The following is a 276,100-nucleotide window of genomic DNA, read 5'->3' as shown; positions in this document are numbered from 1 at the left end:
AGGTGGTGGGGGATCTCTGATGGTGTGTGGGTACATGTCACTGATAACAAGCTAAAACTGTTGGACATCAGGTGGCAGGCCGGGACCGGCACTCCGATCTTACGCAGAGGATGTGAGACTTATTCTCACAGCTCTCACCTCCTGCTCTCCTTGTAGAATGCCTGTGTTGGCCTCTGATCCCATAAGCCAGGAGCAGCTGATTAGTAGATTACAGACCAGCCCCGGCCTGTCCCCGCTTCCCCTTCTCCTTCTAGCCTTTGGATCCTGACTCTGCTCTCCAAATGTGCGAGACGAAACCTGTCTGGAGGGAGCGGGAGGCTGCACAAGTCCTGCCCTCCGTGCACAGCTTTGGCTCGTCTGCACAAATCAGGGAAAAAGAGAGCAGCAGGGTCTGGGAGATCACGAAACATCGACTTGAGAGTGGCTAGCAATTCAGTCCTGTTTGGATCGCTGGCGTTCAGAGGCATTTTGGGAGAAAGAAGAAAGCATGTGGCCAACGTTTTCAAAAGATTTTGGGTGCTCCCCTCGAATGGCAGGTGCTCAGCTAGAAGAAATGACTCCAGTTTAACATGCACCAGAACAAATATCATGTCTCCAACTCAGAGATTAAAGGGGCAATCGAACTGAGATGCTTTGAAAAGACAGAAACAAGTGTAACACGGAAGCAAAGGCAAACTAATGAAAGTCAGAATGAATTTATGAGGCACCTTAATGAAACACGTGGACACGCAGAAGACGAATGCACGATGTTTAAGCTTTTAAGTCTGCAGATAGCGTAGAACTCGCATGATGGGAAAGGTAATAAATTTCCAAGCAAATGGACAAGATCATATTTGCACAGAGAAAACCTTTGCCCAAAGCAAGTGTGTGTGGTTAGTGAAAGATTCAATTAGGCTATTTAATGCCAGTTGCACAACTGTCTTGTTCAAAGACTTGTACTATGTTCTGTCAAAGGTTGCACCCCTTAAATGGTAACATTTATGGATTAAAGCCGAGCAGCTTTGCTCTGCCCGACAGATGGGTCTTGTTCCTTTGAGGAGAAAGATCACAGAGAAAATGATAAACAAATCATGTCCGACCCCATACCCATAGGGACAGAACATAGATAATAAATGTTACTTTTTACTTAATTACCCAGAAAACGCTCAAGCAACGCAGCGCTCACACGAGGATCAGCAGCTGTCAGCGTTTATCAGCCGTCCTGCAGCAACACCCCTGCCCAGATGTGGATCAGAAACCCCAGCGCCCTGCTGGGTAGCCACCAACCCCCCCCCCCTCGGTGTCAGCAGGGATTGACAGCCCGGGGACCCCCCTCCCGCCCCCAGCCAGGCCCTGGATCAGTTGCCACAGCCCCCCCCGAGCCCTCGGGGGCAGCACTTGAACCCGGGGCCGGCAGCACCGCGGAGAGCTCCGGGGCCCCCGACGGGGCGGGCGGCGCTCCTGGCCAGGGCTCGGCCTTCGGGCAGCGCCTGGGCTTCCATGTATGTAACACACATGTACATGCATGCACACATATATGTACATGGAAGCATTGTTCTGTCTGGGCATCGTCACCCCCCAGGTTTCGCCACCCCCAGGTTTTGCCACCCTCAGGTTTCGCCATCCCCAGGTTTTCCGAACGAGCATTCGAGCGCAGCCGCGCTGGCTCACGGTGAAGCTCTACGTGGGCTGCCAAGGACCGCTTGAATTCCCCCTTTCTCAAGAGGTTTGGGGCTGCTGCTTTTCCAAATCAATCCTCTGAAAGGAGACCACAGCGAGGGTCTGCCCTGGCTCTCTGTGACAGGCAGCGAACCCTAACGCTGGGTACGACCAGCAGGAGCTGTGAGTCCTCATCAGTCCACAACTGGGAAGGGACCTCCCTGCTCTGGGCACGGCCACGCTCTCCTGAAGCAACACAGGCGTTAAGTAAGCCCAGTGGTTTGGGCTGCTACTTTGCTTTTCTTCCCTGCATTTACTTATTTGTAGTTATGCGTGTGACTACATGAGGTCCCTGTGCAACAGGAAGGAAACACGAACTCCAATTGCAAGAGTAGAGGAACATCACCAGCTTGAATTACGAAAGTAAAAGAAACCAAATAATAACAGTGAAAAGATTCAATCTCCTTAAATGACATTTAAGACAGAGGGACAGAAAGAATAACTTCTTCTAGCAGAGTGGGAGGAAATCTGGAAGATAAGCAGTAAAATGAAGGCAGCAGAGTGCTGCAATGTATTTGTCCTTTCTACAAGCTGATCAGGTGCATCTCAAACACACAACACACAGGAACCGCTGCCTGGGAACACCCTGCATGTGCGGCACAAGCGGCTCCGCTTCCCTGTGCTATGGTTAAAATCTATTTTCTTGCAGCCAAGATTTAAAAGATTGCGAATGCCTTTGCAAGCCAAACAGATGCACAAGGAAAATTATCAAATAAACAGTGGTTTTATGCAGGGAAGAAACAGCCCTTTTTTTGGTTTATTCTGTTTTTCGCAACTATAATCACAACTTCCTGCAAACAGAAGTTGAGGATGAGGCAAAGTGGCAACACGAGCTATTACAGCATGAGGAGAATTTAGATCTTCTCTACCTTTCACTCACCATCGGGGAAAGCGATCTTCTCTTTGCTTTTCCTTGAGAAACTTGGGGCTGCAGGACCCCTCTTATCTCCAGCTATAACTTTCTGCTGTTATTTAACTGTGTGTATCCGATTCACTTTCCTCTTCTTCAGTCAGGCAGTGAGCAAAGAAAAGCCTGACACACAGAGAGAAACAGGTACGGATAATTTAATTGACCCTGTGGGAAGTGTAACTGCAAATAGAGATAAATAGTAATTTGTAGCCTGAAAACTTGGTGTCCAGAGACAGGGTTTTTGTTCTGAATCCGGAAGAGTAACAGTGGCTGTGGGTATGAATTAGTGCAACATTTTCTACAGCATAAATGGTTAATATGAGCACAAATATTTTTACAGAAATACTTTCAAAGGTGAAACTTGGATTTTATGAAATCGTTACTCCCACGAGAGTGATAGGTCTCTGACATGACTTGTAAAGCATCTTCTTATTATTTGTGATGCGTGCACGTAAAAAAAAAATACCCAAAGAAAACGAAAACAACAAAAATTGAGAGGCTTTTATAGAGCTTCTGCAAACGTGTGGTGGCAGGAGGGCCACAAGACCCAGGGAGCCACGCTCGGTGTCCAGCTTCAGCCTGCAGACTGCTCTGTGACAGGGATTTGGAGGTTTTGCAACCAAAATGGCAGGTGAGGCTTTGAGTTACAGGGTTTTTTTGGGGGGTAGGGGTTATATATAGCAGAGTTGCTGTTGTCTAAAATAAATTAAAATTGGTGTGATCTGTGAGTTTCGATGTTACAATGAATTAGGAGGGTTTTTTCGCTGCCTTTATTAGTTGCTTTTCTTGGAAAAGAAAATGAAATTGGGTAATTTTTGTGCTTCTAAACGTCCACAACAGTTTCCCGGGTTGTTCCGGTGGTGGGAGCAAGCTGGGTCGCAGCCTCCCGTCTGCTGGATCCCCCCTTGCTGCCGGCCCCACGGCAAACTCTTGTCCTTAAGGCAGGAAAACTCCCCGTCGCCCAGCTCCGGCTCCGGAGCTGCACCCAAAGCCCTTTCCCCGTCGGTTCTGGCCGGGTGAGCCCCTCAGCCGCTTCCCTGAAGATTTTTTTTTCCCCTTTCCAGGTCTTTTTACCCGCACACGGTGGGTGCGGAGCCCAGACGGGGCCCCCGGCTGCCCCCTGCCCCGCGGTGCGGGGATGGGGCTTTGCCGTCGGACCCTCCCGGCCGGGGGATGAGACCCTGGGGCCGGGATTTGCCAGGATTACCCGGGACATCAATCCCGGTTTGAGCTCCCCGGGGGTGACCGGGGCACCCAGCGGCAAGCCGGGCTGCACCCACGGCGCTCGGGGGCAGGAGGGTGACAATATTTCATTTATTAATCCATCGTCTCCATCCCCTTTCCCCTTCCCTGGCTCCTTTCATGGGAAACGTCCTCCCCCGATTTTTCCTTTCCGCGTTTTCCCTGCGCGGCCGCGGAGCCGCGGGAGTCGGGAGGGGAGGGGGGGTTGGATTTACGATCGGGCCGGTTGGAAACCGAAGCACCGGGATTTACTGTAAAACGTCGCGACGGCCTTTCTCGGAGGGGACTTGAGGCGAGAAAGTCTGAGAATGTCACTTCGCCAGAGTTTGTCGCCAAAAAAACGTGCTCTTGTTCGGGCGGCGATAAATTTCCCCTCTGGCACGGAGCAAATTGAACCGCGGCGGGGGGGAGAGGGGGGAGGCTGCCGGGCCGGGAAGGACTCGCTGCTGCAGCCCCTTAATTCCCGGCAGCTTTATCCCTGGGGGTCAGATCCAGCCCCCCCCTCCACAACAAACTACCCCCCTGGTAACAGGATTGCCCCAGTGCTGTGAACCCCCCCAGTTTTGTCAGTCCCTGCACCCACAGGCTCTCTGATGGGGAAGGGATCCTGATTTATATCCGAAGCATTATTGGATTGAATTATGCTTCCCAAGAGGTGAAAAGGGCCAGACACACAGAAGCACCCCCAGACAGAGCCAGGGAGGGGGCACAGGCCTCTGGGGTGGGCTTGGGTGGACTCGTCCCCACGCGCTATCCTGGGGCTCTGTCGTGTAGAGGAGCCCGAGACCTCTTGCTCTCAGCGGAGGGTTCGATGGTGAAGTGAGCAACAAGGGTGACAAATGTCACAGCACGGTAGAGCATGAGGGGAGAGAACAGAGAAACTGGTGTTCACAAATTCCCTCGAAGGATTTTGGTATCTCACATCTTGACCCACTTGCATTTGGCATTTGCAGCAGAGGGAAAAGAAAAAAGAAAAGAAAGAAAAAGAAGGAAGAAAAAGGGTGACTCCCACTGATTGCGGTGTGTGATCGTTGTGTGTAGAGCAAAGAAAGAGACATTTCTGCACAAATTCCTGCAGCAGAGGTGGGAATAAAGTGCTTTTCTCATAGAGGCTACATCTAGAAATTCCATTTATTAAATCAGTCCTGTTCTCCTGCACAGTTTTGCTGAGGTCTGTGGCTGCTGCTCAGGCATTGGTGACCTTGCCCCACATCAGCCTGGGGAGCCAAGAAGAGTCGCTATCAAACCGGCTTTTTCCTCTTGAAGTCTGAGAGAGGAGGGTTTGAGAAAGCTGGATTGCAGAGACTGGTTAAAGGGAACAGTTAAAAGAGGTTGGCATTTTGGGAGAGAGCAGCCCTCCGAGGTGGATGGTCTTCAAGGCTTTTGGTGGCCCAGCCCATTGTGTGGCCATTCCTCATGCTCCAGCCAGCATCACCAAAATGCCTCCTCTTCCCACAGCATCTCCTCAGCCTTTTTCCGAACTCTGCCATTGCCCAGGCTGGAGGACCCCACAGGTTTGCCATATTTCACAGTGCTTCTGGCCTGCTGCTGGCTGACGAACTAGGTGCTAGGCAGATTTGGGAGGATTTCTTTGCAACGTAGGCTATAAATGACGCTGTCCCTTATACAGCAAAGTTCCACAGAGATCTCCATGTGGTTTACAATGGCTGTAAGAGGTGGAAATAAAATTAGAGATGATGGTAAAGCCAGAAGTATAGCTCAAACCTCTCGAGTCCCAGGGCAGTACCCCAACCATTGGGCTCTTGGGTCTTCTGAAATACGTTAATTCCTTTACAGCAGATGCCATAAACCAAATGCAAACCAAATCTTGGGATTTTTGTTTAAAGCACTCAGTCTCAGGCTTTGAATTCATGCTGAGAACAGAGACAAGCCAACATTTATTTTTGTCTTTGAGAAATCCTAGTCCTGAATGTTCTCCTTTTCTTCTAAAACTTGGGTGGGGAAGGGGAAGAATGGGATTGATTCTGGGAAGTATTTTAATAAAGAATAGCTACAGTCAAATTCAAAACCTCCAATCATTTTATTAAGGAGATTTCCTAATTCAACTGTTTTCCTTTTTGTGGGATTTTAAGATGTGGAGCACAGAGGAAGGTAGTGGCAGTGATGGGATGTGACAAATACCAAAAACCTTCAGTGCCTTCCCAGCTCTGCTGCATCCATATCACATTGTTTCATGCGTTTCTGTAACCCTAGGTTTAGTGGAATGTGCCTGAATGATGGTTGAGCACAGATGTAGGAAAAGACTGCCAAAAGCACTCCAAGAAAGGACATGGGACTGGCAATAAATAGAGCTGCATCAGCAGGAATGGAGGCTACGAGCCTTGGAATCCCGTTCCAGATTTCACATCCTCTATGGACTGATGATGATGAGGAACTTGGGAGAGGGACAGGAAACTGGGTGGCTGGTGTCCCAACACCAGCAGCTCAGGCATAGGCTCAGCATTAGATTTAGCAACAAAACAAAAGAGCAAGTGGGAAATCAGAACTAAAAAAAAAAAAAAAAATTAGGCTGGTTGAAAAATACTATTTCTGATGATTTATGGTGATGGGGGCTTGGCCCAGGGCACGGAAAGCACCGTGCAGATGGGTGAGGAGAACTGCAGATCCCAGGTGCCTGTTGCCCACAACGCAGCCAAATTCAGTCTGAAGGGATGAAGCAGACTAAGCATAACCATGAGGTAAACCTGTCCAGACACAGGGACTAACAGGGGACCGAAAGGGCTTGTTACACCTGACTCTCCCTTTCCTCCCAGAACTGGGACTGTGGACCGCTGTAGGAATGAGCTTTGTCCCTTTTTTCATTTGCACTGAGCTGAGTCACTGTGGAGGAAAAGCCCATTTGTTAATGAGAACAAAGCGATAAGGTTGAGACCAGAATCTCCCTGGCCGCCAGTTAAAAACACACACCGACTTCCCTGAGGTTCCTCTAAAAGCCCCAGATGACATCCCCAGCCCTGGGGGCCTCCTCAGCCCCCTCCTCGCCTGTCAGTGGCACTGAGGGCAGCAGCCTCCTTGGCTCCGACCATGCCCAGCCCATCTGGCCACCAAGGCAAGTCTCTGCCCAGGTGCCATGGCCAGGCTTACGCTCCCCCCGGCAGTGCAAGGGGCTGCGCTGAGGGCTGTGCAGGGTGCACCCAAACACCCCCCGCCTCGCGCCGCCGGCCCAGACCGCAGACAGAGCCAGGAGGTACCATAAAGCTTAAGGTGTGTGATTTTTATGTAAACATTTATTTAGGTGCCGGTTCTTTGGTCTGCTCGGGAGACTGTACCTGGGGCCCATTTGCCGCTGTGTGCAAACCTTCATTTTTCCTTGAAAACCCTCCTAAATTACGGGGCACTCAGGACCAAGCCGTGAGAGAGCTCATGAAAACAGGAATAGAAAACCAAGGGTCTTTATCAAACACAGCAACGTACATTAACCAAGGATTCCCATAAAAATACCACTGACCTTCCTTCGCTCGTGAAAATCCTATGTCTGAGGAGCTGCAACACCACAAGTGCTTGTTTCCTCGTTTACACAAAAGCACTTTCTCTTTTAATGTTGGTGGGGAGGAGATCCCAGGGCTGGGCAAGCAAGGTCCCATGGCCGGTCAAGGAAGGTCTCAGGGCTGGGCAAAAGTGCTGCTGTGAAGGGCTGGAGATGGGAAAACTGTTACTGCTCGTTCTGGAAAAACACGCTGAAGCTATCGCATGCTAGATGCTGGTGCCTGACTTCTTGGAGAGAGAAATAGGAATAAAACAATTGTTTAGGGCCATCTATATAAGGATCAGATCTTTTCAGGATGATAATCTGAGATCTGGGATAGACTGATATATTTCAAAAAGACGAAAAAAGTCATCATTTAAAAGTATGTTCCAGAAATACAGAGATGTTAAGCACTATTTTATAATCTTGGGGGGGATAGATGGTTGTTGCAAAAAGGGTGAGCCCTCAAATGACAGGAAACTCACCCCAACCTGCCATGTAATTCAGCAGAGGAATTTTAACAAGAAGCACCTGCCTGTCTCTTCTGGCTCAGCGCTGGCCTTTATGGCTTTACACACATTGTTAAATTTAATCAAGCACATCAGTTTACATATTGTTTCTAATGATTAAACTCTCTATGGCTGGTTTTTTACATATAGGTGGAGGTGCTAAAGCGTATTAAATTTTTTTTTTAAATATCAATCAGCCAAAAGCTCGCGGGCCGTTCGCACGCTGTGCCCTGAATCAGGAACTTGTCTATTCTCAGCATCTGCAGCCAAGAGTTCACACAGGCTCTTGAGGAACATCGCAGGCCAGAAATGATGGGATGGTAAAGGCATTCGGCTTAACAACTGAGCTGTGCTTGGGGTCTGTGTGACACCGGTAGAAGCATTAGCCCAGCAAATGGTCCCCGTGAGCAGCCCAGCTCAACCGCTTGCGCTGTTGGAGGACCAGAGCACAGCGGCTTGCGGTGTGTTTCCTGCGATGCGTCTCAGACTCAGAGGCGAGGAAATGTTTTGGGCTAACAGACATTCTCCAGGGTTGAAAAACGAGCATCCGAAAAATGGGAGGAAGTCAGTGTTGGAGGGAGGAGGGGAAGGTCACAGCTCGGAAACCCCTGGCCCAAAGAGGAGGTGACGGACCGCGCAGCGTGTCTGAGGGCACTGGACTCGCTGCCTGTGCACTCTGCACACAGCGGGCTTGTGTGTAGTAGGTCTCAGCAAGTCCCAAATGCATCAGACTCACTGACCTCCATGGATTTACTCTCTTCCTACTTTCCTTTGTTCTGTATTTCTGGATGTCCAAAAACCATGCCCAAATTTCTCTTCTTCTGTCAAGGCAAAATTTCTTGGTGGATAAAGAGAACAAGTTGTGAAGCCGCGAATTCCCGATTCTTTCTCCACTGTCTGGCTCAGCCTCATCTTCACAGGCCCATGGGGACCATTTCTGGGTGCACATATGAGAGAGCACAAGAGCACACGCTACTTCAGCTGTTGCAGGTCACGAATCTCTTGTTCCTCTGAAAGCTGTTGTCTGGCCACTGCTTGCCCAGGACAGATGGAGAGAAGAGACAGAGAAATCCCCTGTAGGAGAAGGGATCTCAGTCGCTGTGGGAGGAAGCAACAGCTCCATCCCCAGTGGGTCTGCAGCATCGTGTTGGTGTTTCAGCAGTGTTGACTGAGGGATATTGTGGAGGGACAAATAGGAAAAGCCGTAATAAGGTGCCATAAAATAATGGCTCATGCTGTAGAAAGGCTCTGCTTCATTCCTCGCAAACGTGCATGAAACGATGGTCTCAGTCTCCTCCACGCTAGACTCGAGGAGATTGCTTTGAACTTTAACCAACTCAAGGGACCGCACGGTTTTGCTGGTGCACTTTGGGGGAATTGCTGTTGATTTCTATCAAGATAAGCCCAGGAGCTGAGGAGAGCGATGGGGAGAGGCGCTGGGCTCAGGCACCCCTGCAGAAGGAAAGGCTCACCCGCACCCTCAGGGCCGTGCGTGCTCAGCATGGCCAAATGAGCTGCACCCCAACACGGCTCCTGGCTTTTCAGTGCATATTTACATCTTCTGGCCCGGACAAAAGCTGGAAGCTGTTGCTCCCAGAGCTCCAGCCACTGACTGAGCCCCTGTGCTTTCAGGCATTACACAGTGCAGGGAAAATGGCATTTAATACAATGTCCTTACGTTCCATCTCCTGCCTCTCCCATTTCATGTGGCAAACTGCTGAAACCCCAAAATGTGTGAGAAAATAACATGGTCACTTTTTTTCCAGAAAGCCAGCGCAACACTTTTATTTCTGATGAACTGGCTTTGTGCGTGGATGTGCACGTGTACGCAGGCACCTGACCCAGTGACTGCTCAAGCAAAAGGAATTTTCTTTTACATCACTTCATTAATTTGGGAGGGGGCATGGTGAAGGCGTATAGCTATTTTAGTAGCTTAAAGACAATTTTTTTTCAGAAAGAGATTTGTTCCAACTAGCCTTTTCTTGATGGGATTTTCCAAGCCAAAAATGTTTTCCTCCTTTCCCTCGTCTTCCAAAAGCCCTTCAGGTGAGCGATGGCTGTCCCAGCCACCTCGGTTATTTACACCTGCAGCTACTGCAGCCGTTGAGGCTGCATGTGGTGCTGGAGGACAACCTTGGAAGCTCCATGGCCCGCAAGGTGCTTGAAAACTGCCTGGGTTTAAGCTGGGTTAAGCTCCTGTGCCTCATTCACCTGCTTAAAGTGGTCACTGAAGTTTCCTGCTAAACTGAGACTTTGATGAGAAAACATAGCCGTGAGTCCAGGTTACTTTTTTATTAATGAATTGTTGGGTGCTGCTGAAACATATGCAGGCAAACACAGACCTGTCTCTGCTTCCACACCTCCCATTTCCATCCCTCTCCAGCATTTCTGTACATTTCAGCGGGAAGCAGCGATGAAAGCCCGTGCGCTTGGTTTGCGTTTTCGGCAGCTTAGCATTGCTGTAAGCTCCGTATCACCTCCTTTTGTGTAGGCTTGGGGCTGTCCCTGACACTCCCACATCTCATTCCCTTTCGCTTTTGATATTCTTGCGGGTACCTGGTTTGTGGGTTGTGGACCCGGGATGGGCCCCTGATGGTTTCAGGGCTGTGTGAGGCCGAGTGGGGGTTGGAGGTGAATTTTAGTAAATCAAACCCCTTAGAGATTCTGATAAATGGTCCCTGGAAAGGGACCCAGGAGGGACCTGGGTTTCTTCTGGCCACTGCACACACCAGGTGTTCTGTCCCTCAGTACCCCAAGCCCCCTTGCTAGACTCACACCTATGCATAGGTTGAAATTAATGGCACGAAAAAGCAACAGATCCTTTCATTCGATTGCTTTTGTTGCTTTATGCAGCTGAAGAGAATCACCACCGGGATCTCTATGCAAAAAACCCGCAGTCTCATAAAAACTGACGCACTGATTTCCACCTATTTTTCCTCATTAGGTAGTACCCTTCCTGCAGCCGTACAGAGAAGCTTTCTTACTTGCTTACAAGAATTAAAAGCAAGTGGGTGTATCCTCAAAAAAAAATAAATCTCTTTTAGCCTTGGGTGTTTAGGGAAAAAAACCCCAACCCTACAGGTGCTGTAAAAAATATATCGGGCAGCAAAATATCGAATGGACAGGAGACCCTTGCAAGGTGAGCTCGGGTGCAGCCAGGGCTTCTCTTTTTCTAGGTAAAATTGGGCTTTAAAAGTGATTTTTCCCTCCTCCCGTAGCCCGTCCTCGGGGCCGCAGCCGCTCCCGGCGGGTCGGGTCCGGCGGCCCCGGGGAGGTGCAGCCTCGGCGGAACAAACGGTTGTGGGACCGAACGAACGGGTTTTTTCCCCCGCGTTTCTCCGCTGGGCTCTGGTTTCTCTCCCAGCCCGGGCGACAGCAGGAGGAATCGCCTCTTTCTTGCACTTTCTTGCACGCAAATTGGGGCCGAAGAGGGTGAGGGAGGCTGAGGGATGCGGCGAAATGCAAATCGGCAGCGTCGTGTTGTTCATTTATCGTCCTTTAAGGGGAGGGGAAAAAAAAAAAAAAAAAAAAAAAAAAAAGAAAAAGAAGAAGAAGTCTTTAACCGTCAGAATAAAACCAGACTGTGCTTGAAAGGAATAGAAAAAAAGCCCCCTTTTCTCCGTCTTTTAGTTGCAACAGAAAATCGCACCGGGATCTATAATGCGGATATTTCACAGTCTTACAGTGGGCATTAACATTCAGCACACGGGTCTCTGCAGTGGGAATGAAATGGTTTTGAGTGTGAATGAACGAAAACCCATTAGAAAACCATGACTGTATTAAATTTCAGCTCGGAATATTGAAATATTTCTCACTTGGACAGTTACTTCCCTAGATCAGAACAAAAACTCCAGTGAAGAGGGCGCTTTAGTTGCTGTTCAGGGAATCTTTCATCCCCGTGGCACTTCCAGAGTGGCGGGAGACCCGTCAACGGCGAGTCTGCTTGCAAACAATAAACCTGTTTCATCTTTTAATTTTTTTTTTTTTAAATTTTATAAAAAGCAATTAAGTCATCTAGCAGAGACAGATAACATTGATTCCGGTGGAAAATTAAGTTTATTCTGCCTTTGTACGGAGTGTAACACTGTAATATATCGAAAAGGCATTTCCCTGGCAGGGCTTTAGAGTAACGAGTTTAATTTTAAATTTATTGGATGTAACTACAATGAGGAGTTTTCCTGTTTTGTTGACGGGTCTAAAATAACACGGTGATGTACAGCAGCACACACACTAAGTGGGCACATCGTCCTTGGGTTTGAAATAATAATAATTTCAAAAATATTTTAAAAGATAGAGAGGGAGAGAGGCAGAGCTCCCTTTTGGTTTTTGTCCTATTTTATTTTTGGACTCAGATTAGGAAACAAACGGAATGAGGACGCCAAAAAAAAAATGTACCTTTGATTCAGCTGAAGGAGAAGCAGGGAGAGACAGAGCAGTCTGAGGTCCCTGTTAATGACATCCCGTCAAGATGCTTGTAAGCCCCAAGAATGTTTACAACGTGGGCTCAAGTTCAATGACAAAATCCTTTGAAGGGGAAAGGGGAAGGAAAAAAAAAAAAAAACAGCCCAGACACTTTGTGCAGTGGGCATGAACTTGAACAAAAGAAAGGAGTCAAAGGCTGGGAAAGGGGGGGGGGAGGCGTGAGGGAAGGACTCAGAGAGGTGTTCCCACTGTGCCTCTCTCTGCCTTTCTTAAGTTCATAGGTGGATCTTTGGCGCGTTTTAATTTGATTTAGGGGAAAAACAAAGGAGGGAGAGAGGAGAAGAGAGGAGAAGAGAGGAGAAGAGAGGAGAAGAGAGGAGAAGAGAGGAGAAGAGAGGAGAAGAGAGGAGAAGAGAGGAGAGAGAGGAGAAGAGAAGAGAAGAGAAGAGAAGAGAAGAGAAGAGAAGAGAAGAGAAGAGAAGAGAAGAGAAGAGAAGAGAAGAGAAGAGAAGAGAAGAGAAGAGAAGAGAAGAGAAGAGAAGAGAAGAGAGAAGAGAAGAGAAGAGAAGAGAAGAGAAGAGGAAGAGAAGAGAAGAGAAGAGAAGAGAAGAGAAGAGAAGAGAAGAGAAGAGAAGAGAAGAGAAGAGAAGAGAAGAGAAGAGAAGAGAAGAGAAAGAGAAGAGAAGAGAAGAGAAGAGAAGAGAAGAGAAGAGAAGAGAAGAGAAGAGAAGATGCCAATGTGGGTGTGGTGCCCCACCTTGGGACAGGGCGGCCGGTGGATGAAGGTGCTTCTCCAGTGACTGTTTTAAACACCATTTTCTTAATAAAACCATACCAGAGCCCACCCCCACCAACCACCCGGGACCTCCCAAGCTGCTCTGCCTCAGGTTTTGGGCCGCATTGCCCAGGTTTTGGTCTGCTTTGCCCCAAACTTGGGGCTGCTCTACCCCAGGTTTTCGTCCGCATTGCCCCAGGTTTTGGTCTGCATTGCCCCAGGTTTGGGGGCTGCTCTGCTCTGGGTTTTGGGGCTGCATTGCCCCAGGTTTGGGGCTGCATTGCCCAGGTTTTGGTCTGCATTGCCCCAGGTTTGGGGCTGCTCTGCCCCCGGGTTTTTGGGGCTGCTCTGCCCCAGGTTTTCTAAGTTTCAAGTTCAACGGCAAAGGGAGGGAGGCGGGAGCCTTCACCTGGCCCGGCGCCCCCCCGGCAGCGGCTCCTTCCCGGCGTTTTACGAGGATGTCGGGCCTTTCTCGCCCTTTGCTGAGGCCGCCGTGTAAAGGTTTTACAGCTCTCCCCGAGACTCTCCTCCTCCCCTTCCCATCTGCATTTTTCCGCCTCGGATTCGGAGCTGGAGCTGAGGACAGGGAATAGGGGGTGGGGGTGGGTCATATCTTCCAGTTTCAGCCCAGTTTCCCACTGAGGCAGGATCCTAACTGGGCTGGAGGTGTCTGGAGGTTTCCAGTCGTTCCAGTGCGGGTTTGGGGCATCGGGAAAGATGCCTCGACTGGGGGGGGGGAAGGAATCTCACTAAAAGGATTAACCCTGCCATAGAGGGGAGCTCTGAGAGGAGCATCCCTTTCCAAACAGACCAGGTTTATTTTAAAGTCGCCCCTCAGAAAAGGACCAGATTTCTTGCATTTTATTGGATTATTTACTTTTCTTTGGGGGAACATTCGAGGGGCTTCCTCCTGTCTGGCAAAGCCACTTCTGCTTTGCGGCGTCTACAGACGCTCAGAAATAGGGTGAAAAGGTTCATTATTGGTAACACAAGGGGAAAGGAAAGCAGATTTTGAGCTTTTCATGCACCCGCCCGTTCAGGGAAGCCAGACAAACATTCCCAGACGCTTTCTAGCGCGGAGGGAATGGCAGGTCCGGTCGGTGCAGCCGGGCTCGGGGCCGGGTTCCTCTGTTCGGGCCAGAAATTAAGAAAATTGGTTTCAAAGCCGAGTAATTCAGAGCAGGATCCGGATGGGGAAGAGCGAAGTGTGACCGGTCCCCGCACGACAGTGCTGCCGCGAGTGCTCCAGCTGCCCGGGGACCCATCACCGCTGCCAGGCGCCTGAGGAGCGTTATAAGCGAGTACGGGGACCTGTAGGCGAGCGGTATAGGCGAGCACAGAACAGCCCGCGCTGGGTCCGCACACGCGGAGCCGCGCGGTTTCCTACGCACTTCTGCGTTCACGCTGTCCGTATCGCCCCTTTTTTTTTTGATTTTTTTGGGGGGGGGGGGGGGGGGCGTCGTCGCGGAGTCTCCCCGCAGACCCGACGGCTCCTCCCAGCGTGGGGCGGGATTTATTGCGTCTGCCCCCGACGCCCCTGCTTACGTCACCGCTCGGAACGCTCAGCCCGAGCGCCATTGGCTGTCCCCTTCGCGGAGCTTCTTGCGTCATGCGTGACGTCACGGGCGAGCGAGGCCCGCCCAGGCGGGGAAAGGCTGCACCCCGGGGTGCCGTTGGCACCTCCCGCAAAGCGCAGGGCGAAAATATCTGGGAAAAACAGGGAAAAACAGGGAAAAAAACGGGTAGAGCGCGCCCGGCTCTGCACCGCTCCCCGCCGGGAACCTGCGGGAAGCCAGAGCCGGCCTGAGCCTGAAATATGTAATAATTACGTTATTAAACAAGAACAAAATCACTATTGAAAGTTATTATTTAGGGCATGTTGTGATTCGCTTCGGATTTCTAAAAGAAAGAAAAGGCAGGAAAAGGGCAAATTTTTGCTCTCGGTAACGATGTTTTGGAGTTTAATCGTCCTTTGAGAAGCTTTTGGGGGTTTACAGGCAGGTTTAAACGCGATGCTGCTGCGAGGACCCAGTGAGCCGACACGCCGCTGCCTTGAACCACCGAGATACCAAACAAAGAAATAGCGTACGTGGAGTTTGCCCTTCCCTGAAGCGGCAAATAACCCGAAAAGAGCAGAGAAAAGCGCTTGTTTGAGTATATTAACTTTCACCCTATTTATTCTGTTTAAAAGGATGACGACGTTTCTTGATATTAACCAAGATCATTTAGTATTACACGGGGATTACTTCAGCACATGCTACAGAACGTATCGCTATAATTAGTAGGAGAAGGAAAACGTGTGTACAAATACACGTCGAGTAGCACAAACCAAAGCGCATATGGAATTATACGAATTGCATTTACCTGTATCAAAATATAGGCATGAACATACATGTAAGTATGTCTATATGTACGTATACAAACACGTGTATATACACCTTTAGCTGAGTACATATTTATATCCACACATCCAGTACTGCATTGCATGTATACGTGCGTGCGTTTGGGTAGCTGGGGACATATAAACACACGGACACAAATATCGTATATGAGAAAAGGTAAAATAACGCGTATTGCTAAATATGTGCATATGGATATGTATATTTTATATATAACCGCGCAAAAAACGTGGTACGTGCCTTCATAAATGTGTGCCTACGGGTACATATATGTCATACGCATATACTGTACATTCACGGAAACCCGCGCGTTTATGCAAACAATTCACGTGTGTTTCTACATAACACACCCGGACTCTATTTATTCTCCCTTAGATGCGCATTTTGATACTTCTGCCTCAATTAAGGGGGGGGGGTGTGTATTTTTTTCTGCTGTAAGTACGGCTTTTCGTTTCTAAAGACCAAATTCCCTGTGACCCCCCACCCCACGCTCGGATAGCCCTGCTCCCGCCGCACGCAGGCGAGCCAGGAGTTGCATATTTGGGTTAATTAATGCAATTAGGCCAGATTTTTGTTTGTGGTTTGTGGTTTTTCTGTGAGTGTGGGTTTTGGGGGGGTTTTAAACGCTCTGAGGATGCAGTAAAAACCGGTGGGAGACGGAGGGAGCACGACGTGGCAGCGGCGTTGTAAAGCAAGAGCAAACTGTACAGGGTCCTGAGCGGGCAGGGATGGGGCATCTTCCTCGCTCGCCCTCCTTCGCGGGGGCCGCTCAGCAGCGGGGAGCGGTGCCCAGCGCCCTGAGCTGCCCCGGGCGGCGGGGACGGCTCAGTCCGCCCCGGGCGCCGCTCGCTCCCGCTGCCGACAGTGCCGGACCGCCCCCCCCACCCCCCCGCTCCAGCCCCCCACCCCGGGGAGGTGGGGGGCAGACGGGGACCCTTTCGGGGCTTGCGGTGGCCGTGTCCTCACGGAGTGCTGCTGCTGCTTTTGATTTTGGCGACGACTTTTTTCTCTTTCACCCGCCGGTTCTGGAACCAGATGGTGATCTGTCGCTCCGTGAGGTTGGTGGCGGCGGAGATCTTCCTCCTCTTGTCGCGGGTGATGAACTTGCTGCTGGCGTACTCCTTCTCCAGCTCCTTCAGCTGCCCTTTGCTGTACGGGACCCTCTTCTTGCGGCCCCGGCGGAAGGAGCAGCCGTCGGGGGGCAACTGCCCGGAGGAGTCTGGGCGTGGGGAGAGACGGGGCTGAGCGGGGTCGAGGGGGGGTTCCCCATGCACCCACCTCCCATCACCTTTCCCTGCAAGCTGCACCCCCTCTCCCTGCCACCCCATGTCTTCCCTCCAGCCTCGCTGACAACGATAATATTTAAAGATATTTAAGTTATAGATAGTCCTTATTGATACTTAAAAATTGGTTTTCTTTCCTGAATTTATTTATAATTTTCTTCTTCGTGGAGAAATACAGGTATTGGCAAAACGCCGACGTGGGTGAGACCCGCGCTGATAGCCGCGTATGCGCTCCGCGGTTTCAGCGCAGTCGGTGCGCGGCCGAGCAGGGCCAGCGGCAAATTCAATCCCACCGGCGTGGCGTGGACGGGGGGGCGTGGGAAGGGCCCCCCTCCCACGCTCACGGCCCTGCACGGTGGGGGCCATGCGCACCCCTTCCCCCGGCTTTAAAGCATCCCGATGCCAAGCGCTGCCGGCGGGCTGCGGCTGGCCCGGGATCGTGTCTGAACCCGGATAGTATCACCATCTGAACCCGGATAGTATCACCATCTGCCTCCCTGCTCGGAGGGTGCAGAGTTGCGAATGGCAGTGTTAATCTGAGTAATTAATTATTTTGTGAAACCTACCTGCTGGGTGATTTGGACTAGCGCGCAAACACAAGCTACTGAGGGGCAAGAGCAGCTCCTCAGAAGATTATTTTGAACCTCGGTCCCAATTCTTCTCCCCGCACGATGCACACGCCCCCACAACCCCCCCTCCCCTCTCCCAGCCCCAGCACCGGGATTTTACCTGCGAAGGCGGATTTCAGGAGGTACCCGGCCTGGCCCTGCTCCTTGGGGCAGCACATCTGGCTGCTCCAGCCGCCGCCCAAAGCCCACGGCTGATGGTAACCGTCCACGGGCAGCAGAGTCTCATGCCGGGCTTCCCCCGGGCCCCCCAACCCCGGGACCACCGACACGTCCAGGTAACCGGCGACGGGCTGGTAAGGGGTCCCGTAGCCGGGGTAGAAAGCGAACTCGGCGGGGCGGCTCTGGAAGTCCTCGCTGCCCGCGGGGGGGTCCAGGTACTTCTCGGCGGGGAAGGGGCCCTGGGCCGGGCCGGTTTTCAGGGCGCTGCGGGCGACGCGGCAGGAGTAGTAGCCGCTGCCGAAATATCCGTAGGGCAGCGGGGCGGAGGCGGCGGGACCCGGCGGGGCGGCCGGGGGCGGCGGGGCGGCGGGGCAGGGCTTGGGGGGCTCGGGGGGCCCCTCCGCCGGGTAACCGGGGTTCATCCCGGGGGGAGGCGATGGACCGCCGAGGGTCGGGGGGGGAGGGGGCAGCAGCCCCCTGCCCTGGCCGCCTGCGAAGCCGCCGGCTGCCAGGAGCCCCTCGAGGCCCGGGGGGCCGCGGGGCTCCGGGGGCTGCATGGGGGGCGGCGGCGAGGGGGCCGGGGCATGGGGAGAGGCTGCTCGGCAGCACCCGGGCACTGCCCGAGGGGGGTCCCCGGATCTTTTTAAAAGGCTGCGAGCTGCCGAGAGCTGCCTTTCCCCGCCGGGCTGCCCTGACGCAACGGCCGGGGGCTGCCTCATTGGCTGCCGCTCGGGGGGAAAAGGACGGAGAAGGAGGAAAAAAAAACCCAACCCAACCCCACACACACACACAAAAAAAACCCTCCAGCCCCAATAAACCCTGGCTGCAGAAATTGCGAAAATGCTTTTATTGCAATGGGAGGAGGAGGGGGACACCCCCCCTGCACGTGACAGGCGGGTACACGGGAGGCGCCTCTTGCGCTGCATCTTGCCGAAAAAAAAAAAAAAAAAAAAAAGGGGGGGGCAAAAGTGTGGGGCGGGGGGCTATGGGAGGGAGGGGAAGGAGAGGGAAGATCACGAACGGCGCAGAGGAGCAGTCCCCGGTGGAAAAATCCGGGTTTAGATTAAAACCACCTTTTTTTTTTTTTTCTTCTGCCATGTGGCCCCTACTTCCCACGCAGGTTCGGGGATTTCTGCCCTCGGAAAAAGCTCGCTTCAATCCCTGGAGACCCAGGGACCTCCTTCGGCCCATGCGGGCAGCCGTGGGGTAGCGATGAACCCCCGGGGACAGAGCTTCTGCCCCTGCTCGGGGGGGGTTGTCCCATCGTCGCACAGCTACAAAAGGCCGAAACCTGCATCCTTGTGGGGAAGGACAGGGAATGGCCATAAAAACAAGGAGAGAGGGCAAAAGGGGTCCCAGGTACCCAAAAAAAAAAACCTGCAAATGTGGGGGGATACCCCACACTCTGCTTGTACACAGCTATTGCCACGCAGGACACTGGCATGGCCCCGGGCCAGGTCTGCAGGTCAGTGTGGATCCTGGCTAAGAAGCATCCCAAAGGGAAAAAGGTTGGAAAAGGGAGGTGGGAAAATAACACAGAGAGTTCCTTTGGGGTCCAGGAGCACCGGACAGGTGGAGAGACAGGCAGAAGGGGGGACAGATAGACTGATGTGGCCATGAGGGATTTCATCGGTTTGGAAAAAATTGGGGTAGATGCACTGAGGCCTGTGCCTATGTGCGTGCTAATAAATTATTCAGGTACGGGCAGTTTTAATCGTCTGTACACATGGTACAAACACACACACAGCCGTGTTTTCCACTCCTTTTTGTCTCCGGTTTTCCCCCAAAAGCCTTGTCTGAGGGAAAGCTTTACTGGAATTCCCCCAAAGGCAGCTTGAGCTCATGCGTTGTTGCCTTTGCACAGAAAAATCGAGAGATTTCTGCCTTCTATCAAATCGCAATAAAAATCCTCCTTCTGCCACGTCTTTGGGCCACCAAAGCAACGACCCATCCGCCCAGAGGAACCGCGATAGGGTTTCACCCGGAGGGACAGAAATCCCGACAGAAAATAGAGGTTAGCAGTGACGAATGCAGAGCTCGCCCAGGCGGGGAAAAGCCCCATTTCGTTGCGGGGGCAGCTCTTCTTCCCCCAAAACACGGCTCCTTCCAGCTCCCTGCATCTGCAGGGGCTTTGCCCAGGGCTGTCTCGGCATGATCCCCTCCCGCCCCCCGTCCTCTCTCCCAGGGAAATAAATAAACCACATCGCGAAGCTGCACCTTCGTTCCTCGGCTTCTCTCGTCCGCTAAAAATCCCGGAGTCTCACAGAAACTGATGATTTTCTTTTTCTGGAGAGGAAAATAAAATAAAACAAATTTAAAATCCCCGTGGTTTTAGCCTTCACCTTTCCGATTTCAAAGCTTCTTTCTTCTCTTTCCGTAGTTTAACGACTGCACTCCTTCTTTGATGCCCTTTTTATTCTCCCCCGCTCCTGCCCTCTCCCCATTTGCTTTGAACCAGCCCATAACTCGGGCGCTGGGGCACGGCGGCCGCGACGGGCGGCCCGGGTGTTTGCCGACGGGGCCGCAGCTCCCCCGCGTCTCACCCCGCTTCCTTCACAGAAAGGTCGGGCTTAATCCGGAGGTCAAGGCCAAGTTGAAAGTTAAGAGCCTGTCGACTTCGGGGCTTCACTCTGGCGGCGGCCGTCGGGGCTGCCCCGGCCCCGCCGCCCCACGGAGCCCCCACGGCCGCGGGGAGAGCTCGGTCCCCGCGGCGGCTTCTCAGGGAGAAGCTCCCGAGATGTCCCGGCTTGAGGCTGGAGCGGGATCCGCGGACAGAGCGACTTGCTGCAGACTTTCCTGGTAGTTTGTGTCCTTTTATTGCCTTTCTTTATTTTTGTTAGACTTTTTAATCCAAGCGGGGAAGAAAAAAAAAAACCCAAACCACGAACGGAGGAGTGGGATCCACTGGCAGAAGCGCCCGGCCAGCCCAGCGCCCACAGACACCCCATAAAGGAGGGTACGGACCCGCCGATTTATGGAAATTGGATTTTTTTCCGTTTTTCTCCTGGGGCAGGCCGGTGCGGGGTTGGTGGCAGGCGGCGGGCTCTACCCCCGCAGCCGCCCCTCAGCCTCCCCGGCGGGAGCAGCGTCGGAGAGGAATTCACCTTTTTCAGCCCCCCCAAAACCGCACTTCGGCTAATTTATTTAGAGGCATTACCGGTTTCTGAAACTGCAGAGTACCTCGTGCTTTTAAGACCTCGCTTCCCTTCGATTCATCTGCTTTATAACATGTTTGGAACGTTTCGAGCAGGCTTTGCCGTGGAAATCGTTTAAAATGCGGCTTCCAAACTGATATTAAGGTTTCCGTTCTTTGACAATTTTACGGAGAAAATTCAGTGGAATATTTAACGACACAGTTTAAAGCAATAGGAACGGGGTTATTTTAAAAGAAAAACGGGATTTCTTTTACTGGTTCCTCTCTCTGTGATCGGGCTTAAAATTATCAAATGCGCTTATTAGTTTGCAACTATTCTTTTATTATATTCTCGATAGGATCCATCCAATATTTGTGCCATCTGGAATCCGAAAAAGCTGGGGAATAACTTTTTAACAGCCTGTGATTTTTTTAAGCGATTGAATTTGAGGCCGTCGTTACAAAACACAAGGAAAAAAACCCCTCAAAACCAACCTAAACTCCAAAGCAGTTTGAAGGGGGGAAAAAAATAAATTGGAACTACTTAAAGACTTAAGGTTTGGAAATAATCAATTGTTGGAAAAATGAATCCTGGGTCTGGAAGGGAGCCTGGTTCTTTGGTTTCTGATTTTGGCAATATTTCTGGGAACTAAAGAATCAAATAAAGGCAAACATTTTGATCTTTTATTTCTTTTTTCCCCCTCCTTCACCGCCGGCCCCTCCTTTCCCACCCCACAGGCATCCCCGGAAGCCCGGGGGGATGTAGGTGCGAATATTTCTCTCCCTGATGCCTGGAGGGCCAGAATCTGTATTTTATAGCGCATTTCTCGTGGATCCTTTGAACGAATCAGCTGGCATGGGAACAGAGAGTGTGGCCTGACTTCTCTTTGCTCTTTTTATCCCCGTTCTGTGCTGAAGCTCCAGCGCTGCAATCATGCAGTGCACTCCTGACACCCTCCCCCCCCCCTTTTTGGGGGTGAAATGTGGGGTGATTTCAAACTCGGGGTGTTTTCTTTAACCCAGTTCTCACCGTCCTTTCACCTCCCAGGTTTCCCCTCCCCTGCCCGCGCTTGACCGGAGGCTCCTTCCTTGCAGTTTAGTTTCTTTATGACAAACTGGGAGGGCCAAGCTCCACCTCGGACCACTGGTGTGCTGCTCGCGGGCTGTTCAACCTGAAACCTCCACTTTGGATCTCTCCCTCCTGCTCACTAAAATGGAAAATGAAATACCATGGTGGCTCCCCAAAGGCCGCAGCTGCTGGTGCCCCCGGCTCCCAGCCCCAAACCCATCCGCTCCCTTGGAAAATGCCCCTTTGTGAGCCCCCTTCCCACCTCCTGCATCCTCCCCCAGCCCCAGCTCCTCAGCCAGGGAGGCTGAAACCTCAAAACCCTGACCTTGCTCCTGCCTTCGGGAGGAGATGAAGCGTGGTAGGAGTCCGTGATGGCTTTACCCATAGAGCCTGGAGGGGATGTGGCCTGGGTGCAGCTTATGGAGCAAATGCTCCTGCCCGGAGCAGAGAGACAAAATACAAATTTATTATACAATATGTTTGTGTTTTATCTTTCTGTTTACTGCAGAGAGGGATGTTTGCACATCCTCGACGTGGAAACAGCCGCGTAAATGCAGCTGGTTTTCCCTGCTTGCCTTGGCTCAGTGAACCACCCAGCTCTTCAGATGCCCTTTCTTTAAATATGGCAAAATGTGCATCTCTGCACAGCCCCCCTGCACCCCCCTGTGTGTGTGGATACGTGCATTGTGCACCATAGTTCTGCATCCCAGCCATCCCGCCCAGCCGGAGCAGCCCTTTTGCCGGAGCACGTTTCCTTATCGGCACCGAGCCCGGCAGCGTGCGCCCATCGCTGCACGCACCAGGGACTAACTCTGTGTTCCCCAAGATCCTGCTCAGCTAAAGCAATTCATTTCAGCTGTTGTGGGGGAGAAAAGGGGAGTTGCTTTGGCTTTTAAGCCCTGCTTCTGAAGTTTAATTTGGTAGGAGCTATCGGGACCCTTTGTGCTTCCCTGCCGCTCCCTCTGCTGCTGGTGGGAGCCTGCGGCCGGCTGTGGGTCCCGCAGGCAGCCTGCGAGGGGGCATCGCTTGACCGCGTGCATGGAGGGGCAGGAGGCGAGCCATATTTTTGGTGGAATCAGGAGGATTTTGAGGCCTGTTCTCAAAAATGTGCCTTGCAGGAGGCGAATCTTGTTGTACCCAGCTGGGGCAGGAGCAGCTCTCCTGTACCAGGCATGGCACTACCAGGTCCCTGGGGCACGGGGCAGCCTGGAGGTGGGAACCAGAGGAATCCCCTTCCCTCGTAGTATAAACATAAAGGCAAGCCTATAATGTGGGCTGTGCCTCTGCTCCAGCTCATCTCTGCTGCACTTGATGGGTTATTGCTCTCTTTTCTGGTATCTCTTGTAGATCAGCGATTCCTCCCTAGGGCAGAAATCCAAACACGAGACCTTTGTCTTTTGGACTGAGCCATGGATATGGCGATCTCCACCGAGGCCTGGCTCTAACTCACACAACATGGTTCACACCCTACACCGAGCTCAGTAGGATGGATCATAAATCATGGCAAGAAAAGCGATGGCTGCTCCTAGTCCCAGGCTGGGCACAGAGGTGCTCAGGCCAGCAGCATGACGACTGAAGTCCCCAGGCCTGCGGGGACCATTGCAATAGGACTGATGCCACCTGCTATTCATGGCAAAACCCCAGGCCTTTGGGGCTAAAGTCTTCAGAGCAGGTAAAATATTGAGGATCTGAACCTCCTCAGGGCAGTCACGCTGTGGAAATGCCCCATGGAGGTGTCTGGGGTGCAGCATTGCTGCTTTTCTGGCTGAATCTTGTGTGTTTCTCACCTGTACTGCAGGGAGAGACCCATGTATATCCGAAAAGTGGCCAAGTGCTTAATTCAGGCTTCTTCTGCCTTCTTGAGCCTGGTGGTGGATCAATAATGCCTAAAAGGGGCTACCTACAGGCAGAGGGCTGGGCCCAGCATTGCCCAGGCAGAGCAAAGACCACAGCAAGTGTGTTGGGAGACTGTGATCACCAAGAGATCACCACAACCGCTGCGAGACGGTCTGTGCATCATCCTCACCGCTGCCGCTGCCATTTCCATCACTGCTGCCAGGCCAGGCCTGGGGAGTTCTCTCCTGCTTCCCCTGCCCATTGTGCTGTGGTGTAGGGTGATTCCCAGTGAGGACAGACGGATTCAGCGTGTAAAGGTATGGAGCATCACGTCTGGACCGGTTTAGAGCTCCAGTGCGGCCCTGGGCTGCAGCATCATGGGGGACAGGGAGAGACACCCCCGTCCTGGTGGGGTTTTATGCATTTTTATACATTTCCACTTATTCTGTAGCTCAAGGGTTGAGAGTAGGGTCTCTCTCAGCCCTTGAATCCAGTTTGAGATCCCAGCATGAGGTGGGAAGAGCGATAGGGAAGGACTGAGAGCACAACACGAGACGTGCCTTGCTGGAAACACTCCGAGGCTAAACTGGGTCCGCAGAGCTCCTCTTCCCTCATGCTGCCCTGGTTTCCTTCAACTCCCCTGCTCACCCTGCCGGGGAGGTGTAAAGCCCCCGGTAAATCAGACGGGGCGGGCAGCAAAGCCCCCCGGAGCATCCCCGCCAGCGGCCACCCTTCCCCGGCCTCTGCTTCCCACCGCTCCCCGCCGTTTGCACCCTGTACCTCGTCCCTCTCCGCAGGACCCATGGGCGGGCCGGGGAGGGCAGCGAACCCCGCAGGTGTCCCCAGCTTTGCTCCCCTCGCCCGGGGTGGCCCTGAGCGCCGGGCCCGCCCCGGCTCTGCCCGCGGGGCGCCTGGGTCCCCGCCGGGCGTGGGCGGGTGCCCGCGGAGGGGAGGGGGGGGGGGGATATGAACGGGGAGGGGGGTTTCAAAGGTCGCCCCCCCCTCCCCCCCTCCGCCCCCTTCCTTATTGCAGGGGCGGCGGCCGAGGCCGCCCGGAGCGGCGAGGCAGAGGAGGGTGGGGGAGGAAGGGAGGGAAGGAGGCGCCCCGGGGGAGACACGCAGCCGCCTCCCCACCTTCCCCCCCTGGGCTGTAGCCGGGGCTCGGGGGGGGCTCCAGGGACCTAAACAGTTTTTTAGCCTTCAGTGGGAGCCGATAACCCAATCCAGGTATTTCCCGGCGTTTTCAACGCTGAATTCGCAGCCTCCCCGCGACGCGCTCCCGGCTGGTAGGAGCAGTTGGCTGAGGCCGAATTCGTTTGGTTTGGGGGATAAATACGTTGCTGTGAATCAATGAAACGCTCAAACGTTACTCGCCAGAATAGTGGAAAAAAACAACGCCAAGTATTAGTCGATGGGCAAGTGAATTGTTTGTTTACAAGAAGTGCCAGACTACATTAAATCCCACGCGTGAATACAATGGCGGGATTGTTGGTTTACGAGAAGGACAGGGTCGGATGCTTTGTATTCTGCTTTGCCGGAACATAATTCCATGCTTTTCCAAAGGGCGAGACACAGGGAGACCGCCTTACCCGAGTCCGACGTTTGCAGTCGCTTTTCCTCCCAGTTTCTCCACGCTCGGAGCGGGGACGGGGGCTCCTCTCCCCAGCCCCGCCGGCTCTGGGGGCGAGGGGGGGGGGGGTGTTTCTCAGGCAGTTCAGGCCGTTCGCACTCAGAGCCGGTTCAAAACCCCGCAGGTTGCAGCACACACCGAGGGAAGCGGGAGCAGGAGCTCGGGTCGGGGTGGCAGAAGCAGCAATTCCTGTCGGTGCAGAAATAACTGCTTTAGGAGTGAAGGAATCGCGACTGAAAAGTTTACGGCGGTTGCAGTTACAGAAAAAGGTCCCTATCAGCACGTCTGAGAAACAAATCCAGCCGCTGCATCGATTCGGTCGAGGCGCAGAAATTCACATCCCCGTTGCCTCCGAGGGGGATGAAGGGTTTAATATTCCCGGTTCTTAACGTCCTCCTGGTAAATAAGGACCGTGTCAGGGCAGCACGGACGTTGCACGGCTCAGAACTCGTGCCAACACGAGCATCAATGCCCCGAGCCTTTTTCACTCGTTTTCCCTAAAAAGTAGGGAAATTCCTTGTGTTTCCTCTTCGACGCTGCGGTGCAGAATAGCTCCTCGGGCGAGTTGTCTTGCAAACTAGCCAGAACTATCATCGTGGCCAGATCTCCATAGATCTTTTGGGTTTTTTTTTTGACCGAATACCTTTTTTGATCCAGTCCCGGCTCGACCTACACCGGCCCAGAGCCCCCCCGAGCCCCGTCCCCACCCGGATTCTTCTCCCTTGTACTTGCTGGGGTTCCCGGTGCTCGGGACACGGAGCTTCCCGCGGGAGGAGAAACCCGCTGCCTTCCACTCCGGCCCATGGAGATACGATAATTAAGACTCTCCAATTATAATCGAGACCCGATATCCCTTTGAGAGCTTCCCTGAGAGGCTGAAGTAACTGAAGAAGACATCAATATATTAAATTAATAAGTATACGAATAAATATTAACATCAATAATTAAGTTAGTATTGTTCATATTGAGACAGTAATAACTATATTGATAAATATTATAATATTAACGCATTATATGTATAATAATAATATCATTAACAAAATACTATCCCGATGATCTCTTTATTTAATACCTGTACCCGCATATGCGTATATCAAAGGACCGTGCGGAAAGACGCCGTCAGGGCAGCGCAGCGCCCTGTTACTAAAGGCACGAATACACATTTTCTCTGTTTCAGCTCCCGCAGCGGATCGGAAAGGTTTCTTTCCATTCCTTCCCTTAGTTTATTGGTGCTTGTCAAGACGCAAAAAAACCCCCAAACCAACCAAAAAACTCTACCCCAAAACCCCAACAACAAGGAGCTGAGATAAAACTACAAAACAGAGAAATAATTATAAAATCGGTTAAAATTATTTTTAAAACTTTTTTTTTTTTTTTTGGTCACTTAGTCCCTGTTTTGCCCGAATTACCCGATCACCCCCGAATTGGAGAGGAGCTTTCCCCTTCCTCCCTCTCTGTAATATTCCAGCGTTACCTGATTTTTCGCTGCCCTGAGAAAACGGCTGCTTTTTCCTCTCCCATTTGGGTGCCACCGACTTTGAGGCTCCCCCCGGGGGCCTGGCAACCCCCGCTGGGCTTTGGGGGGTGCACTCGCCCCCCAAAAACCCTCCCCCGGGAGGGAAGGTGTGCTGGGAGGCGGGGAGGGTGCCCGCGGCAGGGGTCGATCTGCCGGTGCCCGCTAATAACCGACTCCTCTCCTCCCTCCCGGGCTGACAAAGGGATCGAGCTCCCACCCGCGAAGGCAACTGCTTTGTTTTACGTTAATTATTCAGGTTATCAACAACGAGCCAAAACTGAAGGTACCTCCAAGGTGCCCAAAAAAGTGCCAAAGCAGCCGTGAACTTAAGGAGAGGTTGGTTTGTGAAGGACGCAGCCGGGACCACCTCCACGGCTAAATTGTGGGTTATTTCGGTTTCATTTTCTTCTCTTTTTCTTCTTCCTGACAAATTTACCCTGTGGGGTCGGGGGTCCTTGGGATCTCGGGTGTGAACAGGGGACAGACCCTCGGGTCTTGTTGGAAAACCTCAAAACTTTCCCTATTGAATCATTCGTGTCCTCATGAAGCGTTAAGGGAGATGGAATAATGCAGCTTTCAGCAACCTTTCCCAGCCCGATTTATACCTTTTCACATCTTAATTTCTAGGCGATCTCTACGGCTTCTTGTCCTCCAGCAAAGAGAACTCATTTTCTTTCTTATTTATCAAACAATTAGGATGTAAAAAATTAAACAGCTCACAGCACAATCGTAAATTAAAAAACAAACCACACGTGCATGCTGTTAGGAAAGCGATACACAAACTAGACGGTTTTTATACCATTTATTTCTATCTGCATCTAAGCTATTTTCCCTTGTTCCCACCAACAGCTACATTTCTCTTACCCAGACACAGTTCTCCCTGTCTTTTGTGCCAGGTGTTTATGCACCGGTTGGGGTTGTCTACAGATCATGATTTCCACTCAAAAATTCCCCGTTTTCAGAATTCTGATCTTTTTAGCTTGCACAGGATATTGAAACACCCAGTGCCAAAATTTCCACAGGAGCTGTAGGTTTGATACACCCTGCTCCAGGCACACAGCTGGCACCTGAGCTGCTCCCCACCTCCCCGCAGGGAAATCTCACAGCCTCCCTGGGGAACCTGTCCTGAGCACTTTGGTGGGCTCAGACTATCTTTTCCTTCTCATTTTAGTCCAGTCTTTGCTGCTGATCAATGCAGTTGGGGAGTAACTCGGAATTCCAAAGCATAATATAGGGAAAAAAAGATTCACAATGCCAGGATTATTCACTCCCACACTAGAAAGTCCTTCAAAACCCATTTTCAGTCATTCCCTTTGACAAATGTCCTTCCAACATCATCTAGACCAGTTCCTTTACAGCAAAAGAGGCAGACCATGTGCGTGCCTTGCACACCCGCACAGCAGGAGGCTGTGACTGGTCAGTCACTCTCTTCCCATTGCCGAGCTAACCTGGACTTTTCAATACCTGTCCCACATCATTTTACATTCACCAGCAGGAGAAGCAGATCTGGGTGCTCCCTCCTTGCATCGTGCGTACGCCACACCAGAGCACTTCCCGAGCACCCGTCTGACAGATGGTTCACAATTAATGCTGCCTTTCCACTGTCATTATGTACAACTTCTCCTGCTGACTAGTCACGTACCGCAAGACATCAGGCAGTGCCGGGTCGTTTTTATGAACGCCAGGGCCAATAAATGCTGCTGGCTGGTCCTCAGTGGCTGTGAGCAATGTTACCACCCGTGTGACTTAATGTAATCACGTATTTCTGCGCCCAGGCCCCGACGGCTAAAAGCAGGGGGTGCGATATCACCATCAGTCACCTCATATTTTCCATTCATTACCGAACATGTGTCAGAAACACTATTGGTTGTTGCTTAAGAAAAGAGATTAAGAAGTAAATATTGTTTCCTCATGGTTGGCTTAGTGTAATCACCTCTTCACTTGAGCTCCCCCTTTTTTACTGCTCGTAGAGAAGACATTTCCTCAGACCATAATGGTATCCTTTCTAAAGGTAGAGGGTTTTTACCTAAAAAATCTCTACTGGCTCCCCTGGATGCCCCCAGTTCTTGGGTACAATGACCCAGGGATTTCAGACACAATGCCTCTTCTGGCTTTGCCGGGAGGAAGAAAATCTAGAACAGTTCCAGCAGAAAGGAGCCAGAGCACCCCACAAGCTACACCCCTCCCTGTCTCTGCTAGAATATAAATCTTCAGATATATGTTGTAATGAAAGAAGCCGTCCCATACACACTGGAACCAATTAAATCCCAATCGCATGTTCCCAACAGAGCGGATGAGCCTTGGGAGCAGCACAGCTCCTCCACGCACACGAGAGGAGACTTGTACCTTCCTCCACCGGCTGGGGGCTGGAATTAGAGGCCCCTGGAAGATGCTGAGCGAATGTTTTGGCTCCTGACCTGTGTTAAGCCTCTGTTATTGTGTTTTCGCTCCTATTGTTACTGGTACTAAAGCTGGGGTGGGTATGGTGGGTTTGTCTTCTGCTGCGACGCTCACATTTCCAGTTGTTACCCGTGTATCTGTCCCGAGAGGCCTGCCCTAATCCTGCAGCAGGTTATCCACACCGCTTGTGCTGGACTGCAGCAGCTTTTGGGTATGGTAGGACTGAATTAACTGACGGTCACTTGTAGGATGGAGGAGGACTGACCGTGAGCCTTGGCAGACCAGTTGTCTTCGAAGGGGCTCTCCAAACTCAACCCAAAAGGACCAAAACGCCCTTGATGTACCGTTTCTTTTGGGGAAGCAGGAAAAGTGGAAGCCGAGGCTTGTTGTGCCGCTAGCTCTTGAAATGAAGCGATCAGAGGACGAATATTATCTACACCAGCTGAAAAGCAATATGAATGGAAACTGGTGCCATTTTCACATGCAGATAAACCCTTTAATCTCATTTTGCATAATTGTATTGTTGCAAAGGGATTACACACTATTGAAACTACAGATATCCTCCAGCCTAGATGATTTCTCAGAGCCTTTAGTTGACAGTATTGCTGTGTATAATAATTATAGCTCATGATCATCTTACTTTGCCCAGATGTTATTGATATAACTCATCAGCCAGACGTTGTTCTAAAAACATGCTACTAATAAATGCCACTGAAACCTGCGTGCATACAAAATATGATGGAGTGAAAAATAATAAACCTGCTACAGTGAATGATCAGAACAAAGCAATAGTCACATATAGTGAAAGCCTTCAAGGCAGAGGCATTTACTGGAATTGCTTCCAAAATACACAGTTCAAAGTGGGCAGAACAAAGGAGGTTTGGTTTATCTCAGCAAGGAGCCAATTTATTCCAGAGAAATCCAGGCGAGGGTATTTGATATTTGTACGCAAGGGCATACCTTAGCTGTATGAGCTGTTTGCACCCCCTCAGCTCCTGAGCTTGAGCGGCACCAAAGGGGGGGCGGGGGGGAACATCTCTGTGCTTTCCAAAAGAAGCTGCCAGCCTGTTTTATGAGGATCTTCCCCACAGAAACACCCTTTTCCCCAGCTTTCCTGTAACTCCTCTTTGCCCGTTTCACAGGAGTTCAAATGAAAAACTGGCATCAGATCCTTCTTCAGGCAATTTGAGTTTTAAGTGGGAAGCGCTGAGAAGTCAGCGCCGTCCTGCTCTCCCCCCTGGGATGAGCCGCAGGAAAGTGGCACTTGGACAAGTGCAGATACTGTAAACTATTTCTTCCTGGCCAAATGAAGACAACTGAACCTGTACTTGCCCTTAGCTGAAGGGCAGTGTCAAAACTTCATTTTCTTTTTGATTAACCCTCAGATTAAGTAATTTAAAGGGAAGGAAAGTGATTCTGCTGAGTGACACTAATTTCAGTCTGATTCATTTTACAGTGTTGTAAAAACAATTATGTGCCTGGCACCCTCCAGAACATTGAACACTGTTCAATAACCATCAGATCTACTGAGATGAAACTGATACAGCTTGTTAGAGCATAAACTTATTGAAAATGCACTTTGCAGCCAGACCAAGCAGACAGTGGCTTTCTTTTTTTTTTTTTTTTTTTTGGTAATATGAGCTTGACTGGGTTTCCTGAACTTAAATAAAAAAGTGCAGTTGCTATAGTCACTTTTGATTCTTAAAGGAGTCCAATTCTCATTTGGGCACTTAATGGGATTAATCTGATTTTTCAGAAGTATTCACAATCTGTGGGATTATGTGTTAGGGGCTTTCAAAGGCTGAAACTTTTGTAACAGCTTGGGACAGATCTTTAAGTATTTAGCAATTATGTTGAAGCCAGAAATGGCCAGCTTCCATTTAAGCTGTTAAATAAAAACTGCATTCCCAGTGCAGCTGCTCCCAAGGATATCCCATCCTGCCCTAACTCCTTGGTCAGGACTGCACACAGATCACTGAAGAACTTTCAAAAATCCAGTTCTTCTGAAACTAGCTGCTTTCATTTGCTATTTCCCGACTACATTTACAAATCTGGCCATTTAGACACCTAAACTGATACCACTATTAGCCAAAAAAGGAAAGAATTAGTTCTGTATCCTTGTTCTTTTTCCAGTGACACAGGACAATGAAGAACTGTACAGCTCAGAAACTTCCTTTTGTAAACTCAGATCCTCTTCTATCGAGATTCTGCTATTGAAATAGATGTCTTTGAAAAATGAGAGCTCAATGAAATTCACTTCTCCAGAATTAAAAGGTGAGAGGTGACGGATGGCCTGAATATATCCGACAGTACCATGAAGGTTCGCTGTCATCTCTGAGATGGGCAGAACAAGGCTGGAGAAATGAATAATTTCACACTTTGTCCCAGAATAGGTAAGAGCTAAAGTCACTAAGGGTTATCTTTGCTATTGGTTCTCAGCCTGTGCCACTTACAGCTGGAGCAGGAACCAGAACCAGGCTGAAGCTGTCAAAATCATCTGCTCCACATTGGAGAGAATGGGATTTGATTCTGTTCCTCACTCTGTGGGTCACAGAGAAAGTTCCAGAGAGGTTCAGTGACACAGATGATCATCTCAGCCAACTAGCAACAAGCTCTGTGCCTCGGTTTCCCTATCCACAATACTGTTGTCATAACTGTATTGTCCCAGTCCATTGGTGATGCTTTGTACGGACAGCGTCTCTAGTCTGCCATGCTTCATTTCTTCATGTGTGTTTGGTTGCAGAACTGGAGGATGAAGGATAAAAGAAAGAGGTACAAAGCCTTGACTGTTGCCCCTCAACCTTTAGTTATTGTGCTGAATGAGTACTTCTCCCTTCTCCTTTATATTCAAATATTCTTCAAGTATTTAGATGGTGTCTGGAAAAACTGACATTTCTCCCTCCACCTGCAAGCAGATCTCCTTTCAAGTCAGAAATCCCTCTGCCTTCCACCGTGAATCACTGCGCTGAGAATCCAGCTACTAGAAAAAAAGCGAGGAGGTAATTGCTGACCTCTTTCCAGGCTCACATAATCCTTCTCACAGTGACCTGATTAACTGCATGCCCTATATGTGGTAGTTTCCAATGACTTACATTGTACTGTATTTTTACATCATAATGGTCTAGGAGTGAATAGCTTAATATCTACCGAAATTTCTATTAAAATATATGAAAAGATTAATATTTTATTGATGACCTGCATTGGAATTATCTTCCTCAACACAGACACATCTGTCTCACAAGGCTAAATAGCTTGTACGAGGAGCTGATTCAAAATCAGATTGATGGTAGGGACTAAATTCATTCTTGGTGCAACATTGCTGAGGTCGGTGAAATGCAGGGCATCGTCTCAGTCTATGTTACAAAACTGGCTACTGTTACAAAATGGGCTAAAATAAAAAAAAAAAGTGAGGATGAGACAGTGGTTACCTTTTAATTTTGTGTTATGTTGCTGTTCTGCTGGGGCTGGGGTTTTCATCCCTGCTCGCTCTCTACCTTCCCACAGTGACAGCCCACTTTGAGCTACAAGAATTGAACAGCCAACGATTGAACAGAAAACAACTGAACAGCGTCTGCAGCTACCTCTGCAGCAGATCTGGAAAGTGCTTTTGTTAAAAATCACAACAAACCAACATAATTCCACAGGCACAATTAACAGCAGTAGCCTCTGGACACGAGGGTGAAGATCAGGCAGAATGAGGCACTGGATTATATTTGTTTTGTTGCTGGTGGAGGAAAAATGAAGCAATAGCCTCGAATCCTTCTTTTATCAAGGCAGATGTTGTGAGTGCTTTGGATGGGGACAGTGCCTCCTTATCTACAGTTTTGTTAATATGTAGTAAATAAATGTACATGTTCTGAAATCGACCTTGAAAAAGAAACCGCCTTATCCAATGGAGCAATTTGTCAGGCACATGAGGTCTTTTTGCCTCTAATCAGATGAAAACTAGGCCAAGGAAGGGCATATCTGTGAGTAGTCGAGTGCTCTCTTAACAGGGTTAAGTGCAAAATGAATGACTCTCAATGGAGCAATATAAACAACAAGCCCTGCCAAACCCCCAGACTTACAAGATCACAGTTGGTGTTCCTCATTTCAGCCTCTTCCACCCTTTGTTCTTCACGAGCCTGGGACTCTGCTATACCACACTGATGTATTTATTTTTATACTCTTTACAGTCTTATGAAGAATCATAAATGTACAGGTTCGCTTTAAGCATATCTTGCCTGGTGAAGAGAAAATTTTCAAGATGTGGTGCAAGCACTCGGCTCTTCGGCTGAAGTTCCGCGCAGGGAACTTTTTTTCCTCACTAACTGTATTCCACGAAGTAGATCAGACACCACACTGGCATTCTTAGCAAAGGATTTTTCATTGAGCAAAACAAGAGCTGGCAGCAAGCAGATACCATCATAGCAAGCACATATACATCAAGTTCCAGTACAACAGTTTCACGTCAGGACACCCACAAACTCCTGACATTTCTTTTTTAAAGGCAAACTTCACTGGTCATCTATTGATGGATGTTATGTGCTAGCAAAGCTGTAAAAATGGAAGCAGTTACCAAAAGGTGTACTCAAAAAAGAAAGAAACAACAAAATGGTTCTGTCAGTTCCTAATGAACAACATTGCCTACAGAAGAGAGGATCTTTCTGGTTTGGGGAGACAAAAATTTTGGGCACAGAGGTTTGCTCAAGCCCCATAAGGAAGGAAATACAATAGTTAACATATTAATGGTATGTCCACACTACAGGCTGAAACTTCAAACAACCTAGCTCAGATCCTGGAAGCGGAACAGCTAAGGCAGAGCTGCATTTGCATTGTTAATTCTCAGTGAAGTAAATTAAAAATAGCTCAGATATTGCTTTGCAAGGGGGTTCCCAAATCAGCCTGCTCCTCCATACTATAAACCTGCATGCAGGAAAGCGTTTCACTGTTTTGGTGGTGCCCACTTACCACCACCGACGTGCCATCGCTCCTAAAGGCACCACAGTTTGAGACCAGTTCCATACCACTACTAGAAGCCTGCTGAACAGATACATGTTTTGGAAGCAGACTGAAATCAGACGGTGCAAGAAAGCACACCCTTCCCCCCCGGTTTGTGACACTGCTCCCACAGCTTCTCTTAAACCTGCGCTTGGGACTACTGAACAACTTGCAAAACAGATCCTGAAATTCCTCTGCCTCGCAGTATATTCGTCCTGTATTGTCTCCAGTAATGACATAATGGTCAGAGGGAAGGCAGCAGAAGCTAGCACCTTCCTTGTCAAGGTTTTCCCTTCTAAATATAACTTCTATCAAGGCAATACATCATTTCTGAGATGGCTATCACACACTGAACATTGCTGATTAAGCATCTACCACACAAAGCAGATCGGTTCCCCTCTTAGCAGTGTTCAATCCTTCATGCCTAAATCACTTTAAAATTAAAATTAGGAATCTTTTGCTCTTTCAATGCTTTGCCTTAACATCTACAAATAGTGTACTGAGGGTACAATGTTGAGTCAGAGGAAGAAAAATCACCCACTGAGTAACTCGCATCTCTCCTTACTACAGTGTGAAGTCCAACCTAGCAAGTGATGGGGCCCACTGAAATGCCCCATTTTTCACCAAATGCAGTTCCCTCCTGGCTGGCTAGCACCCACGATTTGCAGAATACGTCTGGAAGGTGATAGTTCTTGGCCAGATAGGTGTTACCACCTGGTTTCTCCTCCTCCTCTTCCTTTGTCCTCAAATTTGTTTGTAGCTTCCAATGTCTGTAACTTAGGACACAAATAACTAGTGTGCTGCTGCCACAAGCCATTTATTATTTTCATAAGGAGATCAAGGTTTTAGAGGACTGAAATTAGAAGACAGGAAAAATACTGTGAATATAGTCCTCTGAGGGTTTTTTACTTGCTAATCTGACTCTCTGATCTGTTGCAAGGTGATGACCACATACTGCACGATCTCCTGGGTCTGGATTGGAGCTGTAGCCATCCAGCGGCTCCAAATCTTACTTGACGTTTGCCAAAAATCATACCCCGTCTGGAGCAAGAGTTCAACACATCTGAGCTCAGAGATGGGCTAAAGAAACGGGTCTACACCACACCCTAGGTGTAACCCCAAGCACCCACACTTGCCTCCAGTTGAACTGTGTTTGTATCGTGTGTGGCTCCAGGAAATGCTAAAGGAGAAATTGTGAGCCAAATTTATCCCTTTTCATGGAACAACTTGCAGAAAGCAGAGCCCACAAACGGGGCTTGGTGTCTGGCCCCGCTGCCTTTATGACTAGGACTGATAAGATGCGATAACTGATGTGAAAGCCCTTCCTAAAAGATCCCTCTCTTACCTGCCTCAAACCACTCAAAATCATCGCATTCCTATGCAATGTGGTGGCTACCTAGAACACAGCACGTACGGTGTGTGTTAGGAAGTTAAATACATCTGACAGGTGACAGAGATGTGCAGACCATGGTCAGGGGGTGCACTACGCTCAATCCCAGCATCGAAGGTCAGGGGGACCATGGGAAATAAGGAGTTTTGCTGCTGGTTTCAACAAGGATTTGTGAACAAGTCACTTAAGTAGGAAAAACCACCTTTTTATCCAGCCTGTTCTTGGTAGAGTGATGCCAGCTGTTTTTATATATACTGCAGAGGGAAACAAATAAGTGACACACTCAGCTGGAAATTATAGCCTCAGGCTGAACACAGAGTTTTTATCCCAACCTAGTATGTGCTGGGAGTCTAAGTGGAGGAACTGGCATTGCTTGCTGTGCTCTGAGAACCAAAGCCTACCCCTTCCATTACCAAGGGATCCCACCGAGGGTGCTGGCTAACTCCGAAATACTTCGGTATGCAAAGAGCTGGCGTGAAGCTGGCCACAAAGGTGAGGACTCCCGCAGGCAGGCAAGGCTCCCCGCCGGGGGCCGGCAGCACAAGCCCTGCTCTCCCACCGATTCGGTGTAGTCTATCCCCCTCTGCCGGCCACCCACCAGCCCGCCAGCAGCCCCGCACTGAGCCAGAACAACCTGAAACTGGGGGTTAGAGAGACTGATGATAACCAACAGGCTGAAAAAAAGAAGAAAAAAAAAACAGTTAATACATGACCATGTTGCAGGACCAAGGGGAGACTTTTCTCAGGGTCCTCAAGCAACTGGGGTTTGGATTTGTGGTTCGAGAGAGCATCGAACTGCGCAGCTCAAGGTGAGCATTACCGTGGTGAACCTGGGGGAGCAGATGTGATAGTTATGGTTCATAACAGCATGTGCCGTTATCCATATTTTAATAATAACATCTGCTTGATCACGGCCACATTTCTGCATGCAGTTATTAAAAGTGGATAGTTCCCTCGAAAGGGCGGGATACTGGAAACTTTGCTAGCAAACAGAAATGTAACCAAACGGGTGTATTTCTAGCCTAATATCGCAATAGCTCAATTTCTGTACAGCTTCTTTACATCCTTGTTACTGTATTCATGCCTGGAAACGTCTATTGCTCCATTACTGAGTTAAAGCAATGCCATTTCTTCCTGCAGGAAAGGATTTAGGAAGTAAAATGTAAAGAAGATCCTGGGTCACCTTATGAGGTGGATCACCTCACTCCTGGGTCACCTTGTGAGAGTTATGCCTTGCACCATCACAGCACTGCAGCTGATTTATTTACAAAGAAAGAACACAGAAGGATCATTGCAAGAGAAATGCTTGCAATAGGAAAAAAAATTATGGCTAGGTAAACCAAACTAAAACTAGCTAATCACAGCTGACAAACACAGTGAAGATGTAGAATTGCTATGGCACGGTGACCTAAGGTCACAAGCAAAGTTTGGAGCGTGGTAACGCCTTATTAGACAAATCAGTGTACCTAGGAAAAGCAGGCAAGCATTCAATCTCAGGACAAAAATTGAAACAAATCCAATGCATGCTGTCAAGCTGGAGCACAAGCTTCCCTCTGTGGAGTTTTCTTCCCAGTTTTGGTGTCCAGTTCTGTTACTTATCTGAGTTTCTTCATTTATTCAACAGCCAAACATACAGCGCACTGGGGAAACACAGATGCTTTGAAGACTTATGTCAAGCATATGAAGATGTACAAGAAAAGGTAAACACTACCCCCTCTGGGAGTAGCTTAGAAATGTTCTCTCCTTTTTACCTCTTACTACCAGCATCTTTTTCTCTGGCAGAATTAACTCTGTTCTTGTTAATGGAATAATTTGTCAGATGCATGCATACATTATCCCGTAAATGAATGAACAAGATGCAGGGTTAGGAAGGTATTAGCCTCCTCCCTTCTTCTCTACATGATCCTGGTCACACTGCGTGATGTACAAAGCATCTTAATTAAGCACAGAAGATTTAATGGCACTAAATATGATCAGCCCTATACTGATCCCATTACTCTAAAGAACCCAATAAATGAGGCTCAACAGTTTCAATTTCACTTCACTGCAATCTCATCAGCATTCCAATTCCATCACTTCTGAGAAATCAGCAGTTTCGATGGAAGATAACCCTCTTCCTCAGTCAGGCCCCATTCTACAACCACTTATTAGTAGAGCTAATTCTGTGTTGGAATGATCCAGAACTGCGTACCAGAACCTTTTCCAACCATCAGCTCAGCCACGACTTCTTTTCATAAAGAAGTAAACTGAAATATCTTAACATTTAGGACCTTTTTTTCCTTCCAAGATTTCTTTTTCTTGTAACTATCTTTTTCTCACAATAATGCTTCATGAAAAATAGTGCCAGAATAGTAGAGAAAGTTAATTAGGTGTGTATTTATAGAAGTACTAACTGTGCCAAAACTTACATGCAGCACTGATCTGGATAATGTAACACATGCTGTATTCTACTCCAGAATCTGCGCAAGTATTTCATGCATAATTTTATTTATGGCACGCAGACACTACAAAGATTAATTACTAGTATTTATGAAGTGCTTAGAGATTCTCAAGAGAAAGATGCTTCGGCCAGTCGAACCATTATGATTTCTCTGTATCTCTGGTTGCCATGTATTGAACTGTCATTAACTTCTGCTAATAGGCTTGTTTACTTACCAGGCTATTATACAAAAGGTCAGAGGATGCTGAAGTAGCAAAACGTGCAAGGCCCTTGTTACAGACAAATATCCTGGCAGGGTCACGGGATGTCACCAGCACATAAATGCTCAGATCAGACTTAAATCTACCATGAATAAAAAGGCTGGGAAGGAGAACATGAAGCCGATTTGCTCCTAAACTTGCTTGAAACGCTGGTAACTCATTCGTTGCTACAGCAAAGGTGCCAAGCCCAGCCGACGGCCCTGTGGAACTCCTTTCTATGCCAGGTGTGGTTCTACCGCAGTCCAGCCTGGTGCTGAGCTGGGAAAGACACTGCGAATGTCTCTTACTGGGGTGTCTGTCCCTAGCACCGACCGAACTAGAGCTTGGGTCAGTACTACAGCACGTGTTCACAGGTTCTCCACTCAATTTAAGGCCGTTGCTGGTCTTTGTACAGCTCAGCAAGTGTTTGGATTCACTTCAAGCACAAATGTTTGAAGCAACTAAATGTTAACAACAGAAAAGGAGCCCGTGGGTCAGCCCACCCTACCTGCTGTTCAAGAGGATCTGATTTCCTACTTTCTTTTTCTCCAGGCCAAAGGCTCCATGTGTCCTCCCTTCCACCTCTTATTTTTTTTCCCCAGACACTCCCAGACTTTCATTCTTTCCTCGGAATATTCCCTAAAAAATAACAATGAGGGCAATGCAAAGGCAAACAAATTTACCCCATAAAATCAGGTGTGTCCAAAGGTCAACAGTACTAATACCAAAGTAAATTAAGGTTTTGCTCCTCAGATTGGAAGTCCAAACAACCAGAAGCTTACAGAAGTTTTAATGTTAGACATCATCAGGGACATGACTTAAAAATGCCAAGGAAACCACTTTGGTGAGAGACTTCCTTGGAACAGGATGACGGCTTCATGGGACTCATGAAAAATGAGTGTCTTTTAAGTGCTCATTCACTGATGAGGGATAAAGTTTTCCTTGTTCAATCCACCTATCCTGAATGCTCTGAATTCTTGTCAAGGTGATTCTGTCTCAAAATATTAGAAGTCATTTCTGAACAAGGGTTTACAGAATAACATGTAAACTAGGCATTTTTCTTTTGACAGTGACGAATTCTTTCGACAGTGATGCATCTGGGGAAAATGACCAGTGAATGCTATTTATGGCTGACTGACCACATCAAGGCAAGGCTAAACTGGGTATTAAACCACCAGCTCAGTGACAAAGCAGCAATCTTGAAACAGGGAATGGAGGGATTACCCTTGAGAGGCAGAGCTGGCCGATCACATCCTGTCCAGGTTTTATGTCCTTCGCAGATTCGGTGATGAAGATGCCTCTGCCCTGACAGCCAGAGTCCAGTTTTCAGATCAAAGTCTTGCGTTTCCTTGAGCAGCTCTTGAACTACGAATTGTCATAACTATGAGGAGGGAAACGGAACAGAGGGACGCTACAAAAGTTATGAAATAATTGCGTTAAAGCTGGTTCTGATGCCGATTTCCTAGGCCTGGGTTTTCAAACTACTGCAAGGATTTTGCAAAAGCGCAACTCTAACTGTAACAGCAAATTGGCTTGTCAGAATATCGTACGATTAAAGAATCGGGACTACTTTCCTTCAGTCTTCTGCCCTTAAAAAACTTTGCTTATTTTTCCTGGTTTCTTTTCCAGCACTGATTTCAAACAGAGAAAAGCATTTGCTTTCCTCTAGCCCAGCATGTTAATCTCTGGCTATTATTCAGGAGAGGCTTCAAATATGCTGGAAATTAGCCCCTTCTGCCATGCAAATAATAGAATTAGATCTAACAGCCAAAAAATAATTGCGCCAGGAAGAAAGTCAGGCTTTAAGAAGGAAGGAAGACACTGAAAAAGAAGTGTAATTCTTTTGAGACGAGCTTTACCACCCTGCTCATATTCCAACCAGCAAATATTTCCTACAGATCTCACTCCTTCCAAGGAAGTGGCTAATTCTCTGGGGAAAGAATTCCAGGCGGGGAAAAAAAGCCATAAAGAAATATTTTGATCTTCATCTTTTTGATTGCAAAAAAAGCCAAGAAATGGATCGTCATATGCAGACAGCCTAACCAACTCACGCTCATAAGCACTTGATTATTTTTCATTTCCATTAAGCCATCTGTTGAGAAAGCACGATCTGCTCAGCATGCTGCTCGCCCCTCGGTACTTCTTGCTCCCCAAAAGCCGTACCCGCTAGCAGCCCCACGCACTTTCAAGAGAACAAAGATTCATAATTTCAAACTCTCTGTTTGGACTCAGAGGGAGATGTAGAATCGCCGTTCAATTAGACCTCAGCAATCAGTCAAGGTGGATTGATTCTGCTCACTGTGGATGTATTATTTACAAACTGCCTGCTTTAGATGGTGAACTGGGCAAAACAAATGGCTACCAAACCAACCGGCAATTTCGTACTGTTTCGGAAGCTTCGTACAGGGTAGCAATAACTGCGAGAACAACCAGTTCCATTGATATTTCTGATGAGTGGTGAAAAACAAAGATTCCTGGAATACAACTCTGAATAATGCTTTATTTGGATCGGGAACAGAGCCATTTACAGTGCTTCTTCATGTTCTTCTCTCAAGGCACGAATCCAGAAAATACTGGCAGGAGCTCACAGATGTATTAAGTTTTGTTTTGACTTCTTGCCCAACTCCAGTCGTTATGAGAGAAATATGTCTAATGATCACAAGCTAGTACTTTAGGAAGATTAAACATTAGGGATAGCACATACTCGCAAAGAGCAAGTGTTAGAACAACAGGGGACACTGGGGCCAATAAAGAAATACTGACGAATGGCTGGTAGCACATGTCTGAAGTCAACAGCATCAGTGGGGGAATTCAGAGACCGGCTGCCAAACTGCGCAAAACAAGACGCGCAGACGCTAAAGCTTTGGATTTCTGACCATTCAAGCAATATGCTAAAATAACGCTGTGACCTCTGTGCAACTGTCCATTGACGAGTCCTTTAGGAATCGACTGCGCCACAGCTGTTTTGGCTTCCCCATCCCAGAGGCAGCACAAATGACCTCCCAACGCTCCATCCTCGCGCCAGGACCAGACTCTACAACCCAACAGACCCACCCACGGCTACAGCGCAACTTCTGAGGCACTTTCCCCCCCGAGGTTTCCTCCCTGCGCTTGTCACACGGGACTTGGCCTTAACGCCAACCGCAGACTCCCCAGGCGGGAACCTGAGTGCCGGGAGCGCCCTTACAGGGACGGCCACCCCCATAACGGCCCTCGGCAGGCCCGGAGGCACCGCAGAGCTTGCAGCCAGGGCAGCCCGCACCCCCCGGGGCCGGGCCGCGGCCCCCGGCCTACACGGAGGCAGTGGCAGGGCCGAGCAGGGCGGCTGAGGGGAGCCCCCCCCCCCCTTCCCGCCTTCTGATTGGGCAAAACGACCTGCATAACCCCCCTTTACGCCCCGCCCCTTTGTTAACATATTGCCGCTCCATTGGGCCAAGCGGCCAGGAGGGTCTCTGATTGGATGGAAACAGCAAGGGGAGGGTGGGGTGTTGTTAGGGCAACAAGAGGACGCGCTGGCGTCACGGGCGTGCGCCGGAGTCGCCCATGCGCATTCCAGCCCCCAAAATCAACGGCCTACAACGTCAGAGGAGGCGTGGCTTCATTTGAACGGCCCACAGCCAATCACAGCTGCGAGGACGGGGGTGATTTGAATATTCCCGAGAGGGCGCCGAGGCTGCGCGGGGGGTTCTGGGAGGGGCTCTGTGAGGGAGGGTGGTTTTGGCGGGCTCGCCCCATGGCCGGGCGGGGTCTGGTCCCCGCCTCGGAGCCCCGAACCCCTCTGGGAAGGGCTGGAGCGGGTGGCTCGGCCTTTGGGCCTCTGCGGTGCCATTTTGGGGGGCCAGAAGGGGAGGGAGGTGAGTGGGCGTGAGGCCCACAGCAGCTCGAGGTGACACAACATAGCGAAGGGCTTGGCAGAGCCGAGTGTTGATCCCTAAGCAGCAGTGAGCATGGAGGATCCTCCGTCAAGGGTTTATTTGTGAGGCAACAAACCTTGTCGTGAGGCCCCGTGCAGCTGGTTGGATGGGATTTTGGGATTCGGTTTTAAACTGCCGGACGTTGGTCCACGCCGGATCTGTCCGTGCTACCCTAACCCTGGGCTGATGGTTGTGCATGGATCTGAGAGCAACCTTGTCTTAAATCCCTAAAACAGCACAAAAATCATCCTAAATAAATAATAATGGAACAAAACTACCAGCTTTGGGAAACTGAAATTAGCCTCCGAGGTCTGTCGGTGCTGCTGACACAATGGGCAGCGCCATTTACCTCCAGAATTCGCAACAGTTGTGGGGATTCAGTTCCTGCTGCCATGGAAACAGGCTGAGATGGCTAAAAATGGAGGAGGTTGTTCTAAGCTAATTGTTCGACACACACAAAAAAGCTTGGATTCCCTTTTCTTTCTGTGATACTGGTTCCTTTAAACTAACCTGCTCCATTTCCATGGCAGCCGGCAGCAGAATTCGTTTTACCAGAACTCATTTTAAATTTTACAATCCTGATGTGTCTCCTAAGGTTAAGAGTTTTCCAACATTTTTTATAGAATTAAAGATCCGGTGAGCTCCTCAGATTTATTTGAGCAGTCTGTAGCATACTCAATGCCATGCATTCAAGTGATAGACACATATATGTAGCTTCCACATTAAAGGAGTGTGTTTTTCTCTTCTTCTGCTTGTAAACACAAGGATTGGAGCCTTTACTGGGACTAAAATTTTCATTCAGGATCCCACAGTGATGCATCTAGTCTCTCACTGGGCCACATGTTTTAGGATAAAGTGCAAGAATCTCATGTTTAGGGGTTGTCTTAGAAAATTTCACTGAGGAATATGGTTTAATCTCTCTTTCAAAGTTAATGTCTCTTCCAAAATAGGTGCTAGGATGATAACTCTTGAGTATTCTTGTAAGATTTCTTCCTTTAAAAGGAGAGGGGCGTTCCAGTAGGTAGCTTGCAAGAAAGGTTGAGCGTCCCCATTTTGTTAAAAAACCCGCCAGTATAAAGCACAACAACATCTCAGGCACACTCCTAGGTATAGTTCTGAAAGGACAGAATGCAGGTCTTCAAAATTATACGAACAGAGAAGGAACTTCCGGAAGGTGTAAAAAATACTGAGCTGCCTAAAAAAAATACTGATGTTCTCTGTTTCTTATAATGAAGAGCCCCTCTTCCAAACCTTTCCTACATTTTGGATCAGCTCTGTCCTAACAATAGCCCTCTTTAAAGAAGGATTGTCGAGTCTAATGACTCCATTAAGGCAAGCGTGGGTTCATAGATACTGCTACAACCAAGTAATAACTCTTAGGAATTAAAAATCCATATGGCTCTCTCAGCTGTACTACATAACATGTGCAGCAGCTGTTCTCAAAAATATTGTAACTGTTATTAAAAAAGGAATTGGCTGCGCTGTATGGCTTGCGAGACTGCAACTTGTTATTAAATAGAAAAGATTGGAGTGTAAAAAATGTTCAGAATCTTCAGGCTGATCATCTCTTTTTGTCTTTTTTCGTCTTTTTTCATTGTCACTGTTTGTTTCTGGTTGCATTTAGATGCCGTAATCATGACCAAGGCCCCACAGGAATACACATTATAAGAGCGCATGCAATATTCTAGTCTCATCCTGTTCCTGGGGAAGGGAAGCAGGCAGGGGACGAGGCGTACAGATGTAAGTGCCTCAGGGCTTGAGTTATCAACTCACTCTCGAAGCAGCTGCTCCCACTGGCGAATCTCTTATGGATCAGTAGAGGAGAAGGACAGCCTGATGAACCCCACCAGGGTTTTCAGGCTGGGAAAACCATTGGGAAGGGTTAAAAACTCCCTGGAGTCTGAAGGGCATCAATCCCTTTTGGCAGCCGTCCATTTTTTTCTCCATCCTGGCTCCCTTCTTGTGCTGCTCAGCTTTTCTCAAAATGAATGTTAAGTCTGGCGAGGGAAAGGGGGATTATGCCACAAATTTTCTGAGTGACTTTGGCCAAATTCCTTCATGTCTGGATAACTGCTTCCTTGTCTGTAACGTAGGGGTAATATTTAATTAGAACACAAGTCTCCTAAGAGACTTCTTCGAGGCTTGCCGTGTGGGGTTCTAATGTGAAAGGAGCTGTATTTGACGTCATTAATTTAGGATCTGTGTTGCCGATGGCTTTGGTGTCTGTTAGACTCTCGGTGCCAGACCAGTCATTATGTAAGCCTGTAAGCCCAGGGCACTCTGAAGCTAGTAGGAGCTTTGTCACCACTGTCGTTTTTTGTTCCTATTACACGGTAAGCCAGGGTACAAGTCTACGTTTAAGCCTAAACTGACCTTACGTACAAGTTTTAATGAGCTCTGGCGCCTCAGAAGGCAGAGGGTCCCCGTGATCTCTTAAATAGCTCCCCGTGCAGTCCCGTCTGCTTTGCGAGTGGGATGGGCTGTGCCAGTCCTGATATATTCCATAAGATCATCTAGCCAACGGAGAATGGATGAGTGAGCTCAAGTTCCTTCCTAGAAGGCTTTAGCGGTGCGTGCGGCAGGGTGCTACGATCCGAGCAGGCAGCTGAGCTACAGATATTTGGGGGATGAGTAAGTCAAGGGGCATACTTTGTAGTAACCCAGTTTCTGGCCAGATCCAGTGAACGACAGAAACGTTGCTGTTTGGCTCAGGATGCGGCGTCCAGCATCCTGAAGGTAGTTTGGACTGACCAGGAAGGTTAAAAAAATTCATCTCGAAAAAGAAAGTCCTCTTTGCCTAACAGCAAGAGACACTCTATGCAGTACCACTGCGCTAGCTCTACCACTTAAAACGCGATCAAAACCTCACAAAACCCTCCACTTGCCGAGATTTACTGCTTCACAGACCAACGGAGCGAAATGTAAACTGCCATACATCCGTCTTTATTCCACAAGCATCCCTGGTTCTGTTATCCCCCTCTCCAGTCCCCCTGGATGAATAGCCCTTTCCCCTCGCCATGCTGAATAGGCCAGGTGACTCCAAAACTGGCCACCCAGCAGATGCTTCCGCAGTACCAACTGTTCTGAATCCCCCAGCCCATCTCCAGCTTGTTTTTTTTTGTGTTTTTTTTTTTTTTTTTTTTTCCCCTTCTTCCCCCGTGTCCTACCAATCTAGGCTGCCTGGCACATGCTGCAAGCCGCAGTCCCACTGGAGTGATATTGTGATGGAAATGAGGGAGGGGATGCAAGCAGAACTGCACAGATTTACAGCACTCTAAGGGTTTCCATTAAAATCCTTGACAACTTGTTATTTATGAGTAGACCAACAGCTCTTCTAATATCCAGGGCCTAGACCCCATTCACTTCAATAATGCTGGTTTGGAATAAATGAGCCAGAGGATGGAAACCAGTTCTGTTAGTATAATGGAGGAGGCTAATAGCTGTTTAGAGAAAACAACTGATGTAATTCTGGGACCCAATCCTTTCACCAACGAAACAATAAAGGTTCGATTCTTCAGTGCATTTCACGTAGTGATTTAATTCCGTACAAAGAGGGTGATAAATGGCAGCGTTTGGATTTCGTGCCGTTATATACCCACGGAGCACTCTCTATTTGTAGTAGTGCGCTAGAGATAAAGGGACTCATTGACTCCTGTGCAGGCAGGAATAGGTCAGTCTGGATCTCCACAGCAGAACAAAGATAAACAATGAGTCCTTACAAAATAATAGAAGCGACAAAACCACCTCTGCCCAAGTGGAATATCTGCATTTTTCAGTCTCACAGGGGCCTGGGAGCATTTCCTTCCCCAGATATTTCCGAGCTGCCCCACCAAAACCACTGTGGCAGTCTCTCCAAGTGTCGTTTCTGAACATTTTTTTCCACCATTCCCTTCTCTGCTCTCTTGCCCTTCCCATCATTGACATGCCGAATCCAGAAGCTCCTCCGCTTACTGGGCAAGCACAGGACTGATCCCTGAAACGAGGACTTCAATGATCAAACCACTTTAAACCCTGGATGTGCATTATGCTGCTGTAAACAATTATCGATCTCTTCTGCTGTGCCTTCAACTGACAAGTTGATTACTGAGTGTAACCACGCAATCGCTGGCTTGTCGAGGCTTTCCTTTTCCTCCTTTGTTCACCTGCATCTTGCCTATTTACATTCCTTTTGTCGGGAAGCTTTTTATTTCCTCTGAGCTTCCTCTGCTCTCCGCAGGAGCCTCATTAAGGTGAAGAGAAGAGAAGCAGCGGCAGCACTGCCAGATGGACTGTGCTCCGTGCCTCTGCCTCCCCCTCATCCACACCCCCAACCTCAGCACTGTGTTTGCGGAGGAGATTGGCAGTGCTGAAGGTCCAAATCGTTCTGCAGGAAGAGGAAAGAAAACGTGGATAGATGAAGAGGAACCAGGAGGTGAACGGGTGGAGGAAAGAGGCTGTTCAAGTGAGGAAGGGGACGGTAGCTGTACGATGGGGAATCGCTTCCTGAAAGAAGCTGAGCCACCAGTCAGTGGGGCACCTTTCCAATACTCTGACTCAAGGCTGAAATAGTTTGGGAATCTGGAATCTGTAACTGTCTCCCTTGTGGTCAGTCTCTTTTTTTTTCTGCACCAAAAATAACTTTTCCTAGGCAAAACAATGGTCTTCCTTATGAAACAAACTGACATCAGTCGGTGTGTGATGCCCTCTGTGACCGTAGTTAGTGTGTCTTTGCCAGCTGAGAGCAGTTATCATCTGGTTTACATTTTACACATACAGAAACATACCTGTTAACTGGAAAATGATGTGCCACGGACAGGGACAGATAGATTCAAAATATTCTCTGTGAGCGGGAGAGAAAGCCCAAGGGAAGAACCAACTTCTTGGAAAAGGAAGGCAAAGAGACTGACAACAATGAGGGAGAAGCAAAGGGAGACGAGTTCTCTGAGGCTCAGCTGTTTTGCCTGGACGAGGGAACAGAAAACGCTACGCTACATCGGAGCAGTCATCGCTGATGGAAAGCAAACTGGGCCAGTTCCTAAACTGGGCCAAACTGATCAGCCCTGGCAAGGTTTAAAAGGGTGTATATTCACAGAGATTTGGCCCACAAAGTATGACTTCTTCCTTTTACATACATTTCTAACAAATGCCCATTCAGATGCTACATGACTTCGGGTATAAATTGTGCCAAACCCTTCCTGTCCCTTTTGAAAATTTATTTCCAGGTCCTATCCAATACATATCAATGTAATACTGGATCTCATCCAAAGTATAACTATATCTAATTATCAGCCATTTGAGCTACTTCTGTATTAAACCATAAAATTGAGATAGGATTGAAACCTCTTACGATTCCAAAGGCTAAATGCAGCAGCAACATAAATAATGCTGTAAATTACAAGCAAAATGAAAACTTGGTCAGAAAATATATGATGTAATTTGTGCTTAGGGGTAAATTGGTCCCTGGCTGCCCAGGATAGGGAAGGTATGACCTGCATCAGGCCGACGTACATGGCTGGGAGTCTGGAATCTGTGTCATTATTACAGAAAACAAATGACATACCTTAAAATACTTCAAAAAGCCAGCATCCTCACGAGATTTATTGCAGTCTGACCCCCTCTGCCGGTCACCCGCTTGCTGCCTGTGTCCCAGGGCCCGCACCTCAACAAAGGCACCGAGGTTGGTAGAAATGATGGGAGCAGGCAAGTGGAAAATTATAGGTACCGGGTAAAAGGGATGGAGAGGCAATTCGGGGGCACCAACACTTGGCATCGGTAGCTCAAGGACGTAGATAGCACATGACATAACTTCACCCCGGGTGACCGGGTCTGGATTTAGGATACGAGCTGCTAAAGCCAGCACAAGCAACGGTGTAGAAAGGAGAGAAGTCTAATCACTGGCATTTGGGTGAACTATCAAGGTTTTAGTAAAAATTTCTTTCGTGTCTCTCCACGGTTGATCTGCTTCTGCCAAAGCAGCAAAAGAAGAAAAATGTGATTTAGAATGAGGACGTACGGGAAAAGGTTGGGGGGGAAAAGCATTTTCTTGGAAAACAATGGGACTTTTCCTGAGGAAACAAGTGTTCAGTTAAAAAGTTAACCTCATTTCAATGGAATGTTCGATTGTCAACATTGGGATAAAGCTATGCCAGGAATGTTGAGACAGAGTAATCAATAATGTCAAACCATGTACAATACCAAGTTTTTTTAAAATAATTATTTTATTATCCCGAGTGAGGAGGTTTTCAGCTTTTTCTCCTAGCCAAGGTGTCCTGGTTTGGGCTAAATCAGAACTAATTCTGTTTTAGTGCTTTAACTTTTCAGTTCAGTCCCCTCTAACTAACGGCACTTTCTGAAACCGCAGCCTGTTTTTCCAGACAGTGACTGCTCCAGCAGCGATAAGGCCTGGTGTTTATAGTTCGTACCAAGGAATGGGATGCAGAGAGGCCCTGGCTTAGACTTGTTCTTATGGCGACCAAGGTCACTGCTGAATCGTGTACTGCGTGTTGGGGTGCTGGGAGTGAAAAGGGTCGCACCTACAGGGAGGAGCGAACTGGACAGGTGACCCAAACCTGACCCACAGAGTGTTCCATCCCATAGACGTCATATTCAGTATAAAGCTGAGAGATCACGAGGGTCTCGCTCTCTTCGTCTCTTCCTCTCTTCTTCGATGGCCGACATCTGAGGAGGACTGATCCGTGCATCCCTGAATCCAGTGCCTGAGTCCAGCTCCTGTATCCCATCCCTGTCTGCTGCCGAGTCCAGCCTGGGACAGCCCCAGTGCCAGCCCTGCGGTGTGGTGGTGACTTATTGTCATCAGGGTGTGTGTGTGGGGGGAGCTGGGTTCGGTATTGGGTTTGTATATATTTATACATATTGTATATATTTCATTTTTTCCTTATTCTTATTATTTATCTTTTCTTTTATTGTTATTGTTCCATTAAAGCTGTTTTAGTTTTCTTTTCCAAACCGTAAAGTCTCTCTCCCTTGTTCACTCTCCTTTTCCCTTTTGGGAGGGGAGAGGGGTTAGTAGAGAGCGTCTGTCATTCGTTAGTGGCCGGCCCAGCCTCAAACCGTGACACAAGGGAAAAAAAGGGGTTGATACACTGGATGTTCTGGTGACACGGCAGAAATTCAGGCAGCTCTAGGCTTCCAGATGGGCACTACTGGGAACAGATATAAACAAATAGATCCCGTACAGCTCATTTTACTTTCCTGATTCGTTCTTCTTATCCCATACTAGCCTTTGGCCTGCATGATCTGTTTCCATGAGGGAATATATTCCCAGAGGAGCCACTGAGTATCAACCAGTTAAATACATGCTTTCTGTTAAACAGAACCAGTCCCACTATCCGGAGGGATACCAGGTTGCATGCTAAAAGTTATTCAGAGAGGTGCTCGAGTACTTCATTAGACAGAACCTTCAGCAAGTAATTGAAAGCCTGCAAATAGCTCCCTTAAGACCCCACCAGTTCCTCCAACTTATTTCTGAAAGAATGAACAGGCATAGACATCTTTTTCAAAGCTTTTCTCCATATAGCTTTTATTTTTGTTTGCTGTTATTTTCTTTTACAGATTTTTTAAAATACCAGTATAGTACATCTCAAGACAGAAATACTCTGTTTAAACCTAGATTGATACAAAGTTTGTGTAGAATCAAAACAGTAAAACATTTTGAAGTTTTGTCTTTAAGAATCTAAATATTCTTAAAACCCTACGTAAACTTCTTAAGGTTTTCTATTGCTTCAGATACTCAGCAGGAAACAGTCTAATACAGCTGGATAATAAGCCTTTACCCATTTGTGTCTTCACAGAGAAAAGTGCTCTTAATCATAAACTGAAAATCCTGAAGCAGAAATAAAACCAGCAACTGGATAATCTGTGCACAAAGCATTGTAATACCCCAAGGCACTTAGTTCTGAATTGCAATGTTTTGGTTTGAGAACAGGCTCTTCTTGTTAAATCGAGAAGGTTTAGAAACATAAAAGAGAAATAATCCAAATTCATAATTTCCTTTAAACGACGATGCCCTGTTTCTGACTGAGAGGCTATTTATCCTCTCTACTGCTTTCCTGTGGGGTCCATGCCATACTGACCTTCCCATTTCAGAAATTTCAGGTTTTCCTCATCCTGAGACGGAGAGAACAGTGCATGTGCCTCACAGAATAAGCCATGCTGCCTGCTTTGCTGGAAGAACACCCTTGACCTTCAGATCTCCAAACAGATATTCAATCTCTTTATAAATATTTATCTTTCACTTGATTTACAACTGATGGTGACAGAAGAGATGTATTTTCATTTAGACTTTTTAACTTAGTAATAATTAATTCTGCATTCCAGAATCCGAGCAGGACTGAAGGTGTGATCCTAAAAGATTACACAATGCTTCTGGTCTTTGGTTAGCAGTCACAGTGCTGTATTAAAGACTAATACCATTAGAATAGAGATGTATCAGCCAAGTATAGAAAACTCCTGTACAACATCCCTACCTGAATGAACAGCTACATGGCCAATCCTGTTCTAAAGAACTGGTACCACGTTCAATTAAATTACTAATGATAGGATTTGTAACCCATTTAAGAAGCATATATACTTGATCCAAACCAGATCCAAACTTAAGTCTGATGGCGGTGATTCAGTTTCAGGATGGAGATGTCTGACCTGATTTATGGGCTGGTCATATGCTGCATGGAACAGAAAGCTCGGAATTACGGTATTGATGGCATACTCAGTCTTGACTGGGTGGTCTCAGCAGGAATTCAGCCTAGGCAGTGATTTGGTCTATTCTATACTGCAGCCTCTGGCACCTATTCTACAGAGTAGTTATGAACTCCAAATTATTCCAGGCCATGACAAAACATATGGTCATCAAACACTTGCTTATTGGACTTTTCAAAGGCCTCGCTGCAGAGTGGGCACTCCAGAAGATGGCTCTGCACATGGGCCTCGTACTGCCTTGTTTCAATGTCTTCGGGAAATACCTCGTTACACATGGGGCATTTCCTTATAGAAGCCTGAAGCACAAAGCAAATAATACAAATAAAGTCAGTTTCAAGATTATATTCAAAGAGAAGAAACGTAAAAGCCAGATATTACCACTTTTGGACAAGTCTTTGAATTCTAACACTCTCAAGTTTTCAAATGTCTCCAGCCTTCTCTAAATAGCACTTAAAAGTAAAGAGCTTCTGCAAGGTACTCTTAACTTTCCATCCTACACAGCACATATCCATGTCTCCAATATGAAATAAAGTATTTAGCAGCTGCGTGCTGCTCATTCTGACATTAGATGCTGCCAAGAGCTGGTCCTCAAAGATTAAGGTCAACAGAGTTTCCTTTCTCTTCCTTAAGACACAGAACTCTCATTAATTCTACGCATTAAACATGTGCAGCTCCATTTTGTTGTCCGCTGTCTTACCAAGACTAAACCAGTAAGTCGACAATTGGCCACAGAGCTGAACTTGGAGCTTTTTATTTCAAACCACTAATTCATGCCCAGTCATGTCCGCTTTACTTACTGTGTCTGCAGCTTCTGCCCCCAGGTTTCCTCCTGCAGCTGGAAAAAGAAGTCGTCAGTTTAGCCACAGCAAAATGATTAACAACGTAATGTGCTGATAACTAGTAATTCTTGAAACATGAGGATGTGGCTCTGGATCTAAACCTCTATATTTAGGACTGTGGAAACTGGACATAAGCCACAGAACTAGCTGTCTCCCAGCTGAATAAACTAGCTAATGGTTGTCTCTCTTGGCAGAAAAGGAACAGACAGCTGATCGCTGAAGTGAACTCTTAACACCTGGCAGCATTTTGCAGCTGCCAAGTCATCTGCACACATGCAAGGCCCCACAGAGGTGCTGCTAATAATGTCTTTTCTACAGCATTCAATTGGAGAGGGAGGATAATTCTTTCGAGACTTTAACTGCCATGTATTTGCGGTTTCAGACAGAATGCCAAGTAATCTCACCACAATATGGATTTCCAAACAGAAGGCCTCCTGCTTCAGGAACTGGAATTGGAGCTTGAGCTTCCGAAGCAATAGAGAAGGAAGAAAACTCTCTAGCCTGCGAGAGCTGCCTCAGGAGTCCATCATTCTTGTCCCTTAGTTTCTGCAAAGGGACAGAAGGGCAGAATGAATTTCCAGAAGCTCAGGAGACCATTTCAGAGAAAAGTCATACTTTGCACTAACATAGATCCTCTTCTATCAGAATCAACGTTGCTCTTTTAGGTAGCTCAGCGTTGGTCCTGCTTGACCAAAGAGGAAAGTGAGGCAAGGAAAGGCAAGGACCTATTCAGTGGCCTGCTCGGAAAGGCAGACAAGATGATCACAATAGAGTAACAGACTTTAAAAGACACAAGATTATCCTGAAGTCACGCAGAATAAGGAACAAAACTGAGCAGCCACTGTTTATTCTGGACAAAAAGGCAATGTCCATTTAAAGAAGTAAGTCCATTCATTTCAGTGGTGTCAGAATTAAGCTAACATTAGGAATTTCTGAAAATCCCCCGCGGTATTACGGGTAAACCAGTCTATTCTGTGGTTGGGGGAAAAGGTGCAAGTTTTTGGACCCTTCCTCTGTACAGATGTGGCAGTACCGACAGGCACACAGTTATTTGTACGTGCCTGCAGACAGCCTGGCTTTAGGTGACGGTCCACATGCAGGCACGTGGTGATCCGTTTGGTAGAAGGGTTCACCGAACTGAGCACTAGACTGAGAGATTAGTGTCATATTCAATACAGGAGACAGGCAACGGAGCTGTGCCAAGTTCTCACCTGATTTTCCTCATCAGCTTCATTCTTTCTTGCCTGCAGAATCTGAAACAAACGCTTCTGCTCCTCAAGTTCATTCATTAAGTCGTGGTTTTGTTGCTAGGAAGGAAGAGTGTTATTTGGTAAATTATGGGACACTGGCAAATAAAAAGATGACAGCTCCAAGCACTGGAGCTATCATATACTAGCTGCCTCATGCTGCATTTATTACCAACAAACAACCCTTCGCTTTCAATGGGATTCTTACCATTTCATCGTTTGTCACCTAGGATCCATGTCACCACTCATGCTCTGCGTTTTCATTACAGCATGTGAGATGACACGTGACCTCCAAAGGGGACATATGACAGGTCAAACAAAGAGGGAGGCTGAAGAAAAGGAACTTATACAGCTGAAAAATCTACCCTGGCAGGTGAGAGCTATCCAAGTCTACAAGGTTTCCTGGTGCTGTGAGACTTGCATTGACGGTGGATAGCCAGTACATCCTTAGGAATTAATCTTGCAGCAGACTCTTGAATTAAATCAGTAAATGAGATAAGCTCGAGTACTTAGGGATTCTGCAGTCATTCCTAAAGTATCACTCTAAGAATCCTGAACATTTGGCATCACAGCAGAGGTAATCACATCGTCTATTTTAGGCATCTAATTTTCAAGGCCAAAGTGAGGGTAGAGCCTCCAAAAGCTCCCTCTGTGGCACACACAGAGAGCAAAGCACCTTTAGAAGGTCACTCAGGGCAACAGGCTAAAGATGATGATGTGATGGCCTCCGTCATTGCCAATGATGGCTTCTCCAGTAGAAAGAAATGCCGCAGCATGCCACCCTTCTATATCCTTCACCTTCCTTCAAGGAGTGATTTCCAATGCTGAGGTTTGTGGATTACTTCTAAAAGGTCTGCACAAGTTACCTAAGAAAAGCAAGCCTTTTGTCCATGAACTTGTTATACGTACAGTCATCTGCAACATCACAGGGAAACTGTGATGGTTCTGCAAATCAAAAGAAGGTGGAAAACAGCGCTGCCAGTGAATCTCAGCTCCCCTGCACAGGCACCAGCAGGTACAACACAGCAGAGCTCTGTGCTCAGTGCTTTTGGGACTATCTCCCCAGCTGCACTCCCACAAACACTGGGCACCTGCTTGTTCTGCAGACAGTGGGACAGACAAAGTGAGAGCTTGGCCTCTGACCCCTTCAAGTTTTCCATTTTTCAGGCTCCTTATTTTGCTCCTTCTCTGCAGAAACCCCAGATTTTCACAAGCAGAGTTGCAAAGAGGAGTTGGGGAGGGATGTGGGGCAGAGCACCAAACTACAGAACAGAAACTTTGTATTGTATTGTTTACATCTTATTTTGGTGCATTCTGAGCATATTGCATCTATTTTTATTGATTATTAAATGCTAAATTTGAGATATTAAAGATAAGAAAGAGACAAAAGCATCAATGGTGAGAAGACCAGCAAGGTTGCTGCCTCGCAGCAACTAGTCAGCTTCCTGTTGGAAGTAAAATTAACAGCATACAATCTGGGCAGATTTAGGGTCACTTGTTTTATTTACCCATGAGTCCCAGTCCTGAAACAATTTTGCTTCGATGCAACAATTTGCAATCAGCCAAATATCAATCCTGAATTCCCACGGGTTTTCTTTATCCCTTGAGCTGACTCAAAAGAGATCAAGACAGAGACTGAATTTTCCTGCTACAGAGAATCAGAATAACAACGTCTAGTTAGACAGACATTTCTTCCAAAACAAAACCCTACGTGTATTCTACAAGACTATATGTATAATATAAGAATCTGGCAGATGGTGTGTTCACAGAACTACCTGTGTGGACATCCACACCACCATCGACATTTCTCTTTCTCTCATGGAATCCCTTAGATTCTCCAAAGACTGAGCAATATTTTTACCTGCTCACTGCCAAGGATGCCTCAGCCTCTCTGCCCTGGCTCCCCTGGGCACCGTGATACTCAGGGAAGGCTTTACCTGTTGTTGAGTTCTGGTCATGCATAACTGGCGATTCTTTTCCTTTAAACTTTCAAGCTGCTTGGTTTTGTCACGGTCCACCTGAGACAGGTTTTCCACTTCTTTCTCATAATTCAACACTTGACACTAGGGAGGAAGAAGAGTGGGCAAAAAGTGAAAACTGAACAGCTCGGAGTGAGGAGCACAGGCACCTTTCGCTGCAGAAGGCAAAGCTCCAGGACCTGTAGCTGCTTCAATTTTTTCTCTGCAAACATTTTGCCATTGAAACCTTTGTAGAAACTGAGAAGAGTTACACTGGGCCATACTGGAGCTGCTGTATTCATCAGAACACACTAGTCACTCGTGTGTTCTCTGAAGAGCTTTCTAAGCTTCAATGCGACCATTCTAGTCTGGGAAGTCAGAGAACAAAGAGAAAAACGGAGACTCCATAGCCAGACAGCCCGTCGTTCTGGCTCTCCCCTGTCCCACACCTAACCCCCAAGCTATTTTCAGTCTACCTTCTCCCTTCACATACCTCCCAGCTGTTTTCACCCAGTATTCCAGCATTTCTCACATTTCTTGTTTTCACCAAAGTATTGAAGATAATTTTAGAATGTTTTTCAGAACTGAAGTGTTTTCTGCCTGGGTCCTTAGCTAGCAGGAGGCAAACAACAGTCTGATTTTGGTCAACTTACTGAGCATGCAGAGGGGATGTTTTTAGGAAATAAAATCCTTATGGTATCTCTTAGCACATCCCCCCATCCCTCCCCATCTTTCCTTCCAGAGTACAGCTTGCTTGAGGTTTCCTGGAGGTCGAATCATATCAAAGGTTGACATTTTCCTAAAGAACCCACGTAATCAAAAAAGAAACTCATACACCACACACTTGCTCAAGATCGCTCAGTTCTCTGTCAGAGAGAAACCGATTCCATCAGAGACAGTCCATAAAAGCCAAGGAGGGCAGCTGTATGTTTGCTACCTGCAGCTGGTCCATGTGATCCAGGGCTGTTTTCAGTCTGGTTTCCAGGTGTTCCTTCTCAGAGGTCACATTCTGAATCTGCTCTTCAAGTCTACTCAGAACAAATCAAAACACACCACACTTTCACGGATGGAAATTTAATCCATAAAGGCCAGGGGCTTACACGAAATCCTATTTTCAGATATGCTGTAAATAGACTTACTGGTGCAGTTCTGCCTCTCTGCGGTCACCCAGCTCCTTTAGGTGTTTATTCTCCTTTTTCAGGGAATTCAGCTCCAGCTCCAGTTTCTCTGTGTTGCTCCTTAGTGACTCTGAACTATTCTGCAGCTCGTGAAAACCACAGTGAGGTCAGCAGGAGGTAAATGGGACCCAAGCAAAAGTCCTGCTCTGCACTGGAACTGCAAAACCTCTCAAATGCCACACTGCCAGGCAGCCCATTTGAAGGAGGAAAATCTCTCCTTTGCATCCCAACTACCCCATCAGACCCCGTTTCATTTCTATTAAACCCTGAGCAAAACTGAAGGAGGAAAAGATAATGATGATGGGATTTCAGGACAGCCTACAAAACAATTTTGAACACTCCCCTTCCCATACGTTCCTGACTCCTGTGTCTGAAGATGTCTCTTGTTCATCATTATTGTTCTTATCACAGTAGAGGTGTTGTACGATTTGATAAAGGATTAAACACATAATAGGGGCAGAAACCTCTTTAATTTTTCTCCTGGAAGCATACAGTGGAACAAGACCTGACTCATCTCTCTTCATCTTTCTGACTTAAAGCTTTTGACTTAATATATTAACTTTTTGCTTACCTGTGTCTTCTTGAGCTCTTCCTGCAGGTCACTGTTTTGTTTCTGGAGACTTGCACAGCTTGCTTTCAGCTCCTCATTTTCTTTATGCAAATTTTTGTTCTGCAGTTCAATCTCTTCCACCTCTCCCTGGCAAGCCACAAAGTTGTTTGGTTGTAACAGAAGCACTGAAAAGCTACATTCCCAATAGCACCGTGTGAAGGGCAAAGAAAGATGAGCTCTGCAAAAGGGAACACCGTACCTCCCTGTGCTTTCATGACTGGCATAGACCAGGCTGCTACTTCACTCTCTCCAGGCAGTCCAAAGCTGACCATGGACCCAATTCTTGAACACTGAGCACCCACTACCCCGATCTTTGGAGATGCTCAATGCCCTCTGTGCCTGCAGAAGCCAGCAGAGGCTGAGCTTTGGGGCTTTTTGCAGTTTGTAGACCACGTGTGCAGTGTAGTCATTAACAAAAGGGCTGCACACCAGCCACTGCAAAATAAAGAGCGCTTGGCTTCACAGCACCTCAGTTATTGTTGGTGTGTAGGCCCTTACTCCCATCTAATAGCAGGCTGTTTCCATGAAAATGACATTTTCATTAAAAAATATTCAAAATGCCCTGAAATGCTACGTATGAAGTCGCTCCCCGTTACAAAGAGCTCACGATCTAAGTGATAAATGGCAGGTAGAGAAACAAAGGCTGCCCAAAGTTGTGTGACACATCAGGAGCGAAGCCAGGAATAGAATCCAAGTCTGCTGAGTTCTCGCTTGGCATACGATTTACTGGATCGCTCCCCGAGTAGCAGTGAGCGTATGCCAATAAAAGCAGAGGCAGTAAAAAGCCGGGGAAGAGAGGACACATACCTGTGTGGTAACCACCAGGATATCATCCTCAGTCTCTGGTCTGAACTGGAAAGGCACACTGGCTCCCCGGACCACGCTGTCCTGGTCAACGTAGCAGAACTGGTAGTATTCGTCATCTTTCGGTAGGTAGTAAGCTTCAGACAAACACAACAACCCCGTCATACACAGCTTCTACTTATTCAAGTCTCTTAACTAGATAGCACAGAAAGAACCTCAGAAAAACGGAGCCATGCTCGTTCAGTATGGTTCCTGCACCATCAGTAACTCCTCGTGCCAGTGATTACAATATCACTCAGTCAGAACAGCAGAATTTAGCAGATTCAAAATTTTGTGATTTATTACAGGATTTGAAATAAGTCTCCCAAAACATGGTCCTACAGATACTCTGTAATTCGGAAAGCTATGACAGCAAAGCAGGAGTCTGTTCACATTCCCTGAGCGACGCGAGCTCCCCACTCACCTTTGAACTGGATCTGTTGCTGCACAGCGGTCTCACTGTTGACGCCACCGGGCAGAGGAGCCCACAGGAATGTGTAATATTCCCGGATTGTTTTCCATCCCACCTGCAACATCAAAATTGTTCTATGGCATCACACAGTTCATGCTCATCCTGTGGTTCTGGGACTCTATGTCCAGGCAGATCAGTTACTGGGAGGACTTTTGCATTGATGTCCTGACTTCTAAGAGCTGTGGTCTAGGCGTGAAAGGATAATCCGAGTGTTTGATTAGTCTCAAAGCTGTTTAGGTCTCAACAGGTCTGGCACTTTGTCCTATGTCACACTAAAGATGCTCCATTACACAAGACTATTACTGAAAAAAAAATCCCCAACCCTCTTCTATCAAAGCCCAAGCTCATTGTTTTTCCCTCCTGCTGCTTTCTCATACTTGGCACATCTGGTTTCACAGCATTCACTTACCCGGAAGATGCCCACCCAGTCCTTCCTGCGAGGAACAATGTTCTGTGTGAGGGTATAGTAACAGGTTACGTCTCCTCCAGGAACATAAAACTTCTCCACGTTGTTAAAGACGACCTGGGAGAAGTGGCAGTTGTCTAAGAGGACCGCAGACGTGGGAGGCTCGTCAGAGGTCTCATCCATCGTGGAAGTCTACAAGAGGAAAGAATAAGGGGATTATCTCATCTTCAGATGCTGTCAACACAGTTGTGCCCGTGAAGGGTACGACGAGGAACGGCTTGGGAACGACACAGCTGCGAGCTCCAAACCCCCCACGCACAGACCAAGGTTTCTCAGCCAGGCACCCGAGCGCACTGGAGTCCCTGCTGCTGGGGCCAGGCTCCTCCTGACATCCACGGCCGCCTGCAGACCCTCTTTAGCAGCCACGTGTAAGGCTCCTTCTGCTGACTGCTGCTTCCCAGCCACGGAGCCTGGTGCTCTGGGGCTGCCAGCGCGGCACAGCAGCCTCTCTCCTGCGTGGCACCCTGTGAACCAGACCCACTGATCCTACAGATTGGCTACATGGGAGAGGCAGTGGTGCCTCGTAGCCTGCTGGTGGGATCTCAGGCTTGAAGACCCTGCTGGAACGCTGGCTGTCCCCACAGGCAGCCTCAAATCATGGCTGTAATGTGCTGTGACACTCCAGGCACAGCCCTGCCGTAGGCAGCTAACGTGGGGGAGCCTCAGGTCTTCTGAAATCTGGAGCCTCGCACATCGCTTGAGAAGAACAGAGGTTTCGCTGCATCACTGCAACGCTCCAACAGCAGTACAAGACAAAACCAGCAGCTGACGATCTATTAGGCCAGGAGCTCCAGACTCGTGCAGTCCCAGCCCTAACACACTCCACCTTCTCAGGCTGACCGTGACGAGACACACAAGACACACTCATCCTGGTGATAACCAAACTCAACAGCTTCCCCGGCTTCTGAAATTCAAATCCAATGCAACAACTTGACCTCCAAATACAGTGGCTCTCATCCTCAGCTTCCTGGCTCCAAGAGAGGTACCTTGCTAAGCTCAGCTCCCACGGAAGAGCACAAACGGAGGAGGTCTCAGTTAGGCAGGTTGTCGTCGTTCTGTCTCACAAGCCTGTGTCATGAGGCTATTATAGCCTTGCTGCTCATGACTGCTGTGCTGAAACTGCCAGATAATTCTCAGTATCGAAATGAATATGTTGCATGACAGCAGGGTCAACAAATAGCACTGAAGCTTTTGCAGGAGTTATCTGTGCACTGCGTGGGGACACCACAAATCACACAACATAAATCTGTAGCGGGTGCATCGATCAAAACAGTATCCAAACTGCCAGGAGCCTACGCAGGGCTGGAAACAGAGCACTAAATCACCCTCTTTGCCACTACGTCTTGCAGGCAGCCAGGCTCCAGCCCTGGCAACCTGTCAAGGGGCAGCTCGCTGCTGCGAAAACTCTGCCGCCAATCCCGGATGATTCAATTCCAGGAATCCAAAGCAGAACCTTCTCAGCTGATCTTAGTGACAGCAGCAGCGAGTAAGGACTGACCTCAGAACAGAGGGAAAGTTCATCATCAACAATCATCCCACTGGAGCATTTCAGGTCATTTCCAATCCAGAAGTTTCACAGGGAAATGGACTCCTTGCAACTCTGCTCTGGTATTTTTTTTTTGGCATCAGCCAGGAGATTGTCTGCATTCCGTGCCAAAGAACAGCCTGGAAGTCAGGCAGAAGTTTAGATGGAGATTGAAGGGCTGCGCTCGGAAAGGACAAGGTATCCAAGCTGGAAAGAGCAGTGATAGCTGCACTGACACAGGCTGCCCTGGAGGATTCCTCCTGCTGGGAGCAGAAAGCAGGGCAGACCCTAGAAACGGACGTGGCGCAATCCTCCAGGCCACCCAGGGCTGCAGTTGTGTTGACGGGGGGTCGTCATCACGACAAACTTACACAGTTGCAGAGAACCCAGCGCTGGGAGCACAGGGGATGGCTCCTCCTAACGTGCTTCAAAGTTACATTAAAATTCAACATTTTTGTATCCTTTTCCTGCAAAGTCATGATCTTTAACATATTTTAACATAAGCGTGCGTGTTATGCCCGCTATTAATTTTGACATTTACAATGATTGGTCCACCAATCATTATCACTTTATTAATATTCCTATATTAATATCACCAATTAAATCACTTTATTAATATTCCTATACTAATATAATCATTGGTTATTTTACTGATCAAAATCTCTGATATACAAATTAGGATGGGGAGGATGGGAGAGTCTTCACAGCAACGTTCTTTTGTTTCTGTGGTTTCATCCCATAAGAGAACGAGCTGAGAATGTACAATTTCACCCCCTGTACCTGCCTCCCTGTTCTGTGTTCTGGACAATTTCACACCCCGCAGCAGCTTTAGCTTTGGCCATTTTCGTAAGGCAGCTGCTGTCTCTGAGCATGAGTGAGGTTTTGTGTATTTCTTACCATCCTGTAAATTGAATCAGGAATTAATACAAAGCGTTAGTTATTCATTAAAGCAATTAAGTTGTTCATTAAAAGCAATTAGTTATCAATGACAAGTAATTATCTATTCAAAATTCAGACCTGATTATAACAGTTTCACTTTTAGTTATCTCAGTGAAGCAGAGGAAACGGCGTGCACTTCATCTACGCCTCAGTCTTCACCTGGCTGACGTAAAACTTTCCTACCCTGATGTGCCTTTATGATTCGCAGCTCCTGAAGAGCAGGGACCTCTCGAGAGGCACCAGATAGAAAAGAAAAAAAAACAAATAAAAATCAAAATCTAAGGACAGCACCAGAATCACGTTGTTGCATTGTTTTGGGACGGAACACGAGCCCTTGCTGCCACAAGGGTTAAAAGTAACTTGCAAAGAAAATGCAGAGTCAGTGCCTGGATGCAACGAAACAATGCATTCTGCTGCAAAAAAAAAAGTGTCGGTTTTGGTGAAAATAACCGTGATCTTGAAGGAAAATCAAACGGTGCCGAGTGTGCCGATGGCAGAGCCTGCTCTTCATTTCCAGGAGGAGGACTCGAAGTAGAGGGGGGAGGACATTTTATTATCAGCGAAGGCAGGAGCGGCCCCGCGGGGCTGCTGCCATCCTAGGGGACAGGGACAGCCACACCTTCGGGGTGTTGATGCCGAACGGGCAGTCCCCGCCCGGGGCCGAGCGAATGAGGAATCGTTACAGCGCCCAGGGAGCTGAGCGGAATAAATAACGCTTCCTCCGGTGTTCACGGAAGAGCCTCTCTCCGGGGAGTTTCGGGGTTTTTTTCCCTTTTCTTTCGCTGTTGCTGTTTTCTTCTTTCGTTCACCTGCAGCGCCCCGAGGATGTAGAAAACCACCGATTGCCCCTTCCCGAGTGAAACCAACTTCCAGCCGCGGCTGGACACCGGGACACCGCGGCCCGGACGCACCGGGCAGCCCCTCAGCACCGGCAGTCGGGTGCCACGGTGGCGGGGCCGGCTCCGGTCCCCGTTAGCACTCCCGTGCGTGGGGTCCCAGCGAAGGGCGGGGAGTGGGTCGGACATCCCCGGCTCCGCCGCCGGGAAACGAAAGTGAAAGCGTCGCCGCCACTTCGCAGCTGAGCAAACCCCCCCGCGCCCCCCCGTACAACCCCCGGAGTGGGACCATCGCACTTCGGGAGGGGTATACGGGACCCCATCACCACCGCCCCCCCCCCCGCCCCACTTACCGAGAGGCACGGCTGGAAACCTCTGCGGCTGCGAGGAGGACCAGGAATAGGCGGGGTCGCCCCGCCCCGGGTCGCCCCGCCCGGGATACCTCCCCTTGGGCGGCTCCGGCCGCGCTGCTGGGCCTTGTAGTTCGGTGCCGGAGAGCCCCCCCCCCCCCAACCCCGGTACCGCCCTTCCGTACCGGCGCTCCGGTTGCGTGGTGCGGACAGCCCGCGAACGCCTGTGCCGGTTGTCCCGGGCCGCCAGGCTCGGGAATAGGGTGGGCAAGGGCTCAGGGGGTTTGGCAAAGCGGGAACTTAAAGTCCCGGTAACGAGCTACGGCCCGGGGGGGGGGCGCCCTCCGACCGCTCTCTTCCTCCGGGGGGCGGGACACCGGCGGCCTCGGGCGGCCTCAGCTCACCCAACGGCGGTCCCCAGCGGTTAAGGCTACGGGTAACGGGACACGGAGCCGGGCCTTGCCCCTGCACCACGGCCCGGGCGGCGATCCCACTCCCCGGGGCCCCAAGACCCTCCCCGGGGCGGCGGCACTAAACCTCGGCTCCAGCGACGTTCGGCCACGCCTGAAGCGGGCACTTTAATAAACGCCAGGAAAACGTTTAAGTGTTTAAAATTATATTTTAGGAGAGGCTCGGAAGGGAGGCGGGTGCCTGGGCGGGCGCAGCAGCCACCGGCGCACCGGAGAAGGCGGCCTTGCCCGCCCCGCCGCCATCACCACCGCGCCTCTATGGTAACCTCTATGGTGCAAGGAGCAGTACAGGGCGCCTCGCGGTCCCCTGGAAGACCTCCAGCCAATCAGCAAGCACGCTGAGAAAATAACCAACCAATGACGATCAGCGTAGCCACACCGCCCTCCCGCCTCTTTGCGCTGTCCCGGATGCTGCTGGGAGGTGTTCTCGCAGCCGCAGCCAATAGGAAGCGCGGATGTTGTCCCAGGATGCCGCGCGCCGTGCGCGGCGGCAGCCAATGAGCGCGGAGGACGCGGGGGGGACACGGCAAGGTGAGCGGGGCCGGGGCGCCGGGTTCCCCTCACAGCCGCCGCCGCCGCAGCCCCGAGCGGACCCCGCGCAGGTGGGCCCCGCTCTCGGCCCGGCCGCCCCCTTCCGGGCACCGCGGACCCCCGCCGGTAGCGGCGAGGGGGGCTCCGTCGGCCTGGGCCCGGGCGGCCGGTGGGGTCGGCGGCCGGTCGTGCCGTGCCCTTCGCTGGGAGGCGGCAGGCGCGGAGGGTGCGACAAGCGTCGGCGCCTCCGCTGTCCCCACGCACCCCCGGGGGCTCGGGCGGGCTCAGTTGGCATTTGGGGGGAAGGTGGGGGGGGGGGGGCTTCGATCGTGTCGGGGAAGGCAAAAGCGCGGAGCTCTGAGCATGGCCCGGAAAGGGCCCGGAGGAGGGTTAACGGGGGGAGGGCGGCGGGGGGACACGGGGCCGGGCGTGGGGGCGGTGGGGAGAAGCCTGGGGTACAGCTCAAGGATGCGGGTGCGGATGGACGTGTTGTGTGTCAGCCCTGAGCTGGGGCTGTTGGCAGGTTGAGGTTCCCGATTAGTTTTGTTTTGTTTTTTCCTTTTCTTTGTCATAGGTTAAGCAAAATGCAGGCTCCTTTGGCTCTCCTCAGCTCTCCAGCTCTGGTAAGATGCCTTTCTTCAGAACACTGTCATAATACTTAGCGGGGATACGTGATTGTAGAGGCTTTCTCTGTGATGTGTGGTTCAAAACGCTGTCCTGGGCACCCTGGGCTGAGGTGGGATCGTGTGGATTTAACAAGGAGGGGAAACAAGGTGACCTCTGGTGACCGGAGGGTGATACCCACCGTCTTAGTAGATGTGCCATGAGTTGCAGGCCCAAGGCATCTCCAAAGATAAGTTAACGATCACAGAGACACTCAGTCACCTCTTTCTCTCAAGGTATGTGTTAGGAAGAAGGTGGATGGGATCGTAGTAGTGACTGAACTGGTGCAGCAGGTGTGGCACTCGGGCTGCAGTGTGTGGTCTGTGGTGGTATTGCTCGGGGACTGAATCCAACTGGCTGAGCTAGAAATACCCTAGATTTACGTGCGCCTTTGCTTCTTAGTCTTGTTTTATTCTTGAGATGTTTTAAAGAAATTCTAAGGCTGTTCTTGATAAAATAACTGCTGTTTTTAGAGGAGGAGTGCGGGTGCATCCCGTTAATTGTCTGTGCTTTGCTTCAGCTCCGGTGCGGTTCCAGGGCTCTGGCCAGACCAGCTTCAGTGTCTGTTTTCAGCAGGCCTGAGGTTCAGACTGTACAGGTGAGACTCTCAGGTGGTGAACTGGGTCCTGTATTTCTGTGCTTGCCCCCTGTGGTACGTGATGGTTTCTCCTGAGATGGAGGAGGAAGTGTGTCTATCGAGAGGACGGCTGGTACGGGCACGTAGCTTCTAGCCCACACTGCTGGTGGCTTAGCAAGCTTGGCTGATTCTGCTCTCCCAGGAGGAGAGGATAAATGGTGATAATATTTTGTTTAAAACCAAGTTATATTTATGATGAAAAGTGACATTCGCGTGTTTCTTCTCCTGCACCCTGCAGCCAGCTGGTGTTCCCCCCTCACAGCTGCCCCGCCGCGAGCTCCAAACCAGCGCCGTTTCCCGGGATATCGACACTGCTGCGAAGTTCATCGGTGCCGGCGCTGCCACGGTCGGGGTGGCTGGTTCGGGAGCGGGTATTGGGACAGTGTTTGGCAGCTTGATCATCGGCTATGCCCGGTAAGTGAGGTGCCAGGCTGGCTGGAGTTTACTCCCTTCTTCCAGCACCGCATTCAGGAGAGGAGTAGAGCTTTCTCTGGAATAGATGTCCAGCTCTCCGTGTGTGTGTATATCAGCAGATGCTGTGTTTAACTGAACAGTCCTTGAAATATAAAATGGCTGTTATAAACCATTATTCTATTAAAATAAATGAGAAAGTGCCTGAATTGTTTGAATCCACCCCATGCTTGCTTCTAAAGGATGCAGCTGCTCTGTGGAGCTCTGCCTGCCCCTAGAAGAGGCAAAGCACTAGTTTGTTAGCAGGAGCTGTTGCTTGGTGCCACCAGGGCAGGTGAAACTAGCCTTTGGGGTTCAACATGTCTATGTTGCTAAAACCAGGGAAAAATCATGGCTTTCTCGCTCCAGGCAGCAGCTGCCTGCCATAAATCTGGTTTGTGCTTCAAAATCCGTGGCTTGTGTGACATAATTTTGGTTTTCTGTGATACAGGCTCTGGTCTGGGTGGCTTTTTTTTCTCACCATGGATCCTTTTTTTTCCCCCCCCCTTCTCTCTGGTTTGTTCGCCTCCTTGTACACCATCCAGGAATCCATCTCTCAAGCAGCAGCTCTTCTCCTATGCCATCCTGGGCTTCGCCCTGTCTGAGGCCATGGGGCTCTTCTGTTTGATGGTGGCATTCCTGATCCTCTTTGCTATGTGACAGCTTCTGGTCCTGGCTGCGGCTTCCATCACTCTGTCCTCTGCGGTTTGAGTCTGCTTCCGTCAGAGCCTTCCAGACTGACAATTAAAGAAAAAATTTCTCTAAATAAACTGGTGGCTTTATTTTTTTTTTTTCCCCTTATGTTCTGGTGGGGAAGTACTTGGGGAAATTGGTGTGTTTGTTGAAGAGGGTCGTGTCCCAGGTGTGGGGGTAGCACTGATAAAGGAAGAAGGGAGTATGAAATGGTGGTGGGAGGGGAGAAAAACTACTGTGAAGTCAGCTAGATAAGAGAGGATGGCCTTGAACAGCTCCAATCTCTGCAAAAATCCCAACAAGCCTTGCCCTCGGAAAGCAAATGCTTCTCGATGAGCTGACAAAGTGTTGTATTTTTCCACATACTGTTGTTGAAAACGCTATGCCTTTTTTTTTTAATCTGAAAGAGTGTGAGGTGAGTGCTTAGAAGGGTATTAGTGGTGTTTGCTTAACTACATAACCAGGAAGCACACAAGGGTACTGCTGTCCTGTCAGCTGAGTTTTCTTCTTTCACAAAGAAGAGCTGGTGTCAAGGTCACACTGTTCATGGGCCTCCTCAGAGCATCAGTTTTCACAAAGGACTGCAGCTGAGTTTTATTTCTTTCTGCCCCCCAACAGTTACTGTTGTAGAGAGATTGGAGTAGACTAGGGAGGAGAAATGCTAAAATCTAACCTGAATCTTGGGCCTTGGGGTAAGACAGCTGGGCCTTTAAGGAAGGTGAGCACTGGGGGAGCTTCTCGTTATCTGCTTTAGGTAATTAATGTGGCTGCTTAAAGCCTCTGAAGCAGGGTTGTAACCTCCCAGGGGGTATGAAGGGGTACAGAATGGCTCTGTTCACTTGTAGTAGTGGCTTTTGCACCCTGTGAGGGGAAGAGGGGCTGAGAAGAATTTGACTTAAAAAAACCCTGTCCCTAAGACTTGGAGAAATGATGGCTCCGAAACCAGAAAGAACTCAAGGGAGACTCACTGGCTGAACTAGAAAGGGGAAAAATCCACCCTCTGCTGCCAGGTTGGCTCCTGGAGAAAATGTGTAACCCTACAGCAGCAACAGTGTGCCTTGGGAATCTTCCCAGGGTGTCAATCACCGGCTGTAGCGATTGTGGCAGGTACTCGACACTCGCTGTCCCGGGAAAACAACACTGTTACCTGTGTCTGAGCTACATTTGTTCTCCCTTACATGTATGAAACTGTGTATAAATAACTGTTGCTGTTGCAGCCCTGGTAAAGCAGGAGTGACCTCAGAACTGAACTCTCTCCCTGGGGGTCGCACGCTGGCGCTGTAGGTAGCCCAGCGCTGCTCTAGCAGGGGGGTGGGGGTGACATGGGCCTTGTAGGCCAGAGGCAGAGCTGTGGGTTTCCTGCGAGCCACAGTAACAGCTTTCCTCTCCCTTCCCACCCTTTCGCACCCCTCCGGGCAGCCTGGTTTGCTTCCCGGGGCTGGCGGGGGGAAGGCTGTGCGCCCCGGGGGGGACTTTGGGTGCTGCCTGAGCCCGCCGCCACGCCTCGGTGGGGGCTGGAGCGCTGCCCTCCCGTGTCTCCGAGGCTGAGGCGTGCTGACAGCGAGGCTGTTGCAGCAGCCGCTTCCCAACAGAGTTTTTTCCCCACCCAAAAAGCCCCAAACTGCTTATTTCTGCTGCCTGCAGCCCGGCAGGCCCCCGCCGCAGCAGGGGGCGCGCTGCTCCCGGCGGCTACACTCTAGCCTGCCACGAGGCGTCTCTGTAGAAGGGGCGCTCTGGCGCCGGGGGACGCAACTCTATGGTGGCTGGGGGGAGTTTGCGCAGGTAGCGGGTAGTGGAGGGTGGAAGGGGGGGGGGGGAGGGGGAGCGGGGGAGGCGCCGCTCTGGCCGGCGATCGGTGGTGGAGGCGAGAGGCGGGGGCCGCTCTGGCCGGCGGACTCGCTGGTGCGGAGTCCCGGAAGCGGCGTTCCCCGAGGCCGGGCGCGGAATGGCGGAGAGTCCGGCCGCCGAGGAGGCGGCTCCGGCCGCGGTGCTGGCGGCGGCGGCGGCGGGCAGCGGCGGCGCCTCGGCCGGCCCGGGCGGTGGCGCGGGGAGCCCCGGCGTTTTCATCCCCGCCGAGCTATGGGCGGCGGCGGGTTTCGGCGCTGCGACGCCGGGCGCTGGCGTCGCCCCGGGAAGCGGCGGGGCCCCCATCGCGGCGGCGGCGGCGGCCGCGGGGGCCGCGCTCCTCACGCACTCCGCCTTCTGGGACCCCACGGTCAGCGGCGACTGGGACAGCGAGCGGCCCAGCCCGGCCTGCCTCCTGCGGATCAAACGGTGAGAGAGCCGCCCTGCCCGTCAGCGGCGGAGCCTCCCCGCCCCGGGCCCGGTGGCTCAGCGGCGCTGCCGGGTGCCCGCTGCCGTAGCGACCCGAGAGGGTGGCTCCGGTCCTCGGCTCTGCCGACCTCGCGGCCCTCCCCCTGGGCCTAGCCGGCTGTGGGCTGGGGAACCCCCGTTGCCCTGCCCCGGCGCCTGGTGCGGGGGCTGCCCGGGCGGAAAGCGGGCACGGAGCCGAGGCTCATAGCGCGGCAGAGATGCTTGGCTCGTCCCCGGTACCCTCGAGGCGGTAACTGTCCCCGGGGCCTCGCCATCCCCTCACCGGCAGTCCTGAAGACTGGGGTTTGGGTCTGGAGACAGGCCCCTGTCCCTCCCTGTGTCCCGGGGCTTTCCTGGGGACAGAGCCTGCTCCCTTACCGTGGCCCGGGACTCTCCTTGTCCAGGTGTTTGGGCGAGGATGGAGTCTCACACCTCACCTACCCTGGCGCCGTGGATATGTACCACCATTCGGTACATATTTCTCCGTCTGCTGTTGCTGAGCCGTTTGGCAGCAGAGCTCTGAGCTGCACGGCTCTAATCCTGCCCTCGGCATCGCTGGCTGCTCCTCGGAGGTGCTGCTAAATGGGGAGGGGAGCGGGCTTCTTGGTCCCCATCAACGGTCAGGTTAAGAAGTTTGTACTCAACCTGCCCGTAGCAATCCTTTTTCCTGCTGGTGCCCCCTGTTTGGCTGCTCTGACTCTTTAAAGGAGCATCTGGCTCAGCCTGGCGTGTCGATAGCCTTTGATGGAACGAGCAATACGGGCCTGTATTGTTAGACACGCTGGCACGGTGTCAACAAGTTCTTCCTCTTCCTTCAGAGCAAGTATCACTGCCTGCCAGGCTCTTGCTCATCCTTGTTCTAGAGCTTGTATAACGTCTTCCAAAGATGGCACCAGATATTTGGGCACTTTCCAAGCCAAACACCAAAAGCACGAACCTCCTAACAGTAGGCAGGAAGGTGAGGTTCTCCTGTTGCTCTCACGCTTCTTCTTGCCCTGAAACCTCTTTGAACTCCAGTCGTTTCCCAAATGGGAAGGTCAAGTGAGAGCTTGTCCCGGAGCTCGATGGAGCTCCGATTATGGGAGGGAGGTGTTTTGGCAATGAGAGGTAACAGGTGCCGTTCAGTTTATCTGTAAACCACGCAGAGTCGTAGGTGATTTGTTACTTTTCAGTTCATTTAGTCCACATCCCTAAGGAAACGAGGCCGTTGGGATCAAGTGATGTGTATGTGCATCCTAACTCCTCTGGAACCCGCTGTCTGAGTAAACCCAAATTTGTCAGAGTAGTAACATTCTCAAAGGCAGCTGAGTCACGGTGTGTTTGGGGGAAACGTGACTGGGTATATGAAAGGGATCCTGTAAATAGTCTGAGTGTGAAGAAGGAAAACATGGGGAGGGAAAGTCATCCTTTAAACACCAACATTCACCTAAGAGAACTTGTGACTACCTTAGGGGAAGGTTATGGTTGAGGTTTTATGCACTGGAGCGACCCATGGTAGAATACGAGGCTGCAGGTAGGCAGGGTGTGCTTGGTCTGATGCCCTGTGTATTGATTCATGGAATGCTGCTGGTGCCTCGAAATGCCCCAGCTGTTTTTGGGGGATGAGTTGAAAGAGCTCAGCCAGGAAACAGAGGCAAAAGAAAAATGTCTAGCTCCTTGAGTTGCAAGCTTCCATCTTGAAAGTCTGTCCCTTTGCATCCGTGCACCGATTTGTCATCTAGAACGCTCCGTGCCTCGAGGGCTGATGAACGCCAAGGGAGATCTTGACTAATTCCTGTTTCCTTTGTTCAGGGATATCATGTCCATTTACAAGGAACCGCCCCCGGGAATGTTTGTTGTGCCTGATCCCCATGACATGACCAAGGTAAGAGAAGATTTGGAGCTGGTTCAACTTTCCGCTTCTCGGTGTGTTGCTGTTGATGGCTGCTTTCAGGGTTTGCCCGAACGGAGGGTTCCCCCCTAATGTTTTGAGAGAAGTCAGGGTGAGCCTTGCGAGAGCGTCACGAGGCTCCAGTTTTCTTGGTGACCTTGAGATGGGCTGCATTTCAAATGGGAGGAGGCTCTCAAGGAAACTGTGGAGAGATAGCAGCAATCTGAGGAGCTTCCATAAAGCCAGCTCTGCTTTAGTGGCCCTGCGAGTCAGTGGGGGGCTGATCCAGCTCGTTTCATCCTCCTGATGCTTCAAAACCGTCAACAGAGCTGCTCAAAGAAGAGAGAGCTCCACGGAAAGCTGTTGGCCATGGGGAGCTTCTCAAAGAGGCTGGAAATGAGAAATATCCATCAGCCACCAGCAGCGCTGGAGCGTTAGAATCCGCTTGTGGCAACTGGAGATGTTGAATTGTGAGCTGGTGGAGAGCTGTGTCCCTGCACCCAGGCCCTGTCCTGCTGTGGAGCTGCCTGCTGTGCAGGTCTGACCCACGTGGCTGCTCCCACCTCGTTGTCTCCAGCAGACCTAGGGCCACCAGCGTGGCTACAGCCTCTCCTCCCGCTGTTCTTTCCCTCCTGGCTCTCAGGGGTTTTCCAGGACTGGGAATTTCTGATTATGTCAGAGAGAATGCAGGGAGCTGGGAGGCAGAGGTTGCTCCAATGATGTTCTTGATCCAGTGTGTTTCTTGGCTGGTGCTGCCCTTTCTCCAGCCAGCGTCACCTGGTCTGGCTGTGCTGGGCTTTGCCACTTACGTGTGCGTGTGGGGGGGTTGCTTTGGGGTTTTTTCCCCCTGCTGCACACTTCTCCCACCCCCCTGACAACATGGGGTCCCCCAGATTCCCTCAAATTCCTCCCATGTAAGCGCTTGCCTGGCTTAGGGCCCCTGGGTTTTTGGAGGTGGCACAAAGGGAGTGTCTCTGCACAGCCAGCTCCCACCTGGGGCACTGAGCTGCAGCTCCAGCTTCGCTCAGCGGAGCTGGAAGTGCCAAAATGCAACGGAAATGCGGGTTTGTAGAACACCAGCCTTGGGGCTTTTAACTGAAATCCTGGGGAGGCAAGAGGATCATTAAAGGAGACTGCTTGGATCGCTTGGGGAGTCAGCTTCCTGAATAGCCCAAAGGGAGTAGATTTCCTGGTATACAATTGGGATCTTTGAGGGTAATTAGCGTGCAGAGAATAGGGTCTTAATTTCGGATCCTGGCAGAGGAGATTTGAGTGATTGGTTTCAATAAGACCAAATCAGCATGAGACCATAAAATTGAGGAATGCTCGAGTTTTGGCAGAAATTCTGAATTTTTTCCTCTCTAAAATTAGATTTTGTTTTTTTTCATATTTGAAATCTTACTTTTTTTTTTTTTTGAAGTGTAGCTCACCAGCTGAACTGTGATTCAGTCTGGTTTGGACTGTCTAGAGATGTATGGGAGGCAGCTGTTGTGGCCTCTGGCCAAAGCTCGCGTTGGAAACCTGCTTTGCACATCGAGGGTGGCAGAGGGGAGAGAAGTGCGCAGCAGCGGCCCTGGCTGAGGAGGGCAGGCGGGAGGGTTCCCGGTGGCCTGCACATGGCGTGGGCTCGGGGAAGACGCTGCCTCCGTGCTGCTGCCTGGGTGGAGGTTTCTTGCCTTCGGTTGGCTTCGTGGAGGACGTGACGGCGCTGCAGAGTTTTGAAGTGGTGCGCAAGACGGGCTTTTGTTTTCCAGATTCATGCATTGATCACAGGCCCATTTGACACGCCTTATGAAGGGGGTTTCTTCTTGTTCCTGTTTCGCTGTCCTCCAGATTATCCCATCCACCCACCAAGGGTCAAACTGATGACAACGGGAAATAACACAGTGAGGTTTAACCCCAACTTCTACCGCAATGGGAAAGTCTGCCTGAGTATTCTAGGGTAAGAGGAGACTTTGACTGTTTTGATGGGAAATCAGGAGGTGGCTGCAGGCTGTATCCTGCCTCATGCATCCTTCTCGACGCTTTGGGCCCTGATCTTGCCCCAGAGATGTGCTTGGATGCACCTCTGTGCCTCTGGGAAGTCATGTGCACAATCAGAGTCGTAAAGCAGCACAAATTCCTCTCTTGAAATGAGTCTGACTTGTCTTTAAAAGCTCCTGAGGAGGGAGCAGGGGAAGCACGAAGCTCAGCAGACGCTGCCCCTTTTCTCCCGCTTCCCTCTGCCAAGCCTCAGACCAAGCACCGCGTTTCTTCCGCTTTTGCGCTTTGCAGCCCGATCCTTAATGTTGTTTGGATGTAGGTTCTCGTGGTTTTAATTTCCTCTCTCTGTGTGGGTTTAAAAAGAAATAAATAAAATTAAAAGCCACTAAGAACTTCCTTGAGAGCCATTTGACTGCTCTGGGCTTCCACCTACACACAGTATGTGGGGCTGAGCGGTGGGTGTAATGATTTACAGGCACTGCTCCCATGCTGCCTGTTCAAACAGGCTCCACTTCTGCAAAAGCTTATTCTTTACCTGCTTGATTTTTTTTTTTTTTTTTAAACGTGTGCAAGGCCTGGTTGATGGAGTGGCTCTGACGGCTCTGCCAGAGGAACCCTGGCCACGGTGTGATATTCCCAACTCCAGCTGGGACAGTCTCAGTTCCCAGTAAAGAAAGGCTTTGGCTGAGACTCTGGACTGGTGCAGCTGGGGTGTTAGTACGTGGTTCCTCCTGCTGCAGAGAGGAAGGAGCAGCAGCCAGGTGAGGAAGGGGCAGTGATGGCTTGAATTGCTGCAGGGATTTGATCAACCAGGAGGAGTCTGAGCACTGCTGTGGTGGTAACGCCGCATATATGCGTGTGCCACTGTCTTGGTTTGAAAGACAGGTGTCTGCGAAGGAAGGCAGGAGCCTCCCTTGAAATGGAAAGTGCAACCCCCTTCCCTCCAAATTATTATAATTTTGAAATTAACGGGCCTTCAGGCAAAGATATGGGGAATGGGAATAACAGTTCTTTACTAATATATATATATATATATAACACAAGGCAGGGAAAAACAAACAACCCCCTGGTTTACACTGACAGAGTCAGGAATACAACCTGACCCCCTGTTAGGGGGGCAGTAGCAGTCCGATAAGATGCTGGCTGCAGTCCTCCTGAAGTGATGGGTGTAGTTCTGTGGAAGCAGCAATCAGGTAAAAGGGTCTGGTCTTCCTCCGAAGGTCCAGTGGTAGGTAGGTAGCTCTTGTCCTCTGGAACTCCAGTGGGGGGGAAAACTCCTCTGGGAATCCAGTGGAAGAAGGCTGCTAGGGTGTTGGAGATCTCCGTTTTTATTTGGCATGGACTGCTTGGCTCCTTCCCCCCGGGCGGAGCATCTCACCATGGGATGGGGAGTCGTGAGGCAGTTCCTTGATGGGCCATGAACAGGAGATAGCCCAGGAGCGAGTTACCGATGGGTCAGGCGATAAGGCATTGTTGTGCCCATGAACAGGAGATAGTCCAGAGGGGGCAGGCAGGGAGCACCGCCCCACCTGGTCTCAACAGCTCCTGAAGATGGTAATAGAATACTTTTTTTTTCCTTTTGGCACATTTTACACTGTAACCCAGGACAGCCACTTACACCAAGGTTGGTCCAAGTAGCTGATACGATAGAGGCTGGCCCAGGGCTGGTAGAGAGGTGCATTGTGCTGGGAAACACCTTCCTCAGCGGAGGAGTCTTCCCGCTCCTGTGAGCGGGATGCCAACGCCTGCCAAGCGCTGGGATGTGTAGGGCACGTCCGTGTCTTGGGAGTCCGAGTGCCCGGCAGCTCCCGCGCAAGCTGCCGCGTGGCTCGTGCAGCCTTCGCGAGGAAACTGAATTATTGAAGAGTGAACAAAAAGCCTCGGCCTTGGCAGAGATGGGAAGCGCAGAGGGAGCCGCGAATGAAAGGGTTTAGGAAGAGCATATGTGGGTCAGCACATCCTTGTTCAGCTTACAGGGAGACAGGTCTCTACCTGGAACTAGGATATGTGAAGGGCAAGGAGAAGAAGAGCTTTTTCTGCTTATGCTGTTCTGTGCAGAGGTTTTTTGCTGCCCTGTCTGTAGGAAATGGTCACCTTATTCCTCTAGCAGAGCATCTGTTAGTGCCTTTGGTGGCAGTCCTTGTGCTGAGCGTCTGCATTACAGACTGCACAAGTGCTGGTCTTGTTTGAGTCTTGAAAACCAGATTTCTGTTCCTAAGAGTTGTTAGGTTTGACTTACAGTAGCGCTGGTAGCTCGTGTTGCTCCAGGCTGCTGTGTGAGATGACAGGCATAGCTTTGAAGTTCCCTGTAAAATGCTTGGAAATGTTACTTTTCCTCAACTCCGGTGTGATGCCCTGTGTGTGTGAGCGGTGGAGTGAGGTTTGCCAGCCTCTCTTGTCTTGCTCAAGCTACAGTACTCATTCGGTTGAGAGAATAAACTACTTTAACCCTGCAGACTTCCTCAGTGTCCAGTGCTTTCTGTATCTGTTGCAGGTGTTTCTTTTCCTGTCACATTTCTGGAAGGTATAATGTGCTTTCCCAAGCATCCTGGTGTTTGGTAGTTGGAGGGATGGTGCTCACCAAGCCAGTCCTGCGTTATTAATTGATACTTTTCTGTTTTGATGCCTCAGCACTTGGACCGGGCCTGCATGGAGCCCAGCACAGAGTATCTCTTCAGTCCTCATCTCCATCCAGTCTCTGATGACTGAGAACCCTTATCACAATGAACCGGGCTTTGAGCAGGTGAGAGGTTGAGGTAGAACATCTCTGGTCCTGCAGCTCTTTGTCCTTTCCCGCCGTACCTTGCTTCTGGTGGCAAATCCCGTTCTGGAAATGGGGACAAAAGTGGGTTATGTCGCTTGGCTCTTTTCTAGCTTGCTCTGCCTCTGGTCAGAGCTTGAGGGGGAGACTCACACCAGCTCTGAACTGGAGGCTGCCTAGCTCACGTACGTGTAAGGGAACAGAAGAACAAGAGGTCTTTGAGAAGTTGCCGGGGAGATGGGGTGGCTCTTCATTTCTCTGCTGCGTGACTCCTGAAATGGCTTCCTTGGGACAGGCTGTCATGCAGGAACCAACCTGCTCAGGTTTTCCTGGTTTCCAGCATCTCGGAGAGAGGCAGGTTTCTGTGCTAACTTTCTCAGTTGACCTGTCTCCACAGCTGCGTGAGTCCGAGGCTCTGGAGACACAAGAAATCTTGCCAGCCTCTCATTTGCGGTATAAATTAGCTCAGCGTACCCAGAACAAAGCCGTAGTGGGTTCACGCACCAGTGAAATTCATCGGGCCCAGGAGGGAGGGACGAAGAGCCATTGCAGTCGCGTGGACTCACTGGCCCAAATTGTCTTTCCAGGAGAGGCACCCCGGGGACAGCAAGAACTATAACGAGTGCATTCGGCATGAGACCATCCGAGTCGCGGTGTGCGACATGCTGGAAGGAAAGTGTCCCTGTCCTGAGCCATTACGGTACGGAAGAGAGGCGTGGAGGGAGCAAGTGGGTGTGGGGAAGCGGGATAAACTCCTCTGGCTGCTGTTCCTGAGATCCTGAGAGTTGTTTTGGGGAGGAGCACGTCTTTAACGCTGCCTGGGCCAGCAAAGAGTCGTTTTGTGTCGCCTGAAGTGGACGGCTGCGTCTGCGTGGTGCCCAGGAGCCTTGACAAAGGCTGTGTTAATGTGCACAATGGCTGCATCCTCTGACTGGTGTTTGAGAATAAGTGTGCCTTGTCTTATGGGGGGGGGGGGGGAAAGGCGGGGAGGGAGGGGGGCACAGCTGCTGTGGAAGCACGTGCAGGATCTCTTCAGCTGCAGGGACGCTGCAGCTCGTTCCGCTCCGTGTCCTGCCTCGCCGTGCCCTGTTGGTTGTCTGGGACACCCTGCGTGGGTGTCCACGGTGATCACGTGGAGTTCAGGGGGATGAGGTGACCCTGGATGAGGTGGCCGTGGTAACACTGTCGTTTTGTGCTGATTGTTTGCTCTCTCGTTACGTTCAGGGGCGTAATGGAGAAATCCTTCATGGAATACTACGACTTCTATGAAGGGGTGTGTAAAGAGAGACTTTATCTCCAAGGACAGACGATGCAGGTGAGTGGCTGACAGTTTGCTTGTTGATAACACCCTGCCTTAGATAAGGGTGCGTGGTTAGTGACAAACAATGGGCAGCACCTAGAGGTACATGGGGTGGATCTGGATCTTTTCTATGAACTATATATTCCACCTTTGGATCAGCCATGAAACTGAGACCTGAGACGTTCCTGGGGATAAAACACTACCATCCCCAAGCTCAAGCAATATTTACAAGGCTGTTACATTTCTGAGTGCTGGACCTGCCACGCTCTCCAGGCAAGCAGGTACTTCTTTCAGCAGTGGAACTGGTCCAGTTTGCTTTCGTGTGGATTTGGTGTTAAACAGGGAGGGCCCATGTGGGTTATCGAGTGGTGGTGGCCACTGAATTCCCCTGCAGTATTTTCCTGTGGGGTCACTGCTAGAGTTTCCCTTGTTCTGAGGTTCCTTTGCTCGTACAGCAGATAGGAACTTTTCTCTGGTGCTCCTCGCTCTGTCAGATGAGATGGAAAGTGGCTGACTGAGTCAAAAGTAACTGGGGGAGGAAGGGCTGGAGGAACAGTGACAATATGGCAGACACATCTAGACAGGTTGAATACAGGAGCTTGTTTCTGCAGGAAAGTAGACTTTAAAGAATAGATTGCCAAGCTATTTGCATATGAACAGATGTGTCTTCCTCCCTCCTCAGCCACCCCTTGTCTGACTCATTGAGAAGTTTCACTGCTAAGAAAAGATGGAGGTGGTTGATTTAATGATCTTGTGTCTCTGAGTCCTTTTTTTTTCCTGTCAGTGCCGTCACTGGCTGTGTAATTCATAAATTGAAAGCCCTTCCCAAAGCAGGAGAGGTCATGTTTGAAGTGAGAAATTCCCATAGGTCTGTGCCTGACTTCCAGCTGCAGAGAATGTCGTGAAGTTTGGTGACGTTAGAGGGTTGTCAGGTGTGGCCCACTCTTGTTTCTCCTTCAAGGAGTCAGGGCTCAGTTGCTTTCTCCAGGGTTTGTGAAGATCACTGTGTCGTGCTCAGTTCCCAGAGGCAGTGACTGCCGTGGTTGGTTTTCTGCTCGCTTATAGTCGCGCAGGAAGCACGAACACAACGTGCTGGAGAGATGGTAGCGTTGTCTTCGTTACCCTGTGTTTAAAATGAAGTCACTCCAGGCTCGGTATCAGTTGAGTGCTTGCCAGATGTGCTGTCTTGCTCACTCTGGCGCCAAATGTTGGCTTGTACCAAAGATTCCCATCAGACAGGACAGCGTAAACTCCACCACCGCCACCTTATATACCCCTGGCAATGTGTCTTCGACCTGGGACGGGGATAAAAGCAGCAAACGTTGAATAATCTCCAAAGACTTTCTGCCTCTGACTTGGCTACATCTCGGCTGGGGGCCTTGGTTTAAAATGAGCGTAGCGATGCTTTCATTTGGACAAGGGTCTGTAGCACTAACACGAAGTGCAGTCAAGTCTTTGGCCTCTGGATTTGAGAGACTTTCATTTGTAATGTTTTTCCTGCCTCCCTGGAACGCCCCTGAGACCAAACCTTTGAAACAGTTTACTTCCTCAAAGCAGGTGGTAGAAATCCAAACCGCGTCTGCTTGGCCTTTCATCTGGTTTTGAAGTTTGCTTGGGTTTGTGAGGTTTCCCAAAACAGACTCCAAACAGAAATTGTCATCAGTCTTCCACCTCCGCCATGGCAGTGGGAAGCTAAGGGGCCTGTCCCTCATAAGATGGGATTTAACCCTTAAGTCTTTGACCATTTGTTGCCCAATGACTACGCAGCCGCCTTCTTTCTGCCTCTTGCCAGAAGGATAATGGTTTATATTAATAGGCTTATCTGTGGTTTTCTTCCAGGATCCTTTTGGTGAAAAACGAGGCCACTTCGACTATCAGTCCCTATTAGTGCGTTTGCAAGGAATTCGGCAGAAGGTGCAAGAGAAACACCAGCAGGAGGTTACAGAAATAGACTCTGAGAGCAGCTCCTCCGAGACAGAGACAGACACTCAAGGTTGCTCTAAAGCTTAGAGCTGCATTAACAGTGGAGAGGCCAAGCCGTGGGGATGTTCTGTCTTCACACTCTAGAGTACCCCTGATAGACTCAACAACCAAACCAATGCCAGAGCGGAGGAAACTACGGGATATCTTCGGTCTCCTTTTACTGCTCTGGTGGATAACGCTGAATGAGAAGACTTCATGCTAGACAAAGCCAAGCTTGTGACAGGCTACTCTTAAAAGGTACTTAATATGCTAGAAAGCCAGAGCATGTGGCATCAGGTTATTTTTTGGAAACACCTACACTGGTTGGTTTTGGTTTTTTTTTTTTTTTTTTTTCCTTCTCCATTTGATTAAAGAATGAGATCTAGACTGCAAATCCTCTTGACAGCTTCTCTGTTCCTAGACAGTGAGCCCTTCCCTGGGGCGTGCTGAACGTGGAGCTGTAGCTGTGGGAGCACTTTGATGAGTCCAGGGTATGACAGGGCCCACGCCCCGCGTGCCCAGGCGGAACCTTTTTGTGCGGGTTGGGAGAGACGGAGCCTCTCTGCTCCGTGGAGCCCACCTACCTGACGTCTTTCTTCTAGACCCTGTTCTAGACAGACCAAAGATAAAGAGCAGTGGTGGAATCTGGGCTCCTTTCTGAAAGCTTTACTCAAGCCCTGGGGGACTTCGTCCACTGAGACTTCAGGCGCAAAGGGGTGGATGAAAAGTGGAAACTGCAAGAATCCATAAATGGAGTGCAGGTGTGTTCATCCTGGTATTTGGGGGAAGGGAGGGCGAGAAAATCCTTGGTCAGAAATGGGGGAAGCACTTAAAAAGAAATCTAGTTTGTGTATTTTTTTTTTTTTTAAGGTGTTGATTTGAATTTAGCATCTAGAATATTTTACTCTGGCTGCTCTGAATGGAGCTGTTTCGTTTCCTTCACTGAAGTACTCTTTGCTTTCCACCTCTCTACTCAGTGTAATAGTTCATTTTCCTCCCTTCTTCCTCCTGGCACCTCACTCCCTGTTGCTACTTTGATCCATCCCATTGAAACGCTAGAATAAGGGGCGATTCTAGCCAAGGAGGCCACTGTTTCTGGGTGGGGTTCTTCGGAGGTGTACACCTTGTTACTGACAAACTCCTTTGCCAAACTTGGCCGAGCACAAGCTAGCTGAGTGTCCTAAAGTTGAACGCTTCAGAGCTTTGAATGTTTTCAACAGCAGGTTTTTACGGTGAGCGAAGGCCGGCCTCTTGGAGAGGTGTCTGCTGGCTGCGAGTGCCCTTACATCAAAGATGTATTTAGTGGAACTTGGGTGGAGGTGAAATCCCCGGTTTCCCCAGGTAGATGAACCTGGTGACGATTCATTGGAGCAGTATAATGTTTTGTTGATAAAGAGCTTAATCTACTTTTTTTTTTTTTTTAATTATTATTTTTATGGGAGCTTTGATGGAAAGCTAAGCACAAAGTTGCACATTGTCCTGGGCCCTCCTCTCGTTTCCTTAAACACCTTCCCACCAGCTTGGCCCTGTTTCAGCCTCCTGATGGTGGTGGGAGAACTTCCAATGCAGTCATCTTTGTTCTAAAAAAAGTGCAGAAAGAGGGGCCAAGCCCCCCCCGCCGTGCGCTGGACAGAACGGCAATGCCCCATGCGTCACTGAATTATTTTCACTCTCTCTGATTTATATCAACTCCTGCAGAACTCAGAAGCCTGCACACTGCTGCTTAAGCAGCTCTGAAAAGCTGAAAGGTGGAAACATTTCTTGAACGTTAAGGTGCCGTTTAACAACTTGGGAACCTTTTTTCCCTTTAGCAAGCAAACTCCCCTGGGCCTGTCATTGGCTTGATTTAGACTTAAACCCTGTCTTCCCTCGAGGGAAAGCTGAACTTACGTAGGACTCACTCCACACGTACACCAGATGAGAGCAGCTGAAGCGGTGTTCACCTTGAAAGGAGGCCTCGGGGAGGCAGCGGGGTCTCCCGAGAAGTCCGGAGCTGTGTGCTCCTTTACCGCCTCTTCGATCCCATTGTAAATGTCACGTTGTTTTTCACCATTTGGTAGCATTGTGGGTAGAGCTGTGACTCTGCTGCCTTCCCAAGGCAGAGCTGGTTCTGAAATCTGTTTGTGATGCATGTGGCGTTACCATCCACTGATACAACGAAACAAGAAAATGCCTTATTGTGGACACTATTCACATAACTAGCATGTGGCTGTAAAAGAGAAGTATTAGTTTTATAGCTCTAATGTTGTTTGTCCTACCATTTCTGAATGTTTCCATTTCAAAGTGACAATCCTCAAATGACTGCTCTAGGCAGAGATGTTTTAGCAACAGATTTTTAGACCTAATTGAGTTGAAAATATATGCACAAGAGTCACTCTAAGATACCTTGTTTATATACTATTGTACATAAGATTTTTTTTGTGCAATAAAGTTTGTTTTGGCAGAATCTAGACTGTGGTACTCCTTAGTGGAACAACGACTCGTGCACAGAGCAGACAGGACTACAGGGACAGTTTCTCAGTGTCGCTGCTGGCTCCAAGATTCTTTAGCCAGGGTCACGTTTGCATCCTCCGAGACTGCAGTTGCAATAGCAGCTTAGGTGATTTTCCTCTTGCTGCGACAAGGTAATTAGTTGTCTGTAAGGGTAAGTGGCATTTCCACCCCACAACAGAGCAGAAAATTCAGAGGTAAGCAAGGATGAATGAATCCTATGAAATTTTCAAGCTCGACACTTTTTACAAAACTTTTATTTCAAGTCCGCTGTGTTTCAGGTGATATGCAAATAACCTCACAAGAAGAATTCTGTCCAGGCACAGAACACGTAGCAGTCAAGGGATTGCCTCCTTGGCTTCCTCTGGAGTGATTTCCTGAGAGTATAGCTCTGTAAAGAGAGCGGGCAGCCAGTACTGCGGTTCTGCTGCCTGCGCATCCAGCCAGGCCATTCCTTCCTTCAGCAAGTGTTCCTGTGCAGAGAGAGCGGCCGCTGTGAGGGGAACTCACAAGGCTGAGAAGCCATTCCCAGCAGAGGCCTGACCCCACGTTTATTCCAGGGTCAGCGAGGGTGTAGAACTGGGGCTACAATATTTGTTACTCGACCGGGAGAAAGACAGTTCAGGCATCCAGCCGTGCCCGCCCTGCCTGTGTGTGTAGGATTGGAGCCAAGAGGATTCAAGTTTTAATGGAGATGAGTGAAACCGCAGGGATATCTGCAGCTTCGGAGATTCTCAGCCCGTGTTTACGCAGCGTGTGCTCTGCCTTGGGCCCAGCAGCCAGCGCAGCACCCCCCTGCATGCCCTGACACGCACCCCCACGTCACCCCGTCACCGAACTCCCCGTGCACCAGACCTTCGTACGTACCAGCACTTGCTTTGCACGTTCCGTCTCCCACTTCAGGCTGGACCTGATCTCACTGACTGTGACGTAGCCCTTTTTCTGAAATGAGAGGAAAACCACGGTGTGCTTACAGTCAAAACTTCAGTCCCTAGTTTAGAAGAGTGTGGCCAGTGTTGCCCGCAGGCCTGGTCTCATCACAGCTGCCTGGCCTGGAAGCAATAAGGTTCTTTCGAGGTGGTTGTATTTTAAAATCTCCTGGCTCAGTACCTCCGCCAGCTGCAAGACGACAGTGTGATCCATGTTCAGTTCAGCTGGTACCGACTGGATCAGGTATGTTCCACCGACAGGGATGATCCCAAAGCCGTTCCCCAGGACCTTCAGCTTCTTGATTGCCCGAAGGAGATCGTCCCTGAGAAGCAGAGGTCAACGCGCAGCGTTAAAGAGCGAGAGCCTCTCTCCAACTGCACCCGACCTTCTGTAAATGAGGAAGACTTGGCGTGCAGAAGCTACGAGCCACAGCAGCTCCGAGGAGCTTGCTGCAGTTTCAGGTAATCAACAGCTGAAAAAACTGTTTATAAAGCCACTTAGAATTAGTTTGTGTGTCTGTGGCCCCCTTCAGGAGCGCAGCCTTGCGTTAGAGACGCTTGTAGCACCGGAGCTGCAAGCGCTAAACTTTAAGATTCAGCCCCAATTAGTGATCATGAGGGTGAGTTATGTCCTAAAATCTGCTTCTATAACAATTTTCAGTCCCTTACAGCTTAGGAGACCACAGCAGCTTCAGCAGACTATGGCAGGAGAGCTGGATTTGCAGGGGGCTAATTATCTCCAGCTCGAGACAACAGTCCTTTATGCCTTAGGGCTCCCAGGGAGAGCGCGCTGCTGCTTTCTTAAGTGGTTACATCGTTAATTGTGGATCACGTCTAAGTGGCTCCATTGCTGGAAGTCAAGTCTGGAGTCCAGTTTGAAATCAGTCGCCCCCTTTTCTTCCCCGAGTCCTACTGCTTCCCCTTTCCTGGACCGCAGACACTCACTGGCTCACATCCTGCGCAAACTTCCCCCTTCCCTTCAGCACTTGCTGATGAAGTTCTTCCAGCGTTATCAGACCTGGGAGGCAACAGAAGGGGACAGGAAAACGTTACTGCAGAGCAACACAATCCCTGCGGCAAGAGCGGTCCGGGGTCCTTGGTGCGTGTGCCTCTGCCTCACCCCTGCCTTCCTCATTGCTCCCAGCACCCAGCCTTGGGTGACAGAAGCATCGGGCCACTTCTGTTCCCCGAACTAACACGCCGCAGTCCCCTGTCGCCTTCTCCCACAAATGATCAGACTCCGGTTTCAACTGGCTTTGCTGTAGCCCATTCCTGGTCTCAGGTTGCCCTTTTGGAGTGAAGAACATCTGTCTAGTTTAATTAGGCCCTTATCACTGCTCTTCCAGCTCTTCTGGAGATTGCTGTGACCCTTTAGAGACAACCTTACCGCCAGGCTCAAAGCAGTAGCTTGGCAGTTTCGTGCTCCTTCAAGATTGTCATTGCTCCCTGCTCCTTCCCCATGATGCTGCCAGTTAGGGTTTTGTTACCAAACAGGGCAGAGTTGGTTGATTTTTTTTTTTGTAGGAATCCATAAAACTGGCTGATTAGCAGTGGTGTAGCTGTTAACACCTTATAGAAACGAAACCAGGCTTTTTGGGGACAATGAAGACAAAACTGCCATCTCAGTAACTTGTGAAACCTAGCCAAGAACACCACGCTGAGCCACGCGCCTCATTTCCCCCAGGGAACAGGTATCCCCCTGTTAGAAACCAGACCAGTGGGATCCTCACCTCCGTTCCTGTGTTTCAGAGCCAAGCAAACCTCAATGATCTGCACACCCAGTTCATAGTAAAAGTCTCCAACTCCCAGCATCTCTGACCAGAATCCTTTACCGGCTGTGAAGTGAGAAAGGGGAAAGCGATTGGACCATCAGCAAAAACTACCCTGGGGCCGAGCAGGCTGCCCGCCAACCTCGCCCTGAGGCCTCTCGGGGCTGGTCATGGAGAGTCTCCCTTGCGGTTACTGGTTCCCCCCACCCGTTTCAGTAAGTAACACCCAGGGGTACGTTACACCAAGTCACAAACCCCGAGAATCAAACCAGCTCAGCTTTCCTCAAGGGCACTTCAGCTGCACCGCGAGCTGGTTCCGGCACAAGAACAGCGAGCTGAAGCCTTAGTCCCTAATCCAGTGCCTGCTCCTCACATGCCAAAGGATCCACTCCGATGGTCGCACACATATCCTGGAACTGGACCCGGAACTCGGGGTTTTTACGGATCTCTTGCTTGTGTTTGCTGGCAAACTCTTCTAAGTTGGTCTTAAACATGTCCAGCTGCTTAGACATCTGAAAGAATCGCAGAGGAGTGGTTCTGTTAAATAAGTTAAACACTTATTTAACGTGGGTTTTGCCTAAACCCAGCCCCCAATGGGCACTAAGTGAGCAGAGTCCTCGGGGAAACGCTCAGGTCTCTGACGTGCTGCCTACCCAGTGCCGATGGCCCCAGCGGTCTTAAAAGGAAGGAAACGAGATAAAAATCGCTCGATGACATCGGAATTGTTGTCATTCAAACCAATTATCAGGCTACAGCGGAGATAAGGCAAAGGGCTGTTCTGAACCAGGAGAGAGGCTCAGAAGGGGGGCAGCCGTCACCCCGCGATGGGGCACAAACAGCCGAGGTGCTGAGGAGGGAGGGAGGCAGAGCGAGACCTTGGCAAACATCACAGCCCTCGGAGGGCGAGGCAGCCTGGTGGGCGCCATCGTTAGCCACGCTGCTTGCGGGTAACGCTCTGGGCACCGAAGCGGAGGAGGAAACGAAGCTCAGGGTTGTGGCTGAGCTCACAACCACGGTTCTTCCCGCTGCCAGGGGCAGGGGTGGATCTCCCACCTGGGCCAGCTGGTCTTCGGCCAGGACCGTCCCTCGCTCCTTGTATTTCGCCTGCAGGAAGAAAACGGGATGATGGAGACAGTGCTGAAGGGCAGATGGACCAGAAACCAAAACTGGATGAGGGAGACGCTCCTGAAGGATGGATGAACCAGGAGGACACGTCGCCCGGAGCCCTGGGCAAGCGGGGAGGCTGCCAGGAAGCTCGGGGCACCCTGGCCTTGGAGAAAGGCTGGAACAGCAGATGTGAGGAGGGGGGTGGCCCCACACCGACCCTGGCACCCCCCGCCACAGGGCCGAACGGGCCTGGCCCCCCTCACACGGTACCGGAGGGGTCTGGCAGCAGCTCACCCGAGACCAGTGGGGTCTGGCAGCCTCCCCCCGGGGCCTGGCAACCTCCCCCCTGGGGCCACTGAGCCCTGGCAGCCCTCACATGGGTCCGGTATCTCCTTCCACGGGTCCGGTGGGTCCCGGTCCCCCTCCCACGGGCCTGACACCCCCTCCGCACCGGGCCTGTCCCCCTCCCACGGGCCTGACACCCCCTCCGCACCGGGCCTGTCCCCCTCCCACGGGCCTGACACCCCCCGCACCGGGCCTGTCCCCCCCCGCACCGGGCCTGACACCCCCCGTACCGGGCCTGTCCCCCTCCCACGGGCCTGACACCCCCCGCACCGGGCCTGTCCCCCTCCCACGAGTCTTACACCCCCCGCACCGGGCCTGTCCCCCTCCCACGGGCCTGACACCCCCCGCACCGGGCCTGTCCCCCTCCCACGGGCCTGACACCCCCCGCACCGGGCCTGTCCCCCTCCCACGGGCCGGCTCCGCCACCCACGGGCCTGGCACCCCCCCTCCCCGGGCCGGCCGCCCCCTCCCCAGCCGGGTCCCGGCCCCCTTCACCTCCGCAAGCTTCTTCTTGGCGATGGCGCCCGCTCCCACCCCCCGCCGGTGCATCCCGGCCCCGCTGCCCGCCGCGCTCCGCCTGACGTCATCTCCCCGCGCCGGGCGGTGATGACGCGCGGCAGGGGGTGGGGTCTCTTTTCCCCCCACCCACCCCGGTGTGATGGGGACCCCCCCCCGGGTCACCCAGCGAGGGCCTGGGGGGGCACTGAGGGCCTCAGGCCGCGCAGGGGGTCCTTGTGTGTGTGTGATGGGGGGGGGGGGGGGTGAGACCCTGCTGGGGGCTGGGTCCCCCCGGGGTGGGGGTGAGGCCCTGTTTGGGGGGGGGGGTCCCGTCGGTGGGAGGGTGTCGTGGGTCCCCCCAGCGTGGGGGTAGCCCCCACCCACTGGAGGGGGTTTCTGTCTCCCCCCGGGGTGGGGAGAGCCCTACTTTGGGTAAGGGTGACACCCCCCCGAGATGGGGATAAGTCCCAGTTTGTGGGGCTGGGGCCCCTCTGCGGGAGGGTGTCCTCCCTGGGGAGCCCCGGGGTGGGGGGGTCAGGAGGGAGAGTGAGCCCTCGGGGCTCCTTCGGAAGGGCAGGCGGGCTCCCGGACGGGTGTCAGCAGGGCCAGCCCTGGCCGGGGACGGTTTCCCTCCAGCCCAGGCCCAGCTTCACCACCGCCAGCCCAGGCCCAGCTCCGCCACCCCCAGCCCAGGCCCAGCTTCACCACCGCCAGTCCAGGCCCAGCTCCGCCACCCCCAGCCCAGGCCCAGCTTCACCACCGCCAGTCCAGGCCCAGCTCCGCCACCCCCAGCCCAGGACCAGTTTGCGACCCCCAACCCAGGCCATGTTTTGCCTCCCCCAGCCCAGACCCAGCTCCACCACCCCCAGCCCAGGCTGAGTTTCGCCACCGCCTGCCCAGGCCCAGCTCTGCCACCCCCAGCCCAGGCCCAGCTCTGCCACCCCCAGCCCAGGACCAGTTCGCCACCCCCAGCCCAGGCCATGTTTTGCCTCCCCCAGCCCAGGCCGAGCTCCGCCACCCCCAGCCCAGGCCACCATCGTTTGTTCTCACGTCGCGGCCCAGCGGCGGATCCGAAACGCCTGAAAACACGACCGGGACCTTTCCACGCTGGGGTTCGGTCAGCTGCAGGCCAGTTCACTGACACTCATAAGGTGTGCTGTGACTCTTAGGAGCCTTGTTTGGAGGGACACGTAATTTTTTTAGCAATTTGGTAACATTTTATAGCCCATCCCCAAATCGAGTCTTATCTGAGTCTTATTTCAGCTTCAGAATAAACTCTTTATTGCTTGCATTAGCAAAATAGACAATATGCACAGGATAGAGTATATGTAAGACATCTTCCTTCTTCTCATGTGTCTTGATAGGATGGAGAGGGAGCTCCTCAGGAAGGTCCTGGGGTTACACCGTCCTAACAAAGCAGAAGGGGGAGAGAAAAAAACCCAGGAATTCCCATTGTACTGCACTTAACCTATTTTCCTTTGGTTCCTACAGGAGACGAGGCACAAGTTTCTGCCTTCTCTACCCTCCAGCCCCCTCTGATACCTTGCAAATCCATTTGGATAGCAAGACATGTATCGAAGTTAGTATCTGACAGTAAGTACCTACAAGTTTTGAGGAAAAGCAGCAACTGGTTAGAGGAGAGAGACGCAAATAAGTGTTTCTCTGCAGGGAAGGCTGCAGTATGAGCTCAACAGTTATTTGTTTTCTCTGGCCTGCTGGCTGGCTGCTCGGCTCACATTGTCTGACCAAGCTGCACGGAATTGTCTGTAGCACAGAGCTGCCTCTTATTTCCAACCTACATTTATTCATGGCCAGTTCATCCCTTTTTGTTCTTGTGCCAACTTTTGCTGTTAGCATAAACAGCTCTTTTCTCGCTCTGTTTTTTTTAATAGATGGTGACTTTGTCTCCCTCAGCCTTCATTTTACTCAACTAAGCATAGGATGGGCTCACCATTCCCTTGAGCCTCCTCTGGGCCCTCCCCTGCACCTTTTGCATCCCCGTTTCTTCTGTTTCTCTCTGAATGCCTTTCATGGCAGTGTCTAATGCACAGGAAAAAAAGTTTCCTCTAAGTGGTCTGACAAACACCTCTTTTTCTCATTAAAAAGAGGGGAAAAGGATTTACTAACCTTCCTTCTCTAGACAGCAATTTTTTGAAAAGTCCATCTTTGTTGTATCGATGGACTGAAGACACGTTTGCAGAACCAAATTCTGGCCAGAGCTGTTAACTCCCCAGTCAAATCCAGCTGAGCTGTGCCACGTGAGCACCCAGTGTTATCTAAAGAAATCCTAAATTCATGGATTGAGCGCTGCAGCCAGTACCTTTGGGGACAAGGGCCGGGAAAGGATCGGTAGGGATGCCTGTAACAACAGGGGTAGGTAGAACAGCCACTCACGTTGGTCTGCAGACATCAGTCAACATCAGCCACGTCAGAAACTCCTGGCTCAAAACATCCTTCCAACCTTCCAGAGAATTAAAGCTGCAAGAAATGTGCCGTGAAGACAGAGGAGAGGCAGCAACCCAGAGGCAGTATGTAACAGCCTCTTACCCCAATCCCCTCAAGTTCACAGGGATAGTTTATTTCCCTGGTCTTCTAGCATCTTTGAAGCCGATTAACCCACAACATCTTTTTGAGATGGCGAGCTCCTCACCGCAACAGCACCTTGATCTCGGCACGTCTGGGCTGCCCAGCAGTGACCATGTTTATCAAGGCTTGGGGGGCCGAGAAGGAACAGTCCAGTGACCCCCGCGCCTGCACCCCACCTCCTCTTAGACCCAGCAGGCGTCAAAACAAAGGCAGAGTGTGGGTAAAGCAGCACCTACGCTCCGAACTCACAAAGGAAAGTCTTTGTTTCCAAGAAGGACTTTCCCCTGCAAGTGGCATTTTGGTTTTTTATTTGCAATTAAGCAGATTAAGGGAGACACTAGAAAATGATTTTTTTTTTTTTTTGGAAATGAAGCTAATCAAGCTGATTCATCTCTAGCATCAAAGGTTTCCCTTCCCCCCCTCCACCCCCGCCCCCAGAACAGGTTAGACAAACATCTGTCAGGAACAGTTTAGGGCGCGTTGATCCTGCTTTGGAGCAGAGGTCAGACGAACTGACCTCCCGAGATCCCTCAAAGCCCTCGTTCCTTTGATTGTGTATTTTCAGTACGGCCAGCAATTCTCGGTGTCTGATTTTCTGAGTGCTTGGCCTGAGACACCTCTGTGAACCATAAACCCGCTCATTTCCCCCACCCCGGGTCATCCCCCGCACCCTGGTTTCTAAAGCGGTTTTCATGGAAAGGCTGTAAAACACAACAAATGCCCCCAGATTCTTCTTCTGGGTGACTGTCCCATGATTCCCTGTAGTCAAAAATTCCGTTTTTTTTTTGCCAGAAGACACCGGGATTGTGCCTGAGGGATGCGGGCTGTGTGCGGGAAGTGCTTTTTTTTTCCTGCTTGCCACCATTTTAGGACTAAGCGGCAGCAACCTGTTAGGTTTTGTAAAATCCCCTTCATGTCAAAGAAAGGAAATGTATCCCTCATCCGTTTGGTGGTAGGTTGGGTTGGTTTTTTTTTTTTTTAAATATAGAAAGTGCCTGAGAACAGATTTTTCTTTGGACTCACGCGTCTAATTTGCTTTTTGAACATTTGTGACATAAGCTGAGATTGGGGGAGGTGAAACGGGCTATTGACAGGCTGTGGATACGCTGACACAGCACAAAGCCGCGCTGAGATACACGAGTGTGCTCTCAGCCAGATGGCTCGGGGAGCGAAGGCACGAGCTGCAGCCACAGAGCGCTCCATATGGACTCGGTTACCTTGCCCGGAGGTACCTGCTCCGAGCGAGCTCGTATTGCCGTCGTTACCGCGATCGTGGTGATTTTAAGACGCCTGTATCTTAACCAAAAAAAATTAAATAAATCCGTGCCCTTTACTGGGGACGCTCAGGCAGATCAGAAACGAACTGGGAAATTCCTCCTGGATCAGGCAGGCATCTGTCCTGCATGGTTTCGCGTTTAGATGACAGGCGCTTCATAATAAGAGCTGGTAGCAGCGGCACGAGGCAAGAACGGGTTTGTTTCTTGTTTCGAAAAATGAACTGGTCGACGTGCCGAGAGCGTGAACGAGTGGGGTTGGGTATTTCCCCCCTCCCCCCGCCCCCGTGCGTGGGTGGATTTGATCAAATCAAAATGTTTTGCAGAAATGTATCAATTTAATCGCATTTTCTCTGGAGAGTTTTCTTTTGAGAGGGCTTTGTTTTGATTAGGTCAAAGCACTTCGTTCTGACTTCTCCGCTAGGGCGACGTCGGCTCGTCAGAGGAGCGACTGCGCTTCAGCCCTGTCAAAAGTCCGTGCTCTGACCTTATCAAGGCGTTGGGTTTCCATGAGGCTGTGCTGACATTTGCAAGACAAAAAGGAAGACCCCAGCCCTCGACCTCATCATCTCTATGTTTTTAAATTTGTATTTTGTGAGACATTTCAGAATTGGAGAGGGGGTTTGGGGGGTGTTTGTTCTTTTCCTCACTCATGGGACAGAATTGCAAAACGTGAACTTCCCTTTTGAAATTAAAATCTTCTCACTTGCCTGTGTGACGCCGTCGGTGTCGATACCTGCCCTAAAACACTCCTTCAAAAGTTAAACCCTTGGAGACCCCATCCCTCCCTGCCACCAGACTTTCTATTCTCCCACCTCACCTCTGGTTTTTCTTGGCTTTCAGGAGCCAGGCGAAGAGGTCTTCGGCTTCCTGAGTGCCCAGGTCCAGTCTCTGGCCATTCCCAGCTGATCCTTGGCGCTCAGCTTCCCTCTTGTACGGCTCGATGATGTTGCTGGAAAGGCAAAACGGGACGATCCCAGCCCGAGGTGCCACAAGAGGGTGCCAAAATGCTGCTTTTCCACAACCCCCAGCTCCCTCCCACTCCATCTACCAGGGAAGGCGGCGGTCTTGCATAGGGAGAGGGATAGCTGTGCTGTGTGCCGACAGACCAGAAACATTTCTAGGACTTAGAAAAATAAAAGAATAAAAAGAAAAGAAAAGAAAAGAAAACCGACTCCCTAGAGAATCACTGCTGCAATCCAAGAAAAATATCCTCGGCTCTACATTCTTCTGTAGCCATCAGTTGGCTGACGACAGCTCTAAGTTTGGCTCGTAGGGGCAGTGAAAGTCTACGCACTTACTCGCTTTTCTTCTCCCGTCTGGCTAGCAACCATTCCACAAAGTTCTTCTTCAGCATGTTATCCATCGTGCGGCTGTAATCGCTCGCCAGGGTGGCCTCAGAGTAGCGTCTTTGCACTGGTCTGGTGCTGGGAGTCCTTATACTTACGCTGGGACGAGAGCAGAGGGACAGAGTGAGTCCTGTGCGGAGCGGGAGCAGGTGCCGCGCGGAGTTTCGCTTGGGACGCACGGGGTGGCCCACGCGGTCCCTGCAGTCAGCAAGGCTTTGGGATCACTTTGGAGCCCTTGGGACGGGGGACTGGTCCTGCACTGGAAGGTGAGGTGGCCAGAGAAGGGGCTGGCACGCTCCTCGTCCGTTTTGCTGGCCGCTAACACCGCTGCAGCTCAGGTTTGGGAGGAGGGGAGCTCGGGCTCTTTGCTGATAGTCTGAAGTCACTGTGGTTTTTCCTTGCTTCACGTGGACTTCGGCTCCGAGCTGAGGCACCAAGTGTGCTCAAGCTCCCTCCTCCAGTGAGCTGCACACCTAGGGCCAAGGAAGCCTTTTGCTGCGTCCTCGAGAGGCTCAGGGGTGGGTGACAAGTGACAAGGGCTGACCTCGAGACCAGTGCCGATCTGGCAGCGTAGGCATACTCCGTGGCTGCCTAAGTTAGCAAAGGATTTCAAGGCTGATCCTTTTTTAGTGCTGCTACCTGGGATTGCAGCAACTCCTGCTGCTCCAATAAGGAGTCTTTTTGGATCTTCTCGGGTGGTAGTCGGAAATTTTGTAGCAGGAGTCAGGGAAGGAGGGGGAAAGTCTTTATTGTATACCTGCTTTCTGTAGCTGGTCATATTTTAAGAAGCTTCCATATACTGGATGCCCCCTAGCCTCATTCACGTGAGATGATTACATCTTGTTTCTAGTTCTCAGCCAACCTTATTCTCTTCTGGTTGACTTCCAGCTTGTTCCTCCTAACCCAGAGCGATGAATTTTGTAGGGAAAACTTGGGAGTTCCTGGCTCTGGCTCAAAGGCTCAGGGCTTTAGTTTGATCTCTCTCTTATCATTTGCTTATCTCTGTATACTTGGCTGTCTCTGCTATCTGAGATCTACCTCAGGACTCATGTTCTCACCTACTTACCAAGATGCCAATGGAAAAGGTCCATTTGCCTCCAGTGGGGAGCTGGAAAAGGCTCAAAATACCCCGTAAGCGTTCCAAAACACTTACCCCGAGAAGTTTTCTTCCATCAAAACAAAGCCCAGAGAAGCGAGGAGCAGAGAGAGAACTTTGAAAGACATCATCTTCTTGGCTGGTTTCTCTGTTCGAAAGCAGAGGGCAACCCAGACGTCTGGCCCCTACAACACACGGGACACACGAGTGACAGGACGGCGAGCCCGGAGGGGTGTGCGGTGGCTGGGCACGTGCCTGTGCTTGTAAATGTGTTTCTTCAGCCCTTGTGCTTCAAGCAGCCTTCTCCACCCTACAAAGCCCTCTTCTGCCCTTCCCAGTTAAATTACGTTTTCAATGACAATGCTCTTTCCCACCGTGGTGTCTTTTAATGTGGGTTCCCTGTACTTTTATTGTAACCATCAAATTCATTGTGGGTTGCGCATTCCTGGAGGCAAGGGCTTTGTCTTCCTCCATGTTTACAAGCTGACCCTGTGGGTACCTCATTGTGCTTTAAGGGTCGATTCAATCTCGAGTATGTGAGCGGGAACATACATTGGATCAGGCAATTCATCAGCAACGGCATCCTGCTTATCCCACACCGCCGTTCTGCGGGATTTAGGAGCCTGATCTAATTTCTGGGACATTTCCTATCGGGATGGATCATGCCTTATGTAGGGACTGGAGCCAGAGTAAGCGACTATCAGTTATGAAAAATATCCCATGGACAGTGACAGGATCAGATTCCAAGATTTATTAGTTTCAAGCTGTTCCTAGTCCTCACATCCACGGTTTGGCTCAACAGCCCTTGGACATTTGAGCTCTTTTAATTACTATTCCAGCTCTGCAAACTCCGTACAAAACCAGGTTTGATCATGGCTCACAGATATATTTTGTTGTCCCTCACCTCACTCTTTGTTATAGCTATTTCTGGAAATTGCATTGCAATGGAGAGCTGCCGTTAACAGGAATAATGCAGTAACAAAAAGAAAGGGACTCAGGTAGCCCATCCTTCAAAAATTTGTTCATACATTGGTGGAACTTTACTCCTCTAAGTAGTTATTTGTACTCTTACAACAGCCCAGTTATTGTTTTGGAGAGATGGAGAATTTACAAGTTGGGAGGTTGTTTGTAATTGAGGCGGGTTTTATTTCTGGAAAATTGTGACATCCTTTACAAATGTTTTCAGCCCTTCCTATTAAGTGAGAAAAAATACTAAACGTGTTAATCTCACATACATCAAGTTAAGAGGAATGCTCTTAAAAGCAAAGGTGTATTATTCCGAACACTGGCAAAATCCCTAAAATACTTAGACCGAAAGCAATAAAGGACAAATATTTACAGTGTGTGTTAACAGCTGAAGTAAATTCTGTTACACAAAAAGCTGAGGAGCGTTTTAAAGGAGAACAGAAAAAAATGTCATCATTAAATAACTGAGGTTTTCCCTCTTATTTGCTTTTCACTTCATATATTGGCGATGTAACTGTGGGGACGATGATGGATCTGAAGATAGCCAAGCTGTGCAAGAATATTCCTCTGCTTATTTATGATGCTAGGAAAGGAAATGCATCGTAGCCTTAATGTCAAGAAAGGGCGGTACTCCTCCTCTGCAGGATTTACCCAAACAGGGAGGAAAAGCAGTCCACGTTTTCTGCTGAAAAGCCATTTTTTAATTAATACAAGACCCCGTTGCCCGTGTGACCCTGGAGTAGTTGGGCTCTGCTAGCCCCGTCTGTTTGCTGTGATGCCCACACTGGTTTGATCCCATGATTTGGCTTCCCAAAAGGAGGAGCAACTGCTGGGATCTTTGCAACTTGAACATCTTCCAGCCCCCTGTGCAATACTGTCTGCTTTGGAAAAAGCCTTATCCCTGTTTTATCCACAGCCAGGGGGTCCCAAAAAGCACCTGAGAACCAATTTCTCATCATTTCCCTGTGGAGATGCAGAGCCCAACTTGATGTTTGCCAGGTACTGAATCCTCCTCTGAAATGATGGTCTTTTGCTTTACGCCCCAACGTGCACGCTGCTGCAGGGCTGTTCTGCAAAGCTACCAAGAAAACGGCCAGTTTTGGGGAAAAACTCAGCCAAAGGTACGGGCTGTTCCTGCTCTCTTACGGCTACTGCCTGCCACGCTCAAACACTTTACTGCCACAGCTACCTTAGGGGAAAAGAAAAAAAAAAAAAAAAAAGTAAAAAAAGGTATAAAGAAAGACTGACATAGAGCTTCTTACCTTTCTCTGAAGCTGCCCAGAGGATTTCAGCTCGTTCTGGTGCCGAGGAGACCCCTCAGGGCTTTTATATACAATAGCTGCGCCGGACCAAGCCCACTTCCACGAGGTAAACAGGAAATCAAGCACCTAATCAAAGCAATTCAACCCCACTTAGAGCTGCTTCATTAGGTCCATTGACCTACAGAGCAGGAAAATAACCTTTTAAAATATGTTTACATTAATGGCAGTTAACCATCACTGTATCACAAAATCAAGAACTGAACGTGGATTGTGGGCACGGTACATATGGCGTTGGGCTAAACCTTACTTCCACGCAGCACCTCCTTCCGTGGTAAAAACTTCCCTAATTTCCATCTTTTCTTTTGCCAAGTGTAAGTGCTATCTTAGAGAGATCCAATCTGCTCTTTCTCTTTCTTACAGGAGGAATAACTTTGCTAGAATCAATCACTCCCATCATTGTTATTTTTGTCACCATCAAATCTGGGCATCCTAACTGCGATCTGCAGTCCCTTGCGCAAACCCCCAATGCGGAAAACAGCATCTGCCCCCCCAAAATGTGCGCTCTAAGAGGAGAAAACTCGGGGTGGAGAGTGGCAGACAGGAAACCAGTCGGAAATGGTGAGGCAGCGCTGGTTAACGAGGTGGAGGGCGGTGGCACGGCAGCCGCCTGTGTGGGGTGAGGGGCAGCAGCTGGACCTGAGCACCCATTTAGGCTTTTGCTGTCCTGAGCAGTGATGGAGTGTTTCCCTGTGGCTCTGCAGCTGCTGGGGATGTGGGTCAGTGAGGCCGCCACCTCACCCTGCCCTTGCACAGCTGGATCCAGAAGAGCAGATGTTCTGCAGATGTTAATTGTGCCACCAGAGGACAAGGGGTAAATCCAATTCCCGTCAGCTCTGCCGTGGCTACGTGCCTGGTGAGATATTCTCCCCGGTGGCCGACCTGCCCTGCTTCCTCTGAGTCTTTCTGGGAGAACAGGACCCATCCCATTTTAACACGTAAATCCAGTTTAGGGGCTGCTCCCAGGTGTGTACCTGCTGCTCTGGGATCCCCGTCACACCCCGCTTCCCTCTGCTGAAGGAGCAGAGCAGGACTTTGTGCCAGCCTGACCCACCAGCGGAGCTCTGCTCCGCCGAGCCTTACCGAAGCGAAGCAGCGCCCGTGGCTGACCGGGCTGGCTCCGCAGCTCGGTTCCTCTGAACTTTTGCAGGGGGGCATCCAAGTCCCAACCTTCCCCTCGGGTCTGGCAGCTTTTTTTGCGCCTCGTGGAGTTCAGCTGGGCTGCTCGGAGCAGCAACTCTGCACACCTGGGGGCAGGAGGGATGTGTGTGCTTGGGGGTGTCCTCCCAGTTTGTGCTGGCTCAGCTACGTCGGGGATTTGTGTGGGAAAGGGGTAGGATTTCTGGCTGAAAGGGCTGAACAAGACACAGCCCTCAGTGGAATCGCAGTAATAATGGCAAAATCGAAGTGTCGGTCGTTTCGGCGCGGGAGAGGGTTTCGCCAGGCTGGCACAGCGCTCCCAGCGTATCTTGTCCCAAACACGTGCAGAAATTCAGTGTGATGGGGTACAAGTCTCCACATAAAAGCTCTCCGTTTTGCAGTTTCTCTCTAAAAAGTGTTTTTTCTGCTCTTCTGAGAAGTGCTGCTGGGACACGGGGTCAGACACAGGCTGGTGTCAACCACTACCTGTGCTCCTGCCCCAGGAGAGCGCAGGATGAACCACATCCAGCCTGCCCCGGCGCTGGCAGAGCCCAGCTCTCGCTGCTCGGCAGTTATACAACTCCCCGGCACAACCAGCCTCTCCAGCAAAAAGCGTTGCAGCTATATTGCCTTAAGATAAAGGCTCAGAAGGACATTGTTAGTGTAGATTAAGAGTTCAGCGCTATTAGGGAGTAATTACTACTTTCACAGGAACTACTTCACGTGTGGCTCAGCCTTTTAGCCGGCAGCACACGAGCATGCCAGGGTCTCCAAAAGCTTTTCACCCATGCAGGAGCATCGTGCCTGCTGTAATAAACGATGCACAACACTAGTTACAAGTAACCAATTTACACTCCTAGCACAGTTGCTGGTCAATAAAATGGAATAGTTTATCCTGGTGTCTTTATTATATGTATTCTGGACACTTCACTCCCAGCCAACTCCAATATCTTGTTTCTCCAAAGTGCAACCTATTTGTTTTCCCTCTCATTAAGTGCCTCTGTAGGATATAAAGTTAATAGAGTGAAATAAATATCCAGCAACATTAAATGGTGACCCAGGGTTGGCAGTTATGATTATTTCAGGGCGTCTGCTGGTGATGCAGTTTGGCCAGCAGCGTCCCTCTCAAATTTCTCACAATCTCTCAAATGAAAAAGCCCCAGATATGCAGAAGTTATTCCCAAAGACAGGTGGGCACTGTCTGCATGTCATCCTGTCTGTGCGACACCCCCTGATCGGTGCCTAAAATGCCAAACCTCTACACGCCAGCTCGGGTGTGGGCAGCGCGGAGGCGACGACTGAAGGTGCTGAGCTGGAGGAGGGCCACGTGCCCACATCTGCGTTTTCCAGCGGAGCAGAGGGTCTAACTGACGATGCCAACCTTGCTCTTCTTCAGCTTCAGCCCACCACAGCCACAGGAGTGCTCCCCTCGTAGCGTTAGCTGTGGTCTGCTGCCTTCGCTGGTCACACAAGTCATTTCACAAGCTTCAGCGGGGTCCCAGCGCGGGACAAGAGGATGCTTTACCTTGGGTTTCACCCAGCCGCGGCGTTTGGCTCGCTGCAAATTAAACAGGAGAGCTGGAGCTGCCTTGTTTCGTCCACGCAGCGCTGAGGGAGCGAGCTCTGCTCTTCGGCGCAGCAGACCTGACTGTGGAGTTGGTGTTTCAGGAATTCGGGAATGCGTTGGGAAGATCACAGCTGCGCTCCTGAAACGGTCCTTCTGCTCTGCTTTGAGACACCGAAACATCTCAAGGGCAACTTTGGTTACAAGGCGTTTCAAGTATTAAATGTCCCTGTAATCACAGAAAATAGGGCTTGAAGTGACCTGAAGAGGTCATCCATTCCCTCCCCTGCTCCCAGACAGTCTCAACTCCGCTTAAATCACTCTGAAAGGACAGGTTTGATCCGTTCCCAAAAGTTTTCAGAAATGGAAAGGCTGCAAACTTCCCAAGACATTTCTTAGGGTTTGGCTCTAAGTGCTCGCCTCCAATGGCACAGTTTACACCTCTCTCCTATTCCCTGCAGATGTGCTGGGTAAGATTTTCCCTTTCCCTCTGGAGCAGAGCTCTCTGGTTGCTGTTTTGTGGGCACCTCTGCGCTGCCAGAGCAGGATCTCAGGTGTTGCGTGTCCCAGGTGAAAATAACACTTTCTGCTCCATTTTTCGTGCGGGCATTAGGCTGATCCGAGATTCCTAATGGTATCCAGCTACGATCGATCCGTATTAGCATTTGCTCGGCTCCTCAAATCACAGGGAGAGAGGAAGGAGGGATTTTTAAGCTTTCCATCTCCATCCTCTCCTTGAAATCGCGGGTGTTGGATCATCGTTCAAACTCTGTTCCTGGTTCAGGACCGATTCTGTTCTCTTAACTCAGCTTTGCTGCTGTCAAAGGCGCAGAGGCTCAAAGCTTTTCTTGAGAGCTCATTTCTCTCCCTACAACACCAGCCACACCTCGCAGAGGAAGGGACTCTGACATGCTTTATTCTCACTCATCCCGTTACACCTTGGCAGAGCACAAGTCCTAAATGTGAGCACAAGTCCTTCTTTCCCCCAAGCCCTGACCCCACAGCCCGTGTCCAGCTTTTCCCTCCCTTCCCAGGGCTGCCTGGGGTCCCGCTGCCCGCTCTCAGCCTCAACTACCACCCGGCATCTTCTAGACCTCGTGCAGCAAAGGCTGGTGCTGTCGGGAGGGGAAACCGCACACCCGATCCATCCCGGGTGCCAGGACTCTGTCGGGAGGCTCAGCCTTCCCAAAACGTGGCGAAAGCAGTTTTAGCTCCAGCTGAAGGCAGCGAGGGTTTGCCTGGCTCCTTATCCCATCCCTTGGGCTTAACGCTGCCCAGCGCTCCCCTTGAGCCGTGCCGGGGCCACGAGCGAAGGGCGGGATGGCTTTACAGGGCATCTTTGGAGCGACGGGCACCGCTTCATCCCCTCTTCTGGGCTCAGACCTGCCTCCCCCTCCAGTGCTTGCGGGAATGGAACGGGTTTTCTCACAATGGCAAAACACCAGATATGTTTTTAAACGCCAATTCTCCCTTTCAACTGCAAAGAAACCCCCAGGCCTTTTAAGGCTCCAGTGGTTGGTCTTGATGAATTCAGCTCGCTGGGGTGGCTGTCTCAGAGCCTTCCTGATTGCTCGCTCTTTGGGGGGGGGGGAAAAACCCACAACAACTAAAAATGGGAACCACAAAACATGAGGAATATGGACTTTTCCTTGCTGCATGCTCTCCTTGTTTCTTTTTTCTTAAATGCCTGTCATACCCCGAAGGAGCGGGGAGCTACAGGACAGGGACTGGTGTAACAAAAAGCCCACAGCAGCACCTGTAACATCCGTGTGGGGAAGGTTTATTTGGACCACCAAGCTGCGCATAAAAATCTCACGATTGGCACTTTTACCTCTGCCTGGTGAGCACCGTCACTGCTTCCAGAGGCTGGGAGAGATGATCCAGACTTGCTCCAGCACTAAAACTACCTGCGCTTTACCCTGTTAGTACTCTACCTTGCGGCAGCTGCCTTAATGTGGAAACCATCCTTTACTCCCCCCTCGAGCGGAGATAGAGCCAGAACTAACCAGCTGGGGAGATTAGAGTGGTGGAGCTGCAGGAAAGGAGAGGAAATAATCAGTCCCGCTAAATCCCAAGTATGTACCAGCAGGACGAGAAACTAGACAACCCGGTCCACGGCAAGGCGCCTGCCCAAGTGGCCGGTTCAGTAACGTGAAATTATTTCTATCTCGTGCCCTTGCTGCTCTCCTAACATCACCTTTCCGGCAGCCCAGCAGTGCGGGTGCCCCAGCACAGGCGGTGGGGTATGGGTCAAGGTTTCGATTGTGAAATGACCTATATTTTTTAAAGTGACCCACAACAGCAAGTGTTGCTGTGCAGCTTCCCACCTCCCGGGATACACTTGTTTTGGGTATAAAGAATTAGGCAAAAAACCGCGATGGTGTTAGTGGCTGAGCCTTTCGTTGCCTCCTGCTACAGGGAGTTTAAAAAGTGGAGGGGTGAAAAGCAGTGAGTGCTGGAGAGCCCGCTGTTCTTCAGGGGATTTAAACGGTGACTCGAAATTATAGGGCCCCCAAATCTGTACTTGGGGAGCATAAATCTGATACAAATGCATTTATTTCAGACTGGAGGAAATCTGATACAAATACCTACAGTTACTGAAAGGAAAACATTTAATCTGTGCTTTATAAGTGCTGCAAATGTTTGGAGGGGGGTTCAAAAGAGCAGCTCCTACTTGAAATAAGGTCAGGGGGAGTTCAGCAACGGCAGGATTCATCCCCCACGATGCTTTCTCAACTGTGTTAGTTTAGTTTATCACTGTACCAAGACCAAAACTTTCCCCCACCGCTCCAGCCATCCGTAGGAGAAATGGCTGCTCCAACTATCTGTCCAGCTGCTCACAGTGATTTTTGAGGCAGAAAAACTAAATTGACAGGTTAGAAAGTTCTGCTATGAAGAAGTGGTGGCATATTCATTTGGAGGAAAATTGAAAATTGAAGGGACTGTCTGAACAACGACATTTCAGGGCTCGTTCCGATCAGTGTTTTCCTTTCCTTGCAGTCAGAGTTTACCACTTACCCAAAGAAAAGGACAGAAAACCCCAAACAGAACTACTGCCATTGTGGGGGGAAGAAAAAAAAAAAAAAAAAAAAAAGAGAGAAATTTGTGCAAAGCAGCTTTGTTTGGTGGAAATTTGAACATTTCTCTGTGTGTCCGCTCACCCCAACGGGGAATTCAGGTGGCTGCTGCAGGAGCCCTGGGCAGCGCAACCAGCCCCAGCCCTGAGCGGGGCTGAGCACCCTGTCCTGGTGGGAGCCCCGAAACTGCAGAGCAGCTGATGTCGAGGAGAAGCAAATGGTTGTTTGGTTGTGGGTTCCTGTTGGGTTCGTTTTAAAGAGGCTCCAGCTTTTTAGACCCAGAACTAAAGGATTTTTCAGGACAGGAGTTGGTTTTGAAGCCTGAGTTTATTGCAGTATTGGCTTTGTTTTGAGCTGAAGCACTAAAATGTTGAGGGAATGGGCAGCTCTTGGGGCAAGTTGCAGGTTTAACCATTTCCATCTTCAGCACTGCTGCTCCTGAACCTCCCACCCTTCAGGGAGCAGAGGGGCAGGTCCCATCGCTCAGCCCCTTCCTGGGCGCTGGGGATGTTCCTCTGCTCCTGAGCTCAAACAAAACAGCATTTAAATGCCAAGATGGTGTTTCAGATGCACAGAGAACGAGGGGATTACTAATAATCTACCTCAAACCTTAATTTTGTTTTAAAGCAAACTGTTCATTTCACAGCAAGTTTGATTCTTAACAAATTTATCAACATGAGCTTTAATAAACTGGATCTTCTTAGATATGAGCTGCTTTTTCCAGTCACGAATATTTTCCACATAATAAAAACTGAACAAAAGGTGGTTTAAACTGGGATTCCACTTAAGTAAAAGGAAATATTTCCCAACTGTAACCCTCACTCTTCTTATTCTGTTGAATTCTCACCTAGGTTTTAAGGAGAGGCTTGCCCCATATTCAGATTATTTCTGCTGGTTGAGATTTAGTTGAAACAGATTCTATGAAAACAAAATTCTAATTTTTTTCCTTTATGACCTGTGTATTTTACTGAAAACTTTCAGCCCATATTTATTAGACAGTAATTAATACCTATTTTCAAACTTACAAAATTGAAGATTTTTAAAAATTTTCTGGGGTTTCTAAGTTCATCTTTAATATTGTCCAAATTATTAAATACTTGTGATACAGAGATTAAAAAAAAAAAAAACACCAAAAAACAAATTAAAGAAAGATTCAAATGATAACTTACAGAAAAATATCAGAATATAATCTGTTCTTGTTTACTGCTAATCTGTCATAAAAAAATATTTCTATTTTAGATATTTTCTGCCTCAGATCAACAACACTTCAGCAGACTGCAGTAATTACACCCTTTCGTATCAAACCCCCATTTCAGTGAAATCTCAGCTGCCTTATTTACCACCCAGCTTCAACCTTCTCCCTTAAGAAATTTCCCCAAACTCCTCAGTGGCAACAAAACTATTTAAACTTGCAGATAAATTGTAAAAACTCATTAAGACTATTTCTGCCTGATTCAAAGATTTAAATCTTAAAAAAAAGCCAAACTTTTGCCCAAATCAGATTTTACATATTAAATCAGAAGCAGCTTTACGTTGATGGCAGAGTGGGGCAGTAAAATTTGAAAATGTTTGTAAACTCACACGAAAAAAAAATAAATCAGCTCCTCAGAGTGATTTCTAAAACTACAAGCCCATTTCAGCAAATCCTGGAGGGGAGGAAAAAGGCCAGAGAGGCTTTTACAAGTGACAGTGCCCGGGTGCAAACTGTTGCTCAGCCCTTCCCTGGCTCCAGAAACTCCCCTGGATTCTGTTGCAGTTGCTGGTAACATTTGAATCAGCGAGGGGAGAAGTGTTTCCCTTGGGGAGGGGGGGGGAATTTTGCAGAGCTGGTTTTGCCTTGGGGCAGTTGGGGTCTGGGGGGCAGCCCTCTGCCCCCCAGCTCCTGCACGGGGGGGGGGGGAGCAGCTCTGTTCCCCCCCAGCAGATCAATGATTTAGTCTCTGCTGTTTGCATTCTCTAAATACCTTGCATCTGGAATGCTCCAGCCAGGGGAAGGAGGTTGACTGATAGCCTTTCTTGTTTCAGATCTAAATTGAAGACTTCCCTCTTTGTTTGGATTTTTTTCTCTTTTTTTCCCTCTTTTTTTTTTTTTTTTTTTTTTTTTTTTTTTTTTTTTTAGGTTGGTTTCCTTCATTTCATTATTGCAAAGGATTATGTTACATGGGGAAGGTACTGGGTAAACCAATAAAAGCAACCACAGAAGTATTCTGGTCAAGATTAGTAATAGATCCGCAGCAGATAGTGGATCTTTTCTTTTAGCTGCGTTTGTGGGGGACACGTATCAGTGGCGGAAGGTGCACGCTCAAGTTTTCAGCCAGGGAAGGCTTGCAGTGCACTTTCTGAGCTGGAGGGAATTTCTTCCCCAATTTCATTGCTCTCGTCTTTTCACCTGTGACTTTGGAGCTTGGATTACGCCCTGGAAACCTCAGAAACACGCACATGGACGCAGCAGAGTTCCTGCAAGGGCTCCTCTGGCTGATTTGGTTTGGTACTTTCAGGAGAGCCAAGTAATGCAGCTGGAAGGATGGGAACCAAACTTTCCCTGGTGAGCAGCATCTACATGTTTTTAAGGCAAAGATCCCGGGATAACAGAATGGATCGGATACAGGAGGGAAAGCTAAAGGCTTTTTGCTTTAAATGACCATTTCCCAGGATTTTTATCATTCATTTTAATGAGTTTCCTAGGAGGCTGCAGCACAGAGCACAGACAAATCTCCTCGGGCGTGTGCATCTATTTCTTAAGCTTTACACAACTTCTGATTCCTGAGTGATATCAAATTTATTTACTAACAAATTCTCCGCGTGGTTCTTCCTCAGCCGGGAGAAAAAAATAGCAATAAAAAAATATTTAGTTAATATTAATAAATTAAAAAAAAAATTAGCAACAGAGCACAGCACATCTGTGTAGCACCGAGGGAACAACCAAATCTGCCAGCCGTGCAGGGGGTCCCGGCCGCCCCCCAGCCGTGGGGGGTCACCCCGAAAAGCTGCGGCGTGGGTGGAGAGGGGGAAGGGGGAGGCGCGGAGCCGGCTGCGCGTCCGCGCAGCGAGCGCGGAGCTGCCCGGGAGAGCCGCGCCCGGAAAGCTCTCAGCCGACCTTTCCCTCGATGGGCAAAAATTCTCTGTTCGGGATTTTTAATTTTTTTTTTATTTTATTTTTTTCCCCGGGGAGCGGGGTTGGGGAGGGGGGGGGGGGGGCGCAGCGCGGAGCCCCCGGCCGGGCGGGCGGGGCAGGCGGGAGCGAGTTTTCGCGGGGAGCGTTAGAGCGAACCGCAGGCGCGGAGGGGCCGGACCGTGCCTGTACTTGCAGCGGGAGGGAAGGGGCGGGGGGGGGGAACAACGGCGGCCGCCCCCGCCCCCTCCCCGCCCGGCAGCATCCCCGGGCCGAGCCCCCGGCGCACCGGGGCTCCCCCGCCCGCCCCGTCGGGGAGGCAGGAAGGCGGCGGGGGCGCGGGGGGGGGGGGGGGACGGACACACGGACGGACGGTGGGTGAATGGGGGGCGGGGGGGGGGTTCGCTGCTATTTTCAACCCATCTCGAGCCTAAAAATAAAAGTCTCCAGAAAAGGCAGGAGGGGAGGGAAATGGGGAGGGAAATGGGGAGGGGGGCGGGGGGGGGGGGGGGGCGCTCCGCACACGCCGCTTTGCCGACGGGGCGCCCCCCCCCGCCGCCTGCCCCTTCCCGGCCCCGTCGGGGAACGGCCCTCCTCCACCGTGGGGCCCTTTTGTGCCGGGAGGAGCCCCCCCCCCCCTCCGCCCCCTTCCCCGAAGGCTTCCGCGGGGCTGCACATGAAGGGCTTAAAACAATGCCGGGGACAATACCCCCCCCCCCGGGGGGGGGGCTCTCCCCCAGCCGCCCCGCTGGGCCGGGCCAGCCCCGGGGGGGGGCGGGTGGGCTGTTCTTCTTCTCCCCCCCCCCCCATCCCCAATCCCCTGGCGCCAGGGGACCTCCCGGCCCCTTTGATGCTGAAGTTTTTTACACCCAGAAAAATCCCATTGAGGCACCGGGGGAAAGGGGTGGGGGAGGGGCGCGGTGGGGGGAGGGGCGCAGTGGGGGCGGGGGGCTGCAGCAGATGGGAAAGTGCCTCCGACGGGACGGGGCTGGGCGGAGAAGGGGGGCGGGGGAGGTGGGGGGGGACACGACGACGACGACACACGGACACCCCACCCGGGACAGGGGGTGGATGCGCCCCCCGCTCGGAAGGGGGGTGTGCGCGGAGGTAAATAACGTAGTATTTAAATTAAAATAAATAAATAAGCGGCGGCCGCCCCCTCCCCCCCCCCCACCCCCCCCCCCACCCCGGCCCCTCCCCCCCGGGGGCCGGGCCCTCCCGCATCACCACGTGGCTTCCTCCAGCAAACATTTTCACTCATTTTCCAGGTCGGTTTTATTTAGAGGCGGTGCCCGGCTGCCGAGAGGCGTCCGGTGACACTCCAGTGCCACTCCGCCGACTTGGGGGCCCCCGCAGCCGGCGCCACCGCCCTGCCCGCCGCCGCCACCCGCCGGAGCCGCCCCCTCCCCTAGGAACCCCCCCCCCCCCTCCTTACACCCGCACCCCCCCCTTTTTTTTTTTCCTCCAGCAGCCGCCGCCCCCCTCCCCAAAGGGGGGAGAGGAAAAAAAAAAAAAAGCCCAACACCCAGCCCTCAAAAAAATAGGAAAAAAAAAGAAAAAAAAAAAAAAGGGGGGGGGTGTGCAAAAAACCCACCCCACCGAGCCCCCAAGCCAAGCCCCCGGGCCGGCTGTGGGGCGGCAGAGCGCGGCAGGAGCCCGACGGCGCGGGCGCACGGTGGAGCCCCCCCGGGAGCCGCGCTCCGAGCCCCGGAGCGCCGCCGCCCGCCCGCCGCCGCTGCCGCCGCCGCCCCCCGCCACCACCACCACCGCCGCCGCCGCTGCCGCCGCCGCCGCCGCCGCCACCATGAACAAGCTGTACATCGGGAACCTAAACGAGAACGTGACTCCGGCCGACTTGGAGAAAGTCTTTAACGACCACAAGATCTCCTTCAGCGGGCAGTTCCTGGTCAAGTCCGGCTATGCCTTTGTGGACTGCCCCGACGAGCAGTGGGCCATGAAAGCCATCGAAACTTTTTCGGGTAAGCGGCGTTATCTCGCCTTCCCTCCCCGCCCCGCTTCCTCTTCTCCCCCTCCCCGCAGAGCTGCGGACCCCCCCCCCCCCCCCCCATCCCGGGCTTCCCCCCCACCCCGCACCGCAGGGCCCCCCACTCCGTTGCGCCCCGTCGAGGCTTGCATCAGCGGGCGGCGGGGGGGGACCCCGCTTTCCCTCCTCAGCGCTGCTCTTCCCCCCCCCCCCCCCCAAAAAAAAAAAAACCACCCCCAAACAGCGTGGGGACACACACACAGCAAGCCCCCCGCCCCGCCGGGGCCGCCGCCCCCCTCCCCCCCCCAACTCCCCCGCAGGCTGCGGGGCGGCCGCCCCGGCGGGGCTCGGTGCGGGGGTCCCGTCGCGGCCCGGGCGGGTGGGCTGGGACTTTGGCCATTTTGATTTGAAACTGGGTTTCCTGGGGCATGTGATGTGTGGAGTAGCGCGAAGGTCGCCATGCTGCTCGCAGGGAGAGAAAAAGCTCCCCGGGAAGCAGATAATTTCTAAAATATTTGAATTTTATTTGATTTTTAAAATATTTTTTGTTTGTTTGGTTTTTTTTTTCCCCCCCTTCTCGGCCCGGGCTCCTCCCGCCGGGCTCTTCCCCTCTTCTCCCCCACTCCAAAAAAAAAAAAAAAAAAAAAAAAAAATCATCATAATAACCCAGCAGCAAAGAAACCCACTCCATTTTCAAAGAGAAATCCATTTCTGCCATGGAGTTACAATTTTTGAGCCTTTTAATGAGGGGGAAGAAATCTGCCCGAAGGACTTCTTGCGGGGACTAAACAAGGCGGAATTAAATAAAGGCGAAGAATTGGTCTTAAAATATTATTCCTCATTTTCTTTCACTCAAAGCAGGATGAACTAAGGAATTAAATATTCCTAAGGAACATTGTCCAGACAGCTAACTCACCACTCCCTCCCACCGCCTCCCATTTGAAGCCAGTTATATATTTAATAAAATGCACTTGTGAAGGAATCGGAAAATGTATTTGTGCGTAGTTCGTCGTAATTTGAATTAAATTGTGAGGTTTCACGTGATAGTATGTTATCCAAAGCTTTCTGACCACTCCACCCAGATTTTAAAAAACAGACACATTTTGTTTTTAGGGAAAGTGGAGCTTCATGGAAAACAGCTAGAGATTGAACATTCAGTACCTAAAAAGCAAAGGTAATGCAGTGTTTTAATTTCTTTTTTTTTTTTTTTTTAAATTTCTGTTGGGGGAAAAAAATTAACGTAAGGTAAAGGAGGCAAAAAAATTATACCCAAATATGTGCATGTAAAATTAGAGATGTTGGTGACTTGGCTGTAGATACGTCCCCAGCGAGGTGAGAGGCAGTTTTGAGGATCAACGTTTTAATGTCTTTATTTTTTTTTGAAAAGAAAACTTCCTCTGTGAGCAACTTTTTTTTTTTAATTTTAAAAAAAAAAAAAAGGTTAAACAATTATCCAGCAGCTTGCCCAAGGTGATGGATGGCTGAGGCGTTTTGGGTTGGGATTTTCAAACTTGTGGCACTGGAAGAATTTCCCATCCTCGCCCAGCTGCTCTGCTGTGAAATGGGCGAAAACCTTTTGTTTTCCAAGCGAACTGTAAAATTTTTTAAAAATAGACGAAAAAAATCTTAAAAAAAGAGTGAAATTGGCTGGGGTTTGATGGTGAAGACTTAAAGAAAAGAAAAAAAACCAACATGGGGCTGGTCTCACCCTGCCATGCCGGGGAGGGATTTAAAACCTGGCGAGCGCGGGGCGCTGGCCTAGCTCCTACCCACCGGCAACTTTTCTTTTGGGGCAAGAACTACGTTTCTTGACGCTTTCCATCGACCTGCCAAGTGGCTTCGCCCGCCGCCGCCGGCCTTGCCCAGCCCGGCCCTCTCCATCTTCTTGGCCCTTTGTTGTTGCGCGCCGGGCTGGCGTGCAGGACGCCGGAGCAGCCCTGGGCACCCGCTGAGGGTGAGAGATGAAATCTAAAGAGTATTTTTATTTTTATTTTTTTTTTTTCTCTTTGCAGAGACTCCCCCCTTCCCCCCCATTTCCCCAGCTCAAGGAGAGGCCGCCCGGGCTGAGGGCGAGTTAGTCCCCAACCCCAAATAGTCCACGTTGGATCGCGCAGCCCGAAACCCGCGTCGGCCACGTGACGAGGCGGTTACTTCAACGCCCGGGCGCGGAGGGAGGAGGCGAAGCCAACTCTTCCTCCCCAAACTCTCCCTGTTCCTTCGTCTCTTGACGAAACACCCCCCACCCCCACCTCGGTTGGGCGGTGGGAGACCATTTTGGGGGTCAAACCCACCTCCCGCCCCCCCCCCCCCCCCCCCCCACCTTGGCCTGGTTTCAGGGGGCTGCCAAACTCCGCAGCCCTGGCTATGGCAGAGTGGGCCCCCCCCCTCCCTGGGGGACAGGGGCTGATCCCAAAGGCAGAACCCAAATGCACTGGAGAATTTCCTAGCCAAGATTTTATTATTATTTATTTTTTAGCACCTGGTGGCGGTGCTCATTAGAGCGCTGGGTGACTTGCTGGGGTTAATTACCAATGGGCGAAGGGGTGTCACTGGAAAGGTAGTTGCTCTATGAAGGGTAACATAATAACACTCAAAAAAAAAAAAAAAAGACTACTTTTTTTTTTTTTTCTTAGTGCTGCTGGTTAATCAATAGGTTTTGGGGAGGAGGTCTTGGCCCCGTGGGGAGAAATTCACTGAAAATGCGAATATTTCTTCGGCGTCTCCTTCAAAGAAATGCTGGGGGGGGGGGAACAAACAACTAGGTGGAGGGAAGGTTGGTTTGCTGGATCCTTCAAAGGCTCCATGCCTTGTGTTTAGCTGCTAAACCCCTTTTTTGGGGGGGCTGGGGGGGGAGTGTGTGTTTAAAATGAGCCTCCCCCCCCCCCCCCCCCTTGGGGGCTGCTTTAAAGTGCCAGGAGCTGCGTTCGCTGGTGATGGCTGCGGGGGGCTGGGGGCGGCTGGGGGGTCCCCACCGCCCTGTGCAGCGGCCGCGGTTACTTTGTCTGACTTTGGGGAAGGAGTTTTGTGTTTCTGGGTCGGAAAAAGGCAACTTTTTTTTTAAATTTTTTTTTTATTTTTTTTTTTTTGGCAGCTGCCTGTAAACTTGGCAGGTTGTTCGCCCCCAAAAGAGCTTTTGGGGGTAATTTGGTGTATTCTGAGTTTCCCGCCTTGGATAAGGGCTGAGATGATGAGCCCCCCACCCTCAAAGGCAACTTCCCCCCCCCCCTCCCCGCCTCCATTCTTTCCTTTCTGCTTGTTTTTAAGACTGGATTTTCCAGTTTAAAGGCAGATAGAGCAGGAAATGGTTAATTAAGTGTGAGCAGTGAGGACAAAATCCGATGGGTTTGGTGGGATCTCAACCAAACAGCCTCCCCCTCCCCCCGCCCCCAAACCTGAGAGTTAATTTTTTATTTATTTTTTTTTCCCCTTTAGAAATGTGGGAAAACAAGTCATGAGCATTGGTGCGCTTCCCAGCTAATTTATCAACGAAAAAAAAACCTCCAAACCTGGCTTTTTGGTTGTGTTTTCTTCTTGTTGAAAATGCAAATAGGAAGGAATGCTCAGGAAAGCTGATTTGGGTGTTTTTTGAAATGAATGTGTCCGGTGAAATTGCGTGTTATAAATAAATCTTTCCTGCTGGTGTATTTCCTTCTTTAAAATCCCTCCTGTCCCTAAACCCATCATCAAAATTAATTAAAAAATAGTGAACGTGTTAATATGGCACAAGAAAGAGTGAGTGGGGTGGGTGTGTGTGTTGCACAAAAATACCCAAGAAGGATAAACTGATTTAGAGTTGTTTAATTACAGTGATTCTTCAAATCACACTTAAAGCTGCAAATTATGTTAATGATTGTGGGGAACCATTTTAACGAAATACTTTAGAAGTATTAGACTAAAGAAAAGTCAGTGCTGATAAATACGTTGTTTCATTAAAAAACCCCCTGAGTTTTACAGTTAGTTTAGATTTGTTTAAAGTCTCTGCTGTTTGGGAGTTATTTTGTCTTTAACTTTGCTGATAGAAAAACTTGGAGAAACTTAAGAGGATTTTAAAAAAAATCTTAAAAACGATTGCAAGCTTTATTCTTCAGAAAGTTAAAAAAGAAAATATTCTTTAAGGGGAAAAAAAATGAATTAAAATTCTGTTTTCCTACTTAAAGATGAAGGATTGGTTTGGGGGGAGGTTGGAACTGGGAAGCTGAAAAGCCTGAAGTCGATGGGGTCGAAAGAATGAATGAATGAAGAGAGGAGGAGGGGTGAGGGGGGAAAAAAAAGTGAATCCATCAAGCAGACATTCCAAATATGAGGAATGTGGAAGTGAGTCGACCAGAGAGAATGAAACCAAGTAATTGGAGGGGGAAGAGGGAATTGGGTTGATAACAGCCCATAGACTTGCAGCTAAAGGGGTATTTTTAAGTAGAGGTCATTCCCAAGCAACTTGTAGGTTTAGAGGGTCCTTGTGCTCCCGAGCGGAGGTGGGAATTATTAAACGTTGTTAACGACATGAGGGTTTAGTGTAGTGTGTGGAAATGGATGGGGAAATCTGAAAATTGGCTTTTTTCCCCTATTCTTTGTTTCAAATTAGTGTTTTCACACCACAGAAACGCTCTCTTTGCGTGTGCGTAACCGTGCAATTAATTGTTCGTAACGAAATATTTAAAAATTTTTGATAAGGGCGAGTGTGGTTTCTTTGTTTGTCAGCATTAATCAAAAAATGTGCCTTTCTTCCTCCTGATGTTTGGATTCTCTGAAAATTGAACTGAAAAAAGTGTGCTAGTCCTTTTCCATTAAAATAGAGACACTGTGTTGAACGCTGAGACAAAATATCCTTTTAATCCACCCTTAAGATCCGTTCTCTTCCCCTTAAAACAGGTCTGGTTTACAAGTTACAGTATCATTAGAAAAAATTAGCAACACCCTTGTTTACAGCAGGGCTTGAATCTTGAAAGGCAGGATGAATGCTCCTTTCTGAGGATGTCGAGTTTAATGGGATTGGGCTTGTTACTACTTTTTTGATTACCAAAAAAGGGTAATAAAGTGGAGTAGTTCTTTGCTTTATTTCTGTGAGCCCCCAGCATTGAGCTGAGAGCTCTCTGCCACTGATTTTACACCCCTGAGGACTGTAGTCATTTGGAAATTAATACATTTTTGATGATTTCTAGCTAGAAAAACCAGAAATATTTTGGCATTAAATTAGTCACTAATAATTTGTCAGTAAATTTCATCCATGAGGTTTAAACTGAGACAAATGAATCAATTTTAACATGTCTGGGAGAAAGAACATATTTACCAATGTACAGCCTGAAGTGAGGGAAATGCCTTTATTTCCCCCTTTCCACATAGGAGCTGTAACTGGCAAATATATCCAAGAAGTTGCGATTTAACTGTAAACTTTGTAGCTTCAAGTTTTGAACTGGTAGAAGATGGAGCCCGTCCTGTGTAGATGCCCTTTGTTAAGAATTTGAAGACTTTTAAATTTGGAAGAAAAGAAAAAAAATTGGATTTCCTAGAGAACCTCAGTGGCAATTGCTGGGGCTGAATCCGCTTCTCCAGTTGAATTTGTTTCTCTCTTTGCCTTTTAGGTTAAAAAAACAAGCAAACAGAGATATGGCTAAGGGAAGTTGGGGTTAAAGTACCTGCTTTGAAAACTGAGACCTTTCAGAATTTAAAAAAAAAAAAATAAAAAAAAGAATAAAAAAAAGGAGATTTCTGCCCCCCAAGCCCCCAGTGATGTTAATGTTTTCCAGAGTTACTGAGAGGGCTTTGGGGAGAGTTCAGGCTGCTCTGAATCGCCCAAGGTTGGCCCAGGGGTCTGCAGCTCCAGGTTGGAGCAGGAGGAAACGTTTCCATCCCCTTTTCCCTGCTCCAGCACCCACCTTTCCGCTGCCTTCCACATTTGCTGGATTTAGGAATGGAAGGTGTGGGGTTTTTCTTCTGTTTCTATTAATGATGCCACTGGTTTTACAGAACAGTTGTGGTAGGGAGAAGTGGGAGCCTAAAGCAAACATGTAGGGAAACCCCTTGGAGATGCTGGTGTCTTCCCCTTCCCAGAAATTGAGGAGTGAAGTAGGAGAAAACTGGAAAAAAATGAGGAGCCTAAAACCTGAAGGTTGCGGGTTTCTTCTGAAAAGGAAGCCTTTTAAAGAGGTCGCAGAGACTTTTCTGTTTTCTTTTTGTTGTTGATGGTTTTTTATTTTTTCCCCACCAGAGAGGGGCTTTTCAAAAGTTTTAGGTGAAAATTCTCATTTTCACCGTGACCAGAGGCATTTAAAAACTTAAGCGAGGATGTGCGCTCCTAAATCGCCCACTTGTGAGCAGCACTGACAGCTGCCTCTTTGGGTTTGTGGGTGAGGGGGGTTCCCCGCTGCTGGACAGACCCCGATAAACCAGGGGATAGTGGGCAGGGACCGGCAGAAGTCAACGTTTGCAAGGTCTGCCCGTCCTCCTCACTGCCACGCTCCTCGCTGACCGATGGGTTGGAGCCTTTGTCCACCTTTAAATTCTTATTCTGCCCAGTTTGAAACATGGAAATGATTTGGGAGGGTCCTGCACTGAGTATCTGGGGGGTTAGAAGTGCACTTGCCCAGCAAAGTTAAAAAAAAATTAAGAAAACAAGCAGCACAGGAGAATAATTCATCAGTGACGGGGCTGATGTCCTACATCGTCCTGCATCTGCTTGGGATGGCTTTTAGCTGCTACGAGGAGTGTTGGGAATAGTCTGCTCACCAGGAAAGGTTTTCTTAATGTGTATTTTATGAAACGAGAAGCCCAGACCCACGGGGGTGTTTGTCCACTCCAGAGATGTGGGTGGTGGTTTATCCCAGCTGCTTTCCCAGGTCGTCTGCTCGTTCCCTGTAAAAAGTCCCTGCGGGGACTTGAGCTCAGAAATCTTTGTTGGGCTTTACCTGAAAATTGTGAGTTTATCCTGGAGGTTGTGGAGCTGGGGGCGGGGGGGGTGCAGGGGTCTCAGCTGGAAGGTTTTCTGTGTGTCTACAAGAGGTGCTGGAGGGGGATACGTGTCTCTTCTGTCCGTCTGTCCTCATCCTTGCGCGTTTTCTGGTGAATCGTGAGATGTTCTGCCTGGGCAGCATTGAGACCTGTGTCCTTGCAGAGGGGACAGGCTGGGGGAATGTCTGGGTTGGCCAAGGTGACCTCGGGAGGTCCCTCCCCACCCGAGTCCTGCCCTGAGCTGAGGGCAGATGTCTCAGACCGAAGCAGGCTGGAGGTTTTACACCACTTGTGCGTTGGTAGTGCCCCTGGGAAGCTGTGGGAAAGTTAATGTAAAGTGTTGTTTTAAGCTGGTTTTCTTAAAACCAGTGTGCATTTTCTGCTTCTGATGGAATAACCCACTAAAGGGGAGTGGAAACCAGTTCCACATCAGTTTGTGTCCAGTATCCATAACCTGCTCTTGAAGATGCTGGAGCCGCCTCCACTGTTTTAAGTACAGAGATTTAAAAGAAAAAAAAAAATCATGTTTTAGTTGAAACCTGCTCAGTTTTCTCCTCTGGACAGAGTTAGCAAAGGACGGAGCTTTCTGGAAAGGGTCTCGTGGGGGTTGGGGTCCTGCAGCCCGTTTCTGGCTCCCACCAGCCCTTCCTGTAGGGGACTCTGCCCGACTCTTGTCCCCTTCCCTGGGGTTTGGCTTCGTTTTAGGAGCGTCTGAAGCAAAGCAGGCTGTGTTCTGGCATCACTGCGGCTTTTGGGTGCCAGCGCCGGTTCAGAGGGGAGGCTTTGGGGTACCTGGGTGGGAAAGTGCTTTATGGGAAACCATTTATCCTCCCTGTGCTGTTATCTCCAGTCGAGCCCGCTCCGGCTGCCGTTACAGCCCCTGCATGGGAGCTTCCCCAAGGGGGCTAATAAAACCCGAAATGCTGGGGGGGGGAGACAGGTTATTGAGAGTCTGGCTGGAGGTGAGGGGCCAGGAGCTGGCGGAGCTCGGTGGGGGATGTCGGTGGGGACAGTGCCAGGGATGGGATGGGAGCAGCTGGGAGGGCACTGCCAGGGCAGCGGCACAGGGGCGAGAGCATCCCTACTCTGCTCCCACTTCCTGAGGTGAAAGGGCAGGGGAGTGCAGCCATCCTGTTAGGGGGGAAAAAAAAAAGAGAGAGAGAGAAAATAAACAAACATAAAAAAATCTGTCCGTCTGTCTCGGAGGAGCCCTCGCAATCGGTCAGGAAATGGGTCATTTATTTTATTGTAACTGACACTTGGGAGCCTTGACATGGTCAGAGCTGAAATTTCACACTTTTCTGGCTACTGTAATTGTCTGGTCCGTATGGAGCAAACCGGTTTGAGAAAACAAACCCCTAATCCACGGGACATCCCCGGCAGAACTAGATCCACGCTGTATTTTTAAGAGTAATCCACCGGGTTGAGTTTAAGATGCTACGAACACGGTCCACCTATAATAAAAGCAGCAGCAGCCCCGTGCACCAGGAACCGCTGGGAGCTGGCAGGGCTCCACGCGGCGCGCGGCGAGATGCAAATCCCGCACGGTCTGGGGGTATTGCGATGTGTAAACAGCACTTGAGATTACAGGGAAATTAATTTGCACAAAAGGGAGAAAGTTTTGACTCTTGACGAAGGTCCCGCTGCAAGTTTCCTTTTTGACGAGGTTAAAAGCGGAGATCCTGGGGGAACCGCCTCCCCGACCGGAGTGCGAGAGAGACGGGAGAATTGTGATCTAGAGCCAAATAAAAGGGAAAAGAATTTAAAAAAAAAAAAAAAAAAAAAAGAAAAGGCTCTCGGGGCCAGATTTTCACCCACAATTGGAGCCAGATTTTTCCAACTTGTACTTAAGCGTCTAAATAAAAGCTCCGTTTTCAGAAGCGATTAGCACCTGATGGGCTGAGCACTCTTGAAAAATCTGACTGTCGGGATTCCTTCTTATTTCTTGAGATGTGGATCTGCCAGCTCACACCCAGGAGGTTTCAGCAGTTACTGACCAACCCCCCCCCGGTCCTGCCCCTTTACCCCCACGATGCCACGGAGGCGGCTGCTGCTGGGGGGTGCTGGGGGGGCGCAGGCTGGCAGGACCAGAGGAGTTGCTTGTCCCCCTACTTTTCAGCTCTTTGCTGCGTTGAGAGCGGTTGCGTTTAGTCCTTGTGGCGAAAGGTTTGTCAAACTATTCGGGGTTTTCGGGAGCGCATGCGGACAAGGGGTTGGGAGCTGTGGAGAAGGTGCAGGATAAGGGGTGCATGGTGAGGTGGGGACAGAGCGATGCCTGAGATGCCCCGTTCTCCCGAAGTTCTACGTTTTCTCTGGTGTTTATCACCTACAAAGCACTGGCTTTGCTTAAACTCCGCAATCCAGAGCTGCGGGTTCGGATCTTCTTCGGTTGCGTTGCCTGCAGGGAACTCCCTGCAATTAAAGGATCCCTCTAGGAAGGTGTCACAAGCAATAGCAGCATTTACCTGCGAGGTGGCGGGGGAGACGCTGCGTCAACAGCAGGGCTGCCGGGGTGGGGTGAGCTCAGCGGTTCTGCTTTATAACCAGGACTATCAATCTTATCCAAATTACTCCTTGGTTATTGCTGGTCACGTCCAAGCAGACGTGATCACCCGGGTGGGTAGTCACGTGTGTACACACACACACACACACACACACACGTTTTCTTTGCTATGAAGACATTCACGTGCGTTTTGTGATCTCCTGTGGTTCAAGCCTCTGGCATAAAAGTATTTACAAACAAATGGATCAAATGAGCAAAGACTAAAAGAAAACGGTGATCTCTCTAAGGAAGAGGAGCTCGTGGCTGCCATCGGCTTTTATGGAGTTGTTTGTTGGGGTGTAATTCCGTGAGAAGCCAAGAACCTCGTGTGAATGTTGTGCTTTCAGGCTCGGATTCACAAGGCTCCTAAGGACGTGCTTTTAAACAGGGGAGCCATCCTTTTGAAGTTAATGGGGCTGCTTCGATGGTAAAATGAGGCATGTGCTGAATTTGAGCCTAAATATACAACTTTATATGAACTTTATATAGTCATTGTTTAGCGTTCGGTTACAGCTGAACTAATAACGCAACAAATGTCTCTGACATCTGTAGCCTCTTCTTGCTTATGGCGGAGCTGCAAAGTGGCTGTGACTTTTATATGTGGTAGATATTGGGGGGGAGAGAATGTTTGTGACTTTGTAAAAGCTATGGCTTGGATGAAGAGCTTTCCCCGGTGAGCCTTTATCCGCCCCGCGATATCTTCCCTGCGCCTTACTGGCTGCACACCCCTGCATGCCTGGCACGAATATTTGCACAGCGCAAATTTTGTATTTAGTTTCCCCAAATACTTGTTCATGCAACTTTGAAAGCTACTTTCCGCCGCTGTTTGTGCCAGTAAAACTTGGCGATGTGAATGTTTATGGAAGGCAGACAGGAGAGAGGGCACGAACATGTCTGAGGGGAATTCACTTAGGAAAAAATCCAGATCAAATATTCAGACAGCTTTGTGCTGGATTTCCCTAATGGTGCATTGAATTTATTTGGTGTGCGTTTGTCGGCTTGGCTTTTCATGTTGCCTGTGCCAAAGTAGTGGTGGGCTTTAAATGGCTTTGCTTCAGCACTGCTACTTTCTCTGTAACGAGGTGAACGGCAGTGGAGTAGAAAAGCCCCGTCTTTGCTGTTTTCCAGCTCCTACCGAGCCTCAACCTTTTCCTTTTCTTCTCTTGTTCATGATCCCCTTGCTAAAAAAACCCAGCCCCAAACTCACAAACATAGGAGGTCTTCATGCATCTGGAAACTTGACGTCTCCTCTGCTGCTGGTGCAGCTGTGGTGGGGTGAAGGAAGCAGCCCAGGGGGGTTTAACCCTCACCCAGACCTGGGTAGGTGCCTAAGGAGGAGCATGGTGGCATGAGTGCAGCTCCGTGGGTGCCGCTGGCTTCCTCGGGTCAGGCTGGCCAAGGTGGGTTCGTTGGCACCTTTCCTCCTGCCCCCAAAGGGTGATTCTGCGGGCTCTGCACAAGAAACCTTTGTTTCTCTTTTTTCAATGAAAACGCTCGGTCACGTTTTCTCAGAAGAGTTTTGCTTTGCCCTCACCTCCTTTCTGAAGAGGAAACACAAGAGAAAGCGAGTGGCTTCAACCAGATTTGGTGAAGAACTCGGCTCTTCTGTTTAAAATTTGTGCTGGAAATGAAGAGGGAAAAAAGCCTCACTGGTACTTTTTCATCTCAGTTTTTTCTCTTTACCTTCCCTTCAGCAGAAGAACGGAAGCATTTTGATTTCACTTGCAGCTTTCAGTGGAAAATACATCGCAGTTTTACCGCAGCTGGGCTCAACCGCAGCCCTGGCTGCGACACCAAACCTGCCGCAGGTCTGCGTGTCGTCCTTGCCTGGACCTGCCAACGCTGGTGCCAGGGCTGGAAGGGGCTTTGGGAGGTCCTGTCCGGGATCTGGGCTGGGATGTGCACCTGACGCAATGGGACAAGCGTGCTGCTCACCACCCGGGCTGCTGGAGGTCTGACACCCCCGCCCATCGCCTCCCCACCCGAACTGGGAGGACTGGCAGGGCTGAGTACGGCATCACGGGTCTTAACTTGAGTTTTGGCAGAAGGGTCTCCACCCTTGAATTAAGTTCAGAAGATAGTATAATCCATGTTGTAACTTCTGGATTCTGCCTTTACGCTTTGATCTCGGAGGGCTTGTCTGTGTGCAATCGCTGCACTGGTTCGACCTGATTTGGCTTAAACCAGCCTTGGTGCCACTGGCACAGAGCCCTGCTCAGAGACTCTCTGACATCGATTTTTGATCCCGTCTTATCTGACGAATCTGTACCTGCCAGACACGAGGGTGTGCGGAGTCGTGCTGCTCTCCGACACTGTAACATCGCAGCAGAGCAGCCCTTAAAGCTGCCAGTCCTCGTGCTGCCTCGTCCGCCTCCTCCTCCTCCCGACACAGACCTCAATCAGAAAAAACCCTCAGAAGTCACAAGCAGTTTTGTTTCCTCTTCCTTTCTCGCACCGGCGCTGGCGTGTGCTTGTGCATCTGAAGTTGTCGGGGGCCTGAATCCTTGCAGCTCCCCTCGGCTCTAACGATTCCCTCCTTATTTCCCCTGCTCGAAGGGCTCCGAGCGTGTGGCGTTTGTAAGATCTCCAGTAAGACGCCAATGCCCCACTGTCTGGGGGGGACTAGAAATACAGAATAAAAAGGTGGCCCTGGCCCCTTTCTGTAGGCAAAACGACGTGAGACGTAGCCGAGTGACAGCTGTCAGTCACCCTGGTAGTGATGCTTAATGATTGAGAAATTAGAGTGGTCTAAGACCCACCCGAGAGCACGTGCTGAGGGGGTTTGGGGTTCCCGGCTGCGTGGGAGCTGCCCGAAGCTTCACTTGGCTGCTTTGCGAAGCCTGAACTCATCTCAAAGCATCCCCGAGCCCATAGCGCCATCAGAGCCACTGGAAACCAGTTAGAAATGCATCCCAGGCACTGGAGGCGGGCAGAGGTGCCCTCTCGTGGCAAGGAGAAGTGGGCGAGAGGTTCGTGGGTGGCACCCGGCTGCCTGCTGAAACCCCACGCCCAGCACCCGAACGAAGGCAGTAATGAAGGGTGGGAGGTCGGCGTGGCCGTGCTGTGGGTTTTGCACCATCTGAGCTTTTATTTTATGCGTTGTGGGCTTAGGGGGTGGGGTGGCAGGAGACCTGGTGGACCGAGACATCTCCTGTGTCGGTGGCTGATGTCGTAGCTCCTGGAGGCAGGTGGCTGAGGGAGAATCCACGCTTAGGACCTTTTCTATTCACAGCCAGCCCCGGTGGGTGAAGGGAGATGCTCTGAAATGTGCAGAATGCATCAAAATGCAGAATATACTTCCTCTCGGGTGTGCTTTTATTCAGTTTTTTGCGTCGGCATCAGGGCTGGAGGGAAGCTAACGGCTTGGAGTTGGAAGTGCTCCCATCACCACTGCGAGGACACGCAGGTGACACTGCGTGCTCCCGTGCCCGGCTGCCTTAGAGTTTGTGGCGTTGTTTCTGTGCTGTGCCCTGAGATGACGGCCTGGGAAGTGCTTCGAGGGCCACGGGTAAAAGATGGGGCGAGGAACAAGTCCCGCTTCTGCCACCCCTCTGCGTGTGATGGTCTGCAGGAAAATTTGCCGTTAAACATCACGTTTATTGGTGCGTTCGTAGTCCGGCCAGTGCCAGCTCAGGGTTCAGGTTTGATTAAGAATTGAAATTTTAGGTTTTTCTTAAGGGGTGAAAATCCCTTAACGTGCCTCACAGGCTGCTGGGTCGCAGCGGGACCGAGCTGCCCCTGGGCTGGTATGTTATCTGCCACCCATTTGTCAGAGGCAGCGTGTCCTGCTGAGGTTTGGGGTTGGGTTGTGGGTTGTGGGAACCCACCAAGTTTAGCCGGACTTGGCTTTGGAGCAGGTTCAGAGCATAGAAAGAGCCTCTCGATACATGGCAGCCCGCCAGCAAATTGGAAAGATAATGCAAAATGGATGCATTGTATAAAACTCATCCATCTTTCCTCTCTATTACTTACTGTTAAACTTGTCCTGTCTGCAGATCCTTGATGTATTGACTTTGGCAAAGACTATCTGCAGAAGTCTGGGGGATGACTAGAGTCTTCCTGGTCGAGGATAAGGAGTTTTGAGATTTCTTTGAGGTTTCTTACATCTTTTGAAGCACCAAGGGGTTGGCTCCTCTCAGAGATTGGCACTTAGCTGGGTGGATGTGGTGTGTGCTCCATGCCAGCACCATCTACATGGGATCAGTGGGGAAAATGAGGAGTGGAAAGGTAGCACGGCGGTTGGCTAGAGGAGGGAGTATAAGATGGAGTGCTTTGCCCAGCTCTGGGCATCAACCAGTCCCTTCCCTCTGCATCCGAAGATGCAGCAGCTCTTCTAAAAACAGGAGTGAGTTCTCCAAGGCTCCAAGGGATGCTCATGGACAACTCCTTCTCAGCAGCTTCCTGAAAAAATCTCATCAATTATTAGGTGTGATTCTCCGTGTACAAAGCGGTTCTGAAAAAGAGCTAATGGGGAGAAACCAATTAGGCAGATTTATTAGCCCAAGATCAAATTCTGGTAGCTGAGATGATTGATGGAAAGGATTAATCATGTCATGCTTGCTTGCCAGAGATAACTACTAGCCGAAGCGAGTGGGTCTGTATGAGACTCTTGCGTGGATGATGTGTTCCTCCAGAATCCCACGTCTGGTTCACTTCTGTGTCCTTCCGACCGCAAGAAGGCAAATCCTCAGGAGGGGCCTCTTGGATCGTTCCTCTTCAAGGGATGAGCCTGGTTTTCTCTCTGCTTTTCTTTCTGCTACTGCTGCTTCAATCTTGTCATTATACGTATTTCTTTCTCAGCCTTCTCTTTGTTTTATTCCACCCCCACATCTCTCGCCCGTCAGCCACCCTGTAGCTCTGGCTTTGCTCACAGGCGCAGCTGGGGCTCTCCTCTCTTGCCTTGGCCAGGTCTCCCAGTGAACAGCAACCTCTGGCCACAGAGGCTTTTCGCTGGTGTGTGGTTATGGACAAGTTGTTTCTCCATGGAGATGTAGGATATGAGGGCAAGCAAGTCACTGGGGTTGGAAGGGAGTAGGATAGCAGCTCGAAATAACAAGATGCTTTCAGAAGAAAGGGTGTTAGAGTTCAAAAGTTTGTTGCACTGATGACATTAAGCTGAGGGCTGGTGGGAGAAGGTGTTTTGGAGGCAGGGGGATGGTTCTGTGGGAGACCTTTGCTTTTTCTTTATGGGAGATATGGAAAAGTCATTGTTTAAATCAGTGTCTCCTGAGCAGGCTGCAAGCTGGGTCCCTTTTCAGGACAAGAAAAGAGATGCTCTTCTCCTTTCTCATTCCATCCCTCCTGGGTCCTGCTCAGTTGTAGCACATTTGGGGGCTTTTTGATGGGGTTCTGCCACTTTTTTTTCTTGCTCTGTGGGACAATGCCTGACCTGCCCCGTATCACAGCCTAAATTGTGGTCCAAATCTACCTCCATTAGCGGCGTCAGCAGTGAAGCCAGGCTTGGAAGTAAGGGGGACGAGAGGGGTATGGGGGGCCTGGGCAGTGGGGGAACCGGTGGTGGGGAGCAGCCTGGCCAGGAGAGGGCAGTGATGACCTTAACTCTGGTAGAAAAATTCAGTGCTGTAAAAAATGCTCTTAATTTAGGGTTTCCCCCCCGAGCCTGCAGGAAACGCTAGCCCAGATCTGCATTTTTTGACTTAAATGCTTAGATTAAATATTCTTGATGGTTGACATTGAGTTATGAAAGCTCAAAACAAATGTGATGCCTCCAAATCTCCCTGGTTTTAGGCTCTTTGCAAACTCAGGGGAGGAGTTTTCTGTGGTTCCTCCCCATTCCCACATTGAGGTTTTTCTTCCAAACCACGAAGGGTCCGAAAGTTCAACCTGGACCTGCTGCAGCTCTGTGAGGAGATGGGTCAGGAAGGTCTGGATTCAGGAAAAAAAAAAAAAAAAGAAAAGATCAAATATCTTGTCTCTGCTTGAGTGTGACTCAAACCTTAGTAATGCTGCATTTGAGGAGGGAATTGGGATCGCTGACCTTGCTCGAGGATCATCTGGTGGATTTGGTATGTGGGGTTTTTCCTGCCTTGCCAGTGTGTGAGTGATTCCAGTGAGGATCTCGTGTGCCTGGTCCTGCTGTGTCGATGGGTTTAATAGTACAACAACCAGCCGGCACGTGGGGAAGCCGAGATGTGTGTTGGCTTGGGGGGCGACTCAAAAGACGGCAAATCGCGGGTGAAGTGGCTAAAGCCTGGAGGCAGCTCCCGTCCGAGCGGGCGGACGGTGCTGGGTTGTGCTCGGAGGCGTGGTAGGGACCTGCTGTGGGCTTCCAGCAGGTACCTCCTTTTTTGTGCTTTTGTTTCCTTGTCAATGAAGGGAGTTTAGGGGTAATATTCCTGCTTCGCGGAGATGCCGGCAAATTGAAAGCCTATCAATTTATAAGGGAAGAGCAAGGAATTTCTGCTACAACTTTTCTCCGAGTCCCCCTGGCAACCACATGTTGTCTTAGCAACCACATTTTCCTATTTAAAAATGTTTAAAACATTAAAAAACAACAACAACAACACATTAAGCACAGGATTAAGTGCTTTCCTGAATCAAAGCCTAACTAGATAAATGAAATGCTGTTAATTGAATCAGGGATGCACTGTGTTTTCAGCCCCCAAATTTGCATAACATTTGCATTTGATTGAAAAGCCATCATTAAGGTTGTTCAGTTCTAGTAGGTCCCCCCATGTCTCTGGCTTTGGCCGTCCTCCTCCTGCCCCAAGGAGCTGCCTGAATGGTTTTGGTAGGAGATGGCCAGGACGGGGTCGAGGAGAGCCCAGAGCTTGCCCGTACTTTGCCATCGGCGTTTGCTCCCTCAGCAGCTCGGTGCCTTTAGTCACCTCTGCTTTGAGAAATACACGTTGGGAGACGGAGAAGGTCCAGGAGGTGTTGGATGTAAGGGAGCTGCTGTAGCCAACATCCCACAGAAAATGTGTCTGGTGGTGGGGGGGGGGGGCTCTGGGGTGACTGCAGAGCTACTGCTGACACCCTAATGCAGAGCGATGCGGGGCAGAGGACCGGCAGCTCCTGCCACGGTGCTTCGGGTCGGTCCTTTCTCTAGCAGACGTTGACTAAGTCAACTCCCTGCTTTGAGCCTAAAGAGCAGTCAAGTTGTCCCGACAAAAACTGGACCGGTGGGAGAAGAGGAAGGAAATCCGTGGGGCTGGCTGTGCTGGAGATAGCCACGCCGTGGGGCCATTGCACTCGTGGGGTCACCCCTGTGCGTGGGGGTTGTTGTTGCTCCCTAAAGATGAGACTTGCAGAGCGTCGTGTGCTGGTGACGCAGGCGGTTGTCAGTGTCCGTTCCCTGCGGATCCCGGGAAATGTGGATTGGGGCTTGGAAGGCAATAGCGGGGCTGACCTGGGCATCCCGCACCCTCCGTCCCCCCTCTCCTCCCTGCGCCCACCACGCCGATCCCTCCAGCTGCCTCCGTGCTCTCAGCACTGGTGATGCTTGGGGTCAAATCCTGTTGGCAAAATATAACCCCAGTCCGTCGGTGAGCTCCTGCCTGGACCGCAGGGCTCCGTGTGCCACGGGGCAGGGGCAGGAGGCTCAGCCATGGGGTGCGATGGGGAGATGCAGATTTTTGTCCCAAGCTCCTCTGTGGACCCGCTTGGTGGCTGTGGGTGTGGCGATGCTTCTCTCCAAACATCTCTCCAGCTTTTCCACGCTGGGAGAGAGCAGCTCTTACCTCAAGCGGGGACCTGTGGCCAAAACGTTATCGGGAGGAGGTGGCAGCAAGTCTCGCCGGGGCTCCGTGCCGGAGGCAGGGATGTGCCTGTGCTGGTGATGCAGTGAGGATCGGCTCTGCCCCCCCCAAAGTGTCGCCTTGAAAATACCACGCGGGACTCAGCAGAAGGGAGGGGAACCCTCGAGCGAGGCCGGGCTGTGCTGGTGCGGCTTTGCCGTCGTCTCCGGCTCGCGTCGGCCAGCCCCAGCCTCCCTGCTGGCCCCCGGCCAGGCTGCCTGCTCCTAACTAGCTAGTGCCCCTTTCTTGGGTCCCTGCCACTGCCGCCGCCGTGCCAGTCCACTCCGGGGAATTACCAGCAGATTCTTAATTAAGTGGGAGGCTCTGGCCACCTTCTCGAAGGCAATCTCTGGGGATGCATCCAGGGGTGAGAGAAGGGGGATGCTGACGGCTGAATCTGAGCTTGGCTGTTTCCCAGTTGGATTTAAAAATTAAAAACCAAAAGAAAAAAAAAAACCAAACAACACCACGTAATTTGGGATGCTTAATGATGATTCTGCCTCCCTGGGTGTGATCGGGGTTTTCTGTGGAGGTTGCAATGGGTACCAGTCTGTTCGTGCTGCCAGTGGGCCGTGGGCATCCGAGGGCGCGCGGCTCTGAGGATGCAGCCGCCGATGCGGCTCCGAGAGCCAGCGATGGCGTGTGAACTGGGACGGCTCTGGGTGCGTGAGGGCCACACAGCAGTTTCCAGTTGTCTCTGGGGCTGTGGGAGACCAGCAATGGGTGTTTTCCGAACGAACGGGGCTTTCCTTTGCTGCCACTTTCTCCCGTTTCACCTCGGTTTCTCCCTTCTGGAGAAGAGATTCCTCCTGGCGCGCTTCGAGTTTGACCCACGTGGTGTTGGTGGGCAAAGCGTGAGAGGACGAGTACCTGGATATTGCAGGACCCTCCATGGCACTTTACTCTGTCTCTTTGCTTTACCCCCCAGTGAAATTTAACCTGTTGGTGTGTTGAGCTCTTTAAAGAGCTGGTTGAAGGAAAACCTGAGGAAAACCTTTGATGGAACAGGTCTTGGTGCTTCCACTGCTCGGGCGGAACAAGGGACTGACCCAAGATGCTCGTCTGCGATGTGGCTCCGTGATGTGGGTCCTGTTGCAGCCTCCTGTCTGGTTGCATCAGTGGGTTTTTCCCCCCCCAGTGAGCCCAGCCCTCAGCTGGGGAGGGTTTACTGAGAGCATCAAGAGATTTCAAAGGTCTCACTTTGCCTCCTGGTTCTGCAGAAGAGCCATCAGATCCTCACATTCGCTGGTTTTCGAGGGCTGAAGGGTAGAGTGGGGTCCCAGTAGTGGGATGCTAAAATCCCCGTTATCACAGATAGCAGCGTCGGCGCAGAGCAGGAGGAGGGTGACGCCAGAATCCATCCCTGGGACTCACAGTTCCTCTCCCCTTGCAGCCCTGCAGCTGTTCGCCCTTCTCTCTCCACCCCCAATTCTTTTTTTCTTGTTTTCTTTTTTAATTAAAAAAAAAAAAAGCACCACAGCACATGGGCAAAAACCATCCAGATTTGCAAACAGACAGTTTTTTACCAGGTCAATCAGTCCGCTCCGGCTCACCTCAAGGATCTGGGAGGCTCCTGCCTTTGGCAAAAGACGAGCAGCAGCCGTGAGAGCTGTTGCTTTCTCCCGCGAGCTGGAGATGCCGGGGCTGGTCCTTGGCTCCCACCTGCCCGATGGGCACGAGCGCTGGTCCTGGCTGGCGGCCGAGGTTGGGCGAGCGGAGGTTGTGAGATCCCTTCAGCGGCGCGGGAGGGAGGAGCTCCTGCCTTTGGCACATCGTGAATAAAAAGCCGAGGAATCGCCTTCTCGCGGAGTTATTTATTTGGAGTAAAGCTCTGCCCGGCGCGGAGGGGGGAACGGGCAGAACCGGGCTGTGGCGTTCGGTGGTGCGGAGAGTGGCATTTCGCCACAAGGATTTCGATGCAGCAGGACTTGCTTCGAGGAAAGAAAATAGCGGGGTTTATTTATTCGTGACTTCCTCTGTAATTCTAACCGCTGCCGAGCGGATTGGAGCAGGGGCTGCTCATCGGAGAGGGAGGTTTCCGCCCGCTGTGGGGCAGCTCCGTGTCGAGCCAGACCTCGCTGAAGGGTGATGGATGCGGCCCCGACGCCGCTCTCCCCGGGCAGGCTGGGCGCCGATGGAGATGGGCGAGGAGTCAAGTGTTTGGGGTGCTGGCTCATCCCGGGATGTCGTGGGATCCTGCTCTGCTTCGTGCAGCTCACCCGGTTGGGCTGATAAAAGACCCGTCTCTCCCTCCGAGCGCGGCCTCGTAGGGATTTAATATCCGTCAGCGATGGCAGCCGTTAGGAGCGGCAAATAATCCCGGTGGTGTGGTCGCGGTGGGAGGAATTACCGGTTAATTAACGTAGTCATAAGAGCGCAGTGGCCCCGGTGAGGCGCAGAGCAGACCCTCACTTTGCCCGGCCGGTGCAGATGCAGGTGATGCTCTGCCGGGGCGCTCCAGCAAGCTCAGAAAAGGAAAGCTGATTCTTTTTTGAATTAACTTTTTTTTTTTTTTTTTTTTTTAGGGACAGAAAATTAGATGCCACCAGCAGAATTATGGTGTGAGGACATAAATGGCTCTTTTCTCTCCATAGCACATTTGATTCTGGTCACGTATGTGCAGAACACATGCTCTGCCCGTGCAGATGCTTGTAGCTATCTGGAGAAGTTTCCGTGGCAGGGGTGGGCGGTGGGAGACCTACAGGGTTTCCTCTATCACTTCAGATCCTTTTGACCTTCCCTGGGCTGTGACATTCTTCGCATTCTGAGTTTCTTCATCTCTCTCCCGTTCGTTTTGGGATGCGGATTAGCATGGAAACGAGAGATCTGGTTTCAGAGCGCGCTCCCCCCCCCCCCCCGCCCCGGCCCTTGCTTCCTGCAGCCCCCCACAACACGCTGTGATTTTTAAGGGTTGGGTTGGTTTCTTTATCCCCATTCACCCAGTTTGCATCTGTAGTAGTGACAGATTTTGGTGTTTCAGAGCCTCCCTGGTGGCTGAGCTGGTGGGAGCACTGAAAATATCTTTTTTTTTTCTTTTTTATTTCTTCTCTGTGTTGTGCTTCATTTTGACTTTTGGAGGGGAGAGCCACTGCAAATCTGGCCATCCCATCCCTCTGGTCTGAACCTTTGGGAAATCTTTGGTGACTTTGGGAAGTATCAGTTCTGGTTTTGTTTGAAACCACCCATCCAGGCCAGCCCTTTTGGGGATTTTGATGTGTGTGGGTTTGCACCGGCAGCACGGATCCGAGGGGATGCTCGAGGCAGCTGTTTTTACCTCGCAGGATGAAGGGGCTGAGGAGGAATCCTTACCTGTGTGGCTAAATGATACCGATGGCTTTGGGCCATTTCATGCTGAGATGATTTCTTCTCACTGACAAATGAGCTGAGCCACCTTCTGAAGTTGTGTAATTAGAAGATAAGGATCTGGAATCTCATTTTCGCTCTTTTTTTGGGATTATTTCATGCGTTCATAAATACTTTGAATTTGAAGCCCGAGTCTGGTGATGAGCAGGTCTGAGGGTATTTAGCTGATACAGCACTGTGAGCACCAGGCTGCCTGCCATGGCCATGGCATTTATCTTCCTTTTCTTTAGGCATCTTAAAATTAAGTGGTTTTGGTGATTCCTGAAAAACAGACGACAATGTGGGGGGGGACCAGCCATCCGTGGGGTGTTGGCGCTGTTTGCACGTGGGTTGCACGTGCGTCCTTCAAAGCCCTGGGCACCTAAAGGTGTCGTTGCCTTTAGGTGGGGGCTCTTGGGGTGTCCGGCAGCACGTCGGGGTGCCGGCAGCCGCGGCTGCGTGCCGGTGCCGGAGCTGCCGGACGAGCCCACGGCTGCTCTCAGCTGTCTGCAGCAGCTGCATGGCGAGGGGCGGGGGGATAGCACCCCCGGGGCAAATTTGGCATCAGAATTAAAAAAAGAGTTTCTATTTTGGGAAAAGCGAGGTTAGGAAGAGCCAAAAATGTGAGCGGAGAAGCAACCTGAGACCATCTCGGGTGGTGGAGCTGGGATGCCCGTGCCTTGATCTCCCCGGTTAAAATTCAGCCCGGTTTTTGGATGCAGCAGCGATGCTCCAGCGGTTGGTGGCATCCCAAGGGTCATCTCTTCGTGCCTTCAGTGCAGGAGGGCAGGTTACATGAGCACACGGCTCCCTTTTTGCTTTCTAATCCTTCTATTCAGTCTGGCAAAAGTCTCTGCCTTTCCAGCCATGCCTGCATTAGGGCTCCAGCCAGCGCCGAAGGGTTGGGGGAATTTTGGCATCTTTTTCTTGGTGAAGCTCCCTGCGTCAATCCAGCACCAGCTGGGTTGGATGTAATTAGCCAAAAGCCATCAGAAACCCTGGTAGCGTGTGGAAATGCAAAGCTTGATTAGATACATCAACGTGCAACAGTTCAACGTGACGGATGCGTTTCGGACATCAAATCTGCTTTTTAATTGCTCTTCATTTATTTTAGGAGCCGGAAAATTCAAATCCGAAACATCCCACCCCAGCTGCGATGGGAGGTAAGAGGAGGAAGTGGAGAAGTGTAGATCAGATTTAAGGACTAATTCCTCCCCGTGGTTTCTGTACTTGAGATTGAAATTGATTTATCCTTTTCTTTATTATTAATTGGGTCTAATTTTACTAGACCTTTGCATGCCTGTAGCTTATTCCTCTTCCACTACAGGAGTAAATTCAACTGGTAGAAGCAGCGTAAGCTGCACCAAGAAAAACTCCCATTAATAACAGGGTTATATGGTTTATCTATTGTATAAGCAACAAAATGGATCCTTTCTTCCCGCTGCCTGCTGGGACTTCTCCTCAACTCTTCCCCCACCCCAGCTGGCTCCATGGCCCCTTGGTCCAGTGTCCTGGGGCAGGCAGGAGCTTCCTTCGTCTAATTGCTTGTGAAATCTTAATGACTAGAAAGCTGCCTGTATTGATTGATTTTATTTCCCTGGTCTGTCCTGATGATCCCAGTGCGGGGCTTTTTTCTCCCTTTTCCAGGTTCTGGATGGTTTGCTAGCCCAGTATGGCACTGTAGAAAACTGCGAGCAAGGTAGGACTGAAAAAAAGATGCGAACTTGCTGTTATTTAAAATATTTTCTGCCCCAGCTATTTTTGGGGGGAGGACACACACGTGGTTTTCCTTTGTCAGCAGAAGCCGCGGCTAAAGATGTCAAGAGGTCTCAGCCTGGTTGCTGGGGGGCTTTTTTTTTTGTGGGGTTTTTTTTTTTGTTCTCTGTTGCTAAAAGATGAGTCCCATGCGGTGGCTTTGGGCAGCGCACGTGGGTGTCCCCACAGCAGGTGCCAAGTCGGCATTGTTCCCACTGCATCCATGGGTATCCACCCTCAGCCGCTTCGGGGGAAGGTGCAGGATGCTCTCCTCTCCCGAGGCCGGCCGAGGACTGTCTGTCTCCGCTCAGCAGATTTTATCTCAGCCTCTAATGGTGATCAGTTGAGACAGGAGGTTTAATATTGCCCCCGGGATGTTTAATGAGAGTAGAGTTACCATAACCCTCCTGGAAATGGAAAGGAGGGCTCAGAGGAGCTCCTGGGACCGTCCCTGGGTTCTGGCGAGGGATAGCAGGATGGAGTTGGCTTTGCTGCAGAGCGCAGTGGCGCATCGGGATCCTTTAAATAAGGCAGGAGGGTATGTGCTGCCTGGGTGAGTCCCAGCGTGGCCTGAGCCCTCGGACACCCCCTTGCAAGAGAAAAATGTCTGCAGATCGCTGGGGAGCACCAGAGGGGACTGGTCCAAGCAGGGACTCATCTGAGCGGGGACTCTCCGCTTTTTGGGGGGTCTTGGCCCGAGGCGTTTGTGCTGCCTTTCTAATTTCTGCCTGTTTTGCTCGCAGTGAACACAGACAGCGAGACGGCCGTGGTCAACGTCACCTACGCCAACCGGGAGCAGACCAGGCAGTAAGTGCCCCGTGGTCCCCCGGGAGCTCGGGCTGCCCTCCCTGCTGCGGCTCCAGCCCCTTCCCCCTTGCAGAAAATAGGATTTCTAGTGCTGAGAATCAGATTACCCCAGAATCCCTGGATTTTGGCTAAAAAATGCAGCAAATCTTTGAGGACACCCTCCCCGAGCTCTGGTTTCTTTTTCTTTACCTTCAGATGGACATCCAAGTTTTTAGGCTTTTCTCTGCAGTTCAGAGAGTGAAAACATAAATTTTCGTTCATGGAAAAGTGGAGATTTTCTTGTACTTAGATGATTTCAAGAGTTACCTCTCCAGAAAAAGTAATAATGAGTCTAAATATCATAGGAGGTGGTAGGTGTTGGGCAACACATGTCCTCTCTGGCTGATGGCCTTGTCATTGGGAGAGGTGCAGCTCCCTTCCCCATCCTGCCTGAGGAAGATCAGACTTTGCACTAAACGCAAATGGAAAATGAGTTGGGTTTTCACTGGTGTTTGTTTCACTTTGCTTTTGCCCTGGTGAAGGGCTCTGGAAAGGGACGGGATCAGCGCTTTCCTTGGAGGGCAGGGATTGACTGATGGGTTTTTGTCCCGGAAGGTTTCCGTCACCAAGGCACGCACGCCTCTAATGTGGCCACCGTGGCTGCGCTGCCGTCCCCGAGGACATCGCCTGTGGTCACTCTGACGAAGCGCTGGCTTCCAAATGGCCACCCGGCTGATAATACCTCAGCTGTCAAGCTCAGATTTGCTGTGGTTGCGTGCCTGGCCGCAGCAAACCTTCGTGGGGGAACCACTGTCTTGTTCTACTTTCTGTAATAACATGGAGCAGGGTCCGGCCGTGGAGCCCAGCAAGGGGATTGTCCTCCCGTCCCTTGTCCATCCACAGCAGCCCTGCTCTTTGCACCCCAGAAGGTGAAATATTTTGAGTTTCTTTTACCAGGAAGCACCCAGCAAAAGAGTTTCATGCAAGTAGTTTCACTCTCAGATCTGCAGCCCTTCTCCTCTGCTTTTTCTTCCTCCAGGGATTTGTGTGTTTCGTCGAGCATCTTTCTCTGGTCCCTTCGCATCCTGCAGGGACAGGGCTGTTAGCAGGGAAACTCTCTGTTTAGCCAGTTTTAGAGTTTTTTGGGGGGGGGGTTGCGGTTTTTTTTTACAACAGTTGAGTCACCGACCACTTTCTAGAGAGCTGCAGTTTGGGTTGTCTCTGTAGAAAAACCAGGGAGGTTTGAAGGAGCTGTGGAGAGCGGTGGCCAAAGCCGTCACTTTGCTCTTGCTGCCAGCCCCATCTATCGACAGCTTTCAGCTCTTGCAGTCCCTGAAGCCCTGCCAGGAGAGGGATTTGAGAGATTGGACAAAAATCATCAGGTGGAGGAGATGTGGGAATCACTCCCTGCACGATCCTATCCTTGCCCTGGGTGCTTGGAGAGGTTCCCCTTAAAATACTTGGGCTCATCCAGGCTGGGTGGAAAGCCCTGCCAGGTCCCCGTGGCATCAGTGACATCTCCTTTCCCCACTCCCAGCGCTTCCTTGCTGGGTGTGACGCCAGGGAGGGCTTCTCCCATTTTGGGTTGAGCTGATGCGTTGCCAGGACGTGACAGGAGGGACCCCAACCCCTTCTCCCCTTCCAGAGCCATCATGAAGCTGAACGGGCACCAGCTGGAGAACCACGCGCTGAAGGTCTCCTACATCCCCGACGAGCAGTCCATGCAAGGGCCGGAGAACGGGCGGCGGGGCGGCTTCGGGGCACGCGGTGCCCCCAGGCAGGGCTCCCCCGTCACCGCGGGGGCACCGGTCAAGCAGCAGCCGGTGGATATCCCCCTCCGCCTCCTGGTGCCCACCCAGTATGTGGGTGCCATCATCGGCAAGGAAGGGGCCACCATCAGGAACATCACCAAGCAGACGCAGTCCAAGTGAGTCCGTTCTCCCACGAGCCGGTTTACGCCTTGTGGAGCCGGGTGGGCTGCAGGGATATACTTCTTTTGGAGAAGGGGCTTTTTGAGGTCCCTCCAGCTCTCCTGCCTTGCAGGGCAGCGTGTCCAAGAGCCGCCTTCCCATGCCTTGACCCAGTCAGGCTCTCTGGCTGTGCTTCCCCCCGTGTCCGCCTTTGCCAGGGTCACCCGGGCTGGGATGGGACCCGGGTCTCTGCTTCAGCCGGTCTCATTTAGCACGAGCCTATTGACCTTCACCCGCCTACTCTTGCATTTGGCCCCTGAGCTTATGTTGGCTACGGCTCTTGTCCCCCCAAGGAAGGCTTTTTCTAAGACGTGAAGTGATGGACAGCCCATCCCGTCCCCCAGGCACGTGCTTGTTTCACCACTTAATCACTCCTGTTGCTTAAAATAAATAGATGCTGATGCCTTATTTGGATTTCTGTGATTTGAGCTTCTAGCCGCTGCGTCCATGTCAAGTATCAAGCCTAGAATTAACTCCTCTCCCCTTCCCTGGGTGCATATAACCTTACAGTCGAGTGTGAGCTCCAGGCAGTTCACGGGGACGTGGGGAAAGCGGAGTAGCTGGGAAGCCCCAGAGCCACTCCCGTGCCCCAGCGCCCATCCCGTGCTTGCAGGATCGACGTGCACCGGAAAGAAAACGCGGGAGCTGCAGAAAAAGCCATCAGCATCCACTCCACCCCCGAGGGCTGCTCCGCCGCCTGCAAGATGATTTTGGAGATCATGCAGAAGGAGGCGAAGGACACCAAGACGTAAGGTTTCCCCCCGCCTTTCTGTGCATGTGTATCCCATCCGCGGCTCTTCGCTGAGCTCTGGTGCCGTCCTAATGCCCAGAGCTGGGTGATGCTCCCATGTGTGCAGGAGCTTTGGTTTGGGGGACCCAGGGACTCCAAGCAAGGGGACTTGAGCTTCCCCTATCCCTCTGTACCAAGTCCCTCCTCTTCTGGCTGCAGTAATCCTTCATGTTGTTTTTTTTCCCCATTCCTCTCCCAAGAGCTGATGAAGTGCCTCTGAAAATCTTGGCCCATAACAACTTTGTGGGGCGCCTGATCGGCAAAGAAGGGCGGAACTTGAAGAAAGTGGAGCAGGACACAGAGACAAAAATCACCATCTCGTCGTAAGGCTCCTCGCTGCCTTTGGGGAAACCAGGGCAGACCTTCCTCAGCCCGGGGCAGAGGGGGAGGATGAGGAGGAGGCGGGTGAGGAGGGGGACAGAGATACCTGCCCGCCAGATGAGAAACCAGCCTGTGCTGTGGATCCTTTACTGCCCAAAGCTCTCTTGAAAAACCTGGGCTTTATGTTTTCTATATTCCCCTCCCTGTCCCTTTGGTGTCCCCCTCCTGTCCCTTTGGTGTCCCCTCCCTATCTCTTCAGGACCGCAGAGCTCAGCACCGGCTGGTTTGATGGCTGAGACTGGGGTTTTACTCTTAAGCCATGTTTTTGGGTGAAGGCAGAGTGGACTTTCCCAGTGCAAACCGTAATGCTGGTCCCTGCTTTGACTGGGACTACATGCTCCCAGTACGCGGTAGCAGTGACACCCAGTGTCCCCAGCACCCCAGTAGCACCCATCAGAAGGACCGGAGGACCCGGTGTAGCCCTTCTTGGGCAGGGTCTCAGTGCTGACGCTGGCTTTCCCATCAGCTTGCAGGACCTGACTCTGTACAACCCCGAAAGGACCATCACGGTGAAGGGCTCCATCGAGAACTGCTGCAAAGCAGAGCAGGAGATCATGAAGAAAGTGAGGGAAGCCTACGAGAACGACGTGGCTGCCATGAGCGTGAGTGGCGTTCGATCCTGCCCTGCGTCTCAGCTGCTGGGAGCTCTCTAGGAGGATGCCCCGCTAAAAGCAACGAGCCTTTCTCTCCTCTCGCCCTCAGTTGCAATCTCACCTCATCCCTGGCCTTAACCTGGCTGCGGTTGGCCTCTTCCCTGCCTCCTCCAACGCAGTACCTCCTCCGCCGAGCAGCGTCTCCGGGGCTGCGCCGTACAGCTCCTTCATGGTAGGTGAACACCAGGCAGCTCAAACTGCTCCTGCTTCCAGCTCGGGGGTCTCCCCAGCGTGGAGAAGACCCTTGCAGTGGTCGGGGTTATGCCTTCATCATCCCCTGCTGTCAGCAGGCAGGTCAGGTCCAGCGTGGGTGCAGGATCTGGTCTTTTAAACTATTGCAAACGGGATGGAGGAGTAGGTGCTCAGACCCCGTGGGGTCTGGTGGTGGCTCAGCCACCCTTGGAGAGGTGTGGGCATCGCTTGGGGTGGGGGGACGTGGAACCCCGAGCCCTGGATGGTGGCACTGAGCCCTGAACGGTGACGCTGTACCCGCAGCCTCCGGAGCAGGAGACGGTGCACGTCTTCATCCCCGCCCAGGCGGTCGGCGCCATCATCGGCAAGAAGGGCCAGCACATCAAGCAGCTCTCCCGGTTCGCAAGTGCCTCTATCAAGGTAGGGTTGCCCCAGCGGGGACCCCCCGCCTCTGCCACCCCCTCCCCGAGCGGGGGCCTTTCTGGTTGGGAAAACCACCTGAAAAGCCCAGGCAGTCGGGCTGGGGGCCTAATCCTGCGGGATGGGAGAGGGAGGGCATGGCCACCACCCTGCCCGTGCCACTCCCCGCCGCAGCCACCGTCTCTCTTCCCCCTCCAGATTGCCCCTCCGGAGACGCCGGACTCCAAAGTGCGCATGGTCGTCATCACGGGCCCTCCAGAAGCTCAGTTTAAGGTTCCCCCTGCGCTGCTGTCACCGCGGGGGATTCGGGGTGCCCCTCTCCACCGCCCCATGGAGCCGGGAAGGGAGGAGCAGGGTGGTGACCCCAATTTTGAGCCCAGACTGTGGCTGGGTTAACCCGACATCAGGTCTCCAAGGGGCTGAGCTTGGTTTGAAACCCTGGGGAACTGGGATTTCATGGGATGCTGACCCATCCCAGAGATGGAGACCCACTGAGCCGGTGGGGATACGCGGGGGTAGGACATCTTGGATGGCTTCTGACTCCGTGCTCCCTCCTCTCCGCAGGCGCAAGGCCGGATCTATGGGAAGCTGAAGGAGGAGAACTTCTTTGGACCGAAGGAAGAAGTGAAGCTGGAGACGCACATCCGGGTCCCTGCCTCGGCCGCGGGCAGGGTCATCGGCAAAGGGGGCAAAACCGTAAGCGGGAGAGATGCTTGGGTGGGGATGGGAGCACCCTGGAGGGGAGGATGTCCCTGGGAGAGTGGCTGCTTCGTGCCAGTGCCTGGGGACAACCCAGGGATGGGTTTCCCAGGGGGCTGGCTGGGTTTTGCTGGGGGACTGGCGGGGATTTCCCGCAGGGGCTTGTCCTTCCCGCATGGCGCAACGGGGTGGTCTCTGCCCCTTCCCCGCAGGTCAATGAGCTGCAGAACCTGACGGCAGCAGAGGTGGTGGTGCCGCGGGACCAGACCCCAGACGAGAACGAGCAGGTCATCGTGAAGATCATCGGGCACTTCTATGCCAGCCAGGTACGGCCCCAGCAGCTCCTGCACGAGCACGAGTGGGTTCTCCGATGGCTCGTAGGGGGCTGTGTCCACGTGGGTATCCTCCCGTGGAAATCTTTCCCACGCCTGGCCGGTGGTGGTTGCAGAAGTGGGTGACGGTGAGCTGTGCCTTTTGCTGTGGGTGATGGTGTGGGACAGCGGGGGGAGCAGGGAGAGCTGTGGGAGCGTGTGCCCACGCAGCGTGTCGCCTCCCAAACCCAACTCCTGGAGGAAACGGCGCTAAAAACAGGGCAGGAAGGGATTTCCAGGGGCCACTTCACCCAGCCCTGCTGAACGCTGTAGCGTCTTTCACGCCACGCAAAGCCGTTTCCCTCAACCCCGGGATCTTGCTAAGCCCTGGGGTTCCCCCCGCCCAGCTCCCCGCTTTGCTCTTCTCGTCCGCAGATGGCTCAGCGCAAGATCCGAGACATCCTGGCCCAGGTGAAGCAGCAGCACCAGAAGGGACAGAGCGGCCAGACGCAAGCGCGGAGGAAATAAGAGCAGCACCGACACCAACGTGAAAAGCGGAACAAGCCAATGCCGGGCTTAAGAGTGGCTGGGAATCAGTTACCGTAGACAGATGCTAATTTTTTCATTAACCGATCGAGATTAAAAGGCAGTTTGATTGGCTTCCGAGGTAGATGGCTAGGGTAAAAAAAAAAACAAAAAACAAAAAACAAGGAATTGGATCCATTTTTAGCTCCACGTGCCAGGACAGCTACTTAAATGAAGCGAGAGGTGCTGCAGCGCGCCGGGCCGTCCGGCTGCTCTGCCGAGGCCAGCGCGGCGCCGGGTTCCCCGGGGATGACGGTGTGACGAAGCCGCAGCCACCGCGGCGCTGGGTCCCCTCCGGTGGGTGCAGCATTTGCCCACTCATTTAAGTAGCCTCTGGAGGGCTCGTCGCAGCCGGGGGTGCCCGGCGGCTGCGTCTCCCCGACCCCTCGCTCCCTCCCTCCCTGCGGCTGGTGGGTATTCCCAGAGCGACGTTAAGCCTTTTGGAGCGTTCGATTTTGATTTTTTTTTTTTTTTTCTTTCCTATTTTAGTTTTTTTTTTTAAGAGAAATTGCAGTGGATTCTTACCAACCCCTGTTGGTAACGAGATCCATTGTGGGGGGGGAAAAAAAAAGAAAAAAGAGAAAAAAAGAAGAAAAAGCTGAAGCCCCCACCTTAGCGCCAAATGGATTTGGGTCCCTTGGGAGCTCTGCACCGCTCCAGCCTCAGAACCACCGGCGGGCGGGCGGGAGGGCAGGATTCCTCCTGCCTGTGCTGCCTGCAGTGCAGTGCCTTGTGAAGCCTTAGAAGCCAGGAGAGCACCTCTATTTTCCAGGATGATTTTTTTTTTTTTCTTTTTCCTTTCAGTTGTTTGAATGTTTCTCTTCATTTTTAGGTTAGTTTAAAGAATTTTTTTTTTTTTAATTTTTTGTTGTTGTTGTTGTTTTTGAAGCCTATGAAATAATGGCAGAAGTGGGACATGCGACCATTTTTCTCAGTGATCTCCGCTGCGGAGGTGACAACCCGTCCTAGAGACGAGGCAAACTGTCCAGGGAAGGGAAGGGGGAAGGGCTTTTGCTTTTCCCTTTTCCCTTCGAGCAACAGCAATAAACCACCACCAAAAAAAAAAAAAAGAAAAAAAAAAAAAAGAGAAAAAAAAAAAAGGCAAAGAAACCCCTGCTTGGTAGGAAACATTGAATTAATCTTCATCTCTTTAATAATCAGATTATGGGAACTCAATGCATGCAGAATGGTTTGGGGGGTCGGGAGGGAGCCGGAGGGGCTGAGGGGTGCAGCGGAGAGATGCCCAGCGCTGGGGACTCGGCTTTGCCACTGAGCTGGGGCCGGTTTTGTGCCCGACTCCTTTGCCACGTCCTCTGCCAGCTGCCCTCAGCCTCAGCTTCCCCACCTGGAATGGGAGGTTTGTGCCCCAAAATCCCATCGGAGCCTCCAGGGGTTCATCCGTGGGGAAATGCAGGGTTTTTTTTTTTGTCAGAAAACACCCAGGGAATATTTCTATTAGCAAACTGGGGAGGTGCCAGCTCACACGAACTCCCCTGGGGCTATTTGTGTCTTATCCCCCCCTCCTCCAAATCTCTCTAGGTGGGGAAAAAAAATTCTTGAAATTTGGCACATTATTATTTTTTTTTTTTAGTTTATAAAGATTTTTTTTTTCATTATTTAAAAAAAAAAAAACACCACACCACCAACCACCACCTTCCTTTCTGCAGTAAGAATAACTGTTCTCATGAGACGATACCAAATATATGCGTCAAACGAATGTAATATGGTTACTGATTCCCGTCACTCTTATGTGGATTTTATATTTTAGATATATTTTAATGATTTGTTTTTTAATATTGAGTATTTGGAAGGGACAGTAACTGCTGCCATCACCTCTTCCAGGCAGGGGAAGGTCTTGTCTCCACGGCGGGGCTGGGGCAGCTCCCGACTGAGCGCCCGCGCTGCGATTTCTGCTGCAAATCCAGCAGAAATGTGGCTTCACGCTGATTTTCCTGCAAATTGGGGTGGGAGGGTGGAAAAGCAAAATTGGGAATAATTTTGGGGGAGAGGGATGATGCCGGATCCCGCACCCGCCGGATGGGAGGAAACTCAGGAGCAACTCCTGGGTGAACCAATTTGGGGCTAAAAGGAGGGAATTTGGAGCAAACCTCGCACTGATGCTTTGACTCGTTTCTTTTTCTGGAGGCCAGCCCTCCTGCTCGAGCTTCCTCCCAAAGCCAAGCCCGGCTTGAAATTCAGCTCATGCAGCATCAGGAAGGCGGGTGGTTTATTGATAAGGGAACACGGCAGCAGTTACTGTCCTTTAAACCATTGCAACAACAGGGCGATGTGGGGGAAGGCCAGGTATTGCTGTGTGTTTGAGCAATGAGAGAGAAAAAAAAAACCACGAAAAAGAAAAAAAAAAAAAAAAAAAAGAAGAGAAAAGAAAAAAAAAAAGCTACCTCAAGGTATGAAGTTACCTCAGCAATTGATTTTTTTTTTTTTTTTTGGGGGCTTGCTGATATTTTATATAAAAGCTGATAGTCTTGAATATTTTATTTTTTTAATGAAAAGAGAAGTTAAGTTTCATAATTTCTTATGAGCCAGGAGTTATGTGCAGGTAACCAAGTGTTATGAGCTCTCTATGGAGAACGACAGGAATTTCAGACATAGTGGAAAAGATGGCAGCAGCTTGGTTTATTTTTGGTTTGGTTTTTTTTTTTTTTTTGGCCTTTTCAAGCCAGTTAATGAATTTTACCACAACACAAGAGCTGTCAGATGTCGCGACTCTTTGAGACCTTGGACAAATTGGAGCCCACCAACTTTTTTCAATTGGAAAAACATCATTTCTTTCTTTTTTTTTCTTTTTTTTTTCTTTTTTTTTTTTTTGATTAAATTAAAAACAAAAAAAAACCACCTCAACCAAAACCTGCCACTGGCTGAAAGGCCTTTCTCAATCCAACTCCATTGAGAAATCAGATTATTAAAGAGCTTGGGATCAGAAATCTTCCACTCCCGGCGATGCGAGGACGGACTCCTAGGGCAGCGTTGACTATGCAAAGTGGGGTACACGGGGTTTGCTGGTATTTAAACCACACCAGCTCAGGCGATTTTTTTTTCAAACACTTGGAAGCCATATATATATATATATTTATATATATTTATATATATCCCAGAACCCAAATGAATCGGCCTCCTGTGTTGCCACGGAGGCAGTGTCGAACCATCTTCTCCACTATGATGCTGTTAAATATTTTACAGAGATTTGCCTCCGTTTTACCGAGGATAAGCAATTTAAAAAAAAAAAAAAAAAAAGGAAAAAAAAAAAAGTGAGAAGGAGAGAGAGAGAAATTAACGGGAGCCCTTTTTTTTATATATAAACGCACATCGAGGAGAGAGAGGATGAATCCAACCCTGAGGACTGATGGGCCTGAACCTCTCTGCCTGCTCTAAAACGTTCACAGGGTTGGGTTTTTTTTTTTTTTTTAAGTCCCATCTTACTGTTTTTCACCGTACCTGCAGGAAAACGACCCTTGCTTGAATGGTAGTTGAAAAATATAAAAAATTCGGCGGTGGTAAAATGAATTTGGGAGCGGCGGGCGCTGCCGTCCCCATCCCACCGCCCTGTACCTCTTCCCACACACACACAATATTTGGGGTGGATGAGGAGCGTGGGGTCTGGCCCGTCACTGGCCCTTTTTTTTTTCCCGTAAATTTGGGATCAAAAGAGCAAAATTAGGACTTGGCAGCGCCCAGCCCGCAGCTCTTGCCCCTCGGGGTGGTGGGAGAGGGGCCTCCGTGGGGTTTTCTTCATTTTTTTTTATATATATATATATATTTTTTTTTTTTTTATGGGAAGACTGGCATTTGTCCTAGGAAAAACGGTTTCTTATTACTTGAAATTTCTGGCTCTCTACTTTTTTTTTTTTTTTTTTTTTTTATTCCAGCCTTGCACAGAACAGTGTATTCAGACATCGGTGATTATAATTGTCTTTTCCGACAGCAAGCGTTTTTGATAACTGGTTCAAACTGTATCATTGAGGGATGAAAAAAAAAAAAAACCCAAAACCCAAACCCAAATCCCACCCCAAGCACCCCCAGTCCTGGTGATCTGGTTGTTGCAGTGAGAAGATCTTGACCTAAAATCTGATGATTCAGGGAAACCTTTGATGCTGTTTCCTACCCCCAAGCTGGTCCCACTGCCGTAACATAGGAGCAATCGGTACTTTTTTTTTTGGGGGGGGGTGGGGTGGGGGAGAATCTCTTTGTTTTCCCCGAGGGAAATTATTTGTATGAAGTGATTTGCAGTAAGGAAGACGCCTCCAAGCATCTCCCATCTTTCTCCGGAGCCAAGCTGAGCTGGGAAGAGTGAAAGCAGGATAATCCGGGATCCCCGGCGTGACTGGCTGGTGAGATGAGTGGCAGGAGACACGAGCGAGCCCTGGATCAGGCCTGGAATGAATAAGCAGGAAAAAAAAAAAAAAGCTCTAATGAACCCCAAAAGCAAGCAGGAAGGATCCCCGGCCCCGCGGTAGCTCCTCTAGCCGCTCTCTTTGCACCAGAATCAAAGGTAATTTAGGGGGAACCTCCGCACGGAGGGGTGAGAGGTGCCGTCAGCTCCTCTCTGCCTTGTCTTTACCCTGGCAGAAATGATCGTGGTTTGATTTTTTTCATTGTCATTTTTCTTTTTTCCCCCATGAGCAAGGAGCAGCCCCAGCCCTGCCCCGTCCTGGGGCGCACGGCGGGGTCGGCTGCTGCCCTGAAACATCCTTATCCATGGGGTGAGGAAGGATGCGGAGTTTTAAAACTGGGACATAGGGAGCTTCCGGGTGGGATTGGGGAAACTGGGGAAACTGGGTTTCTGGTCAGCGGGTCATGCTGGGGGGGGGGGGGAGTTGCAGGCAGCGAGCAGGCAGAGCTTGTGCCGCTGGCTGCCTCTCCTGCCGGTGGGCGAGAAGGAAAGCGAGCAAGCAAAGCACTTCTCCGTGCCTCGGGTTCCCCCCCGGGGGTGATGCTGCTCTCCTACCCCCCAGGCTCGGTGTGAGGATGAACAAATTCACGTCTCGGAAGCACTTGGCGCTCCTCGGTGCCGTCTCCCGTGCAAAGCATCGCCGGAACGAGCCGCTGCTGCGCTACGGAGAGACATGGATTTGGGGGTTTGCCTCATTTGAATGCTATCAGAGTCGTCTTCTGCCGTTCAGCTGGAGAAAAAGAGAGAAAAAGGAAAAAAAAATATCCCAAAATCCCAGCTAATGTTTCTATTCTTCCAAGCTCCGAATGCTTTCTCAGCTGCTAAGAGCATCCGTGGGCTCAGCGGCGATGCCGGGGCCGTGCTCCTTCCCTGTAGCCGGACCTGGCTGACGAGCGTGGAAGGGTTTTACAGAGTCAAAACTAGAGGAAAATCCATTGTAAATATTGAAAAGAAACTGCCTCTAAGCTACATTTTATGTTTCCTGGGCATTAGGTTTTGGGTTCGTTTTTATTTTTTTAGTGCATTAAAAAAAAAAAAGAAAAAAAAAAAAAAGAAAAGAAAAAGAAGGAAGCAGTAAAAGTTAGTCAGATAGTTATTCAGTGCCAGAAAAAAAAACAAAAACATTTTTAATTTCTAGCTCCAACTATTTTAAGTGTTTTCTAGACTCTGAAAAAAAAAGATCAGAAACGCAAACTTGCTATAAGACAGTTGAAGACATTTCTTTAATTTAATTTCTTTTTATCGATAGAGATCTTCCCTCCCCGTCCCCTGCTGGTCCACACAACATAGGCTTTTGATATTTTTTGGAACTTTCTTATTTTCAGAGAATTTAGTAACTGAGGGTTGAGGGTTTTTTTTTTTGGGGGGGTGCGTCTGATTGTTTTCTTTTTTCCGTCGTTTTTAATTTCTTTTTTTCCGTTGTAGCTTTTTGTTTTGTTTGGATGAAATCGGTGTGATCCTGTGAAAACGTGTGTTCTCCTGAGAGGGCACGGAAGTATTGAAGCATCCTCGTAACGCGCTGGCTCCCGGCAGCCGCTCGGGCTGTGCCGTGCCGCGTCCGGCGCTGGGCTTTCCCGGCTGGATTTGGCAATGGATTTGCTTTGGAAGCTGGGAGAGGCAATGGGGCAGCGGGAATGAGCCGTGCTTGAGTGCGGGAGGCTTCGATCCGCTGGTTGGAGGCGGGTGGCCCCTTGCCGGGTACGCGGCGCTTGGGAATCGGCCTCGGAGCGGGTGCTTGGCAGTAACTCTTCAAGGCTAGAATTAATTCAGGATGCCCGATGGCGGTGTGGGGAGGAGAGGGATGCGTCCCCATTCGGTCGAATCAGCCTTTCTTCTGCCTTTTGTTAGGTTTTTTTAAAAAAAATTTATTTCTTTTTGAACTCCTTTGTGATTGTGGATGAGATCCAGAGCAGAGCGAAACCAGCCAGAGGCTCTTAAATCATGAATTTTTTTTTTCGGAGACCATGCAGGTGCTGCGAGCTGGAAACGTACATGTGCAAACTACCTCAGAGCTGACAGGGAGCCCCGAGGGACGGACGGATCCCCCCCCATGGCAGGATCCAGCCTCCGGCACCCCCAAACTCAGCAGAGACCCTCCCGGCTGGTGGGGAGGCGGTTTTGGCATCCTGGCTTTATGCCTCGTGGTTAGGGAGAGCTGCGTGGTGGAGGAGGACGAGGAGAGCCATGAGGAAGGCTCTGGAGGATGCCAGGAGGGCAGTGGGTTGGGACAGTGGCCAAGTCGGACCCCTTGAAAAGTCAGCCCCGGGCTGACTCGGGTGGGCGTTTGATCCCTGCTGCTTTACTGTACGTTCCAGGATTCTTTAGTTTTTTTTGTTGAAGACAAATACCTCTCTGAGCTGCGGCGGGGCGCGGCAACGGTGGGATGCTCTGCCAAACCAGGGCGGTGGGATGCTCTGCCAAACCGTGCCGGTGGGATGCTCTCCTGGACCGTGGTGGGATGCTCTGCCGGTCCACGGCAGCAGCCTGTCCCCGCCGGTGCGGCAGAGCGGTGGGTTATGAACTGTGGAAAGTATTTGGGTGCTGCAGATCAGCATGAGCTAACACCGAAAGGGATTTTTTTGTTTTGCTTAAAAATAATGTTTAATTAATAATTTAAGCCCCAGGAGTCAGGATGACAGAACTGAAGCCATTTTTTTTGGACTAGTCTGGGAAATGGTCTCTGCAAAGCAACACCGAGTCCAGCGGGAAGGATTTTGCCGATGTTTCGGGGTGGGGAAGGGCTGATCCGGAGCACGGCCCCGGCAGAGCTGCCCGAGGCAGGGATGGGAGGCAGGGACTGGCGCTGGGCTCGCTGGGCTCTCCTGTCGCAGCAAATCGATGGGATTGACCGGTATCAGGGCAGAAAGTAATCCTTAAAATGGCCATAATTGGTGTGAGCGTTTGTGACCCAGCAGTTAATTGCGTCTGTTCGTTCGAAGCGCATCTGGATTCACCTCGGGGTCAAATTCCTTGATTTCAGGAGGAAATTTTGCCCTAAACCACGACACCCCCCCCATGCCACTGCCGCCTCCGTTGGCTCCTGCAGCCGAATTGAAACGCGACAAATTTTAGGGTGGCTCCAGAGGAGGCGAAACCCCCCGGGAAGCCCGAGATTTTCCTGAGAGCCCCGAGCGGCCAGTGCCCGTGGAGTCCCTCAGCTTCACCGCACGTCGAACCCGGGGGCACGACTTTATATATAACCAATTCATTTTTGTTTATCTACCTCTTAGCGACAATAGATTAAAAGCTAGGTAGTGGCAACTCCACATGCTGTAGTTTAGGGGAAAAAAAAAAAAAAAAATTACTCTCTTTTTCCAAAGAAAAATGTTCTTTAAAAATAGAATTTATGGGCTTTCTTTTCACTTTAAAGTGGCCATTAGTTGTAAAAGCTCCAGACCTCAGCAGTCCGAAATGTTTGGTTGTGACTGATTTATTTTTTTTTTTTTTTAATGCTCAATCTTCCATGACTTTATTTTTTTTTTTTTTCCTTTTGAACTTGGATATTTACTTCTTCCATCAGCCGTACGCCTCCATCCGCCTTGCTTCCCCAGCCCGGCAGGGCTGAACCCCGTTTTTTTGCTGGGGAAATGGCAGTCGATGGGGTTTGTTGTTGTTTTTTTGTTTTTTTTTTTTTCCAGCAGCTTTTTGGGGCAGGATGGCGGCAGCGGGTTGATGGCAGCACGAGGGGGGTGATCGAGCTGAAGTTGGGGTGCCGCATCACTCTGCACCCCGACACCGGGAGCACCCAGCACCTCCTCATCCACCGGACGGGTGCACCCAAGGGTGCTGCTTCTCCCAGCAGCCGCCCCAATATAATTTCAGGCTATTCAGAAAAAAAATAAATAATTGTACTTTCCTGTAACAAGATTGGTTTTTCCTCTTTTCAGCCGATTTGTTTCTTTTTGCCTTTTCCCCCTCCCTCTCCTCCTTGCCTCTTCTAATCCGTGTTCTTCCCTTGTCCCCTCGCGCGAGGCAGTTTGTGGGCTTGGATGTGGAGTTGGGATTACGGATGGACGTGGGCTCCATTTCTCTTCCAGCGAGGTTGTTGTGTTGTTGTTGGTTTTGGTTTGTTTTTTTTGTTTTGTTTTGTTTTGTTTGCCACAAACCGCTTTACTCCACTGTTTCATTTTTAAAAATAAAGAGGAAAAAAAAAAACAAATTAAAAAAAAAAAGGAATATTGGTGTGGTTTTATGGAGTTTGAGGGAGGAAAAAAGGGAGAAATAAGGGGGGAGGATAGAAAAAAAGGGAGAAATAAGGGGGGGAGGATAGAAAAAAAGGGAGAAATAAGGGGGGGAGGATAGAAAAAAAGGGAGAAATAAGGGGGGGGATAGAGGAAAAAAGGGAGAAATAAGGGGGGAGGATAGAAAAAAAGGGAGAAATAAGGGGGGGAGGATAGAAAAAAAGGGAGAAATAAGGGGGGGGATAGAGGAAAAAAGGGAGAAATAAGGGGGGAGGATAGAGGAAAAAAGGGAGAAATAAGGGGGGAGGATAGAGGAAAAAAAGGGAGAAATAAGGGGGAAGGATAGAGGAAAAAAGGGAGAAATAAGGGGGAAGGATAGAGGAAAAAAGGGAGAAATAAGGGGGAAGGATAGAGGAAAAAAGGGAGAAATAAGGGGGAAGGATAGAGGAAAAAAGGGAGAAATAAGGGGGAAGGATAGAGGAAAAAAGGGAGAAATAAGGGGGAAGGATAGAGGAAAAAAGGGAGAAATAAGGGGGGAGGATAGAGGAAAAAAGGGAGAAATAAGGGGGAAGGATAGAGGAAAAAAGGGAGAAATAAGGGGGAAGGATAGAGGAAAAAAGGGAGAAATAAGGGGGAAGGATAGAGGAAAAAAGGGAGAAAGCAAGGAGAACAGGAAAAATAGAGAAGTAAAGGGGAGAAATAGAGGGGGAAATACAAATAAAGGGGAAATAGAGGAAAAATTGAGAGATAAAGGGAGAAAACAGGAAAAATAGAGAGATAAAGGGGGAAACAGAGGAAAAATAGAGAAATAAAGGGGAAATAAGGAAAAAAATAGAGAAATAAAGGGGGGGAAATGGGTGTTGAAGGTTGGGGACAAGGGGTGGGGGTGGCAGCGGTGAAGGTCGGGGACATCCCCGCGAATGCTACAGCCTGTCCTCCGTGCCGGTAGCACCCCAAGAGGGCCGGAATCATGATTTAGTGGGGGTTGTAGGAATAATTAATACCATTTTCTCCCCCGGGGGTGCTGGGAGGGGGGGGGGCGGAGGCCTTGCAACACCCCCCCCCCCCCCCCCCCCTCCCCGCGGTGCTGCTCTCCCCAACCGCGCTGCAGCCTCCGGCCCTTCCCGGGCGGCTCAAGGGCACCGAGAGCGACCGTCGGTCGCTCTCGGTGCCCTTGAGCCGCCCGGGAAGGGCCGGAGGCTGCCTGCGGCGGGGCGGGAAGCAGGGCCCGGTTGCCCCGGTCCGGGGGGGGGGGGGGGTGGGCCACGACAAGAGGGGCTCAGACATGTCACCCGCGGGCGGCGGCATAGACTGAAGGCGCGGTGAGGGCCCCTTCCCGTAGCGGTCCCATGGTGTAATGGTTAGCACTCTGGACTTTGAATCCAGCGATCCGAGTTCAAATCTCGGTGGGACCTCGTGTGGCTTCCCTCTTTTTACTTTATTTTTTTTTTGTGTGTTTGTTTGTTTTTTTAAATTTCCGCTCCTCCTGTAGCGCGGCGGGAGGAGGCCGCGAATCGGCGGAGCGGGGGGGGGGCGTGCGGAGGGGCGGAGACAGCACCGGGTATATCTCCCCTCCCCTGCACCCTCCCGGCCCCCCGCCGGGCTCCATTTTGTGCCGGCTTTTCTCACTGCGCATGCGCGCGAGCGGCCAGGGGGGAAGCGAGGGCCGCTGGCCGGCTCCCAGTTGCCGTCGCTGATTGGGCGCGCGCGCTGACACTCTCACCTCCCCGCGCTGCTATTGGCTAGAAGCGCGCTCCGCTCCGCCTCCCATTGCGTTATCGCGCAGCGACGCCGCCTCGCCGCGGATACCGCGGGGCCGCCATGGCGGTGGGGGAGGCCTCGGGGAAACGGCTCCACAGGCCCGGCCTCGGCTTAAGCCACCGCTGGGCCCGAAGCGTCCCGAATCCCTTCAGCAGCGGCTTAGCCGGCTGTGACGCAGGTCTCCAGCCGTTTAACGTCGATTAACGGGTCAATCCCCTCCCGGCACAGAAAACCCGGCCGCGTCCGGGTTAGCGCCCCGGATTAGAGGCAGCCGGGGCTCCGGCAGAGCCGCCCTCCTCAGGGCCACCGGCCCCGCCACCCTGCCCCTCGCTGCCGTAAGAAAGACAGAAGCCGTGGTGGAGCTGGCAGGTTTATTTAGCGTCTGCGAGAAAGAACGAAACCACCTTTATCTTTATCTTTTTTTGTTTGTTTTTTTGGCTAAGGAGGTCCACGGAGTGGAGGTGTTGACTGCAGGGGAGTGGTGGAGACCCCCCCACCTGAGGAAAAGCCTCTTCCTTGTCCGTATCCTCTGCCAGGGAGCCCCGAGTGCCGAGGGACCCCCACACGCCCCATGGATGAGACCAAGCGGTGGCCTCGCAGGCAGGAAAACTGCTCCAAGTGGAGCAAAAAGCACTTTCCCTGCAAGCCTGGCATCTAAACTAGTCCCAGGCCTGTCTCCACGTGCTCCCGGAGCCCCAACAGCAGCCGCCGGCATCGCAGTAGACCCACACCCTTCCCAACAGGCAGCAGGCACCTCCTGCACCATCATCTCTTCCCAAACACTGGGTGGAAGGGGTTTGCTCCTGCTCTGACTTTGCAGCCATCGTCTTCGCTGCATCCGAATCTGCCATGGGGAGTGTGTAACCTCTGAGCAGAGGCTGTTTGGGCCTTGGGGGAGCACTTTGCTGTGGGCCCGAGGGCTGCTGCGATGTCAGAGGTGGGCTGGTATGAAGCAGAAGCGGGGATGGGGACAGCCTGCAGCAGGGACAGAACCTGAGGGACTGGGAAATAAAAAGAGCTACTGCTTCTGTTTGGGGCTGATCGTCTGGGGAACTTTTGGAGAGTTTCCCAAAGAGAATGTGTAGCTGTAGTGGATTTAAAAAACAAATAAACAAAACCCAAAACCAACAAAAAAACTCAAACACCTCCCAAAAAACCCTCAAACAACCAAACCCCACAAATCTTCCCCAAAGTATCACCCTACTGAACTCAGAAGCTGGTTGTGCCTCACCTGATGTGTGGTTTGTTTGTTTTTTTTTTCTATCAAGCAGGGATAAAATGTGTCCTAGAAAACAGCTGCCCGTGGGAGCAGGAGGATCATGGCCTGGCATTCCTAGCTTAGGGCCCGGCGAGTCCTGTCTTGCTCCAAGGAGCTGCTAACCCCCCAAACTGCCTGCTCCAAGTCATCCCTGTCACTGATGGGACACGGTGGGACGAGGCTTTGCAGCCCTTCTGCCCCTACGGGGCCCGATTGGGGCGGTAGGGGGGAGCTGACAATGAAGTGGAGGCGGCTCAGAGCCACCACGGCCACAGGCAGGACCCGACAGCCCTGGCCTCGCTTTCCCACGGCTGACAGGGGGTTTCCAGGGGAGGAAGCGAGACTGAGAGGCAGGGTGAGGGTTTGAACAAGCTGCCTGAGGCCTCGCTCCTTCCCACGCCCTACCCTGTGCTGGCTGAAACCCACCCAGCCCTGCTCTGCCCACCCCCTGGCTCTCGACGCAGGGGGCACGGCGGGGACGAGCCGTGGGCTGTAGGAGTGGTGGGCAGCAGCGCTCACCGGCTGGAGGGTGGCGTAGGAATAAAGAGAATCAAGCTCCAGGCCCCTGGAAGCCTCCAAGCAGCAGGAATAAAGGGAATCAAGCTCCAGACCCCTGGAAGCCTCCAAGCAGCAGGAATAAAGAGAATCAAGCTCCAGACCCCTGGAAGCCTCCAAGCAGCAGGAATAAAGGGAATCAAGCTTCAGGCCCCTGGAAGCCTCCAAGCAGCAGGAATAAAGGGAATCAAGCTTCAGGCCCCTGGAAGCCTCCAAGCAGCAGGAATAAAGGGAATCAAGCTCCAGGCCCCTGGAAGCCTCCAAGCAGCAGGAATAAAGGGAATCAAGCTCCAGGCCCCTGGAAGCCTCCAAGCAGCAGGGGAGGGGGGGTGTGTTGCCCTCCTGTGCCAGGTGGGAAAAACCGAGGCTGGACTTGAGCAAGGTCCTGCTGGGAGGCTCTTCTGCTCCGGGGTTGGGCTGCTGGGAGAAGTCCGAGACCAGCCACAGCTCTGTGGTTTCGTTAAAGCCCAGTTGGCTGCTGGTTGCTAAAAATGCAGAAGTTTTTGCTTGCAGGAAGCCAAGTGTAGCTCAGCCGTGAGAGCACAGGAGCACCCGCTGCGCTGGCTGCTGAACCTCATCTCCGGTGGCAGGGGGGCGAGTGGGTTTTTTCTTGTTTCTTCTGGTTTTGGGGTTTTTTTTGTATTTTTTTTTTTAAATTTTATTTCGTTTTCTTCCTTTTGCTGTCCTTTAGATGCGCTACGCTTTGGTTCTGGACTCCCCAGCGCCGAGACTACGGGGAAAGCAGGATTCTGACAGTCTTGGCTGGCACACGGGAACATCCCTGTGCCCGGCGGTGGCAGCAGCGAGGGGTCAGCTGATGGTACAGCCGCCCTTCTCCTTGAAGGGGTTCTTGTCCTCGGGCACCCCTTTCAGCAGCGGGTCCTCGCCTGCCATGGACTCGATGTACTCCTTGAGCTCTTTGCCGGTCTTGGAGACCTGCCGAGGAAGGAGACGCTCGGGGTGGGTGGTGGGACCGAATCCTCGCTGCAGGGCTGCGCCCCAGAAACCCCTCCGTGCCGCTGGGAGAGGGGAACCGTGGCCACGAACATCCCACCCAGCGTGGGGCGGCCCCGAGAGCATCCCCAGCGTGCTGTGGGCACCCTGCTGGGTGTGGGGCTGTAGCCCCTGGGCTCTCAGATGTGGGGCTAAGCCCGTGGGGGGACGTTTGCCTTAAGGGGGGGGAGGTGTGAACGCACATGCCTGTATCTGAGGTTTCACTTCGGGGGTTGCGGTTCTTTTCCTTTGCAGGGCGGTCAGGGCGGTAGTTTACCCTGGGGAACAGCCCCTTTGCGTTTTGGGTGGAAGACTCACCATTTGCCTCTCGTTCTTCACCTCCTTCTTGAGCTGATCCAGCTCCATCTTCAGCAGCTCCTTCTCTGTCATGTCCTGAGCCATTTTGCCCTGTGACCAGAGGGAAATGGCTCGTTATTAGCGTACAGCCGGGCTTCCCCTAAGGCACCTTAGGGCCATTGCTTCGGCCCTCACGGCACTGCAAACTGCCAGTGTCTGAGCTACCCCCGTGGGGAGAGCTGGGCTGATGCTAAAAAAAAAAATAAGCCAAGGCAGGAGGCACCTTTCAGGCACCTTCCAAACCCTTCTGGTAACGTCGGCTCTAACCAGATTTTCCTTTGCTCCTTCCCAGCAGGTCCATCGAGCCACAGATGCAGTGTGAGGGCAGCGGGGGAGGATCCAGGCTGGTTTTTAAAGAGGCCTTTGCCACGACAGAGGCTGTTTCCCCAAGACACGAGGTGGCCAGTTGAGTGGGGCCGGCTGAGGCCAGAGAAAAGCCCATCATCGCCTTGGTGCTGGCAGAGGAGCAGCCTTGTAGGAGAAACGAGCTGCCCAGCTCTGCAAACTAAACCTTCCTGAGCAGTGCCCTGTGCCTGGGTGGAGCATCTTTGCAGGTTTTCTAAGAAACTGTTCTTTTTTCCCTCGTGCCTTCCTCCCCAGGTAAGTGATAACGTGGATTATGGCCCCTTGGTTGCTGCCAACACGCCTGTTTGCAGGCGGAGGCGTCGCTTGCTGCGGCTGAAAAGTTTTTGGGGCCGCGGAGGTTGGAAAAGCCCAGCTCTTTTTTCCTGAAAACCCATCCAAGGGTTATGTGAGATTCCCCACACAGCTGCTCTGCGCTGCTGAGATCTGTTCCCATGTTAAAACTTGGGTTTAAAAGCCTGGCCACAACCTTTTAAATAAAAAAAGTAAACGTGATGAAGCTGACACGTACCTCAGCCCTGCTTGGGAAGGCATCATGTGTCCCAGACCCCGCTGGTTTTCTGCAGCTGCTCTCCAGGCCTGGGTGCCCCGCGCTCCTCTCCCCATCGATGCCCTCGGGGCATAGTCAACCCTGGGAGACCCTCGTGGCAGAGGGTGAGGAGCCGAAAGCCGTGGCACAGCCACGTTCCCAACCCACGGAGAACGTGGCTCCCCCAAACTGAGTGGACCCCCCCGCTGCCATTTGTATCTGGAAGGAGCAAAGCCACTTACCTCCGGGGACGAGGGGTTGCCCCTCTCGGTGGTGGAGACGTTCAGAGAGCCATCGGGGAGGAGATGCCGTTAACTGAGCCCTCACCCTCTTCCTCCAGGCTTGAAGACTCCTCCAGCTCGCCAGGAGGGCAGCGGGGAGCAGATGTCTTTGGTCCTTAAGCTGATAATAGACTCAGGAGAATAAGCTGGTCAGGTGTTGGGCATTAGCCTCAAAGCCCAGGGTAATCGGTGGTGGGGCTGCAGGGAGGGCGAGGATGGGGGAGGAAGGGTGGGGTGGAGAAGTGCTTTGTGGGGTGGGTGGGTGACTGGAGCGACTGGGAAGCCCTTGAACCCCTGTTGTGGGTGTCTGGGTCCTGCCCTGGCTGAGGTGGAGGGAATCAGAGCAGCTTTCGTGGAGTTTAGGATGGAGAGGAGCTGGGGCGAGGGGACCTCGGGGGGCTGGTGCAGCCTCGTCGGGGGCCGGGAGCAGCTCAGGCGGCTCTTGGGCCTTCGGGGTGTGAGGAGCTGGGCCGGTGCTGGAGGAAATTCATCATTTCCCTCCTCCTGGTGCCGGTGGGGCCGTGGGCTCAGGAAGGGCCAAGCCCGAACGTGGGGTTTGCTCTTGTCTGGCCGGTGTAAAGTCGCTGGGGCTGAGGACAGAGCCTGGGAGGCCCCAAGGAAGCACCTGGGGGAGGAGGAGAGGGTGGAGGGGGATTTCCAAGCACTGGGGAAGTGGGAATTTCCTCCTCTCAGCACAGCCTCCCCCGTGGGGAGGTGAAACGTTGTTAGCAAAGCACAGAGAAGGACACGGTGTCCCGGGTGAGGCAAGGACGGGCGTCTCCGTGGGGTCACTTGTCACATCCCTCCGTGCCCTGAGCTGAGCGAGGTCCGGGTGACGGGGCCGATGCTGCGTGGGGTGCGCGGGGCTGCTCCAGGGAGGAGGACCTGGCAGGCAGAGCGCTGCCCTTGGCGGGATCTCGGGGCAAAGGGAAGGGAATCGCCCTCCCTGGATGCGCCTGAGCCCGGCTCAGCCCTACCCCCACCAGGAGGGTGACAAAGAGGGGAGGGTCGGGGTCTTTTTTGGTCCCTTACCCCCACCCCGCGTCACCGGTTCCTCTGTGACTCCCATCTTTCACCGCCGCGGCCGCTCTCATCGCTTGCCCCCATGGGCTGACCACCAGCCATGGCCAGGGGCTGCCCCCCCCTCCTCCATCCCCCGTGGGGCTGGGACCACGCTGGCTTCTTCCCCGCTGCCCCCCACCGCCACCACCTTTCCTCACCACCCCCGGCTCTCCAGAGGGCCACGATGTGAAGGTGGCCGGGGTGGGCTCCAGGCCTTGTGGGGTGTCCCTGAGGGACGGGGGGGGGGTGGGGGGGTGGGACGGGGACATCGCGGCGCCCACGGGCCCTGCGTCAGCACCGCCACGAGCTTCAAAACGCGGCGCCGGGGAGGAAGTGGGAGCCGAGCCCGGCACCATGTCGGAGGAGCTGGAGCAGCTGCAGCAGCGCGACATCCCGGCGGGGCGGCAGGTCCTGCGCGACCACCACTGCAACCTCCGCAGGGTCGCCGACTACTGCGAGAGCAACTACCTGCAGGTGAGGGGAAGGGGGGGGGGGGGGGGACACACAGCCGGGGACATCGCGGGGACAAACTGCGGCTTTGGGGCTGGGTGCGATGCTGGGGACGGCCGGGAGCCTGGGTGAGATGGTGGTCCCGGAGGGGTGGCTGGTGGGCGACGGCAAAGGCTCTGCCCTCGGAGATGGGAGCCTGAGCCTCCCCGTCAGCTTCCTGCTGTTGCGCGCTGATGTTCGGTGGGGTTTTTCTTTCTCGTGCCTCAGTTTCCCCTCTTGCTTCACGGCAGCTTTTCTGCTCAGGTCTCAGGGTGGGTTTGGGATAAAGGGAAAGTGCGCCGGAGGTTTGGTGCTTCTGGAGAAGCCCTGGAAGGGGACCAGGGACACCAGCCCTGCCTGGGCTGTCCCCAGGGTTTCGGAGGTGCCTCCTGGCAGGGCAGAGGCGAGCTGGGTGCCTGCACACCCAGAGCAAGTGTGAAGCTCTGCCGCTATCAGCATCCCTCCTCCTCCTCCTCCTCCCTGCCTGGCCCCCACTGAGGCAAGGGGTGGACAGGAGCTTTTGGGATGAAACAGGAGGGAAAAAGCTTGTTCTGGCCCTGTTTCTTGGGGACAGTGTCTTGGCCAGAGGGGTCCCTGCGTGCTTTGCAGAGCCCGTGTCAGTGGCCTCGCCGGCTCGAGCCAGACCCCAAAGCTGCTCCCAAGGGGCTCGACCCACCGGAGCGGAGCTGAAGGGGAAACGTGCTGAGAACAGAGACGCCGTCCCCAGCACGGCTGGTGGCCCGGCCAGGCTGTCCCCAAGGGCGGCAGGAGGCCGAGCACCCCAGGGAGGAATCACGGTGCAGCCCCGGTGCCCGAAAAGCCGAGTGCCGCCGCCTGACGGGTGCCCGTGTGTCCCGCCGGCGGAGCCGGAGGAAGTTTGATGCATTTGGAAAGCAGAAGGAAGCGTCTTCGCCACCGTGTGACTCCAGTGTGGAGAACGGAGGGCAGCGGTGGCCGCGCGGGGTGGGCTCGTCCCACCGGCTGGCTTTCCCCCCTCCAGGCGAGCGACAAGAGGAAGGCGCTGGAGGAGACGATGGCGCTGAGCACGCAGTCCCTGGCCAGCGTCACGTACCAGGTCAGCAGCCTGGCCACCGCCTTCCTCCGGCTGCTGGACCTGCAGGCGGCCGAGCTGCGGAAGGTGGAGGCCGAGGTCAGCTGCGTGGCCCAGGTGGGACCATCCTGCCGGCGTGTGTTGTTGGGGTTTGGGTCCTGGGAAGGGGGTGGGCTATGGAAAAGGGGGTTTGGGCAGCTCCAAGGGGTTCAGGACCCTCCTTCCCCACAGCTTCAAGAGCCCATCAGCCCTCCCCTCTGTAGCGTCACCTTGCAGTGGAAGTGCAAGACCATCTCCTTGGGTGGTGGTGGGGGGTCACCCAACGCATCATGGGGGACGAGTCCATCTTGGGTTGGGAAACTGGTCTCTGGGGTGTTCTCCCGGTCTGGGCACTTGCAAATCCCGATGGAAGGGATGGTGGGAACTGCTTGGGAAATCTAAGAGAAGCCAAAGTGGAGTGATGGGGCTCAAAGTGTTGGCCTGGCTGCTACGCTTTCCCCTTGCTGCGACCTGGCCTCGTCCTCCCAGAGCTTAGGGACACCAATGCGGAATCCCATGGCCACCCGCCCTCTTCCTGACACTTGGAAGCCACCTGGAGCCTTTCCAGCCATGGGAGGAGATGGGACCCTGTGGTCATGCTGGAAGCAGCAGGAAAACAACTTATGGGCGGCTGAGGCTCACACATACCCCAGCCACTGCCTTGTCCCCTGTCCCCTGCTTTAGGAAGGGCCAGATCCTCTGTGGTGGCATCAAGGGCATCCCTCATCCTGCTGTGATGCAGCAGGGAAGGACCTGCCCCGGCGACTTTGGCCAGGCCGGGGGGTTCAGGCTCAATCCTGCTCTTTCCCTGTGACCCCTTCCCTTACAAGCAGGGAGACTCGGAGGGGGCGGGGGGAGAACATGGGATGGGATGGTGGTGACAGTGTCGTCTCTGCAGAGGGTTGACATGCACAAGGAGAAGGTGTCTCGCCGGGAGATCGGCTCATTGACCGTCAGCAAGGGGTTCCCGTCCCACCAGAAGATCAGGCCCCCCCCCAGCCTCCCCTGCCTGGAGCCCTACTACAGGAAACCCCTCAACTTCAGCGTCCTGGATGACATCGGCCACGGCATAAAGGTCAGCCCAGGGCTAGCAGAGTGTCCCACGGGGGTGAGGGGGGCTTGCATGGGCTTTCTTGGCCCCCCGATGTCCCCAGCGTTGCACTGATGGGCGCGTAGGGGGGCTTAAACCCTTCCCCGATGGAGAAGTGGGGTCTGTCCGTGCCCTGCGGCTCACTCCAGAACTCCCCCCGCTGGGGCTTGGGGGGGGAACGGGGAGGGGGACAACACGGCCCAATACAGCAAAGGGAAACTGAGGCACACGACGCTCAGCCAACGCCATCGCTGGTGTTGAGCTGTGACGCTCTCACCCCCACGGTGCCTTTCCCAGCACCCAAACCGCCCGGGCAGGAAGGCGCCCACGGCGAGGGGAGGTTTCGGCAGCCTCGCAGCCGTGAGCCCCCGGTGAAGGCGGAGGGGAAGTGGTGACACTGGGGCTGTGGTTCCCACGGTGGCAGGTGCCTCTCGGCCGCCTCTGCACCGCGGCGCCGGCGGCTCCTTCCGCTTGGCTGCTCCCATCGAGGCGGGGGCTCGGCAGAGACCTCGGGGGGTGCTGGTTCCCGGGGCGGGGGGCGGGGGGGGGGGGGTGTCGCAGCCCTCTGGGGTGCAACGAGTTGGTGAGGCGCCTGCGGTTGCCGTCACCCATCGCGTCGCCGTGTCTCCCTGTGCCCGCAGGACCACAGCACCCAGCTGTCCCGCACGGGCACCCTGGCTCGGAAGGGGATCAAGGCGTCGGCGCAGGCTGCGGGCACCCTGGGGTGAGGCTGCGGGTGGGGATGGGCGCGGGGTTGGGGGCTTTGCCTTTCCGAGCCGTGACACGTGGCAGGGACTCGCCCGACGCTCCTGCCATTGGGGTCCCATCCCCGCGTCGAGCCGCCGGCCGGGCTGGGGACTCAGTGGCCGCTCTGCCCGCAGGAGAAGCACCCGTGTCCCCGAGCCCATCCAGCCACCCGTGGTTCCCGAGGGCAAGCTCTCCGCGGCCTCCTCCACCTCCTCGCTGGTATCCATCAGGTACCGGGGTTCGGGAGGGCCTGGGGGGGGTGTCAGGAGAGTCCCGGGCAGCCACTGTCACCCCGCCACTCAGGGAAGGGTCTGCTGCAAAGGAGTTTTGAGGAAAAAATATGGGGTTTGGGAGGAGGGGATTTGCTACCCTGGGCAGGGCTTGTCCCTAGAGCAAAAAGACCCTCTTACGGAGAGGGTCCCCAATGGAGAAACTGAGGCACAGGGTGGGGAAGGGGTTTGTACAGGGTTTGCACAATGATGTCAGGATCCCCTGCCCCCACGGCGACCACAGCAAGTGGCACCAAGTCCTGGCATGGGGCAGCGGTCTGTATTCAAAGAGTGGGGGGCAGAACCAGCCCCCCAGCCTGCCCCCACACACACACCCTGACACCACCTCTCCTCCACCCTCAGCTCGAGCGGAGCCCCGGCAGCCCCCGGTGAAGGCATCCCTGCGCCCCCACCGCTCCCCTCCCCACCGGGGCCACCCCCACCGCCTGCGGCTGCCATCCCACCACCCCCACCTCTCCCCGGGGACCTGCCCCTGCCACCGCCGGGGGACCTGGCCGTGCCCCCGCTGGACCTCATGCCCCCAGGTAAGCGCTCGGTGGTCCAGGGATGCTCAGCGTGGCGGAGGGGTTAGCAGGGACATGGCGGGGGGCTGCACGTGGCCTCTGCCCCCCATGGAGCCCTTCATCCCCCATCGGTTTTGGGGGGGGGTTTGCAGCCCCCGATGACCTCGAGCCGCCGCCGCCGCCGCCACCAGCTTTGCCCAACTTTGAGGACTTGGCCCTGCCACCGCCGCCCGCCGCAGACGACCCCCCCTGGGTCCCGGAGAGCTACCTGGAGAAAGGTACGGTGGATCCCCAGATCCCCCTGATCTCTGCGCCGTGGCGCTTTTGGTTGAGCCCCTGCCCACCACCGCGGCACTGAGGGGCCCAGCTCTGCCCCAGCATTGGGTCTGCTCCCCTCCTTCCCTTCCTGGCTGGTGGCCTGTCCCCTGTGGTGGCCTGTCCCCTCCATGGCCCCCCTCTCCTTCCTCTCGCAGTGGTGGCCATCTACCCCTACACGCGGCAGAAGGACAACGAGTTCTCCTTCCAGCCCGGCGCCCTCCTCTTCGTCACGCGGCGGTACTCAGACGGCTGGTGCGAGGGCGTCATGGGTGAGGAAGCGGGTTTCTTCCCCGGCAATTACGTGGAGCCCTTGTGAGCCGCGAGGGCAGGCAGCCCCCTGCATCCCCCAGCCCGCATCGGCCGCATCCCGCTCCCGCTCGGGCAGGGCTGCGCTTCGCCTTCGGACTTTTGGCTTTGCACAGCTGAAGTTTTGCACGGCTCAGCCCTTGCCTGGGCAGCCAGGCTGGGTGCTGCTGCCAGCACCCGCTGCACCCTGGCAGCCTCCAGCACCCAGAGCACCCCCTGTGCCCACCCCCTCGCCCCTCTTCCTTTTCTCTCTGTTTCTAATGACAGCAGCGCTGGCTGCTGCTGGTGCCGGTGAGGTTTAGCACCAGGACACGGCAGCTCCCGGTGGTGCTGGTGAGGTTTAGCACCATCATGGCAGCTCCCGGTGGTGCCGGTGAGGTTTAGCACCAGGACACGGCAGCTCCCGGTGGTGCTGGTGAGGTTTAGCACCAGGACACGGCAGCTCCCGGTGGTGCTGGTGAGGTTTAGCACCATCATGGCAGCTCCCGGTGGTGCTGGTGAGGTTTAGCACCAGGACACGGCAGCTCTCAGCCGATGGAACCATGGCGGGCGGCACGTTGGCCCCGTGGGCCGATCCTGGCGATGCTCCCAGCCCCGCGGGAGGAGCGAGGGCAGCGCAGGACCAAAGCACAGATAGAGACGGGGCCGAATGCCCGCGGGGACAAGGGGGACAAGCAGCACCCGGCTGTGGCCCCAGGGAACCCGCCTGCCATCCCCCATCAGCTTGAGATGCAGAAGAGGATGAGCCAGGGCCCAATCCTGCCCCAAAGGGGTCCCTATAAGGTCCCCTGCATCGCTTGGAACCTGGCTCTGCTCTGCAGCTCCCCCTCCAATGCTGTTTCCCCCCCTTTCACCAGCCCAAGGAAGAGAAACAACACGTATGGGCTGCTCAGAGAGCTGTTTCACACCCAGGTTTATGTCCTGGATACAAACAACTTGCGTATCCGCAATATAGAGATCTCTATCTATGTACATATATATGTATTTTTTTTTTTTAATTCCATGGCTTTAAGTTCCACACAGTTGAAGAGGCTCCAGAGGAGGAAGAACAAAGTGGGAGGAAACGAAATAGAGGAGGAACAACTCAGGGCTGCTTTGGTTATTTCCTTACTGCTCAGGTTTGCCATCAGGGTTTCTATGCTTTGGAGGAGTTACGAGCCACCCTCGGGGGCCGGTAAGGCTGTGGATAAATCCAGGAGAAGCCAACACCAGAGAGCAGCGAATACTGGAGGTCCCCCCCCTGCAGAGTGCAATTAGACGGGGCAATTAATACTGCAGCGGGGCAAGGGGGGCATGGAGGAGCGGAGGGGGTTGGCCTCCGGGGATCCCGTGCCAGGAGGAGTGCTCCAGCACCACACCTCCTGGGGGGGGGGGGGGAGGTCTGGCACCTCTTAACCAGGTGAGGAGGGGAAATTTGGGTACGAAGGGAGTCGATAGGATCCAGTAAACACCAGGAGATGACTGGTAATGGCTTGGGGCGAGGAGGAACCTGTCCACCCCAGGGACATGGGCGGAATGTTGTGCCCTGGAAGCAGAAGCAGAGGATGGAGGTGGAAGGCAAGGGCAGGTCCTCCTCCCCGCAGAGGGATGCGGTCGCCGTGCCTGTGCCCTGGGCAAGTGGGTGGAGATGGGCACACAAGGGGTTTTTCCCAACCTTTCCAAAAGGTTTCCTGTCCCTCACGTCATGTTTTCTCAGAGAATAAAGTCTCACGGGACAATTAACTCCGTCGCGAGGCTCAGCAGCTGAGCCAGGGGCTGCCCTCCCGGGCAGGCTGTGGAGGGCAAGCCGGGGAGCCTGGGCAAGCACAAATTTCTCGGATTAAATTTCCAGTGGCCACCCAAAGAGGGAAGGAGGCCTCGAGCGTCAGGTTCAAGGCAACGGCACGCAGCTCCTGGCACGGTCGGGCAGGTGAGGGGGATGAAGGCAGGAGGAAGCGTGTGCAGGGCCCAGCCCGCAGGGAGCCGGCGTCTGGTCTTTTAGGAATTGCTGTTGTGAAGTCAAAAGGGAAACAGGGGGAAACACCCCCCCCAACAACAACAACAACAAAAAAATCACTGTTAGTGTTGGCAAACACCCGCGCTGGGTAGATGTCCGAGCTGCATAGAGAAGGCTTCATCTCAACATGGCAGAGGAAGGAGAAGGGGGGGGGACACCTAGAGAAAGTGCTTTAATCGCTGGGGAGAAAGGAGCTGGGAGAGGAAAGGCAGGAAAGCAACCCAGGAGTGGGGCTGAGCGAGCAGTGCCGATGAGCGTGGGGTACAGGAGGCGACCCCACCCCACCCCCCCACCCCCCAAGCTTCTCCTTTCCCAGCTGCTTCGAGTAAGCAAGTCTCTTCCGAGCCACCCTCAACACTTCTTCTTGAGGACCTCCTGGAGATAGCGGGCAACTTCTGCAGCTGACTCCCAGGGGACAACAGCGGCCTGGAAGGCTCCAGGCTGCTTCCTCTCCATCTCTTGGGTCATCCGGTGCATGGGGTAGCCCTTCCGCGGGAAAGCCACATCAGCTGAAGTCAAAGTCACGGAAGGGCAGAAGTCATTGGCACCATCTCCCACGTAGAAGACCCTCTCGAACTCCACCTCCTCCTGGGCTCTCTCCGTCAGGTACTCGGTTAGGATTTTGCGTTTGCACATGTTGGCCGGGCAGTCAAGGCACTTGTGGCTGTGGTAGGGCCCCAAGGTGAAGTACCCCCTCTTGTCAAAGCTGGACGGGTTGCTGAAGATCTTGCGGAAGAGGGAGTAGAAACCGGCTGCCCTCAGATTGCATTCGATGCCAAACATGTTGGCATCCGAGATGAGGATGATCTCGAAGAGCTCGTGGTTTTTGGAGAGGAACTGGAAGAGGTCTGGCATGCCGGGGGACAGGGGGATGTTCTCGTAGACAGTCTTGAAGTCCCCCATCTTGACCCCCTGGTCCCCCATGTACGCCAGGACGCGCTGCATGTACTCGTTGTAGAAGCCCTCGCGGAAGGTCTGTCGGATGTGCTCGGGGAGCGCCTGCCCCGGCGCCGCCCGGACGATGGAGTCATCGCTGTTCTCGTTGATGATGGTCTCGTCGAAGTCAAAGACGAGGAGGTATTTGGGAGGCCGGGGGCTGGCCATACCAACACCCTGCGAGGGGGAAGGATAACGCCCAGCCGTTAGTTCAAGGCGCTTTGCTTCAGCCCTGGCACAGCCACCGTGGCAACCATGGCAGCAAGAGGTTGCCAGCGATGCTCCTGGGCTACCTGACACCCAGGCAGCTTATTAGCCCGGCTGGGCTTGGGTGGGGGCTAATCCCCAGCTGACATACCTCGGCCCCGGCCCTAAGGCGTTTATCCTGCCGATAAAGAGATCATTTTGTCACCGCTAATCCCGTTCCCGCAGTCAAGGCGGTCACTGGGCCGAGCGACCGCTGCCCACGTCCTCCCAAGGGACACGGGGACAGCATTTTGTGCAGGGAAAGTCCTTGAGGGGGTGTGTGGGGGTGTGTGTGTGTGTTACTCCCCAACTGGCTCCTGTCCCACCTCTGAACAGGGGTTTACGTCCCTGCAGACCCCTCTTGCTGCCAGGACAAATCTGGCTCTTCCCGACAGAGGGAAACATTTTGCAGATTGGTTTTTGTTTTTTGCTGCCTCCCTCATGGATTTTTCCCCCGGGGTTGGGCTCTGCGGGTACCGCAGGCTCCTGAGAAGCCCGGGAGAACTCCAAGCCGCCTCCTGCCCTGCTCTAAACCCAAAGTCGACCCACTTTGCCGACCCGGCGCAAAGCCGGCGAGCCCCAGCCCAGCCTCCCCGCGCCCACCCCGCTCCCCTCGGCTAAAGCCACCACGGCCCCAGCAGCACCCGCTCCCCTCCCGGCTGCTCCCGTGGCCAGAGGTTTGCAGGATGGGGACCCGATTCCTGCTCCCTGCCCCCCCGAGAAGGGAGGGGACACTAGGAATGGCACTGACCTTAAACAGGCATGGCAGCCCAACGCCCTCACAGCACCTTTTCATGTTAAGACCATCCCTCTGCGGGCAGCTCGTTGCTGAAGGCAGCGCTCGGGGCTCGCCGGGCTGCAAACCACAAAGAAGGGGGAGTTTGGTTAATGGCTCGGGTTTTCCCTGGCTGCCACCTTCGGGCACGGCACGGCCAGGCTCTGCGTCCTGCGGTGAACTTCCAAGGTTGGGACCTTTCGTACCAGGAATGGAGGAATTAAAGGAGTCTCCGGAGAGCGGAGGGGGGGAGCGGGCAGAGCCCGTTTAATGCTTCTGATCCCTCTTAATTCCTCCCCCCCCCCGAGCGCCCGGGCTTTGCCGCACATGAAAGCAGCCAGCAGAATGGCTCGGCAAGAAACCCCCGGCACCACATGGCCCGTTCCAAAATTGCCCTGATTTTCTTCCAGTGTAATTAGTTTGGGGTGTTTCTTTTCATGAAGTAATTATCCTGGAATGAAAGCAGGTGCCCAGGCAGCTCTGGTGAGGATGTGCCAGTCTGCTGCCCCGGGGCGAAGGCTGAGGCCAGGTTATGTCTCCTGAATTTTGCCGACCTCTTGTGGTCCACAGCAATTAAAGCAGAACGATGGGAAACCTCAAAAAAAAAAACCAAAACAACCCACCAACCTAGCAGCCAAACCCAGCTGGATGGTTAGTGGGAGGAATAACACACTGGGACACGGGAAATTTGAACTGGGCACCAGTAGCTTAGCTGGGGCTGGGAGGATTTCAATGAAGTTTTTTGTCGGCAGCGTGACAACGGGAAGAGTTTCTCCGCTGAAGGTGATTTGTGGGGGATTTGGCTGGTTTGAAGCCCAGCATCGAACTATTTTGGGCACAAACACGATTCATGACTCTGCTGAAATAATAAACCACAGCCGCACCTCAAAGGTAGCAGACTGCAAAAGGGAGCGGGCACTCCAGATTAAACCCCGGGTTGGAACCTCGTCAAAGTGACTTTTTGTGAAACCTTCAAACCAAACATGAGGTATTTCTTTGTAGAAGCCTCCATCAAAAGATGATGTTTATTTATAGACATCATTTGAAGGCAAATAAAGCTACAGCCAGCCTGGGAGTGGGATTAGCCACCGCGATTTTCAGGTCCAAACCAAGTGAAACAGAAAAATAGATTCAACTTGAAAGAGTAATTGTTGGTTTTGTCGTTCTATTCTGAAGAGATGCCAGCGGTGAGAAAATAATTTGGGTTTAGAGAGCCTTAGGGAGACTTTGTGGTACCGACGCAGCAGCCCAGGGAAAGAGCCCTGGAACGGCTGGTTAACCCCGTGGACACCGTTACGGGCAACTGCGAGGGACGACGTGGACACGGGGAGCTAACCTGCCCCTCGAAAAGCTCTTCTGGGACCCAAGATGTTTGCATTTTGCAGGACAGGGAAGGCCAACAGTACACGTGGTGGGTTCCAGGCAGATGAGGTCAAACACAGACCTGAACAGCAAGCTCTGCGCAATCCCTAGTCCCTTGAGCACTTTCCAGCTGAGGTTCCCCAAACACCTTCTGTTCAGCCCCCTCTCCTGAATGAACGTTTTGTTATGTACATAAAAAACCTGACCTACGAGTCGGGGAAAAGCCAGTTTGGTCTCTTTTGGCTGCCTTCAGCTCTCCTTCAAGAGCTGACCAGCACGAGGTTGAAAGCAGCAGCATCGTCCACCTCCACCTCACGGTGGTTTATCCTCAGCAGAGCTCCCTGCGAGCTCCTGCCTCCCCTCCCCGCCTCCCTGGCATCGCTTTGCTCTCCCCGAAGCACCAAGAGCCCCAGCAGGGATAAATCCAGCAGCTCCCACAAGCTGGAAAACAAAATCATTGCTCTACCAGGCTCCTTGCCTCGGTGTCCCCTGGCACTGCCGCCGCTGCACAGAGCCTCTCCCGGACCGCAGCGTCCCCGTTGTGGGGGAGAAGAGAGGCCACCGGACCATTTTCTATGGGATTTCTAAGGAAAACGACAATCCGTGGAGTCAGCTTGGACAATTGCTGCCCACATCTACCGGCAGGAGACCGGAGCATCCCTGCCACGCTTCCGCAAGAGCCGTCTTCTGCTCTCAGCCGTCCCCAACACCGCTATTGATTGCATCAATGTGCATTGCTTTTACGCAGAGAAATGAAACTCTCAGCCAGGGTTATTTAGCGAATAAAGGTCTAGGATGGGACTTTCCATCACCAGCCTCCGGGGGCTGTCGGGCAAATCACGTCCTTCCCCCATGTGCGGTTTTCCCCTTTCCATGCAGAAAAGGGAGATACCAGTGCTAGGATATAATAAATAATAAACCTTATTATTTATTATAATAAATATCTTAATAAACCAGCGCTCGTCCTCTCCAGTAAAGACGAGCAGGCTGAGCTGTGGGCTCTGGCAGCCGCCAACTCAAACCTTGACTCTGCGGGGCGGAGATGAGAAAAAAAATACTTAGCAAATTTCCCGGCCCTAAATTCCCCCCGTTAAATCCAGCCAGGAGCTGGCGGTGCCTGTGGGTACCCTCCCGGGTAGGGAGAAGCGAAATCCCCGCAGGAGGGTGTCACTGCTCCCAGCAGAGCTCTTTCTGCGTGGGGATGACTCACCCGGCGGCTGCCTCCCGGGAGCGCGTCTGTCCACCTTCTGCAAAAAAATAGGGACTCCCTCCAAAACCAGAGCAAAGCTCCCTGACGCTACGCAAAGCCTGAATGTTGAGCCAGAAAATAAAACAGGTATTTGCTCATTCATGGCGTCAATTAAACAAAGTGAATTCGGGAGGAGGGTCAAGATAACGCCTGATCAAGGCGGTGAGCTGCTGGGATCACCGAGAGAATCATTTCCCAGGGTATGATCCCCAAAATCCTGATGTTTTCTTCCCCTCTGGCAATGCCTCCAGCCATCCCGAGATCCTTCTGCCCCGAAAAAGCCCAGGGAGGGAAGGCTGAAGCCCAGCCATACCCACTGCCCTCCTCTCTGAGCTGATCTCTGATCAGATTGGGGCTTCATCCCGCAAGGAGTTCAGCGCAGGAGGAGCTGCATGGAGGGGGGCTGCGCTACCCCCCTGCCCTCCGCTGCAGGATCAGGCCCTCCACGAGCCCCCATCGCACCGCAGCGAGCGTGGAGGGGGATCAGCACCTCATTTCAGAGCTGGGCACTGCTGAGCCTCGAAAGTGAGGGGCCACGGGGGCATTTCCCAGTTGCAGGCCCAGTCTGGCTGGTTTGAATTACCCGGCGTATTCTGCTCTTACCTGGTTTTAACCTTAAAAAACCATTTGGTGTTTGGGGGGCGTACAACGTGTTTGGGTTTGGTTTTTTTTTTTTAATTTTAACTCCAAACCCAACCACTGACCTTTGGCAAACTCGTTTGTCCACCCCCCCACCCCCCCCCGGAACAGTATTAAGGGCAAAGCGAGAGGACAGCATCCTGCTGCCCTACAAGCAAAGGAGGGAAAAACCTCCCTCTCCGGCACCATCAGGCAATTTTACCACTCCTGGAATAAATCCCGACCCACTCCCATCCCTGCCAGTCTACGCAGCTCCCGAAGCAGAAGCAAATGAGCAAATTAATATCAAATCACCCGCCAGCAGAGCTCGGGGACGGCGGTGTCTCAGCCAGCCCCGACCCCCTCCCCACACCGAGGTGCCACCTCGCCCCTTCTCGTCCTCCGTGGCTCCTGCTTCACCCCAAATCCCCTGGGCAGGGGCGAATGGGAACGGGAACACCTTCCCCGGGGCTGGGGCTCACCCTCCCCGGCCCGCACGGCTGGGACGCCGCAGCCGGTCACCTCGGGTTATGGGGATGTTCCTTTTTTTATTTTTTTTTTTCTTTTTTTTTTTTTTCCTTTTTTATGGTGTTTATTTTTCCTGCCGCCCGCCAGGGAGCCACGGCGATGCCGCAGCCACGGGCTCCCGCTGCGGCCGTCGGGGCCGGAGCGCTCTGCTCTGCAACAACCACAAACCCCCTCCCCCCCCGCCCCCTCCCCCAAAAAACAGGTGGTTTTGGCCCCAAAATGCTGCGGGTGGTTTGTGGGAGTCCAAAACCAGCCCCCGGATCCCCCCCAGCTGCAGGACCCCCCCCGCTGGGCACACGCATCCCGCGGCCTCTTGCCCTCCGGGGCACCGGTGCCAGCCCGGTGTCAGCTCCCTGCGGTCGGTGGTGCCGGGGCTGCCAGCGGCGGCTGCTCGGGCTCCGGTACCGGTATGCCCCAGCCTGCTGCCCCGGGGAGCGGGACCGGTGCCGACTCACGCCCGGCTGCTCCTCGGGTCCTCCCGGTACCGGTGACAACCGCAACGGGGCTGACTCACGCACGATCGGTGCTTGGAGACCCCTGTCCGGGCGGCACCTGCCGGTACTGGCACCAGTCGCACCGGTCCTCCGAGAGTCCAACCGGGTGGGGACCCTCCGGTACCTGCACCAGCTGCCCTGGTCCCCGCAGGGTCCTACCGGGTGGGCACCTCCAGGTACCGGCACCAGCTACCCCAGCCAGCGGAGACCCCTTACCGGGTGGGCACCTCCCGGTACCGGCACCAGCCGGAGCGGAATGGCATCTTCCAGTTCCACCACCCGGTGCACCGCTCCTCGGAGCCTCCTGCCAGGTCGGCACCTCCCGGTACCGGCCGCCCCGGTGTAGACTCACGCTTGATCAGCCCCCGGAGCCTCCTTACCGGGTCGGAACCTCCCGGGAGCGCCCAGTCTGCCCCGGTGCCGGTGGGTGCGCAGGCGGCCCGGCGTCTCGGCCGTGAACGGGGCCGGGCACCGGCGGCTCAGGAGGGTGCGCGGTCCGGTGCGGCGGGGCCGGCGCCGCTACCGGGGCTACCGCGAGCGCGGCCCCTTTAAAGCGACGCAACCGGAGCCGCGGCGCGGCTCCGCGGAACAACCGCAGTCCCCGCACGTCACGGCCCGCGCAGCCAATGGCAGCCGCGCCGGCGCGCATCAAAGGAGGCGGTACCCACCAGAGCCACGCCCCCACCGCCGAGGGGAGGGGCGGGGGGGGGGCCCCACGCTCATAAGAGCGTTATTCCCCCACGCCCTCCCCGCTAATACCGCGCTAGCGCAGCGGGGCCGCCGCCGTCGCTCCCAAAAGTTGCAAAATCGGCAATAAGCAACAAAAAAACCCTCTTAGAAACAGCGAAATTCGCTTTTTTTGCAATTTAGCTATTCGGGGGGGGGGGGGGGGGAATTTTGCCCCAAAACAAGGGGTGAGCGCAAGGGGCAGCCCCCGAGGCTGAGCTGTAAGCAGCGGCTCTGACCAAGAAAAATGCATAAATGCTCCCCAAAACGCAGCCGGGGGGGGGGGGGGGGGGGTTCGGCACCCCCCTGCACTCCAGGGTCCCCCAGAAGCTCCATGCCGGGGCCGAGCTGCTGCCCGCAGCCGGGGGTGTGTGTGTGAGGGAGGGGTGGTGGCGCGGGGAGCCTAATTTTAGGTGCCCCAGGACAGCAAATTGCAGGGTGCCCGGCCCGGGCCGCAAGCAGGGCAGCCCCAGCGTGGCCACACTCCAAAAATATCCTCCTCGGCTCCAGGGGGGGGCGGTGAAGCGGCGGGGTGGGGTTCGCGGGACACCTCGGTTGTCCCCAAGTCGCCTGCGATGAAAGAAAGAAAAAAGCCAGTTTGTTCAAAGGCTGGAGGGCGAGGGTGCGGGCAGGGAGGGGCCTTAAAAACATACTGGAGAGAGCACCAGAGGTTGGGGTTTGGGTTGCTCTGTCATTAAAAACGTCTAAGAATGGAAGGATGCAAACAAAAAAGCAAAAAGGCTGGAAAAGCCACAGTTTGCTGCTCCCTGAGCGGGCTGGACGAGGGCCGGCCGCCCCTGTGGCGCCTGCTCCAGGGGATGCCACGTCGTCCCGGTGCTCAAGCCGTAGCCCCCAAAGCTCTAACGTTTCCCTGGTTTTGGCAAAATTCGGTGCCAGCCCTAGGCAAAGGAGCATTTCTGCAGCCAAAGTGTTGCTATTCCGAGACGTTTCTTAACCGCCCTCACTCCCAGTCGCTAAAGGACACGGACCAGTCCACGGCGATAGCGGCCTGGAGTCACCGGCCTCTCCTGAGAAACCACCCCGGTTATCAAGGAGAGATTTTATCGCCTATTTAGTCTGAGACGGAGACACTCTGGCTTTTCGCTGCAGAGCACACCCTGCTCCCTCAGCACAGCGTGGGTGTCGCTGTTTCTCCTTTCGCATCCCCCCCCCCCCCCCCCCCGTTGGAGCGACACCAGCTCCTACGACCGCGGGAGTCGGCGTTGGAGCCGTTTGTCAGTGGGTCTAAGGCAAGTGGGAAACTCAAAAGGGCAAATTCTCCGCTGCCTTCTGTCTCCTTCCCACTGAAAGGCAGCGGGGCAAAGATCATTCCAGAAACATCACAGACGGAGGAGTTTGGCAAGGGTGTTCCTGTATCCCAGTGATTTTCCACTGTGAAGAAGCCCGGAGAGCAAGTGAGGACAGCGCTTTCCGCATCGGGCTGACCTGGCTCCTGGCAACCCCTGAATAGACAGGCCACCCTCTCACGGACACACGGACTCCCCACAACGGGTGTAACACCCCCCGCGCAACAAGAAATACGCCGGCGCGCGCTTCTCTCCACGTTTGTCCTCCTGCTTTTTCCCCCACCGAGGGGACGGCAGCAGCACAGGAGCAGCCCTAAGCCCAACAGCGTCCACGTCGCTGGCTGCCTGGCTCATCCCCCCGCCCCCCCGCTCTATTTCCATCCTGCACAAGTTGGGTTAAGGCCCCAGTAGCCCCCACGAAATCCATCTGGCCGCCTGCGTCACACCTCCTTGGTCTCCAGCATGTATTTTGTGGAAGCTCCGAGTAGAACCGAAGCTTTTTCCCTCCCAAGGGGAGCTACTCCCTATAGCTCGGCCTTCAAGGCACGTGGAATCGCAGCTCCTCACCTCGTGCCATCCCCTCAACGCGGCATTCTCTAACACACAGCGTTTCTTTTACAGCAATACATTTTTGGTGGCCAAATAATATTTATATGGTCGGTATCAGGGAAAACCTCAAGAACTAACAAGCAAGAAGACAGCAAATTCCATTCATTTCATCTCACCACGTGGGGTGACCTTCCCACGCATCTCCTTCCGCAAGACCCCCCCAGTGCAGCGGTGGGGACGCCTGACAAAGAAACGGGCCAGCTTTGCTCAGTGTGGGCTACACCAGTCCGAGCTGAGGTCTCTTGGGTTGACATGGGCTTCAGTTTTGTATTTAATGCTAAAAGTCGCCAAGGAAGAAACGAGGACTCGCCAGAGGAGTGGGTAGGTCACCACCCATCAGGAGGCAAAGTATTTTATACGTTCTCTTTTATGCAATGTGTAGAAATCAGGACAGCTGGGCAACAAGATAGGGCTTGTTATCAGGTGGGATAAGCTTCTGCTGAAGTGGCACAAGACACCCAGATAATGCCAGCTGGCTCCACACACCACAGGTCGGGGGTGTCGGCCGCTCCGGCTGCGCTCACACCACCAGGCAGGACGATGCTCCCAGTAACTGCAGCCCACTTTGGAACACACACTGCGCCCCCTCAGCTGGAAATCCTGCTCTTTCACAGGGAAGGAAGTTCAACCTCTATCCGCTTTGTCAAAAACCAAGCCTAAAAATCCTCCTACTCCATGCCAGCCATCCAACCTAACCCCTGACACCAATCATCACAACGGTTTCTAAAGAGACTGGCAGAGGTGACAAAGCTCTCGCTGCAGCCTCAGGTTGCTGAGCGTATTGAGAAAATTCCCGAGAACAAAACTCTCCGGGCTCTGTCTCCGTGCAATTCCTAAACGAGCTCAGACAATTCTGCTGGCACGAGCCACCAGGAAGAGTCACCGTGACACGGACTTACGGTGTTCGGTGGCTCTAGTCAGGGAAATACCACTTCAGCAACGTGAAAATGTGAGCTATCGGGGACATCAGCAATTAATTAGAAACAAGCTGCGAATTGGAAATGCTTCCCAATCCCGTCAGTTACTTCTTGCACAGATTCCAACGTCGATGCCGTCAGAGGAGCAGGCTGCCTTCCTCCATCCCCTTCGTTTGCTCCTTGGAGAAGCAGGCAGCAGGCAGCGATCCGCTCCACTGCCACCTCCTGGCTAATCCCCCCCCAAACTGCTCCTCCTGCAGCTCTGTCTCCTCCCCGACAGAAAGGGCACCGATTAAATCGCAACCCGCTGGGGAACGACTTCTCTGTGGGATGGGAAAAGCCAAGAGCTACGACAGCAACATAATGTATCACTTAATTCAAACCACCGAACAGATCTTCTGCGACAATCTAACATTACGCCTGTATTTTTTTTTAAACAGTAGGCAGAGTGGATGGATTACTGTAATCAATGAAAATATGTGCCTAAAATGAGTAAATTAAATGCCACGTATAATAAAATCCAGTTGTGTTCTGGTAGTAACAAAAAGCTTAAGTTTTCACAGAACACGAGACAACGTTTCAGGCCGAGTGGGAATTTGCCTGTGAATTAACAACTCTAAATTACTAAAGACAGGTTTTCAAAATGAAAGGGGCACAAACTCTAACTCTAGGTAAATCAGTATATTCTGACACACTCCCCGGTTTCCTTGGTGATGGCTGATGAATCATTTTCCATTACAAACCTGCAACTAGAATGGACAGTTAGGTAACGTGCTTCCTTGACGCTCTCATTTCTCCACGCGCTGGTTCTCCTTCTGGCCCCTGGGAACTAGGTCATCGCGCAGCTCCGATCAAACCCAGCCTCTCTCTCGACATGCGACGCATTTTCCTTCAGCCCCCTCCAGAAACCGCTCTGTCAAAGGGAGGATACCTTAACCTGCTGAAATCACAGGGGCTACAAAAGAATCAGAGCACAGTTGCCAACCCAGAGCTTGAACAGGACGCGGGCTTTAGTCTGAAGTGTCCTAAGACCTTTGGACTGTTAATGATATCTAAGGCTTAACAGAAAGCTGATACCCTCAGGCTCGGGCTGTCTTGGAAGGAATCATTTTTCAGTCTGAACTAATTTTATGTATCATTATTCTGAGCCATCTCCAGCTGAAACACTGGCTACGTTCTGTTCCCTGCTTAGCTTAAGCGATCAGGAACAGCCTGCGAGATGAGTAAGATTTCCCAATTGCTATTTTTCGCGTTCACGGCTTTTTTTTGCCTGTGTGTAGTAGCTCCAATAGAACCACAAAGTAAGAGGCGACTGATTCTTATCTCCTCTATTATAATAGACGCTATAAACTGTCTGAAAACCCTTGGAGAGGAAATGATGTAGAAAAATCTAAGAACCGAAAAGGGAAATGGTGCTCCTGTGGTTAGGGCAGTAGCCCGGATCAGAAATAACACAGAGCTCTGACCCCATCTGTCACTCGCTTACGTAATGTCAGGCAGGTCCCTCAGTTCCACATCTGCCAAACAGGGATATTTACTCATCTGACAGTAATACACTAAATTTTATCGCACGGGCTGCTCAGGCAGGCACACAAGTAACCACCACTGGAAACCCTTAAACAGTAAGTTCTGTTTTACAGCAGTTCTTTTCTAATAAACTTCCTAGTTTTGTCAAAGCTTGAGAAAGCTCTTTCTGGGAAAGGTATGAAGTAATTCTCACAGGGTGCAGGAGGGAGGCGGAAGAGTTTTAAGCACGGAGATGAAAGCATACCAGTATTTTACAGGGAAAGTACACGGACAGCACTTCAGCTCATTGCCCTGCATCGAGTTCCTCGGGGAGGAAGGCAGGCTGAATTCCTGGTTGAAAAGCAAAACTGGAAACTGTTTTGTTAATACGTGCAGTCTTTCATTTTGCAAGCTCTCCGACACGCCACTGCGCGGTTGTAGAATTATTTTGCAGCTCCCAATTCACCGACATGAACACAACATCCCGTGGTTTTTAACTCCCATGTCCCCCTCAAACATACAGCCCATGGTAGGAGCAGACGTGAATAACCGAGAAGGACAAAGTGACTTTCCACTATCAGTTGCCCCTTGATTATTATTCTCAGGCTACAGGCAAACCGGAGTTGAGGCAATCTGAAGATGAAATTGCAAACTTCAGACTGTAAACAGAAACAGCACTTAGCCATAACACACCCACTTCTGTTCAGGTCACGCAAGCAAGAAGTCCGATACAAGCAGCAATGACAGATTCTCGCTATTTTCTTCAGTTCAGTGTCACTGGTGGCGGGGGGGCTGTCAGCACTTTGGCTGCTTGGTATTTACGCTGCAGCTTTCTCCTGACTCACTTTGTCAATTCCTTTTACCTCTTGCCAGTAGCAGCTCTCCTGAGAAATCTGAACGCATTAACTCCGATAGGGGTTCAGGAGAAAGCAGAAAGTCAGAACATTTGAGCTCCCTACATGCCCATCCTTCCCCCTTCTTTTAATATATTAGGCAACTTTTCATGTAGGGAAAAATCATTACTAGGCATTTCTGAGAAACGTGCTACATTATGACTTTCGAATGGAGCAACAACTTATTTTCATAACCATCTCCTGCTACTCAAGAAATTTTACTAATTAGTTATTGCTCCAACCACCAACCAATCATCTGAAAAGCCCCCTAAACAAGAAATCTCCAAAATCTTTCCACGACTGATTTTGGAATTACAGGCGGAAGAACGAAATGTGCAACATCACCAAATCCCTCTCAGCACCAGGGCCGTAACCTCACCATGAGCAGCAAGGAAGTCAGCACTACTTAAACTTCTATTTTAACAAATTACATTTGGTTTCAAATTGCAGTTGTTAGGGGAAAAAAAACCCCGAGACAGCCTGCATGTGTCTGGAAACACCCAAGTGGCTTTCTGCACGCTGCCTGCTAGTTATTTTTTCCAGCTGGACCATGGTAAACAGCAAGGAGAAACAAAATGATGGTTTCATTCCTATACCTTCCACTCTAAACCGGGAAGAAAATGTAATTCTCTTGCAGCTCACCTGAAGAACCTCCTGCTTTGCTACAGACAAGAATTCCCATCAAATCTCTGTGTGTCTTCTGTCTCCTTTAAGGGATACACAAACGAATAAAATCCCCCCCAAGCAGCACCCTTAATGAACTTGGTACCCCTGCCCAGCAGGATCAGTAACTGGCTTCTCTTCAGGGGTACTCATTTCAACAGCATTAGCTCTGAACAGACTCCATGTGTGCGTGTCTAAACTGCTCATTAGATTTTCATTCGTGCCCCCAATGCCTCGTCTTATCCTAGGAAAGAGCATTAGTTCAGCAGCAGATCAGAAAAATCAATCCATCCCACTGTCCCTGAAAGGGCAGGGGGATTTCCCTACCAGCCTTTAAGCCAAGACTCTGGTCAATTCAGCTCAAAAGGCTTCAAGGACCCTTTGGGAAACCAGACCCCCAGTTCAGGGAAAGTCGGATGTGCGGTTTCTTGGAAAGACATCCTCAACTGATCAGTGTCAGTGTTACTCCAAGTTTCTCCTTTGTGCTGAAACAAGATTAAAAATATCTAAGGGAACGACACTACTGCTGCAGAGGTTGATTAAAATAAACAGTAACGACCCTGCTCAGAGTTCTCCACGTGAAAGATAATAATTAATAGAATACTTCAACAGGGTACTTTCAGTCCGCTTCCGCACTCTGCCCAGGGGTTTGGCAGGTTTTTCAGGAAGGGGAACTCAAACAAAAGCTGTTTCCTTTTTGGTGGAAAATTTTATACGATTTCTCACTTTCCAACGTGTTTAAACTACGCGTTACAAGGCTCGCACGCTGCAGGACATGGTGAAGAGCATTAGATCACAGAAAAGAGTAAGAATTACAAATGCAAGCACACATCACACATACCCATTTTCATGCTAAATTAGAGGGATCAGTAAGACCTGGGTGAAAAATATTTAGCAACATGATGAACTAAAAGGACAGACTGCAAACATCTAGACGGACTGCTGTTCTTGGGGCGCCTCCTTTGACGGCACTGCTTGGGCACAGAAGTTGTCAGCACACGAAGAGATGGCCTACACTGCCAAAACACATCCACTCTGTGCGCACACGTAGGCCATGACTCGGTACAAAGGCAGCTATTCCCAACATTCAAAGACATTTCATCAGAAGATATTTGCTAATTCCAACCTGTAAAAGCACCAACAGATTCAAGAGAGCAAGAGGATTTCTTTAAAAAAAAAATAAAATACAGGGACAGGCCCATTTTAAAAATGGAGGACAAAAAACAACCAACCACCACCAAACCCTAAACCACTAAATCCCTCTCAAATGTTTATCCTCATTCAAACAGGCACAGCTAACAAGACAGAAGGATACAGCGTTGTCCAAAAAAAGCACTGACTATTTCAGAGATCAGAGTGCGCCCCCTGCGATCCACGACAAACTTTTTCTTAGACATCAGAATAAATTTGAACAGGTCAACTCAGGCAGAAATTATCCTGGTGGGTTGGAAAGCAGTAATGAAATTAATGTAATTCTCATTTCTTATTCAGAATTATATTAGAAGCTTCAAACCTGCAAAATTATCTTGTTGTTGCCAGGATAAGAATCCTATATTAAGAACATCTGTGAACCCCAAGGTCGACTTTTCTTCTAGTACCTATAAGAAACGCAACTGCTGGCCTTGCTTTTGAACGTCTCTCTCTAAGCGTGGATTTTGATTCTTCTGCCATGTCTCCAATATAGGTACAATATATTGTGCAATTTATTTTTAGCATGATCAATGTGCTAAAATAAAAATACAAGAATCAATTTATACCTTTCAAGGACACCAAGACAATACCACGTACTAGTGCTGGATTACTTCAAAAACTGCCTTCTGTCTGCTCAAACAGCGAAAGTTACTAATTTGAGTTTAATTCCAGTTTTGAACACCCTCAAATCTCCACAAAAAAATCAGCAAGTTTCATTCACATGCATACAAGCCCTGGGAAAATGAGGGTTCCTTCCTCCCCACCTGCACCCTTTGAAGAGAACGCTCCCTGTGAATTGATAGGAAAGAGCTTTCTACAAAAGAAAACAAATGGTGAAATAGTACAAAAATGTTTTCAAGATATGAGTAAAGTAACTATTATGGTACAAGGCAAATTCATTTGATGGAAGATGGCAAGTGATGTGCTATGAAAGACTGTTTAAACCTTAATGCCCGTGTCAAAACTCGCACAGTGACGCTGCTGCTTTCAAACTGAAACTGTAAAAGAGTGAAACCATCTTAGAGTCATTAATTTTCAATGCACCTTTCTTCTGCCTTTGAAATTCTGGAAGATTTACTATATAGTCTAGAGAGTAGGGGGTTTATCAGTTCCAGACTGATGAGGTTGTAGCAATTCCAAATTGTTCAAGTAGTGCACGATGAGGTTATCTATAACTACTCAGCAGAATAGGCACTGCCAGTCTCACTGTCTTTAACATACAAACAGCATCCTTCAAGGACAAGTGGCTGTTGGTTCTAACAAGTACCCAGACCTGCAGCCTGCACTGTTCTAGCCAGCATGCAGAAGAGTACATCCAAGCTCCAAGTCTACGTGTCTTCTGCCCAGCAGTACATATTATGCCAACCAAAAAAAAAAAAACCCCAACACCCCCAAAATTATGCCCATTAAAACAAATAACATCATCAGACTGTAAGGACGGAGATCTGAAGAACTTTCATAGACACTCCTGAAAAACAGCAGAGCTCAAAGTTCAGAAGTAGATAAGATGTAAGAATAAAATAATGTTTTCCATTAAGAATCACTCACATTGCACATTAGGAAAAGGTTCTTCACCGAGAGGGTGGTCGGTCACTGGAACGGGCTCCCCGGGAGGTCACAGCACCAACACCTGTCAGAGTTCAAGAAGCATCTGGACAAGGCTTTTAGTCATAGGGTTTAGTTTTAGGTAGTCCTGTGAGGAGCAGCGAGTTGGACTCGATGATCCTTATGGGTCCTTTCCAACCTGAGACATTCTACGATATCTTAATCACAGCGTAGAACGTAACAGGCCGAACAACGGCCGGTTCATTTTGTCAGGAAAACCGGCAAGTGTTTATTCGATTCACCTCTGTCAGCTCTCAGGCAGCCACGTCTCCCCAGTTTTAAAGACCAAACCCAACACTAAAACCAGAAACTTGATCCATCTTCTATTTACAAGCGAGATGTTCCTTGCTAGCGTGTAAAAAAAGTCTCACTGAGCTACACATTATGCTTGTTTGTTTTAAATACTGTTAGATAACAGAAATACGAAACCATAAAATAATCATTTAAACATTTTACGACCCTGAGCTCAAGTGCCAAGAGCGAAAAAAGTTTGACATTATTCCTGTTCTTGAGTGCCTCACTGCAAGTTGCATATCGTTTTAGGGTAGTCTCAAAGGCACATTACCTCCATACAAGGTAAGTACTAATCAAGCCACAAAGTGTCCACCCCACACAACGCTATCTTTGCACGACTAGAAACAGCCCTGCGCAACAGCACGTCTCGGCCTCCTAAAAAAATGGTACCCAACCCCACTAACGGTCACACCGTTGGTCATAATAATGCAAAGAAACAGGCAACAAATTAAGCATATTACAAAAACACTCATCTTTTCAGCTCAGAGGTAAACTTGGTCTGTCACTTACTGGGGTAGAACTGACTGAAACCACCAAAGGGAAGCACTATCTTTTAAACCGCATGCCCTGAGCTCTACCTCCTCCTCTCTTCAATACACTGAAGATAGCTACTACGTGCTCAAGAGACACAACGTGGCAAAGACAAAAACACCCAGGTGGACTGCATCGAGATATAAACTAATTTCCCAGTGACAAAAGCCTAAATTCAGCTTAAAGAACTCTTTCAGAAATCTGTAATTCAAGATTTGGTTGGGAATACAAGGTGGGTGACTAACTTTTGGTGTGAGCAGCAATATAAATTAGGCCATCTAAGAAGCATATGAGCTGCGTAAACAGGAGAGTCAATAATTCAGGCAGGCATGACAATACAAAGCAAATAATCACCTTTATCCAGAAAGATAAGTTAGTCTGAGATAATACACTGAACCAGCAAGCTCACACAGCTAATGCCTTTAGGAAGGAAGGATAAGGCACTGTCCGGTGGACTAGCAGTTTAAACTGCTCCGGAAAAGATGCTGTCCTTTAACCTGCTTGTCTTAAGATGCTGAACTTGTTAATTCTGTTGAATTTCCCCCCTTAAAAATGCAATGTTAAAAACAGAGTAAAACCTTTGACTTAGGTTGTTTTCAGAAGAAAAAAACAAAACCAAAACAACAAAAAACAACAAAAAGGAGAATTTAGTCCCACTTTCCAGAAACATTCAAACCAAACCCAAAGTTGGTATAATTTGTCTTTGCTTTTCTTGAAGGAAGCACTTCAGCAACACAAACCCACCCGTTGACTTACTACGCACGGTGAAGCTGATAGCCAACGTTACGCCTCGTTTGCCACCACAAGGAGAAAGCAGCAAACGCGCTGGAATCCGCTCCCTGCTCAACACTGTCGAAGGTGCGCACGGCAACGCAGATTTGTTAAGCAGAAGCGAGAAGTCACAGCAAATCTCAACCCTGAATTTCCTGCCTTCTGCAATGCCCATTTTCCTTTTCTTGCTGAAATAAGTACTTTATAAGATACCACGTTGCAATACTTTTAGACCAGTACGGCAGTAGGTTCATCCCAGATAATGAGGAGAATCTGTTGACATCATGTCACATCATGACAGGCTGTTAAGCGGGTTAGATAGTTTAATCTTCTTCCACAGAAAGGAAGTTCATAAGTCTCGGAAGGAAAAAATACAAGGCATATTGTTGCTATGAACCAAATAATAGAAAAAAACTGTCCCAGATTTTAGAATTCTGAATAGCAGCCTAATACTGTAAATTTATTGAGAAGAAAATCATTTTGCAAAACTGGAATACAATTGATTTACCATGATGATTTTGTTTGTTTGTTTTTAGCATTTAAAAATCATTTAATAACAGGCCTGACCATAAAATAGTGGCACAACAGAATTGTAGGTTGCAAATGTGACGTGGAATGCATAGACCTCCGGGGCAGACCAGCCACAGTAAATACAACAGTCGTAATCATGAGTGTAAATTCACTTTCATAACTGGTTTTTTTCTTCTAGAAGGTAAGAGGGTGTATATAAATATTATAGCGAAAACATTTTAAAAAAACATTGTTTTATTTTTCAGAAATGCTGGAAGGGGTTTCAGGTCAGTCAAAAATGAGTAGGTTTGTTGGGCCAAAAATTGCCCTTTCGGGTTCCTAAACTTTCCAATGCTTGTTATGAAAAAAACCCAACGTTAATGATTAGGTGGTAGAAAATGGTGAAAAACATCATTTAAGGAGCTAATTCTCAACAGAGGACATGGTGTTTCAAAACACAGTGCCTAACAGCATTAACCTTGAGGAAGTAATGCTAGGAAGAATTTCCACCATTTCTGCTATCTTGAAAAAAAAGTTAATCCCATTAGCCACAAAACCCCAGTTCATCACCAAGCAGAACAGTAAGTTCGACATCTGCCTATTGAGGATCTCTGGACGTATAGTTTGGTGGGATTTAATTTAAAAAGCAGCACAGAAGAGTAGGAATTTTAAGGAAAAGAGGACTTACAGTACATTGCCTTGGGCCTCTGTCTTCATTGAAGGTGGCAACAAGTTCCTAGATTGCATAATGCTGCTATATTTAGTTTTAGTTGAAGAGAAATACAAACCTGAAAAAATAACAGCTACTCACTGGTTAAAACAGATACATTTGGCATTCCAGCCCACCATCCCTGCACTAACTTGTCATTTCCCCCTCATTGCCTCCCAGGATTATGAAACAGTGACATGCCTACAATTCAAAGTTTCCTATGCTACAACTGTAAAACTCAGATTTGCCAAAAGTATGACTACGACCCCTAGAAATCATCCCATAATTTTATGCACATTACATTTATGGGACAGAGCTTCACATGGTACATACAGTGCTATCAGCATTTTCTTAACAATGCAACTGAAACACCATTGTCTCATTCAAACTTCTCTTCTCACTCTTACAATCAACCAGTCAGAAACACCACGTTCATGATCTCACTTAATTCCCCTCTCCTAACAACTCCAGGAATTCCAAAAAGCGACCTGAAGAGCAGCATTTGATATGATCCCCGGCTAAAATCATACCATGAAAAGCCACTAAAACCGGCTCTCCTACCTAAAGAGAAACGATGCTCGGCTGACTCGAGATACTCCATTTCCTCTCTGCTGTCAAATTCTCATTCTCTGTGCCTCGCTGTTCCCAACCCAGCGGGTCCCTACGTGTAAGGGGCTCCCTTTCTAGCCCATCTCATACCTCACTCCAACTGAACTAAAGAAAACCTGTGCAGCAGGAATACAGTATCCCGAAGTTCTTGTCCAAAAAGCTTAAGGGGAACTGGGAGAAGGGAAACATAAGGTTATATCCAAAAAAAAAGAAAAAAAAAAAAAAAAGCCCTACTAAAATAAATTACGTAAAGTTCCGAAATCAACATCACTTTTGAGGCAACCTTTCCAGAGACCTCTTGGGTTCCTTTCTTCTCTGAAGCACCTTTTAAGTTGTATGGTTGTAAGAATAACTTTAACTATAGAAGCTATATGCATCTTTTAAGAATCACATTTTGATGATTATAAAAATTTATCTATTATACAACATAGGTCCAGCTACACTGAAAAAATTACACCGCTTATTGAAATACATTTCATTTTAGAAACAGACTACTAAATAGGTCTATACAAAAAACTCTAAAATAATTTCTGTAGTAAAATAAAGAGTGTGTTAGGAGAGCTACACAAACAAGAAATTTTTTTGTCTTTCTTTATAATGCTCAAATATACTGTGATACGTGGCTGGCTCACTCCGTAGCCGGCACCAAAAGCTCAAAAGAATCCATTACGATACACAGTGATACAATTAATGCTCTGTATTAATCTCACAGCCTTTCCGATTAGTACAAAGAAAACCAGGCCTAGCTCCTCTTTGAGGAGAAGGCCAGGATATAAAAGCAAGCATACCTCATCAGCTGATATGAAATTATAAAATTCCACAAGTCTCAGTATCTGAAATTTATAAAAGTCACCAGTAAAACGCAAGCAAATCGGGTTGAAGTCCTGTCGGTTCCCAGGTTCAAATGAGCACTGCTGATCCAAAACAGGATTTTCTTGTTTGTTAACTGATTCGAGGGAAAAATTAGGACCGTCTGCCGGGGCTAAGAGAAAGACAAAGATCCTCACCAACTAACCCTCCGTACTTCCACGAGGGCATGGTTCCATGTGCAGAAAACGGGAAAATAGCTGGCAGGAAGGAAAGATGTTAGTGGTGCTGCGCTGAACTGTTTTTTTCTGCCAGGTGTCGCAGAAAGTTGTCCTCACTCTGGCCTCTGTGATTTAAAGGCTCACTCTTAAAAAGAGCTGGAGGAGGGGGTAAATGGGGAACCGGGGGGACCGGGAGATGATGTGGATGGTGAGGGTGAGGATGTAGGTGAAGGTGTGAGTAAGGGTGGGGAATGGGGCGTGGAGGAAGTGTGCTCACTGGGTTCAGGTTGATAGGTGGAGTTGGGGTGGTGGGTGTGTTCACTACAGCAGGGACTGTGGTGGCGGGAGAAGTCGTGGACAGTGGGATCTGGACAGCAGTTGACACGTTGACGGGGCTGGTAACGCGGAAGCACTTCTCCTTGTGGGCCTTGAGCATGTTGGAGAAGCGAAATCGCTGGCCACACACATCACATGGGTAGGGCTTCTCCCCTGTGTGAGTTCTGCGATGTCTCTTCATGTTTGGGCGGCTGGTGAAGCTCTTCCCACAGATTTCACAGATAAAGGGCTTCTCTCCTGCCCAACACAGATACAGCAATCGGTTAGGCACAGAACGTCTGCAAATACTCACTTCAGCATACTCGCACAAACAAACTGCATCCTGCAAAAGCTACTGTGCCTGCTACTTCAGCAGAGACAGCTGTTCCACAGAAGCCCTCAGTCTTCACGAAATCCTCTCTCACCTTTGGACAATCTTCTATAAGGCTTTGGCAAGGGGTTCCTCCAGATTAAAATAACAAGGAAGCAAGCCTAAGCTCTCATTTTCCCCCATGGTGACTCACAGGACTACAGACAGTTAGATTTAACAGTAAAGTAATGTATTAACCTCTCCTGTCTGATTTTCTTGTTCAGGTAACAGTTTTGATCCCAAATTAGGAAGGGAATACAGCTATAATGTTTTTGTCCTTGTGCTTTTCTTTGAGAAGTTCTTACCAGTGTGTGTTTTCATGTGCTCATCAAAGTACTGTTTCATGTTGAAGTCTTTGCCACACCACTGGCACATGAACTGCTTGTGCCCAATGTGGATGCTCATGTGGGAACGCAGCTGGTACTTGTACTGAAACCTCTCATCACAGTTCTGCAAGAGAAAAACAGCAACCCACGATATTCAGGCATCACACGTCAGGAAAAGCGAGGCAGCGGTGGCACAGCACTCGAATGTACTACGTGAGGGGGTAAAGAGTACCTGAGCTAGTACACGCCCGGCCCCTCACACAAACACATCATTTCTGTTATTGAGCGAGAGCAGAATTTGGTCTGTGCTAAAAGGTCTGCTGGCACAAGGGCCTCGGCAAGGAGCGTGGAACAGGCACAACCTTTAGTTGACACAGCTGTTGGCAAAAGCCCGGCAGAGACACGGTTATGCCAACAGAAAAGTGCTTCTGTTGGCTTAAGGTATCGTTTGGAGGTTTTGCAGCTTTGCCAGCGATCTCTGCTGGACTACGGCCTGCCTCCACTAGAGGACTCTGCTCACACAGCAAAGCCAACAGCGGCTCTATGGCAGGCTTGTTTTTCAGCAAGCCAGTCTGTTTTCCAGCCATGATTATGAGGAAACGTCTTTCCCTACAAGTCTTATCCCCAGGACTACTCTGGCTGCGCTCCCGCCATTACTACTACTAAGTGTCTGGCTGGAGTTGTGCCCCACTTCGTGGGCAGGGTGAGCCACCAGATCTGCCCTGGAAAAAGGAAGGGCTCTGCACCCCCTCTGCCTCCATCATGTGATACCCACAAGCATCCCCATCAGATGACCGAGACATTATCTGCCCCAGACATATGACTGGGTTAAGTCTGTCCATGACGGTCTCCTTCCCGAGGGCAGGCATAAAATTACAATCTTAAACACACGTGAATGCATCGGGGAGATACTCTGCCCCATCCCACCACACATACTCGGTTTAAGAAACACAAATTCAGAGCACTCTCTTAGATCTCGAGGAGGTAACAGTTTGCAGCGAGGACAAGTTTTTCCCACAAGTGAAAATCAAGCAGCAATTTGTTTATTTTCAGTGTCGCCACTTCTATCTGTTTCAAGTTACCGGGCAGGACAAGGAGGATTAATGTCATTTGCATCAGCCTTTGCCGTGAACACAACTGGAAAACTAGGATTCAAATCCTGCTGTAGCGTGTATTCATTGAGAAAAACAGGATAGCCATCAGTAAAAGCAAACCAAATCCATCTCAGGAGTGCTTAGATGCATGCCTGGAGCCCACATGGAGAAGAACTTTCCCCAAATTTTTATGAAACTGCACCTCATTTACAAGTCAGTCAATTCACCTACATTCCCTACCGACAGTGTCGCTAATTTTACACCGTATACTACCGCATCCAAACATACTAACAGTTGCTGCCTCACCTCACATCTGAAAGGTTTCTCTCCAGAATGCTGTAGGGAATGTACTTTGAGAGACATACTGCGTTTGAATGATTTTCCACAGGTTTCACATGTAAATGGCATGTCCTTTGTGTGTGCTGCAACACAACAGTACATCAGAGAGGGTCATTCAAATGCAAACAGTTCTTTAACCAATTTTTTCCTCCAGCTCTGAGCAGGAAAACGATCACTACTGAACAGCTTATAAGCATATACACATACGTACAGACATACATACTTTGCTCGCTGCCCAGTACTACAGACTAAAACTTTTTACTAAGGATAAAGCTCAGACAACTGAATTTGCCGCCTTATTTTCCTCCTCAAAACAGCAGTTTTGAGTTAAGAACGACAAAGACACGATATGAGGCAGAACCAACAGAAGCGCCGATCAATAACTCACCAACCATATGTTTCCGCACGTGGGCCATGGTGTAGAACTTTTTTTCGCAAATCTCACAAGAGAATTTCTTTTCTGCATATCCGTGGATAATCTTGATATGTTCATGGAGGGACCAGAGCTTCTTGAACGATTTATTACAGGAAACGCACTGAATGGATGGGATAAATAGAAGGAAGTTTAAATCAGAAAGATTCAGTGGTTCACGTTTGTGGAGTTAAACCACGTTATCTTCCTCTCGCATGACAAAAAGAGCCCAAAACAAGCCAAAAAGCTGTATGCTGTCTCAGAACTGTACTTCAGTTTACACTTACTGTTTCACACTTGAAACTGCACTAAGAAAAGCCAGATCAAGCAGGGTTAGAGAGGATGTTAACACACTGCATTTTGGTGCCACCTGAAGAGCACCACAGCCACTGCGCTACCTCATTTCCAAAACATGACAGCACGTATAGCTGGATGCAGCCCTCAGGGAGCTAACACAGAGAAGATGACTTCACAGGCACCGATGCTGCTGGTGGGGGAAGAATCCAAACCCTTGGTGGAGGAAGAAGCCAAGAGAGGTGGAGGTGGCCAACACCACCAAGTTGCCTCAAACCCAGCTGCACGTCCAGCCCTCACAGGAGCGCTGTGAGCCCTCAAACTCCAGGTCTAACAGCCCCTGAACTAGTCAAAGCTCTCTCGTCTTCCATCTTGCAGCTCTTGACCATGTGGAGAGTCTGGTACACTGCTCCTACAGCAAAGCAAGTTGTCCCCTTGGTCTTTCGTGTTCTGGCTTGTCATTTATACGTATCAGTAGCACTGTAGGTCTAAAATGACAATATGCAAACGATGTTTTAATGGCTTCCCACAACTACTGGGAAATGTCCGGAAAGTCAGCGATGAGCAGGATCCACAGGCTTTCACGCATCTTCTTTTTCCCCAATAATTAGCTCTTGCTAAAGACTTGATAAAAAAAAAAAAAAATCCTTGTACAATCCAGAATAACCTCAGTTGTAAAACTTGATAGCAGACAATGTGAGGACACGAAGTCATTTTCACCTTTGAAGCGAAGAGGAAGGAATTGTGGGTTATTATTTTTTTGTTAGCTGTTGGGGTGTGTGTTTGGGGTTTTTGGTACATCCCCATCTTTCTGCCTATCCATTACCCTCCTTCCCTCAAAGTACGAAGGGCTGTACGCTGTTCACTGCAGAACTACCAAATACTACGTCTTCTGCCAACTTGAGTTGTTTCTTCTTCGCACAGACAAGTTATGCTGCTTCCACGGCGCTGGAATTTCTGCAGGCTTGGAAACTTTGGCACACCACTCACCATGCTGACTCCAAGGAGAGCCTCTGCCTCCAAAAGTACGTCCTTGGAGGCATGTGAGGAACCAACTGCAGTCTTTGGGGGAGGCAGGGGGGGAGGAAAACCCTAGAGAGTAAAGCAATGCTATGAAATTATCACAAATCCTTTGACTTAAGGTTAAGCGAGCCCTTGAAGCAGCCAGTCTACAATTTAATTGACTATCAGCAGCAAGTCATTTAGAACGCTAATATTGAGAGCTACTACGCAGAGGGTCTAAGGTGACAACAGAAATTCTGTGAAGGTGCTAATTTTGAAAGGATGAAAACCAGAAATTACCTGGAAAAGCAGATATATTCCATCACTTAGATGAAAAATATAAAGAGGAGCCAGCCATGTTTATCAGTTCAATTACCCCTTACATAATGAAACCATTTCTTCCCTTAGATGAAGCTCCATATCCCCCTTGACATATTTGAACCCTACATTAATGCAAAACTTTCATACCCCCTTACTCCTTTTGCCAAGTGTAATAAAAACAAATTAGCAGGCAGCTGCAAAACACATTCCAAACGTCAGGGCAGACAAAAATAATTGTTGAATATATGCTTATATTGAGAACGTGGGGATGACTAGCAGCACTTCTGCCACTAGAAATATCTGGGAAAGTTTCTGGACCTGATTTTTCTGGTACTGGATATAAACCACGATTTCTACAATTTCTTCTTTTCCTATCGCTTTTGGGCATAGGAATGTAACCCCACAGAAACAAGCGTGTGTGTGGATTACAGGATACTTCTCCATTCTATACCACATGTGTTCAAACTATGCATGAATTTCTGTTTAAAGTCAAAAGACTTTATGCTGTGAATGAGCCACCTGGATGTTAGGGCACTCCTTAAATTTACATTTAAATGTTCTCTGCTACACTGAACTTTTGAAGTATTTATTTCAAAAACTGCAAGGACATACTGAAATGTTTATGTATTTCACTAACTATGCTCAAGACTCATTATCTTATATTATACTCCTTCCTTCAGTCTTCCTCCTACGAGCTGAAACATAAGGAAAAATAGCATAGCGTTATATAGAGCTGCATTTGAGTCTTACAGCAAAGAGAAATTGCAATAAATACTTCAGCTATCTCCCACAGTGGGAATTGAATACCAATCCAGTTTAGCATTTAAGCAAACAAACAATATCTTAAAATTTTCTGGTAAAACTCATTGGACAGACAAAAAACTCGTTGCCCTACAAAGTCTCAACCTTTCAGCTGCACAAAAATTGAACTCAAGCTGCTTCACGCTGGCAGTGGGATTAATTCAGAAGTAGGTGGCAACACTGTGCCTGGTTTAACAAGGCACGTTCGAATCGCCAGATAAAACAAGCGCCCCAGTTAAACGAGAACATGGATGCCTATGAGCCAAGTACAAACAACAGATGAACCAGAAACTCTGAAACTCCTTCCACAACTCAAACTTTAAAACGCTTCTATTACACCACAGGCTTCATGTCGTATAAAATGAAAAGCTGCAAATCTTCTGGTGAGAAAGTCCAGAGATCTTTATATTATCAGTAAGATTTAATGAGCTTTTTACACCGGGAAAAGGGCAGGCTCACGAACAGATTGAGTCTCTGAATTCATACACTTCCATCTGCACACATGAACACTACTGGGAATTGCCCATATATAATTATCTCAGTAGGATTTTAAAAAGTTACATTTCATACAAGTTCAAATCCTGACTTCACTAGTTTCTTTCTCACCTGCTTGCCTCTCTGCTACTTTACAAATTTCTGATTCCAATACCAGCAAAGTGCCATAATTCCGTTCTCCTTTGAAACCTTACCTGGACATACTCTGTCACCGAGTTTCAGGACACTGAAACACTTGGAATTTTTAAGCTAGCGATAGCTGCAGGTGCTCAGCACCTGAAAAAGGTGGGTTTATCCTGTCAAAGTACTTCACTGCAAACGCACGTGTTTTCAGGCCAGTTACTCTTGAGACTGACATCTGTTAAAGTAGCTTTGCATTTTCCCCAGCTCGTAGTTAGATACTAGAGTAACTCTGCTAAAGCAGATGTCAGTCGAACACTCTGTTCCCTGCAATTTACTTCTTTTGGAAGACACCAAAGTGTTGATACGTAGAGACAAGGTCTCGGTCAGAACCTGGTCTGCACAAAAGATTTCCCCCTCTGAAGTGTCCACTAGCTGTATCTAGGGCACGACAGAAGGTATGGAAATCTGGCAAGCAGGTGAGCGAACCTACCTGGATATTTTTTTCACAGTCTGTTTGCTGGTGAAGGGACAGCTCACTTTCTAGAACAAATTTCTTCCCACATTTGTCGCAGATCTGCATGCGCCTGTGAGTGACGTTCATGTGCTTCTCCAGGTACCAGCGTGTGTTAAACACCCTGGGGCACTTCTCACAGGTTAAAGTCTCCTTCTCTTCACACTTTGATTTCTGCACAGGTGCCTTGGGCTCCTTTGCAGCTTTCTTCTTACGCTTGGGGGGCTCCACACTCTTTCTACGACCCCTTGTAGTTCTGGGTGATGGGGAAGTTGTGGCTGCTGCAGCAGATGCAGCTCTCCTTGTTCTCCTTTGTGCAACACTAACTTTTTCCACTCTTTTCTCTTTTTTCTTCTGCCTCGAATTTTCCTCATAATCACTACTGTCTTCAGTGGCCTCTTCCCCAGAACTGTCACCCTCCTCTTCCTCACTGCTGGTCTTAAGAACAGCAGTCTCTTTGGACTGGGAGGGGACACCCTTCTCCCCTTTTGATACATTTAATGTTTGGTTGTTAAGGTTTACCTCTACTATAATCTGCTCCCTTTTGTAAGTCACTTCATCTTCCTCCTCTTCTTCCTCCTCAGAGTCGTCAGAGTTTTCTCTATCTTCTTTCACAGCCCGGACCTCTCCTACCGATCTGTTCTCCCTGAAATATGGCTGCTCCTCTCTTTCATGGAGATGTGGTTTACTCATTTTGCTGTCCACCAGCACGGAGTAAGGACTTCCTGACTCCCTCTTGTATACTTTGGTGGACAGATCGAGTTCCTGGCTGGCACCGTGATAAAACGTGGGTGGCACCTGTCCACGGCGACTGTCCTCTTGCGCCATCCCTGCTACATGCGCGGCACAGTTTTCAACCAACTGTTGGCAAGAATTGGCTGTTTGACTCATTTGGGGGGCCCTGATTCATTGAGCACCTTTAATCCCAGAAAACCAAGTAAGCAGCTTTAAATCAGGATGGACTCCCAAGACCGATGCCTGTTCCATCTACACAGAATGAACAAAATACGATTCTCTGCTGGTCTTTAGCACTGATGTGTAGGTCACAGAATTCTGGTATTATGGCAAAAGCAGAGCAGTAGTAATTATTCTTCTGGAGAAAGTTGCCAATGAACCGTTGAACATTTTATCTATAAAAGACAACAGAGAAAATAAAGTCAATTTAAAAAAAAAAATCACTAAAATTGCCAGCAAATTCTTTTGGTTTGAGTTTGTACAATTGGGGTAAAGCACAGGGTATATTATCCACGAGCTGCACTGCTGGGGGTGGGCTGTCCTGTAGCACTGTCTCAAGCAAAACTGGCAGTTAGGTACAAATACATGCACTTTTTGTGGGGATCAGAACTGGTACTAGGCTGCTGAGATATGGAAACCAAGACAATGAATATTCTCTACCCACCAAAGATCACCGCCACCTGCCTCAACGCTGGGCCAAGATGCTGCTCTGCAGTTCTCCTGGACTCTTGGGGGCACTGATGGCCCCAAAAGTCTGCTCTGCTCCCATACAGCTCTCCATCAAACAAGGTGCATGCCTACACAGGAGTACCTCTATCCTTCTGCATCTCCCAAAGGGCGCCCACGCTCACCCAGAAAGAGGACATGTTATACTCAACAACATTCCATTAATGGAGATACGCATTAAGAATTTCAACGGAGACATTTTCGACTTGCAGGACTAAATCAGACTAAGAACACCGCGTCCCCTGCTTGTTTCCACCTCAGAGATCCCTCATACAGCCTCTTGATTTAAGGCATTTATTCTTTTGTCTCGTTCTCCCTTCCCCCAGCTACTTATTCCTCAATGCAGTAGCCAAACAATATTACATTTGCCCATCCAGATTTCACTTGCAGCTATCCAAGTTGGAATTTGACCAGGACACTTACTTCCTCTTGCAAAAAATGCCACGTGATCCCTAATGAATACAAGTAATCAATCTCTCACATCTATTTTTCATCAGGACAATTACATTTTGGTAGCACAGTATTGCAGCATCAAGCCAAGATTTTTGGCTGTGCAGATCAAATCAGAAATATGTTGGAACTCCTGACCAAACAGCACACTCAGAGCTAAACCTGTGACTGGAGGGCGCAGAAGAGAAGAACTAAGGACAGAGCCTAAGAGACATCCCATGACTACGGGACAGAGAAGGGTCCTAACAGAAAATGGAAGGATCGAGGAGCTAAATATGAAGAAAACCAGATCCCTGCTATCGGAATCTGACAATTTCCTTGAGGCTATAAAGCTTAGGCTAAGCCCAGCAGACGAGTACAAAACACTTGGATTTTGCAGAATCATATGGCCATTTTTATTATTGGTATTCTTGGAGCAACAATAAAAACCAAGCAACCTGAAGAAGTATTATGGATTTTTATGATAAATTTCCTTCCACACTGTACTAAGTTAAAATACTCTCCACACTACGGATGCAGTAACTTCCATCCAAACATGTTTTGATAGAGTTTACATACTACAGTTTCTATTTTACTGTTCCACCAGAAATTTCCCCTTTGAAGTGAATTGAATTGAACAAGAGACAAACCTACCAATGGTCTTGGTGGTTTGAATAATAAAGAAGTCAGAACTGTGCCCTACAATCTGGGTGAAGTGACGCACTGGGGAAACTGACTGACCAGTAATAGATTACCAGCTTAAAGTTAATTAAAACAGATTCTTGCACAGTTCTCCAAATGCACTCAAAAAGCAGATGCCTGACAGAGTGACCTGCGGACAGACTCACAGCACCGCAAGAGCAGGGTCTATTCCCGCTGCTGCACACTCGCTCCATCCTCAGCAGGCTCTCGGGCCCCAGCTTCCCAGCTCCAGAGGAAGACGAGAGCCAAGACCCAGCTGGGCCAGGAAATACGTGGAGACGGGGCTGTTAATATTGGCTTGCGATCACAAGTAATATTCAGATGGAAAAGCTAGTAAATAATAAAATAAACTGGTTGTGATTGCAAGCCAAAATTGAAAATCTTATACACAGGAAAGCTCTTAGAGAGCAGTGGGCATGATGAAATCCAGTTTAGCTTTTCCTTTAACAAAATCTAATGAATTATTCAGAAGGTCAGAAAAATCACTATGTCACGTAGAAAATGATACCCGATGATTTCCTCAGCATACTAAGCATCTCTCAAGTTGCATGAGTAAATCAGGAAGCCTATCAGAATGCTGCTGCTAGACAGCCAGAAAAAGCAAAAAAACTTGTCATGAAAAGGAAGCTTTACCTTCACCCCCCATTTACTGAACGTCAAAATAGTCTCTTTACCTATCCTGCCATCATTTCACCTCTGCTCATTTAAGGAATATTTAATAAACCACTTTGTATGAACGCAGTACCACTTCAAATAAAAACAACAAAGGGGATTATTCCGAGTTATCAAAGCTATTTGGTCTTAAAACCACTTCACTCTGCAGAATCAGTAACCTACTTTCACTTTGAATACACCGCCTGCTACCCTCAAGGGACCCACAACTTTCGAACAACAGTATTTAACAGCCAAACAGCCGGTAAAGCAAAGCCCTCCTTATACATCTAATGCAAACAATGCGCTACCAGACTACCGACAGCTCTGAGAGCCAGTAGTTTAAACACTGCCCAAAAATATTTTTTCCCTTAAAGTTTCTAATCCCAGACATAAGGAAGCAGCACTTGCATGTCTTGATTTTTGACACTCCCCCCCTTTTTTTTTTTTTAAGGTGAATCCACTTTTTTCAAAGCTGCTGAACAGCTTAGGCTCACAGAATGCATTTCAGCCATGCTACAAAAGGAAGCAGTACCGGTTCCGATGAAAATGTAAAAAGGACACACGGTTTCAAAGCGATTTTTGAAGAAACCTATCTAAACATAAACCTGAGGCATGACCGTATTACGAGCAGAGTGAACCCATGAGGCACATGCAACACTTCACAACCAAGGATCGTACAAGACAGCTTTGCAAGCCTACGACTAGTAAAGCCTCAAACCCAGAAAAAAGCACAAACAACTCAGACAAGTGCGTAGGTGGAGGAAGCATGTGTATGTGGGAGCAACACTTCATACAACGCTTTCGCTGCTTCTAAAGAAAAACCACATTTCTTCACATTATCTGTACTAAAAATAGAACAATTTCTAGCAAAGAGCACTAGCACAAATACCTGCCCCAGCTTTGGCTCAACAGAGCCCAGACCAAGTGTAATGTACTCGGAGGTCAACGACTTAAAATCACACGTCCTTAGTTTGCCCTCAGAAAGGGACCAGCTTGACAGTCTGGGCTATCTCATATTTTCATCTAACCTGTGCCAAGGACATAGGATTTGACTCCTGGCAAGCATCCACCAGCAGCAGACACTGATGTAAAGAAAAACACTGTTTCTTCCAGCTTTTGTAGTAAGTGAAGCAGTTGCACAGTCCTGTCTGCAGATAGAGGCTCCCTGCGAGCTCTGACCCTGCTCCCACCCACGGGCAGCCAGCTCCACCGACGGGGGACACCGAACTGCTCATTCCTCCTGCCTGGGTGTCCCTGGTGGGTCCCACAAAAGGACCCAAGAGGCGCTGCAGGGCGCTCCACAACCAGCGATGACCCTGGTGCTCAATGTGGCAGCGGCCTAATTTTTATTTTATTTTATTTTTAACCAATTTTAATTGCTGCCCACAGAAAAGTTATCAATATTAGCTCTGAAAATTGACAGACGCTGGTATAATTCACTTTGCCTTAGGTTGGCGAGTCTAGAAGCACTGCAGGCACAAGGGTGATTTGTCTACTGACACAAAGACGGCACTGTATCGATTTATTACTTAGTTAACATCTGGAAGTTCCCCCCCACTCTTCCCAGACAGCTGTAAGGACCAGAAAATTCCTTTAAAAAAAAAATAAAAATACCCATTCCTCAATTCACAAATCAGCGGCATTTGCTTGTCTAAGTTTTACACCCACCGCAAGGAAAAAAGAGGAGGAAAGGTAAGAGTTTGGGGCTTTCCTGCAGCTCACCTACTTCTTGCAGGAAAAGGGAATACTGTGAAAGAACAGATTGCAATAGTCAATGTCAGACGTTAAAAATGCATCCATGTATTAGCCACCATTATTTTCTTTCTTTGTTGCAGCCTTTCAAGACAGGAACAGAATATTATTTTTCTGGTTCCATTTACTAGCCGCTTGTAACTAGATTTCACTTCCAGCTTGGTACAGGAAGACATGCTTGCAACCTGAACACAGCTCTCACAAGCCACTAAAACAAAATTATTCCTCCCAAATTACACAGCATCTAACACATGGGGGAATCCCAGCCCCAGCCAACACTGCAGCACTGAAATGCCACACACCTTATACAAGCATCACAAATTATTTGCACACTTCCTTTACAACACAAGGCCTCCAACCGCACATGAGACAACCCCCAAACCCTCTTTTCTTCCCCTCTTCACTTTAAAAGCAGACAGATCTCAGCTGAACAGCAGCTTTTTCATGGATACAATCAGGAGGCATTGTGGGCCATGAGTAGGTTTTCCACTCTGCCACTTAGGATTACAGACCACTATACACAAAACCAAGTTTGATGAGAAAGTTTGAGTATATTGAAGTTTTCTTCTCCATAGAACAAGATTCCTCTCAAGCTACAGTTAAAGCAAAAGTGAAGGAAAAAAAATAACTGTGTTATAATTAAAGGCAATGCCATTTGGCATATGCATTATCAATCTGAAGTTTTTTAAGGATCCTGGATGCCTTCTGGTTGGAAGCTACAATCCAGCAGCTCCATTAAGTCCTGCGGCAACCAGATTTGCACATCGTTTACAAGTGGTGAAACAACCATGTGCACAAATAAATAATTTACATTATTTAAGATAATGCGCCGGTTTCAAACCAGTCAAGTAGCTGTGGAAGAAACTACGCTCAGGACAGGAGTAAGGCAGTGGCTGCAGGACAGGGACAACGTTGGTTGCAGGTTATGGGACAACACTGGGGGGATTAATTAAATAGAACTCCAAGACTATGCCAAACCTGGGACACATTACAGGCTGGCTGCCACCCGAATTTCTAACCAAACCTGGAGCACCAGCTTCCCTGCTCCTGTTCTACTCACCAGGCAGAATTTTCTAGTACAGCCCAAACCTGTGTGAATTCAGAGTGCAAGTGTGGCTCAGCCCTTCCAAAACAGCAGTCCCATTTTAAGGTAAACGGTTTCACGCTTCCTAGTCACGTATTTGGATACAGAAGAAGTATGAGAACTACCATAAACTGGCACGTGGGTTTATTTCGAAAGGCCGATAAGGGAATGCATCATTCTGGTAAGTATAAACGTAGAGGTAAATAGGAGTGTGATTTTTCACTTTGCTTCTGTCAATCAGTGTTACCCATTAATCAATTTCAAGTCAATTTAATCAGCAGACTGGATAGAAATTCAAGAAAATTAATCAGAAAAATATTATTTCCATTGCACAGATACAACTTAGCTTTAAGTATATCGGCCAGCACAAAGTTCTTCTGTGTTTTTCCCCAAAATAACAAAACACCAATGCTTTCTCACTACAACTCTGCTCTATGAAATCCTTAGGCAATGTGAATTCTGAAAAGCATTATTAGCAAGAAATAACACGAGATTGCCCTGTGAAAATATAAAGCGTTTGACTGAAATGGTCCCATCACCTACAGTTCGATACATTAGCAATATTTCAGAGCACATGAAAAAAAGTTTCAATATACTTGCACAGTTTGAAGAACAGGTGCATGTAACAGAATAGTGCACAGGCACAGCAATTCCCAGTTAGTGGGAAAACACATCTGGTACAAGTTACATCATGTCAGCCGATAGTAATCAGGACTATAACACAAGAGGGAATTATTTATATCATCGTACAATCACTCCCTTCTTGTGCATCTCAGCTGCTTTATATGCAAAAAAACTGAAAATATGTTCTTAAGTGGTAAGTTTTATCTCAAGACAGAGCCACAGTCAGCACATCCTCACAGTTTTTGCATTTCTATGGGCAAGTACTCAAGCCTGACTTCGCCCATGTAAATGCAAAATAAAAAGATTGACTGCGACTAACGATCTATTCTGTTATCTGCCAGCCGTCAGGGGACAGCTTGCAACACCCCCACTTAGGAGATGGTTTCTGTAATGGGTTCAGCTTAGAGCTACAAAGGAAAGGAGAGAAGAGCAATCCTGTCTCCTGGATCAGAGGGACGGTTTTGTGCAGCCGACACAGACTTTGGCAATCTGGTGTAACGCGGCAGGAGGACACTCAGGAACAGCATTCACCATTCCTGGGATTGTTCTGTGAAAAACAGAAAAAGCATAACTCTCCTCTTTTCACCGCAAGCTCAAAATTCGCTTGAAACAGATTTTCCCGTCAACTCATCTAAAAGATCAGATATAAAATGGCGCATGGCACAGTGGCTTGTATTTTGGTGAAATTAAAGCTATGCCACATATTTGGGCATCTCTGTCTCAAATGGATTCGTCTTGGTACAACTAAGCAAACCGACACGCACATCATCAAAACCAACAACGCTGGCAGTAACTGGAAGTATTGCTGGGAGCCTTGGCAGGGAAACAAGGCTGGAGAGTGAACAAATACTGTCCAATTCTCCAAGTAAAGGTCTGGGCAGAAATACGTTTGATGGGGCGGTGTATGAAAGCCTGAAGATGCAGTACAGCATCTAGCCTGTCCCGTCTTCCAGTTATTTTTTTCGATCATTCCTAAAATAATCTATGATAGGTATCTTGCTAACTCAGCAGGCAACATATTTTCACTGTATGGAGCTGGCTATTTGCCTGTAAGTATTTAACAGTCTAATGGAAAATGAAGCAGACTATATTTCCAATTCCAGAAAAATGCCTTATATAATATCCTGCAGCTAAAACATAAAAACTACGATAAAAACCCTTCAGGCTTTTTCCATTTCTTCAGATGAATTATTTGGCTGCATCTAGAAATTCGGTTTGAGGGACAAAGGCTTTCAAACCAGTGATTTCTAGAACTGTGAATCTGGAATTTTTTCAAGCATTATCTCCACAAAAATAGTTTCAGAGGTTGCCATTTCAGAATTCAGCAGCATTATAATCCCTCAGCTTTTGCAATAAGCTGAAGGCTTTCTATTGGCTATGAACTAGTTTTAGATATGACAGCCATAAACCTCAACATTTTTCTTTTACTAGGCAAAACAGTCTTGAAAGAAGTCCTAGTACACCACGATATACACCCAAATTAAAAGCCTAAGCTCTTTCTACTACCTTAGATATCTAAAAATTAAACACCTGCGATGGAATTAGGAACTTCCTTGTATTCGAATCCATTGCTGTGTCTCATCTGTATCTTTCAATGCAAAAAACTGAAAGCAAGACTGAGACAAAACCAGGCGGTTCCCACTCATCACTAGCCATTCACTTGTACACACCTTTCACAGTTACTACTTTTCTCTAATTGTTTGATAACTTGAAGACACATATAAGAAGCAAAAAAGCTTTATATGAGCACATTATTGTATATTTATATGACCAGATTATGTGTCTCTTCAAACTCACCAAAATATGGGCCAGAAGTTCAAACCAACCCACTGCTACGACACTGAAGGGCAACTGTTTCACCCATTCGCCTACGCTTTGCTCCAAATCACTTCTTACTGCCTAGTTTTCCTCTTGTTCAGCAGCAAGATTCCTTTTTGCTTTAAAAACTCCTGCTTTCATCATGATCTGCTCACATATCTTGAAGCCTACTAAAATCTGCACTAAGGTTTTAAACTGTCCATTTATATTCACAGATGCCAGTGATGACACTTCTTATTAAACCTCACTTATTCTAAGATTGCAAACGATCGTACTAACAACACAGGCGACACACAAAGCCATATGAAAAAGAAAAGGAAATCCACCATCAAGATCTGTAGTTCTGTTACCCAAAGTTAGCACTTTTCCTCCCAGAGAGGAGGAGCAGAGGAAGAGGCACTAGATGTGTATCTGGGTCTTTGAATATGTAGATAGGATCAATTGAGAGCGCTCAAAAAAATGTAAATGGTCTGTCCACAGAGCAAAGCTTACACATATAACTTCCACCTGGACGTTTATTCTGGAGGAAAGGTGTTTTTCCTCGGTGTAATCTGACAGCACTAACTTGGCAAGAAATAATAAATACACTTTTATATCCACAATAGACTAAAATCCTCTCCTAGCAAGGCCTAAAGACCTTTGCAATATGTACAATGGAGGTAACAATCAAGTTCTGTACTTTTTACAAAAAGCACAGGGCTCAGTTTAAGAAAACTCACAGAGGGGTTCACTTCCTTGCTTACAGCTTTTTGTTGACCAGCCTGTACCACACATCACAGCACGAAACGTGCTCCTGTATCATTTACCCTTTACAATGTAATAAGGGAACGTTTAAACTAATCTCATCTGAGCTGAGAGCACGACGTTATACACACACACACACACTCTGCAGAGTCCCTCAGTCACAGGTTAATGTAGGTTTTAAAAAGCATTTTGATTACTTTCCAGTCTACCAGTTTATCTTAAAACAACCCTGCTAAATATTTGGGAACTTTGCTGAGAGCGGTACGTAGCAGAAAAAAGATTTAAATAGCAAAATCTTCTTTGGCTTCATGAAGTGTGAATTTGATCTCTCCAAAATAAAGTTTGTTCTTCTCACATCATTGGAATGTGCTTACAGATAGGTTTAAAATCCTCTCTATTTTTCATTTAGAGCTCTTTACACACCGGATAATTTTGACTTTGAAACCAGCAACAAGTTTGTAAAAACCTCCATAGCAACAGAAGCGCTTGCAGCAGCTGCACAACTGCCCTCGGCCCAGCGGCAGAGGCACTCGAAGGAGCACGACTGACCACTCTCCCTGGTAAATGCTGTGCTGATGGGAGAAGCAGCACAAGGAGCTTTCCCTGCTTTGCCTCACCTGGGCTTCTCTTGGCACCTCCTCCTTTCAAACCGCCCACAAAACCACACCTGCATTTGCCGGTGGAGTTTCAGTTTTATAACTTCTAGCAGCATTTTAACTACACTCACCGAACACTACTCGGATTAAGCCCAGCCAACCCTGCGGTGAATACAAAGCCGATATGTGTGTTCACGCAAGCACAAATCACCAGCAGAAGTTTAAGTAATCTAGTGTTGACAGTCTAAATGTGCCAACACCAAAACTATACTATTGTAGGTGTTTCTTCTTGCACAATGTCACAACGCTCCCGTAAACCCTGAATAACCATTCGGGGTGGTTATCTTCCACTACCAATTACTGCCTTGTTTTCAGCTACTGAATCTCCTGAAACATTACACACCGAGTTTGTTTTAGATGCACAACGTAAACTTCTGAAAAAACAGACCGTCTGGGTTTTATAATATTTACATAATTTAACAAAGCACATTTAATAACACACGAATTTATCAGCTTCCAAGAAATGCTAACCAAGCAACAACACTTCCAACAGAACTCCTGTTGCACATATTCTACCTTTGCAAGTAGCCACTCCATCCAGCGCTCTCCCCGAAGCTACCACAGCTGGACAGGGAGATGGAACGCTGCTCAGCAGGTCTCTGTGCGATCAAAACGGGCGCTGTACCACGGCAGCAGTTCGTGTCAACCTTCACAGGTTTTGCAGTTGCAATTCTCAAGCATAAATACTCTTCCAACTGATACAGGGGATTTTGTTCCCAGTTTTTCCTCTAATTCATTATGCAGCTATGGACATCTTATCCCTGCTTTGTATTTAAATTTCCTTCTGGGCAAAGTGAGGACAACTATCAGTTAAGGCCAAAGTTACTTGTTCATTTTAATCTGATCTAAGCGTGGCTGCTAAAGGAGGCAGCACACTTTCCCTACTTACATGCCAACCCTGGCATTCCTATGGTCGCAAGGCGAGATGCCTTGGGAAATCACTCTGCCCGGAAAATAATGATTCCTTGGGATAAATTTTCAGCTGGATCAGTTCTCTGAACCACCTCCCTGTGCAACTTTATGAATACTACTGCCCAGTACAAGATTTTGCTTCCTGAAATAATCAATTTGTTCTACAGGTGCAGTCTGGCTTTCACCTTCCCTAAAATACCCAGGTAAGAGAACCAGAAGTACAATTCCAAATTTGTGGGGAAAAAAACCCCTGAGGATGATGCTCTAAGCAAACAGGAATTTTTCTCAAATTATTTCAGCCTTTCTGTAGCTCACGCTTTCATTTAAAAATAAATTCCTAATGCTTATGAAAATATCCTTTGATACGGGTTCTGTCTCCTTACTGACATGTTATAATCTAAACCCACAGATTTATCTTTAAGAGCAGCAGGATCAGTGTTACAGGCTTCAAGTCAAACCCAGGTCTTGGCAAAGGTCTGAACAAAGTATCACAGAAACCACCTCAGGACCTACTCGGTGGTGCACAAATTCCAAACCTCAGCAATGAGATGCTGTCTTTACAGCAGCCAGCGAGTTTCAGGATGAGAGGGAGAACACTTGAAAAAAAAAAACACCCAAAACTTTTATTTTGCCTCTTGGCAAAAAAGGAACAAGTTACTTAACTTCCTAAGCAAGACAGGGAATAGCATCTCAGTAAGATTGGGGTTATTTGTGCAAAGGGAGGGTGAGAAGGGAAAAAGTGTCCACTGACAGCAGGGATAATTGACTTCATCTTATTGTCTGAATGTAAAGTGCTTGGAGTGTGGGATAATAGAAGTCGGTTGTGCACAGGAGAGATTTAAGTTAAATGATTTTATAGCACCATGAGTGGGCCAGGTAATTATCAAAGATAAGTAGAAGGCGGGATCCTTCATCAAGAAATCTGCAGGTTAGAGGAAAAGCCATGAAAATCTAAAAGAGGGAAAAGAAAACAGACTAGTTTAGGAAACAAGTTTTAAAAAGGCAGTAGAAAACAGTGTAATAAAGAGAGAGTAAAGTGAGGGGACACCCAACAGGAAAACAAGTATTGGAATGAATTTAGAAAGGTGCAAGTGGAAGAAGAAAAGTGCGACCAGGTACATGTTAAAACAAAACTGCCTGGCAAAAAGTTGCAATTACTAAATTCAGGACAGAATTTCTCTCAGACCTTTAAACTGCAGTCAGCACGGCATTTCACTCTGACTAACAGATTTTTGTCCTGCAGCTAGTAAGTGTGAAATTAATGATTCAAGCCGTGCGCATTACAATAAAGCAAACTAGAGATTCTCAGCAGCCATTTTTACCATTTCATGACCCAGGCGATGAAGAGTTACCAGGATATGTTTCTGTCCCTGCTAAAGACTTCTGAAGTCACATCTATAGACCACTGCTTGTATCTTCATAATGTCAAGCCCACTGGTGTCACAACATAAGTCCCTCATAAAGTGACATGCAGTTAAAACACAGGAAACCTAAGCACAGCGCGTGTTGCTTAACAAGGAACTTGGAGAATTTACTACAGTGAGAAAGTATACAAAGCATACTGAGGCATGGCAATGCATCTAACCCCATCTTTTATGCCAGAAACACCTCAAATTTGCTAGCCTGAAAAAGAAAAGAAAAAAGGGAAAGTTACTGGAATTAAGGATAGAGCTCCCACCCTTGCATGAAACGATGTAATTGGTTAGAAAGGACAGAACCAGAAAGCCTACAGAAGTATGAGCAGGAAGGACAGCTTCTTCTTTAAAACCTATGCAGCAAAAAATATCTGCATCAAACAGAAAACATAAATACTCCCATTCAGCCAATGTCCAAAAATATTACAGTGACACAGCTCGTTGACAGTACTTGCTATGTGTTTGGATACTGGACACCACCAGCAATCAGGCTTTTCGTTAGAAATCATCTGTCTCCTACCATTAACATTCACAGTTGTCACTGTATGTAATTTGTCTTCAGACAGCACTATTAAGACACATTCCATAATTCCCTTTTCATCACAGAAGCACTAAAAAGGCTTAAATAAGCATGACCTGCAAGCAACTGTGCAGTTCAGAACAGATTTTTACCGTCTTCCACGAGGCTAGTCAGCCATAGGAAAAGCAAAGTTCTACTAAGCTTTCTGCACCTGCAAGATCCAGCTACGCTCCAACTCAAATATTTGCAACTTTTTGTGTACAACATTCCCATAAAAGAAGGTATGTGGATCAACGGATGCCTGTCTGTAAATTTTCAACTATAAAACTTACTGCTTGTAAAAAAAAGAAAAGCTCTGCTACCTTATCCTGCCAGGCCATCTGTCTTCGTAGTGGTATCACAAATATTCCTGCAAAACTCCAGCTGAAAAACTTTCTGTTCACTTGTATTTAGTACCTGGGACAGAATGAAATTGGCTTAACAGGTTTTGTCTCAAATGTTAACATGGATCCTAATTCCAATAACCTGCCTTCACACAGGCCCACTTGCCTTTCACATTACATTCCCAAAATCACTTTTCCACTGAAAGAATAGAGTTTCAAAACTTGAAAATGCACAAACAAGAGAGCAATACAGCATAAAGTGCCGGTAGTTGCTTAGCATAGCTAAACGTTTCTGTTGAGTGAAAACTACTAGTCTGAAACCTCCTCAGGGAAGGGTGTCTGAAAGTGTCAAGCAGACTAATGCAAGCTGCTGTGTTAATGAGTTGGAGCTGCTGGCACCAGAGCTCCCTCGGTTTCACTCCCCATGCAATTGTTTTTCAGGAGGGAGGAGCAACCTAAAACTCACCAATTTAAGATCGCTTGGAAAATTAAGCATTTGCAAAGGTAATTTGGAAATTAGATACTAGAAGTTTAGGTTAAAATGAACGTTTCATCCGAACTAGGCAAGTCCATTTGGCTTTTACTAGTTATGTGAACTCTACCGAAGAGTTAGAAGTGAACCCCACCCACTGTCCAAAATACTGACAATGAAGATCCTGCAAAGACCCAAGACTGTATGTAATTTTATTCACACTTACTCCCTTATACGGGTATTTGCTTAAACAGAGTTTGCAACTTCAAGGAAAAACCATATTTTTATTAAAATGTTCTTAAAGGCACAAAACGTGTCACTTCCACACAAAACATCCTTTTAGGTTAACAGGTCGGTTATTTAGACTTTTGACACAATAAAGGAGTTATTGCAAAGGTTTTAAAATATTTACAATGGAAGCTGGGCATTCAGATCCACAGAAAGAACAGGTTAAAAACTACACGTTCTTACTGGGAAACACCATCTGAAATATTTCAACCATGCCTCCTCAGCTTGGGGAAGCTCAAGACATTATAGGGTGATGTCAGCTGTAGCCAGTATCTGCTCATTGACTGCATTAATATTTAAAGTTCAGGATAAAAAAAATGACCTCCACATAAATATCCACATTTTTTCCAAATATTGTGGGGGAAAACCCCTCAAATTTTGGTATCGTAGGATTCTGAAAAGACAAATAGCACATATTTAGCAAAATGTAAACTAATGTTGTTTTAAAAATAAAACCACATCCTTTAAAATTTACTTCCTCTTCCATTTAGAAGCCAAGATCTTGATCTTGTAGGGAGAGAGCTGTTTCACAGCAGAATACCTTAAGAGATCAGCTGTTCTGTGCTGGAGGAATTTAACCAAGCAAGAGGATGGTTATAAAATATTTTAATACAATTATAATCCACAGAATCAGGCTGTTAGAGAACACATCAATCTTCTCAATTGGTGGGTACTTCCTTCCAATTATGTCTCTCTTTTTTGTGGGCTAAGAAAGAAATTTATTCTTTGATAAGGTATGTTATAGTGAGCCACAGAGAAATAGGTCACTGATGACACGTAGTTTTGTAATCACCTTAAATATACCCGTGCCTATCTCAAATATGCTATTGGGACACCGCTCTTCCATTAGGCACTGATACGACACACGATAGCGAGACTGGAAGATGGGATCTTGTTTACTGAAAATATCTATTTAATGCAGTTATACGAACTCGGAGGACTCTTCCCAAGTTGTTCTTCCACGGACATCTCATGCTGGAGGCAGCACGGCACCAGAAAAAGTGCGCTTGACCTATCAGCAATTTCTCGTGCCTTCGATCTTTAGATGAAATTGCACCTCTCAGTCTGAAATTTCCACATTCTGTGATTCTGGCAAAGAGAATAAACCCAGAACATCCCAATATCTTGCACTTGCAACAGAACCTGACAAACTGCTGCTGTAATTTAGCCTCTATCTATACCCAACCATTCGTACAGAACTGCTGAAGAATTTACTCTCCAAAAAACATCAGTTAAAGGCTTCCTGTATCAGTACTAGATGAGAAGAAATAATAGTACAAACAATTAAGTCCTTCAAAACAAATTCACAATAGCCTATAATGCCAAAGTCTCTTTTGATCATGGAAATATTTGAAAGGCTTTTTTTACAAATACTAAGCCACAAAACATTTACCAATCTTCACAAATCTCAATCACTGCAACTAAATCTGAAGTAGCTACATAAATACTAGTCACCAAATACTAAATAAATTTACAAATAAAATCCTAAGCCTCCAACATCCTATTAAACACAATTGCTTAGCCAGAAAAATAAAAAGCCTTCATGATTTTGCACTTCTCTTCCAAACACATACTCTCTGAAAAAGCTTTCAAAATTTCCATCCCTCAACATTTACATTGTGAGTTTATTCTGTAGCTCAACTTTATTATCAACATCTAAATTTCAGTGTTGGCTGCCTGGGACTGTGATGGGGCTCTTCATTCAGCACAACCACCACATTGCAAGTGCTTGATTAATCCCTGTAAAGCAGGGGAAAAAATGCATCTTGCACGCAGGTAGAAAGACAGATAAAGGGGTTTCAAACAGGCACCGATGAGAACACAAGATCCATGTAAAGGATGCAAATTATCTGTTACCATAAAACACTAGATGCTTTTAAAATGACGTTTTGCAACTCCGCGGCCCTTTTACCATCACCAGCGCCCACAGTCCTGCACCTAGAAAATGCATTTTGTTAATAACACCAGACGCCTCCGGAGACAGAGAGCCCAACTTCCCCACGCCAGCAACCCAGCCGCAGTCAATCCGCACGGTGGCAGGTCAAGGTGCTCCAGACCACCCTTCCCAAACCACTGCTCACCCGTACCAGCTCCTTTATTCAGCGCGCACACACATAACCCCACCGTCATTCTCTTGATTCACCGCGCATACACCACTGTCAACAAAGCATGTGCCCGTTGCCGTTCCCAGAACAATACAGCTCAGGTCATCCCCTGAAAAGATAAAAATGCACATCCCTCGCATCCTTTACGGCTACAGGACTTCCCTCGCTTTGACTTAAATCACTTCTATTGCACAAGATGCCAAAACTCATTTGTGATTAAAGATACCTACATAATGCTATTAAGACCAAAGAGATACACTATCTCCAAGCGTTATCTTTTCATTCTAACAATACCTGTACCAAGACATCCACGGGACCAAAAGTTGCACAGACGGCAGTTAAAAACCAAAACAAAAACCAAAACCCTAGGGCGCACATACCGCAACATCTGTCCTGAGAGCAAAGAGAAAAGGAAGATACCTGAGCAAAAGGCTGAGGAAGAGAGAAAACATCTAATTTTACATCTAATTTTTCCCTTCACACACCTCGACCCAGAACCCGCAACTGTAAAAGGTAACATTTCGTTTCCTCACCTCCCCAATGACAACTTCAGCCCCAGAAGCGAGTGCATTTAGGAACCGCGTTCCCTCCCAACAATCGCGGACCGTGCACCGTCGTGGCTGCACAATTCGCAAGTGACAAGGAGGAAGGAGAGGGCTGCCAGTGGCCCCCGCACCTCCCTGCCACCTCTCCGCGGGAGGGGGCTGGAAAGCAAAGGCAGAGAGCGAAGCGAAGTGTGGAAAGGCAGTCCAGCACGGCCAAATGCAGCAAGAATTCCTCCCCCCCCCCCCCCCCCCCCCCCCCCCAACTTCCTTCGTGCAACTCACCTTCCCTCCCCTCCCCCCAGGCAGGTGGCACAGCCCCCTCCCAGCGGGGTGCAGCAGCCAGGGCACATCCCCCAGCCCCCCGGCAGCATTCCTTCCCCGCCCGCTCCCCTCCTCCCGCGGGGGGCTCCCCTGGCTGCACCCCTTCCGCCCGAGGGGGTGCCCTGCCCGCACCCTGCTCCCCCGGGGGGCTGCGGGCCGGGCCGGCGCTGGCCTCCCCCCACATCCACACACCCCCCCCTCCCCGCTCCCTTCCAGGCCGGGAGGCGGCTCTACCCCGCTCGCTCCGTCACCCACCCCCGGGCTGGGCCTAGCGTTGCTCGGCGGCTGCCGCCAGGCCCGAGGAGAAGGGGGAAGGGGATCCCCAGCCGAGCGGGCGGCCCACACTCACCCAGGCCGATCCCCTCAGGGCCGCCCCCGCCGCCTTCCATGCCGGGCGGCGAGGGGAGGGGGGCACAGGCGAGGCGGCGGAGGGCGGGTGGAGGAGGAGAGGCGGAGAGGGCGGAGGGCAGGGCGGCCGGGGCCCTCCCTCTCTCCCTCCGCTCGGCCCCCTCAGCCGCCGCCGCGGCGCTCGAGTAGCCGCGGGCTCGGGCTCGGGCTCCGGCCCAGGCCCCGCCGCCGCCGGCGGACGCGGCTCCCGCTCCCCTCAGCCGCCGCCGCCGCAGCGCTACGTGGCCGCCGCAGCCAGTCTCGCGACTCCGCCGCGCGCACGCGCGCGCGTGCGTGCCGGTGCGGGCGCGCGCCGAGCGGCGGCGGCGGGGGGGGGGGGGGGGGGAAATGCGCGTGTGCGGGAGCGCGCGCGAGGCGGGGTGGCGGGGACGACGACACGGGACACCCATAGGCTGAGGGGAGCGGGGCCGGCGCGCAGCGCCCACGGGCGCATGCGCCGTCGGGCGGGTGCCTTGCTCCCCCCGCTCCCCTCCGCCCCCGCCCTTCGCTGTTCACCTCAGGCTGCGGCGGGGCCGGAGGGGAGCGGGGAGCGCAGGTGAGGTGCGCGCGGGCGGGGGGGGGGGGGGGGGCTGCGCATGCGCGGGGCCCGGCGCCCCGCGGGGCTCAGGTGAGGCGGCGCGCGCGGAGCCCGGTGCGCGGCGGGAAGGCGGGAGGGGGGGGGAGGGCGCCGGCTCCCCTCAGCGGGGCCGACCGTTACTCCGCGGAGGTAATTAGAGAGGCCGCCCTAATTGCCGTCAGCTGAGCCGGGCGAGCTGTGGCCAACGTTCCGCCGTGCTGCGGCTAACCCCGGCCCACGCCTCGCCTCGCTCCGCGGGCATCTCCGTTGCTCCGGTGAAGGCCCCTGGTCGCAACCTCTGCCGCCGGAGGGGGGGGGGGGGGGGGGGGGGAAGAATAATGGCCGTAATGGGAGCCGGGTCGACGCTGGGCCTCGGGGCTCCGGTCCTCACGAATAAATGAGGATAATGCTTCACGCAGCAGCTGCCTGTGAGGGAGCGGCTGCGGCCTCGGGATGAGAGGGGCCTTGGAAGGGCCGTGTGGGGTGACAGAGCTGGCCCTCAGGAGCCAGGTAAGACCTTAAAAATAGGCCTCATGAAATTTGCAGTAGCCAGAGGAGTCGGTCGCTTCTGCCAAACCCTAGCTCCCACTTGTTCAAACCTTCCTCTCCCCTTAAAATACTAATAACTACTTAATTCTGGCCTGTGGTTTTTTGATTACACCCACCTTCAGGGCCCAGGCCTGATATGTAAGGGAGACTTGACAAGAAGTATTTTTTTCTGATGGAGCTCCCTGTTGGTGGCAGGTATGGGGCTTATAAAAGGTTGTGGGGAGGGTCGGGGCTGCTGTTTTCCAGCCTGGCACAGCATGTTGCAGGGGTACCATCTCTCCCAGGAAGCTGCGAAGCCTCCATAGCCCTGAAAACCACTGCTGAGCACTGTGTAGGAGGGAAGAGCACTGCTGTGGTTTAGGTTTGGCGGCGGTAAAAGAATTAGCGAGAGTAGCAGGAAGAGGAAAAGGGGGAAGGGCACCAGCCCCTTTGGCAACGTCAGCTGCTTCCCAGGGACTTCAGGAATCTCTTGTGCCGTGTGGCTGTGGCTCACTCGTGCCCACTCTTGGACTTGTGTTCCTGCTGTAGTCCCCTTTTTAAAATCATTTAGCCTGCAATCCCTTCCCTGCCTATGGTTTATTTCCTCATCTGCTTTGTTTGCTGCAAATACACCCCCCCCCCCCAACAGTGTAGGACACTTGATTTGAGGTTCTGCAACAAATCTATATACCCTCACTCCCCTGAAATGTAACGCTACGTGCCAGTGTATTTGACCTGCTCTTGATTGTTGAACGTAAAAACCCAGATTGGAGCTGCCGGTGCAGAGCAGGGATTGGGGCTGTTGGAGTCAAAAGTTGATGATCAAAGGGGCAGGCTAGGCTGGGGAAGCCCCATGGTGGGATCAGAACAATGTTGCCAGTGTTCTTCCTCACCTCAGCAACCCCTGCTGTGGGGGCATGGGAAAGGAGCCCAGCATGGTGCACTTTACTTTGACCTGCCCCACGGGAGTTGTTACTAACTGGCCCAGTTCAGAGCAGGCCCCAGGCTGTTCTCATCTCTGCTGGGACCTGTGTACAGCCCAGGAAGAGGGAGAGGGTAGTCACGGGGAGATCCTGGGCTTTGAGACCATGGGTGCTGCGCCATCTCGGCCCCCCACCCTTGTGCAATGCAGCTTCTTGAGAAAAAGAGAGAGAGGATGTCAGGGGATGTGGTGCTGCTGTTGGTTAACCGTGTGCGTGTGAAGGATGCCATGTAGTAGAATTTCCTGCTTTGAAAAGGGCAGGAACAAAAATGCTGGGGACCTTTTTCTTGGGAGGTGAACGAACAAGGCAGCAACAACAGAGCCCCTCTTCCAAAGGTGGGACATTGGAAAGCAGCGGGCTCTCTTGTCCAAAGGAGCACAGATAAGGAGTGAACTGTTCCAACACCCACAAAGGCCAAAGCCACTGCTGGTGTCCATCCATGGCCCTTGATGATCTCTCTCTCCAGCATGTGAGGAGAGCATTTGGTCTCCCAGGCTGTTTTGCTGTTCGCTCTTCTCTGATGCTGTCTCTAGTTTTCCAGCCTGCCTTCTGCACCTTGAGCCTGCAACATGAGGTCCCCTTGTGTTGAAATAGCTACTGGGGGGGGTCTTCCCTGTGCTGCATCCTCACCTTCAGATGATGTCATTGAGGGTAATTTCACTCCTCCCAAATAAAAGCTATGCAGAGATTTAAAAGAAATGTTAAGTCCCTCTTTCTCAGTGGATACCATGACTCTGCAGAGGGAGAGTTTTAAAAAAAAGTAATAAAATCAGAGACCAAGTGCAAATATCCTTGAACTCTGAAGCGCTTCTGACATGATGAAGCCAAAGCACTTGTCCTCATGGCCCTGCTTGTGTCCCATCAGCATCGGTGATGGTCTAGGGAAGAGACAGCCGCAGAGGAGAGCGACTCTTCCTCGCCTCACTGCATGGTTTGGCTCCTGAATGCCCAGGGCACCCAGCAGGCACACGCTTTCTTCCCCGGGTGTTTGGCTAATGGAGGGTGACAGCTCCTCATGCTGCTCCCAGGGAGGGATCCAGCCGAGAGGCTGGCTGTGGCGCTCAGCCCTGTTCCCACAAGGAAGCCTGTTTCAGCTATTTACATCCCTCTCTTTGATCTAGCCTTTGACATGAAAAGACTTGTCAGCCAGGTAAAGGGAAACAAACAAAATACAGCAACAGCCCCACATCTCTGCTTGCACATGATCTGCTGCCTAGCACACACCTGCCTCACAGCCACAGATCCTTATCAGCCCTCTGATTTCCTTGCTGTCACCTCTGCTTTCCTCCCTTCACACTGGTGTATAACTTCTAGAGGTGACTTTCTGCATCTTTTTTCCCTGCTCAGTAAGATGCTGTGGCTCCCGTGCCCCCTCCCTTCTCTATCTAGAGTACAACCAGTGTGGGAAATGCCCTCACCTGGCCTCCTCACTGCATGCGGTGCCAGGGACTGGTGATACAGATCTTTATTTCCTCCCTAAACTGCTGCGGTGTTTCAGCAAGCAGCTGTTTGTAGCTCACTCCAGGAGTAGCAGCAATACCTTGTCTCTCCCTGGAAACTAGACTTTTTTTTTTTCTGCTAAGCAGCTTAGGACTTTTCAGGATGAAAAGTCCAGTAAGAGTGTGAGAATTTGCTGGGCCAGGGGCTGCAGGCATAGCAGAACACAGTGTTACCCACCTGTTGTTTGTTGGGGTTTTTTTGTTTGGGTTTTTTTTTTTTTTCCTAGAGGACTAGATGTTCTAGACTTGCTGAGAGAGCAAACTTAATGAGTAAGGGTATTGTTGAGATGCAGCAGGCTCTGTGGTGTGGATAACCACTAGTACCAGCTGCAGAACAGTGTGGGAAGAGAAAATCAAACGGAGGTGAGCTCCTACTTTTATCAGCCACTAATTTTCCTGTGGTGTGGGCAGGTTTCTTGGGTTTGCAAAGCTGGATGTTCCTGGGCAATCCCCAAGCTGTCTGCTCTGGTTATTTGATATGGTTTTCAGGCAGCAGACCAGGGCTGGAATCTTCTAGTAAGGGAGATGGCTGCCCAGTCGGGCCTGCAGTCCCACGTGAGCTGTGCTGCTGTGAGCTGGGGCCCACTTCACAAGAGTTCTTGGCTTCACCCAGGCAGTGATGGCTTTCTGCTTCAGCCAGACTCCTGCTCTGATTTCTTGGGAAACTCCTCAGCCATTGAACCAGCCCTTCTAGCCCTCTTTTCTTCCCACAGCCAACAGGGAGATGCTCTGCCTTCCTGCTGTCCTACCTGCCTCCTCCCGTGGTTGAGAGGTGACTCTTGGTGGCTTGTTGGTGCTGGTGACAGGGCTGGCACTGCGCAGGGGCAAGTGGCACAGCGCTAGCCCTTCTCCACGTGCTTGGTGTTTTGTTTTGCTGAGGCCTCCACATCATAACAGTTCTGTTTCGGGAACAGCCCGAGCTGGGCATGACTTTTGACACTTGTGAGAATGCACTTGCACTTGGGATTCTTTCTCCTTCCCAAAGGGAAAAGGGCCCTTGGAGTGAGGTGCTGCTCAAGGACCCTGCAAAGAAGAGGCCTTGCCCCAGTAGGAAAACAAGCCAAGGGTGAGAAGAGAAACAGAGGCATGGACAGGGTGCTGACACCTTGCAGACGGCATCTGCAACCTAACCAGTTGACTCCCAGATTAACGCTTTATCTTTTAGGTGTCCTGCTATGTCCTGCGGGATTCAGGATCCTCTCGAGCAATGGGAAAGGAAGCAAAAGGAAAACAAAGGGGTTTTCCTGCTAGGTCTTGTCACAGGAAGCTCTGTGCTGTCTGAGGGAACCACCACCACCGAGTGCAGAGGTGCTGGGCTTTGAGAATATGCAAAGTAGAAGTTCAGGCAGAGGAAATTCCTGTTCCCATTCTCCCTTCTGCTTTACTAGTTTGTGTAAAGCCACAATTAAAGACTAACTGTCTCCAAAGAGTACAGCAGAGCTGACACTCACCAGCATCTCCTTGTGCCCAAGACTAGACCTTCAGAGCAGCAGGGTGCAAGCAGAGTTGACATGCAACAAACACCTGAGAAGCAGAACTGCAGGCTGAGGGACCCGCTGGGGGTACCAGTAGCTTTAACTCTGCTCTTCTGAGAAGACACCCTCAGCCCTCCCTGACAAGGATTTTAATGCTGGGGTGCAAGCACCTGGGTGTTGAGGGGCAGCTCTTCAGGTCCCCAGCATGGCCAGCTGGTTTCAGCATGGTTTTACAGGGCCTTGTGCATTAAGGGTTTGAACTCGGCCTGGGCAGGGCAGCAGTAACAGCCTTGGATAATACAGAAAAGCCTGACAGATCCGTGTGTGGGTTATTAACTTTCTTTGGGACACTGGGGGCAGGATAACATGACTGTGTTAGAGCCATCAGTCTCTGCATAAAAATCATGCCACAAAAAAAATAAAATTCTCTTTGGGTAGCCTTGGTTTTGTGCCTTTTTCCTTTTTTTTTTTAAAATAAAGTAAAATACAGGTTCTGAGATATGGCAGTGGGACAAGAGCAGGATGGGAGTGAGGGAAACTCACAGAATTGGGCTTTTGGTCTTCGTTGTCTGATCAGCTTTGGGGTTATGCTGTAAACTCAGGTGGTCTCCCCAGCAGACTGCCTACAAAAGGGAAGTTCTAAAGTTTGTGCTGGGGCTATTGTTAAATGGAAACGTCACCATAGCAGGTTGTTAGAGACGTTTCTGTTCCTGCTCAGGTCAGCATCAGCCCCTACCGAAGCACTACAAGTAGGGTCCATGTCCCTTGGCTGGTGAGGAACAAACTGGTTTAACTAGAGTCCTTTCTGTTCACACTTAATCTAGCTGTTTTTGTGTAGAAGCTTCCCTCTGGGTTTGAAAAGCACCCGTGGAAAGCTGCACTTGGGAGGAGGATGCTTTGACAGAGAAACAGCTGTATTCACTAGCTTTGCAGAAGGGGCACTGCAAGACTTAACCCATGAAAGTCACGGTTAAGTTAACGTCTCTGGGATAGACTCACCTTGTTCAGGCTTAACCCCTGCTTCCTTCCTGTTCTTGCCTCTTGAATATTTTTAACCTACTGCTTCAGAGGCATCCTGCACACGCTCTTTCCTAGCCTCCTGCTGCCCTTCCTTCCCCTGCCAGCACGGGGGACGCAAACGTGTCTCGCAACTGGCATCTTCCACTGACTCCCACCTTCTGCCCTGTCATCTTGCAGCTCAGTTTGGGGGACAATTTCCCACGCTCGTGCACAGCTTTGGTTTGTCAGAGATCAAAGATAACCCCCTGCAGGTCTCTGACTTGGTCCAGATGAGCATCATGTGCAGAGCCAGTGTGGGGAAATCTCAAATGCTCTTTTTATGGCAGCAGTTGAGCTCAGCCTCCCATGGGAGCTTCCCAGCCTCTCCAGTTCCTCTCCTTTCTGGGGATGTGTTCGGCAAGAACTGGATGCCTGCTGCACCAGGGCCTTTCCCCATAGATTTGGGGCTTTTATTGCTTTCTGTGAGTGGGGAAAGTGAACCCAGCGTAGCTATGGGTGGGCATGTGGTTAAAAGAAGTACCCACCGTATTTTTTTTTTTAAGGCATCAGATGCTTCTCTTCCCTGGAAGTTTGCTCTGCACCCACTAGCCAGAGTACATTTTATGTCCCCATTGCTCACCTTGATACCTCTCTACCTGTGACAGTCCTCTCCTGCTTCACCAAGTAGAAAACCAAAGCACAAAAAGTCGAGCCATCCCTAAGTAAACCAGACCGACCTCTGAGAATTACACTAGTGTAAGTCAGGACTTGCTGGACTGAAGTCAGCTCAGTTCTGCTGATGAAAAACAGGCATATGAGGAACGTCTCAGCCCCCAGTGCTGCCTAGTGCCAGGCAAGGAAAAATTAAACCAAATTTGGCCCTAAGAATTGCTCCCCATCTCCCAGCCGAGCTGAGCTCCAGCCTGGCTTAGGACGGTATTTGCTCCCTGCTTGCACAAGTGCTTTCTCCCCCCACCCTACCCCACCCTCTGTGTTTCAGGACAGGCATTTTCTGCTAGATCCACTTGGATATAAACAGCACAACGGAAGCAATAAGGAAACTCCTCCCTATCCCTTGCTCTAACCATTTCAGACAGGCTGCCAGCTTGCTGCAGGGTACAAATGATCACAAACTCGGGGAGCTCCCTTACCTGGAGAGGCTTCAGCTCCGGTGCACCAGCGACTGTCAGGGAGCAGATGCCCACATCGAGGCAACAGCCATGCTGCGAATTGCAGCTGCTCCAGAGCGCCTGTCCCTGGGGTTGCTTTTGGTCTCCTCTCCACAGGTCAGGTAGGCTGGTTGTCTAGTAAGTGGGGAGAGAGAGGGTGAACACACAGAGGAAATCAGGCAGTTTCCTGTTTGTTTATGATGAACAAAAGCTTGTTTGGCTGGTCTGAATGTTGCTAGCGGGCTGGCCCAGCCGCTGCGGGTGGTGCAGAGCTGAGCTCTTCCACCAGCATGAAAGGAAGGAGAAGTGAGGCAGTGTCTCCCAGGAAAAAAAAAAAAACAAAAAACAACAAACCAACAACAAACCAAACCAAACAACCAAACACAAACCTCTCCGGAGGTTTGTAGCCAAGGCAGAGCAGTGGGCAGGGAGATTTCACCCTGGCTTGTAGGGCTCTGATGTGTGAGGGTGGCAACCAACTGCTGCTCTTTGGTCTCAAGTGGGAGATGGCTGCAGTCCCCCTCATACAGGGCCCTTTCCTCACCCCAGCAGGTCTTACATTGCCCATTTCTAGCAGACCTTTGCCCAAAACTTGGTCCCTGTAGTTTAGTTTTGGGGCTGTATTCAGAGAAATACAAGTGATGAGGCCATGTTGCCATTACTCTAATTGCTCCGAGACCACAAAACTACAGGGCTTCAGCTTGAATCCCTGCCAAGCTTTTACTGACACTGGGCTTTCCAGTATGAATCCCTGCCAAGCTTTTACTGACACTGGGCTCTCCAGTATGAATCCCTGCCAAGCTTTTACCAACACTGGGCTCTCCAGTATGAATCCCTGCCTGCCCAGCTTGTACTCCCCTTCAGCTTGTCCTTTTTCTTCCTCGCCTGTAGACTGTACTATTGTGGTTGCCCTTGTCCACGTCCACCCCTTGAGTCCTCTGCCCAGGGCAGGGTGACCTCCTTGTTCACCTGTCCCCACGGGGAGGCTGAGGGACGCTTTTTGGTCCCCGCTGCCCTTCCCCTGCAGAGAGCAGAATTGCTGCTGCCATCTGGTGGGAGCGCAGCCTGGCTGCTGTTTGCATCTTGCCTTCTCAAAAAGGTGACCTCTTCGCAACGCGCTCTGTCACGGTTAGCAGCAAAGCTGCAGCCTCCATCCCTCACCTCCAAAACCCTCCCAGCCCCAAGACTTTGGTGCTAAATGTGACAATTTGTTGGAAAATGGAAAGATCCAGGAGTACCTGGTGTGATGCTGATGTGAGTCAGCTCTGGGGAGGGAGAGCCTGACACAAGGGTGTTTAATTGGGACTAGCGAACACCCAAGCAGGGGTCTGGGGCAGAGCCTTTCTCCAAGTAAATTTTTGGGCTATTTTAGCTGGGTTGCTTAAGGAAGCGCGTGCTTTCGCCAGCCCAGTAACACATCCAACCTTGCTGCGGAAGCACTGGCTTTATGCAATCGTGCTGTCTTTCCTCCACAGAAAATCAAACTAATTTGATGGGGGAATTAAAAGTTGTCAAACACACTACATTCAAAGTGTTTTGTGCAAATAGGTGACAAAAATAAGAAAAACTGACCGCAGAAAGCATTCCCCTTCCCAAGGCAAAAGTTTTAGCGTGGCTGCAAGCCCTAGTAAGCAGCAAAAAGCCCACACAACTGGTGTAACTGCCTGTCACAGCTTACCTTGGCCTGAAGGGTCTTACCCAAAAGATGTGGCACATGGTGGTCACGGAGAACTGTGTCACTGACAGCGGTTGCTCCTCTAGGCACGGTCCTGAGACAGCCCCCCTCTCGGATGAGGTGAAAGGGGGAGATGGGCCATTTCTGGAGCACCTCCAGCACCTTCCTAGGTGCAGGAGTTGCAAAGAGCAGGCAGCGCTTGCAGCGGCTCTGCCCCGCGGCTGGGAACCGGCCCCCCTTGGGCCAGCGGAGCAGCAGGTGACAGTCACAGGCCCCCAGGATGGAGTGGGTTACGCAGGGTCTCAGGGAGGGCGGACCAGGACCTGCACAACAGAACTCCTCTCTGTGCCCACAGTACAAAGCCACAACCCGTGACCCTCTCTCTCTTTCTCTCTCGTTTCTCCACCCCACGTTGTGCTCCACTTTCACCAGAAAGTTTTTGTTACTGGATTATTAAGAGCAACAATGTTAGAAATGCCAAACAGAGAGGGTGGGGACTTGTTTGTTGGAGCAGCGAGGGCGGCCTGCCTTCATGTTACCCAAGCCCAAAGCTCTCCGTTGCCCTGACAAGCAGAGCGCTGAGAGCGAGTGCTCACACCCTGCTAACACCTCCCGAGCGCTGCCAGGGAAGGACCAGTCCCCTGGGAAGCAGAGTTCTGCCTTTGACACTCTTCAGCGCAGCCTTGGTCGGGAATGCCAGGCAGGCCAGTCCTTGACAACAGAGTCTCCACTTTTTTGTTTTGTTTTTACATCAAGGAGCCTGCCAGCACCTGAGAAGTTTGGCAGAGGATGCCGGGCGGTGCTCAGGGCAGCATCCAGCCAGCAAGCAGAAAGCTGTTTCCTCACCCCCAGCAGCCCTGTGCAGCCCACACAAAACAACGTCCTGATTTTAGGGTCACCGTTCCCATCTGGAGCCAGAGAGCTCGACGGTCCGCACGGTCTACGAGGCTGAAGAGCAGCTATAAACACAATATCAACAAGGGGTTCAGCCAGCACACACACACCCCGAGACAGCTACAGGTTCAAGAGCAGCTTTGAAGTCTGATGAGTTCACAGCAGCTTTTGGCATTAAGTGAGGCAGAGCGAGGGTAAAGGAGCAGTTAACAGCCAGGGAACATTTGTAAAAAGAATTACACCCAAAAGCAAAGGAAATCGTGATTAATCAGACCCAGGGGCCACTGTTGGAGCCTCAGACACCTCCTCCAGAGAGGCTAACAGCAAAAGCAGCAGGAAACGCTCCACACTCCACTGAAAATACAGAACTGGAGGGAGAGGTAATGCAGAGCCACAGAAGCTGCAAAGGGATTTCAGACACACTGTTCTGAGCCCAGCACCTGGTGCACGAAACTAACGGAGAGAAACGCAGGAAACGCTACAGGGGCTTTAAAAGGAGCCTCAGGAGAAAAGTGGAAGCTTCCTTACAAGTGTCTGGAGCGGTAAACCAGAAGAATAAAGAACAAGAGCACCAGAGGGGGAAAAGGTCTGGAAGTTATTTGGGAGTTATGGACCTGACTGCTCAGCTGCTTAAAATACTTTGCAAGCTCAGGCACCTCATCATGGCAAAAGCGTACCCTGCCCAGCAGAAAAAGCCGGCAAGTCTTTCCATTCCGCCAGAGGCGAAGGCAACAACCCAAGGTGGCTGCACGATGATGAAATGAGTCCATCATTCACAGCAGCTTTCCCGAGGGCTCAACATCCTCGGAGCAGCGATGACACCCACCTAAGACGCCATCGCTCAGGGATAACAGACCTCGTACGAGCACCCTATTTGCAGGATGGGGGTAATGGTGTGCCAGGCTAGTACCAAGCCTGCTGACAAGTTGGAAGTTCACTGTAGGCTGTATCTGGTACAATACACCCCCGTTTTCTTTCCAACAGCACGGTCTTGCATCAAAAGAGCACCCTGGAAAATGTATGTACAGGTAGTAAACAACAGCTTGAACTGTGCGTGGAAAACGGTTAAAAGCCCTCAGAATAACCTGAAGAGTCTCTCAGCCTTACCTGGTTGCAGGAATCCAGCCTAAGAGTCACATTTCAAGCTTGAAGTTCTCAGGAGCAAGACCTATTTGCCTGTGCTCAGTGACTTTTATTTAAATAATCTGGCACAAGCATGAGGGGTCTTGCTCCACGGACCCAACCTTCATTCTTCTGAGGTATCAGAAAAAAAACAAACAACAACCCACACTACTGCACTTGGGCCCGTGACATTTATTGAAGGCTGGTTATACAATCTCAAACCCATCACATCCTCCTCACAATTCAGGTTCCCTAAATAAAAAAAAGCGTTGATGTAACAGAGAATTCTACCCACCTCCGACTGCCTGAGCCACGGAGCACCGAGTCATCCCCTCTTTGTCCCGGGTGCTGTTTGCAATAGGCCAACTGCCACTTTTACTGACCTTGGTGAAAAAGCCAACGCTGCCCAACAGGGCAAGAGCCAGCAAACACATCAGCGTGTGGCGGCAGGGGGAGAAGTGGAGATGTCCCACTGCCAGCATGTACAGAAGGATTTCCTGCAGAGGAATTACCTTCTCCTCCATGCCTGAAATCCATCTACAGCATCAACTGAATCGCTGTTCTCACCCCCAGCCACAATCCACTCGACCTGTGCCTCCAGCTATCAGTGCTACAGTTCACACAGGCACAGCAGAGCCACTGCCCTAACAGCTGAGGTGTCCTCTTTCTTACTCTCAGCTTGACACCTGAAAAAAAAAAAAGACTGGCTTGACTGAACAGAGAGCCCTGAGCATCCCTGTTCCATCGTCCAGGACCTGCAAGTCTGTAACGACCCTGGCTCAACCAGCCTAAAGGCACTGAAGCATCGCTGTGAAACCCGATTGATACAGCACTCTGGTGGTCAGGGAGTCAGCTGGGCTACCTCTTTGTCCCAGGAGAGAGCAGATGAAAACTCTGCTCCTGTTGCTCAAACTGCCTGGAAAGGGGCAATTCTCAAACCTAGCTCAATGGTCAGCGGAGCCACCGCTCTGACCGTACATGGGAGGAATGCAGGTTCGTTGTCAAGAGCTCTCAGTTTTATTTGATTAAGAATTCAAAATGAGTTGAATTTTAATTTCCCCTGTTTCTACCAGTGAGGAAATCGCACAGATTCTTTTGGAAAGGGCTGATCTGGTAAGGTAGAGGTGACACGGCTAGCTATGGCTGCAGAGCCAGCTTCACTGCGGCAGCTGGAGGAGCACTGACTGTCCAGAGGGCAGGTAGGTGATGTTGCGGGACCGTGAGAGCTGGTACGCGATGTCTTCGGCGGCCTCCAGCTTGCGCAGCTCAATCAAGCCATCTCCTGCAGTGGCCAGCGAGTTGGCAATCAGCTCGGCTGCTTTCGAGTCTCCCTCAGCAGAGATGACGGCTGCTTTCTTCTGCTGCTCGGCCTGAACGTAAACGGATGAGAAGGGGAATAAGCAACAGGGAAAACAGAAGCAAAAGAGAAGGAAGACGGATATTGTCATGTTTAAAATACAAATTCCCACTTCACCACCTTACTGTTCTTTTCCCCAGTAGAAGAGCTGAGATAGAAGGTGATTTTATTTTAAAGCTGTATTCTGTTAGACTGTTTTTCTGCCTACCGTGGCAAAAAAGGTTGAAAAATTAGCTTGAAATTGCCTTATCAGTCTTAACCTCATGAAACATTAACCCACCTACGGGACTCCTGGTGGAAAATTGTCTATGAAAGATTCGAGAACTTCAGTGGAGTTAAAACCAGGTCAGATAAACACTTCTACTGTTTAATCATCCTGGCAGATGACATGCATCTTACTGCATCCACTGGATTAACTTTGGGTGTAGCTGCAGGTTCCTGCACTCAACAGGCATGTGTGTTCTCAGCTCCACCGGGGTACTTGTACACGGAATTGTTTCTGTGGATCCTCACCGAGATCCTGGGTTGATCTGAGAACATGTGGCCTTGCATGCAGTCAGAAACACTCCACAGGCCCTCGTGCCCGTGATATCAAACCCCGTGGAAAGCTCCGGCCACCCCCTCAAAATTCACAAATGGTTGGATCACCTGGGTTGCAATTCTCAACCCTGAACCCCATTTCTAACTGACATTCCCCTCCTGAGTGCTGTTTCCTCCTTCCTCCTCCAGGGAGACATTTCTGCTCAGCTCTCCAGCAAGACCATGACAGGGTAGTAAAAGGAAAAAAAAAAAAAGACCTCAAAACCCAACAAAACCAACCTTAGGGTTTTTCTAGCCAACAATCACGTGCCAGAGCTGAGAACTTATCAGCATTATGACCCTGACTTTGTCACTCAACCTGCCCGGTCTCCTGGACAGGTGAGCGAGATGTTCACTGCAAGCTAGAGTGGGAAGGAGATCCCAGGGACCATCGCCAAGTTTCTCAGGAGGACAAGGTACCTTTTCCACAATGAATCTGGCTCGCTCTGCTTCTTGCTGGGCCACTTGCTTCATTTCCACCGCCTCCGTGAACTCCTTGCCAAAGGTCAGGTGGGTCTGCAGAGCAGAAATCAAGCAAAGTCCACCACGCTGACAGTTCACAGCAGCCCTGCTGCGACCCACGCAGCTCCTGGGGCGGGGGCAGCCTGCCTGCTCAGTGAAACTGGAATGGAGATGGAAAGCCAGTATCCCTAAAAGAACAGAAACTGGGAGAAGTGGGCCTCCGCATCCAGTTTTGAAGCCTCAAGGGAGACACCACAAGCACAGCTCCAGTCCCACAGACCAGGAACACCAGTGCTTTCAGAGGCACACGATACTCTCCTGCCACCACCGCTTGCTGGAGCACCCAGCAGAAGGAGCCCGCTCGCTCAGCGCTCCCCCCAGGGGCAGAAAAGCCCGCTGGCTGCCAAGCCATCCTACACCTTTCGTGCTCCATTATGCACTGGTGTGCTCAGCCCGGGCTTCTGGGAGAGCTGCAGGCTCCTGGGATGGGACACCGGAAAGGTGCTTTTCCTTCCATAGCGTGTTCAGCAGAAAGCACCAGAAACAGAAGAGTCAAACCACGTTTTGCAGAAACAAAAGTCACCTTCCTGCAAAGGCTTCCCAGATGCTCAAAGCCAAATGGAAGAGCTTGTTTCCCTTTCCTCTAAGCAGGCTGTTGAGGGAAGTCCCAGAAGAGAGGGGGAGGCACACATACAAGCCAGATTACAACAGGTTGAATGTACAAAGCTTACAGAGAGGGACGAGGGAAGAGCTCCCTCCCTGAACAGCCTTAGAGGACTCCGCAGCCAGAAGAATTAACTGATACTTCACAGAAAAAAAGCTGCTATGAAAAGCGTCCATTTGCACTGCCTCCTCATGCCTACTGCTTTCTCCCTGGGTCTCGGGGTGCTTGTGGAACAGCTGCCTGATCCATCACCCACCGAAGCATTTGCTTTTCATTTGAACTATCAAAGCCCTGCAACAGTGAAGTCTGTTGATGAGCCAGCGCAGCAGAGCCTTCAAGGGCTTCCTCAAGGTCACGGGCCAGCGGCAAACCCAGAGGTAACCGCTACGTACCGTGCAACCGCACAAACACAGTCCCCACGTCCAAACTTCCAGCCCACCCTTCTCTGACCATCCACCGAGTCTCTTCTCCACTGCTCTTATTTGGGCCCACTCCAAAGAGAAAAAACTGAAAACGGAAAACTCTTACCAAGGACACATCATCCAGAATGAGCCCGAAGGTTGCCGCTCTCTCCGTGAGGTCTTCGCTCACTTGCCTGGACACCAGCTCTCTCTGAGTGATCAATTCTCCAGCATCAAAGCGAGCCTGAAGTCAGGATGGACACCAGTGAGCAGAAAGCTCCAAGAAGTGATTGATTCTCCATGCCCTGCCTGTCTCTGCACCCAGGAGCCCCTGAGTTAATCCAGTTCTCCCCAAGCCAGCAAACACCGAGCTGCCCGGGCATCTGAAGCAAGAGAAAGACTGAATGACTGGGAATGAAAGTGTAAGCTGGAGGGGAGGTTGGGGGCTTAACATAAAGCTCACAAGCTGGACTAGAGTTGGTTAGTAATTATTTTGCAGTCCCCTGGGATGCTTCCCAAACCAGAGGTCTTCAGTAGGCTGAAATCGAAGATTCCATGAGAAGTGAAAATCCCAGTCTCCTGCCCGAGACTCCCAGCCTCAAGAGCAGAGCGAGCCAACGGCTGCGAGCAGGTAATGGAGAAACCTCTTTCCATCCAGAGATCATCCAACATGAACTGAGTCGGGTCAAGCAGTCAGAATGATGGAGAAACAATGAGCGTAGCTACAATTAGCGTTTCTGGATGGCCCATGAGAACATGAGGGATGGAAAGAGAAGCCTTATTCTGGAGCACGACATATTCCACACCCCAGCAGGTCTCTCACGGGTAAAAAGAGCAAAGAAAGATGACGGGAAGAGCCCAGTGGCTCTCACGCTGTCCTTACCACAACAGACTTGAGGATTTCGGTTGTGATTGAGGGCAGGACACGCTCATCATAGTCCTCTCCAATACTGGTGAAAATCCGCGGTAACTGGGCGGTCACGGGTCTGAACAGGATACGCAACGTGATGTTCACGTTCTGTAGATCTGCAGGAAGAGTCAGGAGTTTAGCAGCAAAGCAGAGGGACGGGAGACACCCTGAAGCTGTCCTCTCCAGGGCAACTAAACGAGAAATAATAAACATCCAGACTTCTTTTTGCCAGCCGAGAAGAGTTACTGTCACTACCCCTTTCACCTCAGGATCCAAATTCTCCTCACAGATAAGATTTAAGCTTCAGTTTGTTTGTGATGCAGGGAATTACCTGCCTCACTGTAAAGACAGAGACATTCTGTTTAAAGGGATGACTTCCAGGACTGAACTAAAAAGATCAAAGCATTCCCAACTCTGTGCCAAACCCGACTCCAGACACATGGGGTGCCCGCACCCAGAAGGCCAAAACTCATCAGAGCATCTGGTTCTCTTACAGTTGCTGGGTTCAAACACTCACCTTTGCTGCCAGTGATGACAGGAATGTTACGGGGGCGAGAGCGGCAGTCGAAAATGATGGGTTTCTGTACCCAGGGGATGAGGAAGTGGGTACCTTCTCCTACCACTGTGTCCTGGACCCCGCGGAATCGGTCAAAGATGACAGCTCTGTGGCCTGCATCAACTAGAGGAGGAAAGAGCACATCAAGTGAGGTTTCACTACCGCCATCCGCGGTACCTGCACACCACCAAAGCCTTCTCCATGGAAACAGTCTATCAGGGATAGGTGAGGCTTTTTGCTACAGGAGATCAGTGAAACCAATTAAGATGGTTGGGAGCAACAAGGCAAAGATGCAGCTGTGACTCCTGGCCCACCGTCTGCTCACAAGAGCAGCAGCTAATTGACAGCTTTCTAGAGAAAGGACCTGGCAAGCCTCTTACTCGTGCAACGCACAAGGTCTAAACCAGCCCAGCAATCCTTCACGTCTATTTTCGCCCGAGGCCGTTCACCATAAAAGCACAGAGCGACCAAGATACTGACCAAAAAAAAAAAAAAAAAGCGCTACAAAGCGAAGTGGAAGCGCTCAGCTTCTCCCACTCACCATTGTAAAGAGCAGAATTGACAACTCCACCTGCGACAGCCAACCCCAGGCCAAGCTTCCCAAGGCTTTCAAACACCTTCGCAGCCATTTCACACGTCCGGTTCCAGCCCCTCTACAAAGCCCCTCCTGCAAAAAACCACCAGCTTGTTAAAACCGTATTAAAAAGGCCGATGGGTCCTGTGTGCAGATGCCTACGAAGCCGAGGATTAACCCCCCTCCAAAAACCCCAAGCTGCAGTGCCCGCATGCCCCCCAGCAACTCTTTCTCTCCCCCCCCCCCCCCCGGCCACCTCAGCCCCGCGGGCCTCCTCCCACCCTCCCCCCGCACACCTCAAGGTCTCCTCCGAGCGTGAAGCCCCGCAGCACCCCGCCTGCATGGGCAGCACCGCAGGCCACCTCCCCGGACCCGTCCCCAGATCACGGCTCCCCCCAGCCCCTCTGTACTACCCCGGCTCCTCGCTGCAGGCCTTCCGGACCCCGAACCCGGCCCAGCCGCCTCCCGCAACCCGGATCCCCGCTCCAGGCCTCCCTCCCCCCGCTCCCTCCTAGGCCTCTCGCCCCCAGGACAAGAGCCCAGTGAATCAAGGCCAAGGCCAAGGCCCCGGCCCCGGCCCCGGCCCCGGCACCTACCGCGCCCTCCCGCCCCACTCCCCTCCCGCAGCGCCCCTGACCTCCACATGAATCCACAGCCACCCGCCCCTACGCGCCTGCGCGCCGCGCCAAGACGTCCGCTCTTGATTGGCCCGCGATTCCCCGCTGCATTCTGGGACTTGTAGTTCTACGCAGCCCTGCCCTGAGCCGGGCGGCTCACAACTCCCGGCGAGCCCCGCGGCGGCCCGCTCGCTGAGCAAGGCCGTTTTTCACTGGCTGCGGTTTCCCGCAGGGCCTCTTGGGAGCTGTAGTCCCGGCGGCGGGAAGCCACGTGGGGGGCTGCAGCGGGGGCCCCCCCGGCCGGGGCCGGTACGGAGCCCTGAAGGGCCCGGAGGTGCTGCCTGAACGCCCGGGGAGGGTGGGCCAGCGTGTGCCCGGTCTTCGCTTGTCACGGGAGAAAACGGGCCCGGAACTGGCCTCTCCCAGTCCGACCTGGGCCGAGGGGCAGCGGGTCCGGGGTGGGGGGCGGGGGCGTGGGGACGGTGGCGGATCCATGGATGTGGGAGAAGCGGTGGCAGTGCCAAGAAGGGACCCGCAGACGTCCGGTCACATCCCCCGCCCGCCTGTGACACTGCCCCCGGCCCAGGCAGACACCCGCGATGCGTTTTGTCCCCTTTGGCGTGAGAAACCAGACAGCCCCCCGGGCAGCCCCCCGTCCCGCTGCGGACAAAGGCCCCTTATATTCCCTCGCCGTGAGCCTCCGCTTTGGCCCAGCAACCCCGGGAGCAGGAGGGCCGATGCCACTAGAGGGAAGCAGCACTCTCCCATCGGCTCTAGGAACCCTGATTAAACCAGAAAAAATAAGCGGGGAGGAAAAAACCCATAAACCCTCTGCCCAGGGAGACCCCAGAGAAGCCGCCCCTCTTCCGAGGCAGCCGCGTCCTGTCGCCACCGTTTCACCCTCCCCGATGCGTTTTCCCTCTGGTGGAAAACACAGCTGGGCACAGGGAACTTTTATTACCCCCCAGGACATATTCCCTGACAGCATCTCAGGGTGAAAATGGTGCTGAACCCCCTCCTTTATGGCCCAGCAGATCCTAGGAGCAAGCGGGGAGCATCGTGTCCCCTCCGTGAGCTCAGAGGGTCCCCTTCCCTCTGCTCTGCATGGGGAAACTGAGGCACGGAGCTGCTCAGCAACCCAGTGATGGAGGCTCCTGTGCTGCAGACTCCCAGCTGCCTGCGCTGCCCTTTCAGTGGGGTTGATGGACGGGGGCCGTAAACGTAAGGGCAGGTCCCAGCTGATGTCCCCAATCCCCAGCTCTCACCACATCCATCTCCAACCCTATGTGTGCAGGCCATGCTGGAGCAGCTCCTGCCTGGGAAGGTCATCCCCTCCTGGGTCCCCTGTGGCATCCTGCGGTCCCCTGGGTCCCCCAGCACAGCTGTGTGGACAGATGTGCTGTGGAAGTCCCATCCTCTGTCTGGCAATGCTCCTTCTGAGGCCACAAAAGCTCTTTTGTGCCTCGGCAGCGCTGGAAAGCGGACGCCAGAGGGGACCAGGAAGATGTGAAGGTGTTTGGTGGCAGCCGGACCTGCCAGGGACACCCCTGAAGCCCAGCTGAAATGGGGGTACCCCAGGGAACCACTGCCAAGCCCTAAAAGCTGCCCTGAGCAGGACCTGGCCTTCCTTGTGATCATTATTCCCCAAAACCCCAGTCACTGCAAGCTGATGTGGGGGCCAGATCCTGGCAACCCCCAACCACAGCAAGCGGCAAGTGTAAAGCTGAATTTTGGGGGCTCCTTCACCCGCTCTTGGCCACGTGCCTCCCTCCAGGGATAAACTCCGGGAACATCCACCTCTGCCTCCAGCCCAGCCAGTAGATTCAGCCCCCGCAGCCCAACACCATCCCGGTGCATCCACCACCAGCCGCTGGGCTTCCCTCCAAGGATGACTTTGCCCTGGGAGGCTTCTATCTACTTGCATCTAATCCGATAACACCATCCTAATTGGTGACAAAGCCACGGCTATAAACACGGAGAGATTTATTCCCGTTTGATGTGAGATTCACGCAGGGCACAATTCAATCATTAAACTCTTGATTTACGGAGCTGAGGGCTGGAGCTTTGCACCCTCCTGCCCGGCATCGCCCTGTGCTTTGCATTTCAGAGCAGCCAGCACGGGCACGCTCGCTGCCAGGTTCGTGCAGCCCCTTTCCCTGTTCCTCGCCGTGTAAAATGAGTGTTTCCCATTCAGGCAAAAAAAAAAGAAAAGGGAAAAAGGCTCGTGATGATGGGGATTTTTGGTCCAGGGCCTGGCTTTTAGGGTGGGACCCCCAGGAGCCGCCGGGTTGGAGCCGGTGACACCCGCATAGTGAAAACGGAGGAAAATGGGCCCTTTGTGCAGGGAATATCTGATGGGTGATTCAGCCAGAGCTGACGCCGGCCGTATGGGCTGACACGCTGCTTGGTGGCTTGTGGGGACCCCATGTGTCTCCTTGTTGCCTGCCAAAACCATCCCCGGCTTCGTGGGCTGGGGGCTGCGGCACAAACCCTCGGTGGCTGGTGACTTGTGAGCTTTGGGGTGGAGGCAAGGGGCTGAGCAGCCCCAAAGCAGCCAGGAGCCTCCTGTGCCCCAGGGAAGGAGGGGAAGGTGGCTGTGGAGGCGCACCCCAAACCAGCGCGGGGCTGAGACCCTGCTGTCGGGCAGTGAAGGCAGCGGCCGCCGTCCCCAGGGCTGCGAGCTGTGCCCCTCGCTTGAGTCTTCAGCGAGGCTGCTGCCATCCACCGCGTTTTGGGGGGACATTCCTCCACGGGGCAAAGAAACGGCGGCTTCAAGAAGCAACTCATTGTCCTCGGGTGGTGCGGCCGGGGCTGGGCAGCCTGGCCAAGCTCCGGCCACCACGGCACGGGAACAAAAAGCCTCCTTTTCTCCAGCCCTCCGCAACCGAGCGTCCCTGGCCAGCGCTGCCCCTGAAAAATTTATGGCATGAAGTTTGCAAACTGTGGAGAATCCGAGCGCTCGGCGGCCGGTGACCCCCAGGACTCAGGGCTGTGAAGGCAGGCGTCGATCCGCGGGGATGCCGTGGCAGAGCCACCTGAGCAAAGAGCGGCTTTTGGCAGAAATGAGGTTTTTCCAACCCAAATCCTGGGTTTGGTTCACAAACGGAGGGACAGGGCTGATGCTGCTGCCCCGTTCCCACCCGTGCGGGGGTCCCAGCCTGAGCCCTGGCGGCTCCAGCCCCGCGCCCGGCATGTAACCCAGTTAGTCTCAATAAGCATTTAAATTAAATTAGTTAAACTACATTAAACCCCCGCGAGGACACGGTTCAGAGTGGAAACGGCCTTAATGTGATTTCAGCTGACTTCCCTGCCACGATTTGCAAGTCAGAGAAATCGAATTACGGCTGTTTTCATTCTGAACTCTGTCCACACAGGCTCGTAATGCAGTTTAATTAATCTGCTTTAAAATTGAGCCTGTCTTTCATTCAGACAACTTCACCTGACTCACCCCACAGAAGCAAAAACCCCCTGGGCAGGCGGCAGGGCCAGGCTGGGACCCCTGGGCAGGCGCAGGGCTCGGCCACGCGTTTGAGGACGGAAAGTCCTCAGGTTTAGAGAAAACCAGGTTTATCCCTAATCCCATCAGGGAATAATCTAGGGTCGAGCTCTGTGCAGCAGCGAGCTGCAGCCACCCACGCTGGGCTCCCCAACGCCCGGTGAGCCGGAGCTGGAGCATCCCGGCTCTCTGCTGCCCGGGGTCCCAGCAGCGCTGGGGGCACCAGGGCCAGGGTTTCTCGGTTCTCCTCGATGGTTATCGCTGCTTAACAAGGTTTCCTCCTCGGTGGAAGCGAGCAGCCAGCTGGAACTGGCTGCATTAAGCTTCGTGCCGCTCCCGGGAAGGCTGTAATGGCTGGTAATTGCCAGCCAGGAGCTCTGAGGAGGCTGGGGCTGGGCCAGGGAAGACTTTGGCCCCCCTCAAAACCCACAGCCCCTTTATCTTCCCCACATGTTCCAGCTGCTCGCCGTCCCCTTCCTCTGGCTTGCACCAAATTTGCAAAGTAAATGGGTTGCTCTGGTCTCCAAGCATGACCCTGAGGGGGTCTGGGGGCTCCCCCCGAGCGCAGGGGTACCTCACGTGCTGCAAGGAGGGTCTCTCGCAGCCTCCCTTCGCTCCCAAGGTAAAACGGCATCTCCATAAAGGAGCTCCAATTAAAAGGGAGTTAATGACTTAATGAATCATAACAAAATCTGCTTGCATTAGCACGTGAACTGCTGACCCTCTCTCCTTGTGGCTACCAGCTTTTTAATTGCCTACCTTTTTATTTCCTTCCCAGCAAATTGGCTGCTCGTTAAGTGTGTTGGGGAGGGGGAGCGGGCAGGGGGGCAGGTAAAGCCCAGCCTGGAGGGGATGAGCCCCCCCCGCACCCCCCATCCCGCACCAGCACCGCCCTGAAGCCTGAGCCCCAGCACATCAAGACGCCACACTGTTGGCCCCTGCTCCCTTCCCCTGATGATGAGGATTTGCAGTGCTGCAGGAAATTAATCTTAAATAAAACGAAGATTTTTGGGGTGCTGAGAGCTGTACAAACCCCCAGAGAAGGTTTGCATAATGCTGCAGCGTCCCCCTCGCCCCCTCTCCCACCTTATACCCACCCAGGGCAGCCAGGAGGGCAAAGGGGCTGGATTCTTCTCTTCATTAACTGCTCATTAATTCCCCTTCACATGATGAAGAGCAGCACCAGGATGGTCTTTCCCCTGCCCCACTGCATCCCAGTGGTCCCCAACCGAGACCACCACGTCCCACCAGCCCCATCGCTGTCCCTGACACAAGGGTCCCCAGCCGAAATCCTCCCAGGGGACCGGGACAAACCCTGCCCTCTCCCACCGCAGCCCATCCGCCCCTGGGACAATAGCACTTCAGTCTCGCCTCGCCGCCAGCAGCTGCCCGCACGACCGTGCCCCACGGCCCTGCGCCCCTTCCGCCCCCGGGGGGAGGTTGTGATGCCCCCCATCCCGCTTGGGAACAGCCGGCTTGAGCATCCCGGACCTGGCAGCCGGGTGGCTGTTTCCAGGGGAACTACGAGAGGGTCAGAGAGAGGTCTGGGATGTTTTAGTCTTCCTGTAGTGTCCTTAATTGCTCATTTATTTAGTGCAATTAGTCCCAGGTGCTTGCTCTTGTCTGCCTGACCCCGGTGGATGCCTCTCCAGCCTGGCCTGGCTATTCCAAGCTGTTCCAGATCGATCGGCTCCCGGTGAAGGCTGTGGCGATGTGTGGGCACCTTCACGTCCCTCACCCCTGACCTTGTCCTTGACATGGGTTCCCCCATCCCTGCCAAGGTCAGCTCATCCCCAGCATCCCCCTGTGTCCACGCAGGAGCAATGGGATGGAGGGGGGAGATGCCCACCCTGGAGAAGAGGTACCAGCCAGAGCATCCTCACCCCAGCCCGAACCGTGCTGAGCATCCTGGGACAGGCCATGCTGAGCCAGCGGTCAGACGGGCAATGCCGGGTGCCGGAGCCATTCCTGGAGCAGCTCCCTGGAAAAAAATGCCTCCCCCATCACTTTCCATCCTCACGGAGGAGGCAGGAACGCTGCTGGAGCTGGCGGCTCTTGGAGAGAGCAGGGGGGGGGAACAATCCGGTGCTTTGTGGAAGCTGCCGTGAAAAGAAACCACCCCGAAACGCCAGCGAGGTCAGGCAGCCCCGGGCTGCCTTTTGTCCCCCAGGCAGAGCGCTGGGGGGGGGGACACACACACGACAAACCACAGGGCCCCTTCGCTGTGAGTCAGGGCAGGAATCACCAGCGCTGGCTTGCAGGCACTGGGGGGGTTCACAGGCACCGGGGGGGTTACCCAGTCCCTGCTCTTTGCCCACCAGCATGACCTGTGCCACCGCTGGCGTTAGTAGCCCGGCTGGGCAACCCATGGAGGGGTTTGGCAGCCGCCCCCCCAGGCTGAGCACCCAGTCTCCTCCAGCCCTTCGCTTTAACTCCTCCAGCTTCTAAAAGGCCGGGCGCTTTCTCTGCCAAATGCATCTCCATCACTCCCCAGGTATTACTTCCCCCATGGCTCTCTCCCAGCATTTTCATTCCCTGGCACCGTTAACAACCGGGAGCTCTCCGAGATTAAACCTTTTTGCTGCTTATTTCTCCGTACACCCAAATTTCAATGCACTTTAATTGTCTGCCAATTGATTCCCTAAATTCCCCACTGACACACACAATGTTTAATTCGCGGATACTGGGAAAGAGGCAGCTCGGGGGGCGTGCGAAACCATCCTTAACTCGGCTGCGCTCCGCCAGATCGCAGAGCATCGGGGAAAAGATGCTGAGAAAGCCAGTTCTTTGTGGGCTGGGGGGTGACCGGCGTGGAGAGGGGGTGTCTGCTGGGGCAGCCCCCCAGGGTTCAGCCCCGCAGCCGGACTCCCAGACCCTTCACATCAACCAAAAGCTTATACTGAAACATCCCCAAAGCTGAGGGGGTGAAGGCACAGCCTGATCCTGCCCCGGGGGGAATCTGCTGAGCTTGGATGATCCTGGGGGGGGGGGGGTGGAAGGCATCCCCCCCACCTCTGATTCCCACCTACTCCCGATGTCCTCATCCATGGGGTAAATCCTCGCTGTCCCCCGATCCAGCCATGCATGGCAGGGCCACATCCTTCCCCGTCCCCCCCCCCCCCTCTTTGCTTTGCAGCGGGCAGAGCTGCGAAGGTGCCTCAGGCGAGGCGGGGGGTGCCCCCCAGCCCCCTCCCCGGCATCCCTGCCCCACGCCATCACGGGAAGCCTCGGCGGCAGCGAGCAGAAATAATGAGTCTGACCACGAAACGGAGATGAAAAAAACACTTCAGCTAATGGCTGCCCATGGAGGAGGCTTTGAAGTTTATTGGAGCCAGACCTTTGGGGGCTGTGTGGGTCCCAGGGAGGGAGCAGGGGGGGGCTCAGCCCTGGGGAAAGCCTGGATTTATCCGCTCCTCCGGAGACACCGGCTGGACGTCGCATCCCTGCTGGGGTCAGCCCTTGCCACTGTGGCACGGGGAGGTCGTGACCCAGCTGCGTCCTGGAGGAGACCCTCCCCACCAGAGAGGTGACACGCAGCCCCCCACCGCCCCATCACTGCCAAGGAGGGGTCTCTGCAGCACCGGGACCGGGTGGGTGCTCCGGGTGGGGAGGGGACCCCTGCTTGGGGCACTGCAACCTCCAGCAGAAGCATTTTGGGGGGGACAGGTCCCCCAAAGCCCTGCCAGGGGAGGGTGTGGGAGCGGGTCACGCAGGAGCCAGGGGTACTGGTTGCAGCTGGGGTTTATTGCCGGGCTCTGCTCTGGCTCTGCGTTAGGGATGGAGCTCAGTTTTCAAACTGCTGCTAATTGAGCGCTCGGGCAGGCTGGTGGCAGAGCTAACGAGGGGCTGGGGGTGGCTCGGGGGACGCGGAGCCCTCACCTTGCAAAGCCAAATCCGTTGGACCAGGCAGCTGCTCCCAGCACTGGCCATTGCTTTGCAGTGGAGGAAGCAAAAGAGAAAGTCTCTTTTTCCTGCTGGGATGAAGGATGAGTGGTCCTTGAAGGTGCTGCAGCGCGGGAGGAAGCAGAAACTCCCACCCCAGGGAGCCTGCATGAAGCCAGGACAGGGATGCAGCCCCCCCTGCTCCCAGCCACCAGCTCTCCCCACCTCCCCTGCAGCAAAGGGGAAATCCTTAAATCGTTTAATTCAATTAAGCTTTGTGGTCGCTGCCTGTTAAATAGATGGATCGCCAGGACCTCTGCTCTCCCCTCTCCCAAAGCTGATCCTTCATTAAAGCGTTTCCCCAGCTCTGGCAGGAGGGAGGCTGCGGCTGCAGGAGAGGGGCTGGGGGGATGTCGAACACCCAGAAAGGTGGGTCCTGGGTGTGTGTGGGGGAGATCCTGCCAGGAGTGTCAGGTGCTGGGCAGCTTTAGGGGGTTATTAGTGTGTCAGCATCCCTCAGGATGAGTAGCACCATGGACCTGACACAGGCACAAGCAGCCCCCGGGGGGGACCTTCCCCCCCATCTCTAACCCCCCTCGCCCATTGCTGGCAGGGAGGTGGCTCAGGAGCCACAGGGTTTTGTGAACACTACTGGGTCCAGGACCTCCACCCTGCACATGTGGGGTTTTGGGAGAGAAAAGACTGAGCCTTCCCCTCTCAAACTGCCTTCACGCCTCCGGGAGCAGCCGCTCCGGGAGCTGATCCGCTTGGGAATGCCGACGGCCATCCAAGCAGAGCGGTGCACCCAGCCTTTTTATAGAGACAGTAAAAAGGTTTAAACAAAAGCTGCTAAGTAAATAATAAAAGCCAAAAAAGACTGGAGGGAATTTTTGCCCTGATAGGAACTGCATCCCGCTTCCCCCCCGCCCCCAGCTTCGCCCAAACCTCCCTGCCAGGGGGTGATTTCCCCAGGCGATGTCTCGGAAGTCTGCGCTGCGCCAGATTTGCTCCCCGGGGCCTTTGAATGGAGGTTTTATGAGGGCTAATAAACATCGAGAGCGTGGCTGTTCAAAACGCCACTTGCCAGTGCCTTGTGGCGGGGGGGAAGGGGGGATTTGGGGGTTCTCACTGTGAGGGCTTGGCAGCCCCGGCCACATCGTGGGTCCAGCTCAGCCACGGAGCGTTACGGAGCTTTATGCCTTGGTAGATGCACGTAACCCCTCCAGACGTGACCCCCCCTTTGCTGCTGCTGGCTCTGCCTTCGCACGGATGTCGGGGTAGGGTCACCTTCCTCCCTCCCACATGCCCCCCTATCCTTCCCCACTGCCCTTCTGCTGCTGTGACGGTGACCCCAGAGCTTGGTGACACAAAGACAGCCGGCAGTCACTCCTTTCCAACCCACCTTGTCACCAGCTGGAGGGGATGGGGGTGGTCAGGATGAACCAGAGCTCCCTGAGCCCAGTGATGCTCAGCTCCCCACCCCAGAGGCTGGCCATGGCTGGGGGGGGACACACTCACACTTCATCCAAGCTGTCACCCCTGCCTGGCCCCAGAGGGGACCCCCCCCCCCCCTTTTTATAGCTGTTCCCGGGGAAAGCATCCCTGCCGTGGGCAGCTGGCAGTGAGGGAGGGAGATGCTATTTCCAGAGGAGCCAGGAGCAAAGCTGCTGCTTTTCCTAAAATCCCCCCCTGGCTTTAAAATCTTTGGGAACTCGTAGCAGATTGCCCAAACCCCCGGCTCTGCACGGCTCCCCGGGGAGCACGGGCTAACCGCCCGTGACGGAGAGGCCCTTCCCCAGTGTGTGCATGGCCGAGTCCTCTCGGGTTCCTCTGCTTTCAGCCCAGGGACACATTCATGGGAGTTTTTCCCAAGGTTTCCTATTTTACCGCAACCCCCTGGCTGCCTCCCCGAGGTCCGGACGGCTGCAGAGAAAGCGGGACCCTGTGAACCTGGGAGCAGGTGTAGGTGGGTCCCCACGCGGCATCACAAGGGGGGGAAGGGGCAATTGTGTCCTTGTAGGAGCTCTGACAAAGACAGGGGCTGGAGGAAACACGTGGGGAAGGTTTCCCTCGAGAGGAACGTGCCTGAGCTGCTTTCTGCCCAACAGACGTGGTTAGAGTTGGGGAGAACAATCCCCTGCTCAAAGTGCTTTGGGCTCAAGGGTTTCCGTGCAGAGTGAGCAAAGCTTTCACCAAAGCTCCGTACAGATGGGAGTATTGCACTGATGCCTTTTTTTTTCCTTTCCTTTTTAATTAAATGCAATTGTGGGGGTAAAAAGCACGCAGGATGGTTTGGTTTCATTTCAACATCCTTTGGAGGTGCAGGAGGGTGGCAGCAGGCTGGATGCCGAGCCAGGTGGCATGGCTCTCACCCCCAGCACCTTGTCCCGCTCACCATGGCCTCCCTGGCCGAACCAGGAGCAGATCCCTGCTCAGGAGGGGTCACGGCACCTTCGCAGCTGTCACTGGGGCGGGCAGGACCAGGCAAAGTGGCAGCAGGGGCTGCATGGGTGCAGGCACTTTTGGGGGGTGGGTGACCTGCAGTGCAGAGCCCCAAAGATGAAGCCACGCAGGAGCAGACAGTCTAACAGCCACGCTGCCAGCTCCCCTTCAGCCTCAGCATCATTTCCTTACTCTGGATGTCCCACAGAAACCTCCCACGAGCAGAAGATGCACAACTCCCAGCCCAGCAGCTGCCTTTGACCCAGGGCAACCCGCAGAAAGCATCAGCGCAAGCTTTCCAAGAGCTGTCTGCCTCCACAGCAGCAGCAGCCAGAAAACCAACCGAGGGGGAGAGATCAGAAAAGCAGAGCAGGGAAACAGCCGCCGTGTTTCGGGCGAGTTGTTTATCCGGAATAATCAAGCCAAGCACTCAGGCTGCAGAGACAGGACCTGACACAGTGGGTCACATTCCCATCCTCAGCAAAGACCTCAAGCCAAAACCAACTGGAAGCTTTGTGGGTTTGGGTAGAGGGCAATGGGCTTTTTTTTTTTGTTTAAATAGATCCCTTGCAGGGAGAAAGGATGGCACGGGAAAAGCTGTTTTCCAGCAGATTCCCCCAGGATCCCACCTGCGCAGCCTCAGGGACTTGGAGGGGGGATGCAGTGAGCTCAGAGGGGCCCATCCCCACGCAAGGAAGAGGCTGGGGGTCTGCTCCTGCCCACTGGCCACCAGCCACCCCGCCAGCACGAGGCTGCAGCCCTCACCGCGTCGCTCCGGTTGCGGCCAGAGGCCCCTCCGCCGAGGGCTCCCGCGCGGCACGGTTCCCGGCAGCCGGTTTCCTCCCTCGCTCCGCAGCGGCACAACCCGCTCCCCGAGAGCCTGCGGGGCTGCAACGAGGAGGAAGGGAGCGGGATGCTCCGTAATTAGATCCCTGGGATGCTGATGTTCCAAATGCACCATCCATCTGTGGAGTGTTTTTTTTTTTTCATTCTGCCCACTGCGGCCAGAGCAGGCAGGCACCCCGCTCGCCCTGTTCCCAGGGGGACTTGCCTGAAGCAGCCCATTAGCGCTCTGTGGTTTCTCTTCAAACTCAGTGACAGCAGCTGGGGACCCCCAGAGTAAAAACCACCTCCGTGGCCTGAGCCAGGGCGCTGATCCCCCTGGGCCCACCACAGCCTGCAGCTCCAACGCCCTGCACCATCAGCAGGGATGCTCTGGCAAGACACCCAAGCGCCTTCCCAGTGAAAACACTTGTGGAAGGAGCTGTGCTTCCCCAGGAGCCTCCCAGGCAGCCCTTCGCTCCGGGGGAGCCGCTTGTGGAGAAGTTCAGGTCCAGGGCTCAAGCACCCCGAGCTGGCCAGTGGCTTTCCCGTTGTCTGTACAGCAAAGGGCAGGCTTTTGGCATCCTACGTGCCCTGGAAAACCCTGGCTCAGGGGTGTAAGTGAAGTTGGGTACGTGCACAAAGAGAAATCCTCCTCCTGAGCCGCCCTGAGCTGTTGTCTGCCTTAAAGATCCCTCAGCAAGGGATGGACATGCCTCTTTCTTCCCGGGCAATGATTCAGCCCATCTAAGATATAAATTGTCCCCGGAAGATTCCTGTCCCTCTCCATTGACTGGAAGGAGACCAGAGCAGCTACATTATTCATAGAAGCATCTCGGTCTGATGCCCAGGGTAGAAATGCAGCTTCCAGAGCACACAGCGAGGGCCCCTCAACCTCGCTGCGGGTTCAAGCCTTGATGAATCAGTCAGGGAGGCTAAATCCAGGTTCATCTCCCCACTCCCGGAGCTCTGCCTCCATCAGCGGGCGCTCAGAGAGAGCACCCAGCAGCACCTCAGCTGCTAACGGGGATCCGATCACCCAACAAGCACCCCCGAGACCGCAAGCGGGGGAAGCGGGATGCGGCCCAAGGAGCTCGTCGCCCCTACACGGATTTAACAGGGCAAAGCCTCCGGCATCCAGGCTATGGCTTGCTGCAAGGGAAGCTCCAGCCCAGATTTCCTGGAAGGCTGCGGCTTTCTTCCAAGCATCCCTTTGCAGGAAACCTGCGACGGATGAATGAGCAAACGGGTGAATGAGGCTCCCTGCGAGGAAAGCCGCTCCTCTTCTCCAGATCTGGGTCATCTGGTCAAGGCAAGGTCTGCGAGCTGGTTGAATAACTCCAGTGCATCTTCCACTGTGGGGAAAGATAACAGTGATCCCACCCTGCTGCTCAGCTTGCTCTGGAGCAGGTTGCATATAGGGAGAGAAGGGAGACAGCCAGCGCTGCTCCAAGCCATAAATTAACCTCAGGGCTTCCTAATGGGACCCTGATTTATCTCCTGCCTCTGTCTGAACTAATTGAGTTCATTCCGCTCGGTGATTCATGCCATAGAAATGGGTTCCAGAGAAAATGGGACCTCGAGCGGCTTCAGCAAATCCCTCGCTTTTATTAGCCAGGGAGCCGTAATGCTTTTAAAACAAGGAGATTTTCAAAAGCAGCAGCCAGCCCCCAGTCACTGCCAGTGGCCGCAGCTCTGGTTTCAACCGGGGCTGCCACGTCCATCCCTTCCCCAGCCGGGGCTGCCAGCAGGACCCAGAGGGCAAAATAAGGGGGTTTGTAGCTCAGCCCACCTCCAGCCCCTCCCAGAGTGGTGGCAAATGGGTCCCCTGGCTCTTGGAGAGGGAGGTGGATGAAGGAAAAGCCACCCTGAGCTGCTCTTACCACCTTCTGATGCGCACAAGAGGGGAAATAGGGGCTTGGTTTAATTCCTTGCATCTACACAGCGGGGTGCTCACCCCCATCTCCAACATCTCAGCCAGAAACCCAGCCCCCAAGCTCACCCCTTGCCCTGCACAGTGAGCATCGCGCCCTCCTCCTTCTCCTCACCATCCTGCCGCCTTCAAGAGCATTCCTCCCGGCTTGCCTGCGCTCAGCTCAGCCGATTCCAGCAGAAATTCAGAAAAAAAAACCCCACAACCCCCAAACCATGGCAGTCCCGGGGACGGCGGCTCCCCCACCCTCACCCCCCAACCCTGCACACGCCTGCTTGTTTGTTGTGCTGTTTGTGCGCGGCCGAGCGGACGCAGAGGAAGGCTTTTGGCGACAGGGACGGCGGATAATGGTTTGTTTGCTTTCAGCATGTCTCATGCGTCCCCGGGGAGTCTGAAGGCTCAGCCTCGCAGCCCAGGCATCCCACCCCTGCTCCTCCAAAGCAGCGAGGATGGGGCAGCGTGGCTCTTGGAGACGTTGCAGCAAACCACACGTGGCTTACAAAGCCTCCTGCACCCACCTTTCCCCATCCCACGGGGCCGGCAGAGCCCCTGGCAGCCCAGCACGGGATTTTTCCGGGTCAGCAAACTTATGTGCAGACCTTGGAGGGATCCACCTCCACGTGCATCCCGAGCTGTAGCCCCATTTAAAGCACCCCAGGGCTGGTTGCCTTCACCTCTCCACACCCGCCAAGCAAGCCCAGGAGGCGCTCGCCCCAAAACGGGCATCACTTCTCCCGGGTGGATTTTCTGCTCCCCTGCTTGCCCAGCCCCGCTGTCACAAGCACCAGCTGCGTTTCCTTATTGCTGTCATGTTATGGACCTCATTAAAACCCTTCTAGAAGCCAGAATAAAATTACCTTTACCAATTTCCTCCTTGTCCTCGGCGTTGTTTACTTGGAGAATTCCAGCAGGTCTGAAAGGCCCGCTTCCCCGCGGAGACAGCGCTGTTCCTCCCAATCAGATTACCCTTATCCCATTGATCTTCATTTATCTGACCTTTATAGAGCTCTCACCTGATTTCCAGGGCTCAAGACGTTTGCAATGTGCAGTTTCCTTCTTTTCCCTCCTTGCTTCTGCTCTACACGGGCAGCCGACCCCCCAGCAAACAGCCACTAAACCTGCCATAACCCACTGAGAAACAGTTAATTATAAAACCCCAAGTGCTATAATTGAGTTGATTGAACTGAAGGGGCAGGAGCTGGGTTGGGTACAGGCAGGGCAAGGTGTTGGGGGGGGACACAGAGCTGCAGGTGCCACGCACACGGGGCACGTATGGATGCTACGGGTGCAGCAGTGCTGCGTTAGCAGAAGGCAGCGCACGAAGCCCAACGGCTCCCACCCGAAACGGGAGAGCGGGGCAGCTCCCGGCCCCGCTTTCAGCCCGCTCCTGCAGATGCTCTGGGCTTTGTTGCGAGGGCCAGCGGCTGGCTGATTTGCATAGGGAACGAAGGCAGCAATTAGTTTACCTCATCATCTCAGCAGACTGGGAAATTAGCTCCCTTCTGATTCAATCACAGTTGCTGGGAAGAGGCTCCGGGGACACGGGGGGAGGGGGGAAAAGGTGGCCATCGCACCGAGCACCCGCTCCAGAGCCACGCCAGGCTCAGCTTAGTGGGGACGAGAGCCGCCGTCCCAGTCAGCCCAGTCTCACACCAGCACACTGCAGTCACCCGCTGCGGCTCAGCCTTCGGCACGTACCCTCCTCATCTCCGGGCTCATTTCTGCCAGATCCCACGTGGATAACATACAGGAAGCCTCAAGCACCAGCTTTGCCTGTGGGAGAAGTCAGACCCAGCCCCAGTTTAGCATTTCCCCAGGGACGACGGGTCCCGCTTCACCCTCCTCCTGGGGGGCAGAATTCCCCAAAGGACAGCAGCTGTGTTTGCCCACATCTCTCACCCCCAGCCCACTCCCTCCCTCGGCACAGAGCCATAATTCTCCTTGAAGATTTATTCCCTGCAGGAATATTAATGAGCCTGGAAGGCTCAGAGAAGCCCCTCTCCTCATTACGCTCCCAGGAGCTTCACCTTGACAAGCACTTCGCTGCTAGGCACTGATCGGAGCCACTGTCCTGCAGGGAGATGGATGCAAATGCATTTCTCCCAACCACATTGCTGCTGGTTAATGCATCCAGATGAGCTCCGGGAAGGACCCACCACAGCTCTCAGGCTCCAACCTTCACCACTTTCAAAAGGGTAAAGTGAAAAGCTTGGGGGGTCTTCTGGAACAACATCCCAAGGACATTCAGGAAAGTTTTGCTTTTATATCAGGTGCAATGCCTTTGCCCTCCCAGCGTCATCTCCTTTGTCCCACCTGCCTTAAAAGTCTTTGATTCAATCCAGCTGGGCTCAAACCCTGCAGGGCTTCCCATCTCCGGGCTTGCCTGACCATTCGCGGTGTCATCAGCTCAGGCTGTGAAGGTCTCTAGTATCCTGCCAAATGTGAGGTTTTGGAGAAATGGGGAAAAAGCCAAGGGAAGGGTCTCCATCCAGTGACACAAAGGCTTAAATCCCAGGTTGTCCCCAAATCAGCCTCCTGGGGATGGCAGAGGAGAGGTGGAAGGAAGCATTTGGGGTCTGGCCATCCAGCATCTCCCAGAGCAGCACGTGGGGCTGCCTGCTCTCCAGGCAGCACCCCTGCCCCCTGATTCCCTGATTTCTCACCCCTCTTCACAGCCCTGCGATGGCACCTGGTCTTCAGCCCCTCTCCAGCCCCTCTCCACCCTCCCCTGGAGGTTTCCAGCCCCACTTTTGTGCGTAGACGCGCAGAGGAGGAGATGAAGAGGATGCTGCGGCTCGGGCGCTGGCAGCAGTTGCCATAGGGACGGTATCTCTGAGCGGCAGCTCGGGCTTCATTTGCAATCTCGGCCTCTTCTCCTTCCCCTTTGTCCCTTTCGGCATCTCTGAGAGGAGCCGGATTTGGCACCTCTGCCAGGGTCAAATCCCCCCCTGCACCGGGGGAGCATTGGGTGGGTGCGGGAGGAAAGTGCTGGATGCTGGAGAGCATCGTGCCAGATGGATGGATACATGGATGGACGGATGGATGGATGGATGGTGTCTGCCAGGGCAAGCATGGACTGGAGCGGGGAGGAGGGAAGTGTGGCCAGACAGCTCCCAAAAGGCCATATCCCTTGATGAAAGCGAAGGTTTGGGCTGTAAAGACCCAGCGGTCAGAGCTGCACCGACCTCTCCTCACCCCGCGGGATGGAAGAGCCTCCCCTGAGCCGGCCCAGGCAAGGAAAGCCCAAAGTCACCCCCAAATCCCAGGGGGAGGCACAGGCAGCACCTTTTGCCCTCGCTAAAGGCGACGGGAAAGGGCCATCCATCAGGGAGACGGGATGGGAGGAACCACATGGCGATCTGAGGACCGCGGCCATGGGGCGTCACTCGAGACCCCCCCTGTCAGCCGACATCATTGACGGCATCATTATTCTGAGAAAACAAAGGCGGGTCCCTGGCTCTTTGTTTCCCGCTACGTGCTCCAAAACATTTTGCATTTTAATCAAAAGCAGAGGAGACAGGAGCGCCCCCGACGCCGCGGGTACCCTGCTTTCTCCTTGCACTCACAGGCTGTGTGATTTGGGTGTGTAAAAGGAGAAAATGGGGTTGTATTTGGGCTCTCTCTGCTCAGGTTTGCCCCACATCCATGAGAGCGGGGCACTGTCTGGCACCGAAGGGCTGTAGCTGCTGGGATGGAGAGTCACAGCGAGGAGAAGTCTGAGTTCGTTAGGAAGCTGTAATCTGGTTGAGTTTATTATCCCATTTATTTGAGGAAGCTGTAATTTGGTTGAGTTTATTATCCCTGACTTTGAGGAAATCTTGGAGGAGAGGCTTCGTTCAGCCCCAGGAGGAGGGATTCATCATTTCCCCTTTCTGAGCAGGGAAGGGGTGCTGGGTTGGGCTGGGTTGGCTGGTGTCAGGGGGGCCCCGGGGTCTCCGCGGGGATGGGATGGAGGAAGGTGTTGGAAAGGCATTTCATTCACCCCGGCCCTGCTCGGCGGCTGATGAAGATTTCACCAGTGATTTCAGCGAGAGCGAAACCAAACAGGGGACTCGGGGGACCCCCAGGGAGAAGGAAAATAAACGGGGCTGGAGCGTTGCAGCTGTTCGGCACATCCCCGGCAGATTACAACCATCAGGCTGGCTCACCCCCTCGCCCCGGCGCTGCCGGAGCTGCTTTTCCCTGGACCAGCCTTGTAGAAACCCCGTCACGCTCCAGGAAAGGGCTCAGACCCCCCTCCCAAGCCCCTGCCCCTTTCTTCCTCTCCTGAACCAGCCACCCCCTGTTTTGCTCGCTGCCAGAAATGCCTGGAAAGGGGAAATTAAGGTGATTTAAAGACCCACAACCTTTAGGGCCGCTGCCCTGGGGAGGCAGGATGAGTGATGGGCAGCGGGGCAGCCGCAGCGATGGATCTTGCTGTCGGAAAAGGGCTGGGATGGGGCTGAGATGCAGAAAGCGGCCGGTGCAAACGCGCAGGTGGCCCCAGCGGGATGGCGGCTGATGCGTTCGTGACTTTGGCAGCAAAGGTTTTGGGGAGCAAAGAGGGGAATCTCGCCCCCAAATTGGAGCCTCGGCGGCTTCCTGAGAGCCGGGAGCAGGGGGAAAACCTGCAGGTTTTCTTTGGCTGCGGATGGTTGTCCAGCTCCAACAAAGCTGAGCGACCCCCCGGGGTGCCTGGATGTCCCCGTCCTCATGGCAAGCTGCCGCTGTGTCCTTACGGAGCCTGAAAACAGCCCTGGGACCGGCAAAGCAGAAAACACCCTGATCTGTAAACCAGCACTTACAGTTTCAGCAATTAATAAATAGAGGGCCAGGATCTCTGGGCACTGGGCAAATAAACAGCTTATCTTTCCAGATATCGGTGAGAGAGGCAGGGATCTGCTTCCCTGCTTTACACATGGGGAAACTGAGGCCCGGCAGAGTTAGCAGGTGATATTTCTAGCATAACCACTAATATTAGCCCTGCTTGGTGTGAGCCAGGTGCTGGGAGAAGGGAAGAGGGAGCCAAACATCCTGCTGGATCTTGTCTGGGCTACATGTGCTCTGAAAACCAGATGGAAAAGCATCCCACAGTTGGATGAGATGATCGTTGTAGGTCCCTCCCAACCAAAATGTCTTCTAATTTCTTTTCTTTTTTCTTTTCTATTCTCTTTTCTCTTTTCTTTTCTCTTTTCTTCTATTTTCTTTTCTCTTTTCTCTTTTCTTTTCTCTTTTCTTCTATTTTCTTTTCTCTTTTCTCTTTTCTTTTCTCTTTTCTTCTATTTTCTTTTCTCTTTTCTCTTTTCTTTTCTCTTTTCTTCTATTTTCTTTTCTCTTTTCTCTTTTCTTTTCTCTTTTCTTCTATTTTCTTTTCTCTTTTCTCTTTTCTTTTCTCTTTTCTTCTATTTTCTTTTCTCTTTTCTCTTTTCTTTTCTCTTTTCTCTTTTCTTTTCTCTTTTCTTCTATTTTCTTTTCTCTTTTCTCTTTTCTTTTCTCTTTTCTTCTATTTTCTTTTCTCTTTTCTCTTTTCTTTTCTCTTTTCTTCTATTTTCTTTTCTCTTTTCTTTTCTCTTTTCTTCTATTTTCTTTTCTCTTTTCTTTTCTCTTTTCTTCTATTTTCTTTTCTCTTTTCTTCTATTTTCTTTTTTCTTTTCTCTTTTCTTCTATTTTCTTTTCTCTTTTCTCTTTTCTTTTCTCTTTTCTCTTTTCTCTTCTCTTTTCTTCTATTTTCTTTTCTCTTTTCTTCTATTTTCTTTTCTCTTTTCTTCTCTTCTCTTTTCTCTTTTCTCTTCTCTTTTCTCTTCTCTTTTCTCTTCTCTTTTCTCTTCTCTCTTCTCTTTTCTCTTTTCTCTTCTCTTTTCTCTTCTCTTTTCTCTTCTCTTTTCTCTTCTCTTTTCTCTTTTCTCTTCTCTTTTCTCTTCTCTTTTCTCTTTTCTCTTCTCTTTTCTCTTCTCTTTTCTTTTCTTTTCTCTTTTCTTCAATTTGCTAAGCGTTGAAGCTATTTAAAAAAATGTCCATTCCCAAAATAAAAATAAAACCAGTAAAAAGCCCAGCTATGACTCAAGGGAAAAAAAATACTCCCCCCAAGTCCTTCAACCCGCACCACATGCCTTGCTCTGTCCTTATCGATGCCACGACGGCTTTGACATTCGTTTCCTCCTAACGGCAGAATTCTTGATCCATCAGCAACAAAACTGAATCAATCAGTTCCCAAAAGCTGGGCTGGTGAGAAGAAAGCCAGCCCTGCCCCTGGCATGTGGAATCAATCAATACCTTAAGCAGAAAAATATTGATAATGTTGCTGCCGCGGACATATTTATGTCCTTTATTATATGCGCCACGAGGAGCGATTTTCTCTCCCCCGCCTGGCCCTGTCAGTGTTATTTTAAATTGTACAAAATCTTGATTCTTTCTCAGGCAGGGAACCACGGTCTAGTTTTACTGTCTCAGGATTTTGCCGTGGCTCCGTCCCGAGGAGGGATCGAGTTTCCCGGACATCGTGGTCTCCGCTCGCCGGAGATTCCTTTGGTCGGTCCTTATAAGGAACCAAAGATTCATCTCAGCCGCTACCATGAATCCCCCCTACTGTGGACAGGGTGATGGATCACGCTGGCAAGACAGTTAAAGAAAGAAAAAAGGAAAGGGAGGGAGGCTGGGAGCCGTCAGGCTGGGGATTAGCAAGTGAAAAAGGGTAGGGGGGGGATGGAGAGAGGCATTAGGAGAAATTACAGGCATGGGAATCATGGAGTGTAATGGAAACCAGATTGGGACACTTTGATAGTAATGGAAATCAGTTTTTTTGGTGAGTTTGGGGAATGCTGGATCCCTCCTACCCCAGAGCTGTGCTTTTGGGGTGCTTTGAATCTTCCCCCAGCAAGGTGCCCGGCAGCAATTTCAGGCCACATCCACGCCTCGAGGGGGTCTGGGGGACAAAACCCAACTGAAATCTCTGCTCAGGAGTCCCCAGACAGCACCAGGGTGGCCCTGTAGCCCAAATCCACCTAGCCACGTGCCCCCCCCCCCGTCCCACTGCCGTGCACATCCCCAGCGCTGCCAGTTCCTCCAACGCCCTGATCCCCCCGCACCAGCATCGCTGACACCGGTGGGCTGTGGCCATCCCGGTACGTACAGAGGGTTGGGGCTGCGGTTTGATCCTGGCCCAGCCTGTGCTGGAACGGCGTCATCTCCCACCCCGAGCCAGGAGGGCAACATCTGAACAACCTGGTTGGGATGCCACGGTCTGGTTGAGCCCCATCCCCACGGGAATAACTGAGCCCCATCCCCACAGGGATAACTCCCTGCAGAGCATGGACATTGCTTTTTCCGAGAGCTCCCTGGTTTTTGCAGGCTGCACCCGAAGCACAGCGCAGGTAGGATGAGCAGGCACAAGGCTCGAGTAAGGGGAAAGGGGGAGGTATCCACGGCGGTCCCTCCCTGGCTGTCTAAATCAAGAGAGTTTTTCCCTGAATGGTAAAACTCCACTGTGGGCGTACGAGCCCGGAGCCACCCGGCATTTACTACGCTTCAGCCAGGGAAGATGCTCGGCAGTTGTTAAATTGCGGTTCGAGACGGAGCTGATCTTCCCATCCCTCCGTCCTGGAGAATAAGTGGGTGGTTTTGGAGCTGGCAGAGGATGGGAGCAAAGCGCCCGCCTGCTGCACGAGAGCCGACCTTGGCCTCCCTCCTCAAAAGCTTTTAAGTGCCTAAATCCCATCGATCGCAAGGAGAGCCAGAGGCCCAAGGACCACGGGAGCCCTCAGCTTCCTGCTCTCCAGACGTGGGCTTGGCTCTTGCCAAGTGGCCCAAGGTGTGAATTTCTCAGCAAAGCTGGCCTAGAGAGTTCAAACAAAATGATTTTTTTTCTGTCTCTCCTCTTTTCTCCTTTTTCCATTGAAAAAAAAATAATGAGTTTTCTCAAAGATGCCTTATTGCCACAAATTCCTTTCCACCTCGCAGAGACCGTCCGTTGAGGAAAGCTCCCGTGGCTCCTGGCAAAGCAAAGCCCCTCACTGAAGCCAGCAGCAATAACCCCAGAGCCTGATTTCCACCCCAAATTTCCTCCTTTTCTCCCCCAAAATGGACTATTCCCAGCACGACACAGGCACAAGGTCCCCCTCGCCTTCCCCTGGAGCAGCCAAGCTCTGCCATGCGCCAGGACCCATCCCCTGCTCCGAAACCAGTCCCAGCCCAAGGCGCAGGGGCCCGTTCGCTCCCCCCCCTCCCAGGCTTTTCCTTGCAGCCCGTTATTTGTATTTTCAGCCCTGGCCGTGAACAGCCGGGATGATATTTTCCCAATGTGTATTATTTATTCATTGTTATTTATAACTCACCATTACGGTGTTACTGTCTTTGTCGGGAAAGTAATTACCTATGCTTTTTAGTAAAATCAATAAAAAGTTTGAAGCTTGCGCTGAGTGTTTAACTTGTGCCGTTTCTGGGGGTTCTGATGAGTCCTCGCGGGTGGTAGGAGAGGGGAAAACCATCGCCTGGGTTTGCTTGGACACCTCTGGCCTTTGGAAATGGTTGGAGGAAGAGCTGAACGAGCCTGAAGGAAGATAATAAGGGGGAGAGACGGTCACTCCAAGGATGTTGCATGCTCTGTCCTTGAGAGGGACTTAATTCAACATTTCACCAAGCTGTAATTGCACTTCTGCTAATTAAACCTTCCCTTTTCGGGGGTGAGGAGGCACGCTGGCAGACGGCTGTCTCTCTCTCTCTCAGGCAGCAATGCCGCCCAGGTGCCAGCAGCCAAGCAGCTGGGACCCCCAGATTGCCCCGCCGGTGGGGAACATCCCCCGTGCGTGACCCCCCTCCAGCCTGAAGGGAGGTCGGGAGCCAACAAAAAAAAACCCTGAAGCTCTTTTTCTTATTACAAACGGGCAGCTTGTCACCAAATCATTCCCCAACCTGCTCTCAGCAAGGCAACCCCCGCTCTGCTCTGCCAGCCCCGGCGGCATCATCCCGCTGTGGCAGCGCGGGACCAGCAGCATCGCTGAGACCCAATTTTGAGCCCCCCCCCCCCCAATGGCCACAAGCCACCCCAGGAGTGTGACAGAGCCGATGGCAGGTGGATGTAGCTTTTGGTTGACCTTAGGGGTTGCAATACGGCAGAATGCCGCCTCCCCCCAGCAGCCTGAAGGATGCTCCCCCAGCAAATAAACCCCTGGGGCTTTTGGTTTTAATTCCAAGAGGTGACAGCAGACTTTTAAGAGAGTCTTTGTCATCTCATGGAGCCAGAAAAGGGACATAACCTTTTTGGGACAGAAAAAAACCAAAGAAGTGTGCAGGGGATTTAATAAAAAAGCGCTAGCGAGTCTCTTCACCAAAGGAGCCGCGGAGGGTTAGGATGGGAGCAGAAGTTTTCATTTACCTTTGCTGGCCTCCAGCCCAGCCTTGTGCAGATGCAGCCCAGCTGAGCGGCCGTCTCTGTCTCCCGGGCTCAGCTTTACATCGCCAGCACTCGTTTTTTTTTCTGGGGGTGAACCCCACAGCAGCACCAGGCTGTTGTGCAAGGCGGTGGCAGGGAGGGAGGCTTAGGGACCACCTGCCCCAAGCCCTGCGTCCCTGGCAAGAGCATCCCGTGGTGGGAGGCCGCAGCCCAAAACCCCACGGGGGGGGGAGAAGATTTACCAAAGGGGCCAAGGAAAGCAGCTGGGGTCGCCCCTCGCCGCGGCAGAGCGGCAAAGGCAAATTAATTGTGGGAGACCGGCCCTGCCGTATGTCTGCAGGCAGCTTTGCCCCCCCTCGGTGTGTTAAAAAGAGCGCGGGATGCTTGGCTTATCGCTTCCCTCCCTGCCCATCCGACCTGCGGGTGGGCATCCCACAGCCCCGGGCGCATCCTGCCCCGTTCCCACCTGGTCCCGGCACGGCTTTCTGGCCAGCGAACCCATCGCCATGTGGCTCACACGTGTGTCCCCGCGGCTCCGTGCCAGAGAACAAACAGCAGCTTTGGCTTCGGTTTAATCTCATTGAAAGGCAAGGCTGTGAACGAGGGACTTGCCTTAAAGCCCTTCCCGGCTGCCCGGCGGAGCAGCGTGAGCCGGTCAGGAGCAGCTGACCTCCTGCGTCTCAGGAGGTCGATAATTTGCTTTTCAAGAGGAAATCCAGCCAGGCTGGGCTCAGCCCCGGGCACTTCGCTGCCCAGAGGGAGAGATGTGACCCAAGGGAAGAGCCTGCGGAGCTGTCAGGAGCTGGGGGGGCTCGAATGGCCGGAGGGGTGGGGAAGGCTGGACCCAAGCATCGCTATGGTGAACCCAAAAGGCACCTGCAGAGCCTGGAGGGGTGAGGAAAAGCCTGGCGTTGGCAGGAGACGAGGCCAAACCCACTGTGCGGTGGACAAAGTTGGAGAGTGAAGGCGTCTCTCCTCTGTCCCGGCCGCAGGAGCCACTCCAGGGGCCAGCGATGGCACATCTGGGCCGTTTCCAGCAACCCTTTCGCACAAAAGCCCACTTCGTTTTTCCAGTGAGCCCCACAAAGCGTTTCTGGTGCTGACACACCAAGGCTTCGCCAGGACGAGGGACTGGCTGTGACATTTCCAGCTGCCATCACCTTGGGGTCTGGGCTGGGCAGGACTCCAGGCAGAGTCATCCTGTGAGAAGCTGGAAGTGCCGGGGCAGAGGAGAGCAGCCCCCAGGGAGAGTTTTAGGAACCGAAGGACATCAATATGGGTATTTTTACTGCCAAGGGTTGATTAAAAAGGAGGTGGCAGGTTCGGACACCCCAGCATCACCTGCGTGCTCCCTGCTGGGGGCTTCTCTGTGTCACCCAAATGGCTGTGACAGACCTTGGGGTCTGGGTCCTGGGGGTGTCCCCAGTCCAGGCACCCGTGGGATGTTGTCCCTTGTCCCACGCAGCTGGAGGAGGTTGGGTCACCCCATCCCAGCCAGGGCCCCGCTGCAATATCATTAACCAACCCATCACGGGGATGGGGACAGGTGGAGGGCTGGAGCGGGGTGTGCAGGGACAGACGGACGGATGGACAGACGGATGGATGGGGGTGTTTGAGGGGCCGGAGAGAGATGGATGGACAGCCGGACAGCCGAGGAGGATGCGCGGCCACGGAATGGATGGGTGTGAACAATTGAGGGCCGGAGAGAGCTGGCTGGACAGAGACCGAGCGCACGCCAAAAAGCGCTTTGTGGGAGGGTGGCGGGGGAGGGGGGGGTGGGGGGGATTGCGGGGGGGGGCCTGGGCTTTGTGTGCCGGTGGAGGAGGGTGCTGGCTCGGCCGCTCGCCGTGATGCTCCGGGGGCGGAGAGGAGGAGGAGGAGGAGGAGGAGGAGGAGGAGGAGGAGGAGGGACTTGCAGCCCTTTTCTGGCTGCCGCCGAGGCGGCGGGCGGCAGAGGGAGGGCAGCCCGGCCGCGCACCGGCTCTCGGGGGGGGGGTGACCGGCCCCGCCGCCCCCGCACACCATGGCCGGGCTCCTGCCGCTGCTGCTGCTCCTGCTGCCGGCGGTGAGTGCGGGGCTGCGGCATCCCGGGGGGGGAGCACAGAGGGTCCCCGGGGTACCGGCTCCTGGAGGCACCGGGCGGGGGTGGGATGGAGGCTCCCGGGGGTAGCGCACAGGGGGTTTTGGGAGGGTCCCGGGGGTACCAGGCTGGCAGACGCGGAGGGTCCCGCATGTACCGGGATGGAGAGCCCCGAGGGTCCGGGGCAGGCAGAGGCGGGGGGGGTGGGGGTGGACCGTCGTGCGGGGCTGGAGGGTCCCGGGGGCACCGGGCAGAAGGGCTGGGGGGGGGGGGGCCCGGGGGTGCAGGCAGAACACTTTTGGGTGCGGAGGGAGGGGGCCCGGGGAGGTGGCCAGGGATGGCTTGTGCCATCCCTTCTGATCCCGCGGCACCGAGCGCTGTCATCGCTTTCACCCGGGAGAAAAGGATGACAGAGCCCTCCGTTGGGGAGCGGGGAGAAGCTCCCCCCCCCTCCCCCCAGCCCAGTGCCCTCATCTCCTGCCATCCCACATCCCCAAAATCTCCCTTAGACCTTCCCAGCTCCAAAATCGCTGACCAGAGCGGTGGGTGAGACCCTCTTCCCCCCTCCAGCATGAGCCCCCGGGACGGGCACAGCCTCGGCGTGTGCCAGAGACAAAACTTGGGGGTACTGGGTGGGGACAGAAGAGAGGGAGACACCTTGAGAAGGGCAGCGGGGTGGACACACGGGGATGGACCCACCTACCTGGGGCAGAAACAGGGCTTTTGTTGGGGGAGGATTTGCCGGGGGTCCCAGAGATTCCGTTAGGAGCAGGACACCTTTCGGGCAGGATATTAAAGCCGGTGCTTTAGCGGTTTCACGCAGAGATTGAGCAGGACAGCGGCGTTTGCAGCTCCGTGCTGGAGGGTCTCCTTCCCCTGTACACCCATGGTGCAGCAGGGATGGGTTTCAGCGTCCCCCAAATCTCCGCAGCCACCTCCCCAGGGCAGGGCTGAGCCCAGCGGTCCCCAGCCGGGGCACCCGCTGCCTTGGGGCTGGATCTGCCCCCCCAGGATTACACCTGCTGAGCTGGGGGGGGGGGGGGGGGGGGGGGGGCTGGGGGTGTGCACAGGGGGAGCCCAGCTGCTCCCCTGAGCCCTCACCCGGGCAGGTCCAGATGTGCACCCACAGCTGTGGCCACCCCAAACCCCAGGCACCCCGTGTTCGTGGCTCTTGACCCGTGCTGCTTGGCCAGTAGCTCCACATGGGAAGAGGGAGAGCCCTCCCAGTCCTGCCGTGTCGAGGGTTGGCCGGACCTGCAGACCTCAGACGTGGCTTTCTCTGCTGCCCAAAATTTGGGGCTTGCTCGGAGCCAGGGGTTTGGCCTTTCCTAGACAGGGTGCTTCGCCAAGAAAGGCAGAGCCTGTCTGTCAGGCTCATGGGTGGTTCAGATCCAGGCTTGCCGCTGGGCCCATCTCCAGAGGTAGCATCCCCTCCCTTCCCCGCTCCGGTGTGAAGCGATTTTCTGTGCCAGGGCGCTGGAGCTACTGGTGCTGTGCCGATCTCCCGCTACGCATAGCTCCCTCTGAGGCCATCTCCTCAACCGGTGGCATCTGCTAGGACACAAAAACCCCACTGACATGACCCCAAAAATGATTAAAAGCTTACAGAGGTGTTGCTCGCACCCTCTGTCCGTGCCCCCCCTCCTTGGTCCAGCTGTCAAAATGCTTTATAGTGTTAATACCTGCGGCTTTGTCAACAGGAGTTGCGTTAATAACATGCACATTTCAGTGGGCTAATGCAGACCATGTGCCACTCTCATAAGTGTGTTAATCTTTATGGGTGTTTCAGTGCTTGAGATAGAGAATTGAAAGGGAAATGCAGGCAGGGCAGGGGGCAGCAGCACCTGGGACTGGAAGTTGCATTTTCTACAGCATTTAGGAGCGCAGAAAGGGGGGTAACTGGCAGGGGAGGGGGGAGGCATCGCCGCTCCTGGAAACCTTACGGGGAGCAGCCATGTGGCCAGAGGGGGTCCCTGGGGTCAGCTGCTGGGGGTCCAGGTGTCACGCAGAGGAAGCAACGTGGCCGAGTCCCATCCCCTTGGGCTCACGGAGCCGCTCGCAGCTGCCTGCGGCGTGGGAGAGCTGGCTGCTGCCGGCCCCAGCTGCGCTTGCCCCAGCCTTCCCAGCCCTATTTATAGCCAGGCACGTTCGGCTGCTCCCCCAGCCCCGCTCACGGCTGCTGCTGCCACAACCATGGGGAGGTGGGAGGTGGGAGGGGGACACAAACCCCTGCCCAAGCAGGCGAGACACGCTGCAAGGGGATGGAGCAGCAAAACCCCAACAGCAGGATCTGTCCTGCAGGAGAGGCGTGCAGCCAGCCCGCTGCAAAGCGAGCCCCTTCCTCACCCCCAAACTTTCCCAGCTGTCGTTTTGAGGGAGGGGATGCTGGGAAACCTTCCCTCCCCAACCCAAGCTCTCCTGCCTGCCCAACTGGGGCCCAGCGCAGGAGAGGGATGCCAGCCTGGGCAGCGCCAGGGAGGAGAGCACACAGCTTTCAAGCGCAGGGTAATTGGAGCACTTTGTCATTCAGATGCCTATAATTGGCGCTCCATTGTCTCAGCCGGGCCGGATGCTGCCGGATGATGCACAGCGAGTTCATAACGCCGCATTGTGCGAGGAGGCGGCCAACTGGCTGACGAGGCATCCAGATGCACTGGGAGGGGGAAGCTCCTCCAAGCCTCAGCTGAGTTTCTTCCCCCACCCCAAAAAAATCAGGCTTAGTCGGGTGGCAAAGGGATGGGCCAACCCTAGAACACACCTGCCTGCGAGCAGAGGGAGCAAAAGGAGCCCGCGCAGAGCTCAGATCACCGCCAGCATCTCCTCAACCCTGCACCCAGGCAGAGATGCTTCTTGTGCCGCACGGCCCCGGCCAAGAGGTGTTTTGGGGAGCAGCCATCCTGCTAAAGCACCCCGCTCCCCAGGCTGTGCAGGATTGCTCTGACCCCGCCGCTCATGGCATGTTTATTCCTTCCATATGTGCTGACAGGTTTTGTGAGCAGGGTCACTTACTTCCATAAGACAGTAATGCTGCCGAAGCTCTCTGTGCTCTCTCCAGTCTTCGTTTCCACTGTGGGGTCTGGTTTTCAATCCCCGTGTGCACCAGGAGCGCTGTGCAGAGCTGCCACCCAAGCTCTCCAAACCCTCCATCGTGGCAGGCGGGTCTCCCTGCTGCCAGCCTGGAGGCAGTGCCCTGCGTTCCCCCAGGGTGGGAAGGGCTGAGCCCTTCAGGGTGGCAAAGCAACCTTAGAGGAGGTGGCTCAGGTGAGAGACAAGAACAAACAACATTGAAACCCTGCAGAAAAAGCCCCACCCTCCCCAAAATACCTACCAGTCCAGACCACGGGGCTTTCCTGCCCTTCTTGCAGCTGTAGAACTTGACAGGGACTTTCCTGATGAGGAACTCTGCCTAGGAAAGTAACTTCCCCCAAGATCTGTATTTAATACGTGAGCTCCCTTTAGTCCCACCGTGCGATATCCACCCCATAGTGAGACCCTGCCTGGATGCAACACCTCTCCACCCGCCCTTGCAGGGAGGGTCCCATAACAAGGGTCACCTCCTGGCTCTGTTTTCTCTCCCAGGGACCCACCTGGGGCTCCAAGGACAAGTGCTTCACCAAGATGTACACGACAAGCGGGGAGTGCTGCAAAGCCTGCAACCTGGGAGAGGGGGTGGTGCAGCCCTGCGGGGTCAACCAGACCGTCTGCGAGCCCTGCCTGGACAGTGAGTACCCGCTCCCCTCCGCAGAGTGCCACAAAGGGGCTGGAGGGGGCGCCTTCGGGGACTGGGAGCATTTACAAGTACTTGAGTCTCCTCATGGGCATCCTCATTCCCTCCTGGAAGTGTCACCTGGCCACGATTTGTGCTGTTGACCTCAATTTCCCTGGGCACAGCCCTTGCCCAGATCAGCTCCACCTCACACACAGCCTTCCCCGGCCGCCCATCTCCGTGCTGACACCACGGTTACTTCCAACATTTCCCCAAAGCATCTGCCCTGCAAATCCCAGCCATGGATGCAGAATCTCCCTCTCTTTTGGGACCCGTTGGTACCAGGCACCTTTACAGATCCCCCTTCCAGTACCTTTCCCCTCCTGATGGCTACTGGCTCATGGCCAGCATTTATCTCTGAAAAATTCCCCTCCCCACGCTGACTGCATGTCAGTCTGGTCCAGCCATGGGGATGTCTCCCAATGAGCCACCTGTATTTTTTTTTCCTTTTTTTTTTTTTGTAATCTTAAACCTTGTGAAGACTACAAAACAAAAGCAAGTTTGAGAGGGGAGAAGCGAGTCACGGAGGCCCCCAAGAGAGCCGGGAACAGTTTTCTCCTGGCCAGCTCCAGGCACATTGCCTATGTCAAATGCTTCATAAATGTCGGTTGGAGATGTGTGCTGGAGACCTGCTTAAATACTTACAGATGAAATGCTCCAACTATTACTGTTTAAACAATGCCATGATAGGCATAAGCAATCTGCCCTTCAAATTTACTGCTGCAAACCCTTTGAAGGCCTAAGGACAAGTATTTGCAGGAAAAGCTGTGCCAGCCAAGCCCGGATTGCTCCAGGGATGTGATCTGAGAGGGGGAAGGGACAGAGCATGACTCTGGGGCAGCAAAGAGGAGGCGAGAAGCAGTATAAGCAGAGCAGCACCAGCATGGAGCAGGGGACAGAGCAAACTCAGGGCAGCGCTAAAAATACCTCTGCTTTCCTGCAAAATCGATGAACGGCGCTCACCCTCCCTGCGCCTGGCTGCAGGGGCTGAATCCCCCCCTGGCTGCAACCTTGGGGCTGCCGTACGGGATAACCCTGAGGTGGGCTCAGACCCATCTTGCTTCAAAGTGCCAGGGCATCCACTGTGCCACATCCATCCCTGCAGGGAACGTGGCCCAGGGCACCAGGCTCCAGCTCCCGGGTTGCTTTGTGGTCCTGGGAATGCTCTGACGAGCCCGTTTGCCAACCCCCCTGCACAACCAGGCTGGCAGAGGGCTTGTCTCCCTGATTTCTTTTGGGGAACTAGGGGGGGATAAAGGCAATTTCTACCCTCCTTGGAGAACACAGGGTGTGGAGGTTGTGGAGAGACCAGGACCGTGACCTGGGTGCGGTGCTGGAAGCTCATGCTGCTTAACATCAGGCAGCAGCTCTGTTGGGTCAAGCAGCTGAGCTGCAAAGTACCAGGACAAAAGGGTCTGGGGGTTTTCCTCCATCCCTGCAGGCACGAGAACAGCCAGGAGCAAACGCTGCAGCCCCAAAGCTTCCCAGGATCATACACAGGCTGAGAGCAAAGCCCCAGGGGCAGCGCTTCATGCCCTGCTTAGCTCCGCTGCTGATGGACCAGCAAAGCTGAGTGCTTCTGGCCTCCAGGCAGCTGCCAGTCCCCCTCTCTTCATGCCTCAGTTTCCCCCACACCCCTTCACCCGCAGCTCACAGCCCTGCCACCCCTTGCTTGGGAATAGCTACTACATCAGACCCTCCTCACTTGCCCAACTACGCACCAGCATCATGTACAGCCCAGGGCAGGATCAGGCCTCTATCATCCTGATGATAAGATGCAGCACCTAACAGGGAGCTCAGGCTCCTCACTGCCTTAAAAAAACAAAACAAAACAAACCAAACAAACAAAAAACCACCAAAAAAACAGAGCAGCAGATGAACTGGGGAACCACCACCAGAGTAAAACCTTCAGCCAACCTTCTGCTTTATACCCCCAGCCCTGCCCCAGCTGAAGTCTGCATTCATTCATTAACGCAGCAGAGCCTAATCCTCAAAATCTCATCAGCTGGAAGCTGCTGGGTGGGGGGTGATCATGGCTGCAAGGGGGCAAATGCTCCCCCAGCTCTTCTCTGAGCCCAGAGTAGGATTTCAGGGTGGGGAGAGAGACCTGCAAACCCCATTGTCAGCCCTTGCTGGGATGGGAAGGGGGTCTTTTTGGACCTGGGCTCACGTCGGATCCCGCTGCCGCAGGCGCTGGGCAGGTGCAGGCAGCCCCGGTCCCGGCAAAGCGCCCTGCCTGCCAAGCGTGAGCCGGCGGGGAGGAATGTGGGCACAGCCCTGGGCCGCCGAGATCCCCACCTCCACCCCGGGCTGCCTCCGAGCTCTTGCCTTGGATATCTTCCCGACTCACCAGCCAAATTCTTCCGCAAAAATTTGCTGCCACTAAAGCACCGGCCCTGCCAAAGCCCACGGGGGCTGGAGGGGCCAGAGGAGATGGTCGTTGTATCAGCCCAAATGGCCACTTGTGCTTCTTTATTTTTTTAAAATTATAATTTTCCTTCTTCCACCCCTCCTCACCAGCCACCCCTGATGGCTGCCTCATGATTTATTTATCCCCCTCGCCAGCCTCCATCGCTGCGGGCGGGAGGGAGGGGGCCCTGTTTGAATCTCGGCTGTAATTGCTCAGCTCAGATACCTTGCTGCCACTGAAAATGTGCCCACTCAGCCGTATGCCTTTCCTGGCCACTTCCCCGCTCTAATGGTGCCTATCAATAATTCAGAATAATGCAAAGGATGAGCCCAGGTTAATGGGAGCTGTGCGTGCCGGCGGCCGACCCCGGGCTGCCCTGGCTCTGCTCGCTCGGCTGGGCAGTGGGGCAGGGGCTACTTGCCCACCCCAGGGTAGAGCCAAGGTGGCAGCTCAGGGCTAGCAGCAGCAGCAGCGGGTTCATCGCTGGGGTCCTGCAGTTCCAGGGAGGGCATGGGGCTGGCCCCAAGAGAGGAGCAGGACACCCAAAACACAGGCACGAGGCAGGGGGAGAGGTTGGGGGGTTGGAAATGTCACGGCTGTCGCTGCTCAGGGTTTGCTGCAGCTGAGCCATGGTGGGAAAGCAGCCGTCGAGGCTGGACTGGCCCCTCCATCCCGCTCCTCTTGCGCAGGCAATGCTAACACTGCCCATCACCATGATCTCAGGGCTCTTCCTTCCCCTCTATCTTGAAAACAGCCAAAAATTAAGTACCAGAACAGCTCTGCCCTGAGCCTGTCCGTGGCTCCGACTCTCCTTGGTCACCCAGGGAGGCTGGAGGCCACTGGGAATTGCTGTCTCCCATGCTCATCCTCGGGAGACAGGCAGGTAATTAAAGATCAGCACATGGCTGGATTGCCTTCCCGAGGAGCAGGGCTAGCGGAGGGGTTGCGGTTGAGCTCCCTGACACCTTCTCCATCCAGGAGGTTGGACTTTCCCCCCAGTGTTTTGGACAAGAGAAGATGGGGCGTTGTGGCAGCACGGGCTGCGGGGGTATCGATGGGAGGCAGCCGATGCAGGGACAGCAGCTGTGCCCTCCAGGATGGGAGCTGACCCGTCTTCTCCGGCTAAAAATATCTTCAAACACCTTTGGGAGCAGGCAGGGGGAGGGAGGGGGCGCAGGGATGGCTTGCTGGGCTGCGGGAGGAGGATTGATTTCCCCGGCAAAGTCAGTCCTACAGGATGAAACTGGAGAGCAAGAAGCCCCGGGGTCAGACGAGAGTCAGCGATTAGTGTAGTAACCTCCTGCTCGCATCACACCTCGTGTCAGGGACACGAGGACAAGGAGGGGGGCACAGGGTGGTGATGCCCCGAGGGACCCCCGTGCCCCAGGCGGGATGCGGAGGAGAAAGTGTTTGGGATGCTGGGGAGCAGCGGTGGCTGGAGGATGCCCACGGGGACCAGCTGGAGGCCAAAAATGGGGGGGGTGCTCTGGGCAGGGATGCTTCCCTGGGGACACCGAGCGCTGGGGTGGGCACGTGGTGGGCAGCATCCCGCCCTGCCCAGGCGGCAGGAGCTCAAAGGCTGGATCCCCACTGGGGAATTGCTCACTGGGAATTGCACTGGGAGCTGGGAATTGCTGGAGAAAGGGTGTAGCTGTTAAAGAGAAATGGAGCCTGCGGGCTGGGGGGGGGCGGTGCTGGGTGGTGTTGGGTGTGTGGGACACACACCTCTCCCTCTGGCTGAGAGGACGGGGCAAATGGTGAAAGGGGAGATGGTCCCAGCCAGCAGCCGCTACACAAGCCCATCTCCCTGGCCCAGCACCACTTGGTGAGGGGACGAATCCAGTGCCAGGGGACAGGGACGCCGTGCTGGGACTCTGCTCACCTTTTTGTCCCTCACCCTTTGTCCCCCGCCAGGCGTCACCTACTCGGACACAGTGAGCGCCACGGAGCCGTGCAAGCCCTGCACACAGTGCGTGGGGCTGCAGAGCATGTCGGCGCCCTGTGTGGAGTCGGACGACGCCGTGTGCCGCTGCGCCTACGGCTACTACCAGGACGAGGCGAGCGGGAGCTGCAAGGAGTGCCGGGTGTGCGAGGTGGGCTTCGGCCTCATGTTCCCCTGCCAGGACTCGCAGGACACGGTCTGCGAGGAGTGTCCCGAGGGCACCTTCTCCAGTGAAGCCAACTTTGTGGACCCCTGCCTGCCCTGCACCACCTGCGAGGAGAACGAGGTGCTGGTGAAGGAGTGCACGGCCATCTCGGATGCCGAATGCAGAGGTAACGCCGCCTCTTCCAGGGAGAGGCGTTGCGAGAGTTGGGTTCGCAGGGCCTCCCGTAGCCCTCCCTGCCTCAGTTTCCCTTTGCACACAGCAACGGGAAGGCAGGGGCACATCCCTGGGCTCGGAGGAGAGGACCCTGGTTGTCCAGCTGAGACCCCCAGCCCTTGGGCGTTTCAGTGCACAGCTTCCTACAGAGGCGGCACTTGCCACGAGCATTGCATCTCCCTTGCAAATACCCGGCCCCAGGGTCTGCCCAGCCCTTTCCAGGGGCTTCCTTGGCCAAGCTCCCAGCAGGATGCTGCTGCAGGGGCAGGCACTCTGCTGGGTGGCTTTTGGTGTCCAGGAACAGTGATTGGAGCCAAAAGGTTCACCAGGCTTGGATGCCAGGCTCGCTGCAACCCAAGCCTTCGTCGGGGGGAACTTGGCAGCAAATTCTGATGGAAGTTAAGTGCCCTGAGGAGCCGGGGAAGAGCCAGCCCCGCAGCCCAGGAGGGTTTGGTGCCCAGGGGAAGGAGGAGAGCATCAGTCACCAGCAGCCGCCCCTCGCCGTGCCAGCCAGCGCCCCGCTGCCGTGCGCAGGGTTGCTTTGGCGGGGGGACAACCCGGTTGCTCCTTGGCTGCAGGAGCGTGATTCCCTGCCCCGAGCCAGGCTGGGGAGAAAAGAGCTTTGTCCCGGCCGCCGCTGATTCACAGCGTGGGGGCAGCCAGCGCAGCTCCCTTGAAAGGGTCGAGTAAATGGAGCCATAAGTCAAGGAGCACAGGGCCAGCTTTGTTAGCCGCCAGCGGGGCCCCGCCGGAAACGGCCGCGATGGCCACCGAAGTGCCGCTCCCAAAGGGCAGCGGGGTCCGACCGGGGGCCGTGGCCGGGAGGGCCGGCAGGGCAAGATGCCAGTTGCCTCTCATGGCACCCGCTCCGGCCTTGCCAGCCCGTCGGATGCGGCTCAGCGCCACGGGGCTCTGCTAGCCGGCACAGGACGAGCCCCCGGAGAGGGGCATGAGGGGGGGTTTGGGAGGGAGCCGGCATCCAAGGGAGGGGATGGGGCAGCCACAGGTGGGAGCGTTTTCCCAGGGCAAGTCAAGACGTATCCACTCTCTCCGTGGGACACGCCTGGGTGTGGCGGGAACAGGGTCACTCCCAAATGGGGCCGGGCTGGTGGGGTGCATGGCTGCAGGCAGGGGCTGGGAAAGGGACAAATCCAGGCCCTGGTGCTGCTGGCAGAGGATGAGCCGGGCTCCATACGAGCTGTGGAGGCAGTTGGGTTGCCTGACACATGTCCCAGTGCAGATGTGCGGTGGGTGGGGGGCAGCTGGGGCTGCTTCCCTGGGCTTTGGTACTGGTGATGGGGAGCCCAGGGCTCAGTCTGGGTGGGCAGATGGTGGGAAGAGCTGCAGGACTCGAGCAAACCCAGTGCTGGGAAAGAAGATGTTCCAAAGCCATGTCCATGTCCAGCCATGACCAGGCACCACCAACCATTTGGGGCAGGAGTTGGCTTCAGCTTCTCCTGGGGACCAGGGAGGCTGGTGCTGTCTGGCACCAGGGGATGAGATGGTTTGCAAGGACAAACCTGGGGACAAGGGGATGGGGCAGAGCTGGCACATCTGCAAGCCCTGAAGCCTTTGGAAGAAGATCCCTGCAGAGAGCATTGTCCCTTCACCAATTCACCCACCACAGCCCGTTACAAGTTGCATGACTATTCTCCTTTCTTTTCTCCTGCCTGGCAGACCTCCACCCTCGCTGGACAACACACGCGCCATCCCTGGTGGGTTCTGACAGCCCTGAACCCATCACCAGGGACCCTTTCAACACCGAAGTGATGCCCAGCACCCTGGCAGACACCGTCACCACCGTCATGGGCAGCTCGCAGCCCGTCGTGAGCCGCGGCACTGCCGACAACCTCATCCCCGTCTACTGCTCCATCCTGGCGGCCGTGGTGGTGGGGCTGGTGGCCTACATCGCTTTCAAAAGGTAGAGGACCAAGACAGCACCGTGGGGTCACAGCAGAGGATTTGGGTAGTGGGAAACAGCCTGCGTCCCTCACCTCAGAGCTTCCACAGCCGGAGCTGTCACCAACAAGGGAGGGATGGGACCAGGCTGGGTGGGTAGGAGGTGGATTTCCAAAACTTCATGAGAAATCAGGGGTGAAAGAAGGAGATGGCAGCAGGGTGGGGGAGCCCTCGTTGCAGCCCCTCCCTGCCTGGCCCCTGCTCTTTCTGGCATGCTGTGGGCAGCCGTCGCAGACGATCACGCTCAGCGGCTCATCCCCAACACGCTGGGTTTGCACCTGGCCCCGGGCAGGCCAGGGCCGGCTCCCCAGGTACCCTGGGCTGGAGGCACCCTGAGGGAGGGATGGGATGGGACCCACAGGCAGCCCCGGGACCTCTGCATGCTCCAGCAGTGCAGCTGCATTTTTGCAGCAGATCCATGCAGCCCTGCCCTGGTCCCTCGCAAAGCTCAGGAGCTCAGCACTCACTTGGCACCTTCAAACACTGATTTAAACCCATCTGGCTACCGTGCTGGAGAAGTAGAACCAGAGACTGTAGGAGAAATGCTTTTCCCTGGGAAAAGTCATCCCAGGAAAGGGAGGGAAAAGCAACAAATCTGCTCCCAGCCTGGGGGACGTCACCACTGGCTGTCACCTCCCTGCTCTTCTCCCTGCAGGTGGAACAACTGCAAACAGAACAAACAAGGGGCCAACAACCGCCCGGTGAACCAGACACCTTCGCCGGAGGGAGAGAAGCTGCACAGCGACAGCGGCATCTCGGTGGACAGCCAAAGCCTGCACGACCAGCAGCCGCCCAGCCAGAGCACCCAGGGACCAGGTAGGGCAAACTGGGTGCTGCAGGGTGGGCAAGGGCACCCCGGGGATGGGCTTAACACCACCTCGTCCTTCCCAGCACCCAAGGGAGATGGGAACCTCTACATCACCCTGCCACCCAGCAAGCAGGAGGAGGTGGAGAAGCTGCTGAGCAGCTCTGCGGAGGAGACGTGGAGGCAGCTGGCCGGGGAGCTGGGCTACAAAGAGGACCTCATAGACTCCTTCACCCGGGAGGAATCGCCCGTCCGGGCTCTCCTGGCCGACTGGTCCTCCAAGGAGACGGCCACCCTCGACACCCTGCTCGCTGCCCTGCGCAAGATCCAGCGCGGGGACATCGCCGAGAGCTTGTACAGCGAGTCCACTGCCACCTCTCCCGTCTGAAGGGTGGCCCGGGGTGGCCCCGCGGGGTCCCCTTCCCCCTTCCCTCTCCCCTCCCTGGCACCGAGAGACCCAGAGAGGAGGGTAGGAAGGAAGCGGGGGCTCCCCGGGCCCCCCCAATTTACAGTCCTTTATGCACTGAGCTCCTGTTTTCGGTATCGCCCCCTCCCAACGCCGCCTCCCCCCGGCAGCCCGTAAGCGGGTCTGGCGCAGGGTCAGCCCCACTCAACGCCCGTTTGCTGCCGGAGCATCTTCTGCAGCCCCGTGAGGCTGGACAGACATTGCAGGCACGAGCACCGCGCTCTCAGCCCTCTCCTCTCTCCCCTTCCAGCCCCTTCACCTTCCTCCTTGGGGCTCCAGTCCTCCTCTTCCTCCTGCCCTTCCTCCTCAGCCCACCCCACCGCTATCTCCTGTTCCCCTCCAACGCCCTGAAATCCAGCTGCTTTCCCCAAACCCAGGGGAAGGGCAGGGCTGGGGTGGGCACGGAGGGAACTGGAGCTGCTGTAGCAGGATTTGGGGAGGGGGCTGGTCCTACGGTGGGGCTGTGCTGTGGGGGAGGGGTGGGCTGGGGGAAAGGACTCGGCTTCCAACAGCTCAACCTACACTGTGAAATTCAGGGGGCGCAGCACCCACGCATGCTCCACGGAGCTGCCGGCGTTTGGTCTCAGTGAGAAGCGACCAGGACCAGCTGAACATTGAAGACCAGACATCTGGGTGCCACCTCTTCCCCAGCGTTGGATCTCCATGGGATGGGGGGGGGGATGCTGGAGGTCTAAAGGGCTGAAAAAGTGCCTGCCCATGGCGGGGACACGACAAAAGGGCTCTGCTCATCCTTCCCCCGGCACCAGCTCCCGCATCCCTGCGCTGCACCGACCCGGGAGCAAAGCCACCCTGCCACGATTGCACTGTGCCTCCTCACCTACAGACCTGGCCAGGGCTGGTGGTCCCAACCTCCTGCTTGTAAGGGCTCCTTCTCTTCCAGCACTGTGAAGGGTGGCTCAGAAATGCCCCTGCCCGCTCCCCTGTGGGCCCTTCACCTCTGTCCGGGCATGCAGAGGGTGCTGCCCACCCTTGGTGCACCAACTGCCTCCCTGGGGCATCCTTGGGTGGCCCCAGCACCTCCTTCTGCAGGGACCCCACCTCAACCCCGGGGAGGGGACATCACTCACCACCTCCAGAGCCAGAAGTGCATTTTCTTGGCATATCAGCTCCCCACCCAGAACCCAGCTCACTCGTGGGTGATGCTGGCGAGCAGCCACCAGGCAGGCGAGCACCCTGTTTCCCCCGTGAGCTGCCAGCGGGCAACCAGCGTGGTCCTGGGGGTTGTCCCCAACACAGCTACGGCTTTGATGTCTTGCCTGCCTGGAGCATCATGAGGTTTTTGCAGAGGAAGGACTGCAAGTGGAGCTGGTGCGTGGCACCAGTGCCAGGTACGTCTGTGCCTACAGACTCCCCCTTCACCCTCGGATTCAGAGACTCTTTCCTGAAGGTAGAAGGTGATTTTCCTTCCCTTGCTTAAGGAGATAAGCAAGACTTGTAAATAATATTGTGTCATTTTACTAACTGCTCGATGTTTCTACGTGTGACATGGGGTGACGGCGCTCGCCCCCACCCCCCTGCTCTTCCTCACAGCCTTTTCACCTGCAAGGCGAGCTTTCGTTTTGCAGCCCAAGCCTTCGGTCCCACCACGTTTCTGGCCTTAAAGACTTAACGGGGAGGCAGGGAAGCGTGCACACCCCAAAAAATCGCTGCAGCAGGTCCATGAGAAACTTGGGAACATGAAAGGACTCGGCTGTTCCTGGCAGAGCTGCCGGGTGTCAGGAGGGAGAACTCAGCTCTTTCCGAGGGACCGGAGCCTGCGTCAATAGGATTTGAGTACCCAGGTCCTTCAAAAGCTTTTGGGAATTTGGCTCCCTGTGCTTTGGATGATAAAGCAGCACAGGGTGAATCTGGATCTCCAGGATGGGATATTCGACGCCTCCTGCCCTCATGGAGCAGAAGTGCAAGGATCCCTTTGGAGGAACAACCCCTGCGACACTTTGGCCGCCGGCTGCCCACGCCGAACCCGTTGGTTAGAAACTCTTGGCCCCGACAGGGCTGCGAGTCCCACGTCTCGAGCCCTAAAGCTCTCCCATCACTAAAAATCCAAGGAAACTGCCCCAAATTTGCAACGTCACCGGCAGCGGGCAGCTCCAGTTTGCAAATCCCCGTCTGGGGCGCCAGCTCCTGCCAGACCAAGCCATCCACAGGGATGCTTTTGGATGAGTTTAAACATTGGTGATCGTCAGGTTGTTTCCATTGGTCCCTTTTTTTATGGTGAAGCGACTTAAATATGAACTAAGGGCAACTGGAATGGAGTGCCCGGATCAAAAGCAAAACAAACTGCCCGATTCAGTCTGACAAGCCAACCTGGCCGTACCTTGCCAGCTGGAAATCGCTTTTCTTCAGGACAATATCGCCATGGTCTCAGGTTTCAATTGCCATAGTAAAGGGATTTCCTCAGGGCTGAGGAAACTGAGACAAACTCAGCATCCAAAGAGAAGCCGGGGGATGCCTCAAATCCCTGGTTGCAGGAAATAAATAAAAAATTAAAAAAAAAGAAAACCAACAAAACAGGAGGGAAAACAAAGCCAAAGTTAGTGCTCGTTGGTACGTTTTGTGTCCTTTTCTAATGTTTCTGTTGTACAAAGACCGTGTGTTTCCCCACTCGCCCCCCCCGTAATACCAGTGCTGATTTATTAGGAAGTTTTACGGTGAAGAAATAGCCGTCGTAGAAGGAGTTTGGGGGGGTTGCGGGTGGGGTGTGAGCAGCATGAGGCGGGAGGGCGATGCACGGGGGGTGGCGGGCCGCCGCGCCGGCCGGGGGGGTAGCTGTCCTTGTGTATCCGTCAGATGCCAATAAAAAGCATCACTACCTTGGCGTGCTGCTGGGTTTTTTCCTCGCCCCTTACCCCACGAAGTGAGGTTTGTAAACCCACGATAGGAACGGCAGCCTCAAAGCCTTCAAGGGCGAAGGTTTTTTCTCTTCTGGCTTCTCCATCCTCCTGTTTTAACCTCATGAACAGCAGGAATGTAAAGTCCGATCTTATCTGGTGGAGGCGGATTTCTCAGGAGCACGCGGAGGAGACTCAGACCCCAGCCAGGAACGCGCCGTCGGGAGCTTCACACGACTTATCCAGCTTTGTACAGCAGCTTATGTCCCAAGCATCCCCCCAGCGCTGCCCACCCCGCTCCCTGCGAGGGCACAGACAGTGCACTCCAGAGAAACCTTCAATGTTGGGGAAAAAAAGAAAAAAACCACAAACCAACCCAGAAAAATAAGATAGCTTCCTCCTCCTGCCCCTCCAAGTTACTTCAGCTGCTGTAAAAGGCTATAAAAAGGCTCAAGTCCACTTATTTTGAACCATTTGCCATTTTAGGTACAAGGTGCCTATTTCTGCACCCCGGTGCCGTTAGCAACGCTGCCCTCAGCACCCCAAAGTGCAGGATCAGCCTCCCGAGATCCTACACAAAACCCCCAGACCCAGGGAGGTTTATTTATGTGGGGGCAAATTTTTTGCACCAAGTCCAGGAAAGGCTTGGAGGGCTCAGCTCCGGGTAGGCGAAGGGATACCCAGAGTATATTTCTGATGCTAAATACCCACACAGCCCTCAGGCAGCCAAATTAGGAGGAAACCCACCCCCCCCGACATGCAGACAGGCAAAACTTCCCCCGAACAAGAGGTTGGCTCTTGCCCCAAAGAGCTTCCGACAGCTCCCAGGAGGGTGCGTGTCCCCAGTGAATGTGGGACACGTGGGCGAGGGCAGCTGGGACCCCACGGGGCTGGTGTTGGAGCTGCTTCACACAGGATTGCGTGTGGGTTTGCACACAGAAGTATGTGCACATCGCAGTTTATAAGAGCTTGAAATAGGACGCTCAAATGTAGCTGGTTTTATTTTTGGCTGGCCCGGGTCGCTCTCTAGAAGGAAACGTAATGAGGACCAGGACTGCACACGCATAAAGAGCGTTTGCTTCCCTTTTTTCAGGCTCCCATACAGTGCTGCAAATAAACAAGGGAAAATAATTGCAATCAATCCATTAGGTTTAATCTGCTTCCTCTTAATCCTCGTCCTCCCCTGGGAAAGAGGCTGGAATGGAGAAGAGGAGTGGAGCTGGGCTGCGCTTTCTGCCTGCAGTGCCCGGAGCCAGCGGGCAGGACCTGGGGTGGGGCAAAAAATCATCCTCTTTCCCCTCGTCCTGCATCCCTGGCTGAAGCTGTGCTGGCAGGAAGAGGGAGGGAAGGAGCTTTGTGAGGTGGTCTTCACGTGTGGGATCAGCTGCATTAGCTGGTCCTGAGGGAGAGCAACCTGATTTATGGTTAGTGCGGCGGGATGGCGGCGGGGGGGAGGAAAAAGGAACAATAAGATCTGGAAAGGAGCCTGATGTTTGCATCGGCTGGTGAGCAGGGCTAGGGCAAAGGCCCTGGAAAACTTCCTTCCCTTCTTTATGGATGCCTGGGGAGGGAGAGAGCAGCCCCCTGCTTAATCTCACATCTGCTGTAAGGAGCTCTGGAGGGGGTCCCCCAGGCTGGGGGCTGGCTCGGGGTGGGGGGGGGGGGGTTGGGAGCAGGAGAAGGGCAGCCACCAACACTGGAGCACAGGGACAGACCAGCACTGGATCCACGTGCCCACTCCGGCCACCGTCACCCCCAGCAAAGAACCACCACTTCGCTAAACGACTCTCCATTCCCAGCACAAGATCTCAGAGAACCTCACCAGTCACGGAGAAAAAGGATAAAACCCAAACAAACCCACACATTAAAACTCCACGACGCACCGAGATGCTTTTGATCCAACTCCTGGCCCCTACTGGGAGCTGGGACCTTCCCTTTGCAGAGGGACAAAGATGGGAAAAGAAAGCTGAGCTTCCAGAATAGCAGCAGGGCTTTGCAAGTGAAACAACAGCTCACGGCGCCCAGCTGCAGCTGACAAATGCTAATCTCACCTATATTTCTTCCCCATCCATCTGTCTGCCTCCAGAAGCAAACTGAGCAAGTGTTCTTGCAGGTTTCCCGGGCAATTCAGCATGGATTTGGGGGTGCCGCCAGCCACAGGGAGGGGAGATGTGGAGATGCTTTGTTCCCTGACCCCAGAGACAACCCCGAGCCGCAAACAGCCCCGCGGTACCTGCCCCGAGCAGGGCACGCAGGTCAGCGCCGGCATCAGCAGTCTCATCTCTCCCCTTCGCACCCCCAGGCAAAATCTGCCTCCCATATGCCGGCAAGAGCCACATTCCCAAATAATGGGAAGCAGGTCGACGGCAAAGCCGGGTGTGCTGGGGTGGTGGCCGTGTGCCAGCCCTGGGCACGGCAGGGCCCCGAGGCTGCCTCGTGCCATGCGAGAGTAGGGGCTGCTCGGAGGCCGGTGGGATCAAACTGGGGGCTACTGGCCCCTGGGAGAGCAGCACGGCAGCCTTTCCCATCTAACCTGCTCTTAGTGCCTCACCTGAGGCTTTTCCAGCCCCACAGCCCAGACCAGGAGAGATGGGGCTGAGCCGGCATCGCAAGGGGATGCTCTCTGTGGGGGAGCACGTGCGTGGTCCAAAACTTGACTACTTGCGGATGCTGTTGCAGCACCCAGAAGCTCCCACAGAAACCAGGGCTGTGCCCGCGGGGGCAGGATAAACCTGGCCCAAGATAAACCTGGCCCAAGATAAACCTGGCCCAAAAGGCAAGGGGACAAGCCAGAGGTGAAAAAAGCAACATGCCCAGGTGCCTGGCAAGGCAGGGCAGAGATGGGAAGGTCTCTGCATCTCAAGGTGTCCCCACCACCCCACGTGGGGTAGGGGACACAGGGGAGGGGGATGGGGGTGTCCTGGCATGTGATATCACAGGACAAGGACATCTGAGCAGCGCCAGAGCCAAAAGCAGCCCCTGCAGCCACCTCACTCGAAACCACCCCTAATTCAAATGCATCTAAGAGACATTGCATCTCACTCACCGGGGAAGGAGGGACAGCACTGCTACCACCAGCAGCGACAGGTGGCAAAGGGAGAGGAGAGGAAAGGGAAAGCCCTGCCCTTCTTCTTCTTCTTCTTCTTCTTCCCCAAATTTCCCCCAGGTGATTCTGCTTTGCTGCAGCTGGGTGCAATCCAAGAGAGGTGGTGATGGGGCTTCACTGTAATGGATGTGGCCTTCCTGGAGGGAGCAGGGAGAGGTTAAACAGCCCCAGATGGATGTGCTTGGGGGGGGAGTTAGCAAGGGAGACAGCGTGAGAGGGGATACAGTGGCCAGGGCAAGGCAGTGGTTCCCTCCAAGCACATGTGATTCCGGTTGAATCATCTCAGCAAGACCCAGCGCAGAGGGTCTGGCACAGGGGGTACGAGGTGTTGCTGGCAGTATGCTGAGAAAACCCATCTCCAGCCCAGCGACACAAGAGTGAGGGTACAGTGGAGCTGCCTAGGGAGCCCCAAAGTAATCCCCAGCCAGGCAAGCTGTGGGGTAAATAGGGCAAAACACTCTGGTTTCCTTCAAACATCACCCTGAGACACAAATTGCTGCTGGCTGGTAACTGCACTGACATTGCAGGCTCCTGTGCAAAGGCTGGCTTCATCCAAAGGCTGAAAAGAAGCCACCTGGGTATTAAGTGGTGGTTTTGTTCTGGCAAAGAGACAGCAAACTGCCAAGTCAGAGTGTGGGGAAGGGTGCAGAGAGCCACCAAAGTGGCCAAATCCCTACGACAGAGGCATCACAGCAGCTCCCTGAAAGTCCACCCTGCTCCTGCGAAAGGCTTCAAGCTCTGTGCAGCACCCTAGCGCCGAGCAATTTTGTAGGAAACTTGCCAACAGCTCATTTTCCTATTCTTTTAATTATTTCCTTTATTTAAGTATGAAAGGGAAAGGGGTGGGGGAATGACTTACAGAGACTGGGAGAAAGCGGTCGGGTTGGTTTCCTTCCAAACGCGGCTGAAGAGAAAATCACCGAGATCAGGAAAAAGCCTTTGAGGGGTCTGGAAGAATTGACTTTCTCCTTTTTCCAAGGGAGGATGGGACAGATGAAGGACATTTTAATTCCCAAACAAACTGAAGATGAGCTTCAGCCAGGACATTGCTGCTTCAGAGGAAGCTTGCAGGGTCCCTTGCTCCCAGGGCGAGCGTGCCAGCCCTCTCCTGGGAAAATTGCACCACTTGGGTGCAAAACCAGGCTGAGAACCAGAGTGGAAGCATGGTAAGGAGGTTTTAATTCCCTGGAAAGGGAAAAAAAAACCCATGCAATTCATGCCAGTTCATCAGCTCTCCTTGGCCATTAGTTGGTGACTCATTTTCCCCATCTGAAAAACAGAGTGACTATAAATCCTCCTCAGATACAAGCTCCCAGGTTAGTTTATTACTCATTTTAAAATAAATATTTTATTCTTTTTTTTTTTTTATCTCCAGCTGCTGTGTGTTAGAAATGTCTCTTTGTTTTAGAAACAAAACAAAAAAATCCAGAATAAAATTTTCATTAGATGCAAAACGAAACTCTTCGGAACAAAACGAGTGAAGCACAGCCTCCAGTCCCAGATGACGGTCACCAGAGTTTTGCATCGCAAAACTCCAACGACCAACAGCCGGGACTGGAGGCTGCGCTCCACTTTGCAAAACTGCCAGGTTAAGTACTCAGAAATACAGATTTCTGGTTTTCCAACTAGGGAGGCCGGGCTGGGCGCCAGGCAAGCCGTGGGAAGGCAGCAAACAGCGGCCAACTCCAATGCACCAGCAGTGACCCTCGTGCATGATCTCCCTTCCCATTCCCGGGCACATCCTTGTCCCCCGCTCAGTGGACAGACGTCGGGGAAGGAGCTGGTTTTGCAGCCTGTCCTCCAAAAATCTTGGTGCAGCTACTTCTTTCCAGCTCTGTGCATCACTTCATGTCCCCGTGCTGCCAGGGATGGGTCACCACCATGGCAGCCTCATGACAAAACCCAATTCTCACTCATATTCATCAAGCTTGAAGAGTAAAAGATAACTGATGTGAGGTCAGTGAGGATTTTGCTCAGCTCCTGAGCAAGGGGGAAAGTCTCCCTCTCCACAGGTCCAGCCTGTCTTAAAGCTCAAATCCATCCCACACAAATTCTCCCCCCTATTTCCCTTGCGTGGCTCCGTAGCTGGAAGGGTTTTGTTCCATCTCTAATTGCATCAGACCTGCTTTTCAGCCTGGAATAATCAGGGCTTTCTGGAGAGATGCTTCGGCTCAACCCTGGAAAATACCCAAGGCAATGCACACACAACTGCAAGGTCAAAAAACTGGAGGCGTAAAACAGTTGCAGATCTGCGGGCAGATCACCACCACCACCAGCCCCAGCCCAAGCCCAAGCCAGGGTTTTCCAAAATAGCCCAAGGGAAGCAGCATCCCACCCACGCGCCGACACCACGCAGGTCAAGGGCATCCTTGCTGCCCCTCACCCATCCCGGTGATCTGAGGCCAGAGGCACCAAAATGGCATTTTTGGGGCTAAAACCTGGTGTGAGCAGAAGTACCCACACACTTGGTCCCCTGTGGGGGGAAGCCTGGGCTGGGGGGGGTTTGAGCAGGATTAGTGGAACGAGGTTGTGAGAAGATTAGTGAGGAGGGGAACGAAGTCACCGGGCGCTGGCGATGCCCATCTAACCCAGGCATGGGACCCCAGCACCCACAGCCCCCTCCAAGAGAGAGGCCACCCCCTTGTCACCCCCGTGGCCAGGCTCTGGGCTCAGGGGTCTTTCCAGACATTGCCTTCCCTTCCCCACCCGCCTTTGCTGCTCCTGCAAGGTGCTCCCAGGCACCCAGTGCTGCTGGAAGGGGGATGAAAAGCGAGGAGACTTCCATGGGTGCCACAATCCCACACCGTGCCCAGGAGCGTGGCTGGGGATGGGGGCGGGGGGGGGGGTGATGTGCTGCCACCCCTTCCCCAGCTCCTTTCTCCCGAGAGCCCAGGTTAAGGGCACCCAGGGGGCTGTGGGCTGGGCAGCACAGTCCTGTTCTCCAGGGCTGGGTGAGAAATATATTTGGGCCCCACAGATGCTGCTTGGGGGGGGCTCGATCGCAGCCACATGCCTCTGGGGACACCCCCCCCCCTCCCCGGGCAGGGCTGCCTGCACAGCCCCAGGAAAGAGCCACCAACCAACCGGGTTCCTTCCAAAAAGCCTCAATTTTACACTTGAAGTGAAAGGATTGAAACATTTATGATTGAGCCCAGGCTAAAATTTCCTGGGAATTGCCCGTACGACCATATGGATTTGTTCCCTGGCTTAAAAAAAACCCCACACAAAACCCCAAAGACACCCCCCCACCACCACCCCTCTCCAGTCCCAGCTTCCCACCCCCTTCCTTCCCCCCCTTCAGCTCAGAAAAAGCCACTCACTCTCCAGCCATGGCCGCTGGTTTCAATTATCTCCGTGATTAACTTTCTTCATTTTACAGGCGGTTCCTGCCAGGCGCCCCATTTCCACCCCTGCTGCGTGGCCGGGGCAGGCGGGGGGCAGAGCCACAGGGCACCCTGGGGTGCTGGTGTGGGGGTACAGTGATGCTCTGGGACTTCAGCCCCGCTTGGTGATGAAGAGGATGAGGCTCCGGGCAGGCTGGTGGGATGCTGAGCTGAGAGGCTGCAGGCAGGAAAAACTAAAGGGGAGAGGGGAGGAAGAAGAGGATGGAGGCTGAGCGAAGTGATGAATGGGGTCAGGAAAGGTTTGGAAATGTTGGCTTTGGGGAGAGAGGGAGCAGGGAAAAGAGAGGACGTGGTCCTGGGCTTGGAAACACGGCTGCCTGCTTGGAAAGAAGGAAGGTGTGAATGTCAGAGAAGAGACAAGAAGGGAGCAGCAGGTGATGCGGTTTATCTCGTGGCTCCTGTCCACGCTCAGCCCCTGGGTTCAGCTCTGAGCACCCACCGGCCACCCCCATGGCACCCGCGGGTGCTGCCCCAGGGCATCGGGGCATCCCTGCCTCCCCTACGACAGCCGTACCCAGCGCCCGTGGGGACCCAGCTCCCGCAGGACGTGGTGGGCTGCGGGTGGCCAGATCCAGCCCAGCTCAGCCCTGACGCCTTTCTCTGTCCTTCCCTCGCCACCCCCTGCCCCTTTCCCTGGCTCCAGGCACGGCTGAGGACATTTTGGTCCATCCGTGCCAAAGAGCTCTGCAAAGCCCAGAGACTGCAGGGAGCCCATCGGTCCCCATAGCGGGGGGTCACCTCCAGCCCAGGCTCTTCCTGGGCCCCCCCCACCCTCTGCAGCAGTGGGAGAGGAGCAAGGAGGGACCACAACCCCCTTTGTCACCCTCCGGGACCCTCGGGGGAAGCCACAGAATGCCCTGACCCACCTGGCCCCCAGCCATAAATCCCGCCCCGATTTCCAGCAGGCGCTAGAAGCTGATTTGATTCTAATTTCCTTCTCTTGACTCAAGATTGAGCCTTTAATCCCCTCCAGCAAGCAGTCCTGACCGCACCACCTCCTCCCTCTCCACTTTTCCTTCCCGTCCCCTCACCAGCCTCCTGCCTGGACCGGGCAGCAAGCGGGGCCACCTGGTCTCCATCGCCAGCCCCGAGGTGTTCCCCCACCAGCCCCACGGTTATGTGACCCTTCTCCTGCTGCTCAGCCAAAGGAGGGGCGATTGCAGCTCAGATTGCTACAAAACCCGAGACAGGTCCCCTCGCTGTGCTGGAGAAGGGCAGGATGGAGCAACCAAGGGGCGAATCTCCACCGTTAAGGGGGAACAGAAGGTCTCGGGGCTGTTTAATCCAGGAGTGAGCGGCACGCAGTGCTGGGGAGTACCCCAGGGCATGGAAACCTGCTGCAGGATTGTCACCCCCATGCCTTTTTAGCCAAAAGAAGAAGCAAGGGGTTAAATCACAGCCAGGGGGAATTCCAGCTGGATGATGGGACGCACTGGGCCGTGGCTGCAGCTTTGCCAAGACCAGCCCTGCTGCCGGGAAGGGCGATGAGGCAGATGCCCGTGGTCTCCCCACGCAGGGTTTGCTTTGCTCAGCAGCTCCCTAATCCCCAGTGAACGTGACACGAGGGTGCAGTGGAGCCCCCCACCATTCCCACACCCATCTGTGTGTCAGGGCTGAGCGAGGCACAAGCTGGAAGCCAGCACTCAGGCCGGACTGCATGCACATTGAAGCATCATTAAGGGTGCCAGAAATGAGGATCTGTGTGCTTCTGCCAAGATTTTCTGCCCATCCCCATCTCCCTCCCCATCCCCCGGTGGCCCATCACCCCCAGGCTGCTGTGCTCAGCCTCTGCTGCATGAACGCAAAGCCCCAGTGACGGGTTGAGAGGGAAGATGCTGATGTGGGAGGGAAATGGATGTTGGGAAAACACGGGATGTTTGGCTCTGGGGATAAAGACCAAGCTCTGGAGACGGGGGAGTAAACAATGGCTGAATCCAGAGGTTGGGAGTTTTGGGTTAGAGGAATTGGTGGCTTGAAGCTGCAGAGCATCAGCACAAAACCAGGGGAGTTCGTGTTTCGTTTGCTCCCCGCCATACACAGGGGTTACAGACCTTGCTGGCCTCTGGGGGTGGGCAGAGACATTTTGGACCCAAGGAGGGGGATGCAAGGGGAAGGGGAGGGGGAGGGGAGGGGAGTCACTGGCCTTTCTGCACCTCCCCGCCGTAATCCCAGCCTGGGCGGCTGTAATCACCCCCTTTGTCCGGATGAAGAGTAGGAAGGTAGAGTTACCAAATTACACCCATCTCCCCTCTCCTTCCTGCTTCATCCCTCACCGGCGGCCCCGGCTGCCGGCTATGGTTACCCCACGGACAAAGGTGCTGGCGGCAGGGGGCTGGGGGTCCCCAAATGGGGATACAGCCCAGCCCACGGCGCTTTCATCTCCTCCCCATCACTGGTGGAGTCAGAGACAGCCCCTGCCCCGAGCAGACTGCCTGGTGAGATAAGATCAGAGCCAGCAGGGAGACAAGGCTCAGCCCTTCAGCACCCGAAACCTGAGGGTTTCTCCGGTGCCTTCTGCCTCTTTGCAACTCAACCCGCTCCCTCCCATCACTGTACGGGGTAGCGCAGCCAGGGCAGCTCCGACTCCTCCAAAATCACAGCCGTTCCCCTCGGCTTGGTCCTTGCACAGCTTTTCCTGTGCTTCCCCAGGCAGCCCTGCCCCTTTGGATGCGATGGGGTACTCCTTCGGCACGTTACATCCCTCAATGGGTGCACTGGTTTTGCCAAGCAGCTCAATCCCGGGCAACCCCAGCAACGGGAGCGCCCTGGGAAACCAGGCTGCATCCCAGACAGCTCACTGTGGTGATTAAATACAGGTTAATTCCTCTGCTGCCATCTCCCCACCACCCTCGAGCCCCGAGCTCAGCCTGACCCTCGTGGGCCCCGCAGCGCCTGGGAGGCATCTCCTAATTGCAAGAAACCACACGAAAAGTGCTGCTTGGCCCTTGCACATGCAGCTCAGGGCCAGTGCTCTGCCAGGGAGGGATGAAAAGCGTCTCCCGGCCGCGACAGCATTTCTTGGCTTTCAGGAAAGGTTATTTCTTAACACAGGAGGCTCCGAACAGGGGCTGGGGAGGGAAAAAAATGCATTGCTCCAACCAAGCGCTGCTCACTCCGACATTCCGAGCCTTGGCTCTGGTAATGCTGCCTTTTCCTCGGAAGGAGAAGCAATATTTGTCTGGGACTAAGGAGCTGGAAAGGTGGGTGTTTCTGTGCTTTCCCCACAGGCCCCTTCGATGGCGGAGGACTGGGAGACGTGGCAGATCCCTGCGTGGCTGTGGGCATCTCCATCGCTCCATGCAAGGTGGGTTTCAACACTCCCAGTCTCAGCCCGGTTGGGGACGGGATCCTGCAGTGTGGGATTAGTGCACAGAAAGCGTCTTCCTCTGGGGACGTGTGCTTTGAACAAAACTGGGAGTATGGGGACAGAGCAGAGGTCCAGCACCCAGCAGCGAGCATTAGACGGTGCTTTTCATCAGAGACCTGACAACCCACTGAAAACGATGACTTTGTTCCCGAGAGAAACCTGCCCCTTCTTTGAAGTTACTGTAAGTCCCCTGAAATGAGGAGGCTTTTATGGAGAGGATAATTGCTCTTCATTGCACTGAGAAGCAGTGGGGAGAAGGAATCAAAGGCAAACAGCCTCTGGAGCATCTCTCCTGCAGGTAGGAGAAATATTGTGTCTGGCTGCCCCCGCCGCTCCTGCCCGCCCTGCTGATGCTTCGGTCACCTCTCGGGTTTCTTTCGTGACGTTCCCAAAATAACTTCTCCTTTCTCATCAGGACAGGAAGCCGTAAGAAACAAATCAAAAGTCCAAGCCTGCTCCGAACACCGATTCCTCCGGCGTACCGGGCCAGCTGAGGCTGTGAGCGTTTGGATAAGCAAGAACAGGAGAAAGCGCTTTTTCATTTCCTTGAAGCGCAGCGAGTCGCCCGAATTTTGGCATCGACGCTTGCTCTGCGCTGCGTTCACACGCTGCCTCCAGCTCCCAGCGGTTTCGCTGCCGGTGAATTTGACCCTTCATTTCCAGTGTTGCGTGGCAGGGACAGCTCCGGCTGCCACCACCCCAGGTGCTTCGGTGACCCCCCCAGACCTCCCTCACTCCCAGCCGTGTCCCCAAAACTTTAATGCGTGTATTTGCAGCACCCCAACGTGCGGCACTGGCTTCTGCCACGGGGAGATTTGAGTGAAGTTGAGCAGAAAACCTTCTGTCAGAGTCAGAACGCAAGGTTGGGTTTCCAAACCCTTCCCTGGGTTCCTGGTCACCGGCTCCTCTGTCCTGGCAAAGCCACTGACCCGGGAACTGCAGACAAACCACTGAGTTTCGACCCAAAAGCGCTGGCAGGGAGGATGACGTAACATCGGTCGCAGTGGGTCTCCAGAGGCGCCTGGCCAGGGTGGGTGACACAGCCGAGTCCCTGCAGAACCCCGCCAGCTACCCCAGGGCTCAGCCGTCCCCACTGACACCCGTGACCCTGCCAGGGCTCTCCCTGTTTTGCAGGGACCGCCGGGACGGCAGTTGGGGCTGAGCAAGGCCGGCTTTCGCTGGCCGGCATGGGTGCTGCCAGCAGGGGTGGCCGGGGAGGAGCTCAGCCTGCTCCAGCGCTCCGTCCCGGCTGCCAAGGAGATTTTTGGCCAGGCTGTAACTATACAATGCTGCGGTTGTGGCAGTCCGGGGGCTGACGGCAGCTGTAGTTGCCTCCTTACGGCAAGGGATGGAGAAAACCCTCGTCCCCAGCCCCTGCCTGGCTCCAGGGCGCTGGCAACAGCAGAAACGACAACAAAAAAGGGCAAAATGTCCCGTTTCTGCTGCCAGAAGCTGGCACCGGGCTTAGACCCCTCCCTACCCGAGGAAGAGAAGGGACCAAGGCAGAGCGGTCCCTTTTCATTAGAGACCCAACGACCCACCGAAAGGATGATTTTGTTCCCCAGAGATGCTCAGGATATTCCCCGAGAGATGCTCCAGCAAAGCCCCGGTGCCTGGGGAGGGGAAGGCGAGAGCTTCGTGCAGCACATCTGGATCTGGACGAGAACATCTGCCCACAGCCCGCCGGCTGCAAAACATCGAGCGTGCACTGAGGGAACCGCAAACTCCCCCGTTCGTGGGACAGCATCTGATCCAGCGCAGAATTAAAAACAAATATTTTCGCAAGATTCCCAGGAAGCACAAGTTGCGGGGGGGGAGAGGAGGGGATCCCCGTGGCCACTGGCATGTCGGAAACGTTCGCTTTTCCCTTCCCTTTCACATCTCTTTTATATGCTTGTTAGGCAGTGGTTTTAACACACTTCTGACCCACCCCGTCATATTATAAGACTTAATACTTGGCGCTGCGGGAGTTGTTTAGTGTATTTAGTCGGGCAAGGGTGCGGGGAGAGCCTGAACCCCGTCTGCTTGTGCGGAAAAGCACCATTGCTGTAAAAACACATGGGAGCATTTTGTTCCTTCATTGGATGACAAAAATGCATTAACGGATTATTATTATTAAGCTGGGGAATGACAAATAATCCACCTCTGAAGAATGCGCTAGTGAGAAACAGCTGTGTAACGTTTAGTTATAGCAAATATTTCCGTGAGGACCAGCAGCTGGCCGGGACAGACGGGTCTTGGGAGCCTCAGGGAGCAAAACAATAGGGAAAAAATGTCTTATCAAGAAAATATTTCATCCATCAGGTGACTCGGTTTGCTCCTTGGCTGAATGAAAGGCACCAAAATTAGAAGGCATTCAAAGAGTTTGCAGTGAATAAATAGAAAAGGGAAAAAGTTTCTTATCAAGAAAATATTTCATCCATCAGGTGACTCGGTTTGCTCCTTGGCTGAATGAAAGGCACCAAAATTAGAAGGCATTCAAAGAGTTTGCAGTGAATAAATAGAAAAGGGAAAAAATCCAGGTCTAATTCTGGTTTCCAGGCTGCGGGGAGGGCGGCCAGTACAGCAACAGCCCCTGCAGAAATCTGGTCCGAGTTTTGTGCTCAAAACAAAGCTGAAACCTCAACAAGTTTCACATGGTTTTGTGTTTCTCCCGCAGCATTTTCTGCAGCCACAAAAGCAGGGACTTGAAAAATGACCTCAAAATTTTTATCTGAATTGAGAAATCTCTCCCTCTGACTCATCCCAGCTATGAATGGCTGGAGTATAAAGCAGGAGCGAGGGCAACGTGTGTGCACTGAGCACGCGTGACGCAACGTGCCTCCGGGTGTAAATCCTTCCCAGGCAGGGCCAGAGCTACGCTCTGATTTCCCCGTGCCCACTGCCGTGCCCCTCTTCCCTTAGGAAATGGCTCCAGTGACACAAACCCCCGTCCCCAGACCCACTTTGCCCACGGGGCCACGGCAGCACGAAGCTGCTGGGAAGAGCCCCGGGATGCGATAGGGACCGTGGGGGCGATGATCCGGACCTGCTCCTGCGTTTCTAGGGGTGGCGGGGAAGCGGCGGCTTGCTCCCAGCTCTGCCTCTTCTACTCAGCGCTGAGAGGCCACGCCGTGATTTTTGTGGCACGCCAGCTCATCGAAACCTCTCCGGCTGCTTGATGTACGCGGGGACGCGACGGCACCGTGTCCCCGCGGAGTCTCGCCATCGCGTGCGAAAAAGGGGCGATGCTGGGACTGGGAAAACGCCGTCGCTGCCTGAGCTGCGAGATGAAGTGTCTTGAAGGAGCTTAACGCCAGCTGCCTCTAGGACCCGTGGGCATTTGTAGTTCCGGCTGTCACTTCAGCTCCGAGCCCCCGATGCCTCGAAGGAGCTGGCGGGGCACGTGCTGCCGGCAGCATCCTCCATCCTGGCCAGGCAGCGGGATCAGCCCCCCCGTTCGCAGCGGGACCCATGCCCCAGTTTGCAAGGAGGGGAAGCAGCTGGGAATGGTTTAGCCCCAGACGTGGGGCTGCTCCAGGGCACAGGGGATGGAGCAGCCAGGAAGAGAATCGCGATGCTCCGGGGCTGCGGCAAAACATTGGCCGGCGGTTTGTCTGTCCCCGACAGGCTTTTGGCACTGAGGTCACCCCGCAGGCTTTCCCCACCAGGCTGGCATTGCAGCCGAGAGCTTTTGACCTCTCCCCACTTGCGTCTCTGGGTACGTTTCCCTCGTCACAGCTCAATTCCTGGACGGCAGGTTGAGGAAGTTGCTTTAGCACAGAGCAGACGCCAGTCTGGTAAAACAGCTGGGGTTTTTTTCCTCCAAAAAAAAAAGAACTAGAGAGAAAGTCCATCACCTGTGACGTGACTCAGGCACGAGGAAGGTGAATTTCCAGTGACACCAAGTGTGGGCCCTTCCCTCCTGTGGCTGGCCAACAGGCAGCCTGGGCAACTGCGGGTCCCTGGTAGGAGCCTGCCCGCCGCATGGATCACTTCCTCTGCCGGGACGTTAAGGGTCTTTTAATAACCTCACAGTGAGATCACAGTCATAGGAAATTTTTTCAGGGCATCTCCTAAACCGCTCTAGGAACTTCTCTCGGTGAGGAATCCCAAGCCGGTACCGCTTTTAGTGTCAGGAATTGACTCACAATTTCACTTACGTTATGTTGTTTGCATGGGGAACCCCCCCGGAGCAAACCTGCTGACTTCAACGCTTGAGCTTGCCCCACATGCCACCCAAAGGCCAGCTCAATCACTCAAGAGCTGAGAGGGGTGTTTGGGCAAGAGGCAAAACTGGAGGTGGGAGACCCCGACTATCTTGGTTTGGCATTGCTGGGCAAAGTGAAACAGCAGAGGGAGCTGCCTTTTGCCAAGCCCTGCTTTTTCTCCAGAGCACGGAAGAGCCTGGGAATGTCCCCCTCCCCAACACCTTCATGGCACCCCCAAAACACACTGCTCCCCCCAGCTCATTCCAGGCAAAGCCTCTGCCTGCTGACCCTGGGGGGATGAGCCTTGGCATCCCCAGCCTTCCCCAAAACAACGTCTCTCAGCAGGTTAAACAGCAAAGCACCGCCTGATCCCTGGTGGACAGCAAAGCGCCGCCTGATCCCTGGTGCCAGGGTCTTATCCCAGGAAAATCCAACAGCGGGACCTCATCCCAAAGACACCACTGCACTTGTGGAGCTTGTGGAAGATTTTGCATGGTTTTTCTTTTTTACCTCCCCTCTTTGCTAGCAGAAGCCCCACGGGACGTGAATAACCAGCACCCCGTTGCGTTGCATCCCCGAGCCTGCATCTCCAGGGGTTTCCCCAGGTCCTGCTCTTGCTGCTCCTGCCACCAGTGACCACAAGCTCTCTTCGCATATTTGGGGTGGGAGAAGGCTCACCCAAACAATCAGCAGGTTAAACCCATGATCCCTTCAGTGCCACGCTTCCCTAGGACAGAGGGGCAAGGAAAAGAGCTTTATTACCCCTAATTGAAGTGACCTCGCAGACCTCTCCCTTCCTCCCGGATGCAGCAAGAGCTTCCTGAAGGAACCAAGAAGGTCGTTTTTCTCAGAAAATATTCTCTTCACCTTCCAGCCTCCCCTCACACCTCCCACATTAATTTAAAACAAATTAAACTCTTGCTACACCTGGCTCTCTCCTGGCAGCCCCGGCTGGATGGAGAGCTGCAGGGAGTCCCAGGGGGATGCAGGTGAGCAGGGTCGGGGCAGATACGGATCCGTTATCCATCACCTGGGCAAGGCAAGGAGGGTGCCAAACCACCCGATTCCCGGCGTGGCATCCCCAGGGATCTGCAGATGCGTGATGTGTTTTGGCCACGCATCCCTGGCTGGGTCTGTGCAGGGTGTCGGACCGCGGGAATTTGAGTTTGGGGCGGTGTTTCGCAGGGAAGACGAGGCTGTAAGTAGCTGGGAGGGCTTTTCTGCTTGGCTGGGATTTTTGCCGGAAGGAAGATAACGTCTAGAGCTTTTCTGGGGGAGAGAAAACCCAACCCATGATGAAGACAAGACTGCTCAGTTTTACTGCTCCATAAATCAGCCCATAGGCCCCCAGCCTGGGGATCACCCCGGGTAAATCATCACCTTTTCTCAAACAAAGTCCAGCACTGGCACAAGTGGGAACAGGAGGAAACATTATCCCATTTTCCAACCCTGCTCCCCCCGCTGCTTCCCCTTGGGAGGAGGTTTTAGGTTTTCAGTGAAAGTCACTGCATATGCTTACAATTCCATTTTCTAGCAGCTGACACTTCCCCTGCTTTCCGTCAGCTGCAAACTCTCCGGTTCCCAACAAAAGGAAGAAACAAATAAATAAAAGCTGCTATAAAAACAGCCACATTCTGCGAAGATTTGGGGTGGAATGGAAACCCAGCTTCCTGTTTAACCAAAAAAAATACATGAGAGAGGGAACATTTTCGATGACCTTTAAGCCAGTCTATCCTCCAACCCTCCCTTTGCACGGACGACCTCGGGGTTTAGCTTTCCACCTCCTCTGCCCACCCCCCCCCAGAGAGAGAGAAAATCTGGAGCAAGAACTGAGCTGGGGGGGCTCGGTGCAGACAATCCCATGGGGGGGTTCGGGCTCGCTTCATGGCTGCTCGCCTGCACGGATGCTCTTTGGAGGAGGTCGTGCTGCCCCCACCCCCCTCCCTCTGCTCCTGGGGACCCTTCACTGCAGGCTGCGGGCTGCAGGGATGGGGCAGGGCTGCCACAACCCCCTCCTCAGCTCAGTCTCCCTGGGAAATGGCCTCAGAGACACCCGTGGGGTGGCTGCCTGTCCCATCTGTGCTGGAGCATCACTTGGCTCCCCTGACACCGCCGAGCGCTGCTGGGTTGCTGCATCCTATTTATTTTAGGGCATTATCATACAGTTTTTGGATGCGCAGCCCGCTCGCTCTCCGCCTTCCCCGCCAGCTCGTTGCAGCAAGGAGGCTCGATCAGCGCTGAGGCCGTGGGAGACTCTGAAAGGGCTGAAGCAGCTCAGAAAAGGAGCCCGGAGGTTTCCCTGGCCCCGACGAGTGGTGGGAAGGGTCGTCGGGGCTGCAGCCCAGCTGTGCGGTCTGGGCAGACACTGGGGAAAGCTGGAGGGGACCCCGAGGCACAAAATCTGCCGGAAAGAGCTTGTCCTGGTCCCCTCCACCTGCCCTGCGGACAGCGAGGACCCCAGACATGAAGTGACTCCTGTGACCCTACAGAAATGCCTTTTCCCTGTGACATTAGCAAGGCATGGCAGGCAACAGCTGGGACGTCTCAGCTTTTACCTCTTACCTCCCATGGCTCCCAATTTCAGGTCCAAGATTAGCACGGCCCCTTTCCCCAGGCTATGGTTTATGGTTGCACATGTTTCTTGCTCGGCAGCCCCAGCAGCGTGTGCACCAGTGTCTCGTTGGATGTGCAGCCTTCACCATGCCTCAGCATTTCTGCCCACAGATCGCCAATAAAATCTGCCCAAGGATTAAAGAAAGCTCCAGGAGCTCCTCAAGGCACACTGACACGTTGGCCACGGTCCCAGGGAAACCTTGGAGAAATCAGCTCCATGGGTGCTCTTTCCCAAACATATATGCCTGGGAAATGAGGGGATGGTGCAGCATCCCATGAGCAAAGGGATCCACACGATGCAACTGGGCTAACACAGCGTCCCGAAGGACTTGCTTGCACCAGGCACCAGCTCTGGGCTGCAGTGGGATCAGAAGTTGTTCTGTGGATAAATGCCCTTGCCATGCCCCACCAGACACCGCAGAGCCACGGTGGAAGGCAAGCACTCAGCTCCTCTCCCAAATTTCTGTCGCCAGCACCGCCCCCAAGAGCAACAATACCATTATCTGTATTTTCAGGGCTGTGGATCCATTTCCTAGCATGGACGAGCTGTCAAAACTGGTCATCTTCACACTGAGCCCTGCCACTGGCTCGTCCCCAGCTGCCGCTGTCCCCTTTCCCCAACCCAGCTGCGGGTCCCCATCCCCTTCACAGCCTTTCCCGGGGATCTATATCGGATCAATACGTGTCTAGTCAGGAGGTGAAAGGTGAATACATTAAAATACACTTAGTAAACACCATCCGCAGAGCTGGTGAGAAGGTGAAGGCAAGAAATCATTGTAAAATAGCCCCTGGAAGACACATAACAGGAGAGAGCTGCATCCAAGAGCAAATAAATCTCCAGCCGTGGGTCTGAGCTCTGGAGGGAGCAGGTTTGGATCGAGCGGGGCAGGGTCTGAAAGCAGCAGATGTAATGGGATTCGTTTGCTATGCAGGAGGGATATTTCCCCAGATCCTCTCCCTGTCCCATTTAATTCAGCAAAGGCTTGTGTTTCACAGCAGCCAGGCACAGGAATGGAGCAGTGGGGATGCACCTGGGAGCCCTGGGAGAATTTTTGCACCCAAAAGCATTTCTGGTTTCTAAATGGTTTAAACTGGGACCTTGGAGGTGGCAGGAAACCTCCCTGGGAAAACTCAGTGCCAGTTTTGCAGCCTGTCAGACCCCGGTACTGCGGTCAGGGCGGAGCAAACTCCCCAGACCTGCTCGTGGGACCATGCAAAAAAGCAGCAAGCAAAGCCAAAAGGAGAGGGAATCTTGGGGGAAAGGTCTGGGAGGTGTTTTGGGGTGTGGGGTTGGACTTGTGGAAATGCCACAAATGTACCTAAAAACGCTTCATTGCACTCAGAGGTGGATCTGGGCTCAACGGGTGCTTTTGCTGGATTTTCACCTTCAGTTGGAGAGGCAGGAGGCAGGATGGACAAGCTCCTGGTGCGCAGACAGCGTGCCACCCCTTGTGTCTGCCCAAAAAACAGCCCCTTTTTGCCACCAGCCGCTGTGTGCTGGGGACAGAGAGGCTACGGCAGCACCTGCACCCACCACGTTCCAAAAATCTTGATTTAATCCTACTCGTTAGATCACAGGAATCCATGTGCAGAGCAGCAGCACCCAGGAAAACGAGGTCCTCACTCAAACCCAGATTAATTGTGACAAGTGGGAGCCATTTCAGATTCAATGAAATGCTCCTCCTAGCCCTGCTTAGGGCAGCAGGCTTTCCAGCCACTGCTAGTGGCATCCATTGATCTGGGAAATTTATTCCCTAGAGACTTACAGGAAATGGTTCGAATCAATTTAGACCCAATTATCACACCAGTCACCTAAGAGCAGGGTAAAGAGAAAGCTTTCCTCCCTCCGCCGCAGCAGAAGGAGAAGCCTGGTAAAAATCAGTGTATGACCCCAGGCAGGACTTGCAGGGATCTTTAAAGATGCCCCAATATTTCCAGCAAAGAGCTCAAGTCTTCAAAACCAATAAAACAACATCACTGGGGAGCGGCCCAAGGTTTCCATTTGGAAACTCCGGCCTTGCTAGCAGGCAGACCGGCTTCCCAAACCCACGGAAACCCCTTCGTGCCTGCACAAGAGGCAGCAGCAAGGATAACCCGTCTAAGGCAGAGCTCCCGGAGGAGATGCTGACAGGGCGTTTGGCCCCAGCAGGTACCTCAGCTTCTGGAGAGCCAACAGGAGCTGATCTGCTCCATCCATCCACGCTCTCGTAGTGGCAACCGCGGCTTCCTAACACAAATATCGCCTTTCTTCTGGGCAGAGGTCCCAGCCTGGGAGGTGGCAGGTAAATATGGGGACAGGATGGATGGGACAACAACGTGGGAAAGTCTGATACACAAAGCACAACATAGACATGCTGTACGTCCTCAGAGGAGGAGGAGATCTCCTGCCCAGCGACACGGACATCCCACCCACCGTTGCAATACGGCAAAACGCTCAGCGCCGTCACCCACTCGCCTCCGAGCTCAGTCCAGAAACTCTTGCCCGGGCTGAAGCACCGCAGACCCGGCTTGGGGCCAGCCGTGCTGTTCCTGATGGCCGAGGGAAGAGTTAACACAGACGTTAGGAGGCAAAACCAGAATACAGGATCAGCAATAAATCTGTCTGCCCCCGGCGGGGAGCAGAGCAATAAGAAAGATTAAAGGAAGCAACCCAGACCTCTGCTGCCATCGATAAACAAGAAAACAACAGCAAAACAGCTCTGGGACGAAGCCGGCAAAAGGAAAGCTGCCCGCACGGCTGCTGGGGGCACGAGGCCACGCTCGCCACGCTCGCCCACGGGTTTGGGACGTGCCCTTTCGCTTCAGCCTTCTGGAGCGATGCAACAACCAGAAGCAACCGTGGATCCCACGCTGTGACGGCAACCCCTGGAAAAATGAGAGTCCCCGCGGGATCGTTTGCTACCACCGACCAACTGAAGATCCTTAGAAGATGTGAGCGAGAAATCTATATTCTCCCGGCACAGCCTCCTCCCCATCCCTTCCCTCTTTGCCCTCTGGGCTTTTGGTTTCCTCCATTAGTTTGTTTGTTTGTTTTGCAGCATCCGATAAGGGCCCCTGTGTGGGGAAGGTGGTGGCTGCACTGTGGGAACCCAACACCTCCATAGATCCAGCGTCTGCTCCCGCTCCGGCACCTGGAACACGAGGTTTATTCAAAGGGGGGATAAAAGGGGATAAAAGAAGACTGAGAACAGTTAAACGAGTGATAAGTTAATAGCAAAGACCCACAGCCGTGACCTGTGTCGGGGTGGGATCTTTCACATCGTATCCTGGAAAAGTGTAATGATGTTGTTAAAGGCTTTTTGGCACCCAGATCCCAAAAGCTTGCACCGAGCAGAGCTGTCTTTCTTAAAGCACTTTAGAAAGTGTTAAACAAGCCAGCGATGGCACACCAGCAGTCGGGCCGTGTTTATACTGGGATTACAAGCACTTAACACCATTTGGTTGTCTTTGCAAAGCAAATCAAAGAGCAGAGCTCTGCTCCGGAGCCCTGCTCCCGACCCCATGAAACGAAGGGTCACCTGCCAGCAGCAAGCAGCTTGCAGGAGCCGCTTTCTCCTTGTTGGAATTCCCTGGGGGAAAGAGGACAAGGAGATGCTGCTCTCTCCAAGCCGCCGGCCTCGCACCGAGAAGGCATCGAGCCGAATTGATTCTGGCCCCGTATCACGTTTGCGGCTCCCCCCCCACCCTCGGGACAGCTGGATGGGGCTTTGGCGCCCGAGCGAGGTCCGTTGGGTTCCTCTGCCCGCGAGCTGCTCCCACCTGCCCGCATGGCATCGCGATTAGCTGCGGCAGTAGCGGCTGTGATGTCAGACTGGGAGGATTATGACTTCAAAAGGAAGAATAAGCACGAGGAACAAGTGACATCCTTCTCCCAACACCAGGGACGCCCGAATGTGTGGATAATGCCACTAGTTAGGGAACAGAGAAGGTGCTGGCAGCACTCCCGGCCACCGATGCTGCGGTCTGCTGGGGGCTGAGCTCACCCCACCGACAGCCCCAGCTTTGGGCAGGGACCACCCAGTGCCGGGACCTCCAGGCATCCCGAGGGATGCCTGGCCAGTCT

The 276,100-nt window shown here is 52.1% G+C and overlaps 13 protein-coding genes and 1 non-coding gene across 20 annotated transcripts; 6 read left to right on the top strand and 8 right to left on the bottom strand.

Annotated features, from left to right (window-relative positions):
• Positions 1–16,404: 16,404 nt before the first annotated feature.
• HOXB13 (homeobox B13) lies at positions 16,405–18,070 on the bottom strand. Its single transcript, XM_009956155.2, has 2 exons — positions 17,455–18,070; positions 16,405–16,661 (listed from the first exon to the last, which is right to left on the bottom strand). Exons 1-2 carry the CDS (start codon positions 18,068–18,070, stop codon positions 16,405–16,407), a joined length of 873 nt encoding a protein of 290 aa, XP_009954457.2.
• A 31,481-nt stretch (positions 18,071–49,551) lies between these two features.
• CALCOCO2 (calcium binding and coiled-coil domain 2) lies at positions 49,552–62,049 on the bottom strand. 2 transcript variants are annotated; one of them, XM_086478046.1, is made up of 12 exons: positions 62,021–62,049; positions 58,311–58,499; positions 57,854–57,956; positions 57,394–57,527; positions 56,548–56,673; positions 55,938–56,062; positions 55,736–55,826; positions 54,778–54,903; positions 52,805–52,900; positions 51,998–52,139; positions 51,552–51,589; positions 49,552–51,050 (listed from the first exon to the last, which is right to left on the bottom strand). In XM_086478046.1, the coding sequence occupies exons 2-12, from the start codon at positions 58,488–58,490 to the stop codon at positions 50,874–50,876; spliced, it is 1,338 nt and encodes a 445-aa protein (XP_086334172.1). In that variant the 5' UTR covers positions 58,491–58,499; positions 62,021–62,049; the 3' UTR covers positions 49,552–50,873. The 2 variants fall into 2 exon arrangements, with proteins under 2 accessions (XP_086334172.1, XP_086334171.1); XM_086478045.1 differs by having other exon boundaries at positions 55,938–56,056.
• Positions 62,050–62,942: 893 nt separating this feature from the next.
• On the top strand, positions 62,943–65,538 carry ATP5MC1 (ATP synthase membrane subunit c locus 1). 3 transcript variants are annotated; one of them, XM_086477934.1, is made up of 5 exons: positions 62,943–63,085; positions 63,590–63,641; positions 64,202–64,279; positions 64,557–64,732; positions 65,314–65,538. In XM_086477934.1, the coding sequence occupies exons 1-5, from the start codon at positions 62,943–62,945 to the stop codon at positions 65,426–65,428; spliced, it is 564 nt and encodes a 187-aa protein (XP_086334060.1). In that variant the 3' UTR covers positions 65,429–65,538. The 3 variants fall into 3 exon arrangements, with proteins under 3 accessions (XP_086334060.1, XP_086334061.1, XP_086334063.1); XM_086477935.1 differs by having other exon boundaries at positions 62,989–63,018; positions 63,593–63,641; XM_086477937.1 differs by having other exon boundaries at positions 63,062–63,089; positions 63,593–63,641.
• Positions 65,539–67,406: 1,868 nt separating this feature from the next.
• UBE2Z (ubiquitin conjugating enzyme E2 Z) lies at positions 67,407–80,100 on the top strand. Of its 2 annotated transcripts, XR_015184028.1 has the most exons (8): positions 67,407–67,735; positions 69,566–69,638; positions 71,399–71,586; positions 74,259–74,370; positions 74,976–75,088; positions 75,613–75,703; positions 77,528–77,908; positions 78,253–80,100. XR_015184028.1 is itself a non-coding variant. In XM_086477914.1 (7 exons), the coding sequence occupies exons 1-7, from the start codon at positions 67,407–67,409 to the stop codon at positions 77,696–77,698; spliced, it is 1,077 nt and encodes a 358-aa protein (XP_086334040.1). In that variant the 3' UTR covers positions 77,699–80,100. The 2 variants fall into 2 exon arrangements, 1 of the variants encoding a protein (XP_086334040.1); XM_086477914.1 differs by having other exon boundaries at positions 77,528–80,100.
• Positions 80,101–80,451: 351 nt separating this feature from the next.
• Positions 80,452–84,839, bottom strand: SNF8 (SNF8 subunit of ESCRT-II). 2 transcript variants are annotated; one of them, XM_086478047.1, is made up of 8 exons: positions 84,786–84,839; positions 83,892–83,942; positions 83,212–83,350; positions 82,800–82,904; positions 82,015–82,087; positions 81,251–81,392; positions 81,008–81,082; positions 80,452–80,613 (listed from the first exon to the last, which is right to left on the bottom strand). In XM_086478047.1, exons 1-8 carry the CDS (start codon positions 84,837–84,839, stop codon positions 80,479–80,481), a joined length of 774 nt encoding a protein of 257 aa, XP_086334173.1. In that variant the 3' UTR covers positions 80,452–80,478. The 2 variants fall into 2 exon arrangements, with proteins under 2 accessions (XP_086334173.1, XP_086334174.1); XM_086478048.1 differs by lacking the exon at positions 83,892–83,942.
• Positions 84,840–87,178: 2,339 nt separating this feature from the next.
• GIP (gastric inhibitory polypeptide) lies at positions 87,179–91,224 on the bottom strand. Its single transcript, XM_009953715.2, has 4 exons — positions 91,151–91,224; positions 89,950–90,096; positions 89,469–89,600; positions 87,179–87,266 (listed from the first exon to the last, which is right to left on the bottom strand). Exons 1-4 carry the CDS (start codon positions 91,222–91,224, stop codon positions 87,179–87,181), a joined length of 441 nt encoding a protein of 146 aa, XP_009952017.2.
• A 12,851-nt stretch (positions 91,225–104,075) lies between these two features.
• On the top strand, positions 104,076–133,326 carry IGF2BP1 (insulin like growth factor 2 mRNA binding protein 1). Of its 2 annotated transcripts, XM_086478136.1 has the most exons (15): positions 104,076–104,250; positions 105,369–105,429; positions 125,956–126,004; positions 126,489–126,540; positions 127,340–127,403; positions 129,028–129,309; positions 129,966–130,100; positions 130,343–130,465; positions 130,990–131,125; positions 131,226–131,348; positions 131,672–131,788; positions 131,987–132,061; positions 132,353–132,484; positions 132,700–132,813; positions 133,234–133,326. In XM_086478136.1, the coding sequence occupies exons 1-15, from the start codon at positions 104,076–104,078 to the stop codon at positions 133,324–133,326; spliced, it is 1,731 nt and encodes a 576-aa protein (XP_086334262.1). The 2 variants fall into 2 exon arrangements, with proteins under 2 accessions (XP_086334262.1, XP_086334263.1); XM_086478137.1 differs by lacking the exons at positions 129,028–129,309; positions 129,966–130,100.
• Positions 133,327–143,318: 9,992 nt separating this feature from the next.
• On the top strand, positions 143,319–143,390 carry TRNAQ-UUG (transfer RNA glutamine (anticodon UUG)). Its single transcript has one exon. It is a non-coding gene; the product is annotated as a tRNA-Gln (tRNA).
• A 2,969-nt stretch (positions 143,391–146,359) lies between these two features.
• On the bottom strand, positions 146,360–146,944 carry GNGT2 (G protein subunit gamma transducin 2). The gene is made up of 2 exons (XM_086478001.1): positions 146,861–146,944; positions 146,360–146,485 (listed from the first exon to the last, which is right to left on the bottom strand). Exons 1-2 carry the CDS (start codon positions 146,942–146,944, stop codon positions 146,360–146,362), a joined length of 210 nt encoding a protein of 69 aa, XP_086334127.1.
• Positions 146,945–149,488: 2,544 nt separating this feature from the next.
• Positions 149,489–153,977, top strand: ABI3 (ABI family member 3). Its single transcript, XM_086478180.1, has 8 exons — positions 149,489–149,608; positions 150,624–150,791; positions 151,612–151,788; positions 152,445–152,527; positions 152,685–152,780; positions 153,183–153,364; positions 153,496–153,621; positions 153,817–153,977. The coding sequence occupies exons 1-8, from the start codon at positions 149,489–149,491 to the stop codon at positions 153,975–153,977; spliced, it is 1,113 nt and encodes a 370-aa protein (XP_086334306.1).
• Positions 153,978–156,266: 2,289 nt separating this feature from the next.
• On the bottom strand, positions 156,267–157,996 carry PHOSPHO1 (phosphoethanolamine/phosphocholine phosphatase 1). The gene is made up of 2 exons (XM_009954727.2): positions 157,897–157,996; positions 156,267–157,076 (listed from the first exon to the last, which is right to left on the bottom strand). Exons 1-2 carry the CDS (start codon positions 157,939–157,941, stop codon positions 156,315–156,317), a joined length of 807 nt encoding a protein of 268 aa, XP_009953029.1. The 5' UTR covers positions 157,942–157,996; the 3' UTR covers positions 156,267–156,314.
• Positions 157,997–175,694: 17,698 nt separating this feature from the next.
• On the bottom strand, positions 175,695–183,338 carry ZNF652 (zinc finger protein 652). Its single transcript, XM_009953324.2, has 5 exons — positions 182,423–183,338; positions 178,873–179,020; positions 178,452–178,567; positions 177,031–177,175; positions 175,695–176,613 (listed from the first exon to the last, which is right to left on the bottom strand). The coding sequence occupies exons 1-5, from the start codon at positions 183,332–183,334 to the stop codon at positions 176,099–176,101; spliced, it is 1,836 nt and encodes a 611-aa protein (XP_009951626.2). The 5' UTR covers positions 183,335–183,338; the 3' UTR covers positions 175,695–176,098.
• Positions 183,339–210,808: 27,470 nt separating this feature from the next.
• On the bottom strand, positions 210,809–216,793 carry PHB1 (prohibitin 1). Its single transcript, XM_086477832.1, has 7 exons — positions 216,777–216,793; positions 216,107–216,232; positions 215,527–215,688; positions 214,983–215,125; positions 214,227–214,343; positions 212,993–213,088; positions 210,809–212,006 (listed from the first exon to the last, which is right to left on the bottom strand). The coding sequence occupies exons 2-7, from the start codon at positions 216,192–216,194 to the stop codon at positions 211,794–211,796; spliced, it is 819 nt and encodes a 272-aa protein (XP_086333958.1). The 5' UTR covers positions 216,195–216,232; positions 216,777–216,793; the 3' UTR covers positions 210,809–211,793.
• Positions 216,794–240,721: 23,928 nt separating this feature from the next.
• NGFR (nerve growth factor receptor) lies at positions 240,722–252,427 on the top strand. Its single transcript, XM_086478094.1, has 6 exons — positions 240,722–240,763; positions 244,358–244,499; positions 248,869–249,228; positions 250,953–251,196; positions 251,890–252,050; positions 252,126–252,427. The coding sequence occupies exons 1-6, from the start codon at positions 240,722–240,724 to the stop codon at positions 252,425–252,427; spliced, it is 1,251 nt and encodes a 416-aa protein (XP_086334220.1).
• The last annotated feature ends 23,673 nt before the right edge of the window (positions 252,428–276,100 follow it).

Source organism: Leptosomus discolor, chromosome 25 (genome assembly GCF_034619465.1).
Source record: "Leptosomus discolor isolate bLepDis1 chromosome 25, bLepDis1.hap2, whole genome shotgun sequence".
Classification (NCBI taxonomy): Eukaryota; Metazoa; Chordata; class Aves; order Leptosomiformes; family Leptosomidae; genus Leptosomus; species Leptosomus discolor.
Note: the sequence above shows the minus strand (reverse complement) of the source record. Positions and strands in the feature narration are given on the sequence as shown.

What these genes read in the sequence shown, in the direction of transcription:
- PHB1 (XM_086477832.1), bottom strand. Translation starts at nt 216,194, where the DNA reads ATGGCTGCGAAGGTGTTTGAAAGCCTTGGGAAGCTTGGCCTGGGGTTG. An exon ending in TGTCATCACTGGCAGCAAAG is followed by an intron (nt 215,126 to 215,526) that starts GTGAGTGTTTGA and finishes CTCTTCCTGCAG; the next exon opens with ATCTACAGAACGTGAACATC. An exon ending in CCAGATTCATTGTGGAAAAG is followed by an intron (nt 212,007 to 212,992) that starts GTACCTTGTCCT and finishes GTTTACGTTCAG; the next exon opens with GCCGAGCAGCAGAAGAAAGC.
- UBE2Z (XM_086477914.1), top strand. Translation starts at nt 67,407, where the DNA reads ATGGCGGAGAGTCCGGCCGCCGAGGAGGCGGCTCCGGCCGCGGTGCTG. An exon ending in ATCCCCATGACATGACCAAG is followed by an intron (nt 69,639 to 71,398) that starts GTAAGAGAAGAT and finishes TTTGTTTTCCAG; the next exon opens with ATTCATGCATTGATCACAGG. An exon ending in TCCAAGGACAGACGATGCAG is followed by an intron (nt 75,704 to 77,527) that starts GTGAGTGGCTGA and finishes GTTTTCTTCCAG; the next exon opens with GATCCTTTTGGTGAAAAACG.
- ZNF652 (XM_009953324.2), bottom strand. Translation starts at nt 183,334, where the DNA reads ATGAGTCAAACAGCCAATTCTTGCCAACAGTTGGTTGAAAACTGTGCC. An exon ending in CGTGCGGAAACATATGGTTG is followed by an intron (nt 178,568 to 178,872) that starts GTGAGTTATTGA and finishes GTTGTGTTGCAG; the next exon opens with CACACACAAAGGACATGCCA. An exon ending in GCACATGAAAACACACACTG is followed by an intron (nt 176,614 to 177,030) that starts GTAAGAACTTCT and finishes TGTGTTGGGCAG; the next exon opens with GAGAGAAGCCCTTTATCTGT.
- HOXB13 (XM_009956155.2), bottom strand. Translation starts at nt 18,070, where the DNA reads ATGCAGCCCCCGGAGCCCCGCGGCCCCCCGGGCCTCGAGGGGCTCCTG. An exon ending in CCTGAAATCCGCCTTCGCAG is followed by an intron (nt 16,662 to 17,454) that starts GTAAAATCCCGG and finishes CCCCACGCCCAG; the next exon opens with ACTCCTCCGGGCAGTTGCCC.
- ABI3 (XM_086478180.1), top strand. Translation starts at nt 149,489, where the DNA reads ATGTCGGAGGAGCTGGAGCAGCTGCAGCAGCGCGACATCCCGGCGGGG. An exon ending in TCCTCGCTGGTATCCATCAG is followed by an intron (nt 152,781 to 153,182) that starts GTACCGGGGTTC and finishes CTCCACCCTCAG; the next exon opens with CTCGAGCGGAGCCCCGGCAG. An exon ending in GCTGGACCTCATGCCCCCAG is followed by an intron (nt 153,365 to 153,495) that starts GTAAGCGCTCGG and finishes GGGGGTTTGCAG; the next exon opens with CCCCCGATGACCTCGAGCCG.
- CALCOCO2 (XM_086478046.1), bottom strand. Translation starts at nt 58,490, where the DNA reads ATGGATGAGACCTCTGACGAGCCTCCCACGTCTGCGGTCCTCTTAGAC. An exon ending in ACTGGGTGGGCATCTTCCGG is followed by an intron (nt 57,957 to 58,310) that starts GTAAGTGAATGC and finishes TTGATGTTGCAG; the next exon opens with GTGGGATGGAAAACAATCCG. An exon ending in GGGCAGAAGCTGCAGACACA is followed by an intron (nt 51,051 to 51,551) that starts GTAAGTAAAGCG and finishes TTTGTGCTTCAG; the next exon opens with GCTTCTATAAGGAAATGCCC.
- GNGT2 (XM_086478001.1), bottom strand. Translation starts at nt 146,944, where the DNA reads ATGGCTCAGGACATGACAGAGAAGGAGCTGCTGAAGATGGAGCTGGAT. An exon ending in TGAAGAACGAGAGGCAAATG is followed by an intron (nt 146,486 to 146,860) that starts GTGAGTCTTCCA and finishes CTTCCTCGGCAG; the next exon opens with GTCTCCAAGACCGGCAAAGA.
- ATP5MC1 (XM_086477934.1), top strand. Translation starts at nt 62,943, where the DNA reads ATGTTGTCCCAGGATGCCGCGCGCCGTGCGCGGCGGCAGCCAATGAGC. An exon ending in CAGCCCCGAGCGGACCCCGC is followed by an intron (nt 63,086 to 63,589) that starts GCAGGTGGGCCC and finishes TTTTCTTTGTCA; the next exon opens with TAGGTTAAGCAAAATGCAGG. An exon ending in TCCTCAGCTCTCCAGCTCTG is followed by an intron (nt 63,642 to 64,201) that starts GTAAGATGCCTT and finishes GCTTTGCTTCAG; the next exon opens with CTCCGGTGCGGTTCCAGGGC.
- IGF2BP1 (XM_086478136.1), top strand. Translation starts at nt 104,076, where the DNA reads ATGAACAAGCTGTACATCGGGAACCTAAACGAGAACGTGACTCCGGCC. An exon ending in ACAAAAATCACCATCTCGTC is followed by an intron (nt 130,466 to 130,989) that starts GTAAGGCTCCTC and finishes CTTTCCCATCAG; the next exon opens with CTTGCAGGACCTGACTCTGT. An exon ending in TCGGCAAAGGGGGCAAAACC is followed by an intron (nt 132,485 to 132,699) that starts GTAAGCGGGAGA and finishes CCTTCCCCGCAG; the next exon opens with GTCAATGAGCTGCAGAACCT.
- PHOSPHO1 (XM_009954727.2), bottom strand. Translation starts at nt 157,941, where the DNA reads ATGAAAAGGTGCTGTGAGGGCGTTGGGCTGCCATGCCTGTTTAAG. An exon ending in GGCTGCCATGCCTGTTTAAG is followed by an intron (nt 157,077 to 157,896) that starts GTCAGTGCCATT and finishes TCCCCCTCGCAG; the next exon opens with GGTGTTGGTATGGCCAGCCC.
- SNF8 (XM_086478047.1), bottom strand. Translation starts at nt 84,839, where the DNA reads ATGCACCGGCGGGGGGTGGGAGCGGGCGCCATCGCCAAGAAGAAGCTT. An exon ending in CCAAGAAGAAGCTTGCGGAG is followed by an intron (nt 83,943 to 84,785) that starts GTGAAGGGGGCC and finishes TTCTTCCTGCAG; the next exon opens with GCGAAATACAAGGAGCGAGG. An exon ending in AACGTGCAAAGCAAGTGCTG is followed by an intron (nt 80,614 to 81,007) that starts GTACGTACGAAG and finishes CTCTCTGCACAG; the next exon opens with GAACACTTGCTGAAGGAAGG.
- GIP (XM_009953715.2), bottom strand. Translation starts at nt 91,224, where the DNA reads ATGATGTCTTTCAAAGTTCTCTCTCTGCTCCTCGCTTCTCTGGGCTTT. An exon ending in ATGGAAGAAAACTTCTCGGG is followed by an intron (nt 90,097 to 91,150) that starts GTAAGTGTTTTG and finishes CTCTCGTCCCAG; the next exon opens with CGTAAGTATAAGGACTCCCA. An exon ending in AAAGCCAAGAAAAACCAGAG is followed by an intron (nt 87,267 to 89,468) that starts GTGAGGTGGGAG and finishes CATTTCTTGCAG; the next exon opens with CTTTAATTCTCTGGAAGGTT.
- NGFR (XM_086478094.1), top strand. Translation starts at nt 240,722, where the DNA reads ATGGCCGGGCTCCTGCCGCTGCTGCTGCTCCTGCTGCCGGCG. An exon ending in TGCTGCTCCTGCTGCCGGCG is followed by an intron (nt 240,764 to 244,357) that starts GTGAGTGCGGGG and finishes TTTCTCTCCCAG; the next exon opens with GGACCCACCTGGGGCTCCAA. An exon ending in GCCTACATCGCTTTCAAAAG is followed by an intron (nt 251,197 to 251,889) that starts GTAGAGGACCAA and finishes TTCTCCCTGCAG; the next exon opens with GTGGAACAACTGCAAACAGA.